This window comes from Rousettus aegyptiacus, unplaced genomic scaffold (genome assembly GCF_014176215.1).
Source record: "Rousettus aegyptiacus isolate mRouAeg1 unplaced genomic scaffold, mRouAeg1.p scaffold_m13_p_1, whole genome shotgun sequence".
Lineage (NCBI taxonomy): Eukaryota > Metazoa > Chordata > Mammalia > Chiroptera > Pteropodidae > Rousettus > Rousettus aegyptiacus.
In genome coordinates, this window is record NW_023416284.1 from 156460748 (window position 1) to 156749105 (window position 288358).

General features: G+C 35.4%; 2 protein-coding genes across 8 annotated transcripts; both read left to right on the forward strand.

Moving 5' to 3' along the window:
- Positions 1 to 14868: 14868 nt before the first annotated feature.
- HINT3 (histidine triad nucleotide binding protein 3) lies at positions 14869 to 36220 on the forward strand. 2 transcript variants are annotated; one of them, XM_016161339.2, is made up of 5 exons: positions 14869 to 15195; positions 23966 to 24083; positions 29114 to 29183; positions 31093 to 31219; positions 33962 to 36220. In XM_016161339.2, exons 1-5 carry the CDS (start codon positions 14995 to 14997, stop codon positions 33992 to 33994), a joined length of 549 nt encoding a protein of 182 aa, XP_016016825.2. In that variant the 5' UTR covers positions 14869 to 14994; the 3' UTR covers positions 33995 to 36220. The 2 variants fall into 2 exon arrangements, with proteins under 2 accessions (XP_016016825.2, XP_036077409.1); XM_036221516.1 differs by lacking the exon at positions 33962 to 36220 and having other exon boundaries at positions 31093 to 32039.
- A 5827-nt stretch (positions 36221 to 42047) lies between these two features.
- Positions 42048 to 140657, forward strand: TRMT11 (tRNA methyltransferase 11 homolog). 6 transcript variants are annotated; one of them, XR_004951044.1, is made up of 20 exons: positions 42048 to 42179; positions 47903 to 47968; positions 49998 to 50071; positions 53580 to 53661; positions 53749 to 53841; positions 54076 to 54210; positions 54958 to 55114; positions 63620 to 63700; positions 66027 to 66191; positions 67509 to 67581; positions 67707 to 67838; positions 72015 to 72135; positions 94013 to 94318; positions 96177 to 96238; positions 96950 to 97165; positions 111404 to 111737; positions 113956 to 114153; positions 129629 to 129765; positions 130319 to 130433; positions 134741 to 140657. XR_004951044.1 is itself a non-coding variant. In XM_036221525.1 (14 exons), the coding sequence occupies exons 4-14, from the start codon at positions 50049 to 50051 to the stop codon at positions 86484 to 86486; spliced, it is 1194 nt and encodes a 397-aa protein (XP_036077418.1). In that variant the 5' UTR covers positions 42049 to 42179; positions 42439 to 42455; positions 47903 to 47968; positions 49998 to 50048; the 3' UTR covers positions 86487 to 89501. The 6 variants fall into 6 exon arrangements, 5 of the variants coding, with proteins under 5 accessions (XP_016016823.2, XP_016016822.1, XP_036077424.1 ...); XM_036221525.1 differs by lacking the exons at positions 94013 to 94318; positions 96177 to 96238; positions 96950 to 97165; ... (3 more) ...; positions 130319 to 130433; positions 134741 to 140657 and adding exons at positions 42439 to 42455; positions 86355 to 89501 and having other exon boundaries at positions 42049 to 42179; XM_016161338.2 differs by lacking the exons at positions 94013 to 94318; positions 96177 to 96238; positions 96950 to 97165; ... (3 more) ...; positions 130319 to 130433; positions 134741 to 140657 and adding exons at positions 42345 to 42455; positions 86355 to 89501 and having other exon boundaries at positions 42112 to 42179.
- The last annotated feature ends 147701 nt before the right edge of the window (positions 140658 to 288358 follow it).

The window sequence follows — 288358 nt, forward strand, 5'->3', positions numbered from 1 at the left end:
CTTGCTGGTGACCAGTATGCATAGAGATCCACTGAAAGAAGATGGCTTCACTGTGAAAACCAGGTTTTACAATTCACTCCAAAGTCTAAGGTCTTGCTGCCTTCCCTCCTACTTCAAATCTCTAGGGGTTCAAAATAAAAACTAGATAGAGCCTTCCTGGTGTGTTCAATCACACCATCAAAATGGTATTTCTTGATTTGATATCTTCAGTGACCTATTATTTATCTTCTAGAACAATGCTGCTCAATCAATAGAACATTCTACAACGATGGAGATGTTCCAGAATTTGTACTCTCTTTTATGGTAGTAACTAGCTACCATACTAGTGTTAACACTTGAAATGTGACCTGGATGATTGAGGAACTGAATTTTTAATCTTATTCAATTTTAATTTATTTAATTTTAGCCATATGTAGCCAGTAGCTTCCATATTGAACAGCAGAGCTCTAGATCATGATCAAGATTTGGCACAGCCAAATCATATTTCATCAAAAATAAATTCAGACTGTTACTCTCTCCTCACCAGAAGAGACCCTTTAGCTCTAAGTACTTTGATTTGTCTCTGCCATTATGGGTCTTCAAACAGCTTCACACCACCTAAAGAAATAGTGTCTTAGTGTTTTTAGCTAAGAAAGCAACCAGAAAGCTGTTCCCCCGAGAGTCTCCACACTGAAAACTTAGATCTCTATGGGATTACTGATGCTCATATCTAATCAAAGGTAATGAAAACCTCTCCCAGTGCCCAAGCCTTGCTCAAAGATTTCCTGCGTTAGCCATTGGCATGTGTTTTATTCTCATACTAGATAGTCTATTGTCCATGGCAGCCCTGTAGGTACCCATCCACAATGCATGAGGGACCACTGGAAGGAGAAATAATTTATTCCTTACACAGAATCATGCATCCAGTCCCAGAAACACAAAGGAATAATGGAAACACAGTGCCTCAGGCAGTTCTTTCTATTCAATGACTAATTGAATTACTATTGAATTACTAAGCTTGTCAGCTGGGATGCCACATGGCTACATGCACACTCAGAGACCCTGCCTGCTTATGGAGAAAAGTTTCAACATAAATCCATTAGAATGAAGAGTGATCAAAAGGTGTAAGAGACATTAGATAATCTTAGTGTCCTATTTACCCATCAACAAGGGTCCATCAACCACTCCACTTCTAGGGTTACAAAACGTAACTGATTTAGCTTAACATACCCTTGAGGAAATGCCAAACAAGAAACACGTTCACATTGAACAAACTTGAATGATAAGGCATGTTTTCTCATGTCTCTGCAGCTAAAAAATTCTTACCTTGACATACTTTAAAACGTTGGAATTTAGCCAATCGGTTCAGCCTTCAGTCCGCATAGCAGTCCTTAGCTTAACCTCAATTTCCACAGGCTGATGAATCAGCCACATTTTACCTAACAGCTGACTAAGATCAGCTCTTTCATCTTTGAAGACTCCAATTAACAAAGCATATTTCTACAAAAATATGCTTTGATGAGGTATTGTGTCGCCCTTGAAACCCATTAAAAGGCCCCACTATTACTCCATGCCAAGTAAGTCCTAGTCCTGTTCTTTTGAAGTACCTTGTTTTCTTCTTAGGTCTTCCAAAGGGTCAGAAAAGTAGATAGTTTTGACCTGAGGTATCCCAGGGAGAGTTGAGGGTATATGGCATGTGTCTCTTTCAATGGGTCATGTGATCAGATCATCCAGATAGAACACAAAGCTTCTCAAGACTTCGAAGGACAGCAAAACGTAGTCATTAACCCATGGATTCTCTGGAACTAGATATCCTGGATTTGAATCTAAACTCTACAGCTTAGTAGCTGTGATTTTGGTTAAGTAATTCAACCTCTATATGCCTCATTTTCTTTATCTACGTGGGGATAGTAATAATAACCACCCTGTGATTGTATGGGTAAAGCACTTAAAATAGTACCTGACATAAAGTAAGCAGGTGTTAGGTAAAATAATGGAGAAATTCCTCCTCAGAATGGAGGAATCAACTAATGATGTGAAAGTTGCAAAGGAAAGTTAATCTTCTAAGACAACATTTTTAGTTTTGAAAACTATTTTCAGACATATCATAATGATTCTCACTTGCTCTTTAGATATTTTTAACTGAGGTTTTATTTCTTATAAAAGTAATATATGTTTATGGTAAAGTTTTCAAACAGTACAGAAGGGAATTCAGTGAAAGGCAAATATTTTCCTACATTCTCAGAGGCAATAACCATAAAAGTTCTTATGTTTCTTCTAGAGTATTTCTATGCATACATACTTATTTATATCTTCATATCAACAGAAGTATATGATGCCTACTGTTCTTCGGTTTACCTTTTTAATTTAACAACATCCTATGCACAACATTTTATATCAATATATATAGCCTTACCTCATTCTTCAGTTCATGAATCTATCATTGTTGAAACAGTTCTTCATTAATGGGCCATTTTTTGGGGGGTGGGGATGCCATTACAAACAATTCTTAGTGAACACCCTTATATAGAGAAGTTTGTGATTTTATAAATTGTATATTTCTGGGATAATTTTTAGCAGTGAGCCAAGGATTATGTACTTTTTTCAAAAAATACTACTAATTATTCCTCTATAAAAGTTATACTAGTTTATACCAACTGTATACGAGTGTGCCAGTTAGTTGCCTCACACCCTCGCTAATACTCGTTTTGTCAATCTCTTTTGAATATTTGTTAAATGATATTTTTATTTTAATTTTATAATCATGAATGATGTTGAACATCTTCCCACAAGTGTTGCCTATATTTGTATCTTTTTTCCTGAATATTCTGCTCAAGTCCTTTGTCTATTTTTTTTAACTGAGTTATCCATAACTTTACTGATTATGAGCATTCAAATACATGCATTATTTATACACAAGGAATTTCTTAATTAGAATTTATAGTCACATTTATCAATCATTTCTGTTATAACTTGTAGACCAGAAATTTTTAGATCAAGTCAAATTTATTTAGCATGATTTTAACTCCTCACTCAAACACCTTCCAAAAGTATGTATTGACACTATCCTCTCCCTTATCTAAGAATGCATCCTTTTGCTTATTCTGTGGTAAATTATACCCTTCCCACATACTTCAGAGCATTTAGAAATGACCCCTCCAAGATCAAGCTCACTTTGCGCTGGCCTCTAATCTTGTTAATACGTATCGACATCTTCAGGAAAGGTCTTGAGACAAGAACTGAAGGTTTACCATAAGTATCGTTCTCCAGCAAGTAGGCTGGAGCTGAGCAAGGTTGATGAACTTCTGTGCCTAGATCTCCAACCTCTGTCACAATGCCTTCCTGAGGAAGAATTGATATGTCAACAATAATAGTGACGAAGAGACGAGGTAACATTTATTTATTATGATTTTAGCCCATTTTTATATATACATTATCTTATTTGATTCTTAAAACTAAGTATAATTATCTCTGTTTTAGAGTTGAGGAAACAAATTCTTCAGGTTTGGTAATTTGCCTGAAGTCACAGAGCTCATGAAATTTAGAGCCAGGATGTGTTTAGTCATGACTGACCCTGGAGATGAGCCCTTAAGTAGAGTGGTACGCCAAGTCTATCCGACATGTCCGCCATGCTCTGTTTAACCCCCTCAGGCACCAGGATCGATAGTCCTCTACCCTAGAAAGCAAGCCCTTTAATGACTAGGAGGTTCCTCTATGGTTAACCAGGTCTTATCCATCCTTACACCCCAGCACTTGTCAGGCTGAGTGATAATTAGGAGGCATTCCATAAACGGTCGTCAGCTTTAACTGAACTGAAGTGCATACCTGAAGAAAACAAACCCTAGAGAATTAATGAATTTTCCCAACGTTCCACAGCTAAATGGCAGACCTGGAACAAAAACACAGGTTTGGGATTCCCCGGCTCTCCTTCCATCCCACCTATACAAGGCTTGATCACAAGCTTACAAGCATTATTCTTAATGTTATGATGAAGGAAGGAAGGATCCTCCCTCTACCTGCTCAAATTATTCCTTTTGGATCTTAGGGGTGTAAGTAAAAGAATACTAGGAGAGATTTTGGGGGAGTTACAGGGATGGAAGAATGTGGGGTTGCCTCTGGGTTAAGAATTCATTTTCCAATTTCTTAGTTATTTGCATTCTAAGTAATCTGGATTTAAGGGAAGTTCCAGGACTTTGGGGCTTACGGGCAGTGGCAGTGAGTCACATTCTATTTCCAGAAGAGAAATCTGGAATATAGTCCAGAAGACTGTTGAAATAAAGATCAAACTATCCATTGAGTTTACAGTTAGGTCATGTGGCTAAAAGAAGAATGTTAAGGCATATAATAAACTGGATTCTCCAGTTCTAAGTCATACTGAATTAGAAAGGAAGATATTTCAGTCAAAAAAAAATCAAGGACATTTTATAAGGAGTATTTTTCATAAAACAGGTAATCCAGGCAAGATAGTAAGTGTCTGGTACTGTGCGAGTGTATAGTAAATGTTAGCTTTAGTCTGTTACCTCCAGTTATTAGCTTTAGTCTGTTACCTCCAGTTATTAGCTTTAGTCTGTTACCTCCACTTATTACTTAAAGCCTCTGTGCCTCAGTTCCCTCATCTGTAAAATGAGAGAATAGTATCTTCCTCAAAGATATGTTATGAGAATGGCTTAATATATGTAAAATGCCATTATACTATAGACATTTACTTGTTAGAAACATGCTTTTTTCATTTTCCTTCAAAATTACATCTACCATTTCTTCATGCTATTATTGCAGCTATATTTCATTTGCATGTGTGTTTAATATTCCACTGTGTGAATATATCACTATACCACTATTTATTCTCCTGTCAGTGGTTTGGGTTGCTTGCAGTTTTGTTTTGTCTTCCTCTGATCATTCTTCTGAAGCTAATGTGAAAAAGTCTCACTCTTTCACACGGAACTGCTGGATTATGGGGTTTGAGAATATTTAGCTTTTAAGATAACCCCACAATGTTTCACCAAGTGATTGTGTCATTTTCATGCTCATCAAAATACTTTGTCCAACATCTGATAGATTTCTTAGTTTTTGTCAATTTCAAGGTTGTGCAATTTCACTGTGGTTCCATTCTGCATTTCCCTGACTACTAATGAAGATGACCATCTTTGAATATATTTCTTATTTGTTCATGTTTTCTTGTTTGTGAGATGTCTAATCATGTCTTCTACCTCTTTCTTCTAGTCTGTCTTCTGGAAAGAAGTCACATGAAATCTTTACTGTTCCTGCCTTAACAATAACAGATGTTAATCAGTCTATTAATCCTATCTACTTCTGACAAGGAGGACAAATAGTTAACATGATGATAATCAGAGGGTCTGGGTACTTACAGAGTTACTTTCTCAAGAGGCTTCCTTAAATTGACAGTATCCGGGGAGGGGGTGAAAAAAGATGTTTGTCGGTTCACGTTTTGCTTTGTAGATTTGGGCTTGTGTTGGTACTTATTTAGTCATATGATTTTTAAATAGAAACAGCATCAAGCAGTTAAGTTGCAATAATAGAAAACATTTCTTGAGCACTTATGTGCTAGGTACTATTCTAAGCACTTTACATATATTATCTCGATTAATCTTCATAATAACTTGTGATGGTCTTGAGATAGGTACAACTATTATTATTTCCCAGTTGAGGAAATTGAAGCCTGAAAAATTAATGACTTGTCCAAGGTGGAATCCCTACTAAATAGTGCTGAAGCTTTCTGTGAATCTGGGAAGAGTGACCCGGTAGCCAGTAGGCGATGGCGAGGATGTTTCATGCTGTAGCATGAAACTCAAAAGGGGGCAGAGGGTAGGGAGTTGCATACTGATAGGGATGAAATCACTTGGAACTGGCAGCTAGAAGCTAGGAGAATGCCAGCACTGCTTCCAAATCTTTCTCAGCAGATCGGAAGTTGGGGGGGGGGGGGCGGGAGAAAGCAATTTTTGTTTTTTGTAAAGGCTTAAGGGCAGTGATGTGCTTGGCAGAATGCCAAGTTTCAGTTCATGCAAGAAGGTGAAGGTGTGGTTCTGTGAAGAGGTTGAGATTATAGATTAGAATGCTTACAGTGAAATTATGGTTTTTACAAAGGAAAAAGTTTCAAAGAGGTCAGCAGTGGAAAAAAGGTTTGGAGAAAGGAATCATAGATAGTTTGGATATGAATAAACAAAAAATATTTTTGAGGGTAATTAATAACATAAATGAATGGTGTAGATGTGATTTATTGGCCTTGAGATTACGAAGAAATACATGTGTGAATTTGACAAGAAAATTGACATTAATGCGTGATGATGGAGGTATAGTGATTTACACAGTAGCTATTTTTGTTCATTTGGGGAAAACAGGAAGTGCCTCTGGTGCTCCTTTAAGGGCTGCAAGATGGACCCCTCTATCAGCCACCAAATAAATAATCCTGAGTTGGCTGATTTATCTTCCTATGTCCCATTTTTTCCATTTCTAAAGTAGGATTAATAATATCTAATATCTGAAATGTCATGAGAATCAAGTTAATACATGTATATGAAAGTGCCTTCAAAAATTATAAAAGCCAAACAAAGGTAAGTTAGTACTATTATGGTATTAGTCACATCAAATGTTTCTGAATTCTTTATCAGAAATGCAAAACCCAAATGTAACCTTATTTCTGATAAAAAGTAGAAATTACTTTCAATGATTTGTTTGAAGACATGGCTCTTAGGAAAGCATTATGAAAAAATGAAAAAGTGTCTGCTTTATATTCTGTAGACAACTAAATAGATATTTCATCATGGAAATAACAGGAATGAAAAGTTTGTTATAAGGAGAAAGGATTGTTTTCTTTTATCATTTCTTTCATTACAAATGATTTACAGTTTCCATTTAAGAACAACAGATTAGAATTTCCCTTAAAGTCCTTTAGCAAAGTTCAAAGAGCCATTAGTTGGGATTTTGGGCCACTTGCCAATATTTGTTCAAAGAGAGCTTTAAGTAAGACATTTTAATAATTAGAAACTGGAAAATTCTCTCCTTTCCAAACATAAGCACTTCTCCCTCCTCTTCCTCTGCCTAGACAGTTCACTCATTCCAATAATAGAGGCCAATATACATGCAATATTTAGTAGCAGGCAACAGCCACTTTAACCTTAAGTATTTCCTTTTACACTGTTTTTCTTAGGGAGAGAGAAATGTGGTCATGCTTGGTTACCTTTTATCAACAGAAAAGTCTAATATTCTTGAGACATTGTTGAAAGAGCAAAAAGTTTTTCCTATTTACTAAATATAAGCCTGGTTAGGTCTTTGTATTGATGTTCAGGAAATTTCTATTGAGGATATGGAAAAGGGGTATCTGCTGTTGAGATGCTACTTTATGAGATTAAGACAAATCTCTAACATGCTTACCATCTCCCCACTGTAAAATGGATAGAAATACTGCACTGAATCAGACATATGGCCATAGCAGCTCTATGGTTCATCTCTCCAGGGATACCAAGAAATCTGCCTGAAAATGCCCTGTAAACTTCTGACATCAGGGTTGAACAACTCAAAAATTTGTTGAATGAGATTATGTATGAAACAGAAGAAATGAAATTTAAAGAAATGAATGAGTGATTAAAGGAAATGAAGTTTATCTGAAATTCTGAATTTTAAAAATCTGTTAGGATGTTTTCCTTATAATAAATTTAATGTATTTTTATTACCGAAGATGTAAAATATACAGATAAACAAAAAATAGAGAGAGAGAGAAAACATCAAACCATAATTTATCCACCCAGAGATCACAGTGCATATATAATTGGTATATATCCTTTCAGGCATTTTCTTACAAATCCATGTGTATATTTAACAAACATGGACTGTTCTAGACATATAGACATACCCTTTTGTAACCTATTGAACATATGCATGCATCAAAGCATGTGGTTAAGAGCACAGGTTTCTATCAGACATCTTGGGCTTGAGTCTCGGTTTCTGTCACTGACTACTAGTATGACATTGGGCAAATTTCTTCATCATTCTGCATCAGCTGCTATCAGAAGTCTGTGAATAAGAGAGGTTAGAAGTGGAGAGACCAGCAGTTCAATCTATTGAACTTCTGAATGGAAATATCAAGTATGCAATTGGATTTTGATTTGGAGCACGGTGGAATAGAGTTAGAATTGTGGGGGTAATGGCATATAGTTGTTTAAAGCTTTGAGACTGGATGAGATCAAGGGAGTAAATGTAACATTGTTAGAGAAGAGCAGGGAGGAAACCCTGGGGCATTCTAACATTAAGAGTTTATAGAAGAGATACAAGGAAAGGAAATTTAAAATGTGATAAAGGTGGAGGAAATTTGTGGCTTCAGGATGGTGAGCTAGTGCAGCTTCCTTGGATTGCAGGGAAGGGAGACACCTGACTAGATAAACTTAAATGATATGTATTTACTTCAAGCTGGCAATAATCACTCTTCTGTGCTCAGACATTCCAACATCTCTTCCTCTCCTGATCTTTACCAGTATAGCTATGGTCTCTGATATTCTTTGTGTATGTACCTTCTTTTTTTTCCTATGAATAATATGGTTTATTCCACTAGCTATCTTTAATTCATTTACTACCATTCTCTCTTGAATCTACTAGAATTGGGCTTCTTCCCCAACTCCAACAGTAAAACCACTTTTATCAGCTTTACCAACAACCTCCACTTAATTTCCAGCCCTCTTCTCATCCTATCAGTAACTTCTGACAGTGTTGATCACTTCCTTCTGCTTGAAACAATCTTTTCATTACTTCCAGAACACCACTTTCTCCCGGTTCTCCTACTGGTTCTCACAGGCCACTTTTTCTCAGTCATGTTTTATCATTTTTCGTTTCTCTGATTTCTAAATGCTAGAGTATCCCAAGCTCAGTCCTTAGAACTTTTTTCTTTTCTTTTTTCTTTTATACTTAACTTCTTTGGTGAACTCTTCTAATTTTATGAATGTAAATACTATATGCTAAATACTCTAAAATTTCTACTCAAGCCTGGACTTCTCTCTTGAATGTCAAGTTCATATATTCAACTATCTAATGACATTGCCACTTAGATATCTATGGCATCTATAGTCAATTATATTATTATTCAAAATATTTTTTTCCTTTTCTAGTCCTAAGATTATATTTAACCCTGTTCCACCAATATCAGGATTAGCCATGGGACTTGCTTTGGTCAATGACATGTGAGTTAAAGTGACATGTGCCAGTTCTGAGAAGAAGCCTTAGGGGCCATCATGCTCTCTCTTCCCTCTGTCTTGTCACACCAGAAATATCCTGCTCTTTCAGCCTGGGTCATGAGATGAACCCTGCACAGCCAGAGCTAAACTGCAATGGACACAAATGTGAGCAAGAAATAAATCTTTTTTGGTTTAAGGCATTAAGATTTTTGAAGTTCTTTACTGTAAAAAGTTTAGTCTAAACGGACTGATACAGCATCTCAATTTAACATTCCCAGAACTTAATGCCTGCTCTTCTCTGCTCTAAGTCTGCGTTTCCCAGCGTTCTGCATCTTAGTAAATATTGCCTTTGACCTTCCTTCCAGTTTTTAGCCTAAGAAACTTGGAGTTGTCCTTGATTATACTCAGTGTCTCATAATCTACATACTTCATACTCTACATAAAGGCACTCGAGATACTTCAATGAAATAAAAACAGACAAAAATAACAATAATTCTTGTTAAGATTACAGTCAATGAGATGAAGCAGACAATAATAATTATAGTAAGTTAAATATGTAGTATTTAAATACTTATATGTAATGATATTACTACATGACATTAAATATTTAAATATCTAGAAGATAATGGATGCAATGGAAATAATAGAACAAAGTAAGGGAAGAACATGCTAGAGGTGAGAGTAACGAGGTAAGTTGCCAGGGTGGTCAGAGTTGACCTCATCGGGAAGAATGTTTGAGCAAAGACTTGAAGGAGGTAAGAGGCATAATCTGTATGACTAGTAGTAGAAAGTGTGTTACAGGCGAAAGTACAACCAGTGCAGAGGCCAAAAAGTGGGACCATGCCTGGCTGGGACAAGTAACAACATGCAGTTGCATGTGGCTAGAGCAGAAGTAGTAATGGAAATATTGGTGGTAGCTGATACTGGAATGTCCATGGTGGGCAGGTGGCATATAATGTAGAGACTTATGGGTTCTCATAGGTAAGTACTTTACCCTCAGTGGGATAAAGAATCACTGGAGAATATTGAGCAGATGAGCGACCTAATTTGACTTACATTTTAAAAGGATCATTCTGGCTGCTGTGTTGTGACTAGACAATAAAGGGAGTGGGAGAAAGGTTGAAAGTAGGGAGACCCATTAGGGAATGGAATAATACATATGAGAGGTGATGGTGACTGTCAATATTGATAGTTGTGATAACATCAAATTCTGGATGTACTTGAAAAAATTTCCTCAAATATACGGTGACAGAAGAGTTGACTTTGGATGGTGAACACTAAATGCAATATACAGATCCTGTATTATAGAATTGTACACTTGAAACCTGTCTAATTTTATTAACTGATGTCACCCCAATACATTTTTTAAAAAATTAAAAAAATATTATGTCGATAAAATAAAAAGACTACACTTCTTTTAGAGATCCACTTCTAAGTAAAAAGGAGAAGGAAGATGAGTGAGGGTATAGATGACATAAGATTGTCCATAACTGGCCAATAACCATTGAAGCTGGGTGGTGGACTTGTGGGTTTATGACACTATTTTGACTATTTCAACATGTCTGAAAAATTTATATAATAAAGAGTCTTTAAAAAAATAATTTCCTAATGAATTGGATGTAAAGAGTTAAACAGAAGTTATCAAATGTGACTTCAAAATATTTGTCCTGAGTAGATGGCAGATTGGAGTTTCTCTCAACTAAGAAAGTAGCCAGTTTGGGGAGAAACAGAGGAGTGCTTCCCATAAGTGTTCGGTTTCAGACATGTTTTTAACTTCAGTCAGACATGTATATGGGGTTGTTGAATAGGCAGTTAGATATTCAAGTCTGGAGTTCAGAGAAGATTTCTATACTAGAGATATAAATTTGGGAGTCATTGGCATAAATAAGCATACCTTGAAGATATTGTGGTTTTGGTTTGAGCACACTGCAGTAAAGTAAATATTGCAAAAAAGTAAGTCACAATTTTTAAAAATTTTTTCCAGTGCATATATGTTATGTTTATACTATACTGTAGTCTATTAAGTGAGCAATAGCATTATGTCTAAAAATATGATGCACATACTACCTTAATTTAAAAATACTTTATTGCTAAAAAATTCTTATCATCGACTGAGTTGTAACCTTTTTGCTGGTGGAGGGTCAGCAATTTGTGAAAAACATGGGCATTTGTGAAGCACCATAAAGCAAAGTGCAATAAAATGAAATGTTGTTTAAAGCCACATACTGTGTGAAATCACCAAGAGTAGCATAGCTAAAGAGTCTCATTTAGCTGTATATATAAAATATGCACAGCTTTGTGTGCATGTGCATGTGTATGTGTGTGTGCGTGCGAGAGAGAGGAGAGAGAGAGAGAGAGAGAGAGAGAGAGAGAGAGAGAGAGAGAGAGAGGGATAATGAAATGAGAACCTACAACCAAAGCTCATTTGTGACAAAAAAGGTTTGGAAGAAGAGGAAGCAGCTAAGAAACAGCCAGCCAAGTAAGAGAAAAGCTGAGAAAATATAGTGTCTCGGAAACCAAGAGAAGAATATTTTATTAAGGGAAAGAGAATGATCAACTGCTACTGAAAAGATGAGCACTGAGAAGTGACTTAGATTTGGTGACACGGAGGTAATTGGTCACCTTAACAGAATAGTTTGAATGGAATGGTGGCAGTGAAAGCCTGATAGACTGTGTGAGAGGAGGTGGGGGAGGGATTGGGAAGAGTGTAGACAATTACTGGAGGTGTCTGGTTGAAAAAGAGAGCAGAGAAATGAATCAGTAAGTGATGGGGAAAGAAAGGACAAATGAAGCCTTGTTTTAATTATGGTATGATGTTCAAAGTTGGCTCTTAATGAATGTTTGCTACTGATAATAATAATATGACTTACATTCATATCCTAAATTATTTTTAAATAAGATGATATCCTTATGCATCATTCTACACGCAACATATTCATGGTTTTCCCCATCGTTTTTAAACAAAAATAAACAAACTAACTAAATAAATGTTGGTTAAATTCCCCATTAATCAAGTTTCTAAGTTGTTCATAGTCAGTTACTATGTAGTAAATACTAGCAAATAAGAAACTTGACTTCTAAAACTGAAAACATTATGTTCTAAAGCAATAACCAGATCATTAATTGCTTCAAGTTTATTCTCGTTGCCTTTAAACAGGATAAATGACATTACAAAACCATAACAGTCTCTGTCTTAGGAAGCATGAAAGCTTCTGTATTTAAATGAAAGTAAACCATTTGACCACTTAAATTATTTCACATACCGTCACTAACTATCGATAATAATTGTTAACATTTATGGAGAGCTTTGTGCCAGGCTTCTAGGCTTTAGTTCTCACGATGTTTGCATTAAGCATTATCATTATCCTCATTTTATAGATGATGAAAGAGAAAGCCTTAGCACAGAAAGATAAATAGCTTAAGTCTTCACAGATGGTTAATTGTAGAGTTTTCTGACTCCAGAGCCTGCTAGCCCATATTGCGCTCTTATGAAAGTAGAAAACAGCACTCCATTTTGCAAGTAAAATTTAAAGCTAGTTTATTGTCGCAATATCAATGGCTATTTCCCAGGGGAGCTATCTAGTGTACCACTGGTAGCAGCTCTGTACACACATAATTGCCTATACTTTTGCCTATTTCACACCAGGACACATACTCCAGACAATTTAAAAATATTTTGTATTGCTTCTCCCACTTCCATGGTTGGAAACTATATCAAGTTCAAAGTTGGGGAATGGAAAGCAAATTTTTGAAAGCACAGTTAGGTGAGAGAAGTAATCGCAGGTTTCACTAGGAGTGTAGTTAGAACAGGTGTAACTTGAGCAGGTGTATGTGCCAGTATGTAGGTGATTGGTCTCCTGTGTGTGTGTGTGTGTGTGTGTGTGTGTGTGTGTGTTTGACCATATGACCCAATGTGGTTTTTTTTAAGAGTTAGCTCACCACTACTCTAGAACTTGGCCAGGAGGTCTGGAACCTACGAGCTTGCCTGTGCTTTTATATAAGTTAATATTTGTCTATGATGTTAATTAGCAATTCTTATTTGTGGTGTTCTTGTACAGTTGCAAACAACCTTATTCCTAATCATTCTTTTGTTTGTTAGACAATTGTTCAGTGTCTATTTATATGCAAAGCACTGTACTAGGCACTAAAGGGGATTCAAAGACATGTACATAAATAGTAAATAAAACAAAGTGACAAGTTCTACAAGAGAAGTACTGAATACTGTTGTGTGAATTCATAAGAGGAAGTGCTCAATTCTGTTTGGTTAATTAAAGTAAACTTCCTTAAAGAGGCAGAATTTGAGGAGTGGCTTGGAAGGTGGAATTTGTATATACAGAAATGGAAATGAGGAGATTTCAAACAGAGAACACTGTGCATAAAAGTACAGATAGAAGTGTACTACACACATGGAAATACTGGATACTTACACTGAGCAAGTAATGTACTCTTTCTGAATCCTGCCTTGGGCTCCTGAAGGGCTATGAAGCTATTATTGTGATCCCCCAAACCACTGGCGAACTGCAAAATTAATGAAAAAAATATTTTGAACACATGTACATCAACTTTTAAAATATATAAATGCTTTTGATTAATACAACATAAATTCAAAACATTACCTAATTCATAATAGGACTTTGTTATGTTATTTCTAAATCGACAAATCTCAACGGTAAAACTATTATAATGAGCTGGTGCAGGCAAAAAATTTAGCGTTAAAAAAGGAGTTCTGTGTTTAGAAAGGCTGGTGGGTTCTGGAGTTAAATAAACCTTTATCTGAACTTTGTCACTATCAGTAATTAATTGTCTGGTATTGGGGAAGTCCGAGTTTGTTTCTTCATCTCTGTAGTGGGGTTTATAAAACCAACCTTTCTTTTTTTGACGGTGAAGAGAAACAGCACATTTAGGTGTTTAGCAAGAACCAAGTATTATAAAATAAAAAGTTGCGGTCAAATCAGAGTCCACGTTGAACATTAAGCTGAAAAACTGGTACTTTGAGTGTAGTAGTTACTTAAGGGTTTGAGTGACAGGACAATCAAGCAGGGAATCTAGTTAGGTTATTGCAGTGGTTGAAGTGAGGCATAATGAGGCACTGGTGGTAAATTTCTTTGTTATTTCAGACTATAAACTACAGGACTCCGCATTTACTTGTGTATGAGGAATGTGAGATAAAAACTCCTATTCTGATTTAGCTGGTGCTGTTAACAAAAAGGAAACAGATGTGAAGTTCGGTTTTGGAAATTTCGAGCTTAGGTACCTAAAATTACTCGGCTGAAAAATGCACACACGAAGCATCAAACACAGTCTATGTGAAAAACTTTAAAAATCCTTTTCATTCTCTTAAAACCTACGTATTTTTTTGCGACAGCATAACACACTCTACATCTGCTGCTATGCTATGCCCCACGCTTTGGGAAGAGGAAGTCCAGAATACCCAAAACAGGTTTCACTTAGCCAGACCTTAGAGCGCGCTGGTGACGTCATCACTACACGACGCGAGACGTTCTCCTGCGTCTCGGTGGTTGCCGTGCGTCACTACCCAACAGACGCCGGGGGCCCGGCGACTCCGGTGCCTCTCGCTCCTCCCGATAGCGCCGTGGTACTCGCGCTCCCCCTCGTGGCCCCGGCTTCAAGGCCCACCGCTGGCTTTGGGGCCCAACACCACATAGCCCTCCGCCTAGCTTCGGCCTGGATCAGCGCGTGCGCTCAACTCTGCTCCGCCCAGCGCCAGGCGAGGGGCGACGCCTCGAGGTACAACCGAGAAAGTGCAGGAGAGGACTCTGTATAGGCCTAGTTGTCCTGGACAAGCCGAGGCTCAGGGACGCTGGGGACTGGTGAGATGGCAGAGGAGCAGGATTACCAGAGAGCGGAGTCAGATCCCTGCTGTGAGGCAGCGGCGACTGCAGAACCTACGGTGTGTTCATCCGAGCCCCCCAAAGTCGCTGCAAAAACACCGGAGCCCGAGGACTACAATAGCAAGTGCGTGTTCTGCAGGATCGCGGGGCAGCAGGAACCCGGCACCGAACTCCTGTATTGTGAGGTGGGCGGCAACGTGCGACAGGGCATAAATGGGGACCCGATCGCGCGTGGGAGCTGCGGGAGCGAGGCCTCGCGCCGGTGCGGACCGGGCGGGGGTCCTGTAAGCCCCTCAGAGCTCTCGGGGTGGAGGCCTCGTTGGTGTGGATCGGGCTGGGGAGGATCCTGTGTGAATGGGGCTGGAGGATTTGGGAGGTTCTCGTATTGTTGGCTGACTTGCTCCTCTTAGGGCGGAGAGATTCTCCAATGATCTCTTTGCTGCTTTGAGCGGAGGAAATGTAGTAATAAAGACAAATACTTCTCCCTATCTCTGCAGGTACCAAGATATTTGCATAAAATAACATTTATGACCTCTGCTTTTATAAAAGGAATTCCCTCCTCTGCATTTCTGGACACTGCTTTTTAATTCTGCACACTCTAATACTGTTATTGAGGCAAAAACTAGTAGAAGATAGTAGTAGTTGTGAAAAGTTTGTTAGATTGACTGAAAATAGGCTGGGGGAAGTGAGCCTTAGTTCAAACTATTCCTCACTAGCCTCTGGAGGGTGCAGTTGCTATAAGTGTTATCAGTTGAAATGTGTGCACATTTTTCAGAGCACTGAGACTTTGCCTAGATGTTTTAAAACGTGTCTGGTACACATTTTTCTACCAGTTTTACGCACCTTTGAAGAAACAACATTTTGAGAATCCAAAATAGAATGCAAAGAGTCTAGTTTTTTGTTTTGTTTTGTTTTGTTTTGGTGGTAATCATTCATTCATTTGTTAGAAGTAAATTGAATTCTATCCATGCACCTACTATTGGAGATTCAGTAGTAAGTAAGATAAAAGGATAAAAGGATAAAAGGATAGTCCCTGTCCACATCGTATAATCTAAAGGGTGGAATAAATACAGATAGAGGAGGCAGCTGCCATGAATGCCCTGTGCTATGGTGAGTTGCTTTAAACAACTCACCAAGCCTGTGGGAGGAGCACCTAACCCAGATTTGAAGGGTTACAGAAAGCTTTCCAGAGGAAGTAAGACAAGAAGAAATAAGTAGGAGTTGGCCCCATGTGAGGATAATATCCTAGGTAGGGAGCAACTCCAGAAGTTCATTTTATGCTATAGGAGAAACTAATAGTAATTCAGTCTAACTGGAACATAGAATTTGAGGGGATGAGTGGTGAAAGATGAAGCTGGAGAGGTAAATAAGGGACCAGATTATTGAGGGTGTTGTAATTCATGTTCAGGAATTTTATCTTTACCTGAAGAGTGAAGGGAAGTTCCACAATATTTAATACTGGGTTGGGAGGAAGGAGTTCAGGAGTTACATGAAGGGGTTTTACCTTTGAAAGATCATTCTGGCACCATTGTGGAGGCTGGAGAGGACCAGTCTGAAGGCATGGAGACCTGTTAGGAGGCTAATGAAGTAATATTGATGATGGCCTAAAATAAGAATATGGTATTGGGAATGAAGAAGAGTGAATCAATTTAAGGATATTTAGGAGGTAAAACAGGCAGGACTTGATGGATATAGATTAGTGGCTCTTAACTGGGGGCAGTTGCCCCCCCAGGGGACTTTTGGCAATATCTTGAAACACTTTTGTTTGTACTAACTGTGGAGGCAGGGAGGATTGCTAACACATAATGGGTAGAGGCCAAGGTTGCTAACATTGTGCAATGCATTGGACAGGTCTCCACAACAAAGAATTATCCAGTCCAAAACTGTCAATAATGCTGAGGTTCAAAAACTCTGATGTAGCTGTAGAACACTGAAGAAGAGAAAGGGGGAAGTCAAGGATATTACCAGATTTCTGGCTAGGGTAAACTGGTAGTTCTGGTACCATTTTATTAGAATTGGGAATGTAGGAGGAGAATGGATGGCCAAGAGAATGGTGAGAAGTATCAAAGTGATGAATTCGGTTTTGGAATTTCGGAGTTTTAGGTGAGTGTGAGGCATCTAAGTAGAGATGTCCGGTAAGTGGTTAGGTAGTCTGGCAATCTGGAGAGATCTTGATCTCTAAGCGCAGTTTATAGGAAGTCCTATTTTGTAGATGGAAATCGAAAAGAGGGGCATTAATGAGATCATATAGGAAGTATATGTAGAGTAAGAAGTGAAAGGGAGGCTTCATAGAAGCCCAAAGAACACCAACATCGTAAAGAAGAGGAAGACAACCTGAAATGGGGACAGAGAAGGAGCAGTCAGAGAAATAGAAAACTAAGAAAGCTAAAGACAGAGGGTATATCAAGAAGAGAGGAATTGTCAGCAGTATCAGCAGCAATATCAGCTTTCCCTAATCCTCAGGTCTGGGTTAGGTGACCCTCCTACGTGCTTGTGAAGGGGCCAGATTAGATCAGAACTGGGTTTGTCCCCAAAATGATGTTCATTTACCTTTAGAAGAGCAATTGTAATGCAACGGTGAGGCAGAAGGAAGACTGCAGTTGATTGAGAAGAACTCAAAGGGTGAAAAATTGAAGACAGTAAAAAAAAAGACAACTTTTGAAGAACGTTTGGCAATCTTGGGGAGGAGAGAAGGGAGTTAAGGATTAAGAGAAAGCTTTTTAAAACAGTGAAGACTTTGGTGTGTTTAAATCCTGATGGAAAAATGCTGATGGAGAGAGGTTTAAAATGGATGGGGAATGTAGAGCTTTATCCCTGGGAAAGAGAAACTCATTCAATTCATTCATCACTCAATATTTGAATGAGCACCTTTTCTGTTTCAGGTACTGTCGGAGGCAGTGGGGTACAGAAGTAAAACATGCAAAAATCCCTGTTCTTGAGGAATTTACATTGTAGTCACAGGAAAAACAATAAGCAGAATATTAAGTAAAGTACATAGTTTATTAGGTGGTAAAAATAAAAGAGGAAGGGGATGTAGTGTTTAAATTTTCTTCAGGAAAAGGTGCACTAAGAAACTGCCATTGGAGTGAGGCTTGACGGATGTGAAGGAGCAAATTACATAGTTGTCTAAAAGTAAAAAGTTTGAAGGAGCTTCTTTGGAGGCCAGGAAAGAGGATCAGGGAAAGAAGGATTGTTGTATAGTGATGGGATCAGTTGAGGTTGAGGACATTCAATTTAATGTCTTTTCAGCTGTGTGATTTTTCTTTTTTCTTTTTTTTAATCCCTCCAGCAGCAGCAGCCTAAGTCTAGTTTCAGATAAAGTGGGCAGTTATGTCAACCCAGGGTTGAGGTCTGGCCATGTGAGTGTTATGAAAGTGCAGTGGGACAAAGGTAAGAATTTATGGCTAGATAGTGGCTAAGTGATAGACTGTGAAATCCGTGTTGGATAGGAGAAGGAAGTGGGGACAGGAAGCAGCTGACAGGGAGGGAGAATAAGTACATCAGTTGTCTGCATCAGTTGTCTGTCTATAAAGTAGGCCTCTGCTAAACTGATCCATAGAGTCAAGAGGGACTCAACTCTGCCTCTTCATTCACTCTTTATTTTACGAAATATAGACACAAAGTGAGTTTTTTACCTTTGCAGAGTTCAGTACTACTTAGATTCCTAGAAACTACTTTTAAATTTTATACACTCTGGTACCAATGTTGAAGAAAACTAATAGAAGGTAGATACTAGTAGTTGCGGAAAGCTTTGTTTGTATAAAAATAGGCATTAAGATGGAGTGGGATGGTCCAAACTTCTATCATAGCTTTCTTCCTGCCCAAAGGTCAGGATTTTTTCTTTGTTAGAAACGTTGTCAGAAGAGGAGAAAATTTGACTTGGCATAATTAGAGTTACCAGCATCATGTGAGATTATTCTGGGAAACCTTTCTGGCAAAAGGTATAGAAGATTCTTCATCCCGTACGCCTCTATATGGTGTTTTCTTGTTGAATATTGAAGAAATAAAACTAAACAAAGGCTAGACCATGCATTCTCAATGAGGAAGATATTACTACCAAGGGGGTGAAAATTTTTTTTTTCAGGAGGCAACATCTTACTCTTTTTATGTACAGGGTAAAGATATACATAGAGTATATAAACAGAGTGTATTTGTGGTATTAAAATACCATGGGGATGGTATTAGGGGAAATAACGTTTTAAAAACATCTTTAGGGAGGCAGTAATGAGAAAATGCCTGGAAAACACTAGGCTAAATGTTTATTTTCACCTTGCTTAAGACCATAATGAAGAAATACTAATTTAACTTGAATGTTCTCTCCTTTGTTTAGTCAAAATTGCCCTACACCTTAGATGGCATGATATTGAAGTATTCTTTTGAATGTGTATTTTTATTTGCTTTAGATAGCAGTCAGGATTCAGTTCTAGGAAAGAAAAAACATTCTAGTTATTCAAAACCAAAATTGATTTAATGTAGAGAATTATTTGCTATAAAAGTCATTGCAAGGGGTGGTGGAACAGGTTCTCGAAAAGCCTCCAAGAGTGACACCCAGAACAGCACTGCAGAACTGGCTCACTGGGGAGCTAGTCGGGGAAGCAAGAGCCAGGTAACTTCGTCTGGAACTTGGACTTCAAGACATTTCCTCAGTTGCGATTCAGAGACAAGGAAGCAGTATGACTGCTCATTTTGAGGGGTGTTTCCAATGGAAGTATTCTTGGCCTTTTGGGTTGGACTCTGCTTTGTTATACAGGGTTATTCCACGGATTGTAGGATATTTCACATTCCTGACCTCTGGGCATGAAATGCCAGTAGCATCCACAACCAAAAAGAGCACTTACATATTTCTAGTCCCCTCTGAGAACACTGCTTCAGAACTACACTATACCTGCTGGGTTTACACTGATTGTCCATGCTGACAAAAAAAAAAAAATGCACATCTTATGCCTCACGTAGGCTTATCCAAAGCACCTGTGTCCTAAGACTATCAACTGGCAAGATCTGAATTCCTTCTGGGGTTTTTAGCTATAATACAGAGAGCACAGAAGTTGGCGGTTAAGTCTACCCTGCTTATCACAGTTTGTTATTTTTACATGGATGCTTAGCCAAGATGGTTAGATTCAGTGGTGATAGTGAAGTCAAGATAAGCTAGCTGTTTGTCTAAACCATGCAGTCCCAAAAAGGGGAAAATTGGTCTGGGGGAGGAGCAAGTGCGGGGCAAAAAAATGTTTATTCTTAATATGTGTAAAGTACAGAAATACCATGGGAGGGGGCCAATTAAGAAAAAAAAAATACTTTACAAAGATCCTTAGGGGACTGGTAATGAGGAAAGGTTGAGAAACACTGTTCTAATTAAACACTGACCATAATTTCAACTTTAAAAGGTCGTTTTGCAAGGACAGACTGAAAGATCATGGAAAATCCATCTCTGTTACCTGAAAAGTATCTGAAAATCTAATGACATACTTCTTTTTGAAGGGTAGAGAGGGGAGCATTGGTAGCTCCATCTTTCTTTTTAAGCAACTGTCATTTATTCAGTGGTTTTGCTGGCGTATTATATGTTATTCATTTAGAGTTCAAGATGAATATGGAATTTCTCACTCTTGAGAAGCTTGCCTATGATCTGAATTGAAAATGGTAAATAAAACATTCTCTTTTAGTGTGTGTGTTATTAGGCATGGATAGTCAGAATTCTGTATTTTAAAGTTAGTTGAAATCATCTTTTCTTTGTGTGGTTATACTACCAAAATGACATAGCTAGGTTCATTTGTTTCTATTTTCAATTTTTTAGGGACTACATTTTTTTTCTTTTTAAGTCTAGAAATGCATGTTAAATATTCACATTTTTAAAGTCAAAATTGTAAAAGAAAGTACATTTGGAGAAGTCTAGCATCCATTCTCTTGTCATCTCTACCTTGTTCCTCTTCCCCTATAAGAAACTTTAAAATAATATGTCGTTGTTTTTCCTTCCATTGTGAGTAAATGTGTATGTGTATGTTTATATTTTGTTCCCTGTTCTTATACAAAAGATAGCTTAACTACTATCCTGCTCCTTGCTTTCTATTTTAACTTAGGTGTATGTTCTCAAAATTATTTTGTAAGTATGTAATGATATTCCTCGTTCCTTTTTATAGCTACACATTTCTCCATTGTGTGGACTTACCGAAACTAAGTCAGTCTCCTAGTTGAATTATGGACACGGGTTATTTTCAGTCTTTTGCTATCATAAATCATGCTACAAACAATAGGCTTGTATATCCATCATTGCATATATTTTGTCAGTGTTATTTTGGAATAGGATAGTCTTAAAATGAAGAGTCTAAGTAATAGCTGAGTCATTATTAGCAATGGGAGAGATGGGGATAGCAGAGAGCCAGTTTCAATATTTTAGAAAGGTTAATGGAAATCTAAATCAATCATTGATTGTGTAGGCTAACTAAAACATTAAGTTTCTTTACTTTTGACAGAAATTTTGTCTACTCCTGGTGATGACAACACTTATGTTGATTGGTAGTTTTTTTTTTTATTAGAATTGAGAAAATGTTTATTCATACATGACATTTAGTAAATAAAACCTTTTAAAATAGGGATTTGGGAGACAAAGAGAACTGGGCATTTGGTTCATTCTTACGGCGGAATCATGGAGTATGGGGCAGCAGGTTTTTAGGAGCTTCCTTAATTTTTTCTCTTCTGTTATCTTTCTGGTTCCATGAATCTAAAGCAGTGTTATTCCTGCTTTGCGGTGGAATTCAGCTATATTACCTCAAAACTAATTCTAATCAGGATGTATTTGGTACCAGAATTACCTCTAGATTTTTTAAAGTTAATGCCATAATTGAGGGGGAATAAAGACATTTAAAATTGTTGTTTAATGTACTGTCCCCTCTGGGAAGTACAATTCTGGCAATTTTGTTGTGCTAGATTTGACCCTCAACACTAATCATTTCTCAGCTGCTAGCATTAAAGAAATAATGAAAAATATTAAACAATCAAAAACATTATGGTCCTCGATCTTATCCTTTTTTAAAACATTTCATGGATATCAATATTTAAAGTTACTCTTAGACAAGACATAATAAAAATGAATTAAAATTGATATAATTGTCATGTTTTTATTTTATAGTTAGCCATTCAGGTTTCTCATCATCCAGCCTTCTGGGATTCCTCTTTGTGGGTGCACACACGTACATGTATACATGTATGTGTATATATATACACATGCACATACATATGTATACACACATAAAACTGGTCTGAGTCTCTATCCATAAATCACAGGAAACCCATCACTCTCTAGTATATCAGAGGATTTTTCTCACGGGCAGAGGTAGAGTGGTGTATGCTGCAAACATTATCCCTATTCAGCTCTCACAATTTTTTGTTTCTACTGAATTTTCTCTCAGCCTCAGACCGTTTTCTTAGATTAACCAGAGAGTAACACAGATTCTTTTCCTTTCATTTTCCTGACATTTTAATGCAAAGCAACAGTTGCCGTGGACTTTTCCTGAAAGTTGGAGGGTAACAAAGGATTCTCACATTCTTCAAATACACTATCAAATCCCTGTTTCTGTAGGCAGGCACCTCAATTCGGTTCTTGTTTGTGTACTTTCCTCCTAGCTCATGCTATGTTCAGTTGACCCATCACTGTTTACCACAAGACCTTAAAAGTAATTTTTTTCCCTCTCTATTAAAGTAATATTTAATAGCTGGAAAAATAATCAAGATTTTTGTGTTATGCCTCCACATTTCATCAGCTTCTCGGCTGAAGGTATGTAAGTAAGGACATCAACAATGTCAATATTTAAACAGTTTTTAGTAAAGTGATATTGTGGGCATTTTATAGAAATATTGAGATAGGAAAGGGACACATGATACCTTGTTTTTGCTATTTTCCAGTTCAATCATGGTTCTTCTGAGAGCTAAAGTAGACAAAAAGTTTCATTCTCTAAAGAGTGGTGGCATTGGAGGTGGACTTGTCACTTACTTGAAGCTTAGATGAGCAGTATGAACACCGATAAGGAAGTTAATGGTACAATATGTACAATTGCCTTTAACTATTGTTCTTGTTGAAACCAAAATTACTGGCATGGATATGAGACACTGGTTCAAATTTTGGAATCCTGGAATGGAGAGCCAATGAGCAATAGTGCACTCTGGAGATTTTTCAAGAGGAACTATACTTATTGATACTGATTTTATTTAATTTTGACTAATTTTTTTATAGGATATTAAATAAGGTTATTTAGGGAATATAGATTTTTCTCTTGAAAAAACTTGAAACTCAATGTTAATAGATTGAAAGACTCCCTTTTTCTTTACCTTTTCTTTTTTCTTTACATTACCGTGTGGAGTATGTAAACCAGAAAACTGATGTAATAGATTGGGCATATAATTTATTACTATATACTAGAGTTTGTTTCAGCATATCAAATACTTTTCAATGCTGTAAACTGGTATGTAAACATAGAGAAGATGTATGTAATTGCTGTAAAAATGTTTAAAAAAATAACCTGTTGATATGTGTATGCTAGATGATGTTGTTATTATAATTAAGGATCATGCTTTGGAAAGAAATTAAACGTAAAAAAGAATTTATCAATCTTTCTGTGATTCTATAGTCAAACCTTTAAAAGTAATTATTAAAATCCCTAGGGTAGAGATGGAGAAATATATAATGAGAAAAAAAAAAAAACCCTCTGGGATTTTTGGTAATAAAGATCTAATAAGCTCTATTCATAATTCTTTTTTCAAAATTGAATTTATGTCTTTTTATTCTCTACAATAAATTAGCATTTCATGAAGGAAGCTAATGCTTGTCTTTATAGACTTAATGCATAATCACAAAATTGCTCAGTGGGGCTTAGTTGTGACATAAGTTATCATTTTAATCAGACTGAGATTTATATTTTAGACACGCCAGAACAAATTACCTAACAAATGATATGTTTTTTCCTTTAGAATGAAGACCTAATTTGCTTCAAAGATATCAAACCAGCAGTACCTCATCATTATCTTGTGGTACCAAAGAAGCATATTGGAAACTGCAGAGATCTAAAGAAAGATCAAATAGAACTGGGTAAGATGACGGCAGTATTCTTCATGATTATATCAGCTTAAATTGGCATCAGCGATGGCAGTTACATTTAAAAAGAAAAAGCTAGACATATTACAAAAAATCTATGACTTTTTGAAACTTTCATTATGAAAAATTTCAAATACATACAAAAGTAAAGAAAATAGTATAATCTCCATGTATTCATCACCCAGCCTCAACCTTTAATAACTCATGATCGATATTTTTTCATCTATTAACCTTCTCTCACATTGTATTTGAAGCACATCCCAGATACGTTGTTGTCATGTGCCGTTGAGTTGGCTCTGACTCCTGGCGACTCTGAATGAGTGTCGTCTACAATGTCCTGTCTTCAACAGCCCTGTTCAGCCCCTGTAGACTCATGCCTATGGCTTCTTTTTTGGAGTCACTCCATCTCACATTTTTTTCTTCCTCTTTTCCTGCTGCATTCTGTTTTTCCCAGTATTATTGTCTTTTCCAAAGAACTCTGCCTTCTCATGATTTATTTAATCCTTATACTCTCTAAAAGATAATGCCTCTTTATATTTTCTAAATGATGGCTTTTCTTGACTCTGAAAATGAAAGGTACTGTGAAGATTATATACAAATAAGTGACAATATAGCATATGAGCTCATGTTGCCTGAAGATGGGACTGTAGTGGTACCTGCTTTGCATTTTTTGCGTAGATGAACTAACACCAAAGTTTAATTATAAGATTTTAGTGATGAACTTTTAGCCTCTAAAAAGGAAATTCTGAATTTTGTCTTTTACAGGATTATCTTGTATTTTCCTACTCATGAATTCTGTGACTTATCAGCTATCATTTACTAAGACATTTCTAAGTTTATTTTAGATCTGCTTTGGTAACCTTTGTCACCATGGTCTGGAATTAGTTGGTTAATACTTTAAGGTAGCTGGCAAGATAGATAAATTGGGTCAGATTTTTTAAAGGTGAATAAGAATTTTTTTTTTGATGGGAAATCTTGATATGTAGTTTATTAGTGTTTAGATTACTGAATTACCAATTTTTAAACATTTTTTTTTTAGATTTTACGAAGTTCCTTAGTCATCTGAAGTTCTATGAGTACATTTTATACTTATTTCAACAAATGGAGGCTAGCAGATGTGCAATATTTAGTACCAGGCAATACCCACCACCATAGACTTAAGTACTGATGTACTTCTGTATTTCCTTTTACACTGTTTCTTAAGGAGGAAGAAATGTGTTCATGCTTGTTTTACTTTTTCTAGTATTTCTTATTAAAAGTTTGTATAACTTTTCACAAATCAAATATTACTAATTTTGAAGCAGCAATGGAATTTGGGATTTTATTATACTTATACCATTCTTTCTGATTTTATATACTTTTGATATTTCCCTAATATGATTTTTAAAGTTTTTACAATTAATATTTCATAATGTCTGTGAAGTTGGGAAAATAAGCACATTGAAGAGCTTAATAACACTATCAAACATTGTGACTATAATTGACATTTATAGAACTCTGTACTATATAGAATACACATTTTGTTAAGAGCACATATTCACTAGGATAGACCATGTTTTGGGCAATTAAATATGTCTAAATATATTTCAAATGATTGAAATCTTATAAAATGTGTTCTTTGATGACAATGAAATTAGATTGAAAGATAATAAAATCTATAATAGTATTAAATATTTTTAAATTAACACACTTTTAAATGACTTCTAAGTAAAAAGGTCACTATTTTGGATTGATTGGTAACAAAAATACAACATATCAGAATTTATGATATGTAGCTAAAGCAGTGCCTAGGTAGAATTTATAGCTTTAAATGCTTATGGAGATTTAAAACAAATGACCTAAGTTTCCACTTTATGATGCTAGAAAGAAGCAAGCAAATCAGATAAAAATAATACCAAAGTAAGTATAAATAAGAAAATAATGAAAAGTAGGTATCAATGATATAGAAAAGGGCCAATAGGTTTTGTTTCATGTATTTTGGATCGGATTTTTTTTTTCCAGTGTCCAAAATCTTTTTAATAATATTCCATTATATATATGTACCACCTCTTTATCTGTTCATCCAACAATGGACACTTAGGCATATCTTGGGCATTGTAAACAATGCTGCAGTGAACATAGGGATGCATATGTTTTTTCGAATTAGTATTTTGGGTTCCTTCGGATAAATATCTAGAAGTGAGATTTCTTTTTCTCTTATTACAGCCTTTGTTTTAAAGTCTGTTTCGTCCAACATAAGTATTGCTACCCCAGCTTTTTTTTTCATTTCCATTTACATGAAATAATATTTTTCCCTCCCTTTGGTTTCAGTCTGTTTGTGTCTTTCGATCTGAAGTGAGTCTCTTATAGGCAGCATTTGAGTCTTGTTTTCTTATCCATTCAGTCTTTTGATTGGAGCATTTAATCTATTATTCATATTCATAAAATATTATTCATATTTTTAAATCTTTTTTCTTCTTCTTAAAAAAGTCCCTTTAACATTTCTTGTAATACTGGTTTTGTGGTGATGAACTCTAGCTTTTTCTTGTCTGGGAAGCTTTTTATCTGTCCTTCAATTCTAAATGACAGCTTTACCGGGTAGAGTAATCTTGGTTATAGATCCTTGCTTTTCATCACTTCGAATATTTCGTGTCAATCCCTTCTGACCTGCAAAGTTTCTATTGAGAAATCAGCTTATGGGAGCTCCCTTGTAGGTAGCTAACTCTTTCTGCTTTTAAAATTCTCTCTTTGTCTTTAACCCTTGGCATTTTAATGATGAAGTGTCTTGCTGTGGGCCTCTTTGGGTTCATCCTGTTTGGGACTCTTTGCACTTCCTGGGCTTGTATGTCTATATCCTTCACCAGGTTAGAGAAGTTTGCCATCAGTATTTCTTCAAATAGGTTTTTAACTCCTTGTTCTCCTTCTTCTCCTTCTGGCACCCCTATGATGCATTGGTATGCTTGATGATGTCCCAGAGGCCCCTTAAATTATCCTCATTTTATTTGGATTTTTTTCTTTCTGCTGTTCTCATTAGGTATTTTATACTACCTTGTTTTCCAAATCACTGATTCAGCCCTCTGCTTCAGCTAATCTGTTGATTCCCTCTAATGTATTCTTCATTTCAGTTATATTCTTCGTTTCTGACTTATGTTTCCTATCTCTATGTTTTCTATCTCTGTTAAAGTTCTCACTGAGTTCATCATCTGGCTTTTTCAGGAGTTTTGTTCTGCTCTTTCATTTGGGACATGTTTCTTCGTCTTCTCATTTTGGCTTTCTCCCCACATTTCTTCTATATATTAGGTAGATCCACTGTGTCTCCAGGTCTTGATAGAGTGCGCTTATATAGTAGGTGTCCTGTGGGGCCCAGTGGCACAGCTTCACTTGATCTGGATCCTCCAGGTGTGTTTCTTGTGTGGGTTGTATGTGACCTCCTATTGTAGTTGAGCCTTGATTGCTGTTGGCACATCAATGGGAGGGATTGACCCTCAGGCTTATTGGCTGTCAGATCTGATTTTAAGTGAATACATAATTATGATTGTCATTTCTTCTCAATGAATTGATCCTTTTTATCATTATAAAATGTTCATCTTTATCTCTGGATACATTTCTTGAGTCTATTTTATATGATATTAAATTAGGTACTCTAACTTGTTTATTACTTATTGTCTACACTGGGTATCTTTTTGTATCCTTCAACCAAATTAAATATTTATATTTAAAGGCTTGAAGAAAGCAATAGAGTTGAGTCTTGCTTTTTAAAAAAAATGTAGTGTGAAAATCTCTGTCTTTTAATTAGACGTTTTAGTTCCTAAACTTTTAATGTAACTAATGACAAGTTGGATTTAGGTCTACCATCTTGCCATATGTTTTTCTATTTTTCTATTTGTTTTTTGTTGCCCTGTTTCTTCTTTCCTGCCTTCTTGTGGTTTATTGAATCTATTTTTTTTTTTTTAGCAATTCTACCTTATTTCTTGATTTCTAAGGTATTCCTCTTTACATTTTTTAAAGTGGTTGCTCTAGAGAGATTAAAATATGCATCCTACAAGTATCATAGCTTATTTAGAATTAACATTGTACCAATTCATGTAAAATGTGAGAAATTTTGCAACACTTTGTTATTACTGTTATATATATTCCATTTACATACATCATAATCCCATAATACTGTTAAAATCATTGCTTTAAAGAGTCATATCTGTCTTTTAAATAAATTAAAAGATAAAACAGCCTTTTATATTGACCCACTTGTTTTGGGATCTTGAGAATATCTTAAAAGAAAACAAGACACAGTGTGGCTTGAAGTAACTTGAGCTTTTGTTTGACAATATGGTACTGGCCTCATCATGCTCATCTGGCAGCCTCCCGGCTCAAGCTTAACTTAGAGAAGTAAATATTAGCAACAGTTTTATAAGCCTCATTATAACAACTATTCTCTGTAGATTTTCTCACTTTCCCTTTCAAACACTTGATTATAATTCAGAAACAAAAGAAGTCTAAAGTTGGCATTGTGCTTTGATGATTACAGGTTACAAAAGTTTTTCTAATGAGGGGGGGCATATTCCCATCTAAAGGCCATAAAGCACTGAGACAATAAAGATGACAAAGCAAATAGAGTTTGGAAGCCAAAACAATTATACAAACATTTAGTTAGTCAGGGCTAAGCTGACACAAAGGGATCCCTAATTTGGGCTCAAAGAAAATTCATCATTTTCCTGTCATCTTAATTCAAACAATTTTTATTTAGTTACTTGGTCTCTTTATGATTAGAATTAGACCTCAGCAGGATCAGATATCCTGAACAGTCACTTGATAATACCCTTCAACAGCTATTCAGAGTCGGCCTATATGTGATATTCTGTGATAGGTTAAATCTTTATTTCAATTGCTGATAAGCAAACTTCTCAGTAACTTAGAGCTATTGAATGTGTTTTTAAATATTTACCCATTTGATGCAATTTTGACTAGGATCCTGAAAGTTAAGGTTAATAACAGTTTAATGAATTTAATGTCTCCTATGATGTAATGTCCTTTTTCCTGTTTTATAGTTGAGAACATGGTTGCTGCTGGAAAAACCATTCTTGAAAGGAATAATTTCACAGACTTCAAAAATGTGAGGTATGTATACTTCCAAATAAAAACCATTATTCAAAATTGGGTTTTCCGAAATATTATTTCCTCATGGAAAATGAAAGCAGAGATGGCAGAGTTCATGATTTAAATGACCTTTTCCTGAAAGTGAGCATATAGTCCATTGGTAGCATAAATTTAATAAACAAAATTTCTTCATCTCATGTCTCAACATCTTCTAATAATCCCCACTTAAACTTTGGACAGAAGTATGTTCAAGCAGTAGGTAGGTAAAATAGTTACAATATGTGTGTTCCTATAAAATTGTGTGTAAATTGATATTTCTTTAGAAAATATTTTACGTGGTTTAAAAATACATTATTATACTTACAGCATGAAATTAATTCGAATTGTTTTCCTGCTGAACCATACTCTGGAATTTGTCAAAGTTTGACCAAAAACAAAATGTTCAATTTGGCAACTATTTTTTTTTTTTCTTTTTAAAAGACTTTGCATTATATGACCAAAGCAGGACCAAGGCAAGTATAGTAGAGTTTACTTCTAATACTTCTAAACTGGAATTCGGAGAGAATTTAATTCTAATGCTATCCCTGTTACTTGCTGTGTACTGTACTTGTACTGGCTGTGTTACTTTAGACAAGTCTTTTAACCTCTCTAAGATAACACCTGCTCTGCTTACTTGGAGGCTCAAATGACACTATATATGTGAAAATCCACCAAAAACTGTTAAGCACTATCCAAGAGTAATAATGACAAGAAGCAGATGGTATTTGAGACCCTTTGGCCAAAAGCAGCACATTTTCTTCCCAGTGCTTGTTAGAGAAGAATGGACATTGGATTAGGTGTTGAGAACCCTGAATCTAAATCGTGTCTCTGTCACTGCCTAACTTACTGGCTTTGGGAAGTCTCTTACACTTTTGGACCTTGTCTTCCCCGTCTTTAGAATGAAAGGAATGAGTGAACCCTCACATTGCTTCTAGCTTTTACATTACTTGATTCTACATTATATGGCTCATGTTTCACAGAGGGAAAACCTAGTCTCCTTTTCTCTGTAATGGTGAAAGCTTTTCAATATGTGTTGCATATGTGACTTTATGTTTTCAGTCCTATATTGCTGCAGTATAGCACTTCTGTGTCTTCTTGCACACTCCCACTCACTTCTAGTCTCATTTATTTTTTTTTTTGAGACTCACTTTTAGTTTAAACAGGCAACTATTTCTAGGCTTGGATTATTGTTACAGGTGTGCCTTGCTTTACTCAGAATAAGTGGACTTAAAAAATGGTTTATAAATTGATTTTTAAGAGGTTAAATGATACTAAAATTTTTTTATTAGTCAAATGAATTCTCTTATGTTTTATAAAGCAAATAATTATAGATAATTATAATCTAGCTTATTTTCATTATTCAACAAGAAACAAATGATGATAAAGTTTTTAGTTATATAATTAATTTTACTACTGAAATATTGGTCTGTGAGAAGTGACTGACCACTTTTATTAAAGGAGAAAGCATGCCATCTACTGGTTAATAATGGAATAATGAAACCCTACTTCTCAAGTGTCCTGTAATTTTTAAAAATATTCATTGTAGAGGGCATATTTCAGGAGAATTAAAGCTTAATATGATATAATAAAGACTGAAGAGATAAAACAGAATGCCAGGTCAGAATTCATGAAGGTTATAGTGAGGCTTAATATGTTGTAAAGGCCTTTGTTGATGAAGAGTTTTTGTTACTGTGAACTCAAACATGAAAAGAACTGTGTGAATAGTCTAAAATGTATAAAGAAAAACAATAAAAGTATTTGCGTGGTGATCTTTTTAACTAAGGTAACCTATTTTGGCTCTCTTTAATGTTTATGTCCTTTAACAACAACAAAAAAGCTTTAAACTAATGCAGGACTGATTTATCAATTATCTTTTACCTTTCTGTTTTAGAATGGGTTTCCATGTACCACCATTCTGTTCCATCTCCCACTTGCACCTTCATGTTCTGGCACCAGTCGATCAGCTTGGCTTCTTTTCAAAATTGTTTTATAGAGTGAATTCCTATTGGTTTATCACAGTAAGTGTTATTGTTATACTAGCAGCATACAAAAATAATTAAAATATTTGTCCTTTTTGTTTATTTTTTCTTTTCTTGGCAACAGCTCTCATAGACTTGCTCTTCTGTTTTAACATATTGCTTGCACACATCCAAGATAATATTTTTAATTTGGAGGATTTTCCAGGTCATAGAAATGTAGGAAGAGAAGCTATGGTTAAATCCCTTCTTTGCAAGCAGAGGCTATAATATAGAAGAAACATGGCATAAATAGTTCAGAATTCACAATATCTGGATTCAAATTCTTCCTTCATTAGGCACTTGAGGGACCATGTGCAAGTTACTTAAACTTTTTAAAAGCCCAAGTTCTTTATCTGTTACCTGCATACCTACATATAGGTTAATAGTGCCTTATAGCTAGGGTCAATAAAAAGATTGATAAAATAATTTACATGTAAAGCACTTAAACATGTACCTTGCAAATGCTAAGTACTCAGTAAATGTTATCTGATGCCTCTGTCATCAACATAACTAGAAATTGAGTTTTCGTAATTTTCAATAGTTTAAACTCCTTAGAAAAGGACTGTAGTAGTAGCCTCAACTACCAGACCTGAGATTAAAGCTTTAAGCACCCTCTAATTGCAAAATTCTGCTTTGCTAGGGCAAGAGTAGAATAGAATTCAGCTAATTACAGGCCTGTGGTCTGACAGTTAAGCCTTTGTCCTTTCAGAGCTACTGGACTAGTAATTTACCAGTCTCTTGTTTATGTATCCATGATACTAAGATGGCCTATAGTGGCTATATCTGAATAATTATAAAATTATAAATTAAGTAAAAAAAAATTAAAGCATATTATTATTATAGTCATATATGAAATTAAAAAGTAACTGATCTCTAGAAACTTCATATTTCACACTTATTTCTCTCTTCAACTTGTCTAGATAATTTTACTTAACTTAAAAAAATACTTAAAAATGAGCACGTGTGTATTTGAAATAAAGTGGGAGATTCAGTAGGACAGTTGCTGTGGTCTCTTTAAAATATCAGTGTGATAAGAAGGAGATTTTTTTCTTGTTTGGACTTCTAATTTTCTACATGATCCCTGCTTTTATAATAAAAAAATTATTAAAAATACATTTTTCAAAAATAGTCACAGGGATGTAAAGTATAACATAGGGAATATAGTCAATAATATTGTAATAACTATGTATGGTGTCAGGTGGGTACTAGGTTTATTGGGGTGAACACTTTGGAAGGTATATGAATGTTTAATTACTGTGTCATACACCTGAAATTAATATAATGTATATCAACTAAAATTGAAAAATAAATAAAAAATAAAAAGGGAATTCTGATCTATGCTATGATATGTATGTACCTTGAGGACATTATGTTCAGAGAAATTAAGCCAAATAGTATATAATTCTCCATATGTGAGGTACCTAGAGTAGTCAGACTCATAGATACAGAAAGAATAGTGGTTGCCAAGAGGTGTGGGGAGCAGAGAATGGGGAGTTTTTGTTTAATGGGCATAGAGTTTCTGCTTTGCAAGATAAGAGTTTTGGAGATGGGTGGTGGTCATGGTCGCACAACACTGTGAATATACTTATTATCACTGAATATTAAGCCTATGTACTTAAAAAATGGTTAAGATGTTAAATTTTGTTATGTGTATTTTACCACAATAAATTTTTTTTTTAAAGAAAACAATATATTTCTTTAAATGTTTTCAACTTTATTTCCTTACATGATTTTTTAGTTGGAAGTAAAATGAATGAACAAAATTATAAGACCTGTTAATAGTTTATCTGGGGAATCTGAATTCTTCTTAAATCTGTGGGTATATATTATGATATTTTGAAAAAATAAACTAAAGATATTAAAGTTAATTTCAAAATCTCATATAATGATCAGATATATAATTGAGAAAAGTATCTGAAGTGATACAACTAGAAGACTTTAGTTTACTTTTAATTTTTAAGCGGACTTTATTTTGTAGAGCAGTTTTAGATTCATAGCAAAATAGAATGGAAAGTACAGAGTTCTCATATGCTTCTGTTCCCCCACACACTCAAAATCCTCCCTACTATCAACATTCTGCACCACATTGATACATTTGCTATAATCCATGGAACTATACTGACATATCATTATAACCCCAAATCCATAGTTTACATTAGGATTCATTCTTGTTGGTGTACATTCTCTGGATTTTAACAATGTATATTGACATGTAAAAACCATTATATCACACAGAATAGTTTCATTGCCCTAAAAATCCTCTGTTCTCTGCCTGTTCATCTGTTCCTCCCCCTTCATCTCTCATAACCACCAATCTTTTTAATGTCTCCACAGTTTTTCCTTTTCCAGAATGTCATATATAGTTAGAATCATACAGTATGTACCCTTTTCAGGTTAGCTTTTTTTTCACTTAGTAATATGCATTTAAGCTTCCTCATGTCTAATTTACATTCGAAAGCTTTAGTATTATATTTATTTTCCTTTTCTTATTGAAACTTTTTAATGACTACGCAAAATGGATAAAAAATATTCCTATCTATATGCAATATAGAATACTTTTTCTATAGTTTATAAAACTATTATACTTACTATATTTAGTTTTTTTTGTAAGATATTTTTAAGAACAGAACATGTAGTATCCAGCTTTTCTACTGTGGTGTATTGTAGTAGGTATGCCAGTAGAATTATTTCACACAGGCTATGATAACTGTAACAAAAAATGTTATGTTTTTAAAATTACAGGCTGATTATTTGATTGAAAAACTAAGAACATGAAAATGTCAACAGTGGAAGATTTTCTTAATTTTGGCTCAACATAAACTAATATTATGGTCCCTTTTAAGTCATTACAATGGTAAGGTTTGTTGAATTTTTTGAGAAGCTGTTACTGGGTAGACTTAAATCTTTTCTGAATGTCTGTTTCCTGAGATCTGTGATATAGTTACATGAACACTTTGTCATTGACTTATTTGTTTTGATGGTTACTTGTTTAGGGTATAAGATACTATAGCTAAAATCCCATTAAAACAAATTCTGTTAATCAAGAAGGGCTCTGTATTAAAAATAATTCAAATATTTTATTTCTCAGTAGCAATTATAATAACAATTTATTATGAAGAATAAACTGGTATAGAAAGTTCTTTGTTGGAGCCTTTATTACTATGAAAGAGAAAAAGAAATTATTGACAGTTCCATAATTTTGCACATAAAATTTCAAAATAAAGAGTACCATATTACACACTGATCTCTGTTCTTGTTAATGGAAAGAACTGTGTATGTGTCACTTTTTACTCAGATTACAGATGCTGTTTTTCACTTCTTGAAACCTAGAATCTTTGTAATAAATTTGTCCTATATAATGCATATATGATAATTTCTAACCATGGATTTGCAATAACAAATTTGGTTATGAAAGAGAATTCACTGTAATGGGATTTTACCTGTAAGAGCATAAATGGAGAAGCACCATAAAATGGTTATATTAATGTATTAAAACTGGCAGAAACTGTTGCTTTATGGTTCGTTTATTTTGCCAAAGGAAAATTATAGTTAAAAAATGATTAGACCTATCTTTTGTCATGGAAAGGTCATAGTTTGAAAGTAGAGATAGTCTTGGTTGAGAAAATTTATTTTAATTACACAAAGTTAATATTATTAATATATCATTTTATGAGACATATTTCTTTAGAAATTGTCTTTTGTTGCTAATTTACACTAACATGGTGAATGTGATTGAAGAGTAGGTACTGAAAGCTAATCCTACATTATGTCAGTTTATAATACTGCTATGTACGTAAATATGTGAACATGAGGATTAAAGTATAGATGTTAAAAATAGGCTAAGATGTGTTTTCTTTCTTTTTTTTTTGACTTGATATTAAACATAGTTTTAAGTAAAGAAATATTAATTACAATATTTAGTTATAGCATCTGGAATCAATATTGTGCAGTTCATGTGTTCATTTATTCATTCAGCAATCATTTGCTGAGCATTTAATGTGTAGCAGAGACTGGCAGGATCAGGAAATGCAGAAGTGTGAAAGGACAGTCTGTCTTAAGTTGCTAATACAAGGGTCAGACATATCCAGTGATTACATTTTAATGTACTAAGTGCTATAACGTCCACAGAAGAGGCTGTGGAGAGGGAAACACGTTCAAGAGCAGGTGGCAGTGAACTGAGTATTTAAGACTCTGTATTAGGCAGATAGACAGTGAAAATTTAAGCTCAGAGACCCAGGTGTACTTTTCTCGTGTTCTGCTTCCATCGTTATTTACTTTACAGTTGAAATGAATGTCCAAATTCTGTTTATTCACTGAAGGTGGAATGAGGGATTTGGAGGGGTTATGCGCTTTCAAAACTAGATTTACAATTTTTTCAGCACTGCTTTATTAAGTAGCTTGGTGAGCACCCACATAGGTTAGCAGTTACAAGGTTTTATATATCAGTTTAAATATGACCAGCTGAAGAAAAGGAATATTTAACATGTGGACCATGTTGTACTATTTGAAATTGCAATAATGTAATTGACAATATAATGATAACAATATGTAAAGTATTTAAGGAATTCTCAAATGCCTTATGGACTTTTTCAAAAATGTGATTAGCAAGTTGATTTAATTTATATAGGTTTATACTCTCTCAGTAAGTTTTTCTTTTTTTTTTTTTGGAAAACCCTTGGAACTTCACATTTTTAGTGGCAGTTCTCTTTTTAATTGTAAAGATTAATAATCAAAATACTACAGTTGAAATTCACTCAGCCTTTCCAGTAGTATAAGAATTTGGTAACTCTCTAGCCATCCTGTAACATTAGCTCAACACAAAGCTAATTCATAGCCTGTTTTAAAAATGTTTAAAGTAGTATCGAGAGCATTATTTATGCATGTTGTGATACTGTTTGTTTGTAATTGAAAAATTGTAAAATTATTAATAATGAGCCATTTCAAACTGTACTTAATTAGCTAAAAGAAAGCTAAATAAATGTGGAAAAATATTGTGTCAGATTTTGCCTTTTGGAACTTTTTGTGTGTTTGATTTTAAAACTTTATATTTTTAGAGCAATTTCAGGTTCACAGCAAAATTGAGAAGGTACAGAGATTTCTTATACACCTTCCGTCCCCACACATGCATAGCTCCCCCATTATCAGCATTCTTCACCAAAGTAGTATATTTGTTATAATAGATGAACTCACATTGATAATATGATCACTCAAAGTCCATAGTTTATTTTAGGGTTCACTCTTGGTGGTATACATTCTATGGGCTTGGACAAATATATAATGACATATAGCTATCATTATACTAATTTACTAACTATTCTCACTGTCTCAAAAATCTTTGGTCTACCTATTCATTCCTGCCCTTCCAGCCTCTGGCAATGATTGATCATTTTACTGTCTGCATAGTTTTACCTTTTCCAGGATATCATGTAGTTGAAATTATATGGTATGTAGCCTTTTAAGACTGGCTTCTTTTACTTAGTAATGATCGTTTAAGGTTCCTCCATGTCTCGTTATGACTTGATAGCTCATCTTTTTTTAGTGCTGAGTAATAATGCATTGTTAGATGTACCACACTTTGTCCAATTGCCTACTGAGGGATATCTTGCTTGCTTCCAAGTTTTGACAATTATGAATAAAGCTGCTATAAACACCTGCATGCAGGTTTTTGTGTGGACATAAGTTTTCAGCTCCTTTGGGTAAATAACAAGGAGCACAATTGCTGAATCATATGATAAGCATATGTTCAGTTTTTCAAAAAACTGTCATAAACTCTTCCACAGTAGCTGTACAATTTTACATTTCCACCAGTAATGAATGAGAATTCCTGTTGCTCCACATGCTTTCCAGAATTTGGTATTGTTAATGTTTGGGATTTCTAATAGGTATATAGTGGTATCTCATATGTTTTAATTTGCATTTCCCTGATGACATATGATATGAACCATCTTTTCATAGGCTTATTTGCCATTTCTATATCATCTTTGGTGAGGTGTCTGTTAAGGTTTTGGCCTATTTTCAATTAAGTTGTTTGTTTTCTCATTGTTGAGTTTTAAAAGTTCTTTGTATATTTTTGATGTCCATAATCAGCTGTGTCTTGTGCATATGTTTTCTCCCAGTCTGTGACTTGTCTTACTCTCTTGACATTGTCTTTCACAGTGCAGTAATTTTCAGTTTTAATGATTTCCAGCTTAGCAGTTATTTCTTTCATTGATCATGCCTTTGGTGTTGTATCTACAAAGTCATCGCCATACCCAAGGCCACCTACGTTTTCTCCCGTTGTTTTCTAGGAGTTCTGTAGTTTTGCATTTTACGTTTAGGTCTATGATTCATTTTGAGTTAATTTTTGTGAAGGTTATAGGGTCTGTGTCTAGATTAGGTGTTTCTCTTTTTTTTTTTTTTAATTTTGTTATATGGATTTCAATTGTACCAGCGCCATTTATTGTAAAGACTTTTTTTTTTTAATTTTTTTTAACTCCATTGTATTGCCTTTGCTCATTTGTCAAAGGTCAGTTGACTTATTTATATGGGTCTATTTCTGGGCTCTCTGTTCTGTTCCATTGATCTATTTGATTTTGCTAATACAACTGTTTTGATTACTGTAAAGTTTATAGTAAGTCTTGAAGTTGGGCATTGTCAGCCCTCCAACCTTTTCCTTCTCCTTCAATATTGTGTTGGCTATTCTGGATCTGTTACGTTTCCACATGAACTTTAAAATCAGTTTGTCAATATCCATAAAATAACTTGCTAGAATTTTGACGAGAAGTGTATTCACTTTATAGATCAATTTGGAATGAACTGATAATCTAATAATATTCAGTTTTCCTTTCCATGAAATAGAATATCTTTCCATTTATTTCATTATTCTTTGATTTTGTAGTTTTTCTCTTAGAGAGCTTACACTTTTTGTTAGATTTATATCTAAGTATTTTATTTTGAGTGGTACTCATGTAAATGGTGTTGTGTTCTTAATTTCAAATTCAAGTTGTTCATTGCTGGTATATAGGAAAGCAATTGACTTTTGCATGTTAACTTTGTATCTTGCAACCTTGCAATAATCCTTTTTAGTTTTAGGGTGTTTTTTTTTTTTTATTGATTCTTTTGGATTTTCTACATAGATAATCATGTTATATGTGAACAGTTTTGTGTCTTTTTCCCAATCTATATATCTTTTATTGTCTTACTGCATTAGCTAAACCTTCTAGTATAAAGTTGAAAAAGAGTAGTGAGAGGGGACATCCTTGCTTTGTACCTGATCTTAGTGGGAAAGTTTTGAGTTTCTCACCATTAATTGTGATGTTAACTATAGTTTTCATTTCTTTTTTTTTTCTTCTGTAAAAATCCTTTATCAAAAATTTGATTAAGTTTAGGAAGTTCCTATCTAGTCCTAGTTTACTGAGAGTTTTTAACATAAATATGTGTCGGATTTTGTCACGTGCTTTTTTTGCATCTGTTAATATAATGATTATTCTTTTTTAAGCTTATTGATGTGATGAATTATATTAATTGATTTTCTAATGTTGAGCCTGCCTTGCATATCTGGGATAAATCCCAATTGGTCATCTGGACTTTTCATAGTACTAAAAACAGAGGTTTGAATAAAAGATGTTTAATAAATTGGCTGATCCTAATGTATAAAGGAGTTCAATGTCAAAGATGTAGACATGCCTCTTCATATAATAATTGAAGGTCAAGAGCACATTTTTTTTTTTTATTGAAACACTCGTACATTTCTAGATTTTGAAGTCAAAAAGTCATCTACAAACATTGACACCCACACTTTCATTAAATGCCCATTACTCCAGTTCACTAAAATGAAGCCAATACCTTTTGATTTATCTGTTTATGAATCAGGTTTTTTGCTAGCAATAAAAATACAAAAAATAGATCTCTGATTCAGCTTAAATAAATGAAAAATAAACTTTCTATCTTAAAATCACAATCTAATTTAAAACAAAAGAATAAAATCAAGGACTGGCCCATAGAGGAGAAACATCCCTAATTTTGGCAGGCTCTAGGTTAGGCTCCTTTTGGAAAACTGTTACAGCCGGTTGCTGCGGTATGGGGATAGTTGTTCTCTAGTCTTGCTCAATCAGGCTGCTGTCTTACATCCGTCTGGGAAAGTATGGCCCTTGACTGAATTGTGGCAGCATTGAATTGTGGCAACATGAGTTTAAGGATGAACGGGAGAGAAGGCTGAATCTCCAGTCCATTTCCCTTCACATTTTTTTTCTATGCACAGAACGTTTTTCACAGACAGCAAATTAGTGGGCCTCGTTCACAACTAGGGCTTCAGATTTCCTCTGGGAGGTCTTTTGAGCAGAGGACATTTTCCTCCGCTTCTGGAGATGTTGCTTGTTGGAAATTCGACCTCAAAGAGCTGAGTCATACTTAAATCAGTTCAAGTTTGAACTGAGGCTTCGAGTCCCTACTTGTTTGGTTTTATTTCTTGAGAGAACCCAGTGTTCTCTCTTTCTGAATTATCTTCATCTCATGAAATTAGAACTCCCATAGGAATGCTTCACTATAGTGAAATCATATTTCTTATATGATTTGTTCTAATAAAACGTTATTCTCCAAACTGTTCAAAAGCCCCTTGCTTTTTACTCACTGCAAAAATTTTCTACTCTTAACAAATATGAAGATAACTTTTCTCCTCATTGGTGTGCAAATCCCTATGGTTCTCTCTTCAAGTGTTAGATGCTCAGTCTGATACAGATGTGTGAGCAGTTTTGACATTACACATGACCTGTGTTGTTAAGAACCATTAACTCTCTACTAATATCCTTTCTTAAATGACTACATCCTATTAGTCTCAACACTATAGTGGCATGTTATAACTAGAATTCAACATTCTCTCCAATTCCTAGTCCTTACCTCCCAGGAATGCCTGTTTTTGTTTTGTTTTGTTTTGTTTTAATAATCAGAAGCCTGTACCAGAGACTCTAATGCTTGCACAATAGTAATTTCACAGGAGGAGCCAAGTCTGTAAGAGATCTGCCCCAGTAGATGAAACATGGATGGAACTTTGGATCAGTTCTCAGAAGAAAGAGTTATGAACCTCTTTGCCCCTTTCAGTACAAATTTAAAAATATTGCAAATCTCTAGATGCTAATTTGAATACCAGCTTTTAAAGTTCATACTCTCCAGCTACTCCTTAACTACTCTAGTAAGCTCAAAGACGTTAAATAGGTCTAGCTGTGAGTCCTTCAAAGGCAATTTAATTGATTTCAGAGTAGTTCCACACTAACCGTAATGGCCTGTGCAGGGTTAATTTCTACTTCAGACCATGCATCCAACAGTTTGAGGTTCACGATGTAGGTGCTCTCCTGCTTATTTCTGAAGTGAAGAATTAGTAGGGATTTGGTCACGAACCTTAGCGCAAATGATACCTGTGAAAAATCAGTGAAATTTGTATTCTCATTTGCTGTCTCTGCACAGCATCATATTGATCCTGGCATGACAATCAGCACCCCTGATGTTCTTTAAAATGTCGCCCCATCAAATTCTCATGTGTTTAGTAATTTTGATAGGTTTGGGGAATGAGGTATATCGAGCACTTCATATCCTTCCCCTAGCATTTTCTTGGTTCTGTCGTACCTTGGCCTCTCTTCTCAAAGAGTAAATAATTTACTTTTCATTTCTCAGTACTTTTATACCTTTCTCTGAAGTCTGGGGGCCAAGAGACATCTATGCTTCTCAGAGACGCACCTCAGTGGACTTACCAAGACATTTTCCTAACCAAAGCAGATTGCTTGCTAAGAGGAATATGTGTATATATATATATATATCCTCTATAAATACGATGCATTTGCCCCATATAATAATGCCAACTGTTATATTAAACACTTTATATTAATTCCCTTAATCATAACAATCCCTTGAGGGAGGCAGTATTTTTCCATTTTTAGATAAAACAGGCTAAGGGATACTAAGAAATTTGCTTATGAGCTTATAGATTGTAAAGAGTGGAACCGTGGTTTGAACCTAAGATTGACACCACAGCCACCGTTCTTAACGCTACAACTAAGCATCAATTATATTTCTGGCTCATGGTACTTGGAATATGTAGGATACCTGCTCTTTTGTAATTTGCACAATATTAAGGTGGAATTTAAAAGAGCAGTCAATAACACAAAGGATTCAGTGCTCTCAAAAGCCACAAGATATACATAGAATATGCAAATTACTTAAATTTATGAATATGCTACTTAGTTTATATGCTATCTTGAAATCTGTGCAAGCGTGACTAGTTAGAAGCAACTTCTATCATTGTTTCAATATAGTCGACTGTGGACCGTTCATGTGTCATCACACCTAGTAATTATTGAATACTTTGAGGACACTTTTCTGCGAGGTGCGGAATGAACCATAAGAGATGATCTCAGTCCTCAAGAGCTTATTCTAATTAGCTTATGAGGCATATATCCATGAAAAGTTATTGCAAAAATACAAAAAGTGTACTAAATATTAAATGAGTGTTCCAGGTAAGTCAGTCCTCAAAGCCTGGAGTGGTTAGAGAAGACTGCACGGAAAAGGTGAAATCTCAGTCCTCTTTTGAAGAACTAGGGTTTGAAGAGCTGCAGAGATCGTTGGAAGTGCAACTCAGGTGGTAGGACCACTGGGAACTACACTGTCTTATCGCGACCTGCTCCTGAATACAAAGCAGCCTCTCACACCAGAAACCTCAGCGAAAGAGCGAACAGCCGAGGCGAGCAGACCCTTCTAGAACCTCCGCAATCCAAGCCGGAGCCGGTGGATCCCAGGGATGCGCCTGCCCTGCCGAGCTTCCGTTTCCGGCCCTTTAGGCTCCGCCTCGGCGGAAGCACCCTGTCGGGGGGAAAAGGGGTAGACGCCGCGCGGGCCGCGCAGGCGCACTGTGGCGGCGGCAATGGCGCTACCGAGCACCCTGAACAGGTACCTGCTGCTCATGGCTCAAGAGCACCTGGAGTTCCGCTTGCCGGTGAGTGTGCACAGCCCTCCTCGAATTCCGACCGGAGAGGGTGGCGCGGTGAGGGTGGTGTGCGGGGGGTAGGCGAGCCGCGCACCCTGAGCACGCAGGGGTTTGGGGTAGCGGGGTTGTTGGGCGGGATATCACGCGTTCCCAGCCCCTCGCCTCCTGGGACAGGACGGAGCCCGGCAGAGGTTGCATGAGAGAAGGCCATGACAGACTTTCCCAGCCTTGCTAAGCGTTTTCATTCCTGCCTCTACCCGTGTTCCAGGTACCAGATTTAGGCAGGTGAGTAAGACGCGTCCTCCAGGAACTCTTCGTCTAGTGGAGAATAGCCGACAGAAATGCTCAGTGTGCAATGTTTTAAGTATCAAGTATGCGGGTCAGACTCGGTGCGGGACATGGGATGATGGTGGTGGGTAGTAGGACTTAGGTGATGGAGAAGTTGGGAAAAAGGTTTGTTTGTTTGTTCATTCATTCATTCATTCATTCAAGAAACATTTTCAGAGTACTTGTAATTGAAAGTTCCTAACGCTGAGGATATAACAGTGATAAAGACAGTTTCTGTTTTCAAGGAGCTTACTCTTTAGGAATAGGACCACGCAGATGCATAAAGGCAGCATTATGAAATAACGTTGGTAAGTGCAGCCGTAGAAGGATGCACAGGGAAATATGAGAACACAGAAGGGGAATCTAATCCAACTAAGAAGTGGGGGATGTTGGTCTTGCCGATGGATTACACAAACTGTAACTAAAGGATGAGTAGGAGTTAGCCAAGGAAAGAATAAGTAAATTAGAATTACAAGCTGTTTTTATTCCTGGATTATGAAATATGTAGGAGAGAGTGACAAGAAGAGAGCAGTAGAGGTATATAGAGGCCAGAAAATGCAAAGCCTTGAATATCCTGGAGCTTGGAAAGAGAATTTATTCAAGTATTTTAAGCAAGGAAGTGACAGAATCAGATTTTTCTTTTAAAAGCACGTCAGCAGCAGTGTGAAGAATAAGTCTAGAATCAGAGACCAGTTAGGAGTCTGTTGGAATAGTCTTGTTAATAAATTTAGAAGGCCTGAACCAGGGCAAAGGGTAAGAGAAAGGTACAGACTGGGAAAGTAGGTGATAAAATAATCAAGGCTTGATAATTGATTGATTGTTGGGGGAAGAGGGACCAGTTAAGGGTAAGCCCTGGTGGAATGTAAAATAAGCACAGGCAGATGTAGGATTTAAAATTTTGTTATTGCTGAATTCAGTGTGCTTGTGTAACAAGTGGAGATGACCAGGAGGCAGTGAATATATGAGTATATTCATAGGGAATGATTTAGACTGGTAAAAAACATTCGGGAGTCATCTGCATATGAACACTAGGAGAAAAAATGAAATTATTCAAAGAAAGCATAGTATCTAAAGAGTGGTGAGTCAAAAAGTGAGAAGAGAGATCACAAAATAAGCAAGTGTCAGAATAGGAAGTATGTGAAATTTTGTTGAGCTATTGTGTAGAGTTTTTATGGGAGGAGGTCATGAAAAATGAGGAAGGGGGGATAGAGTAGACTACACTTAACTGAGCATAAGAAGGGAAAGTAAGAGATTAATTAATAGTTTGAGGGGGACCTAGTGTCAAGGGAGGATCCCTCCCTTGAGAGATTGGTATGTTTATAGGCTGAAGGGGGTTGGGAGATGGATGTAAAGGCACAGTGGGAGGTGTTGGTCTTTCAATAATAAGGGAGAGTGGGCAGGTGTGGGGTAGCTGACAGAGGGCCTGTTATTCTAGGTAATAAATGAGTCAAGGTTATTTCTTGAGAGAGAGGGGGCCAAGCAGTTTTATGGAAAAATTGAGAAAAATAGTAAAATTTGAAATAGTCTTTGAGAGCAAAAGTGGAAGCTGACAAGTTAAACCAGTAGAGAACACAGGTGTTAGAGCAATGCTGAAAACCTAACTGATAGTGAAAATCATGTATTTTTAGTTGTGCCAAGATTCCGTGATAATCTTCAGTTGTACTTAGCCAATTGGCCTTAGGAGTTATGAAGGAAGATTGTGGCATAGATTCAGGATTAATGTTTTGCTGGCGAGGTGCATTGGCAAGATAAGAGTCCAAAGGTGTAGCGTTGCATGGAGGAAGTGATATTTTAATTAGATCTTAATTGATCAAGGAGATGGTCTGAGAGTGAAGAGAACTGGAAAGCCTACTTCAGCGAAAAACCATAGCAAGTATATAGGCACAGATGGATAGTTGATTATGTTGGTGTGGGGCGTGTGGGGTGTGTGGGAAGGGAGGGTGAAGCAGTAGGCAATGGGAAGAGATGTGAGTGGGTAGCATCCAGAAGTTGGAGTTTCTTCAGACCATTGCAAGGAATTTGGATTTTAATTTAGATTTAATGGGGAGCAATTGACTTTTTTTCCTTTTTAAGCCAGGAAGTGACAGGTGTTTTTTCTTTTTAAACCAGGAAGTGACTAGTAATTATTTGTGTTGTAGAAAGATCATTTCGGAGTATAAAGGAAAGGATACTACTTAGGGGATACTAGAGTGGAACTAGAGAGAGGCCAAGGAGGGTGAGTGCCTGTATATAGTCAGACAATGCGATGAGAAAGATGTAGTTAGGTTGCAGTCTTTAAATAGCATCCCTAGTACTTGGTGATTTGACCTGTTTCTTCCTTAAATTCTTCGTAGTTACTGTCTTACCCTCCCAAAAGCTTTCCATACTTTTAGCAGGTATCAGGTTTTTCTAGCTCTCAGCAGGAGGCTTAATCTGAATTCCCTAGTTTGCCAGTCACTGGAAATGGAAGTCTTCTCTCCTCTTTATTTGTTTTCCCTGTTTCAACACTTAAGTCAGTTTCCATTAACCTAAAACTGAAGTAATCTTTTCTTCCCCTGTACTTTAATATAATACTTTTTTTGCTTTTACTTCTTTAGGAGCACTCGCTGTTTTATGCTTCACATTTCAGTTACTAGGTTAAATATTATGTTAGTTCTACTAGACCTTAAGCTCCCAGGGGATAAATATATATTTTTACATAGTTCAGTGCCGTGCACATATTGTTTAATAAATATTGAATCGAGTGAAATAGGATCCCTTTGTGGAAGGCAATCAAAAGGACGTTTTATACTTTGGGGTCCATCTACTATATTAGAACTGCTCAGCAGGAGAGCTGTAATGAGTAGCTCTGCCTTTATAATTTAAAAGATTACACAGCAAACATGGTCTAGTTTTATGGTGAGTTATTCAAGGCCAATCTTAGTTGGCAGATGCCTTATTGTACTAAAAGTAAAGTTCAGATACCTGGGTTTTATTGCTGGTTCTGAAGCAAACTAAGTGGATGAAAAAATGGCTGAAAGAACTGAAAAGCTCATGTGAATTAATGCATCAGGAATGCTCCAGATCATGCTCTATTTTTATATTCAATATCCAATATAATTTTTTTTTGTTCCTGATGTAGCAAGATTCTCAATTGGAAAGTGAATTTGCTGTAAGGTGAATAAAAATCTTGTGTTTTGAGTTTCGCTTTTTTGTGTAGGTTGTTGGAGTAGTTAGTTTAATACATATTTTGTTTTTAAGTATGAAACTTGTGTTATCACATTCATTCTCACTTTTAAGTCATTGCTTCTTGAGTAGTGGAGCTAATGCTATGCCATAAAACTTCCAATAATCCTTCACTTTTTAAAAAACTTATTAGAGGCTTTGTATTTTAGTTTGTTGCTGATTTTTAACAGTGTATTTAGCAAACCGTTTTAAATGTTTTAAATGTAAAACTGGTTGCACAATATGCTTTAATATAGAATGAACAAAAGGCATTCTATACCAGGTAACTTAATCTATAACTTCATTTTTTCTTTTAAGTATTCTAACTCTGTCAGTCTTTCTTGATTTCTTGAACCACTGGACTTCAAGGACAGTGTTATAGTCATCATCATCTTGATTCCTTTAATAACACCCCAGGTTCTGTGCTCCTCTCTTTACATATCTCCTTACCTCATGAGACACCTGTGATTCTTATTTTACAGATGAGAAAACTGATAGTCAGAGGAGTTAAGTTTCTTGTATAAAACCACATTGCTACTATTTGGAAGAACTGAAAACCAAATTGTGGTCTGACTCCCAAGTCCAGTGATATCTCCTATTCAAATTTGTGTCATCCATGTTGCAAAATAACTTGTGGGCTACCCTCTGATTTACAGATAGTCTATGCTAGTTAACTTAATTCAGCCCCTTCCAATACCAGGGACTTAAAAAAAAAAAAAAAAGATTTGTTGCATAGACAAAAGAAAAAACAAAAAAGGTACTAGTTACTGCACAAACCTCCCATTCTTTTGATTTTGAAGTGGAGAACCTTCGTGGTCTGGGTATACTTTCATGGTGGCTGTGGCTCATGATTTATTTGGTGTTGAAGGCTCCTTCTCCTAGTTGGGAGGAAAGGGGATTATAGTACCCAGCAGTGGAGACACTTGTCTCATTAGATTATCTCCTCCTCTGTAAAGACTACACAAAGGAGTGGGATTATACCTGCTTCATGTTATTTGGGGATACGAAATTTGTTAGTAGTACGAATCATAGAATTTGTATAGTCACTTTGCATTTATCAGTACCTAGTGATTGCTTCATAGAATATACATACAACCTGAACAGATTTCAACTTTGCGTACATGATATTTTTAAAGTAGCTATTGCGTTCTCTTTCTAGTTTTGTAATTTATTTAGAAAGGAGGTTAACTTACCGTAACTTGTACTTAATGAATCCACAGTGATGCTCCCTAGTTAATCTCTTATTTCATTTTATAATTCAACACTTATTCATTTAATTAACTGAACAAGACAACAAAGTTAATTTACAGTGAGACTCTCTTACCTTTGCCTGATATTTGATAAAATTATTGGTTTTTTAATTAGAAATTTGTACATTACTAATGATTGTAGTTTCTAGAAACAAAATGGTTCCAAATATGGTTTGTAAACAAATAGATTAAAAATATTGTGCTAACAGTAAAAAATTAACATAAATTTAAAGTACCTTTTAATCAGTTGACAAACAGTACAACATCCTGTCGAGCAGTAGTAAAGGGAAATTGATACTCTTGCACTATAATTTAGGACAACCCTTTAAGAAAGTATTTTAGCCTCTAAATTTTAAGAAGGCATGAAAATTTCATATACCTGGATATAGTAACTCTACTTTTTATGACTCTATCCTGAAGAAATAATCCAAAATATGGAAAAATCCATATACTTATGAAATGTGTATTTTAGCCTTATTTTAAACTGATAAAATTGAAAACCACCCAAATGTCCAGCCTAAAGTAAATTATTTCCTACTGAATTTGCAGTCCTGATGCCAGGGAAGAAAATTTTTATGATATAAAGATTCAAAGGGAGTAGAGAGTATTCTAAATGTGCTTACAAATATTATTCCTTTTCTAAACATCCTCAAATCATTTGTGTACTTATTTTATTTTTATTGATACAGTATCAAATTTATTTTTAGTTTTTGTGATCTGTTTTTTCCTTTTCAAAATCAGGCCTTTTTTGATCAAATCTTTTGGCAACTCTCCTGTTGTATAAAATTTCTCAGAAATTACTTAAATTTGTGACTAAAATTTTTTCAGAATTCAAGCTTTAATTTGTCTGGTGTTGAAATTTAAATGTGTTAGGTAGATCATTAACTCTTTTTATTTTTTAATTGTATCATACCTATAATCTTTGAGTTCCCAGTGTTAAAATGTATTCTCTCTGTAATATTTTCAATATAGGAAATAAAGTCTTTGCTTTCACTTTTTGGAGGTCAGTTCATCAGTAGTCAGGAAACTTATGGAAAGGTAAGTTGAATTTATTTTTTTCATTCGCTCAGTTGTAATATCCTTGTTAATAGGACCTTAGATTTGAATCTTAAATTTTTATTTGCGTGTTGGTTATTTGTAGCTGTTTCTAGGGGCAATTGAATAAAAAGCGTATTTTGGGGAAAAAATTTGTGGTTTTGGAAACTAATTTAGGTTTATTTCCAGTATTTGCTTATTTATAAACTTTAATTCAACAGTTTTGCTATAATTTGTATCTGTCCCTTCAATGAAAAAAGAGCTGCCTTCCATTCATGAGAGGTATAGAGTTAGAATTTAGAATTTAGCTGAATTTCAAGCTTATATATATATATATTTTTTTTTCTCTTATGTACCTTTAAAAAAATTTATTTATTTAAATTAGTTTGAAATATATATTGGTTAGACATCTATATAGTTCATAAAATGATCTCCCCAATTGCTCCCTTCCTCCCCCAGGCTTATATTGGTACTCATTGTAAAATTTGAAATTGTGCATATGTAAGATTGTGAACTTATGAGCTTTGTATTTTGTATTTGATAGTTTATCAGTCTATTAGAGAAGTTTGGGAATAGAAAAAGAAAAAAATTATTCACAATTTTTCCTCCTTGACATGACTTATATTTTAGGGATACTGCCTTCCAATCTTTTTTCATAGACGTTTTCCCCCTCAGTTGTAATGCTACTTAAGAACTTCTGCAGTCTCCTCTTTACTTGGTGATGTTAATGTAAGCACATGTTGCTACATAACCTTCAATGCCAAAAGCTCTATAATACTTTCCATTGATTAGCTTTACCATAATTTATCAAATGCTTCCATTTCATTCAGGTAGCTTTACATTTTTTACTAATAATAGTAATACTAAGATGACTATCTTTTTTTCTGTTTGGATTATTTTGAATTTTTTTAGTATAGTGTAAATACTGGGAGAAGAAAGACTGAGTGTGTCAAGGAGGGTTTTTTGTAAAAGACAAAAGTTCCTGATATTGAACTTGTGTGACTTTCTCTTATTGAGGAAAGAGAAAAAGGTGTGGTTATAATCGTGTGATGTACTAAGGGTTAGGGTCCTGCTGGGTTTTGCTGTATTCTGGAAAAGCACCTATATTCTTAACTGTTGACACAGAGGCTTGGGAAATCCCCCTGATGTACCTGGAACTTTTTTTCTTAGATAAGATAATAAAAATTAGCTTAATATTTTACCCTATGATTTTCTATCATAGTTATTTCAGACTCCCCACCCCTCATCCAACTGGCCACAACTACTTCGAAAAAGAGGAATTAGTCAAAGAAGCACATTGCTTAGAAGTTAGAAATAAATTAGCTATATTAAAAGGAATGATTAGCATCAATAAAAAATTCTGAGATTATACTTGGGGCATTATGTGCAGTAAATCTTTTGGTTAAACTATATATGAGAGCAAATACAAAATTAACCTAAATTTTGAAAAGCCTTAAATTTGCTACTGTTTTCATTTATAGAGTTACTTATAAAAGTGTTCTGACATACTATATTATCCTGATAGAGTACTTATTAATTTACTTTTTTGCTATTAGAACAATTTTAATTTTTTTAAGAGGAATATATGTTTATTAACATTGAAGAGTAGACATTTTCTGGAATACCAAAGATTTTTCAATTTGCACATCTTTTTTTTTTTGTTTTTAAATTTTTATTTTGGTGACATTGGTTAACAAAATCCAATGTTTCAGGTGTACAATTTAACAGTAAGGCGCATATATACATATTGCATTGTGTTCACCTCCCATAGTTAGATTTCTTTCTGTCACCACATATTTGACCCCTTTTACCCCATCTACCTCACCCCTGTCCCCTACCCTCTGATAACTACTAGCCTATTATCCGTGTGTCTCTGTTCATTTGTTCTAGAACAATTTTAATTTTGATTTGAGTCAGTGCATGTATTCTTACATAAAAGTAACAAATAGGAATTTCTCCTTACTGACTTGAATAAAGCATAGGAGATTATAAAACCACTTTGAAGTAAGTTGTATATTGTTATTTCTTTCAGTCTCCTTTTTGGATTCTTAGTATTCCCTCTGAAGATATTGCAAGAAACTTAATGAAACGGACTGTGTGTGCCAAGTAAGAGAAACTTCTGAGGTTCTCCTGCATGAGTGTATCCCACACTTTTCATAATACTCTGTCCTACTTTTTGCTATATTAGCACAAAGTATAAGGAGTTCATTGTTGCGGGGAGCTCAATGTAGCTTGCAGTTACCTGCATTTGCCACTGGATGGGGTTGGGGAACAGAGGAGAGTTACCTGCTAAATCTGAGGGTGAGAAAATCTCGGTGAAATGCAGAAACATTTATTTTGGAATAATTTTTTAAAACTTTTATATTAAGCAGGACTATGGTATGATATGTAAATGCAATGTTATTATATAGGATAAATGCCACATTTAATTATAACCAAAATATTGAAAATCTAAAAATGGTTTTCTTATGTTTTTTATTAAATATATGGGGTGACATTGGTTAATAAATTTATATAAGTTTCAAGTATACAGTGGTTTTAGTAGATGAGCAGATCAGTGAAATATAAGATGACAAAAACTGAGGACTGCCACGAAATATGTTTTACTATTTTATTTGTTAGAGGAATTCTGATGATCATATCTTGGTAGAGATTAGTGTAATGATGTTGTTCATTGTTTATACTACTTGAGTGTTTTCTAGATTTTATCATTGGCATTCTCTTATTTTATTTCATTTCTTCCTTTTTTTTTATTATTGGAAAAACATCTGTCTTTGAAAATTAAACTCTTTTCTACTAGCATCTTAAAAATTAAACGACTGACATTTTCCTTGAGTTGCTTTTTTCCCCTGAACATTCTGGCAGATTGCTGAAAACCTTTTCTTAGAAATTATAATATTTAATAATGCAGTGAAGATAAGAATTTACATATGTCCAGTTTAGCAACTTTTTATAGCATATGTAATTGCTGTATTATTGAATAGATTATACCCCCATATTTAGTTAAATTCATCCTTTTGAAAACTAGCCATAGTTCTAAATCTCATCTCTTAAACTGAAGCTTGTTAGTAGGGCTAACTTATTCAATAAAAATGACCAGAAAATAGAAACATAACTAAAAAACACATCTTTAAATGATTAGTACTTTAAATAGCATATTAATATTGTGGCTCTAAGATGTGCTTGATTTCCAAAGATAAGGCATATTAGGTTTAAAATAGCAACATGAAGACAGTAACTTGTCTACTTCCTTCAAAGGTCATATCTTCTGATGCACATATTTGATGCATGATGCAATTAATAATTGTACGATGATTGTATAATATTGTATAATTTCTTGACTTCTTTTTATTATCTATATTTTGTATAGTTAAGGTTATACTTGAAGTGATAGCTGAGTAAGAGTAGTATACTGTAGAGGCCTGCTCTCTATAAATTTAATAGAAAAGGAGGAATTCATTTTCAAAGGATAAAAGTTACAATTCTAACTATAGTATTAATTGTTCCAGAACTAAAATTGACCATTATAAGCATAGATTCAAAAGTAACTTAAATTCAATTTTTTTTATGATAGAATAGGGATTGAAAATTAATTTTATTGATTTATTGTTAACATGTAATATTTTGAGCATACCACAAAAAGAGTGAAAAATATAACACCTAGGTTTCTCTACCTTGTTAGGTCTCAGCATTTTGGGATATTTGCTATAGCTTTAAAAATTTTTTTGCAGAAACCATTGATGCTCTCTGAGTACCTTTCCCAATTCTATTTCCCTTCTTCCCTCAAAGGATAATTTCTTAAACCAGTTTTGCTTATCAGAAAAGTTTTATTATTAATGCTATAATCAGTAAGATATTTTACATCATTATTGATTTTATTTTGATAAATTGACATCCATGCTTATTTATATAGCACTCATGAGAAATATGGCAATTCATATAAACTTAATAATCTCTAAAATAGAGATCATAGTAGTATAGTCTTATGTATGAAAACTGTTTACTTTGAAAATCTAAATCATAAAAGGAATTACTATAAATTAATGTTCCAGTTATAACTGAAGCTTTTTATTTTGTCTTTTTATTTCGAACATTTAAGATATGAATTTGTTAATATGTTATATAAATTCTTTCTGTGAGAGGATATAAGTGTTATTTCATAATTTAATGGTTCTAGGTTATTTATGTATTAGTTTATATATTATACTGTATAAAAGTTAATTAGGGATAATTATGATCTGTGGAACTGAGTGTAGCTTTCTTGAAAGGCCTGGGATTCCCAGATTTTTTTTTTTTTTTTTTTGCACTTTTATTTTTAAGAAGCATTATAATATTGGTGAAGAGCATGGAGTCTGGGGTTAGATGGATTGAGTTTGAAACCTAGTTTCAGTTGCTATATGACCTGAGAGACTTTTTAAATCTCTTTGTGCCTCAGTTTCCTCACTAGTTAAATGGACAGTAATACCTCATAGGGCTTCTGTGAGAAATAAGTAAATGCTAAATGGACTTAGAACAGTCCTTGTTCTTTAAGTTATATTGTTAATTTTATAATTTTTTACTACTTTTGCTTTTCAGGGTTTTACCTTTCCGGAGATTGAGTATCTATGTTTTTCTTCAGTTTATGCTTCCAAGACTTTTTTTAACCTTAAGTTTCATGAAGGCATTGAGCTTTGTTCTTTGCTCTGTCCTAGGGCTTAGAACAATTCCCATCATGTCCTTAATAAGTATTCTTTGAATGAGTGAATTGACTAAGTTTATTATTTTTAAACATTGAGAATAAGAAAAATGAATGCTTGGAATTTGGGGACATCTATTTTGAATAATTTTTTGTTGTTGTTGCTTTTTATTGTGTGATTTATGTAGCTGAGGTCATTCCTTAGGTGATAGATAAGTAAGAGCAGAATTACTGTAGAGGCCCTCTTTCTATAAATTCAATACAAATGAAAGGAGGAATTTGTTTTCAAAGGATATTCTCAGTTCTAATGGCAGTGTTAATTACAAGTATAGAGTGGTTTGAATTTAGATGCACAAAACTATACTAATATATAGATCGATTTCTATTATAACTAATTCTAAGTACTGTTTCACTGATTGCAATGAAATTTTGCTTATAATTTAAATGTTCCTTGAACTCGATGGAAGCTTGGGAATATTTTTTAAAGAATTTTTTTAATTGTTATAAAAGTAATCATTAGTTACTAAATGTTGCCACATAATAGCTAGATATAAATAGTAACATTTTCATCTGGTCATTTTTCTTTTTGATTATGAAGACATTGTGAAAAATTGGATTTCCTGTAGCTTTTTACCTATTTCACTAAAATAACTTAGTGATTTTACTACATCATTTGTGTTGTAGTACAAAAATATAATTATGAGAACTTGGAAAAATCTTGACTCACGTTAATTTTCTCCTGTGTAAAGTTCAGCTCTTATGTGTGATTTGGACTTAATCTATATTTGTTAGCAGGTTACATATTTCTCATTTATAGCTTGGAAAACAGGCAATAATTGTTTTAGTGGCGTAAGCTTAAAGAACTACTGAAGTAATTGTTACATATTACTGTGCGAACTATTTCTTAACTGAGGTTAGTACTAATAATTTATTTCCTAGGTCCATATTTGAACTATGGGGTCATGGAAAATCTCCAGAAGAGCTGTATAGTTCTCTTAAAAAATACCCTGTGGAGAAGATGGTGCGTAGTGAAATGTGGTTTTATATAGCATGTCTATAGATACTATCAAATTACTAAGCTTAAAGAATTTATCTGCTTTTATTTTAGGTTCCATTTCTACATTCAGATTCTACATATAAAATAAAGATTCACACGTTTAATAAAACACTGACACAAGAAGAAAAAGTGAAACGAATAGATGTAAGTGAATTTAGCGAAAACCAGAAAACCTATGAGATTAATATAGTCTAAATGTTGTTGATACATAATAATGCCCAATGTCTATTAAGTGTATATATTTTAACTAATGGTGTGCTAAGTACTTTACATGTTTTGTCTTAATGCTGTTACCGTAATTACAAGATAGGTATTATGTGAGCACTGTTTTTCCTTTAAAATTTTTGTAGGACATTAGAATTATTTTTATTTTTTTAGGCTCTTGAGTTTCTGCCATTTGAAGGAAAAGTAAATTTGAAGAAGCCACAGCATGTATTCTCTGTTTTGGAGGATTATGGTTTGGACCCAAACCGTATCCCTGAGAATCCACATAATATTTATTTTGGTAGATGGGTAAGCAAGTGTTCCTTTTACCTATTTTTTTTCTTTAAAAGCCAAACGTTAGGCCTTTGTATTTGACTCTATATGTAGAACTTTAAAAGAGCTGAATAGTCAGAACTGTATGAATTAAAGTTGGTGAAAAATACTTGGTTATGTGTTTTGTTTGGTTTTGTTTTTTTCTTGAGATTTCTATAAAGTGTAAGAGGCTTCTTAGATATAGAGCCTAGGGAAGAGATAATGAGGAGTACCTGGAAACATTAACAAAAGACCTGTCAGAAAGTTTGAACTGCTTTTTTTTATAAAGCAGAGAAAGGCAGAGTGCTGTGATAGCTGAGGGATCTCATTTGTGGAGCTCTTCAATCTAGGTTTCCATCCTGAAAAGAAATTAAATTACTGCAGAGCAATTCTGTTTACTTCCCTGAGGCTGTAAGTAGGTAAGTGGAAGTTGTGGCTTGTGTTACAGAAATTGTTATATAGGAGAAAAAAGATGGGTAAAGCTTACTCACCCCCAACCCCTGGAATAATTGCATTCAAATCCAATTCAAATTTGGTTTGAAAAGTCAAAGTAAATGACAACACACTAAGAAAAGAAACAGAAGGTATTTGTCCAGTACAACCTCAATCACACTTTAAAGGAACAAGTGTAGAGCAGTAGTAAGTGGAAAGGAATTATTATCAAGATACTGTGGTTTTATTGTGAATGATTATCTTAAATTTGTTTTGTACATTACACTAACTTCAAAAATATCTCTGATCTAGATTGCAGATGGACAGAGAGAGCTTATTGAGTCATATAGTGTCAAAAAAAGACACTTTATTGGAAATACCAGCATGGATGCTGGTTTATCATTCATCATGGCCAACCATGGAAAAGTGAAAGAAAATGATATTGTTTTTGATCCATTTGTTGGAACAGGTATTTTTATTTAACTGTTATACTAGTGTAGAGATGTTGCTTGTTTGTATAAGTCAAGTCATAGTATATTATAAAGTCATAATATTTTTACCAAAAGATTAAGTGGACAGAATAACTTTTAATTATCATTAGTTAGTGGCTATGAGACAACCATGTGTAAAGCCTGTTTAACAGTTTTAGCATGTCAAAGGTGATGTTGATAGATATTCGTGGTGGTTTCTCCTACCCACCCTGAGTAAACCACTAGGGGGGAGCAGCATACCATACATTGCAGTACCATACATGGTGGAAATATTACAAAGCTATATAGTTTATTTAAATAGGAAACTCTTGAGGGGAAGGAGGACTTGAGTAACAAAAAAATGTGTTCATTTTTTAAAACTGGTAACCATATACTTAGAGAAAAATAATGTGCCTTATCTTTGATTTGGATTGTGGAGATTTATAAGTAAGTGTGACAGTGAAAGTAACTTACTAGCAGTGGGCTAGAACCTGGCTGCTGAGACCTCAACCTGGGTTCTATACACACTTGATCGGGTGTTCTCACAATTAACATTGTGTGGGAGTCCTACAATTCTAGTTTACTTCATATGACTGAAGACATGCTATTGCTTCAACCCATTTTTGCTTAATCTTGTTCATACTTGGAGAGTGCTCATGTTTAGGTTTATCTGGCTAAATTAATTAAGATTCAGATTGTGTGGGAACAAATTATTGAAGTTTTTCCCTGTAGCTGTCTTTCCCATTAGAAACTTCATAAGCAGTGATGATGCAATAGCTAACATTTGTTGAATAGTGAAACATGGCAGGTACCGTGCACTGCAGTCTTAATGTTACTGTTAACTCTTAAAACAACTAACATGGAGATACTTTTTAAAATCTTGAGCAGATTAGGGCACAGAGAGAGATGTTAAGTGACTTGGCCAAAGTTATACAGTGTATATATTTCATGAGATGTAAACTCAAGCAGTCTAAGTCTAGAGCTCGTGCTCTACTATTATAGGGTTGCCTCTTTTTGTATTAAGATCTGCCAACCAACTATTAATTACATCATAAACTAACTTGAAGGATATGACCACTTGTGATTAGGAAGAAGGCCTATCAAAGTCAAGAGGTGTCTAACTGATACAGTGATTTTCTGTATTCCTTGTTGAATTAATCCTCTAGTGAGTCTCTTCTGTTCCACCATCTGCATATATCCCACCCCTAACATACTGCCTACTCCTTTATTTCCTCATTATCCTGAGTGCCTCCTCCAGCTCTTTGAACTTTTGTTATAGAAAAGTTACAAGAATAAAAATAGAACAAAGAACACCTATATATCCTTAAGCCTGATTAAATCATTAGTAACATTTGGTCTCATTTACTTTATCACTTGTTTTCTCTTTATGTTTATTTACATATTTATTTCTGCACTGTTTGTAAGTAAATTATATTTACCATATCCCTTTACACCTCAAAAATACTAATATATATTTCTTAAGAATAAAGATATTCTCTTACATAACCACAGTACAATTTTTAATATTGTAAATATACTATTAATATAATACTTTAGCGTTTATACTCCAACTTTTATTAATTGATCCATTTATATTCTTTATACCATCTTTTTTCCTTTCCAGTCTAGCATCAGGTATATATTGTTGTTAATGTTTTTTGATCCCTTTGATATGGAACATATCCAAAGCCTCTTTTTTTCTTTCGTGAAATTTGTACTTTTGAAGGATGCTACCGCTTTTCGCTTTATTTTTTTATCCAGATTGTTCCTCATTTTGGGTCATTTGATATTTCCTCATGATTAGATTCAGGTTATGCATTCCTTGCTGGACTACTTGCATCAGTGACTTTGTGTCTTCAGGGCACTCACATGATGGCTATTTTCCCCTCATTGGTAATGTTAGTTTTGAACAGCTGGTTAAGATGGTGTTTGATTTTACCACTGTATAATTGCTATTTTTACTTCCTTGCAGTTAATATGCAGTCTGTAGGGAGACATATTAACAACTATGTAAATATTCTGTTCTGCATCTAAATCCCTCCTCGCCCCTGTCAAGGTGACAGCTTTAGCATCCACTGATTTTTCTTGCCTGAACCAGTCTTGACTTTGATGGTTAGTTACAAAGGCATGACTTTCCAACACCAGCACTCCCACCACAGTACCAGTTGACACTCTATTGTAAGCAGGAGACCATTCTCTTATTAAAATGAACAAGTGGATTCACCCCTTTTCCCCCTAGTGGTCTACAGTTCATTCCTTTTAAAAATTATTTTGTTCAGATTTTCCGAGATTTGCCCTTTTACACTGGATCTGTCTTTGTGACATATTCTCTTTTTTTGAGTTCTCCCTTACTTTCTGGTTCATCTTATACCTTCCCGTACCCCAGAGTCAGTCACTTTTCCAAGGAACCCTTATTTCTTTTAGTGGGGAAGGATATTAGAAACCAGGATCTGGGTGCTAGGTATCTTTGTTTCTAGCCTTTTTCAGCAGAGAAGCTAGGAATATATGCCTGTATATACACAATATACATATGCAAAATGCCTATGCAAACACATGCACACATTCCTTCATATATACTGTGTGTGCACATAGACATACATATGCTTATTTTAGAAATCGTGAATTTTTACATACGCTGTAAATTCCAGTCTATCTTCACAGATTTCTTTTTTTGCCTATTCCCATTGCACATTTACTTCTACAGTGAGAAACCTGGTTCCTATCAACATGAACACATTTACTCTTGTTTATTCCAATAATGTATTTGAAATAGTTTCAGAATTGCTTTGCTCATACCAGTAAAAAAAAATCTTATTAAAAAGATAAGTTTTTAGGATATATAGTCAGTTCTCTTCTCTACCTAAGGGTCCGTCAGTAAAGTCAAATATGTGCTTTCTTCTTTTTCGCGTTCATTTAAAATTCAGTTGAATTCACTTTTTCCAGCTTGCCCTCAGTTTTAGATTTTTGCTCCTCCCATTCTTGTTGGTTTTCTTTTATTTTTAAATATGTAGAAAATTAATCTGTTCCCAAAAGTCAGAATTACACAAGGTATACTCAAAGAAATGTCACTCCCTTTTACCCTGCTTCCCTGATCCCATCCCTAGTAGGTAACCAACTTTTTTGTTTTCTAGTTGATTCTGGGATTTTTTTTTTTTTCGGTAGTGATAAGCACAAATATGTACATTTTATTTCCACTTTCTTACACAAAAGATAGCATACTAATATATGTTGTTTTGACTTTGCTTTTTTTACTTAACAGTTTTTCCTAGGAACCATTTTCCATTCTTTCATAGAGATTTTCTTCATTCTTTTTTTTGGCCCCACGTTTTTCACCTATCTCTCCAACCCCCTCCCATCTGGTAGCCATCGGTTCGTTCTCTATATCTCATTCTTTTTTTATAATTGTACTTTGAGTATATGTTCTGTATTAAACAATCTCCTATACTTGAATGTGGGTAGTTTCCAGTACTTTGTAGTTAAAAATAATGTTTGCAGTGAATAGTTTGTGCATTTATACTTCCATAATGTTGGAGATATAGCTCCAGGATAAATTCCTAGAAGTAAGATTACTGGATTGAAGAGTGCATGCATTGTAGTTTTGTTAAATGTTGCCAAATTCCTCTGTATTATACCATTTTACATTTTTGCCAGCAACATATGAGTACCCGTTTTCCCCCCCGAGTCTAATCAGCAGAGTATATTATGAAGCTTTGGAAAGTTTGTCAGTCTGTTGGGTGAAAATATCTCAATGTAGTGTTAATTTGTATTTCTCTTATTATGAGTGATGTCTAATAATTTTTTATATTTTAAGGGCCATTTTTATAATTTTTTTTTGAATTGTCTTTCATGTCTTTTGCCTATTTCTCTCCAGGCTTTTTGGTCTCCTTATTTTTTAAAGTACTTTTTATGTTAGGGACATTAGTTCTCTTTCTTCCTCTGTTTTTTTTTTTTTTTCAAATACATACATATATTTTAATATAGTTATATATATATATAATATTTTCTCCCAGTTTGCCATTTATCTTTTGATTTAGCATGTAATTGCTTTTTGCCATGCGAAAATTTTCCCTACATCCAAGTTATAGAGGAATTAAGCTTGTTTTTTTTTCCTAGTACTTTTGTATTCTTAATTTTTTCCTTTTAGATCTCTGGTCCATTTGGAGTTTATTTTATTATACACTGTGAGGAATGGATCTAATTTATCTTTTTCCAAATACTAAATTCTTTAGTAATTTTTAATTTTGTTCTTGGACTTTTTAAAACTTTTTCTGTGAAATGAGAATTCTTTGAGATATAGACATATGTGTAATGCTTAATATGCACACATATATGTAGACTAGACTATAGAGTTTAAAAATAGTTTCTAGTAGAAGTAAAAATTTTCCCTTCATGTGGATTAGGCTAGGTTTATAAAGAAATGTTATCTTCCACAACAATCAAGGTCTTCACTTTTGTTGATGTAGTAGGGGTGAAGAGACCTGCCCCAAAGTTGTTTTAGGACAGCTTCTGAGAGTGGGTAGCATATCTTGGTCATTTGACTGTTTATATAGGACAGTTAATTGGAACATTATTTGTAATATATAGGACAGTTAATGGAAAATTGCAAGGGGAAGATCTTTACAAAGATGCTGCTAAAATACACTTCATAATTTATGTTTGTAGCTTAAGTGTAGCTTTAGGACTTCTGGTGCTCTTGTTTGAAACTTGTAATAGCCAATAACTGTGAACAGACACAGTTCTTAAGCAAAGTATGTCCTCTCTCTTGGGCGTTTTGTCCCATCGATGGGTAGTACCTTCTGAAGGATTAGAGAAATAAGTAGCCCTGTCTGTGCCCTCCTCCTTGGCCATAGTTTTCCATAAAGCATTGGATGATATTTTTTCTTCTGTTTTCTTTTTTAATATTTATTTTAAATTCAAGTGTTTCCAATCCCTTTCCATTTTAAAAGTATAAAATTAGCATATATTAGTGTCCCAAATGCTTTACCCACTGGCTACTTATGACCTGTGATTTTTTCTCAGGGTTATAGAGCAGAGTAGAAAACTTCGTGGAAACTGAAAGGAGACATGTAATCTTTCCCTGCCTAAATGGGGTTTTTTTTTTTTTTTTTTTTTGCTAGTCTGCTACATTGTCTAGAATGACATTTTGAGCTGGAGAAACACAGTTTTCTTTTCATCTTAGCAAATATGCTGATTCTCATTTTAGTAAGATTTTTGTTTTTTAAGTTATATATCTCCATTTTCCTGAGGGGGAAGATACATATCATTCATTCAGTTTTGGGTAGTTAGGAAGTACGACTGTTCAAATATGAGCACAGCTAAAGGAGTGATCAGCTTCAATGTGTCTAGTACCTAGAATGCCACAGGCCTTCTAGGTATTAGATAAAAGACTTGTAAATGATATACAGCTCTTATTAACTGAGATGCAGCTTTACTTAGTTTATTTTGTTTTTGTTTAATAACAAATTCTACTTTTGTTTCTCTAATTGGTAAGCCAGTGTATACTTAACTTTGGTTGCTGCTGACCCCAAAGGGGGCAGTATGGTATAGACTACCGTTAAGAGAAATACATAGTTTTAAATCTTTATTCTGTTGGTTCTATGTGACCTTGGGCAAGATTCTTGTCTTAGCCGCACTTTTATTATTTATAGTGTGGTAATAAAATAATACACTGTGAAGATTAAGTGAGGTTATATATGTATATGAAATTCTTAAGAAGTCACCTGATGTACGGTAACCATTCAATGAACTAACTGTACTGTTATCGTTATTTTAATTATTGTTCTGTGAAGAACTGAGATGCCTTTTTGGTGAAAGATGTTAGAGATAGCTGGTATTAAATGATGATGAACAGTTTGGCCATGAACTCATTTTCCAGCCCCTTCTTTGGCTAATTTCCAAGATATTCATTATTTGCAACTGTTGGCAAATTATGACAGGAGGCAGGGAAATTAATATTGTAAACTTCTAATTCTTCATAATGAAAATAATCAGTATAAGTATCTGCCCCTGTAGGTAGATGTGATATGATGTGATGGAGCTCGGCGGCCATAGCTCTGATTTCTTCTCCCCTTCCCCTCTCTCAAGTGAGTCAACTCTCTTAGTGGTTGAGAATATGCCTAGGAGACTGTTTTCTGCTTGGCCTCTTCTACCTTCATACAGGCCAGAGGAGTAATGAAAGGAGTGTAGCTCCTTTTGAATTTCGTCATTGCAAAATGATAAACATAGGAGTGGGTATTGGGAAACTTGTTTCTAAGAGCAGATGATGGGTGGAAAAGACAGTTAGGAAAAAAGGTAAATGATCTCTGCAGAGCTGTGTCATGGTCTCTGTTTCCTATTTTGTCTGCAATTCTTTGTAGTCCTCTTTTCCTGAGTTTCATAGTTGGTAAAATTTCTACATTCTAGCAATATCCTTTTGCTTAGGCTTCTAGTTGAATTAATTTGAATTTTTTTTTAAAGAGTAAAATAGATGTAACAGTATTTTCGTTTTCGCTCCTTTTCTCTTTTTCTTTCAGCAAAACCAAAGCCCAGTCTCTTATTTCCATACTGGTAAAGCTTTCTGCGTAAATCTGTAAAGATGAAAATCATAAATTATTTATCATAAAAAATGCTCTTATTTTGTCCTTTGCCGATATAACCCTGACCTTAAAGTGGTTACTAATTAAGTAATGAGAAATTAAAGCACTGAGTTTGTGGTATTTTCACACTCAATAGCATATAATAAGATATTGGATGAGTCACATTACCTGCCCCCTCCACACTTCACTGCTCCGTTTTGATATCGCCCTTCTCCCACTAGGCAGCTTCCAGGGCAACGCCATCTAAGGTGTAACTAAATGCAGAAAATGCTTCAATTTGATGGTTAAAACAACTAGATGATTGACAGTGATTTCCCAGTGACTAGTTCAGAGAAGCTAATTAATTTATCGTGATTTTATTTAAAACTTTAAAAGCTTAAAGGGCACACAGCCTTAACTAATAGATATAGTCTAACAGATTATTCATCTCCTTTCAGCAATGTACTCTATATTGGGTCTTCTCAAAGCTCACTCTAACCAAATGGATAAGGTTCTGTTTAAGGAAGCACAGGAAAGCTTTTCTGTTTCCTTTGACAACTAGTTCTTCTAGGTGAGTATCTGCCTTAATTGGCAGAATTGTAGTAATTCCTCATAATTTGGGTGAAGTGATTTTGTATTTCCAGACATCACATATAGAACCTTTCACAAATAGGGACAGTTCCATTTATAGAGTAAGAATAATGAGGTCTTACTTACATTACCCCTCACACAATGCTTTTTGTGGTTAGTATGAGAGAGTCTAGGTTTTGGTTTCTGCTGTACTTTTGGTCCTCCATTCTCTTCTTCATGGACTCCGGTGAGAAGTAGTCAATTATAATATTTTTCATGAGAAAAGTATTTGTAAGTACAGGTTACAAGACTAAGTTTTAAATGGCTATGGAAGGAACACCATTAATTTATAGATCTTGATCCTCTGGAGGTACTACCCATCTTAATTTTAGGGATTATATTTCAAAAGGATATAGGGGGAAATAGCCCTATTTTCCCTTGTCTGAGTATACGCTAGTCTAAGAATATATATATTTCAGATTTCAATTTAACTGATGGACTTTTTTATAGTATAGCTATTAGGACCTGCCCAAGCAGTAGGACCATTTTAATTTGGATGATGGAAAAAAAAAATGAAGTTCAATGAAAAGTACAATTATTAAAATATTTGTGCATTTAAAAAATTATTTTAAAATATCACCTTTTATTTTAGAGGAGTTCATTTATTTTTAAATCTTTATTAGGATTTTTGTTTGTATGTAAGCTGGTCACAACAAATTACTTAGTCCTTTCAAATTGTGTTGGGACATTTGTTCATACTCTGATCACAGCACTCAGTAAACAGTAAAGTCATTGTAGTAATTATTTTGTGTATGTTTAATAAGTTATTTAGAAATTTGTATTTATAGTTTAAAATAAGAGATAAATGCTTCACTATTTAGAAGAATAACTACTTCTTGTCCTAATCTTTTAATATTTGTAAGCATTAATGTCTTACATATTATTTATGCCCTCTTTAGTTATTGAAACTGTGACTTCAGTGGGAATTGAGCCCAGTTGTCACAATTTATTTATTGCAAATTCTTTGTGTAGCAGCCTTAAATTGCTCATTTGTAAGAAAAGAGGAAGATTATTTTTCATCTCAAAATAAGATGAAAATAATGTCTAAAGATACATATTTTGACCAAAAAAAGAGAGTTTTCTATAAATATGCTGTTTAAAGTAATCATTCCAGGGCATATATTAATTACCTGCTTTGTGACCAGTGTAGTGAGCATAGTTCAGGGGTTTGTTTTTTCAGTTCTGAGACCTGCTAAATATGGCCAGGACTGGTGTCATTCTAGGGTACTGTGCCAGCAGCTAGTTTGTAAGAATCCAGATCAGATTAAATAGAGGAAGAAACGAGAGTCTGGTTAACATCATAATTTTGTGATTTTTCAGGCGGCCTTCTGGTAGCATCTGCTCATTTTGGTGCATATGTATATGGGACAGACATAGACTACAACACAGTTCATGGCTTGGGTGAGTAAAGATTCTAGACAGTGTTACAGTCTTGGCTCTTGTACCAAATATGCCTTTAAAGTAAATAGTTTTATATGGCATTATATGTTTTTTTTAATGGAGTTGTGGTATAGTTTTACTTATTTTTCCAACAATAAGGCTTAATTGGGTATCTGCTTTTTTATGAAGTGATCAGTATGTGCAAAGTGGTCTTTAGGGGAACACAGTGATGAATGAGAACAGGCTCTGCCCTCAGAGGTATTTGTGGTCTTATCAGTAAGAGAGATTTTTAAAAAGTAAGCCAACTCTAAGGTTGTGAACTTTAGGGTTAGGAGAGAAGTAGGAGAAAGGTACTAGCCATTTTGTAATCAGCATGTCCATGTTAATAAAACATACAGTTTCTATTTAAGGATTACTTTTGAGGCAATTTTGGAAAACAGTTTAAAGTCCAGAAGTTTCACTAATGATGTGTGATTGGATTCAATCAAACTGAAAAAGTAACTCCTTATAACTGAATGGTATTAAAATGTCAGTTTTCATTGATGATTTTGAAATTGTATTTATGTTGATATTCTATTATTGTAATTAGTATCAACCTTGAAATACTTTTTTCCTTTTTCTTATACTGTAAGTTGTTATATAGATAAGAATTTATTATACTTAATTTTCTTTTGCTGAAACAATTTGATATACTGTACTTGATGACCTGTCTTTTTTTGTACCCTGACTATAAGGAATTTAGTAATATTTATCATAAGGAAAATTAGTTATTTTTTATCAAGTTCACCTAAGTGGCTAACCAGAAAAAGTTATTCTTTGTCTGCAATGTGTTAGAGTATATAAAGTATTAAGAAGAATTATTCCAGTTGGCTTTTAGTAGGAACAGTATGTTTGCTTTCAATAAATTGTCCTATATAATTTATTTGAATTTTTATTTATGAAAGTTGTGTTTAAAAGTTATGTTATAAACTTTTAGTACTTGGGTAGAATTCTGATGAAGAGTTTCCTCAGCTTATCCAAGATGCTGTTAGATATGCCCTTTATTTCCTATGCTTCTAGTCTCTTACTAATACTCAAATATTCTCAAGTTTCCTTGAGAATATTCTTAAAAATACAAAACCTTTCCTAGCTACCCGATAGGGGACTTCTAACTACCATTTTATTTTCCTCTTTTGACAAAGTACTTCTTGAAAAACTAGTATTTACTTGTTCTCTTCATCTTTCACTGTCTTGTGCCCATTATTTGCCAGCTGTCATGCCTACTGAAAACTGTTACTAAAGCCACATATTTATAGGATTTGGCAGTGTTGACCTTCCTAAATCTTTTTGATTTCCTAGACAGTAGTCTCATTGGGTGGTACTTTTATTTCCTTGACTGTTTCATCTCAATCTCTTAAGGCCCTGTAGTGTTCTTTGACCTGTGTTTATGTGCTACTTTGCCCTGGGCATCTCTCTTCCTCCTGCCATCCCACTACTTGTGTGTGGAGCCATGCTATTCTTCTTTTTTTGATTTTTAAGTTTTGTTTTTACTGTGAAGTAGATCATAATACAGAAGAGTATATAAAAATAGAATAATTGTAAAACAAACATTTATGTATCACCTGGGTTAATAATGTCATTTATTCTTACGGGTTTAATTTAAGTTAACATACTGATAGTCTCCCAAGTGTATATATATTCTGGCCTTCCACTACCTGATGAATATCTTCTTCCCAAATGTTTTACCTCACAAGCAAGATTGGTATATCTCAAGTGAATCTCATCTTTTTTTTTTTTAAGCTGCATTCTTCTCTTCGTTTCTCTCGTCTTACTTGATGGTATCATCATCCACTTCTGTCTCCTAAACTAGAACTTTTGAACTTCTTTCTTCAACCTCTACTTTAACTTCTCATCTGTAATGTCTCCATTTTGCCTTTCCTCTTCATGGTCACAGCTCTTGGCATTTCCCAAATTAGCGCTCCTTATTTCTCTTTCATTTATCTGATTTATCACTCTTCTATGTGGTACTGTTTGCTGCTGGAGGTCAGGGACCATGTTCTATTCAACTGTGTATCTTATGAATATATGCTTTGAAGTCAGCAAGTATTGAATGAGTGTTTTAAGGCAATTTTACTTGAAAGGTGACAACGCAATCTCACTTAGATGTCAGTAAATTTTACTATTCAATATGTTTATAATAAGTTGAAATAAAATAATTGTTTGTGTAAATAAAATTAATTTTGAATGAAAGTAAATTTTATCTAAACGTAGGTTTAGACGAGTTAAATATTGCTTTTAGTTAAATGGCAAGAAATAAGAATGCCCTGTTTGATTTAGTACTTTGTCTTCCTTTTTTCTTTCCCTTCAGGAAAAGCTAGTAGGAAAAACCAGAAATGGAGAGGACCAGATGAAAACATTAGGGCAAATCTTCGTCAGTATGGTTTAGAGAAATATTACCTTGATGTCTTGGTTTCAGATGCATCTAAACCTTCCTGGAGGAAGGGCACGTATTTTGATGCCATCATCACTGATCGTAAGTTTATCTTTATACACAAGTCAGAACAAGATTAGTTTTCTAAAGTCATTTACATTTAAAGTACAAAATTTACCAACACGCTTGTACTGGTTTTCTTCCCACCCCTGACTTCTTCACATAATGAGAAGGAGAAAATTACAAATATAGGGTAGGATACCAATTTAAGTAAGTAAGAGTTCACTGTTTTATTTTTTTTTAAGTATATATATTAATTTGTCATCCCTTTCTCTATCCAGCTTATTTTTTGAGGCATGTATTTGTTTTTATGTTTGTTTTATATTTGACTGTAATTGGTCATTAGTATGCCCAGCAGAGCCAAAATGTCATTTGCAATTATGGTGTCAGATTTTGAACAAGAGAGTATCAGATACCACATATTTCTCCATGTGTAAGCTTTTGTGTTTTTTGTAGTGCCTGTTTTCACTGGCATCTCCTTTCTAGAGTTACAAGATATTTGGGATTCTGTGAACCACTGGGCTTGGGAACCCACTGAGCTTCAGGAATGTGCATGAGAACTGTTTTCCCATGCCTCGTGAGTTCTTGGGCCTTTCAGGCATCCTGTCTAAGAATAGATTTGCCTTTTCCAAAGCATTTGGCAGTAAATCTGTAAATAGTGGCAAGTGTATCTTAACTCTTCTATCTCAGCCCACTTCAGTTCTTTGATAACTTAGATGGTTTCAGATCTAACAAAAGAAAAATTAACAAGGCATTATAACGTTAGTGTATTTTATGAAAATTAGGTGAACTTTTATTAACAATCTGCTGTTTGCTCTCATTATATTTATATAAAATATGTATTTTTTTCCTGATTGAGAGTTAATTGTATACAGTGTGGAGCTTTACCCCTATACTTCAGTGTATATTTTTTAAGACTAGAGATAGTCTCTTAGATAGCCAAAGTACAGGTGTATCAGTTTTAATAAATCAGTACAATAGCTTAATCTGTATTTTGTCATCCAGTTTTGTCAATTGACCCGATAATATCTATTATAGCATATTTTTCTCTCTAGTATTGTATGCAGTCTAGTGTCAGGTATTGCATTTATTAATCATATCTTTTAGGCATCTTTTGATTTGTAACACTTTTATCGTCTTACTCTGTCTTTATGACAATGACATTTTTGAAGAACACAAATGCCTGCCACCTTTTAAATAAAATGTTCTTGGTGTTATGCATTCTCAGCATGGAATATTGCATAGATGGTGTTTATCCTTCTCAGAGTGTCACATCTGGAGGCACATGATGTCTGTCTGCTCCTCACTGGGGATTTGGTGACTTTTGACGATCTGCGTTACCTCTGTTTTTCTGTCTAGCTCCATATGGCATCAGAGAATCTACAAGAAGAACAGGTTCACAGAAGGAAATACCAAAGGGGATAGAAAAATGGTAAGCGAAAGTTAAATATGATGTGCTACTTCTCAGAGAAGAAGCATGTTGCTTCTTTTTAATTAACTTAGTTTAGCAGCCTAAAAGTTTTTCACTGATTTTGAAATTTTGTTTTCTTTGTCTAGTCCAGAAAGCCACGTTCCTGTTTCCTTGAGTTATCATCTGAGTGATATGTTTTTTGACCTGTTAAATTTTGCAGCTGAGACCCTCGTATTAGGTGGAAGACTAGTCTATTGGTTACCAGTGTACACACCAGAGTATGTAATATTAAATAATTTTGTTTTTAATTTTATTTTTCTTACGGTGTTTGTATATCTGGCATAATGTTTTCCCTGTCTAATTACATTCAGGATAAATACCTTCATATTTAATGTTTATGATAGTCTTTGTTTACCTACATATTTGTATAAAACAGGCCCCTTTCTCCTACTGATTGAATTGCTTTGACTTTTTTATTTTATGTTTTTTTACATCAGGGGTTGGTAAACTGCAGAAACATACATGGTCCACGAGGCTAAAATATTTACTCTCTGGCCCTTGAGAGGAAAAGTTTGTCAACCCCTGTCGTATGTCACACTTAGCTCACTGCCTGATATAACTGTTTAGTGGCTCTCTTTCCATGGTCACAAACAGAGGTACTTTTTAACACTTAGCTGAGTAATTCCTCTACCACTAACTACTTTAATATTTTGTTGGCTATTATGATCACCTTAAATGTGATAAATCTTTTTTAAGAGCTAATGCCAAAATAAAAGCCGTGTGTATATTTAAGGCTCTCATTATGTTCAACATTACTGGTTTGGGTTTTTATTCAATAATTACTAATTATAAATAGAGCTATACAATGAAAGACAAGGTGTCTTGAACAAGACTGGATATTTAGATTGGAAAGATGTATCAAGCTTAAAATTGGACTGTTCAGTCTTTCATAGAAATCTTTTAGAAAAATTATTTTAAGTAAGCTTGCTGCTGGAATTCAGCTTGTCTAAGACAAAAACCACTCTTACACTGAAGTAAACAAATCTTCTCTTCTCACATACCAGGTACCTGAGATTTGGCAGGATGTTGAATTAAGTGAACATAGTACTGGGAATAAGGAAACCCATTAGCTAACTAGCTTTTAACTTTAGACCAGTCATTTCACTCCTTGGGATTAATTTTCCTTATTTCTAAAATGAAGAGGTTAAACGAGATTATTGCTAGCAACAAAATATAAGTCCAGTGTTAAGGGGTTTGGACATGAATGTGTAGTCTTATCAGCTGATAACAAATAGGTAACTAAAGTTAGGTCAGGCTCTTATAACTTCCAGTACAATGTTTGTAAAACAAATAATAAAAAACAGCACAGCTTCCAACTGCCATTGTTAAAAGACAGACAAGTTAACACTATTCTAAATACTTTTTATACAATCATTTCTAGTCATTATAGACTTTAAGTCCTAAAAATAAGAATTATGTGTTGTAATCAAGTTCACATATTGTTCTGTAAAATCAGAATATTTTGAAAAGTATAAGACATAGTAAGAAAGAAACAAATGCTACCCAAATCTTAGTTATTTGTGAAGAATCGTTGTAGCCGATGATGGAAAAAGTGTTTTCTCTCTGATTGGCAGTCTAAATTGCAGCAAAGAAACCACTACTAAACAAGCTTCTACTGAGTATAGTTGTTTGTCCAAGTTCTACATGTCCATATAGTGTTTTCTAACTGTCATTGCACACAAATTTCTTGAAGTGATTAATAATCGTGTTTCTTTATGAAAGGTGTCCTTTAGTAGAACACAAACTGCTAGTGCTCATGATAAAAATTATGACAAAGTGAAGAAGCTTAATAAAGTGCCCCAAAGTAGGATTTGGAGATAAAATTTAATTCTAATAAAATGAATTTTGTGGTGGCTTAGAGCAGTGAACAGGACATGTTTTTTATCTCTCATCTAGAAAGTAGAAAAAAGTGATTCCTTAGACTGTTTTCAGTAAGTGCTCCAATCAACACAAAATCTGTTTCTCAAATGGGAAGTGAAATTCTAGTAACATTTCAAAGTAATTAACCTGAGACATGAAGATTCACAGGAAAATGAATGACTTTCATAATCGATTTTCATGGAAAAGCTAGGGGCTTATATACACAGTTTATTTTGACTTCTAAAAAAAATTGAAGTATTTGTATATCATGAAAGTGTACAGCTCCATGGTTTTAGTATATCCACAGAGTTATGCAGGCATCACCATTATCTAACTCCATTAACGTTTTTATCACCTCAGTATGAAACCCCATATGCATAAGCAATCACTACCACCCCTGTTTCTGACAACCACCTATCTATCTATGTGGATTTGCCTATTCTGTCTGATGTTTTGAATAGGTGCTTGGATATAGGGGATAGTAATAAAAATGGAATTAAGATACCATACTATCATAGTCCAGGCATAGTACAGATTTATAGCTTCTGTTTAACAGTTTGCAAATAGACCTTGGGTATGAAATATATTAGTGAATACTTAGTAAAGAATTTTTTCTTAACTGCTATTTTTCATTTTTTCGTGTGGTATTTTGTGAGTACACTGTTTAATTGATTAGTGTGTTAACATAATAGAGTAGTGGTGTTAAAACAAGTTTGTTAATGATAATGACCCAAATGATATTCCTTTATGCTTAAACTCAGAGATTAAGTCAAAAAGATAATCAAAAACATGCAAATATGTTTTTCTGCTGTTAAGCCAAATGCTGGTGATTTAGTTTTAGCAGTTTATCATCATTCATGTCACAAATATTAATTAAAATTGTGTTGGTTTTGTACTTTTAGGCTTGATTTATAAATTTGTTTGTTTGTTTTATGGTTATATAAGGGGTATAAGCATAAAGGATTTATATCTAATTTGTATATATTTAACTAACATGCAAAAAAGTACTTTGCAACTCCACCAGGAAATAAAAGATTTTTTGTTTTTTAAAGGGTACATTGCTAAGTTTGACAGTTTCAGAGACCTATAAACCCTGACATTTTGCAAGCTTAAGGTCAAGGCTCTACCTTCTCTCCCTTACAACTTTTTCTTTCAGTCTTTCAACCATGGTGTAAAACTTATTTCTTCATGTCATAAATGCTTTGTATGAAGACTCCAAATGTGATTTCAACTAAATGTTATAAAACTATAGCAGTTCTGACAATATAGTGAACATTAAAGAATTATTAGATAAAGTGAAATCTGAAATGGTCGTTAACTTACTGGAAAGCCCTAGGAAGGAGGCAGAGGATGATGTCAAGAGAATTCCTTCCACTGATAATAAAATGAAGTGCATTGTGAATGTTGCTTGGTAGGCGTGTGATGAAGGTTTTGAGCCTGTGGTTGAGGTAATAAAGGAGAGCTCGTTGAAGGTCAGAACGACCTAGAGAAGTCAATGAAAGAGTAGTGGTGAAGACAGTGTTAACACATTAGAGCAGGCTAGCGGAGATGGTGGTCCTTACATGAAGTGCTAATCATCATCTTTTCCATTTTGGTCCATAGCCTTAAAACTTCCTATGTAATAAATATTTTCAGACTATCTACAAATGTGTTAAGATTTGCAAAGGAAGAATAAAAACTGGCAATCACAGTGTTCTTAACGATACCCATTACTAGTGAGCCCCCTCCCTCAGTGTTCTCCATTCTGCTCTATAGCTGTTTCTCCCATGTCTGTCACCTTATTCTTCTTCTATGATTGAGGTGATTAAGGCTAACAACCTGTTGAATGTCAGGTTAGGAACTACTGTGTTCTAGGTTCCATCATTTCCATTCACATAGTACCTGTGCTGCCCAGCAGCGGTGACCAATGCTCGTTGCTTTGGCTTTAGTTTTATTTAATGGGTTAAGGTGACCAGAGGACTGATATCATCTGTAATGTTTTTATTGGGAGTTCATTTGAATAATCTCATAACTTTTACAAAGTTGATAGAGGTTTCAAGATGCCATTAAAATTTTGCAGGGGCACTTCATTTTATAGGGGAAAGTATAGATGCTGTAGTGAACTTTATACTTTGAGAATTTATAAAAATCTCCAGATTAATTAGTTCTTCATGAATGTGAAGTTGTAGAATGTATTTCTGTTTTATGTGCTCTTGTGGGATCCTTTAGGGTAGAATCATTGTCTTGTATATTTGTGGCTTAAATGCTTGGCATTCTTCAGTAAAAAATATGTATATTCTCTCTCTCTCATTCTTATTCTACAGGTAAAAAAATTAAACTGCTTTTTTTGGATGCGGTAATATTAAAATACTTTGCTTTTTAAAAATCTAGATTGTTTACGGGTTATGTAAATAGTTAGCATATATGAAAGAAAATGGTACAGATGTAGTAAGAGGAGGTTCCATACCACACTGGATATACCACCCCCCTCCCCCCCGATGATCCTATGTGGGATGCACATATGTGTTCATAACAGGCAGTTGTTCTCCCTTCAGATACACTGACGAGATGGTACCCTGGCACCCTTGCCTGAAACTCATTAGCAACTGTGAGCAGAAGCTTTCCAGTCACACATCAAGGCGCTTGATAACGATGGAAAAGGTGAAGAAATTTGAGGTAAATTATCCTAATATTTTCTAGATAAATTTTGGTTGGATCAGATGTAGTTTTATCTAAATTTCCTTTAATCATATTTGGAAATCTTAGTCCTTGATTTTTTTTCTTTTTTAAATTATTGATGAATTCAGGAAGAAGTAGAAATTTAAGAGGTTTATGGCATTTGGTGGGGTTTAGAGGGTAGGAGTAGAATACAGAAGTGGATAAAAGAATAGAAATAAAAGTTGACCGTAACATCTTCAGATTTTATTTGATACCTTGTTGCTAACTCAGTTTTAAAACAGAGCACTCTTAATTAAACAACTGTTGTCTAATTAGCGATCTACCAGTTACCATTTTTTTCCAAAATCATAACCTATTTGATCGCAGACTATACTGAAGAGAAAACGGCACATGTATTAGATAGAAAGTAATTTCCCCTCATCTGTTAGGACCTAACACATGCCATGTCTCCTCCCCTTCCTTTCCCTCCTTCACTCCCCTCCGCCCCGCCTCTCTTTCTCCTCTCCTCTCCCTCCCTCTCTCCCTCCCTCCCTCTCTCTCTCTTGCTCTCTCTCTCTCTCACTCTCACACACACACAGCTTATTTAAACTTGAGAAGAAATAACATTTGTGTTTCATGTCCAGATCAGCTTCATTCAATTCATGTGGCTGTCCAGTTTTCCCAGCACCGTTTATTGACGAGACTGTCCTTTCCCGATTGTATGTTCTTACCCCTCGATTGTAAATTAATTGACTGTGTTTGCATGGATTTATTTCTGGGCATTCTGCTCTGTTTAATTGATCTAGGTACCTCTTCATGCTAATACCATACTATTTTAAATAGCTATGTAATGTCATTTGAACCAGAGAGTATGATGCCCCCAGCTTTGTTCTTTGTCAAGATTACTTTTGCTATTTGGGGTCTTCTTTTGGTCCATACAAATTTTGGGATTTTGTGTTCTATAAAAAATGCCAATGGAATTTTGATAGAGATTACACTGAATCTGTAGTATAGACATTTTAACAATATTCATTCTATGAACAAGGAATACTTTTCATTGTTTGCATCTTCTTCACTTTTTTCATCAGTTTCTTATAGTTTTAAGTGTATAGGTCTTTCATATTTTTGATTAAATTTATTCTTAGGTATTTTATTCTTTTTGATGCAGTTGTAAACAAGATTGTTTTCTTAATCTTTCTGATGGTTCATTATTAGTGTATAGAAACACAACTGATTTTTGTATATTGTTTTTTGTATTCTGCAATTTTCCATAATTTATTAGTCCTAACAGGTTTTTGATGGGGTGTTTATCTTCCAAGCTAAAGACTTTAGTTTTCTCTGTATAATGTCATCTGCAAATAGCGAGGTTTGCTTCTTTCTTTCCAATTTAAATGCCTTTGAATTTTTGTTGAACCCCAATTGCTGTGGCCAGGGCTTCCATTACAGTGTTGAATAAAAGTGACAAGAGTGAGCATCCTTGTCTTGTTCCAGATCTTAAAGGAAAGGCTTTTAGAATATGATATTAGCTGTGGGCTGGTCATGTATGGTCTTTATTATGTTGAAGTACATTCCCCCTATACTCACTTTGTTGGGAGTTTTTATTATAAATGAATATTGAATTTTGTCAGATGCTTTTTCTGCATTGTTGAGATGATCTGATTTTTATCCTTCATTTCGTTAATACCTTATATCACATTGATTGATTTGGAGGTGTTGAACCATACTTGCATCTCTGTAATAAATCCCACTTGATATTGGTGTATGGATCCTTTTAATATATTGTTGAATTAGGTTTGCTAATATTTTGTTGAGGATTTTTGTATCCGTTCATCAGAGATAGTGGCCTGTAATTTTTTTTTTCTTGTAGTGTCCTTGTCTGGTTTTGGTATTAGGGTACTTTTGGCCTCATAAATTAAGTTTGGAAGTGTTCACTTCTCCAGTTTTTGGAAGATTTTGAGAATAATTGATATTCTTTTAATATTTGGTAGAATTCACCAAAGAAGCCATCTGGTCCTGGACTTTTGTTTGTTGGGAGGTTTTTGATTTCTAATTCAATCTCCTTACCAGTAATTGGTCTGTTCAGATTTTATGTATTGATTTCTTCATGACTCAGCCTTAGATGGTTGTATGTTTCTAGGAATTTATATCTTCTAAGTTGTCCAATTTATTGGCGTTTAATTGCCATAGAAGTCTCTTATGATCTTTTGTACTTATATGGTATCAATTATGTCACCTATTTCATTTCTGAATTTATTTATTTCATTTCTATATTAATGGGAAAATTAACACCAGTTGTGGACAGTGCTTTTCCTTGAGTTTAAGAAAGATTATTTTTAGATTTATAGTATTTTTCTTAAGTAAATTTATTTAATACTCAGAAGAAAAAATAATGATCCAAGGATGCTTCTGAGATTTTTTCTTTTATATAAAAATGATAAGAGCACTCACCTTAGGTATTTTTAAAGCTATAAAGACTATTAATTTTCATTTCATTACTTTTTATTTTACTTATGTCCTTTTTAAAGTGATTTTAAAAAACAGGAAAACAGGAAAAAATAAATTTTTGAAATGGTCTTAACTGTGTAAGATCAAATTTAATCAGTGAGTTTTAACTAGTATGGAGTTTACTAGAACTGAAAATACTGTTTGTTAAATTCACATTTGGTCTTCAATTACTTCATTTCTACTTTCTATTTGTATGGAGAGAAGCGTATATAATTGCAGTAAGATCTCAATCCTTTATAATGTAAGCGGTGACATAAAATTGTCAAACAATTCTCATGCGTGTCTAACAAATTGTTCAATGTTGTTGATTTTGGCAATGGAATACTATTAAATTTAAGTTTTTACATTTTCATGTACTGTATTTTTGATTAGTCACTTGTTAAGTTTAACTTCAGTATAACATTTGGCCCTCTTTAAAAATGTAAATAAGTGCAGAAACTGTCTAACGAATATGGATATTCTATAAAATGCTGTATCTTTAGATCATTGGCTACGGTTTTGAGATTTATTGAACATTAGTAGAAATTCTTGGCAAGCATGTTAAAATTATGAAGATGCCTGATAGGAAGAGCCAGTATTTTGTCATTGTTTCCTGCTGATATAGTCTGAAAGCTAACTGAATGATTAACACTTTTATAATGCTTTATTGTTTGCAAAGCTTTCGTCTCCATTAATCTTATTATTTTGTATGTTTTCGAAATTAAAAATTGTCAGAGTTGGGACTGAAACTCCTCTTTGTCCTTGACGTTATGTATCCTTTTTGCTACATCATGTTACGTCTTTACCAAAACACGTTTCTACCTTTAGAATATACCAAGATTAAAATGCAGATATTCTTGAGTGCCACGTTACTAGTTTCTTTTTTAAGATAGTCTTCTTTGTCACTCATGGGGGGCCATGGGAGAATGTGATTTGTTTTTAGAACTCATTTTTGCTTTTGATACAACATGTAGCCAATACTGCTATATATAGTTATGGTCACAGTGGTTACTTCTATAAAACATTTTTCTCTTATAAAATTCATAGGAGAAAAATGCTGCTCTCCGGAGTTGTTAGAACAGATCAGAATGTGAGTGTAATAGTTCTGTCTCCAGTGAAAGTCACCTAAAACCGTTTCTACCAATATACTTGGACAGACAAAAGAATACCGAAAGTAGCCATTTTCAAGACTTCTTTGAAATATTTTTTATATATTTGTGCAACTTTTATACTCTACAGTACTTTTTAAATATAAAAAAGATATTTAAATTGTCATTGCACTAAATGGGTCATCATATGCCCTATTTGTTTTGTGGCTTGTTTACCTGACATGCTACCTTATTCTCCTAGAGATTTGAGAAGTACTGAAATATAGGTAAGTTTAATTTTAGATACTACATGGACAGTAATTTAGACTAAAGTTTTAATGTATGAATCAGTTGTAATTATTTTTCATGGTTAGCCAGTATAGTTTAGATGATTTAAAATAGGGAATATTGGAAGGTCATAGCGGCAGATGATGAAAGTTAATGTAACTTTTTGTTTTGGACTGAATGAGAGTCCAATAACATGAATCTAATGAATGCTTCATTAATCAGTATGTAAGATGGCCGAAACTGAGGGATTTGACTAAAGGACTGAAAGATTTGAAGCCATGGAGAGACAAAGAACAATTAACATTATAACATGTTTTAAATGAAGAAGGGAGAGAAAAGATGCTGAGGTCACTTGTTTGAGAAAATGACTTATTGATGGCTTGAAGTGGAAGAAATTAGTCTTTGTGATAGTAGTTTATATATTAGAATAATAGTGATGTAACCAATCATAAACTGGTGTTTCGCTGACATAATTACTGTGCCTGTTTCCATTATGCATTATCTTGTCTCAGAATGAATTTTGGCAGTTATTTTCTTTGGCAGCTATTGGAATTAAAGGAGGTTCCTTCTTGTCGACTCTTCTTTTTGAAATATTTTCATTTTTTGCTTATCCCTTCCAAGATGGTGGCTATTTTCCTTATAATTAGAGTGATGAAAGGTTAGAAATTAGGTATAAAGTATTTCAGTCATACAATTTGCCTGGCGAAAAGTAGATGCTACTTTATTTTTCAGTGAGAAAAATAGGACAGAGCAACACTAAGAACTCGGTGATTGGATATGAACTTAGTCTAGGTCTTAATATAACATTACCATCAAAGAGTGTGTGTGTGTGTGTGTGTGTGTGTGTGTGTGTGTGTGTGTGAGAGAGAGAGAGAGAGAGAGAGAGAGAGAGAGAGAGAGAGAGAGAACCTTTTAAATTATTTTGCAAAGCAAATCAGAAGGAAACTGCTTGCATTATCTATAAATTATACATTGGGGCGTTTGAAAGGGCTTGTAAAAGCAGGTGGAAGAAGCCTGATGATGCTTCATAGTATGTTGTATGAATTCACTTTTAGGGACCTTGTCATCCATCTACTTCTGAATGAATTGCTTTTGCTGTTAATGGTACTTTTCTTTGAATTTAAATCTTAGAGGGTTATCATGTTGCCTTTTATACTTCAGCAACTAAATTATTTTGCCTGAAAAACTGGATTTTTTTTTGTTAAATTAATGCTATCTTAACAGCTTTAAATTATTGTTTCTGATAAACCAAGAAAAAGCAAGATTCTATTCCCTACCTACACCAGGAAGGCAATCATTTAAGTTATCTGGGTCCTTCTACTTGCTGGTGTTATTTTGATGTGACTCTTCAATTTGTAGGAAGAAGCAATTCTGTGAAGGCAGAGTTATAATGTTCCAGTTATAATGTTCATATTTTCAAGCTAAAATTGTCTTTAATATACTGTGAAATAGTCTTTAATATACTGATGTTACAGAATCTTAGGCCGAGATCATTTGCAAAATATAAAGTGTGATCTAGAAGTTTGGTGTATCACTGGTTTAGGGAAATAGGGAGTTTATGTGTGGAGTCAGCATAATCTTCTGGCGCTCTTTTTATTCTTGACTGATACATTTTCTTTGTATTTTTTGGTATATTTCCTTATTTATCATATGATTATTTAACTTAGAATTATCTTTTTAGTGTTTTTCAAATTTAAACATGAACTTATTTATGTCTTCTTCTTATCCCATGAGCCATCAAAAATCCAACCCTGAGACTTTAACACACACTTTTGTCCAAAACGTCAGTGTACAATTTAATGAATAAACTGAACATCTGTGCTACCACCACTAAGGTCAAGATTACAGAGTTCTGCAGCACCCCAGAAACATCCCCTTTTGTGGCTATTTCTGATCAGAAACACCTCCCTTTGAAGGTGTAACCACTAATCTGACACTTATGGTAATCACTTTCTTGCTTTCCTCTATAACATTATCACTACCGAAATCATCCATAAGCAAAGTAATTTTGCTTGTTTTTGATCTTGATATAAACATATGCATATTTTTATCAATTTTTCTTTTAATGGATTATGACAGTTTAAAAAGTCACTAGTTGATGAGTAGTCTCCAAATTAAAATGAGTCTGTGCATGTGTGTGTGTGTTTCGGTTTATTACTCATCCTTTGCCTCTTGGGTAAGTGAAATTCTTCTTAATTTTAATTAAGTATTAGATATAATAAGTTATTGTTAGATTTTTATCTGGTGTGTTGGCCTTGTATTTTAATATTTCAAGTTAAGTTTTGAATTTTACAAAATTACAGATTTTAGTGGAGAGCATGTAGAAAGTACTTAGTACTCTGTATTATCATGATAGCATGAATATCCATGATATTTTTTTTTTACAGTTAAAAAGATATGTGCTGAGTGCCAGATGTCTAAGTTCAGTCGTTAAATGTCACTCGTTTTCAGAACTCTAGATATGAAGGTTTTACTGTATATTAAAATATTTTAATAGACTCTAGGTAACTCAATATCTTGCAGAGCGATGACATTTTTTTAAAAGTATAGACGATATGTAAATACCTAATTTAGTGATGAAGCTTTTCAGCCTTACCTTATACCCATTAAGAATAATGCTAGAGGTTTCAATTAATAGTATTGGATGCCAGACTTTTGACCTGCTTGTTCTTAGTTTGGAAATGGCCTAGTGCTGTTTATAGTTGTGTAACTTCAGCACAAGTGGTTTCTATAGCTACTGTCCAGTGCCAGATGTAGAATAGTGGGAAGCTTTGATAAGGGGAACAGGATTTTTAAACAAAAGCCGGACATGGGTAATTACCCTGAAGCTGAACTGAGGCCCATTATATTCAGCACTGTCATTTACATTTCATTTCACTCTGCTGATTACAGGAAAGAAAATCTACCCACTGCTTTTCTCTTCCATCTCTTTGCCTTCTTCCTCTCACCTTATTTAAGAGTGTATGTCATAGCTTTACTATTTCATAAATCCAAAAGTCATTCTTGGCAAAATTAGTCAAGCATCACCAGTTTGGTGACTTTCACTACGATGACAGCATCGTTGGTTTTCACTTATCAGAATAAGTTTCTTAAGCCATTTGTATTGAGCTGTTTGCAATGAAACTGCTATTTTATATAAACTACTGTCACTTTGAGAATATAAATGACTTAAGGTTAATACTAGTGAGGTAGAAGAAATCATTATCTCATTATCAGGAACTGTCAGTAAAAGGACAACTTAAACCTGACCTGTAATTAAAATAGAACCTATTTGGTTTTCTTCTGAGTGATTTTCAACTTCATCCCCAAAGTGATGTCTTTCTAAGGGGAACTTTTTGTTTCTAAATAGTAATTTTATAAGTTGATGATTATTCTTAGGTATTTTCACTGACGTTCGGGGTATTCTGTCTATAAAAGTTTTGGGCACTAAAGGGGCATTATGAGAGAGCGTTTCGGCCTTGGTCGGAATGTGGGGAGGGAGTGGAGTGAGAGGTGAGGCCCTGGCTAAGCTGGGGGCATCCAGTTTGCAGTGCAGGGTGGGTGGGGCCAAGAAAATTGAGAATCATCCACGATGACTCCTTTTTTCTTTGTAAAGAAGGATTTAAGTTTTTGCTGAGAGAGACTAAACAAATATTAATGTAAGGTCTTAAGGACAAGTGACATTTTAGACAAGGTGCTATGAGAAATGAAGAAAACCGGTCTTTTAATGATTTTTACATTTATGTATTTTTGACACTTTTATATGCTTTCTTTCCTTGATTATATGTTCCTTGAGTTAAGCGAAAGTTTCAGAAATCTGGTTTGGGATAAGGGAGTGGATCGTAGTATATATTTTTATCCTCCCCTCCTCAACCCTCTTGAGAGACGTGGTGTGGTGCTGCTTTTCCAGCTCCTGCTGTCGTCCAGCTGGTTTCCCTGCCTCTGCAGTTTATCCTGCCATGATATGTTCTGTGCAGTAGCCAGGGTATCTTTGTGAACGTAAGTAAATAAATGAAAGTCCTCTGCTTAAACGTCATCAGTGATTTTCTGGGGGATTTAGAAAAAAGTTCCCAGTCCCTCAGCTAACCTTCCAGACCAGCCCGATCTACTCCTGGCCTGTCTCATCTGAGTTCCCTCCGTGCCATCTTCCTTTTTGTTTACTAAGCCTTGGCCACACTGGCCTGCTTTCAGTTCCCAGTACGTACTTCTTTCTCGTCTCACAGTCTTCTCACATTGTATTTCCTCTCTCATTGTGTTTCCTGGAATGTTTTCTTACCCTCTTTCTATGAGTAAGTTTAATCCAGCCTTTGGGTCTCAGACAGATGTCACTTCCTTAGGGAAGCCTTTTTGTCCATTCTCTTCACTCCGTCTAACTAGGTGTCTCCTTATATTTTTATGGTACCATTTTTCCCCCCAGTGTTTAATCACAGTTTGCAAGTACATATGTTATTTAATGTCTGTCTCCCACTAGTATGTAAGCTCTGAATTCACAGACCTTGACTGTTTTTCTCACCACTCAGTAGATGTTTATGGAATGAGTAGTACCTGTTCGGTGATTATTTTGGGCCCTTCTAGATAAAAATTATCAAATTTAACAGTATTTAAATCATGCATTCGAAGGAAGAGTTAAAAACAGATAGTTATGGCTAGCTAAGTTTTCTGCTTGAAAATTCACTGAATTTTATTGTTATCCTGACATCACTCTTCAGAAATCAGTATTACAAAAACATTCTAATCCTGTGGCGCCTAGGCCTCATTTCTCATGAGAAGCAAACCAAGAAAGTAGCTGCATCGCCATTCACCTTTCCTCTGTTTAAGGAGATGATAACAAAGTTTGGCAAATTTCTGGGAGAAGGCAGTAATTAGAAGGATAGTTTTACCTAAGTGGAGTTATCAGTGAAGAATTGTCTTGAATAGTTTATGATGCTCAATTTGGGAAACACTTACATATATGTTTCTCATGATATACTCCAGTGTCATTCGTTCCATTTAAACTGTCAGTTTCAAATGTTACTGGAAAAGATATAATTTTGTTTCTTGAGAATTCGTTTCCCCTTAGATTAAAATTTATTGTTATAAGTGGCTGACATACTTTCCTTCTTAATGTCTTTTTTTTTTTTGATGTAGAGTAGTTGTAAAAATAATTAAGAAATAGTTTGAATAAGGTCTAGTTTATGTACTATTTTCCTAAAGAATTTGCAATTCTAGGTTGGACATAGATGACAGTGATACATTCTAGAGTCACCAAGGTAAACATGTGTATTTCCACATCATTCTTTAAAAGATGAAATAGTGAGAATACATGCTGATGCTTTCTGAAGAAAAATAGCCATTCTGGTCATGTTGTTGCTCTGTGACTCTGTATATTTAACTACAATCAGGACTCAAGCTCTGTTTTAAACTATATCCACACCAGGAAATACCTTAGAGGATTTAATCTGCTTCAGCCAGCAGAGGGCAGTGTACACACAAGAGTGCATTACAATTTGTAAGGCTTCCTTTGGTTTCTTTGGCAAGTGTGCTAAAATTCCTCGAGTGGTTTATGTTTAGAATTAGCAGTACTGATAGGACAGGAAATTGGCTGGGTGGGACAGTGGTTAAAGGGATTCTGTCTAAAAGTTTAGATCTGAAATATGTGCTACCATAATGTTGCTGTTCAGTGAGGAATGTCCTCTAAATGTCAAACTCTATTTTGAAGGACCCACTAATAGACTATGTGGGAAGTTAACTCTTTAACTTTGTTTTGATGTGATTTCTACTAAAAAAAAAAAACACACACACACACACACACAGTGTGATGGAAAGAGCATAACCTTTGAAGTCTGATCTAGGCTGCGATTCTGGCAATGCTTACTTACTAGCTGTGTGACCTGTGGCAGATTATTTGAACTCCTGCAGACTCCCTTGCCTTATCTGCAAAATTTATATGATGATCTTCTGTGAGAAGATGCAGAAAATATAATAAAGGATTTATGTAAAACACATCGTTGTGAATATAAGTTGCTTTCTTAAATCAGAGCTTGTATATTTCTTGTCATATTTACAATTGCTGTTTGTCTTACAAGGTTAAGTGATAGGTCCGAAAGCTGTATATTTCCAGTATGTAGCCATTTCTAGCTAGTACAGATTTTTCTACAGAAACTCTTAATTTCTGGTTATAAAAAAGGTGATAAACAAGAGATAGGGTAATCCACAATCTTAATATTTATTATATTCATATCTCTAATGACCACCATTGTCCAAAATTTAACCAGTAGTTGTAAAATTTGGGAAAGGTGGTCTGTAATCTTTCATCACCATGGTTTTCTCTTGGCATTTCCTAGTTCTTCGTGTGTTTTTATTTTCCATGAAGTATTTTTTGCTCCCTAAAACTTGGCAGAACTCAAGTTTTATGATACATTGACGTACTGGTAGACAAATTTGGATGTGTTAGAGGAATCAGAAGTCAAATACTGGGACAAACTTGAGTTACTGAGGAACATCAAGGGTTGTGTTGCTTGAGGATACTCTTGCCCTTTTAAGTAAACACTTTGGCCTTTGAGATACGAGTTGAAAAAAAAGCTGCAGATATCCTTGTTTGAGATGGGCCCGGAATGCAAATAGAGAAGAGGCATGAAAAGGTGATGAAAACTATGTAGAGTTGAATATCATCATCTCAAGTGTGAGCCCTGGTAAACTAAACTAAAGATAGGATGAAAGAGAGAGAGAGAAAAAAAAATATAGCGAGTTTGTAATTTTCTTAAGCATTGGGGTTATAAATTCTGAATATTGCAAATAGTATATTTCATATGGATGAGGGTATATTTGAAATGTGTATCATTCATAGGTATATGATAGTTACATGTAATAGTGTGTAATAATGTGTGGTAGACCATAGATATACTGAATATTTCATGTAGAACATTTTATGAACTGTGACTCTTCCATTTAGATGAAAATGGTAACCAAAGTCCTTTGAGTGTCTGGCTTACCCTGAAGCAGGACTTAGGCTGCTAGGGAGTAGAAAGACCTTTGCCAGATCCCTGGCTACACAAGGGATTTGGAGTTTTTGGGTTCTTCAAGGATTTTTGTTATGAATGCCTTATTTCACAATAAGGGGGCATTCAGTCTTATGGGAGGAGGCATTCCAGCATAGGACTCAAATACATGCCTCATGTTGATGTTTCTCTACTCCCTGGGAGATACAGAAAATAGGATCCCACGCCCCCCGCCACCTGCTCTGTCCCCCAAAGGTTGTGTTTCTAAGGCTAATAGTCTTTCCAGCTTTCCTAGTAAGCATGTATTTCTCTACTTCTGGATCTCTGTAGTACTCAACACTTCATCTGTTAGGGGCTTATTTTGCTTTGCTTTATCTGAGTGAATCTTAAGGCTTAAAATATTCAGATAAAGAATGTCATAGGTAGTACGTGTTTCCTAGGTGACCACTAGTTAGTGTAGGTTTTAGTCATTACTTTTCGGTTTTCCAGACTGCTGCTATTCATTCCTTGTCTCTGGCTCTAATCTTTATATTTTCTGTTATTTATCACCAGTTTGCACTATTTATATCCTCCTGGTCGAAGACAAGCTGTTTTGTTAAGCTCTCTCTCTTTGATCCAAGAGGAAGTCTATCTTCCATTGTGTTTCAGCTATTTTCTCCTGCTTCCTCTAGTGAGCTGCGAAATTGGCAACTTAGGCAGGCTAAGCACACTCGCGCCTGAGTCAGTCCCCAGCCAGTCCTTGGCTGCCTTACCGTGCCTCTGCCTTCTAAGCTTGCACGCTGGAATCACACAGTTCTGTCCTATCTTGTCCTCCTCACCACTGCAGCTCTGGGACATTCCCTGAAGCAGTCGTAGTGTATTTCCACCTAGTGGTGATTTTTGCGAGGCCTAGAGGAGTCACAAGGAGAAGAGAGGACAGAGGGAAAATCTGGGAAATATCTCATTTCCTGCTGCTGTTCTCTACCCTTCTTGTATAGGAAAGGAAAGTGAGAGAACATTCAGAAAACTGATGTGCAATTGAATATAACTCCTAAACATTAAAGGAAAGCCTCAGAATTGGAGAGAATTTGAACTCATTTGGATTTTAGCCAGCAGTGCTGGCATATTAGATTTGCATTTTAGTAAGTTGAGTTTGGGCTCCTTATGGAGAGGGAGCCACTGAAGGCAGAGCAACTGGCCATTTAGGGAAAAAAAAACAAGGAGAGATGGGGAAGGCTTAATCGGTAGTTCTGGAATTATGGATTAAAAGAAGAAGTGGACTTGAGATATTTAGGATGCAGAATCTAAGATTTTAGGACTAACAAAATGTGAGAAGAAAAGGAAGAGGGATTTGACTTAGGTTTCTGATTTTGGTGACTAGGTGGAGAATCATCGAGAGAGTTGTCAGCATCTAAACTGAACTTTTAAATATAACCAAGTAAAGACATTTCTTCCAGGGTTAAGCTAATGTAGTTTAGGAGGACAAATTTTTTAGTGATCTTATTTGATATAAGGACAGTATTTAGAATACCTGGAGAAGTAGATGATGGCATGAACTTTCCTTTCACATGATTCTTCAGACTTGATAAAAGTTGAAGTGTACAATCAGAGGTTGAACACTGGAACATTGTTTTGTACTGCTGCTGTCCCAGGTACAGCCCTGAGATGTGGGCCAGAGTTGTGTCCTCTGAAGTCAACTATACTCCCAGGCTATGGTAACCCCAGGCATTCCTGTGGCTCCTTAAGTCTCCTCCTGCTATGAAAATTTCACGTCATTGAAATATGTCCTCTAGTTAGTAAAACTAAGTTAATAGTACTTCTGATCTACTTTGTTCCTTTCTGGGCAGGCGATTGAGCTGCCAAACCCTTAGTCCATTACCTATTTATTCCCAGAGATGCTCCTGCTTTTTGAGTTGAAGAAGAAGTTAGTTCTTTTGGAGAAAACCTCATTAGGTTATAGTCAAGTGGGTAGTCTTTGGGATCAAAAATGTACCTGTGTTCAGATCCTAGCTCTGTCATCTTGGCCCTGTACTCTTAAATAAGTATTTATCTGTAAGTGGCGATAATGTGCACTTATCTTTTAGAGCTGATTTGTTATAAGAGAGTGCATATATAAAGCATCTAGTATAGTTATTGGCCCATAATAAATACCCAGTAAATACTGCCTTCCATTTGGTATTTAATTGTATACCTACAGATTGACTAGACAAAATTTATCTTTTATCTTTTGGGGATTATACAGCTTGAAGTTAGTAACCATTAGCATGTTTTCATGTGTTTGCAGGAATATGGCACTATAGTACACTTAAGGTCATAAAATTTAAGTAGCTTCCTTTTTTTTTTTGATGAACAGGAAATCTGGGCATTTTTAATAATTTGACTTTTGCGTGATTAAAAAAAATTCTGTGGCAAATAGTTTCTGAATAAACAAATCAGCCAACGTTATTTTATTTTGGAAATGCCTGTACTTTTATTAATGTTAGATTTGAGAGAAAGGATGAAGATATGCATTCTCATACAGGACTAAGAAAAAATACAAAAATATTTTGAGGATTGATGTATTCCTGGTATGCTTGCAGATACCATTTTGATATTGAAACCGAAATAAAAGATTAGGCTTTTTATTTTCTAATTATGTCTCCACACCTATTCTTAAAACCACATTAATCCATATGCTGTTGAATATAAATTTAGAGAAATGGGAAATGAGATTTTATTTCTAATTAGATTTTTTTCATGATTTGATATGGCTAGTGAAATTGGATAAGTTGATTTTCAGTGTTTTTCTCTCAGTCTTCTAAGCTTGAAAATATGACATTCTAACCCAGATCTATATTTTCAGCATCCAAACGTCAAGTCTGAACAGTAGTCCTTATCTGTCTCTAAAGTCTAAAAGTGGAGGAATCACTTGTTCAGGCTGTTTCTTCATCTACTGTGGTAACTTTAAGTTGCCAGGTATAGTTATTTCATTAACTGTATATGAATATACCCTCAATTTGATTTATATGTATGACATACAAATGCAATAATTTGTTGTCATATACCTTTGGAGTGGAAGCTTCCTTGTGTGGTAATTCTTATAGTCATAGATGATTTCATTTTGTGCTGAACTAGGAATCAGAAGATGCATGTGGTCATCTCAGCTTGTGTTGCCTGGGATGCTTCTCTTTGCCCTCTCTGGGTCTCTATTTTCTCACTAAAAGTGTTCACCTTCTCTGTGCAGAAAAGGTTGTGTTGCTCAACTGAGGTGAAGTAGGTGAAAACACTTTGGATACTCAAGCAAGGTAGAGATATAACGTGGTGGTATATTTCTCATTCAGGTAATAAAGAAAAACAAATAGGCACCAGGGGGCAAGATTTTGCTTAAGGTAAAAGCTGCAAGCTAACTAAAGAAAATAACTCAAACATCATTTTTTTTTTCCTGTATTTTCCAACCAACCAGAATCGGGACCAGTATTCACATCTGCTAAGTGATCAGTCTCTGCCATACCAAGGTCACAATTCCTTCCGTGAAAAATATTTCAGTGGAGTAACAAAAAGAATTGCCAAGGAAGAAAAACCTAGCCAAGAGTGAAAATTAAGGTTTTTGACAATGGAGAAAGAATAAGGATTTGATAAAAAAAGAAAAAAGAAAAAAAGAAAAAGAAAAGAAAAGGAAAAAAAAAGACATCTGGATGTGAACTTTGATGTACGATACAGAAAACATGTACTGTTCTAAATAATTTTATATAACAAATGTTACAAAGTAAATTGAACAATTCTTTTAAAATTTAGCTTTGTTTTATAGACTACTTTGTTATATGTGGTTTTTGGACCTTATTTAATTTATATTTGTACTTTCAAGTATTATGGAAATTGAAAACAGTGATATTTTTGGTAATTAACTTACAAAGGGAACTAATATTGCGGAATCTTTAAACAGATATCTGCTGGATATATTATAGGCAGTTAATAGTGTATTTATTCATTAGGTAGATTTGTTTAATTTGATTTTTCATCATAATTGATTTACATTGTCACTACTAATAAAGCTTATTGAGGATTCTTAAAATTATGTTTTATTCAGTGCTTTTCAAGGGGAATATGAAGGAAATGAATTTTTATTTACAAATGCCAAACAAGTAAGTCATGATGATGATAATGTTGATGATGAGAAAGACTAGGACCTGACAACCTAAAAAGCCTCCAAACTCCTCGAGGCCTATCCACATCTGAAGCTCGTCTGTACCTTGGATTTGCTCCTGCATTCCTAAACTTTGACTGTCGGTCACGTTAACTACCCACAATTTTTGGTTTAGAAAGTAACCGATAGTTAAAAGCGGTAACAACAACACAAATCCTTGATGGTTTCCTAATGGTATTAGGCCTAATCAGAGCTCTTTGAAATAGAAGCTATATTTTTCTTGAAGTAGAAACTTTGCTGAGTCCACATTGTGTCCATCATGAAAATATCTTGTTTGAAAACCACTATACCCATTACTTCAGGATGCTAATAGCTTTCCTGCTCTTGGTGGTCAAATGTACCTCAGCAGGCGGCAGTAAACGAATCCCCTCTCTCTAACCAGAGCCTATTTTTATTTATGTCGTTATTATTATCTTAGTGTTACCTCTGGATTTATTGATTCACAGCTTGAATATGCATGGCTTAGGACCTTCAAAAGACCAGCAGTACCTAAGCAGAGAGAGAGCAGGCCGTCTGCTGAGTTCTCTCTCCTTTTCTTGTCTTGTGGCACTGAATTTCAACAGCAGATCTCAAACATTTCAGTGATTGTTTGGGTTTCTGGATGTGATTTGTAGTACGCTGGGGAAAATCTAAAAGTATTCAACGATGATTTATTTTCGTATTTCTGTTATAAACCATCTTATTTAAAAGTTTTTGAGGTTGTATCGGGGGATGAGTTTGAGTTGACTAAATTTGGAATTAGAAATTTTAGCCTTGTACCATTTTTTTTGTTGTAACAAAAATTAGTCCAAGTAGTTCTGGAAGCGTTGCAACATTAATTTTAGTCACTTTTACTTTAAAAATTTATCCAACATTAAAAAAATTTTCAAATTTTTATTACCACTGATTGAGTTCTTCTAATCTTTGGTTCTTCATGATTGTGAAGCTTATTTTCATATTTATCAGTAAGCTCGGTCTCCCAATCCTGAAATGCCACAAGGCTCAGAGTATGAATTTGTGTAATTATTTTAAAGTTGGTACTCAACAAATTTTGATTTTAGAGTAGAGGTCTCAAGTCCTCTTATTTTAAAAAAGACTTTGTTTCTGGCACCAGGATATTATTTCTTTCTGCATAAGTTATAGCAAATCACTTCCAGGATTGCTTTAGTTTTATGTGTGTTCTTTATATACTTCCAACAACAAGAATATCACCTAGCAAAATGCCTGCATTTTGGATAGTCCTCGTATGAAGTTATGGTATAATCTGTGAGTGAACCCTAGGTGGTCTGCGGGCTGGCCTATTTAATGTTTATAATATGACAAAATCTGTAATTTTCTTTCTGGTATGTATTAAATATTCATAAAATCCAGACGGTTGCCTTGGTGGTGTTTCATCAGAAGCAACCTCCTTTCCATCCATACTGGACAGAGATTTTTTTTGCTGTGATAGCTGGAAGAGAATAATGGAGTAGGTGGTCTTTGGTGTGTTTAGCCAAAGTGGCCAGCAGATTTTAAAAAGTTTAAAATCTGCTGCAAATTTCTCAGCCACTTCCTGCCCCAAGTGACCCAGGTTTGGTGCAGCTTACCACTAACTTCCTTATGAGTAATTCTTTAAATACTAAGATTGAGCAATAAAACATTTTCGAACTGTTTAAACTCTGGGAGGTAAGTCAGCATTACAACTATTTTTTTGTGGAGGAAACTCACTTAAAATTTGAGATTCCCTACATATTAAGGCATAGTGGTATTACAACTAAAAAGAACCTTATTGCAAATTTGGTAGGGGAAAGTAGAGTGTGGGTTAATATACCAGATGCATTGTAGTGAATGTGTTTATATTATTGGATGAAAAATGTGCCTTAAAAGTTTGAGACATAGAAACAGCTTTCGAGGTAATATGTTTTATACTCTTGTTATAATTAAATTAAAGAAGCAGGGATTTGACTTTTTTAACATCAGGAAATTGGATGTTAAGGTTGTGTTATCTGGATGCCAGTATAAGCAAATTCGGCTCTTGAATCAAAGGCCTCAGTCGTTTGAGTTAGAAGAACTACTGACAGCCTATGCTGCAACTATTATCAAGTATTAACAAATCCAGAGAGATATGGAATAAAATGTAATGTTTATGTGTTGAAAATTGAAGGTGACATTTTTGGGGGAAATGATCTTTCTACACTATTATAATAAATCTCCCTTGAAAAAACACAGTGGAACTAAGCTGATGTTAATGGTTCTAGTAGAAAAAAAATCCTTTGTAGATAAAGCAGAGCATAAATAAACAAATTCATTAATGGAGCATAGGGGTAGAAGTGGACATGGGTATAGCTGAGAAAATTGATGACCTTATTGTTGATTTTCCTGTTTGACCAAAAGAGAATATTATACCAGAATAAGGACCTTGGCTCTTTTTACAGGAGCATGGTTCTGCTCCATTATAAACTTATTTAGAAAACTAAACACTACTAAGAATCTTTTTTCTTAGAGGGATTGTATTCATAGAATAAGCGGTTTACTTTCATTTCCAAATCACTCACTCCCGTTTTTCTGATATTTATCAAGTAATGTGGTTTGTAATCCAAACAACAAAAAAAAAGTACCTTAATCCAGAACATACACATGGACACAATAACACCAGACTGATGATGTTTGTACTTTATAAAAACACTGAGATCTCTAAAACGGAGTGGTTGGAGAACATAAGGTCTAGAGTGTAAAGAATTGTAATGGAATGATAAACATATCTGTGATTCTATCTAGCCATAGAATCATAGAAACAGCACATTCCTGTCTATCCTTTGGGGTGAAAAAGCTTACTAGGGAACCTGACCCTATTCCCTTAAGAGAGGTCTGCCTCAGGATGTTCACATGTTTTACTGCGTGGGATAAGCAAATTGACATTTAGACATAACTGAGGCCAACCTGGAATTTGGCTCTTATCCCTTCCTTCATAAGCCATTGTAGACAGGCTCTTAGGGGGATGGAGGCTAAATTGTCATGGCAGTTTCTTAAGAAGCCTGGGTCGTGGAACAAAATGGGGCTTAATAGATGAATGTTAAGATAAGCCAGCTTCACTTTATGTAACTGCTAGCCCTATTTCTTAGGATATTAGGATGTGCTTAGTATATTTTTGTTCTAGAATTTGAATGTTCTTAACTGAGATAATCATATTGCAGTCATGCCAAACTGAATTGCCTAAAAAGGAATCCGCTTTGACCTCTGTGACTTTAAAACCTCTCCTTTAATCAAGCCTCCCTGACTCTCTCCTGAGGGCTTATCGGAAGAACTCTATTTTGTCTGACATCCAGCAGTGAAGATTAGCTGGGCTTATGTGTGAAGTTAGTCAAATTAAAAAAACAAAAAAGGCTGAGAGAAAATTAAAATTGAAAATGTAAATGGTCCTTGAGCTGCGCTTTGATGGGCTGCCCAAATATTTTATCTAATATAAGTCTGTGAAGTGGATCAAGCCGGTCAGAGCTGGTATTGGTGAGCTTTAGCAATCTGTAAAAGCTCTTTACTGTTTGTTTGTTTGTAAATCATGGACTGGAGTATCACCACAAGTCTGAGTGCTTCCAGTACAAAGGGCAAACCTTTTTTTGCATTATTTCACTCTTTTTACAATTTCTTCTTGTTGGGAGCTATTTCTCCATAGATGTGTTACATTTCTGTATATCTAAGGAGGCACTGAGCCCCTTTTTAAAGATGTGTGAGCACTTCGAAAGATAGGGATGGTGTCCCCACCTCCCCGTGCCCCCTTCGCTTCTGAAAAACAACTGTTTTTTGACAGCTGTTTTGGGTTCTTGTCAAAACTGAACACCTGAGCCATCTGACCTGCTACTTTCATTGTGGAATGGATCAAAAAGATTCGTGACTACCAAGGTAAGAAGAGCCTAATAACCCTCACTTGTCAGATGGACTCAGTATATTCAAGAGTGCAGCTGGCTTAGCCCTAGTGGTATATTGGATTTACATTAAAAAGTGGCAGTATCTGCTTGGGGAAAACTGTATCCCACATTCCACTGTCTGAAACAAAGGACTGGCCCACGGATGTCTTTGATTCATAAAGGTTACATTTAGGGGGTTTAAAAATACATTTAGGTTGCATTTAGGAGATTCCTCTAAATGCCCACTGCTTGTTCCACTGATGGATTGGCTAAACTGAAACCCAGGAGTGGTCAATGGACTGCTATGGCTGTCCCATCTCAGCACCAGGTACACAGAACTGAAAATGGATATGGTCGGCCTGGTCAGTAGGCAGAACCCAAAGCCATTCTGGGCTCCAGCCAGTACCCTTCTCGCTGAGCCTTGTTATGTTTTCACCGACTCTTAGGCTGTTACTAATGTACCTACGGTTTTGTCTGTCACTTGGAAAATTACAGATTGGCAGATTAAAGACACACTCTTAGAGTACAAATAGTGGAAACAGATTGTGGCTGCTGACAACTGTCTGTTGTCATCCTTTGAAGAAACACCTAGAATAAAGCTGTTGGTTGAGCTGGTACCACCCAGGTGACCATCATTGTTGCCTGGGTTCATCATTGTCTCAGACATGGCAGCACATCCACCATTACACACAGGGCACAGAGTAAAGGACTGTTTCTGATGCAGTTACCATTTGGTGCCAGACTTGTGACTCCTGCCAGAAGTTGACCTGGTTGCCTTGCGGTGAAGGAGACCACATTCCGTGAAGTGTCTAGCCTGCTCCTGGCAGATTGATTACTTCGGATCTTCACCCCCACTCTCAGAGCTCTTGGCTGGGCATTACCGCTGTTGACACTTTCTCAGATTACAGTGTTGCTGTTCCAGTCCAGTCAGTTAACTCCAGCCACACCACTTAGGCTCTTGAAACTAATCCGGGTCACGTGTTTGGCTTTCTGGACCATTTGTTATGACAATGGTATTCTTTTTATTGCAGAAGCCACTCAACCATGGGCTGATAGTCAAGGTATTTGATAGACTTTCCAAGTTCCATACCATCCACAGGCGTCTGGAATTTTTGAACTTTGGAATTTTCTCTACATTTGCTCTTTATTTTCTCTGGCAGCCCTTTACCAAGCCTTCTCAGAAAGACTCGGTATATTGCTCCAAAAAGTTAGCTTTGAGTAGTGCAGTGTTTTGTCCTTTGTCAGACACTTAAGTCTTTTAATTGATGGGTTTCAACTCACAGACAATTGGTGAGACAATAGCTTGAGTCTCAAGCTGGGACTATTTTCTAAAACTAGCACCAACAAGGATGTTGTGACAATCCAGCCCCCAAAGGATGCCTCTACCATGATATGCTTTATTATTGATGTCGAAGCAGGGGGAAAAATGTTTAAAAACTTTTTTCTATTTTATTTTAGTGGTAACCTCTTTTCCTGTACAAGTCGTGTGTGCGACTGTGCTTGTCCTATTATATATGTTCTAAGGCTTGCCTGCTGGTGATTGGTTGATGCAAAGGCATAGAAAGAGCTGGTGTATATGAGATCTACATGTAGGTTAGAATCATCAGAGTGTAAAGTGTGAACTGAAAATCAATAAAGTTAAGGCTAGAGAGTGTGACAGGAAGACTTCACCCACCTTCCCGACCCACTCAGAGCTATCTTAGAATTTTCAATGGGAAGACAAACTTCTTAGGTCTGGTTGGACTATCGCCACCTGGAATTCTAGTCTGACGGTTACGTAGTCATCTTAGTTAGAGATGTAAGGATCACAACTAGATCAGTGGTAGTAAGGATTGATTGGAAAATATTTAGATGGAATGAGCAGGTTCAGGGATGAGGAGTAAGGACTCACATCTGGGATTCCAGCTGGGTGACTTGGTGCATGGCATGACACAAAGTGGAACAGAAAATGGTGGGAAAAGGATGATGCATTTCAGTTGGACATCCTGAGCATGAGGAGCCTCTGGAGTGGGCATGGAGGGCGGCACAGCAGGCTGTCGGGTGTGCGAGACCCAAGCTAGATAGCGATTGCATGTGTGAGGAGCAGGAAGTCTCTACATGGGACAAATAACCAGTGAGTAAAGATACACTGTACCATTCTAAGGTTTGTTGTGTCTCGCCCCCCGTCGCCCCCCGCCACATGATACATGTGTTTAGCAAAGAGAATTGGCAAGACCCAATACTCATGCGACTGGATCTGGCAATTCCAAATTTATTATAAGAAATTTACACTTGAATTACTAATGAGACGAAATTACTGTTGTGCTACTTGAAGCTGCAGAGAACAGCAGTGGCTTTGGAGTGGTGTGCTTCTGACTGAACTGGATGGGTGGATACACTCTGTTTGCTGTGTAAGTTAGTGTGCTGTATCATAGAGTTTGAACTTAAAGAAACTGATAAGCTGTTGTTAGTTGCCTCTAAGAAAAACCTGCTAAAGAAACACACAAGCTACCACTGTTTGGACTCAGGATGTGGAAAAAGAAAAACTCAAGAATTTTTTCTCTCTTTTTTCTTATCCTTTAAAATTAAAAATACTCCCATTCCTTTCTCTTGTTTAAGAAACTACAAAATAGCTTTTGTGCAGTGACATAAAAATTAAGGGCAGGCCAAAATAGGGGGACAATTTTTAATTAAATCGGAGTTTTATTTGTTTTTTTCATTTATTAAAAAATGTTGGGCCCCAAATTCCAATTTTCCTCTACCCCGTTTTTAGATATCCTTATGTATTTGGCAGAGTCCATGATAAAAACCTCTTTCGCAGCTGTGGACCAGCCAGAATCTTTTTCTGAAGCTCCTGCTAATTTGAATTAAACTGGCTGGTTTCAAGCTTCACACAGCAATTCTGCCAGAAAGTGTTATAAGTTCCCTTGACATTTAATTCTACAAACAGTCTTATCTTTTGGAGCAAAATAAATGAATATTTAAAAAAAAATTTGCCATTGTTAGCTATTTTCTTCCTAGTTTTGAAGAAACAGATTAAGAACCTGAAAACAACTGAACTTTTTGCCTTCACTCTAGCTTTCTGAACCCAAAGAGAAGAACTTTAACAATGCGAAATGGGTTCCCAAAGAAAGAAGGGAAGGATCGTGCTGTGTAATGAAAAGGCTTCTGGGAGAAGACATGACACATTCCCACCAGCTGTAAGTGTCCAGGAGACTCAATCCTACAAGTGATGTCATCTAGTGTATCAGAACCAAGAGCTAGGCCTGGAAGCCTATCAAGTTGATCTCTGTGGAACTCATTGCCATTCTCAGTAATGAAGAAGGCACAGGCTTGCCCTCAGTGAGCTCATAGTCTGGGAGAGGCGGAGTGATAAACAAAGAGGTAAGTAGTCCATTGAAATAGTGGTCAGTCTTTCCAAATGGTAAGCCCAGAGTGGCTGTGAGAGGAGCGCTTTAATGACTTCTAATAATGGTAGCATGTAATAACTATGTGTTTCTGATATTTTGACATTTGGGGCCTTGCTGATGCTGAAGAAACTGCTCCTCCTGGGGTTAGCCAGTTCCTAGAGGTAGTAGAGGACTTGCCTGCAGGTGTGACTTCCACGTGCAAACCTAGCAGTCCCGAGCCTGCATATCCACCCCTTCCTCTCCCCAGAGCTTTTACACTCTGGACCAACATTCCCCCATCCTAATCGCTCCTGAGGTCAGGTACTAGGAAATGAGGGACCGACCCTGCACCCCAGAGCCCACCAAGACTATTTAAACTAATGAATCCCAAGCCTGCTTACCCTACCTGTCTTGTTCCTTCCCACTGGGACCCCAACAAAGGCTCTTGCCCACATTGTTCTCTCACTCCCCTCTGCCTCCTGACCGCCCCTGTATGGCCGTGCGTGGCAAGGCATGCCCGCTTCGCAGGAACTTCAAGGAACAAACTATCTTTTCAATGGCAATTGTCTTTGTGATGATCATAAAATCTACATTTTAAAACGTAGGTGTGGGAGAAGATCGGGTCAAGGAAGACTTCTGAGAGGGTGACACCGAGGTAGACTTCTGAAGAAGTTGCGGGATGACGTCAGGCCATGAGGGTGGGAGAGGGATTCTGGCAGAGGTGGCAGCATCTGGCAAAGCAGATTTGGATGACAATTCAAGTAGCTCCTATGCCTGGAGCTAAACTAAACGTGTTGGATGAAGAGGAAATAAAGCTGGGGCAGAAATGAGGACCAGACCATAAAGGACTCACACATTGCTGCAGAGTCTGGACTCAGTCCTGGGAGAAGCTCCCTCCTATGACCCTCGCTCCCTTATGATGATGTCAGGCTCTTTAGGAAGTTTTAGCTTCTTAACAAAATGGTGCTCCGTGGCTGAGGTGCTTGACCTCCCTGACACGGAGGTAGTGTAGCAATGATTCTGTGGCTTTGCTGATGCTCTAGGGGCTGTTTGGTTCTGGGTCTTAGTTAATGACCTACGAGTTGGACGAGCCACATACTTAAGGCTGCCTGAAGCAAAGCGTTACCTTGGAGCCTCAGTTTCTTCATCTTAAAGCCTTCTTAGGTTCCCAGTTACACAGTGTAAGAAATTTCCCAGTTAAACAGCCAGACACCTCCCTGACCCTGACTGACAGATACTTGCTCAAGAGCCAAGAAACAGTCTTGAGTTGGCTTCCTGCAATGAGGTAGATGATTTCTACTGATTTTCCCTTTACACAGTGTTGACGGTGCAGGCCTGCAGAAGAGCAAGCTGATGAAAATGAAGATGGTGGGTTGCCAGCTCATGTTTGTCCTTATTTCCAAGGACAAACACAAACCCCGTCTCTGGCAGCTTCTCCTCTACTCCAAGACAAATGAGCTGTTGAAGTGTTCATGATTTTGAAATCCTAGCAATAATACATAAAGTATATTTTTCTGATCGACCTCAAGGAATCTGTCACAAATAAAAAAACGGTTTGTGATTCAAACACTGCTGCTTTATTTCAGAACTTTCCCTCGGGGTCCATTGTTCTGTCTTCTGACACACGGAGTGTTCCCCGAAGGAAAGTGTCTCAGAGCCACAGCACTTCTCTTTCCCAACCCCTTGAAACAGCACCAAACACATTCAGCAGTTCTGTTTGTTTGTTTGTTGTTTCGGAGTCACCGTATTCTTCTAAAAACCTGTCAGTGAGGATGGTAGAGAGTGCAGGATAGAATCCCCGGAACCCTTGTCTCATCTTTTCCTCTCTCATTCCCTGCTGGCTTCTCTTTCAGCATTTACCTCGTGCTTGATATATCCCAACCACCAACCGCCTTGGACACAGAGATGATAAAAGGTGTGTTTCTTAGGCTAAAAAGCTGTACATAGTCTTCGGTTAAGCAAATTTTTGTTAAATTATTAAAACATCATATTCACTCTGAGTCTCAAACTCTGATACTTAAAAAAAAAAAAGTCAAACAAAAAACAAGACTATACCACCTTCTGTTCTCTGGGTGAGGGGCTAGTGAGGCTGGGAATGGTGGAGAGGTAGGGTGGGTGGAGGTATATACACACTCTAAAGGATCTGAACATTCATCTTCTCTAGCATGTATTATTTCTTTCATGCTTTAACTACTTTCTTTGAATGTTCATATTTCCTCCTATAAAGTTCTACGGCCTTCTTTTTCATGCTTCCTTATTGTTATATAAAATTCTACAGACATTTTATAATTAGTCAATTTAAATTTCGTGAATACACAATAAATTTACATGATTTAAAATTCAAAACAGTCCAAAAGGGTATACTCGGTGAAGTTTCCCTCTCCACCTTTCTTTCCCAGTGGGTCCTTCAGCCACCTGGTTCCGTGCCCTGGAGACAACCACTGTCACAGATGGCTCAGCTCAGTGTCGAACAACAGAATAGTCCAAATGAAAAGCCATAATCACAACACCCACATGGACCAAAGGCAAGAACAAAAGATTAGGAGATAGAGGGACCATCCCAGCCCTATAAGAACAGCTCTGAATTTACCTGGTCTATTTATCACTCTTAATAATGTTTCCTTAGCTATCTCCCTTGGACTGAGAATCCATTGAGATGATTTCTGATTGCATTTGGAAAACTCTATAAAGGAAGAGAAAACCCAGAGCCCGAAGTTAAATCCATCAGTCCTGTCTGTCATGGGAAGTCGTCCAGGATATTGCCCAAGAAATTCATTTGATCTCAAAGCTTCCAATGAAGAGATGTGGAGAGGCGATTGGCCCCAACAGGGAAAGATAAAAGGTAGATTTATTTCCTGGTAGTTTTCACATCCCCTCTTGAGTTCTTTCAAGCCCTAGTGGATGGAGTGGCCTCTCTTAGATGCATAACTAAGCAAAGAATGTGATTTCTTTTGCAGCTGCCTGATCTGCCACCTTTGGGGTCAGCCGAGGCTTATTTCCTAGGCTGCTTGATTTCTTTCTGTTTTGTAGAGTGGTTTCGAATCAAGGAAAGATATGGTCAAGGCCACTTTGAAAAACGTGTGAGTTGGGAGAAAATACGTACTGTTGTAGGGCTATGACTTCAGGATTGATATCATCCTCCTCCTCGAGGCAACACTTGCCATCTACTTCAGAGGAATTCGTACTTGGGATAGGAATGCAGACTCTGATGTGCAGTTAAATGTGCATGTGTGAAGGGGAACTGGCCTGATAGTCTGGGGCTGGAGCCCTTGTTTATCCACAGAAGATAGGAAGCCAGAAGCAGAGATAAGGTGGGCTTTCACTTGTGTGTCCCTGCACCTGGCCCGGAAAGCCTATGTCTAGTGCAGATAGGAGCTCCAGGTCAGCCCACTAAGTCTTGGGTAGTGCCAAATAGAGAGTTCTGCAGTAATGTGAAAGGGACCAATGTCCTCTGGTCAGTGGACGCTGGTGCAGTTTTACCAAGGGAACCCTCCCTGAGCTTATGCTTTGTAGGCGTCTATCTTTTTAAAGAGACAATTGTTAATTTGCATAAACTCAATAAGTGATAAGCTCGTTTTGAGCATTGCTTTTCCTTTACAAAGCAGCTTAAGCAAAGCCCCAACCTTTGCTGCCTCCTCTCTCCCTCTTTCCTCTCCTCCTCTGTAGCCAGAAGTAAAGGATATCCCTCAGGTAACTAACCGATGGTGTCTAAGGTCATCTTGAATTTCTGATGCTGGGAATTGAAGTCCTATGTCTTAGGTTATATTTGAAGTTACTTATTTTTCTATGTATTAGGGAAAAATCAGATATTTTCAAACTGCGCTTTGGTGAATTTAAATGTTTGGGTGGAGACACTGGTTTGATTAGTTGCTCTATTAGATCTTTGGAGAAATTTGGAATCCCCTACTGACTGAGATTCGTGGCTTTTTGCTCAGTGTTGAATATAAATTAGAGTTCTAAGCACTAATTGTAGGAGAAATCATAGTGACCAATGAACCAAACAGGCTTGGTTAAACAACTCTCATAAAATGCACAGACACCAGGAGCTTTGTAATGAGTTTGATAATAATTAAAATAATTTAAAAAGTTTCTGCCTAGGCAGCAATTAGTCTTCAGGAAAAACACAAAAATATGTGTTATTTACACCAGCGGTCCCCAACCATTTTGGCTCCAGGGACCGGCGCTCTTATGAAACTCTAATGCCTGATGATCTGAGGTGGAGCTGAGGCAGTGACGCTAGTGCTGGGGAGCGTCTGCAAATATGGATGAAGCTTCACTCACCCACTGCTCACCTCCTGCTGTGTGGCCTGGTTCCTAACAAGCCATGGACCAGATTTGGTATTGGTCCATGGTGGGGGGAGGGGGAGTTGGAGACCCCTGATTTATACCACTGCTTTCAGTCAGTCAAACCCATCATCTGTATGTGAGAGGATTTTAGTTTTTGACAGCAATGGAACCCAGGGAACCGAGGCCAAGACCTAGTGGCCTAAGAGATTACCTTTTTATTGCCTTAGTCTTCAAAATCTTTCTACTAGAGTATCCTTGCTAAAGGGTACAGAAGGATTGAGAGGCTTAACTGGGCAGCTCCATCTCCCAGTGGTATTTCTAAAAGAAAAGGCCAGTACAGATGACGGAGCCAGCTAGATTTTGTTATTTCCTCTCAGGCCTCGGAGACTGCCTGGGATTTTGAGGTTATTCCGTTATACTCCACTGGGTGTATCAGCTCCTTGCACCTCTGCTCTCTATCGACACCACTCCGTCCCTGTGGATAGCCAAAGATGGGGCAGATAACAGCTCTGTTATAAATCAGGTTAATTACTAGATTTCTAGGTTTCTGTTCACTTCTAAGATTCTGGACCCAGAAAGGTCCCAAGAGTGATATAAGCAAAGCGTATAACACAGTGTTCAGGATCCTCCTTCTTATATTCTCGTATTTTTGACCAGGCATCATGTGGCTAAAATGAGTATCCATAACAGCTCTCACAAACAGAACAAAAACATGAACAGTAGGAAAAGCAATTAGTGCATAGAAGGTCGAGGCTGGGAGTGAAGAGTTTTAATGAGCTGCAATACCGATGATGATAATTATTAGTAGATACTAAATAATTGGTTGATATTGTGATAAGTGCTTGTTATATAATATTAAATCTTCATAATTATTCTGTGTCCTACAAGTCATATCCATTTTTACAGATGAAGAAAAACTGAATTTCACCAAGATTAAGCAAAGTGAGTGATTTAATGGTGAGTAATATTAGAGGTGGGATTTGAACCTACATCTGACTGATGAGGTTTGTACTTCTGATCCTTCTGCTCTACTGCCAATAGCTACTAGTGCTTGTCTCTTGTAGATGGTAGGTTTCTCCAGGATTAGGCCTCTGGCTCATTCCTCTTGGTGTTCTGATGCCTAATCATAGAGTCTGGAATTAAATCCTTCTCTCACAAAACTATAAGGCCTCCATAGACATGAAACTATACTTAGTCATGTCCAAAGAGAGCTGTGAGAACATATTTAGAAAATTTATCTGGAGGAATGGAAAAAAAGAAACCTCATGGTCAGTGGCAATGTGGGTGAGAACCATTTCCGCTGACCACGATGTTGTCATGAGCCCTCCACTCACAGCATGCTAGTGAAAATGAATGGACACGGACTAGCAAGAACCATAGACAGGTTATATAAAGCTTCCAGATTTGTTTCAAAAGCATCGTAACTTTTATTCTTCATGAGCAGATCTTTTTTTTTTTCTTTCTTTGTGCTGTAGACCCAACTTAGACCTGGTTGCAGGATTTTTTTTTTTATGATATTTTTACAATTCAGAACTTAAATCAAGAAATCAAATTTAAAATTGAAGAATTGTTTTTCCCCAAGTGTTAGCTACTCTATTACCCACAGTCTCTAAAAATAATGCTTTGCCTTGGGACTTGACATCCGTTGTTTCTGTTTAACTTTTATCTTATCACTGGCTCTCCAGTCCCAGCTGTCCACCAAGGGAAGTGACATGCCAGAAGAAGTGTGTGGTGCCCCCACCTCTCCTTGGGGCAAGGAAAACCAAGTGCTCTACAAGAACACTATTAACTCTGCATCTCTAAAGAGAAAATAAGCCTTTCACTCCATGCTCCATCACTCAGTGCATCTGTGACAAGGTGCAGATAAAAGCACCTAACAGCACCCAAAGGGTCTGGGTTGGCCCTGCTCACAGGATGTGGCCAGTCACTGCCGGGAGTGAGAACAAGGCCTGGGCTCTGTCCATCAGGCGCACAATAGATTTGTTTCAAAGTTTCCCTTTTTTCTTTTGATTAAGAAATGAATCCCCCAATTCTGATGACAGATTATGCCCCATTTTAAGGATTGGAGATAAATCACTATATTAGATTTCTGAGTTGGGCATATTTTGAAAATGCAACATAGACTACTTGTTGTTTGTTTCCAGATCAGAGGACAAGTACCTTTTTTGTATAATTTCTGTGCTCAGGAAAAAGGAATCATTTGTCATCTTAGTCTACTTGAGCTGCCATGACAGAATACCATAGACTGAGTGGCTGATAAACAACAGAAATTAATTATAATTCTGGAGGCTGAGAAATTCAAGATCAATGCAATGGCAGATTCAGTATCTGATAAGAGCTTGCTTCCTTCTTCACAGGTGGCCATATTCTCTCTATATCCTCATGTGGCAGAAGGGACAAGCAAGCTCTCTGGGATCCATTTTATAAGGGTGCTAATCCCACCATTCATGAGGCTACACCCTCCTGACCTAATTACTTCTCAATGGCCCTGCCTCTTAATACCATCACGTTGGGGGTTACAATTTCAGGAAATTTGGGGTGGGAGAGGGAGGGACACAAACATTTCATCCATTGCACTTGTATAAATGAAATCCACAATACTCATTTTAATGGGCAGTTTTAATCTCTTTCCTCACTAAATTCTACTAAAAGTTGCCAAAAGGTAAATAAGTGGCTGCTTGTTATGGGAAGTGCTAGTGAGAAGTGCAGTGGTTGAGTGAGGAATGGCACGTTGTGAGGGAATTATGACCAAATGAGATCAGTTCTCTGGTACTTTGCTATTCATCAGCATCGCCCCAGAGCTTGTTAGAAATGCTGACTCTCAGGGCCCCTGCCAGACATGCCAAATCAGAATCTACCTCTTAACGAGATCCCCAAGTGATATTATGTGGACGTTAAAATTGGATAACTACTACTACAAACTCAGAACAAGTTTCCATTAATACCACATATGTTACAACTATTGTCTGCTAGCAGAGAAGCAAGATGACTAAAGTCATGAACATAGTTCTTAAACTTTTGTTATCTAAGTTAATTATTTGTTTGTTTAAACCAAAATGGTCTGCTTTCTCTGAAACCATTTATTGTGCATCTGTAAATTATAGGCTTCTTTTTTTCCACGTTCTTTATGATTCTAAGAATGAATTAAGAATCAGTCAATTATTTTAGCCACCGATGCCTCTAACTAGTTTGGTCTGGCATTTGAATTTATCGGTGTCTTTCTTTGCCACCAATACCAGTGTGTAGCCACAAGATAGCGGTTGTTGTGGGCAGCTGTCAGTTTTGCTTGCCTAGGTGCCTATTACCTTTTCATTTTGTAATAATAGCACCTTCTTTGTCACAGGCCCGTAGGTCAGTGGGGCTGTCAATCAAAGTCCTCCTGCTCCAATGGCCAGGGGTTGAAATGTGGCCAAAGAGGGGCCAATTGAACACTCTTTGACTGTGAAACTGAAGCTCATTCATTTTATCATAATAACTGAAAGGACCACCGCTGCCTAGTTCCTAGAGTTTCTGGCAGTTCAGCTTTTTCCTCTGTCGCTATTCCATATTCTTAAAATATAGTCCATCTTTATTTGCTTAAGGCAGCCAGAGCTCCAAACCAAAGAACCCCAGCTGAGCAAAGGAACCTAAATATGTGTCATGTTATGGAAAAACAGTTGTTTTTAATGACTAGGAAAGGCACTTATGAATTTCCACAACTTCCTATTTTTTTTTCATTGACTGCATTGTGCTATACACCCAGGTATAAAAAATTTTAAGGTTGCTTAAATGTTATTTACAATTTTTCTCCCTTACTTGCTGTATTTTTTATATGTGTATATATCTGTGGAAAGGCTAATACTGATTAATAATCGCCAAGATACAGGTGGCAACTTCAACTTTGACCTCAATGTGTTTTTAATTTTTGAACTTGTGATTTTGGTCTTCAGGTGCTCTTAGCATATCCTAAGTGAGTTAAAAGCCTCCCAGGACAAGAAAGAACACATATATAATTGATCTACTATATGGAAAATAATAATGTTAGTATGAGCCAATCCACTTAATAATCATCAAAGGGTATTACTTAGTTGACAGATTTTAGTTTTATCTATTTTAGTTTTATCAAAGGGTGTTACTTAGTTGACAGATTTTAGTTTTATCTGCATAAAAATCCACACACCTCTTCCACAACTTGAGTTTATTAGTGAATATAAAGTAATGAAGGTGATATAGATTATAGATTAATCAAATGAATAAATAATGCTTTCTTATAAGAAGTCAATTGAATCAAGCTCAGAGGATAACTATCATGTAGCTTTTATTTAAAATGCCTTTGGCAAAAAATGGAAATGGATCCTGATGAAACACTGGCTGATATAACATCCTAAATAAATAATCAGTACTCGTCAGCCAATAAAAAATATTATAGAATAATATCTATTGGGAATGTGTTTAAAATAGATAAATGAAGAAAGGGTATGTACCTGTGATTGCATTTTATAATCTGTTATTTATAATAATGTTACATATATATGGTAATAGTCCAATGTCTTACAGTGGTTATCTCTGGGTAGTTTTGTTTTATTTTCTTAATTTGTTTGATTTTCATTTCAATTAAGTATATTTTCTGACTTTTCTGTAAAAACATGCTTTTATAACATGAAAAAAAGAAAAGGTTATTTTTAGTTAAAAATAAATTAGAGACTCAGTGGACTTTCTATATAAATTAATATGGAAAGATATATTAAAGATTAGATTTCTAGACTATATAAAAATAATAAATTTCCCTAAGTATGTGGGAGAAGTCTTATTAGGTATTATTTGAATTAACCAAATTTGATAGAACTTACATTAAGAAAATATTCCTCTAATAGTTCTGTTTAATTCTGTAAAAATGTCGTGCAGTTGGGGATTTTAAAAAAGAATAAATTAAATTTGTGTTATAACAGAATTTCTGTTTTCTAGGCCAGAGCTTTACAAATTTTAATGTGTAGATGAATCCCATGGGGCTCTCATGAAAGTACAGACGGGTCTGGGATGTGGCCTGAGAGTCTGTATTTTCCTCGTGTTTCCAGATGGAGCCAAATGCTGCTGGTCCATGGACCATGCTTTGAGTGGAAAGGGTCTCTCTAGACAGAAGTTGTCATTCTTAATGATGGTGGAAATCACTGCAAGGCAAGGAAAAGTAAAGAATCAGTGAACAGAACCTTTTACACCCCAGGGAAGAAAGCTGAGAGGATTTGAGTCTTTTGGGTCTGGGACTTAAATGTTTCCTCAGAGTGGAACTAAAGTCAGAGATTTAGAAATAAGAGTGCGGAATGGAATGTTGGATCGGACCACATGGAGGTGGCACAAGGAGGAACTAGGGAGAAGGAAGACCATCCCAATGACATGGCTGTTTCTTACAATATTTGATATACTGTTCTTGAAGATATGACTGCTGATCCCCATCACCCAGTGGATTAGAACGAGACAGATGTTGGCAACTTCTGGAGGGGGTACTTTAGGAGAAGTGGCAGCTTGTGAGCACGGGGGAAGGGAAGGGAAATGGGGAAATGGTGGTGGTGAGGTCTGAAGGTTTGTGCCGACTCCTGTCTTAGGGCTTTTATTTTTTTTATTTTTATTCTATTGATATAATTAAATATGTTTGGGCCAATACCATATTGTCTTAATCACCATAACTTTAGAATGTGTTTGATATTTGATGTCTGGAAAAGCAAGCCATCCTACTTTTCTTTTTTATTCAAAAGCATCTTGCCTATTCTAACTCTTTGCATTTCCTTATAAGTTTTAAAATCACCTTGTCAAGTCCCACAAAAAAAATTTACTAGAATATTGACATAGGAGATTTCTTTATTCTCCCATCTCCTCCCCCATTTTAACTAAGTTAATCCCAGAAAAAATATACTTCTTCTTACTTTGTGAGTGATAATATTCCAGGTCTACCAAGTTCAAATGCACTTCAGCTACAATGGTCATGACAGCACTCTGGCTTTGGCTTCTGTAGGAATCGACTTTCATAATAGCAGTTGTGGATTTATCCAGGCTTGAGGGCCGTCTGAGTTCCAGTCAGCATACCTGGGGATTCTTGGACACATAAGGTGGAGACTCCAGAAGGAGACAAGAGTCTGCTAATTTGGAGAGGGGGAACTTGGGGTTGTTGTAGTTTAAGATATTAAGATATATACCTGGAAGCTGATGAAATTCAATCATTCTAGTTCCATGATGACTGAAAGAGTAAAGGGTTTCTATAAGCCCAGACAATGCCAAGTCACAGAAGATGCTGAGTTACCTTCCTCCTTTACCTTGCCCTAACTACCTTTAAGTTTGTGCTTTCATGAGATCACAGCGGGACTGGGCTATAAATGTAGGCAGCATGCTAAAGCAGCAGTAGACCAATGGCTTGGAAGTTTGTGATCAGAGATAGGGGATTCCTTTTAAGTAGATGTATTGTTCACAGTGCCAGAGTTGTAGGCAACCACTAAAATGCTGACCTTGTATTGACTGTGCCTTGCTTTATCTTTACTGTTTATAAGAGAATTCTGAAAACATCCCCAAAACAATATCACTGGGGTTTTTCTGATTTTACCTAGTTTTATTCTTCTTACATGAAGCAAACATCTCAAAACAACAAAACTTCAACATCGAATTATACAGCTAAGTGTTCTTGCTGGTGCAGTTGCTTTGGACCCTTGTCTGAGCCTTGTAATTGGAGACAGCCATCAAGCCACAAAGCTGCATACTCTCCTAATTCCCCTTTGTTAACAGCTTCATGCTGGGAACTCTCCATCTGCTGTTGCCAGCAGGACGTCTCTGTTTCCGGAACCTGTCATCCAGGACCTGCCAGCACTCAGAAGCATCTTCCTCTCTGGTTATTGGAGACCTCTAAGGAACAGTTTTTCTTTTGTTTTTGAAGGCTGTAACTGTGGACATAGGGGAGAGATTGACAATAATGATACCTTTGGTTTCTGTTGACAGAGGTTTCCTTTCAGTTTCATTGAAACGAAATATCTGTTAGAAATGCCTAGTTAAAATTACCTTTATTTTTGATGAGGCAAATAGTGAAGTTAATATATAGCTACTTATGAGTTGGCACCTTTGGGAGTGTTTGGGGGACAATTAGAGGGTCCTACAAAAGCAGAATTCCATGAATCAAAATAAAGCCAAATTAGAAGACCCATTAAGTAGTGGCCACGAGCTTTCTTTCTTTTTCTGAGTTTTTTGAGTAGAAACTTAAGAAAGAGAGATAAAGATCAAGATGTGCTTTCATCAGAGAAGGAAGAAACTGTCACTCCTCTTGCTTTCTCTCTAGGATTCCCATGTCAGAATCAAGAGACATACATGTTGGTTTCCACACTGGTTTCCAGTTTGCTGCTAGTGGTCGAAGTCTAGAGAACTTTGGAAGCATGCAAGGCTCGTTCTCGTTGCACAGATAACCTGCGTCTTGTTATGCACCCCCTCCCATGTTCCTGGTATTCTCACATGTTCTCTTCAAAATTTGAATGAAAAACAGCTTTCAGATCTTCCATTCATCTTGAGGGAGAGATGTTTGCAAAACTAGATAGATTCATGAGATCAGAAATGAAGCTATGAAGAAATGAAGCTATAAAGGTAGAATTTCAGGAATCAGTCACTTGGTGGGAGGGTTTGAATAGTTTTCTTACCTTACCTTCCTTTACCTTTCCTCTCTTCTTTCCTATGGAAGTCCTCAACCTAGTGCTTGTTTTCCAGGAACTTACATTCTAGTTGATGACACCATCACACACAACTAAATTTGAACAACAATGACAATATAACAACACCGTTTTTTCAGTATTTACTTAAACAATGTGCTAAGTAACTTATGTTTTATCACCCTTAATCCTTAAAATGGATCTGTGATGTTAGTGCTATTATTCACCATACTTTTATAGATGAGGAAGCCGAGGCTTAGAGAGATTACACGTTTGCCTAATATCACACATATACGAAGTTGAGGAGTCAAGCTGGTCTGACTTCCAACTACCTTGATAATTCAGCCCTGCACTGTGCCTGGCAAGCCACAATCATTTGGGCAGTAAGAGAAAGAAATAAAATGACAGCTAGGGAAGATTTGTGAAGGTAATGGGACTTGAGTTAGTGAAGGATCTATGGAAGAAGTGGGCAAGTGAATGTCATTTATAGGCTTATTATGCCCTCAACTCTGGTCAGCTTTTTGCCTTCTGAAGCAGTTGTCATTCTCATTGCCATACATGAGTGTTTCAAATGCAGTAGTTTTCCACTCTAAGTAGAAACTCGTTATCATTAATCTCTGCCTGCAGCCCCACTTCTTCAGGGGGACTCCTTTTAGATGCTGATAAATCTAACTAGCTATAAAAATCATGAAAAGTAGATGTCATATTTTAATCATAAGCCATTCGTGTGATAGCTTGAATTCCTATTTTCCTTTACCAAAGTGCTTTGAATTTATGACATTTTTAGTAGATCTCCTATAAATCCACAGAGCTCAGTATTGCAAAAGCTGAGAATTGTTTTCAGTAACTCAATCATAGGAAAGCAAAGCGAAGCAAAAAAAAAAAAAAGCATTGACACATTGTTAGTAGTTTATTTTCCCATGTGTTGGTGGGATATTAATGATCTTTGAGATCTTTGCAGATAATTCAATACAGGCCTGACTCTAAGAATAAAAGCTGGTATCCTGGTCAGTGAGGGAGAGTTTTATTTTTCTCAGAAGCTAAAATGAACTCTTCTAAAAGTTGGGGAGAAGAATGTGGGATTAGAAGTCACAGTATAATTGGACTTTAGTATTGAGTTGTAGCATCAGAAAAGGTTCAGAAAATAATGGTCGTAGCTGGGAAAATCAAGTTTCAGCTTAAGTTTTCTCCATGTCGTGGCATATCCATCATTCTTGAACTTCAGCATATATCAGAATCATCTGGAGGGTTTGTCACAACATGGATTGCTGGGCCCCAGGTCGGAGTTTCTGACTCAGTAGGTCTTTGATGGGACTTGAGATTTGCACTGCTGACAAATTCTAAGATGATGCCGATACTGCTGCGGTAGGTACCAAATTTTGGGAGTCTGGCTTACAGTCCCAGCTCAGTGCTAACCAGCTGTGTCCCCTAAATCCTTCTTAGTGTCTTTTTCCTTGAATTGCCTGCACCTTGTCTAGTATAGGTGTAGGAACCACTTTAAGAACCACTGTGATATGTCTAATAGCATCTGCTGAAATCCCAGCTGATAAAAATATTTATTTCATTGTTGCTTCCAATTTGAGTGAGATCTACTTTACTTAAAACATTTGTGGAGATATTCTATTTCTAGGGACCTCTGATGATGAATTAATGCCACCCTTCATATCAAAATATATTACTGACCTATTCTCAAGAAAATGTGGTCTCTAAGTGGTGTGTTTTCACAAAGGTGACAGATCTGTACCTCATGTAGGTCTGGACACAGTTGGGCTCAGGGTCCATTCTATAGTCAAAGATCAGCAGGAAGCTCACTGAAACCCAAAGGTTAAGGCCCCTGGTTTGTTCATGAGTCACGTGCTAACTGCTGAGCCAATCAGCTCTGTCTGTGGGTCACCACCTGCCTTCCGGCTGGGTCTCTTAGCTTTCCTGAGAGTCCAGCAGGAGTAACAATGTGAAATGCTATTTCTTGGCTTCTTGGAATGAATTTGTGAGCAACAGGAGTTCTCAGACCGAGGATTTATGCAACGCTTTGTGAACTGACCTTCTGAGAGATAAGTACAACTTACTTGGATGTAAAATCATGTCTTAGAAAGACTCTGAATGGATGCTGGAATATTCCATGGCTGATTACATTAAGAATTAAGCCGGCCAATCCTCCTTGTTCTTGCCTTCCTCTCTGCCTGGAATGCCCTTACTTTGCTTTTTTTTTTTTTTTTTTTTTTTTAAATTGATTTATTTTTTTATGGTAACATTGGTTAACAAAGTCCAATAAGTTTCAGCTATACACTTTAACAGTAAGATATATATATATTTACACTGTGTGTTCATCTCCCACATTAGATTTCTTTCTGTCACCACATATTTGACCCCCTTTACCCTGTCTACCTCCCTTCTGCCCCCATCCCCTACATTCTGTTAACCACTAGTCTATAGCTCATGTCCATCAGTCTCTGTTTGTTTGTCCTTACTTTGCATTTTAACTTGGCTAGGAGTCTCTAAGGATGAAGCTAAAGTGTCTTTTTCCTCTGAAAGGTCTTCACGCTCCTGCAGCATGTGCTCCTGTGCTTTTGGCTTACAGATCACTTAGTACTTATTAAACCAGAATCACACATTATCGTGTGCTCCCCTGGATTGCAAGCACCTTAAGCACAGGGCATATGTTTCATTCTTTAATACAGTAGCACACTATTTTTTGAATATCTAGATTTTTCATCAAAGTAGACTTCTCAGGATGGGGATGGGGACATATAAGGTAACATACTTTGAATAGCTAAAAAAAAAAAAAAAATTATCAGGAGGCCCATTACAATGAAGAGAAAACATCAGGGCCTAGGAGTTGTTACTTAATTTTTCTTTTTTTCTTTTTTGCTGTTAGCCCCCCTGGGGCAATGTCTGTTTTTCTACACTGTTGGTGTGAAATGTCTTTTATTGATTCTTTTTTCTTAAGAAGTAGCTTTTTTATATGCTCTTTTTCTCAGTTATAGAGATAATTAAATCCAAAATGACTTCTCAATTTCTTACTTCAGTGAAACCTAGATAAATAGGATCTTAGTTATTCAGAGTCTTTATTTAGATCATGCCTGAATAATATTAGGGAAAAAAGGAAATAAAAAAGAGCAAATAATTTAAGAATTATTTTCAGGACTAGCTACCAGAAAAAAATCTAAAGCTCAGTATGTATTCAATTCATTTTTTAAAGTTTATTAAGGTATATATAAAAATGATCTGTTTTCATTATGATGTTCCATCAGTAAAAATTTCTTAATTAAAAAAAAAGTAATGTCTGCTAACAGGATTAATACAATTTTAGAAAGCTTCTTAAAACCTCAAAAAAATCATTTTAATGTAAACAGAACATCTTACTTAGGAAATCAAATATCCTAAAATTAAGCCTTAAATGCCAATTAAATGCTTCGTATAAAGGAAATAAATAACTTGTCAACAAATTAATCATGGTGTCATGTTAAGAACGCCTTGAAACAACTGCTTTTCACTTTATTATTAAAGGAAACTTTCAGATTTCCATGTTGAAGTCAGAGAGTAAGTGACTGTGTGAGGCTTTAAATAAAGTAACGCTATCTTTAACTACTACTTCTCATCTCTACACAGGGGTTGCTTTTAGAAATACCACTGTATTAGTTAGGGTAATTAACCCTAGCTGCTGCGATAGGCAAATCCCTGTCTCAGTAACTTAATGTTATAAAGTTTATTTCTTGCTCACATGGAGTCTACTTCGGGTTGGGGAGTCCTCTTCCATCTTTAGTCATCCCACATGGACCACTGAGTCTCCAAGGTCACTATTGCAAAAATGGAGAAAGTTGGAGAAGGCACAATGTCTTGGCCTAGAAGTGACACATGTTACTGTGGCTCAGAGTCTATTTGGCCAGATCTAGTCACAGGGGCCCAGATAACTGCAGGGGAGGCTGAGACATGTATATGAGCACCTGAATAACTGGTGAACATTAACTGCTTCTGTCACAATATCTTGGCAATTAGATTTCACCCACCGCCTTTTTCTGTCTGCCTAGTTGATGGAGCGAGGGATATGAGGTGGAGAGATACTGAGAACAAGGGGCCATATGTAGTGGACATCTACTATCTCCTCTGGTAGCAGAACCCCATTTCCTTATAAGAACCAACTGTCTCCCAATTTCAGTTCATACAGTTCTGGCTTGACCTTTTGTTTTCCTCCAGGGCTGAGCATATACCCTTACCTGACCAAGGAGAAATGGCTATGAGACAGGAGAGCCTTTTTGTCATGGCTCCCTAGCTTTAAGGTGTGCCTACTTGAAAATGAAGTCAAACAAATAGACCATAGAGCCAAGAGAAAAGATACAGAGTTTGGAAGACATTGATAGAACCTTTGGAACAAGCAATGCCAGTTCACACCTTGACTTCCCCAGTTATATAAGCCATGTATTCCTTTGGGTAAGCTATGAGGAGCTTGGGTTTCTGTAACTTATAACTAAGAGAGAAGAGCAACCGGTTACCACTCTATGAAACTTAAAGCAGCATCCTTATACCACTTTGTTTTTAAACCCAGAAAATTAACAGTTGCCTAAGAAAGTACTAATAGTTATAACCTATACATTTCTGTCACAGAATTGTTGCTTTTGTAATACAGATACCATATAAATGAGTGATTAGTTTTCCCATATGTGTTTCTTCTAATCCTCATTCAACTATTAGTAGTTTTTATAATTACTAGTTGGCTGATTACTGTCTGAATTAAAATGCATTTAGTTTTGTCAATTAATTTCCACTCATGAAAGTCAAATATTTAAATTAGCTTCAAGAATATTAGGGGAGAAACTCCCCTCCTTCCCTATAACCTCCATAAAAATCAGACTATTAGTCTATAGGATATTTTGCATATATCTAAAGTAAATCTGAGTAATGTTTTCTCTGGCTATGGCACCACAAGGGTATAGATTCCACAGCCAGACCCAAGCTTTGCAGAGTGTTTAGGAGATTTGGCCCAGTTGTCCAACACTTCTGGAGAGAAGTCGGAAAGACGATATGCAATAACTCTCTGGTGACCCAAACTATTGTAATCTCAGTCTCTAACTCATATGGCATTTGCTTACTTTTTATCCAATGGGCTGATTAATTCTTTGTCTTTATTTAATTTTCTAAATTAGGAGCCAAAAGAAGTTGGAGCAGCTGGGGCCAATTTTTAAATTTAAAATTAACAGCAATTTGGCTGTCTGACGTGGAACTGAAGAGTGACTTTTCTTTAACATTGTCAGCATCACAGTGTCCAACCTGCTCTGTTCCAGATGTGCAAAATCTGGGCTTTGAAGCGTGTGATTAGGAAATCAAACAGGACATATGGACATCCAAAATGAGATAAGAGTCTCCAATAGATTACTTTCCTTTCTTATGTAGTTTCTTTCATCTGATTCTGTCAAAGTTTGCTGGAAACCTCTATCTGGAAAGCAGAATTCCTCCTCCTCTACAAGTAAGGCAGGAAAGGTAAAGAAAGTTTTATTATCCAAGATAATTAAATGAACTGAATAAGAATCCATAAGAAAAATTTCCTAAATCCCGCTACATAGAATGTCCTCAAGTAATATGGTGAATCAAACCAAAATCCTCTTACTGACTGAGTAGAAAGTGCTACTGGCCCTAGAGGGTGTGTGGGAGAAATCAAGTTTCTTCTTAGAAGACATTTGCTTTTTTCTCAGATTGGGCTGTTTTTCCTTTAACATATAAAGTAAACATTTTCTTCCCTATTTTAGAGTGAAGATTTAACAGCTCTGTTGACAATTTCAGATGACAATAATTGATATACAGAAACCTCAACTGGGAAAGGCTAATGTTAAGCTTTAAGTTGGGTTCTCTAGGGGTAGAAAGAGGTTGATCATTTGACTATTAGCCTGTTCTTCATTAAAACTCTCCTTATGTAGTTAACACTACCACCTCATGTCTAAAAACTCTCCTTATGTAGTTAACACTACCACCTCATGTCTAAAAAACTCTGAAATTACATACCAATTCTTGTTGAAGCTGGTTGTCTCAGTTAGACATTAGCATAGTCCTAATAATGGAGCAAGCGTCCCTTGTCAATAATCATTGAGCATTTGTTACATACTCTTCATGCTCACATGGTATTACGTGAATGGGGGCAGCGAATCAAGGCCCATCTAGTTGGTGGGCCAACACTAGTACAGGTTAAACAGTGGTTACTAGTAAAAGGCAGCACGCCATCAATACTACATTAGGTGGTGTAGACTAAAACTCTTCAGGTGCTCAGATGACAGGCTGCAGTCATGAAATTTGGCAACGAGAGTGAGGGATATTTCTGAGATTTAAGAAAGGTTAATTATAGACTGTGCACATCACCTCCTCCATGTGCCTGAAAAAAAGACCCCCTTAGTCTCAAGATAGACTTTGAGGCTGGGAGTAGCTCCGTGCTAATGCATCATCCCCACTGAGGAAACAGTGTTTGTATCCCACTTATTGTGGCTTCGTCACGTAAATTTTATGCTCATTGGGGAGAATATTCGTAATCTAGTTCATCCTTTCTTATTCTTATAAAAGAAATCTCTGAAAAGTATGACAGTCACCTCCCTGAGGGAAGTACAGGATTCAGTGATGGAGAGGGCACTTTGGGATTGAGAGCATTGCCTGTGAAATCAAATTTAGGTAAAAGGATAGCCTAGCAGCCATATGTAGATTGTTCCCTCATGTAGAAACAATAGTGTGCCCTGGAAAATTCAATAGAAAACATTAGTCATTTATCATTCTTAATTATCAGTCATCTCTAACGCATCTGGTTTGCATTTTTTATTAGAAAGTTTTTTTTTTTTTTTTTTTTTGAGTTGGACCCGGGCATTTTTCTCTTCCACTTCTGATTTCATTTTGTTATTCTTTTAAAAATTCCATCACTAAGTCCCATGATGCGAGGAGGTTTCTATTTCATAAGGCACAATAAATCAAGCAGCTCCTCTGTCATAACGTAGTCCTTACTGTGCATTTGTCATAGGCTCTGGATCACTGAGTTTACTTAAGGTTAGAGAGTCAGGCTGTTTTGAGGACAAACTCAGCCAGTGCCGAGGGTCTGCACGTAGCCCTGCCAGAGCAGCCGAAGGTATACAGCTCCAGTTAACTTGAGGGAGAACAGCTGCTTAGGAAAAGTCAAGTGGCAAAAACTGACCCTGGAACATTTCGAAGTTTGTGTGCTCTTGTCCTGCTATTCTGGACAGTGTATGGTGACTAAGGTGCTCTTTCATGTGTAGAGCTGACGTGTAATAGTCTTCTCTCATAAAATAATAGTAACAACTAATATTTATCAGGAGTCATCCATATACTCTACATTATGCAATGTGCTTTTGTGCAATGTCACATTTAATCCTTGCAGCCCTTTGAGGAAGGTAAATATTATTTACATCTTCCAGATGAGCAAACGGTAACTTTTGAAAGATGTGGTTGGTTGTTAATTTTTCAACTCTGGAGTCTCCAGGCCATAATGCTGCCAGTTTCGAATGCAAGCTAGAGCAAGAGAAGACACTGCAGCAATTCTGGCTCTAGTGACTGCTGTCTCCACCACCTGGGCCTTGTGATTCTGCAGATCCACTGACAATGTGTGCATAGTAGGTAGGGATGCTGTATGGAGCTTGTAGCTAGTAGGTCTCTCAGCTTTTAAAGCAAATCTATGCCTTCCTCTGCAAGTTATTATTTTTTTGAAAAGAACTTCAGGCTTGCGACTGCACCTGCCAACAGAGACTGAATGCCTAACCATGGGACACCAAATGACTATGTGGCTTGAGCTTCTCATCCTGAATTGGACGTTGTCTGACCCACCAGCTACAAGGTTGGGTGTGTACAGCACAATCTATCTTCAAGTGGAAATGACACATAAGAGACCGAGCTTGGATGAATTTGGAAGGTAAGTTACTTTAGCAGATGTTTCAAACTCTTCCAAACCTGATTCCTGTTGCATTGCCTTCTCATCCTAGTTCAGGCCTGTAACCCCTAGTGGAGATTGTTACAATTCAATGAATGAGGAAGAAAATTCTTGAGCCTATTTTACAAGATGATTCTGAGTGTTATGCCAATATCACTAAAAGTGGACAGCTATATCATAGCCCTACTTAAGGGTGATTCTGATACATATATCCTACTGTTTCTGTTTCTCTGAACCCAGGATAATACAATAGATATTACTATTATGACAATATATTGTATTGTAATATATTATCAATATATTATTGTGCATTTTATTATAATTTCAATATTACATATTATATCTTGTATATTATATGTATGATAATGTAATATCAATTAACTATTCACTTGATTGCCACCTTGTAGACTCTTGCCCCAAATTATTATGTTCACTTTTTATAATTTGCTTTTCGTTTTGAAAATTAGTCTGTAGGCATGTCCTCTATTCTCTAAAAATTTTTAACTATTATTGATTTTGATATACTTTGTATCAGGTTTCTCAGTGTTCTAGAAATGAGCCAGGAGATTAGATTCTTATTTCATTTTATTTTTTACCATTTTGGAATTTCAGATCCTCTGATTTATTTTCCAAATTTTCAGCAAACTTTTATCATTGGTTAAATGTCTGTCTTTTTTACTAGCCTGCACATTCCAGTAGGGCAGGAAACTGACTTGGTTTCTGACGTACAGTACCAGTTAACAAACATATGCCAGGAAGTGCTCCAGACTCGTTAGTTATTCATGAAATGAATAGTTACCCGTTCTTATTTCATTTGAGGGCTAAGCCTTTTATCATTTTTCTTTGGTCTCTTGCCAATTCAAATCCCTTTACGTTCTAAATGTATCAAAAATTTTTCTTATATTTGATATGTGAGGTTGCATAACATTATTTAGTATAAGGAGGCTGCCCCCTGCATGCTAAATGTGCCTCAGTGTCTGCCATGTTCTCATGAAGACCTGTAGAGTCAGTAGACTACAATAGGCCAATCCTTGACACAATGGGATTTTTCGGTCAGTTGACATCCTGGCTGTGTTCAAGGTGATGCCTGCTTGTTGTCTCTTTTCAAGACTCAGAGGTTAAACAAGTGGATGAGATGTGGTATCAGAGGTCTATGGTTTTAATAATCAGAGGAAAATGTCCTTAGATTACTCATATTAAAAGGGTACATTTTCTACTCTCTACTTCCCATGCTGACTTACCTAAAAGTAATAGCTTCAAATTAAGAAGTACTCAGTTCAAATATCATCCAAATATAACCACCATTGAAATTTTGCCCATTTTATTCATTGAATCGTGAATGAATCACTTAAACTTCCATTATTACTTAAACACATTTGTTTAGCTTGGTTCTGGGAATAATTTACTTAAGCCATGATGAGTGTAAGAGAGAAATATTTAGTTAGTGGCATCATATCCATGCAATTGCTCAATCTAGAAATCTAGACATCGTTCTTGACTGCCTTTTCTCCATTCCCATATTTATCCTCATCAAATTACCTATGTACTCTGTCATTTCTACCTCTTACTGCATCTCAAATCCATCCCTTTTTCTACATATGAATTGCTACTACTCTGGTCCATAGTCTCATTATTTCTTGCTTAGGTTATCACATCTACTGTATCTATTATCTGTCCTCACTGTTTTCCAAATTACAGCCACATTAAGCCACATCATGTATCTTCTTCCTTAAAGTACTTTAGTAATTCCATGTTGTCTAGAGAGTTGAGTTTACGTTTTTTTGGCACTACATGCTAGATCTTCCATACTTCGTTCTCATTCATCTCCTCAGTCTTATCTTAAATTATTTTTTCTGTACTCTTAAGTTTCATGATATCTTGTACAAACTGCTTCCTCTGCCTGGCATGACCTTCTATTATTTGTGCAACTAAAACCCTTAGCTTTTACTGGAGTTGAGGCACCATTTAGGGAATGGATCACCCTTTATCTGGGTTTTATCATAGCTCCCTGTTCTTGCCTTTATCATGGCATTATTCACATTGTGTTTATGTCTGTTTTTCTTTCTCCATTCCCCACCCCACCTCCCCCTGCCGAAGGTTTAAGTCATTAAGCTGAGCCTTATTTGTGCCTAGCATGGTGCCTGACACACGGAAAGGGTATTCTGATAAGCATTTGTTGAATGACTACATTAATGAAAGGAAAATAGTAAACATCCAAAAGTTTCCTACTCTTTATTAGTTCACAAACCTAGTCAGGTTAGTAATTTATCAATTACAAACCATCACAAGCTCTATACAGGAACTTGCTTTTGTTCAGATTGAATACACTATTCTTCAAAGACACAAATAACATTAAATGTTTTGTAAATGAACCCACTGGAGTAGAAGAAGGAATATTCTGTTGGCAAACATTAAACAACCTGAAACAAAAAGCAGATCATATCCCAACCACAAATTGCAAATGAAAGAAGAAAAATCCTCAACCAATATTAAAACCTACTTTAAAGTAAATACTGCCAACATTTTATAGGGAGGACACAACCAAATCCAGGGACTAAGACTGTAGAATGAAGATAAATGGCAAACTAAAGAACATTAGCCAAGAAAACAAAATGTCAGGAAGCCCACTGTAGCAATGAGTAAAAATGAAATAAGTTTAAGAGTTTTAAAAATATCTAATTTCTACAGGATTATTCCATTGTTTTCTTTTTTGTTTTGTTTTGTTTTGTTTTCCCTAAAAACTGATCTCAGACACTTTTCGTTTGCAGAAAGAAGCTATAGCTATCATTTTACCACGGTGTATGTTTGCTCACATCCTACACAGGCACTGAATTGTGAAGAAAAAAGAATCCCATACCAGGCCAGGAGCTGGCTGAGTGTGCTTTTAAACTAGGTAACAATAAATAAGCCCAGTTAGAATGATGACTTAAAAACTGGATTCTTCCCAGCATACATCCCCATAATGAAATGCTGAGCTTCTTTCCCCTTTCTTCTCTGCTTTTACAGATTTTACTGCTTTCAGACCTGCTTAGTTTCCTCCAGCTTCCTCGAAGTCTTCCCCAGAAATTCCAGTCACTTTGGCCCTTTTCCCTGACTTCCCCGAGAGCTTTAGAATTAGACTATTCAATTGTTCATGTTGTTGTGTTATAGTTATCATTAATTATGCCTTTGTATGTAAATATTGTCTCCCTAATCAGATTATTCCCTTGGCCAAAAAGAGAATTGACTTTAAAAATATATTCCTGACAATTAGCGCAATGTACAGTGTACATACTAAGCACTCAGTAAGCACTAGTTAAATTGAATTAAGTTAAACAACAGCCTTTTAATGTCGTATATTATTTTCCTCTTGTAACCTATTAACAGCAACAACAAAAACATCAGAACGTGATCATTTTCAAGTGTCCCTGTATATAACAAGTATTTCCTTTTTCCTTCTCTTGTTTTCTAAGTGTGCGTATACCACACCAGTAGTTTTCAATACTGGATGCACATTTGAATCACATGGGGGATTTTAAAATACAGATGCCAAGGCCGCTATCTAGACCATTTCAATCAGATGACAGATGGGAATTTAAAAGGGCCCCCAGGTGATTTTAATATGCAGCCAGTGCTGAAAAGCACTGTGCTAGTCCATCAACTGATGAGTCAGTCAATCACCAGTGCTAATCTCTCAAGGTGTCCATGGAAACTGCTCCCATGGGCTTCTACTAGCTGTCTATTTTAAGTGTGCTATGCTGTTTATGAGCCTTAGGCTTCTCAACTATCCCAATATCCCCTTCTTTGGTGTGTAGGTACTTTCCTTTCAGACATCTATTTACAGTAAACAATATAAGTATCTTTTAACTGCAGAGCTGAATGGGACAACAAAAATCAGAGAAGTTTAGGCAGTTTAGTGAGACCAGAAGTTTAAGTTGATTCTATGTGCTTAATGAAAAAAGGAGAATTGACTTTGCTAGAAAAATGAAATCTCAAACCATTTTCATCTGAAGCTCATATAATTTTTTATATTAAAAACAGCTAGCTATTTCTCAAGAATGAGAATTAGTTCTCAATTATTTGGATAATTGCATCAGTTCCTAGTTTTGCTTACATTTACAGACAGACCAATATTGTATTGACTTGTTTTGTTCTTATTTTAAAATTATGTTGAGCTTTTCCTGCATACCAGGCTTTCCGCAAGGATCTCTAGATATAATCTCATTTAAGTGGTAGGCTAGCCATTTGAGACATGCGCCACTATCACACCTGTTTTATACACAAGGAAACTGAGGCTCGGTAAGATCAGAAACTTAACCAGGGTCATATAGTTATAGAAAAGCAAAGGCAAGATTCACATTCAGGTCCATCAAGGTCAAAAGCTCTAACCTCTGCTCTGTGCACCCAGGAATAACTTCCACCACCTGCTGCAACTGAATGAGGTACTGAATAAAATGCTAACCCTGAAACCCAAGAGTGATAGAAAGGATATAAATTGTAAGGGGTTTCCACCTCATTTACACTCAACTGTAAGTCATTTATAAATTGATGTCTACTGTAATTATGTTTGTATCTTTGCTTTGGATGGTCTTGTAAAATTTTCAAAAAAAAAATTCATAGGATTTTTTTCCCCCAGTATTTAAGATGGGAGAGAGCAGCTATGTAGCTTTGATGCAAGGTTTATTTATAAAGATTATAGAATACATTAACACAACTATTCTATGTTTAAATACAATGACAGTTCAACTACTAGTTGTTGAACATGCTGTGCTGTTTCATGCCTCGGTGGATGTCCTCTATCTGTTTGCTCTACCAGGCTACGTGCCTTCCCACCCCTTGATCATGTCTACCTGTCAAATTTCAGCCAGCTCTCCAAGAGGCTCAAACACGTTTTCCCTTGTTGAACTCTTTTTAATGCCATCTCCTACCTCCCACCACCCTGCTCCCTGTGGACCTAAATAACTTTTTCCTTTGCCTCCCTACTTCAGGCTATATCTTATGACTTGCTCTGTTATAGTTTCTATGGTTTTCATGGCAGTCCTTTCTCGCTTGTCTCTCCTAGGAGGTGGGAAGCATCTTTGGGGAGAGGACTGTTTCTTAATCCTGTATTGCCAGTGCCTAGTACATATTATATAGATGATTGGTTAAGTTTTTGCATGAATTATGACTTAGAAAAATTGGGATTTGCCGAGACCATGCTGTAAAAGTAGAGCTAAGACTTCATCTTGATTTGATTAGATTTCCATTTCATTTGAAAACCTGTCACCTCAAAAATATGTTAAGGGAAGGATAAGAACACATATACAATTATTGATTTACAGTGCCATTGGTAGCAGCATTTAACCATGTGGGTGTGCATGAAGGTAAAACTTGGTCTCATGGAATCAGTTTATCTCTTTTAAAATTTCGATTCTGGGTAATATTAATGTTTAATATATTAAGACATCCTTATATCACTGTTTTTCTCCAGCGTATAAGACTGATTCATCCTACCATTCATCTGTGGATTTCTGTGACTAAAATAACCACTTTGGGAAAGAATCAGTGCATACATGTGGGGGTGTGGTTGTTTATTTGTTAATACAGGAAACAGCATCTGAATCCAGCCTTCTTTTTTTCCCCCAAGCTTTCCTTTGAAACAGATGTGCTTCCTCATACTGTGGAGAGACATTTAGGGCAACGTCCCTCGGGTCGCCCACCTAACATTGTGTGGATCCTCAGCCCTGAAGCACATAGATATCTACTGTGGCAACTTGTTTGTTTTCATAGAAGCCTAAGGAGCAAAATAGTACAACTGAAACAGTTATCTCTTAGTCTAAAGAATGTTGTGCATCTTGATGTTGTACTGATTGCTTTACTTCAGAATTTTCTGGCCTTAAAATGGCCATATGGAAATTCATTTAATATCTTGAGATCTTTTCAGTTTGCTCAAATTTTGGCTACTTAACTTATTAATTCATATACCTTGTGTTTAAACTATCCAGAAGAGAGGAGTTAAAAATAACTCATCATCTACATTTATGAGTCCTAATAAACATTTAACTTATATACAATTATATGGTTTTAAAATTTAAGAAGCTGTGTAAGAAATATGAAATGGCTAGTTAAGGCAGTTATTCGGATGATTCAGATTTAAAGTAGCCTTATAAAAACTTTATTTGGTATGATTAATCATAATTATTTGCTCATGGTGGTTGAATTCTCTGTGTAGATTTAGTTTTAATTTTAATTCAAGTACCACACCTGGTTTTCTAACTTTGTTAGGAGGAACAGTGAATACAATTTGGGTCTTTTGCTCTTCTCAGTGGTTGGTCTATATACTTATTTCTTTATTTTTGTTATAATGTTTGGAGTCCATGGCAACTGTGAACGCCTGCATTTCTCTTGGTGATTTTTAGAAAAATCAGGAACTTTGACCAATTCAGTGGTTCTACTTCTAAAGATTTATATGCTGACTGATCAATTAAATGCTAGAATTCTCACAGATAAGTCAAAATGACATACCCTTAATTTTTGATTCAGAAAGTATGTGAGATCTGCCAATCTTGACAGAGCCAAATGATATGGTTCTAGAAACTGAGCGAGAGGTCCATGTTTATCACAATGTCCTCTGGATCCCTCACTCAAATCTCTTATGTCTTGCAGTTTGTCTGTGAAAAGAACTCTTATATCTTAATCTGCCCCATGAATGGTTTCTTACTTATGAACTATTTTCCACATTGCTTATTTAATGTAGGTGAAAAGTAGAAGATATTTTTCTAGGAAGGTATTAAACTATTTCCTTATAAATCCAAGTATAATTTTGAGAGTTTTGTAAGTTATCTTTATATTTGGTCAGTCATAAATCTGACTTAGCTAGGTAAGGTAAAAACACATGAGAAATTAATAATTTCTCCTAGTAGCATAACTATATCACATTGCTTAATTTGAAATTCAGACATCTGAGACACAAAAGTAACCAGTATTGGCTCTTAATTTCTACACTACAAGATTTTTTGCTTCATTGCATACTCTCTGTATGCTATGTTTTTGGAATATTAAGATAAGATGAATTGACTATAAAGACAATTAGTTCCAGTATAAATATATAGAATGAAAAGTTTCGAGGCCAGTAGAAGAAACTTATAACTGTTTTCTTATGTATGTAGTAAGGTTTGAGACCAACTAGGGGTGATGCTGCTTAAGTCTTCAGTATGCTAGCCAAGATTATTTCATTTGGCACCCTAGTTAAGATAATAGGACATATTTTTTTTCTAGTACTGGCTGATCAGTAGGGTGTTGGAACTTGATCAAGAACTTAGAAACAGAAAAGATTAACTCTCGAGAATTAAATTATAAAGTTAACGCATATTTGGTGGAAGAGCACAGTTAATCAGATACCTGAGTAGCTTGAGGCCTATAAGACATACATATATCTTAAAACACATAAGTTAACTTAGCAAGTTGGTAGGACATCAGAACAATACATTAAAAACTTACATTTCTAGATACTAGCAATAAATAATTGCACATTTTCTGAGTTAGTGGACTTATCCAGGATACTTCATTCAGCTTTAGAGTATTTCCATAGTATGATATGAGCAGCAGAAGGACTGAATGCTTTTTAGAACTATGTTCTTAAACTTACTTTGGGTGGCATGTTTTGAGCAGTTGGTCCTTGACTCATGGTTATCTAATCCAAGTGGTAGGATGGAAAAAGTAATTGTCTACACGGGCAGTCACTAAACAGACTGGAAGAGCTGTCTTACTGAGCTTGGTTCTAACTACTTTTATATTTTATTTTATTTTATTTATTTTATTTATTTTATTTTATTTTATATTTTATTTTATTTTATTTTATTTTATTTTATTTTATTTATTTTTGTGAAATATGCCTGGGGGAGGCAGTATTCTCATAGTCACAGTCATTGAATTTTGCTTGTGCTTCTCAGAGTAATAAAATCTCATGTGTCATTTTGAGTATAGTAGTGGCCTTAAATCCTGTATGGATGTAGAAACTCTATCAAAGAAGATGGTAATATCCAGTAGGATAGAGAAGAATGTTCCTTTAGAAAAGAAATTTTCTCATTTATGTGTTACTATTGACATAGTCTCAAGGAACTTTAAAATTACTTCCCTGGTCACCTGGATTTGATACTTGTGATTATGCTGTAGAGAAATAGAAACCCTTTGGTTTGTTGTGTCTTCTAAAGACTTTCTTCTCAAATTTTGAACCACAATAGGCATATAAAAGGAAAGGTTATTTCTTGGTTGGTGAACACGAAGAATGCCAGGGATTCCGTCTAGGCCTGACCCAGGTTTGAATGTGGAAAGAAACAAGACAATGGTTCTATTTTGTAGCCTTTAATTACTATGTGTGAACTGAATGTTCAAGAACATTCTTGGGACGAACATCACAGGTCACATTAACTGTAGTCTATTTTCTATTCAATTAATAACAAGTATGTTATATAGAGGTTGTTTAAAGAACTCTTACATGTATTTACTCCACCAACACATTTTAACTAATTTTACACTCACGATGATTTTGTAAGGCAGGTGGAAATCTATCTTCCTTTAGAAATAGTGAAAGAAGACTGGGTTGAGAATCATATCTAGATCCTAGTAACTACTTTATGGTCTCAATTTCCTCATGTTTAAAATAAGATACTTCTAAAATTCTCATTATTTCCACTCTACATAAAGGTTAAGTCATAAAATGCAGAGAGGTTAGTTATTTAAGATCAGACTTTTCCATGAAGTTAGGGCTATCTCTAAGTTTAGAGTTTTCACCTCTAGAATTTGGGGACAACATTTAGAATATGGGATACTAGTAATGTTTGGAAATAGATACTAATAATAATCAACAGGCAATGGATGAGACTGACTCTCTTTCATGATCATTTAAGCATCAAATCTTCGCCAAGGAGTCTAGACTTGGAACATTGATGAACATTGATGATTGACAAAGAGTTGAATTATTTGTAGGGAGCTGTTAAGGTTTTAAACATAGTCTAAAGGAGAGGAAGCTGTGGCCACCCTGCTTCTTCTGGGAGATAATGTTCTAGAATGCAGTCGTCTGCATGATGCAGGAATTGCTGGATGACCTTGTTCACTTGGAATAATTAATCCCCTTGCCCTTTTTCTCTATTTGCTACATACCTTCTGATACCAACTTGACTTTCTATGTGGACTCCCTGTATTCAGTTGGCAAACAGTTTTTGAGTCTGCCAAGTGCTAGGTCTATGCATTAAGAGTTGAGAAACGTGGTCCCTGTCCTCCATGTCCCTGTGGGGCTTATGGTCTACTTGAGATGGGGGAGGGGGAGATAATTATTTTAGAAGTGGGTATCTGATATAACAAAAAGATATGAATAGTTGGTAATGGAAGCAACTTACTCTGCTGGGCCCAGGTTTAAGTGGGGGAGAGGAAGAAATCAAAGTTTTTTACATGGGAGGAGACACTTAATCCAAGTTCTGCAGTATCAAGAGAGAAGAGGAGGAAAACTTTCCGAGTGCTATCAGTCATTTGTTATGGCATGAAGCCATGAGAAAGCATGTATTATTGAGGAAAGAATGGTAGGTTTTATGTGATTGAAGGTTGGTTTTGTGGGAGTTACAGGCAGGCATGAGAGGAAAAAAAAGAGATAAAGCCGGAGTCAAGTTGACATCAGACATGGAGTGACTATTTGCCAGGCCAAGATTTTTCTGCATATGATGATGATCCAGCAGATGGAGAAGAGTTTGCTATCTCTAACTGGGAGGCATTTCTGGTTGTCTTGAAAGTTAGTTCTTAACTGCAGAGTGAAGTAATTTGGTTTTCAGTGTAGTCTTTTTTGGGGATCAGTAGACCTATATAATTCCAGCTTCATTGGCATCTAATCTGATTTTTCGGTGCAAATTGATAAGTTGGTATTCTAGTTTCTTTTTCAGTTTATCTTAATTTTTGTTACTTTCAATCTCCTTTGGGGCCTGATCAGTTCAGGATAATTTCAGAATACTCTTTTTTTTTTTTTTTTTTTTTTTTTTTTTGGTTCTCCAGGATGAAATTCCCTTCTGTGGATTATTTTGTGATGTTTCCTACATTGTTAACCAGCTTAACTCTCAGTAGGCAGTAGATTGCTTATATCATTGGGTCATGCTATCTGTAGTTTCAAAAGCTTAGGTAAATTAGATTTCAGTTTCTTTCTTATGAGAAATAAATGCTTTAGATATCATGGCAACTACAGGCATTAGGGCATTATTGCTCTTTGCAGTTTTGTCTTTAAATCTCTTTTAATCAAAATGGGTCTTATTAATCTTTGTATCCCCAGCATATCTCTTATGGTCCTATTATATAGAAGGAGCTCAGTAACTGTTCACTGAAGGATAACTCCACAATCATATTTCTCCTATAGATAATTTCTGGGTTGCATCTGAAATCTGTCTCTTGATATTTTGCATTGTCTATTAATATGAAATTGATTTAAGTTGATCCAACCTTCTTGAAAATTTTTCTTAAGAAGAGATAGGTTCATTATATCAGAGATGTGAAAGGCTAAAATTTGGAGAACAAAATTTAAGACAGTGAGTCACTGCTACAGATATAAGCTTGGGTTTATAACTGTAGTTAATCGCTTGAATCATTTGTAATTACAGGGAATGTTATTTGTTTCATCAAACTATTCCAACTTGCAGACTTTTTGCCTCTCTCAAACAACATAACTGTGACTTGACGTTAATGTATTAAAACTAAAGATGACTAGATACAGAAATAAGTGGGTTTGTATTTTCTCCCAAATATGTCACTTGTTGATGATGGCAATGAAACAGAGGAATGATCTGGTAATACTGCTAGGGGAAAAGCTATTAACTTTAGGATTCTAATAGAATATTTAGATTGGAATTCAACTTTCCAGTATGGGAAGATCATCCCCTGGCCTAAGCCTCTCTGTTAGCACTGTTGATGTCCAAATGGCTTCTAGAATACAGCAATAAGTAATGCTTACATCAGAGAACTTATATTCTACATTAAGACCATATAGTAATAAATGCTAATTATTTAATACTCAAGGGAAAGCAAACTTCCAGAGAATACATAGTCAATGTGCCAAATGGTGAATAAAGGGAACATTTTACATAATTTTAGTTTTTCTTACCTTAGGGAAATAGTATATTATGGCACTTGTTTGAGAAATATGACATAATTTTTATTTTATTGCATGCATATTGCGTGTACAATTTTCCTTTGTGTTTAATGGTTTCTAAAATATGATTAAGGAATTTTTTTTTTAATTCTGGGTGTGCTCAAACTTTTCAATTGAAATAAAAAAAAATCTAAACTTAAACTTAAACTAAGATTTGTTCATCTCATCTTTACTTCTTTTGCCTCTAGAGATTTAAGTGGCTTATGAAGACTAAAATTTGTATAAGCTCTTTATTCCCAAACTATTTTTTTCCTTTGTATTTCAATATGTGTGTGTTCTTGAGGCAAGGGCTGGAGGGTATGGGCAGGAAGGAGAGGAAGTGGAGAAAAACACTTAAAAATGCCTTTTACCATTTTAAAGAAATATCTCCAAACTCTCTCTGTTTATTCTATGGTAAGTGGTTTTACAAAGTGCTGGGTAGGATAATTTCCCTGAAATTTTCCCTGGATTTTAATGATCTGAAAAATTATTCAAAATTTCTTCCAGAACACTAAATGGATGGGTGTGTGGTCTAGTCTGGAGTTTCCCCACTGTTTTTCGGGACAGGTCACACCTCTAGACTCAGCAGGCCACCCAAAGGAGATATCCTTCTTTCCTCTTATTGAGGAGCCAGATAGCTCTTTTGTCTCCTTGCCTCCCCTGCCCTCTAAGCTATAATTTGAGGTAATTACTTATTGTATTTGGTGTCCACTCACTTTCTATCTCTGCTTCCTTCCATGCCTTCTTTGCTGCTTCCCTCATTTCCTCAGTCAGGTGCAGCTTGGCCCTGGGACAAGTGTTTCATACAGCGCTGTGGCAAGCTCTCTTTATAACACTTTTTCCCAATTCTGCCCACCTCATTAGAATTTGTCTTCTCTTTGTCTCAGGTTATATTTAAATTCTGAAGAATTAATCGATGTGAATCATGAATATTCCTCTGTGTGTGTGTGTGTGTGTGTGTGTGTGTGTGTGTGTGTGTGTGTGTGTTATGTGCTTTGAGTAGGCACTGGCTCCTGGTGGCCCTATGAATGAGTGATACCCACAATGTCCTGTTCTGAACAGCCCTGCTCAGCTCCTGTAGACTCCTGCCTATGGCTTATTTTATGAAGTCAATCCATCTCATATATTTGGTCTTCCTCTTTTCCTGCCTCTTTCTCTTTTTCCAGCATTATTGTCTTGTTTGCCTTTTAATTAATGACATGGTTCAGATGAATTATTATAAAGTAAAGAAATGAATGGTGGTCTTTGGGTTTCCTAAAGGTCTGAGCTCTTTAAAAGTGTACATTGTATCACAATTATTCCCTTTTATATTCACACCCCAATGTGCTTCTTTCTTTAGCAGCAATTCTCTGTCTTACTCCCTGACATTGTTACAATCATCTCTCTTCTTTATCCTTGTTAGAGATTTGAAAAACAAGGTTTAGGTGGGTGGGGCACATGACGAGTGGAGAAAAGTATAGTTAATAGAAGTCTACTAAGGAATATTAAAATCTACATGCCAGTCCCTCACGTTGGTGATAACTTGAGGATCAGTTTCCCTATTTGTCAAATGGACCACCACAAACCAATGCCTACACCATTTTGCTTGATTTCAGTGTCTTAAGAAATTTTCAAAAAAGGGATTTTTTTTTCTTTAAAAAAGGAATGGGTAAGAAATTATGGGTTTAAATTATTAATTAATTTAGAAAATATAGGCATTTAACATATATCAACTCCACAAATATGTATTGAGTATCAGTTATGTGCTAGACACATAGAAGATAAATAAATTAGGCAGCTGCTCACATAGGATTAGATATGCTGAAGATTTGCTTGCTTTAGGAGTTACTTCTCACTGCTCAAAACTTGTTGGCATCCTTAAATTATTGATAATTAATGCCTACCATTTGGTTGCCCTTCAGGAATATATTGCATTTGTGAATACTGCTTCAAATGCGTTGTGTTTTGAATTCAGGAGGAAAAATTTCCTCAGACTTTAGTAAAGCCATACTCTGTGGTGCAGTGTTAATACTATACCTCTTAGCTTTCACTTGCAGATTCTCTATATCCAATAATCACACCACCTGTTTAGCAAAATTCCCTGTCTAGAAGTCTTATTCTACATATCCTCCATTAAAATGAAAATATACTTTATTCATTATTCAAAATTTGTCCCTTGCTTGTGAGTTAATATGAGAATTAGTAGACTGTAGATAATTGACTTCCTATGTATTTGAGACTCAATGCTGAGACCTTCCAGATAATTTTGGTTGACTTCATGGGCGGCAAGTTGGATTGCTTTACTTTTCTGATAATAAAAGCAGTTAAAATTTGTTGAAGTCAGCTGGGCTGGGTTTTTATCTCATTTAACATATAAGGATGGTTCTGTTTATTTTCTTGATTTTGCATTTGAGGAAATGGAAAAAGGCTAAGTAATGATGTTAACAAATTAAATTTAGCAGAGAGATTTTGGGGAGTGTTAGAAAAATCAGATTCTTTTTTGGCTTCTGCGACATAATAAGGGTGGAGGAAGGGGATTATTTTATGAATATATTTTGAGAAGGAAAAAGAAAATAAAACATCTTTACAACACTGCGAAAACTAGGGGGTCAGGGATTAGACCTTAGTAAAAAAAAACTATAGATTTTAAGTATTTATTTTGAAATACTGTATGTATCTGAATATGAAGCTATCCCAAGATTTAGGTCATTTTCCATTTTGTAGTGAAAAGATAATAAAAACAGTTTTGTAGTCAATTTGAATATAAAATTCTTATAAAAATAAATAAAATAGGTAATTTGTACTTATAATATGTGATTGATTAATTAGTTGCCTATTTTTGAAATAACATAATACATTGACTGTAGAATTGGTATGTTGCTGTAAAATAATATATAAAATAACATATTGACTTAGAAATACTTCTTTTTTCCACCTTATATTACATGAAACAGTTTCATTTAAATGCTTCACCCACATCTTCAACATTAGTATATTTTTTATTACTAGGAGAACTTTTTAGATCACTTATCAAAGTTCTCCAAACAACATCATTTTTACCTTAATCTAACTATTTGAGTAGTAATATTGTTTGATTTTTGTATATAATGCTGGTACTGGAAATTTTATTCTATTTATAATTTTTATATTATAATCAACTTATTATAAAGTTATTTTTAAAAAGCCTGCTTACAATGCTAAATCTGTATTGTTTCTTTGCCTTCTATCTCATTTTTAAAAGTTCTTACAGGTAACCTCTATAAATATCACCTGATGTAATTTCAGTTAACATTATTTTATTGTTTAAAATAATTGAGAAAAGGCCTGGTTCTATGAAAGACTTCAGTATACAATGATTCTTTCATTTCTGAAGAAAAAATTTTCATGGGAATACAAAAGCTAGGTTTCTATTCATAAATTTATGATAGCTCCAGATTTTTCACTTCTGAAGCATAACCATAGTGACTTATGGATATAAAATGATGTGGAAACTATATCAGTTCTAAAAGATCTTATATATATGATCCAACTTTTATTTTAAGCCCTTTGCTTACAGTGAAGACACCAAGGCCAAAGATAAGATGTCAACAAGGTTTCTTGACTAGAGTAATGGATAAAATAGTTACATGGATAGTCAAACAGGAATGCAAAATATGTTATCAAAAAGGAGGCACAGAAGTTATTCCTTCTAATTCTGTTTGAAAAGCATCATAAGAATAGATATTACTCTTCATGTGAGTCCACTACGCAATCTGTTTCATCTTTCTTTGTTCACATTTGATGCGAAAAAAAAAACAACCCAAAATGCAATGAGAGGTAGCATAACTTACGACTCTGAGATCAACAAAAGACCAGACATCGGTCCATGGAGAGTGAGCAGCACCATGTCATGATCTGGGAGGTAGCTGGAGGAATGTCAGAGCCAAGCCAAATCTCTCCTTTGGTAGAGATCTTTCCGTTTCGCATTTGATGAACATTTTCAATACTGAATATGTGTCCGGCACTTTGCCAGGTGTTGGACGGTGGGTGGTGGTGGTGGCTATTCTTTGACAAAAAGAAAAAGAAAAATGCTCTCCCACTTTTCAAGGAGCTCATGGTCTTAAAAGGGGAACGAGCCTCAAGATCCGAGTTATGACAGGAGTTTCCAATCCTGCTCTACAGGGAAGGGAAGGGAGGATAATTAGGCGTAAGCCTAAAAGTGGAGGTGCTTCAGCGAGGGAAGAAGACAAGACCAGATAGCTACTCTGGGGAGGAAAAGAGATTGGATGAGGGGATGTGGTTCATGGGTAGCTCTAGAATCTTAGAAAAAAGTAGACTACATCTTTTTTTTTTTTTTTTTTTTTTTTTTAATTCCAGAGATTGAAAAGGAAAGCAATTGGACTTCTGAGGTGATCTTTGGGATTGGAAAGAAAGATGTGGTTGTAGGCCTGGAAGAAATGGGCATCTGTACCAGTCTGGGCATGGAGCCTGTGGAGCAGTAGGGACTTTGGAAGGTACTGGCTGAGTGTGTGCCCGGCAGGTCTGGGCAGCTTGGGTGGAGTGTGGCACCACTGGCAAGGGAGCAGTGCTCCTGGCAGTCTCCCCCTCTTTCCAGGAGCCATGCCAACCTATGATACTTTTTTCAAGCTTTGGAGTGAAAGTTAGGTGACCCTCCTCTTTGGGTTAGTTAAGCTTCCTAGTGTTCTCGGATGATTCAGAGGAAGGAGAGGTGGAGGACCAAGCCATCATAAGACTTTTGAGTTAATTTGAATTATATCTGGTGAAATAAGAGACAGGATCACATTTGTACCCCAAGAGTTATGAGCACTTCAAACCAATTCCATTTTATAGATTAGGGTTCAGATCGTGATTTACTCAACGCTACATGACTAGTAAGTTACAAATACTGTGATTTCGACAGCTGTAACCAGATATCTTAGGGAGTCACATTTTTTATTACTTTTCCTGCTTTTTGATATTCTCTCCATTTTGAAATTCTCCCCATTGTTTTCGTATCCTTAACTCATTATTGTCTCCCACAGATTTTGCAAATCCTTCTTGTTGCAGGTGACAGAAATCCAACTTAAACAAGCTTGAGACAAAAAAAAAAGAGAAAATTCTGCGTGGAATTTGCTGTATCGATGTGAGGGTTACTTCACATACTCTGAGGGCAAGAATGTAGGTAAGCCTCAGGAACATTGTTCCAATCATCTGTGGCCAGACGGGACTCATGCTACACTAACATGGTGGTTCCCACACTGCTGCTGATGGGTGGGGCAAGGAGAGGGCTGAGGCGGCAGTTCCCAGAAGAGGTATGCTCTTAGCAGACACACACGAAAAATGTTTACTGAAGTTAATAGTGATTTTGAAATTAATTATAATGTATATGCCACTTACTTACAAAATGATTCAATGAAATTAATAATAGTAATAGTATTTTATTTTTATAAGATTGTACACAGGATCTCATTGTAAATAGCAACTACTCCATGCAGTTAGGTGGCAGGTGTGTCCACTCCCATTTTATAGATAAGGAAACCCATGTGCAGATTGCTTACACAGTTTGCCCAAAGACATACAGCTGGTAAGTTATGGAGATGGACCTCAAGCCTTTTCCACCACATCTTCCTCCTAGAGACTTCAATTCTTAAAATAAATCAACTTTGTTGTTCAATTCTTTCCATTTATTTGAAGGAAACGACATTCTAGATTAATTTTAAGTAAAAGGATCAGACGAGCAGCTGATCATCTGATGGATCTTGAAGTGTTTCCATTTCTCTTTTGATTGGGAGAAAGGGTATTCTCCATGTCCTCTTTTCTTTCGATTTCCTATTAGCATCTCTGTTTCCTTCCATACTTTTCAGTATTCAAGCCAGGTGCTAATTGTCTGTACAAAGACACACGACTTCTCAAATATACCAAGATACCAAATGTATGTGTAATATATGACCATATGGGAATAGTCCAGTAAGCTCCTAGGGACTTATGTTTCAGTGTGGCCTCACTGAACAACAGGAAAACTATAAATTTCATAGCTAACCAAAAAAGTCACATGTGCCTCATATTTATAACTATCCAACAGATGTAATATATTCTAAATTTGAATTTTTAGTACATTAGAGGTATTACATGTTCTCTCTATGAAGACAGTGGTAGCTTTCAAAAATACAAATTGATGGTATGTCAGTTTATTGCTGTCATTATTGATCATAGCAATTGGTTATTGTGGAGAAACTTGCAAGCAAGGAATATTTCTCAAGACAGATTCTGAAAGAAAAGAAGAGAAGAATGTGTAAGTGGTAAGTAACAGATATGTTAAAAAAAAAAAAAGAAAGAAAGAAAGAAAGAAAAAAGAGGTTGAACTGCCTATACTAACTGCCAGGAAAATTCTCCCCAGGCTGGACAGGATGGGATTAAATCTTGGAACTTCAAGTAAAACATTTCAAAGGACACAGGATAGAGGCTAGAATTTTGAGAGATGTCTCCATACAGTCCCTCCCCCATCCAAAGCCTCCCGAGATGCTGGGCTAATCATTAAGAAACAAAAACACAAAACAAAATCACTTTAGGAGGATTTATCACGTGGAACGCTTTGTTTTGGACCTGGTGAAAACTAAGAAGGTGGACTAGGCCTTTGTCTTGAAGACACTTGTAGTTTAGTACATAGAATCCAAAAAATCATCAAAGGGCCTGACAATGCAAGTCAGGAAGCAGGAGGAAGGCATCACTTCTGTGGAATGGCCTAGTATTTGAAGAGAGGCGAAGCCTAGCTTGCCTCTGAGGCAGCTAAAGGATCTCTTGGAAAGAGGGCTCTTTATTAAACTGTGTTCTCTTCTTTCAGCAACTATTAACAGTCCTGATGGTAATAAAAAGAGCAAACATTTATCACATGCTTACATGTGATAAGCACTTTAATTCTTTTTCTCAGTTGGCTTTCAAAGCAACCCGATGAAAAAGATACCATTCTTATTCATGTATTACTGTGTGGGGAACAGAGGTTTAGACTATAAAATAACTTGCCAAGGTCATGTAATTGTAGGATTATAAAATTGTTGATTCCATAGAAAATTGCATTTTCATTCTATAGAGATTGGGGTGTGTTAACCAGTTTCTGATGAAGGTTTACTTGGGCCACACACATTTCTCCTCATCTCTGCCAAAGCAAGCCCTATCTCTCTTGCAAAACTGTGGGACTGGCTCTATCTCTATCATAAACTCTTCCCTGGAACCCAGTCAACTCTCTTCTCTTTCCACAGTGCCCCGAGAGCACTTATGCCTGTCTCGTTTATTTGGCGATTGATCATGAACTGCCCTAGCTAAGTCTCATTTATCTTACAATATTGTTTAACTCTGTTTAATCTTTCCATCCAGATGATAAAATCCTTCATGTTGGTAGCTTTGTCTTGGGGATTAAAAATAAGTCTTCAGTAGCATCCACTGCAGCACACATGATAATTTTTTTTGATATTTACTTGAATTAAAGTTGTATTGGTTATCTGTTGTAGCTTAAAACAACACACATGTATTATCTTGCAATTTCTGTGGCTCAGAAGTTGGGTATGTCTTAACGGGTCTTCTGCAAAATTGCAATTGAGGTGTCAGCTGGGGTTCACTTCTCATCTAGAGGCTCAAGTGGTGATGGATCTGCCTCTAAGCTCAACTCAGAAGTTGGCAGAAGTCATTTCCTTGTGGTTTTAAGACCACACGTTTCCATATTCTAATTGGCTATCAGATGGAGGCTGCTCTCAACTCCTAGAAGCTGCCCCCAATTCCCTGCTATGTGATTCTCTCCCACAGGCCCTTTTCCGAAATTGTTCTTTCCTTCATCAAAGCCAGTAACTGAGAGTTTCTGGAGTTAGTCTGTTAGGAATAGGGAGTCTAATATAATGTACCATAATTGTGACAGTGACATCCCATCATCTTTGCCACAGTCCATTGGTTAGAAGCAAGTCATTTGTTTTGCCCACTCCCAGTGGGATAGAATTATAAAAGAACTTGAACAATAAGTCAAAATCATGCGGAGACCACCTGAGAGTCTATCTATCACAATAGTGAAAAAATCAGGAAATGCACAAATATTAGAGACTTTATCAAATTCACTTAGGAAATTAATAATAGTACTTGAAATAGAATTCAGAAACTTATCTTCTTGTGCTAACTACTAAATCATCATCATCAGGAATGAATTGGCCTTGGCTACACAGCAAGTTCTGGCTGGTAGAGATGGATCCCAGGAATGAGTGTATCAACTAGAGATGTGTGTTGAGGAAGATAACTTCTTATGAATAGTCACTGTCCAAAGTGGTGTGGTCAGCTTAAACTTGATTCTTCCTAGAGCTGAGATACAAGGCCATCTGTCCAGGAGTAGGTCTCAAAGGTCTAGGTATATTAAGTTTGGGTTCATTCAGTACCTCAGAGAGAGAATTTGGAAAGGTCCAGGTAGTTTATTAAGACTTCGGCCTAGAAGCGCAGGGGCGTAGCCTAGCTGGGAATTCAACGCTAGCAGAAAGCTGAGATGGAGCCACAGCTATGAACATGGAGGTAGGGTTGAGGTCAGATTGTGACTCAGCGGGTCCATCTCTTATTCACAGGACTAGCATTTGGCTGCCTCTGTGGGCAGAGGGAAGGCTCCTAATGTGCTTCCTATTGGAAGACCTCACTGAAGAAAAGGACTGAGAATTATCTCAAGAAATCTAGGCTGTGATTCCATATTGGTCAAATTTGTGGGAAGCAATACACATTTACCTTTTGCTTTTCCGTAAATGTAAGGCAGATTTCCTTAATTATTTTTAACAAGATTTCTCATTTTCTATCTTCTTTTTTCTTCTTCCTCTATTCTTTAAACACCTTAACTTTCATCAAAATATTTAGCTTTCTATTTGGTTATTCTTTCTTTCTTTTTTAATTGAAACTTAATGATAAAGATATAATCCTATCAATGGAACAAACCGAATCAGAAGCACTTTTCTGCATATTGCTTATTACACAACTTCCAATGCCTTTTAAAATAACACATGTTTTATGGGGTCTTTCTCTTGTGACTCATTTTTGGAGCTGATCCGAGAAGGAGTTATTCTCCAGACGTGGCACCATTGACCCTCATTTTGAATTACATTTTTTATTTATTTTTAAAAAGATATTTCATTCATAGAATCCCCACTGAGCTTTTTATTGTGGAAAATTAGGGCCCGTAAATCATCCCCCTCAGAAAACTATAAATTTTATACAATTGAAACATTCCATGGACTGAGCTTGGCACTTTGATGAAATCACTCCTTTGCTTCTCATAATTTATGAGCTTCCCCATTCTCCTCCCTCCTGCTCCATCATCACCTTGCCCTCCCAGCAAGAGTAGGGGGGTGGTATCGTGCCTTTAAATTGCTCACTGGGGTTTATTGAGTATAATTTGTGAGTGGATTTATATGAACTCACAATATTGCAACTTATCCAAAACTATGAACAATAAAATTTTTCATTTTCTTTTGGCAGGCAGAAGGGACATGGGTTGATCACACAGGAGGTAACTCAGCATGAAGCACTGGGGAAGAACAAAGTCCCTGGAGATAAATGATGTGGGTTAGAACAGTCATCTGCCCGTGGTTTCCTGTGAGACGCAGGCCTTAGTTTCCTTACCTATAGGTTCAGGTGGGTAATCTTTAAATTTTCTTTTAGCTCTTACATGCCAGATTCTATGAATTGAAGATGGTTCTCGGCATGTGGCTCCTTTTAAAGGGTAATTAGGAAAACCAACAAGATAAATCTCAAAGGTTCGATGTGCTATTTTGGATGTAAGTAGTTAACTCTGTTTGTTTGTTTGTTTGTTTTGTAAAGCGGAGAAAGCACAACACTAGTTAAGACCACAGCACTCCTGATTCTTGTCTGCCAGGTTGGCACTGGCTTGTGAGGTCTTGGAAACCAGTACTGTCTTATTTAACTTGGAAACTCTGGCTCCTAGTACGGAACCTGATACCTGGGTTTCTGATAAAAGCATTGAATGAGCACAGAGAATCCAATTTTGTTTTACCCCCATAAATGCAAGTGCCCGGAACAGTGCCACCACACAGTAGGTGCTCAGCACATATTTGTTGAATTTCCATAAATAGGTTACTTCCCCTTATTGGGATATTGGAATTTCCCTGTATGTTTGTTCCCAGTCCAGTTAATCCCTTTATTTTCATACCCCAGTGTTTTTCCTCAGGAGAACTCCAGATGGGTCTGCTAAGAAATTTCTAGCTTTATGGCATCACTAGTACTAACTCTTGGAAGGAATTTTGTTGCCGAGAACCAGGCCAGAATTAGAGGATAGAGGGGATGTGGCAAGGTGGCTGAGCTTGAACTCTGCAGTGAGACCTGGGCTCTACATCTTAAAAGCACTGTGATCTTGGGCAGAATATTTCCCTGGTTAAGCTCCATTCTCTTTATGTGTACAAGGAAAGGGTGCATAATCATTCTTAGGGTAGAGTGAAGATTCAAAGAGGTCATCCATGTCAAGGGCTTAGCCGAGGGCTGGCATGTAGTAAATATTCAATACATGTTTGCTATGACTTATTTTTAATCATTGGTAGTACTAGTGTATATGTCAGTAATTGCTATAGATTTTACTTCTGTGTTAAAATTCTTATTATGTTGTAGCAATGTAACTATTGTCTTATGTAAAATTTATTGTAGTTTTAACTTAGCCATTTCTTTAGCTTTTCAGGGTATATTTTGAGATCCTTGCATTAAAAGAAAAAAGTATTACTGATATTAAAAGACCAATTTTGGATAGAGAGTGTCACTAGAATTTCTTTTTAATCTGAAATATAGCTTTGCAATTTCAGGCTTTTAGGAAAGAATGAGAATATAGTGCAAGAATGAGAATATAGTGCCGTATAAGAAGTAACTGTATCTCTTTTATTCTCCACAAAATTGAAATTTTTCTTTCTGGAAATTGCTGGTTATGACTCTGCCTACATGCATTATAGCATAACACATAGCTATTTAATGAAGATTATCATTAGGGTCAGAATGCAAAATAGTCTGAAATATTCAAAAATCAAGGTGAAGTCAATTACCTTCTCTTTGACCTGTTTGCAGGACACCCTGACAAGGTACGAACTGAAATATGTATCTTGGAACTATTTACTCCCTAAATATTAAAAAATGTAAATAAGCAATGGAATTCAGAGTGACAGAGGATCTAAAGCAATGGCCACCCAGCCCTTGCTGGTGAAATATGGCTCACTTAATGACATTTCAGCCCTAAATCATTTCACTGCAGGCGAGTTCGCGGCTGAGGGGTTGCACAAAAACATTCCTTTAGGACCATTTAAAAAGGCTGAATAAGCAAAGTATACTGCGTGACAACGCTCAGAATATCAAAGGGGTGGTTCAGGTACACATATTGTTGCCTGTGGCTCCAGGCCCAATGACCTTTTTTTCATAGAGATAGATTTCCTGGACAGAAAACAAATTTCTTTCCAAGTTAGGGAACTTTATCAGATTTATCTTTCATTGTCAGATCAGCAAGCAGGAAACAAATGAAGTCTGTAGCATGACTCAAATTAAGAGGAGAGCAATTTACAGTGCTCACTGGCTTCTCATAAACCTTATTAATGTTTGGCATGGGTGCCAAGGAGCCATAAAGAATTGTCCTGCTGAACATTTATGTTTGCTTAGTCTCTTATTATATGTCCTCGACGCAGCTTCATAATGGCAGCCAGAGCATCTCATGAGCAGGAAATGAGAAAGTTACGCGTATTTTTGTCTTATAATCAAATATTCTTCCCTATCTTTTTAAAGCCTCCCATTGGGAGGCAAAGTACTGTTTTTTGGGTTTTATGTTTCCTTAAGCTGTTACCCGTAATTTCCACTTTGTTTTAGATTTGTCACAGCTCAAAAATAGAATTAAGTTGCTCATTTATGTTCATGTCTTCCATTATTTTGGATTTTAGGCAATTTTTAATTCAGTAATGGTTATACAGCTGCTTAAATTCACATTCCCTTTTGAATTCTAGCCCATGGTATCTTAATAGTGTAAACACATTGTGATTAGTGCCAACTTATTTTTTTAAGAGTCAAATTTTCTTATTTCTTTAAGGTCAATATATTTGACCTAAAAGACTAATAGATGACATTTGTTGAATACTTACAGGCACCTTACATTTTTATTTTATTTAATCTATTATCACCTTCATTTCAGAAATGAAAAAAAAAAGTTGGCTTCAGACATTCTCCTGCTAAACAGAAGAGCCAGTAGTTGCATCGTAACAGCATGCTCTTAACCACTGCACTCACTCACTGACATCACAGTTCACTGAACATGATGCCTTAAAAAAACATAAGTGTAACAGAGAAGATAGGAGAAGGATGAGGAGAAAGAATGTTAAATGTGGAAAGAAGAATAACATGGAATTTTACCCACAGTGGAACTGAGGGAATCTTAGTCATACTGTTAGCTCTTGTTGAATTGAATTGGCTTCTCAGGTGCCTTGTTAATGATCAGTAATGCAAGTGGGCCAACCAGGCATTATGAGAACTAGAAAAAGACAGTCTTCTACTGTAGCAGATTACATTTTAAAAATAATTTTTTATTTTGAAATAATTTTAGACTCATGAGAACAAAGAATACTCATATCCCTTCTCCCAGACTTCCCCATTTATGAGCATTTTACTGCATTTGAAAGATACTTTTCTTTCTATATAGATACTTATAATTTTATGAACTATTTGGAAATAAGTTGTAGACACAATGGCCCTTTTCCCATAAATATGTTGGGGTACATTTTCTAAGAATAAGTAAATTCTCTTACATGACCACATTATATCCATCCCCTTTAGGAAATGAACACTGATTAAGTGCTAAATCTAATCTACAGATTTTATTTATATTTCATCAATTATCCTAATAAAAATATTTTGGGATGGAGTGTTCAAAGGCTATAGGTTGCATTTAGTTGTTGTGGTTCTTTAGTCTCTATTAGCTTGGAACACTTTTTTTTTTCATTCTTATATGTTATTTTAAAAGAGTACAAGTAAGCTGTTTCATAAACTGTTTTTCTATTTGAATTTGATGATTTCTCATGATTGAATTGAAGTTATGTACTTTGGGCAGCAATAACATGAAGCAATGTTATGTTCTCAGTGCATCATGTCAGGAGGCAAATGATGCTAATTTGTCTCATTCCTGTTAATACTAACAGGCTTCTCTATGTAAAGTTAAGATGTTTCCATGGATTAAACTAAAAATTTGATTTAAGTGCAAGTTTTTTGGGGATTTGGTTTAAAGCAGGTCCCATCACCCAAGAAGCTTTGAGGAATCTGAAAAAGCTAGCTTCTCAATCCATAAAGCAAAGGACCACTCTGTGGGAAGTGGTGATAGCGGGGAGAGCTACCTTGGCTCCCATCTCCATCACCAGGATCTCAACGTTGTTACTATGTTTGCACTTAGGGAAGTATCTCGCTATTTGGTGAAACTTTAATTAGATAAGTAGAATATCAAAATATTTATATGTCAAAATAAAATATAATTTTTATCATAGATACATATCATGAGTGAGCAGAGCCATTTCTAGAGTAATTGCTCTTGGGGTAGGAATGGAAGGCATGGTTGTGTTGGCTCTGTGATATTGTTAGTCTAGGAGGTAGATCACCTCATATATAGTATGGAGGCCCATTTCCCTGTAGCAGGAAGGACTGACATTTGAAACAGCATTCTTCTCCTGGAATGGAAGAAACTCAGTTTAACAGAACAGTATCTCCTACAATAAGGGATAGTGCTATCCATGAACATTTGGTAATTAACTGATGGAGGAGGCATGTGTCCAGACAGCAGGCAGTTGGATACACCAGCTTCCACTACTGCGTGTGTGTGTGTGTGTGTGTGTGTGTGCGCGCGCGCGCTAGTGTATGTCATGGGGAAATGGGAGGGTGCATAGTGGGGGTGGTGCAGATAGAGAAAAAAATTAGAAGAGGAAAGACAGGTATGGACTCGGTCACAAAGGACTCCAGCCCAGGAGAACAAATCAGAAGATTAGAGATCCAGAGTGCAAGGCCAAGTCTGGGTTGGCACCATGTGTATTGTAAGAGGCTCCTGTGAGTGAGGCTAAAGAACTAGTGAAAGTTTTGGCCTAAAGTCTGAATTAACCTTAGAGATTCAGGAAGAAGATCGATGAATTCCAGCTGGGGTTGGAGGAGGACAAAGTCCAGGGTTTGTGGACCGAGTGTGGCCAGTTTATGCTGTTAAAGTTCTGAGACTTATAATCAACAATTAAGCAATCTTACATTCACCTCATCTAAGTCACACTCACTTTAGAGTGGTATGACAATTTTGGGGGGGCATTTTCTAAAAAATTCTCCTTCAAGGTTGTGGTTTAATCATATGTCACTTGTGCAATGCTTTTGGGGCTGAGAAATGCATAGCACAATTTGGTCTAGGCTCCATATCCTTCTAAGAAACATCTTAAGACTGAGAAATATCATTCCCCTCTGAGTAGGGTGAAAGTGGAAGGAGAAAATCAGAATGTTCAGTGAAGTATATATTATTAAACAACTGTGTTAGAATAAAATTATTTTAGAAAATAATTGCTTATAAGAATCATCACCCATTCTTAAATGTTCTGTAATTCTGTTCCCTTTTGGCTTTCTTTTTTTTAATCCCTTTCTTCTCCCATGATGCTTTCTATTTTAATTTAAGCAATGTTTTTAGAGATCATAATAATGAGGTACTGTATAAACATACAATGGGGCGGAATGAAAACCCTTCCTACAGTTACAGAAACCATAGGAACACATGTGTGCGCTTGTGCGGGCGTGCGTGTATAAAACTGTTTTGGGGTCAAAGCTTGGCAGGCAGAGCTCATCCAACTGAAAAAATGAAGTGTTTTAATGTGATCACATTGCTATTTGAGCCTTTCATTTTTGTAGTCGTGATTTAGCATTCATTGCATGTCTATAGTTCCCCAGACAGACCCTGGAATTAGATGTCAGCTCTGCTTAGTGGATTTATGCTTGAAATTAGATAGCAAAGCCACAAAATTTAAAAAGATGATACCTCCAAAACAGAAATATTGACTAATGTGTTCCCAGAAAAGTTAGGTAAGGAGTAAATAAGTTTGACCCAGGCAGTTATGAATGAAGGAAGTGTGAGAAGACTCAAATGTCTAGCATAGGGATGTTTTATAGCCATTTCCAAGAACCCTGGATGGGACCCTGGAGGCTGCGGGATCTAACACTTTAATCTTCTTCTGCCACAGCTCAGACCTCATGGGGAGGAATCTTGGTGAGGAGACTGTCTTGTATAATAACAAGCTGCCCTCTTCATAGGCAGATTTTCAGGTGGAATTCTTACTCTCCACCCATATAACCAATACAACAAATAAGCCCTCAAGCTTCAAGGAAAACCCCAAGGGGATTTTTTTTTTTTAAAGAATGTAAAGGTCATTCAAAAATAAAGATACAATTTCTTAGAATTATTTTTTTAACCTGTGCCTCAGACCATCTCTTTATTTATTTTTATTTATTTAAATTAGTTTCAAGTGTACAGCGTATTGGTTAGACAGCTATATAGTTCATAAAATGATCCCCCCAATTGCTCCCTCCCTCCCCTGGCCCTCCACCTAGCCGTCATATTAATGCTGACTGCATTTCCTCTGCCGTGCTCTCCATCCCTGAGACCAACTATCAACTACTAATTTGTACTTCTTTAACCCTTCACACCATCTCTTTATTTTTTTTGCTTCACACACCCCCTGCAATCTTTAATATTAAATGTCTCTTAATAACACAAGTAAACTGCATATTATTTAGAGAAACTGCACAATATTAACTTTGCTAATTACATAGTTGCTCATTTTTCCAGGACCAGATCACCTCCTGTTTTGTTTCCAACTGCGACGGCCACCATGTGTTTAAGAGTAAGACAGAAATAACAAACCAAACCGTAGGTTTCCCCAGGTAATCACATGTTATTCCTGGAGTGCACAGGGGGAATTTACCATCTGGGTTTACAGGAAACATCATCCCAAGGCAGAGTGAAGTGAGGAGGGCTTTCCCTATCACCTGCCTATATGTTCATTGAGGAAATTTCATGTGGAGTTTTGAGGCCCAAACGACCCAAGTTCAGACACCTGGTAAAGCTACTTCCTGAGTATGTGAAATCTTCAGCAAGTAACTTCTCTGCCTCTTGGTTCTCTGTATATAAGTTGGGGATGATGAGTTCTAATTTCTAGTGTGGCTCTGGATCTTTAAAGAGGTGATAGAAGATGGTGCTTAGCGTAGGGTAAGCTGTTAACGAATAATGGTTCTTAGTTTCTTTCCACTTCATTTCATGCTCTTCTAAACTCCTGAATACAAAACTGAGGAGGCATAAAAAATGGCCTATAGACTGGCTTTCCTCTAAATCCAGAACAAAAAGCTCAAACTGGGCTATATTCTGCAAGGGGATTTGATGTGTTGTGGGAGGTACTATTTGCCCAGAGTAAATCTTTCCTCCTATCTCTCCTTGGCTAGTGAACTGGTGCCAGTGTCTGCTTATTGGAGAACTGGGCTATTTGTTCAGTGAGGCACATCTCTGGACCCCAGGATTGAACTTGAATAAAAACTGCCAAGTGAGTCAACAACCCTTTACTGACATCTACTAGAAATGGCAGGCATGGATAAGTCCCTCTGGATGTGTGAAATAATTCCTGTGGTTATATCAACTTCTTGGGTCTTTGGATCTATAAATTCTTTCTGCTGCTGCTTCTTCTTTTTTTTTTTTTTTTTCCAAGGGTTTTCTACTTGAATGCTGTTTCACCTCAAACAGCTAGTTCCATTCTGACATAGTGGAGATATGGAACTTCTTTCAACTGACACAGACTGGCTAGATGCCAGCCACGAGTTCCTCCAGGATAAGTTACAGATAGCTAGGCCTTGCTATCTGTAATGATTATTTGTTGTAGTAATAACAACCACTGGGTACATAATTGGTTGTCTGAAAATGTGAAATTTACCAAGTATTCTGCTTTTCTGCTTGGCTCCTGGCAACTGTCTAGACTCTTATTTCTTGACATTCTGTTACCTGTCATTTCTACAACAAATCCTCTACTGACCTTTAGCTGCCTTCTTTCTTCTATTTCATTGTCTTTCTTTCAGCCAATGGCTATACTGTGATTTTTCTAAACCGGAGAGTTAATGTTCTTCTCAGGTGTAAGGAAAAGAAACTAAGTGCCCTTGAATCAGTGTCTCCTCATGTCTTCTGTTTTTTTCTGTGTCTGCTATAGTCCAAATAACCTATTACTGAGGTAGGTAATATGTTTCTGGACTATCAAATCAATTCAACATATCCCTAATGAACCCTCACTGAAGCTGGGGCCTGAACTAGTCAGGCTGTAGTTTAGTAGCTGGAACCCCTCTCTGCCCTTCAGGAGCTCACACTCCATCTGGGAAGTGAGGCATTTAAACAACCATGATGTGATGTGCTAAGTTCTGTAACTAGATAAAAAACAAGGAGATTTTTCGAACTGTGATGTTGCCTCTGCCTGGACCTGAAGTGAGCTGTAATATTTTGATTTTCTTTAGAGTAACTATGTATCTCTGTTTGCCTAGCAGTTCATATTTATTAAGAGGGCTCTCTTTCACTCTTGGTGTCTCTATTTTGATGAGAAAATGCATGTTTTTCCTATTTATAAATCAAGGACCGAAATATGAGGCTAGTTTAATTGAGGGACAACTGTACTCTTATTAAAAAATGTTAAGTGTCCTGGCTTCATGTTAGTGGTTTAGACACTGGGGTAAGTGTCTTGACCTGGTTCACCTATTTCGCCAAAAGTAATACTTGTACTTTTTGGATTACTTCAAAGATAGGGTGACAGTCCAGTGTCCAACCTCTTTGTGTGTGTTTGTGTGTGTGTGTGTGTGTGTGTTTTAAGTGAAAAGATTTAACAATGCCGTGTTTCTAAAAAAAAGCATTTTTTTTTTCTCACCTGCTTGAGTTTAAAATAATTCTCCAAGGATCTGACTAAATATAGCATCTGAAAAAATGATCCAAATTCAGCTTTTATTATTTTAACCCCCCTGTATCACTCTGCCTTAGCATAGTGGATACCAGAGAGAATTGTTTGCAGTATTCCTCGTAGTTCATCTTCAGTGTGAAGGAGAAAGCAAATGGAGAAATCTAGGTCTGAATTCTTTATGTGATTCCAAAAAATATAAGTTCAAGTTAGCATATACACAAGAGATCGTATTGGTTCTATAGCCAAAGTAGAATTAATTTATTCATTCGTCCACACATCTGCTGAATGAATAAGTTCCATATCTATTGAGTGCTATGTGCCAGCCAGTCTACTAGGCAGATAGGATACAATGATGACTTTTGTAGGCATATCTCTGCCTCCATGAAACTTATAAACTAGAACCTCTGAAAGTAATTTTACTTTTGTCCACCTGCTTTGTATCTTTCCTCTAGATCTTTGCTACCCAAAGAATGGTCCCCATAGCAGCAACATCAACATCACCTAGGAACTTACCGTAAATGAAGAATCTTAGGCCCACCCCAGACCAATTGAATCAGAATCTGTATTTTCAAAAGATCCTCAGATGTCTTGAGCAGATTCTGATTGAGCAGGTCTGGAGTTGGGCCAGAGATTCTCCACTTCTGACAAGCTCCCAGGAGATGCCCATGCTGCTGGTCTATGGATTACACTTTGAATAGTAAGGTACTAGACCCATGTTTTTCAAACTGCGGGTTGCAACCCACTAGTGGGTCATGATTAGCACATTACAAACTACTTTTAAATAGAAGAGAAAAGAAAAAATATCAGAGTGTATTTCACGTCATGATGATGTGTTGTTTCATGACACTTGTACCTGTTTTTACACACATACATAAGCATATGCACTGACGAAATTGTATTTCTTAATATAGATCTTAGCCAATAGCAGTTTGAAAGTTACTGCTCTAGACAAACTCCTAGGCACAGAATAAAGTCCTCAGCACTGACACACCTAGAATAGAGAGCTCAGACCACAGGGATTCTGTTAACATCTGAACCATCCAGTATCCTAGCTGGGGAGTCTTCATGGCAGAGCACTTCCTCTCCCTGCCAACCCCACTGGCAAACCTCTCCCCCTTCAGTGATTGCTGGTGTGTTTCTAAGCTTCTCAGGTGATTCCAATATTCAGTGAAGATGAAGAACAACTGCTCAGGCAGATTATATAGCCCCCTGATATTTGAAGTTCAAGAAGTTTCTTCAGCCCTCAAAAATATTCACATTTCTTCTAGTTTATATTAGTCTTGCCCAAATCTGGCATTACTTACACTGCTGTTTGAGGTAAGCAGTTAAAATGTATATGTTACCAAAGAAGGAAAAAAGCATTAAATCATTACTTGATTTGTCACTTGCGGTAGTTATTAAGTTATTGTCTCAGCCTCAAAGACACCTTTCTATAACCTAGGTTGTGATGTTGGGGCCGGAACACTGCAAATGACAGCTCTTAGCCATCTGGCTCCTTGGGGGCACTTGAGGAAGGCTGCAGGAGAGAGGAGGAACTTGCTTCTGCCCATCTGCTTCCTGTTCCTATCATTGTCACCCCAGCACTGACCTTTCACTCTGGAGTGAGGTACTAGTTTCCAGCTCCTTTGGGCACTTTCGGAATGTTTCCTTGCACCCCTTAAGAGGTTCTGGCAGCAATAGGTGTGGAGCCCAGCTTGTGGGGCTCTTCTTCCAAGATTCTAGGTTACTATAATCCCCTGTGGTTATTACCTGTGGTACTTTCATCTTTTTGTTTTGTTTTGTTTTGCTTTGTTTTAAATATTCTAGCACTCGTTTAAGCAATTTCCTATAAAAGTTACTGTGTGGAAATATCTGTTGTTCTCTTACTGCCTTGCTTCAAATTAGTCTGCAGGTTATCCAGTTTAACAAGCGGGACTCTGCAATGAGGCTGGCTTTCTAGGAAGGCAAAGAACAAGAAAGCTTGGGTAGCTTGTCTCCATCCAGGGCAATGAGAGTGTGCTGGAAATCCTCCTGGGAGCCAAGGGTCGGGGGAGAGGATACTAGAATAAAGAAGTGGACAGACATGGGGGATATAAGTACACTATACAAACCTCTATAGTTTTGCTTGGTCTCTCTTAGCCGGCAAACTCTGGGAATATGAATCAGAGATGAAAGGTAAGCAAGAAAAAGTCCATAGTGACATTTGTTAATAATACAAACCTTCTGGGCTCCATCTACTTTCCTTCCTATCAACCTACAGTTTAAAATTTTCTTCTGTATTTTTAGTCTTGTCCTTAATTACAGGGTAGTTCAAGTTGTTAATCTTCTCTTGGGCATGGGATTGATGCCTTCTATTGTCGAGAGGGGCCTCCTAAGACCAGCTTCTGTTCTTACATAACATATAGTAAATCCATGTAGATATAAGTTCCTCTAAGACAAGTTAGGTTCTATTTTCTCGGATTTGTCAACTTTGGTCAGCAATATCTTAACTCAAAAAATAAGGGAGGATCTGTTTGGTCCAAGTGTCCCTACTGCATCATTTTTATATAAGCAGTGAGTTGATTTACATACTGTAATGAGTGAACCTGGACATTCGAGAGGGAGAGTTAGTTCATATACCACTTTCTTACACTGTTTTGCTATCTTGACACTTTGCTATTAACTTTTTTTGACATTATCTTGTGCTAAAAATAAAAAAAAAATCACATTTTGAGAATTTTTTTTCATATGCAACAAAGTAAATAAAAACTAAGCCTTGCTAAGATGAAGAACCTAGGATCATCCATCAGCCTAAGGTTTAACCTGAGCCCATGATTCAAACTGTCACCAAAATTACAAAGGTGTGTTTTGGGGGTGGAGGGCAGTTACTTGTCAATAATTGAAACCACAAATATTAAATCTATGAATGTCTGGGTGTTACTTCACCATAAGTGTAACAGCTGTCAAGATTGTATATTATATTTTTATATTCTTGCTAAAGAAATGGGTTAACTATTAGTATATTCAGGGGAAATTTAGGATAGTCTAAATCCTCTATAAATTCTACACCTCCTGGTCTCCAATGAGATCTTTATTTTTAACTTCTGACATTTACTATTAACTATAGAAAAATTGTAATCTTTATATCTGTGTAATTGGTTGAGTAGTACTGATGCTTTTTCCCCCCTAATTCAAAGAATCTTATCTACCTTTTTTTTTTTTTTTTTTATGAGTCTGTTTCTCTCTGGAATCAGCATTCTCTATGGTGTTGGAAGGAATGTTTTGTACCTTCTTTAATAAGGAAATCACTTCCTTTTTGCTATCTGAAAATGGCTTCCTTATTGTATAATAACAATTAGACAATAATCATTCTTCTTTTCCTATCTCGACTGGGTAGGTCAAGCCATATTGTATATTGCTTAGTGTATTCTTACACTGATTATGTTAGTTAGTTTGAGTGCATTTGTGTGATCTAGACCTTCAATTGAAACTTTTATTCTGACCCATGATTATTTCATGGGACCCCAGATCTATTCACTGACTTAAAAAGACTATGGATGGCTAACTGTAACCTTGCCATCTGATTGGGAAAACAAAATAAACAGTGACAATAAAGCCCTTCAAAATATATGTCACCAGAAAGCAGTGAATAGTAGAAAGATCACTGAAAATGGAAATGTGGATTCCAGTAAAAGCACTATAATTATTAACTGTGTGACAATGGTCATATCGCTTAACCTCTCTGAACTTTAGTTCCCTCTTCTATAATGTGAAATGTAAAATATAATATGCATTTCATCCACTTCACAGATGGTGAACTATTAAGAACCTGGAAATTCCCCAACTTTTCAGTTCAGGTTGACTTTCTGGAAAAGCACTTTATTCTCAGAGGATTTGATTATTGAGTTATCTTTATATTGTACTGTTGTCAGTAGATTTACCATAAATGCTTCCTGAGAATCTCTCTTGAGGAGATTCAGGCCCTAGTTAAGTTCATCCCAATTAAAAATAGAACCCTGGGATGCAGCTACTGTAGCACCTCTTAAACCTCTTCAAATAACATTGAATGACTAAGTGCCTGCTACTGTGGAGATAGTACCCACAAAACCAACAGCAGGCCCTCTCAGAAAATGATAATACTCTAAGTGGCTGTCAGTCTTCAGTAATTTCTAGTAGTTCACGGGATGCTACCTTATCTTCTAAGAGTTCTAAAAGTTCCTGGGGTAGGAGGGGTGGGGCAGGGTGGGAATCACATATTCTTTATTTTATAAAAATATCTCCTTCTCACAACAACAAAATCCTCCAAAACGACACTGAACAAACAGGCACACACAGTCATGATAAAGTTCTGTCATCTGAATGCAGTAGATAGTTGGTGTCTGGCAGGTTTGAGGTAAAGGGCTAATGAAGCTACTTTATTTAGAAAGAGAACATTGATTCCTAAAAAGATGAAATAATTTACTTCCTTTCTTCCTGTTGCTTGAAAAAATGACTAGCTTTCAAATATATGACTCAAGGGTTGAAATAATTTCTAATGGATTGTTTTCTGACTTTATTTCGTATTTTCTTTCAATTCTTTAAGGAGAGTTTGAAAACAAACTTTCCTTATCTTCTCCATAATAGAAATTTCAAAATTATAAAAACTACCAAATGAAGAATTACAGAAGGTATTTTGTCTATAAGGCAAAGATCAGAGGAAGATCTTTTTAAAATCACATTTTAATAACTATTCAATTCGGAGACATTTCTCTTTTAAAGCTAAATTGCATTTTATCACTATTTATTAATAAGCAGAATTACTGCTATTTAGGCTGCCAAATCTCTTTAATAAACATTTCCTTATGCACATAGGATTCTTATTCACTTTCCCAAAGGGCTGAATTGACAGACATGGACTTTGCTTTATTCCCACAGATCTCTGGATCCAAATCCCTGGGTCAAAATACATGCCATTCACGTCCTACATTTGGTCATGTGATCCCTCTGATGGCTCACGGGAGAGATCTTTCTGGTCAGACTTTTAGCACAGCCATTAGCCACTAGATAAATATGTGAATATAGACCATTTGCAAAAGGAAAGCTCCCCAAATAGCTGCTTGTCCTTCATAATAAGAATGGTTCCATTTTTCCCTAAAAGCGATTGGCCGCCTTTGTGGTGTGACTTGAGAAATCTTGAACCTTTTATTCCAAATATATTTCCTGTCCAGCCCTACATTTTCACTAATAGTGTTTGACTGTTTTCTGCAGGTTAAATCTGGACTTTCGAGGCCATTCTCTTTAAAATACAGCAATAACTCTATCTTAGTGTGTTTGATTTTATAAGATCTTTTCTCCCTTGACAAAATAAATGGAGAAGGATGAGAAAACTGGATAACTGGCAGGGACAAAAGTGTTGAAAGAAGAAAAATGGTGCAGAGAATGGAAGATGAAGTTCTAATGTGCCAATGAGAGTCAGCCTGTTTCTCTATGAGATGTCTCTATGAATGATGATGTGCACTTCGAAATGTTCCCATGAGCTTCTGGCTGAGTGTAAATAGAGAATATCTTTCTAGAAGAACAAATTGAAAATATTTATTAAGGGGATAAAGAATCTATCTATCATCTAACCATCCATCCATCTTCATCATCATCATCTATATCTGCATCTGTATAGTAACCAATAGTTTCAATTGCAAGGCTCTATCCTAAAAATAATCAGCAAAGAGCAAATTTGGACCCAAAGATGTTCATTGCGGCATTATTTATCATTGCAAAAATAATGTAACAAGTTAAATGTTTATCAATAGAATAATGAAAACTCCGAGAATGAAGTTATGCTATCAAAGTGACTAAAGTAGTATACAAAATATACTATTATTATGATCTCAAGCATATAGAATACATATGCATAGATAATAGAATTTTAATTAGTGGTTGTCTATAAATGTTTATTATTTTTCTTTATTCTTTTTGTATTTTCCAAATTTTTCACAATGATTACTTATAACTTTAGATAAAGAAAAATATTATTAAAAATTTATACAAAAGCAAATGTTTGTGTCAAATTTTTAAACCTAAAATATGGATGTTCTCTGAAGAGGTTGACTATTGCTGTATAGCAACGTCCCTGTGGTTAATTAAAGATCAGTCAGACATTCCCTTATGTATGGGTTATTTATGTTCAAGGAATGTAATTCTATATAAAAATGTCCACATATGATGAAATTTGGTGCCTGATTTTTGACTTTGGATAGTATTGTAGCTTATTGTGGCCAAATTTGAGATAAAAACAAGTTGGATAGAGTTTAAGACAGAGAGATGTAATTCAAGCCATTTTCTTAGAACTAGACAATGGCACAAATGTGCAAGAAGCAGAGGAAGACTTGAATTAGGCTCTTCTCAGCCCAAACGTATGTGTAGCAGTTCCATCTATTCATTGGACATGCACCTGTGTCATCAAAGTCTTTCTCAAGTTTGGTTTGCTTTCTATGTTTCACACATATTTGACATATCTGAAGAGAGGATCTAGACTCGCTGTCTTGATGGTCTTTTCTCCACCTGGAATGCCTAAGAAGTCAAGTCCTCTTATGCTCTTTCAGCCCATGTTACATGAAAACTCTTCCTCGAAGCTGCTACTGCTGCCCCTAATGAGTGCGGTTGTCCCTCTATGACACACATATGCTGTTATTTCCTTGACTTTCTATTAGATTATCAATTTCTTAAGCACAAAGGCTGTTATGTCTTTCACTCCCTGGGTCTTGCTCATCTTGGCAGAATTGAATGTATTTTACTTAATGAATTGGGTTAATTTGGCTGTCCCAGAGTCTGCCTCCCTCTCTTCATGCAATTTAAATATAGTGTGCATCTATTAGCTCAAAAAAATTGCTGCAAGAAAGAGTAATGACGAGTTTTTCAAAATTTCTCCATGTGGTATCTCTCTGGAGTAAATTATTTACAGACAGAAAACATGGAGCACAGAGCTACAAACTATTCACGCCTTAAATTACCAGGACTCTCCACCATGGTTCATTTAACTTTAGTGGTATGAAAGAATGATGTGGCCTTAATGTTAGAAAGGACTGCATTTGAACTTAACCTGGGCACTCACTGGTTGTGGAATTTTGCATAAATGATTTAGTTTCTCCATGCCTCAGTTTCCTTATTTGTAACATGCGGAATTAATTAATGCCTGACTCCCAGCATTGCAAAGATTATTTTAAATGAAGGCACTTAACATAGTAGCTGGCACTTAGATTTAAGTCTCTATGCTCATAAGGACAGAGGATTCATTATGATCTGGACAATTTGTGGCCTCCTAGATAACCAGGGCTAAGCCCCCTAGACTTTGCAGGGTGGTTATTTACTTAATTTCTAGATCTGTTGCTCTGAAATCACTAATCTATCTGCATAATGCAGGCTTCCAAACAGTAGCTCTTTTGAAAAAATTGAGGAAATACTGAGCTGGAGTATTGAATACATTACTGCAATAAAAGCCTATTTGGCTGTAAGTATATAATCTATGAATCTTTTATATCCTCAAAGCTGGAGAATTTAGTGGGCCCTAGACCTAAACTGCTTGGGTTAAAAATTCTGCTACTATACTTAATCCCTCTGTTTCTGAGAGAAGTTCTTATCTAGAACATGGACTAGTAATAATAATAATACCACTTGCCACATAGAGCTGCTTTGAAGATAAAATGAGCTTATGTCTGCCAAGCACTTAGAACAGTGCCTACTGCATAGTAAGTGGTCAACTAAAGCTAAAAGGTGGAGTTCTTCAAGGACCATGTTGAACCAAATATTCTAATAATGAAATGAAACTTCTGTTGTAGTCCTGGTGCCATCTTTGGGAGGAGGAAGGGAGAGCATACTTTGAAAACTGTGCCTCACAGTGGCTTCGGTTTGTTAACAGTGCTAGTCATGGAACGCAGTGCACTAAAAAAGTTGCCAGACACCAAATGAGATAAGGAGCGTCCTGTGAGCTGCGACAGACTTGAAGACTCCCAGTAAATAGACAAGGGAGGTGATGGCTTTGTCCAAGAATCTTGTCCTTCAACCTTGACACCACCGATTTTTTTTTTCAGATGCTGCCAATCATATAAACAAACACAGGAATTTCCTGATAACGAATTTTTTTTTTTTCTGATAGAATTTCTACCTCTACCTCTATTCATACCTCATGTTTTTAATACAATAGAAATGAAGTGGTATGCCTGAGTGGATAACCTGGACTATTTGATATTAAGAAATAAAGATGTGTAATTTGGTTACCTGTTCTATACATTGTGGCTAAGTCCTTTTGATGTTTCAGGTAATGTCTTCTTGTGTTTAGCCCTTTACTTTCGGATATAATAACTTAAAATATTTTTTTTCTCTGTTCCCTGTACCACTGTCTCTCTTTTTCTCTTTCTCCCCTTTTTTTTTGTTTGTTTTATTTCGTGTGAGATTTTCTCAAATGTCTGGCGTACCTAGACTTTCCAGTTATAATGATAAGTGAGGCACTAAAAAGCGATAGGCGACGTGCTTCACAGATTAACAAGGAAGTGAGTCAGATTTCTCATGGGAAGGGGTCTCCAAAATGTCTGAATTTTGGTTGTCTCTTGGGTCCAACAGTTTCTCTGGGAGAAATGAGGTTAAATGCCAGTGATCTCAGAGCTGAATGTAGGCACAGAGTATGGGAACCTCAGGGCTCAGTAGGCAGGCAGACTTTCCTTTAATTGCTAGCTTTGGTTGACCGCTTGCTATGCACCAGGCACTGTTCTGAGTGCTTGGCAGACATAAGCTCATTTTATCCTCAAAGCAACTTTATATGGCAGGTGGTATTATTATTTCATTGCCCTCCTTTTTAGTGCAGGTGTGACAGATGGCAATAACAGCACCAACCCATCATACCTCCCTATATCCAGGTCTTCAGCTGTATGGCTCTGCAGTTCCTCTCCAGAAGTGAATTCTGGGCTGGATTGTTAGCTACTTTGGGCGATAGAACATGGCAGAATTGACAATGTGTCACTTCCAAGTGTAAGACTCCAAAAGTCTTGTGCGTTTTGGCCTGTTTACTCATGTTTGTCGTCAGCAGCAGGACACTTTGAGTTCTCCTGCTGGAAGGATGAAAGTACCCTAGTCGCCCTTGCCAAAGTGAGCCGAGACCCACAAATCAATCTCCCAATATGTGAGTGTCTCTAGCTAACCCCATATCCATAAGCAATAAATTGTTATGGTTGAATACCACTATGGTTTTGTTACAAAGCATTATTGCCAAAAAGATAACTAATACTGTAGGATTTCACCCTTCTCCTCAGAGCTGCAAACTTCTTCAGAAATTAACCTCTAGTCTTCTTCCTGGACTGGGGAGAAGGCACCAAGTTATACGGGGTAAGAGAGAGACTGGGGTTGACTAATTGCACCTTATATTAATCCTCAACCAATACTCGTTTGAGTACACTCTGGGCCCCATGCTTAGAGGTCTCCAATGTGACAATTTCTGAGCTTTTCCAAGGTTTTGTGCTATCACCGAAGTGTTTTCTTTTTATATCTCCCTCTGTAGGGAGTTCTTCAAGGACCATGTTGAACCAAATATTCTAATAATGAAATGAAACTTCTGTTGTAGTCCTGGTGCCATCTTTGGGAGGAGGAAGGGAGAGCATACTGTTTACTCATGTTCTTTTTCCTGTCGACTAAGTAATTCCCTCATCTACTTTCCAGTGTCTGAGGCTTTGTTGCTCACTATTCTCTACCGTCATATCCTTCTTAGCATTTTGTCTTTGAGAGCTTGGGCCCTTTAATTACTTTCCTCTCATATAGAGAGATTTTAGGAGCAAGTTAGGAGAAATGTGAGTTTCAGTATTCCATGTTTGACCAGAAATATCTCCAGTTGTTATTTTTTTCCCCTCCATGATTCTGTCTCTTCCCCTCCTCCCCTCCTTTTTTTCTTGAAAATGTTCATGTGATAGGTGTGATTACTTCAGGGTGTTACATGACATGATTACAAACTTCTCCTTGAATAATTTAATTATATAATGATAACTGACTCCTCCACCAATGCTTTCTCTCTTCTGTATTGAATCTTATCTATTAATTTATTCATTGGCTATGTACCAAGGGTCTACTATGCGCCAGGGATCGTACCAGCACTGGTGAAACAGTGGGGAACAAAATAGACGTGATTCCTCTCCTCAAGGAATCTACAGTCTTTTCTAAGCACTTCTTTCTGTTCTAGTATTATGAAGACCACCCTATAGCTTTGGGGTTTATAATGTGGTAAACCAGTTTAAGAGTGGACTCATATTACTAATAGCTTAAATATTGGACAGTAACTTCATCTCTTTAAGCCTTGGAAACTTTTCGTAGAATAAAGGACTAAAAAAAATTTAGTATCTTGTTAACATTTAAAATCAAGGTCACTCTCCTTTCTCTCCAACATATACATACATATGCATAAGCATGAGCACACATGCACACACATTCTGATTTCCAGCTCCTTTTGAAAAATCAAAGGTACTACAACACTGAGCCACCTTTCTGCATGACAACATCTAGCAGAACTGAGTAGGAGTTGACCTCTTTAGATGGGGCATGATCTGTCCCATTTCCCAAGGTCCCCACCATTTCCCATTCTAGTAGACTTGACTGTTTTACACATTTATGTTATTTGTCTGACCTCTGTGGGCATTTGAGTCTTCCACCTCCTCCAGAGATTAGAAAATTGGAATCTTATTTTACAAATATTCCTAAGGAAAAATTAGTTAATCTGTAGCTTTCAAAGACATTAGCCACACTATTACTTTTCTAAGACCATGTTCTTTTTCTATTATTATCAGATAATCCTAAATATAAATATAAATGTATTTAATTATATATATTTTAAATATATTTAATATTTTTAAGTATATTTCAATATTTAATTGTTTTACTAGCGTTTGTTAATGACTGGGTTGCAGATTCTGAATAGCTTTTTGGCCTTCTTAGGTATTGTATTCTGTGAAATTCCTCATCTACCTGATTTCCAGCCTTTTGTGTCAGATCATTGTACCCAGTTGCTAGGTCTACAGTCGCCTCCTGTCTCCACGTGTTTCTGAACTCATGACTCCATTTATCCAATGTGTTCCCTTTAGAGCTAATCTTCATATTTTCTCTCTATAGTGTTTAGACCTTGGATATTCTTTAAAGACCCCAGCCTGGCTCATTCTTCCAGCCTGGCTCATTCTTCTAGCCCACGGTGCTTCCCATTCACTTTGGTGGTTCAGGAGACCTGTTTACCCTCCCCTTACATCTCTGCAGGCCTTGCCTGCTGAAGCCCTGCTGAGGCCTTGCTGAGGCCTATGCCTCCCAAAATCAAAAAAGAGGGTTCATACATCCTGTAACCCTAGAGTCTTATGATAATTATCATAATGAGTAAAACATTCTTAAGGTATTAAGATTGATTTCAACACTTGAAATCAAGTGTTGATTTCAACACTTGAAATCAATTTCCATAGGTCTCCACCTATGGAAATTCATGAATGAGGATTGATTTTCTTCACCTCCTTAGGAAAAAAAGCCTTTGTTCTTGTGTACTACATAGTGCCTTTATATTTTACCTGATTCCTTTAAAGGGCATAAAGTTAATATAAGTGACTCTGACCCTTGGGCATAGTCATAGGAGGACAATATTAGAAGAAAGAAGTTGACTGCTGGTCTCATTCTTCCCTGCAGTGTTCAGTCCACTTCTGAGCATTGTGTTTCGACCTGTGCACCACCAAACAAGGGAGATGTTGACAAACCAGAGGGTGTCTAGAGGAGAAATTTCAGGATGGATTGTGGGAACCTAGAGCCACATTCTGTGTGGAAAGGTTGAGAAGTCTGGGAAGAGTAAGCTTGGAGAAGAGAGGACTTGGGGATAGTTTGAAAAAGGACAAGGAATCATCAGAGCCATCAAATTGTCACATGGAAGAGAAAGCAGAGGACTCCAAGGGATTGTAGTTAGTTCAATGTTTAGGAAACCTAGGGAAATATATTTGGGTTTGTCCCGCACCCCCCCCCCCACCCCAATAAAAAGAACACTAGTTCAAAGCTGAAGTTTCCTACCCAAACAGAATATTCTAGACCTCTAGGCAACCAAGCATAAAGTAGACGACCACTTGGTGGGGATGTTGTAGAAGGGATTGATGGGATGATTGGACCAGAGGATCTTAAGTCTTCCTTTAACCTTGAGATTTGAGAGTGTTTAAAATTGCCACAACAGGAGATTCCTGCACATTTTAAAACTTGAAATCACAGAATTGTGCATATTTTTAGATAACGTAGGAGTTGATTTATTTCTGCTTATTATAATGGTAAAAATGAAATATTAATGTGTGGATATGTTCTGTTTACTCATGTAGCAAATTAGACCTCTTTTTTTGGTCAACAAGTATCACTACATATTGTAGAAATAAATTTGGCTGCTTTTTCCATCAATTAATCAGTTGGAGCCAATTAAGATAACATAAATGTCAGCTTTGACCTAAATTTCTGGGTTAAAAATAATATTTATTCCTTTTCCTTCCAAATTAACAGAGAAAGGATATAAATATCCCTTTCATATTATTATTACTGAGAGTTAAGAATATGTTAAATCTAGAAAATCCAGTTAGAAGGAACTATAATTGAATAGTTCAGTCTCATTTCTTTCACATGGGATAAACCTCAGCTTCAGTAATTTTTCTCCTTATAGCCTTAACCATTCTTCTCCATCTGAGTTCATTCCCTTTTCTTTTTGTCCCTGGGCCACTGCCTGTGTTTTGAAGAGAGAGTGGTCTTTTGTGAACATGTTTATTTCCCCCTGTGGAAGACAAACAAGAATCTGTTCTTATTTGTAACCCAACAACACCTATTGCCTTCTCCTGCATACAGTGATTCTCAATACATGTTTGTGGTTTTAAATGATTTCTATTATAAGCTCATTCTATTTATCTACTTCATATTTTGTCCAGCAGTTTATATTCTAGCACTCCTTAAATATTCCAGCATTAATTAAATATCCCCTGTGAGATGGTGATGAACTTGCTTTGGAAGTTATAAGTCACTACTATTATGTGAGAAGATAACAAACTCTAACACATAGAAGCATGGCAGAAAAGAAAATGCATTTGACAGGGTTATTTTAGACATGGTTTTTAAGTGGGGAGAGCCTTTTGCTGTGGTCTGGAGCCACTGTTTCCAGCGCTTATGCAGAATTGTACAAGAGCAGAGGACAACTGGATCTAGTCCCAGCTCTACCACTAATTAGCAAAGTGGCATTGAGCCAAGCACTGAGTCTTTCTGGTTTTAGCTTCCTCATCTAGAAAATGGGAGAACTGAAATTCTCTGGATTTCTAGCCTCTACAGGCTCAAATATTTCTTGAAAGTCAGCTTAGAGATTCTCCCTATCTCTGACATTGTCCCCTTTCTTTTCACTGCTTACACTGTGTAAAACTTCTGACAAGTTATTGGATTAAATAAGGACATGCCTGTGAAGTGTGAGAACAGTGTCTGATGCAGAATAAGCTCCAGTTTAATGTTAGCTCTTTTATTTTGCTACTTGGTTCAAAATATGTTAGTCCATGTCCAATGTTAGAGTTACAAACTAATTCCTGACATGGTGACTGGCACAGGGAGTACATCAAAATGTCGGCTTTAAATCTTTTTTTTTAAATCATTCTACTTTTGGGCTTCTGTCTCATTGTCCAATGTTCTGGAACCAGGCAGAGACTTTACCTTTGTCATATTCATGTTAATAGAACTCATCAGTAGCATAAATGGAGACAACTGGTACACAGAGATCAGATGGTGTCTTTGGGTAACTGAGTCTTATAGTCTAATGGAATACTTAGCATGAGACCAGCCTGATTATTCAGAACCTTTATTTTAGCTTTGGGCATTATGTTACATTAATGTAACTGGAAGATCATCATTTTAGTTCTAAATAGTCAAAGTTTAATTAAATCTATTGAGCATTTCATCTGTGATAAGCTCTGTTTTAGCTTTGTATATGTAAGGAATATATCTTCCTGAAGTGGGGAGTGAGAAAGATCTGAAGGAAACATCAGCAGCATCTTCAGTCTTAAAAATTTTGCACTCTTATTTGATGTGGCATTCTAGGTATTCTGAGAATAGTGCACCTTAGAAGATTGCTGACACAAAGAAACTCATTGCACACAAAATCCTTTTATATATGTAATACCCTTTAATCTTTTATTGCTATCATTCAATTTTTAAATTTAAGGGTCACCTGAATTTCAGAGAGGTTAAAAAACATGTCAGCAGGTAGCCAAACCAGAATGTGAGCTTGGGTCTTCTGACTCCAGGTGTGCGCTCCAAGGTGTTCAGGGAGGAGAATGTAATGGCATTTCTGCCAAAGTAACCTTGAGTAAAATGCAGAGGTTCCTTGTACACATTTCTGATTTTATTGTTAGTGTGCAGTACATCTCCGATTCTCCAAAATGGTCCACAATTTTCCAGCTATGAATTTTGACAGTCGAGTCATGATTTAAAGCTTCAAGCATATGATTATGAGATGGCGGTTCTCAACATTTACCACAACCTCTCTGCCAACTGCACAGCAGCCAACTCTCAAGATTTCCTTTAAGAGAGTAGAAGGATTTTTCTCCCCACATGTAGTCCAGTTCCATGGGAAAACATTAGCAGTGACAAACAACTCTGAGCGAATGCTTAAATTTGAGGTAAATCTGAACCTTTGCTCTTTCATAAGAGGAAGGCACCATGAGAGTATTTTCCATTAATAAACTTTGAAAGACATCATGTGAACAATTTTGATCATTATCTATTAGCCTTCAGGAGAACTTCTGTAATTACTTAGCATGCAGTGGGAAAGGTTATTTCTTGGAGCCAAGTCTATTTACATTGATATTTATAAATATTTATATTTATTTCCTTCAGCAGACGTGAACAAACACTTTTGAAAAGTACTTCCAAGTCTGTGGAAAAACAAAGCATAATATACTTAAAAAAAAAACTACCACAGAAAGGATAATAATAGCTTTCATGTCTGAAGACAACAGACAGGCATAAAATATAAGGGAATTATTTTATCCTGGACAAGAGAATTGCTGTTACAGCAAATTTTGACCCTGTCAAAGTCTGGGTAACTCTTAGGTTTAAAACATCCACCCCCACAGACCCCAGTCCACAGAGGAGATAACTGATCTGGGGTTTAGCAGTATTGGCAAGGTGGCGCATTATGGGATTTAGCTATAGAGTGTTTGCTCCCCAAGGAGAGAACTGCAGGAATTTTAAGAACTTGCATCAATTCCCTTGTGTAGAAGCAGTATGTCTAAGTATATTTCAAGTAAATCCTCAACTCAACACATAAAGCTGCAGTTATACCACGCCTTTAAAAGGAAATTAGAGCACGGGAATGAGGCCAGACTGACCTTGCCAGAGACAAATCCACCGTTTATCTCTTCAATTGCCCTGTCAGTCTGTTTTAGTCACATGTTAGAGAGGCTATCATTTTCATTGAGAGCCCAGTCACCTCCCTTCCTATTACCCACTGCCACACTGCCATACTCCACTTTCTGGCTCTTGATTTTTCTCTTAGGCCTCTAACAGCATATAGCAATTTCGATTGTTTTTTTAGACATTCCTTCTCTAGCAAATTGATTCAGCTCACAAATCTTTTTGTAGCACATTTTAAAACATTGATTATCATTTCCTCTTTCTGAGGGAAGTCCTCAATAATGCTCTTATGAAGATAGATTTGATTTGGTGAGTATAAAACCTCAATCTTTAACAAAAAATAATAAATGCTGGTGAAGATGTGGGGTAAAGGGAACCCTTTTGCCCTGTAGGTGGGAATGTAAACTCATGCAGCCACTATGGAAAACAGTCTGAAGGATCCTCCAAAAATAAAAATAGAACTACTATATGATCTAGCAATTCCACTTCTGGGGATATATCTGAAGGAAATGAAAACATCATGTTGATGAGATATCTGTACCCTCATGTTCATAGCAGCATTATTTATGATAGTCAAAACATGGAAATAACCTAAAGTGTCCATTGACAGATGAATTAATGAAGAAATTATGATGTGTGTGTGCATATATATGTATATATATTCAGCCACAAAAAGGAGGAAAACTTGCCATTTGTGATTACATGGATGGACCTTGAAGCATTATGCTAAGTGAAATAAGTCGAACAGAGAAAGACAAATACAATAGACACTTAAACAACAGGTTTGACTTGTGCAAGTTTGTTTATATGTTAACTGTTTTAAATTATTACATACAGTACTGTAAATGTATCTTTCCTTATAATTTTCCTAATAACATTTTTTCCTCTCTCTTGTATTATTATAAGAATACAGTATACAATACATGTAACATACAAAATATGTGTTAATTGACTATGTTATTGGTAAAGCTTCCTGTCTGTTGTAGATTATTGGTTAAGTTTTGAAGGAGTCGAAAGTTACATACAGATTTTTTACTGTGCTAGACTTAGCATTTCTAATGTCTGCATTGTTCAAGAGTCAACTATATTGTATGATCTTACATGTGGGATCTAAAAACAAAAAACAAAAACAAACTCATAAAAAGAGATTGGATTTGTGGTTATCAGAGACTGGAATCTGGGGACAAGGGGATCTGGATGAAGATAATCAAAGGCATAAACATCCATTTATAAGATAAATAAGTACCAGGATACCAGGGGTATGATGTCCAACATGGTGAGTATACATAACACTCCTGTGTGGTAAAAGTTGTTGAGAAAATAAATCCTAAGAGTTCTAATCACTATGAAACAATTTTTGTCTCTTTCTCTTTTTGGTACCTATGTGAAATAATGGATGTCGACTAAACTTACTGTGGTGATCATTTCACAGTATATGTAAGTCAAATCATCATGCTAAACACCTTAAATTTATATAGTGCTGTATGTCAATTATGTATAATAAACTCAATAAAACTGGGGCGATAAAACAGAAGAAAACCTTCAGTCTTTGAATAAATACATCTTAGTGGCATAATGACTAGATTGCTTAAATGAAAATACATGTTAATTAGGGTGACTTAGTGGCATAATGACTGTTATTTTTCCAATGTAATCTGGGAGAGTGGCAATAAATAGAAAATGGTTTATCTGTTTGATAACTATAATTTTTAGTGATTTTAGCCCCAGTCAAATGAGAAGTAAATTTCATTGCCTATAGAGATTAATGATAGTATCGTCATCTGTGTGTGGGTTGGGCTGATGGTGGCAATTTTAAGGACAACATAAGGCACAGGTGGCACACGTTCTAGGACCTGTCACTATGGCGACTCACTTCGGGTTTGGCCCATTGTTTTTTTTCCTGTCACCTGCTCTGAATAAGTGCAGTTTGAACCTTTCAATCCAGGTCAAAATTGCCTGATATTCAAGTTGTGCTTTGGTGTTTCTCCTGGTGACCTTTCATCTCTTACTTGACTTTGTTTAAGTAAGAAGTCACGACATGGATATACTGCCATTTCATATTCTGGCCAGGTCTTATATCTATCTCAGTGTGTATCTATGATATAATCATACTGTCTAACGGGGGTTAATGAGAAATATATATTATGAGTTTCTAACAAAAACTATTTTTTTTTTTGTGATGACCAATAAGCCATTCACTGTATTTGACTGAAACTGATCACAGTAGTAGGTTATGGTCTCTTCAACTCAGTAATGACACCATGGCTGTTTTTAATGACTTCCAACTTAGGAAGAAAAACTAAGAACTCAGAACTCAGGGTGGGTGTGGTAGGAGAATTATAGTATGAAAGCCATATGTGTTAGACTTGGTTATACTATAGAAGGTTGGAAGAGCTCAGGTATGTTTTAGGTTAGTCCAGTCCCTCAAACTATTTCTTTCAAATGTTTTCTTTCAACCAAATCTGAAACACATTTTGCCAAAATCTTTTTTCCCTTAATTTTTAAAGCCATGTATATTTAAAGGGACATTTAATCCATATGTTTTGGCTCATTTACACTTCACTCATCAAGATATTGTTTTTAAGAGCTATTTGAGCTTCACAAAACCCATTTTATACGTATTTTCTTCCACAGTACTAGGAAGTTGTATTTTGCTGGAAGCAGAAATTGAACCCATAAAATAATTAACTTTGGATGAAAATTGAGAATGCACAAGATTTTTAAGAGCCACCAAACTTTACTCAGAAAAACACATTATTCTCTTGCAGTTTTTAGTTACTTCTAAGTACCAATATGCTTTGGCCAAGATGCTAAATTTGATCATCTATTAAATTTTTATTTCATAGTTAAATGTCTACTTGCTTATTGTTCAAAATATCTTCTTTTGTGTAAAGGGTAAAAGCACATGCAAAAAATAAGGAGAATTTAACAGAAGAGTGAGTTGTCGAGGTCGATGCAGAGCTGTGAATTTGGACCTTCAGAGTGTTGTTTCTGTCCCCACCAGCATTTGCACAGAGTTCTGCTTGCTTGTTCCCTTAAAGTTGCTTCTGCTGTGTTTCCAGGAGATGGGAACATACTGCTGCACAGAATCTCTGTACCTCTGCACCTTCAGAGACCTCAGATTTTTTCCTAATGCATAAAGGTATGACCCTAAGGCGCTTATTAAACATAGTAGGACTGCCCATCTGTCTAGTGTTTCTTAGGGAGTTTGGGTTCTGAAGACATTCCTGGAGAGAATTCAAGAAGGTCAATAGATACTTGATACAGGAAATAACTCTGAATAGTCGAGAGGGTAATAAAGCTGTTCAGATCAGTAATGACCTGAAATGACAGTCTCATCATCTCAGGGAAGAGTTACACACCTGTGAACCATATTTTGTCCATTAAGCCTCATTATCTAATGAAAAAGAATGACCTGTTCTCAATGACGACAACAAGAACAACAATAACAACAACATGTTCTACAACTCAAATTCATCCACATACTCATAATTTTTTGCTTAAGATTTCTAGAGTGAGTTAAATTGTTGACACTCTTTCTCTTATATTTGAGTGAACAGAGGAGTAAAAATCTCAACTAGAAATGTGAATAAAAATTAATAAGATTTTTATAGTCCATAGTAAAAGATTAAAATGTGTTGTGATTAGCTGAATATCAGTTGTATGAATAAAAATCTCTAAGCTGTTAACAGTCCGAATACCAGAGAGTAAATTGTTTCTATAAAAAACTTTTTTTTTGTTTTTTGTTTTTTGTTTTTTACTATAGGAAATCAAGTTTAGTGCAATATTAATGGGGTGTAATAAGTTTGATAGGGAAGTTTTGTGTAATTTTTAATTGTGTCTTCCCTTTTAGAATGAATGTGTGCTCTTTTCTTTCAATATTACATCTAGAGAACATTTATCATTTGAAGCACATGACGAAGCTGTCTCTGATAATTAGGTATTATAGTGCCTATAAATAAGTAAGTCATCAATTTACGTGGAATTTTAAAACTTAACTATTGTTCTTAAGGAAAATATTTGATTTGGAAACAGATGTCTATCATTCTGAACTTTTCAAGGCCTCTGACAGTACACAGAGGAAACTGGTTACCAGATGTTTAATAATTCTGAGAGATACAGAGAAATTCAATGATATGGTGGTCTTCTGAAAAATTGCACTTAAAAATTTAGCTTTCATAATCTTCAATAATAACTTTCAAAGTCTTTTCACAATAAGCCTATTTTGTTACCTGAATTTAGGGCCAGATTATTTTTATATTGCAATGTTAGTTAAGTTGTGGGGAAAGTTATATATTTAGAAATGTATATGTACACATATATAAACCTTTTCAATTTTTGGACTTAATATTCTTAACTTTTATCTATTAAAATTTAAAAAATCAATATATCCATTCTCATAGATAGTAACTCAAAATAATAAAGCATACTTAGCAACAAGATTAACTTTTATGAGCTTATATTTGATGTGCTCCTTTATTTTCCTGGTGCCATTTTAGAGCTAAGTAATAATTCAAAATTTAAGAAATGTTATGAATTTATTCAAATAAATGTAGAAATAGTTTAAACTATTTTATGCATATTTTCGATTTTTTTTTTTATTATCAGTTTTCAATAATACAACTAATCAATACATCCAGGCTATAAAAACAAAAATACTATAGATGAGGCTACGATCCCCTTTGATTATCACTGTGAATTCTGATTCTTTTTCAAAAAACAGCAACAACATTTATTTTTACATATATCATTCCAGACCATTCTATTTTTATTTAGGTGAGATATACTTATGGCCACAGGCCATCCACAGTACTTTTTAAAAATGTTCAGTGTAAGTTGTAAATTGTATTTTAATGCACGTGTTTTTCTGTAACTCCTGTTTGGCCACCTGATAAATGTTCTAATGAACTCTTACAATTTATAGGTTGATTTTCTTAGATTTTGGGGTAGATGATCATTTCATATGCAAATAATGATAGTTTAATCTCTTTCTGATTTTTATATCACATTTTTCCTTGTGTTGGATAAACAAGAATAGTAAATAATCACTGATAGACAGTATCTCCTATTGTTTCTTACAAAAATGTATATATGTATATAGATACACAAGCACATACTATATTTTTTATTCTGCTAAATTAGTATTCTAATATTTCATACATGAAATATGGTACTTAATATATATTTCCACTAGTGACACTTCATGGAGTTAAAAAATTTTCTTTTATTTCTAGTTTGCTAAAATAAAAAAAATCAACCATTAAATTTTATTTAATGACTTAACATTATTTAGTTTTTTTGTCTTTGTCTTCTAATACAGAGAATTGATGAATTTTTTTTTTTAGTTTTGAACCACTCGTGTATTCCTATGATAAACCCAATTTGGTCCTGATATTTACTTAAAAAAATACATCTCCAAATATTATTTGCTAATATTTTATTTAAAGTTTAGATACCTTCATTTATTTGTGCCATAATTTCTTTCTTGTACTTTGTCTTGTTTTGATGTTAGTGCTGTATTTGTTCAGTAAAATGGATCAGATAATATCTCATCCATTTATTTTACTCTGAAAAATTTACATAACATGAGAATTATCTGCTTCTTACAGTGTCATAAAATTCCTAAGTAAAAACTTGGGTTGGCTTTCATTTAAAGTGTAATATTTTGATTATTAGTTTAATTTCTTTGGCAGTTATTGATTTGTGTATCTTTCATTTTTAAATTTTCTTTGAGTCAATACTGGTGATTCATATATCTAGAAAATTGTCTACTGCAGCTGTGTTCTTCTAAGTATGCTAAAGTTATCACCCAAAATGAGAAACCCATTATTTCTTTTCCGCATCTCAGGCTGGGAACAGAAAAATTGTTTTCCTTGCCAAGTTAGCTTTTAACTTTTGCACCAACAAAGCAAACCATATACCGCTACTGTTTTTGTGATGTCCCCTCCCCAGTGAAGTTAGTTATTTTGGAAACAAATGACTGTAGGAACTTTTTTATTTTATTTTTTTAACTAAGCGGCATTGCATTTAAATAATGCCACCCCCCCAACTCCAGATTCAAGAACCAGAGCATTCCAAAATGCTTCCTTCTGATTTTCTTAAACTCTGTGCATTTCCTCACCAATAAAATTGAAAATAATACCTTGCTATCTCATGAGGGTAGCTATTTTAAAGGATATAATAACTCCTAGCCTCCATACAAAGTTTGTGTGGGTGGTTATAGAGACAGGTTTCTACTAATATATATATATAATTTGCGTTAGAGAAAATGTTACTAAAGTGTAAGTTGTGTATTTGCATTAAAAAGTTTTCCTCTATGTATAAACATTAGAATTGAATCTGAGACTTAAAACTACTGTCTAATCCTAATTAATTAGCAAGGTAAAGCATAAATTGACTACTTTGTCAAATTCGAGTTATCAAGCTTAATTAAAAGTAAAACAAACAAAAAGTGGTTATACCAGGTTAGTTGTCCTAACCAATGTAATCAGTCAAGTAAGTTAATTAGTCAAAAATATTAGTGTTTTCACACACACATTAAATTAGTAAGAATGACGTTGCTGACTTACTAGTAATTGTATGAAAGTAGCAGATATGAAGATATTGTTCAGGTGTAAATCTACAGAATTTTCTGCTGTTGAAAATTTAAAATGTGTTTGGCGTGAAAAGAAATTTTTCTACTGCATGCTGAGCTTGGCAAGACAGTGAAGGCGATGTGAGAAGAGAAAGGAAGGAGATAAGATCAAGAATCTAAACTACATGTTCTATTAATTCTGAGACACATAAATTAACTAATTTAAATCATTATTTTGGAAAAAGGAAATTACATATGATTTGTATGCAGTATCGGCTCAGCAACCTCTCTTTAGTAAGACTTGCTCAGCTCTGCCCTTTATCTCTGACCTTAACAAGATAAGTGTCTTTTATTCTAAGTATAAGTGAAATCCAGTCTACTTAAGTAATTTTTTCTTTCTCATAGTGCTACCTTAGACTTCATTATTCCAAGATTTTCTGTCTCAATTTTTCTGTCAAGTGTGAGTATTCCCTTTTCTGTTAATACTCTATGAGGGAGAGAGCTTCCAGTTTTTTCTAGCAGGACATTTTGTCTTATTGCCCTAAAATTTCAGACCAAAGACACAAGATTGAGTAATTAGATGTTTTAGAAGTTTGTGTCCTTTTTTTATACTTCTCCACATTATTCTCCCAAGAAAGTTAAACCATATTACCTAGCAATAAATCTGTATTTTATTGGTGGGGGCCCCTGACTTTTTGATGAGGAGATTTCTATATCTCACCTACCTCTTCACTGGAAAATAATAGTTTGGTGATATAGTGAGAAGAAGTAGTGCATTTGCGAAAGGAAAGGAGGGGTGATTGTTAAGAAAGATGTACTCACACTGCTTTATGAAGTAAAGAGCAGGGTTTTTTTTTAGTCCAACCATACCATGTCCTTGAGGGCACAAATATTGGTTGGATTGCGACTGCTCTGATGGCATTTGGCTTTGGTTGTGTTGTATTAAATTATGATTTCTAAACATTAACAACATTTATTTTATTTTTAAATGAATAGAATTTTCTAAATGACTAAATATGAATTTTGTGCAACAAAGTTTGAAATTTCCAATTCATAGATAGAAATTGCATCAAAAACTAATGGAAAGAATATGGATTATATAGTCAGAAACCCACACTGAAATTCTAGTTCTGCCATATTTTTGAGCTGGGTAAATTTGATATGGGTACTCAATTTCTGAATTTTGGTATACACATTAGTAAGAATAATAATACTTGTCTCATAGGACTAATATAAAGATAGAATGAAATGCCATTTGTAAAGTACTAGTACATTGCCTGACATGCGGAAGACCTTCAATATCTATTAATTTCTCTTTTCCTCAATAGCTGCATAAACAGGATGTGGTTCTGTTCTAGGCTCTATTTCTCACAAACTATATGACCTTGGTAGTTCCCATAAGTGTTCTGATCCCTAGTTTTCTTTAGTGGGAAGACATATGCTACCAAATGAAAGATTTTAGAGAAATTTTGTAGCTCTCAAATGAGAAAATAATATGAAACGAACTTTGAAAATTAGACTACTAAGGAAATATAACCCATTCTCTTTAAAATAGATAATAATTAAAGCACCGATATTATATGTATTGTATTTTACCACAAAATAAAATAAATAATCAGGAAGGAGGAGTTCTTGATATCCAACATCCTGTTTCACCACATTTATTATTGATCATTTTCTAACTACATCTGAAAATAAGACTCTAAAAAATATTTTTTTTCTGACTATTGAAAGTTGTTCTTCTACAAATATAATTGTGGGTCACTGAAAGCCCCTTAGCTTCCTAAGAAACAACAGACAGGAGCACCGACTCTTCTGAAAAATATATACAAGTAATTAAAAAAGACCAGGAGTTTTATTTTGAAAGAAAATAAGTGGAAAACTTTTGGTTCAAAGGAAAATGAATTGTTTACCAAGGTCAAAGGAAAATAAATATTATTAGAAGTTTTTTGTTTTAAGATACTACTCTTCTTAATAATGCCACTTGACAGAATAAATTTGCTTGCATGGCAGGTTTTCTTTTCTTACCTTTTCTTTTTATATTGGCATAAAATTTGGAAAATAAATAAAACTGTCTATTATTGTCATACAGCCTCTTTCTGAACAATAGAACTGATTTACTAACATGCCAAATCACTGACTACAGCACTAGAAAATAAGTTCGACTTCTTTTCTCATGATTAAGTTATGTCTCAAAGTCTGAGAAAGTTCAGCATGTGCCTCATAAACCTTTTTTTTTTTGAAATTAGAATAACTCATGACATCGTTTTATGTACTTAGGTGTCACTCGGTTGCATACATAAGCTTTGTGCTGATAAGTGGAGAGTCTGCAGTGATGCTTAGAAATACTTAGAGTTAGTGTCTGGACTGTAGGATGGGGCCACTTGACCCATCGTGATCTGAGTTGGAACAGACTGTTTTATTCTGCGGCCATCTAGATGAAGAGTGAGGAAGAACAATTTACCAGCCAAAAGCAACAAAGAGATTGAGGTAGACAGAAAGTAATTAGTTTTTAATGATCTTTTGGAAGTCCCATGAATAGATTGATTTCTGTTTTGATCTTGCTTGAATTAATAACTGCTTTTGAGTCTTCAATGCCACTCCAGCAAGCATTGTTTCTCCATTTCATGGTCTGGCGCTCCTGCAGTTTAGGTTTTACTGGGACCATTGTTCCATTTTGTAAGGCTCAGCTCAGTGTTTTTGTGTTCTTCAGCTTTAAACATTGTTGTGCTGTTTTTCTTTTATTTCTATAGCTATTTCCTCTTGGGAATTTGATGGAGTTATCACTTGCATGGGCTAACATCCAAATTGGAGGTTCTCTGTCAATTCATTTTTCTCCGAGACAAGCACCACGTTCCTTTCGAAGAGCAATTTAGGCCCTGTCCTGGTTATAGCCCCAACTTTTTCTCCCTCCACCTTTTCCTTTTTTTTTTTTTTTTTTTTTTTTTGGTAGATGATGTGAATTATTTAGTACCAACCAATGAGGCTATGAGGAAGTAGTTTGTATGGCTGGAATGGCAGTTATGACCAAAAAGTTTTTCTCAATAAAAATAGTAATTTGCTTCTCCCCTAAAACTTTCCAGACAATGGCAACATCTTCGTTTTTACTGGAGCGTTGTCACCAACTACATTCGCTGTCAGATGTCTGCATTCCTTCGTTTTTCTTCTCACTCACCCATCCAGTTCTCAGACACTATTTCTTGTCAGAACATTAGTAAAGGATTACAATTTTAAAATTCTTTTTGTTTGTTTGTATGTTTTGGTCAATCAAGCTATGCATGTATATATTTTTTAAATTATTTTTCAAAAACATGTGGAAAATAAAAATGATCAAATTCCTATCAACCTGAGACTTTCAACATTTTAAACTCAAATTCCTGATTTTTCTATAGTTATAGTGTTTGCTCTAGGACTATTTTTATATGGTTATGCTTTAAGATATTTTTCATTTAATTTAAAGTGATCACCTTTCTAAATCAAAAATTTATATATACTCTTGGTATTTTTAAAGATGTCCAGCAAAAGTATTTTGTCTTTATGGGCTTTAGGATGGCTATAGAAAGAAAATAGAAGTGATTTGAAATTAGTAAGAGAAGACCAAATAAATACCGCCACTACTGAAGTCCTTTTAAAAAGGAGAAATGAGGAGAAACAGGCTTAAAAAGGTTGAAAAAATTACTTTCTGGTGTGAATCAAGAGATTTTAGAACAGACCCCAACATGACATTTACCCTCAGTGTGAATTAACATTTTGGGAATTGAATCCATGAGTGCTAGCTTTCTGAATTTCCTTAGTCTGTCACTCGCCTCCCTTACTGTACAGAACAGAGAAGACAAGTAGAAAAAGGAAGAGTGCAGGAAAAAAGTAGACGATGAGATGCAGGAGCCACTTTGGAGAAGAAGGAAGAAGAAGGCTAGACTAGCAGGATGAGGAGAAGCCCTAAGAGAAGAAAAGGAAGAGGGGGCTTTGGGCTATTTATAGCCAACATTCCACGGAGTACCAGGCACCCAGTGGAGGGAGGACGATCTATCCTTGTCATACCCTGGCTGCACTGGTTCTCCTGCTGCCAGTAATTTTGTTGCCAGAGAAGGGGGAATGTCAGGGGAAGGTGAAGGAGCAGAGAGGTCAATAAAGGCTTTCATGGCCAGCACCCTTAGTCCATTTCGGGTTTGATTATTGCTTTGTCACTTTGCCTTCTGCCTCTGTTTATTACTCTGTTTTGTTGTCCATTTTGTATTTTGTATCATTATTTCTAGCTCTTGCATTCCTCCTTTTAGTGAAGCGTGGTCCATAAAAAAATTTTTTTAGGATCCTCTTTTAACTATGCTTTATAATATACTATCATTTTCTTTAATCTTTTACCTTCTAGGGGGCAAAATCTTCTGATCTTTTAAAAAAATGAATCTTCTGTATGACTGAAGGTTATATTAATCTATTATTTTTGTGGTTTTAGTATTTCATTGGCAGATATCCCACATGATTAGTTTATTCCATACATTTTATTTCATGAAGATATATGATTCTGATCCAGTCACTGAATCTTAGAGAATCTAACCTTCATCAAAAGAACAAATTGTTGCTTTCTTATGAGCCAGTGTCTTGATACACATGATGGCAAGTGCACATTTGTTCAGTGACCTTTGGGATAATCTGGACTTTTGGTATTTTTCCAAAATAAGGAAGGAATACAACACTTAACTTATTGTTATTTTTTTTTTCTGATTCAACATTATCCATAATACATCATTTTGGGAATTTTCCACATTTCCCAGTAGAAGTTTGTCTAGCTCTAGTAAAGACACTGAATATCCTCATCACAAGAAATATTTTGTGTGACACACAGGACTACTTGCTCCATAGGGAAAAGAAGCAGCAGATTTAGGCAGTGGATTCAAATTCCAGCTCTGTCTCCTTGTGGCAAACTCATCTAACTCTAATTTGGTTTCCTCAGGTGTTTAATGAGGATATAATAGCATTTATCTCAAAGGGTTGACTAAATGACATTTTACAAATGTCTAGTCCATAATAAATTCTACATAAGTAGTAACTGCTGGTATTGTCATTATTGTTTCTATTAATAATAATTATTAGCTATAATCTCAAGGTGCTTATATTCTATTTAGGGGTTAAAATTATCAAACATTAATCGCCAAGGAAGGATATTTAAGTGCTAACCTGTATGGTAATAGCCATATTCAGTTGCAGGCACTCAGGTGAAAGAAAGATTTATGTGGGCCCACAGATGGGGAAACGAAGACCTCCCTGAAGAGGTGAGGACAGAATTGGGTCTAAAAGAATGGATAGAATTTAAAATACGCAAAAGGGGATTTAAGGTTCAAGAGAGAGGAGGTCAAGAGAAAAGTGTGAGTAAGCATGCAACAAAAAAGGATAGGGTTTCAGAGCTATTTTTGTGGATTATTCGGCAGCATTTATTTTCTCTTTTTTTTTTCTTTAAGTAGTGCCCTTTATTAAGTTAAATTAATGTTTAAGCTGTTACTTGTGTCACAATAATAGATGTGCTTGTAATATCATGTCACTTGAAATCCTTAAAAAACTAGAGTAGTTGCTTTGACTACTATTTTGGAATTAATTCTAGTGAGCTATATTTGGAAGTTTGCATGTTTTAGGCAAATTTTAAGAGTCTGTATTACTAGAGACAACATTGAATTTCTAAGGAAGGCATTGCATTTCAGTGACCAGTAAACACCATCTAGAGTCTGTGATAGCTGTTCTTCCATTCATTAAAGAAATCATATTGAGTGGTTTACTGTAGAAGACACAGTGGTACTGGACTGTCCCATTACTACAGTCACCTCTCGTCTTCAGCACTCCCCCACAGTCACAGCTGTGAAGGAAGCTTTGGAGGTGGGGACTTGAAGTGAAGTGGAGCCACTCAGGGAGTCAGAGTCGGGCATGCTGAGGACTCCATGAATGAAATATGTTAAAAACATAACCCAGAACTTCTCTCTTTGTAACTGTAAATGGAAGATAATGTAGGCATTTCTTCTTTTTTTTAATCTTAAAGGTTGTATGTTGCTCCATAGAATACAGTTTAAAGACAAGCAAAATTAAGTTGTACCTAGCTATTTATTCCTTTAGTTCTTAGTTTCTAGAAATATAGTTGTTTAGTACCGCTGCCGGTTGTCCTGCTAGCCTCTCAACCAGCCTGGTCCATGGTCAGAGCCTGGCAGCCAGGCCACAGGGTCCCAACCAACACCACCTCACCAGACGAAGGCAACAGGGCCTCCTTCAATGCCTCGCCTATATCCACCCAAGCATAGGAGCGATCGAATATCACAAATGCATTTTTAGCTTTAGCCCATTAATTAAATGTAGGGGCAGTTTATTTGATTTATTTAATTACATAGGTTCCTTCCCAAAGCACTTTATTTTCCCTGCAAGCCCCTGCACTGACAGATCTCTCTGGCTCCTGCACCTGAGCATCACCTGAAAGCATGTTAGGAGAGGCAATCTAGCCTAGCGTGTTGGAAACTAACCAGATGCGGGTTGAAGTTCTGTCTCCACCACTTATTAGCTGTATGATTTGGGGTAAGTTATTTAAGCTAAGTTTGTTTTCTCCCTGGTAAAATAGGGATACTAATAGTATTTATTGAAATGTTTCTTAAAAGAATAAGGATTAAAAGAGAAAGTATGTTTAGGTCTTTTAGAGTGATTGATACAAAGCGAATCACCATTAACTAAGATTGATGATAGATAATAATTGCAGCTATTAATAAATGTAATAGTTATTATATTTGCACTATAAATACATTATTTAATAAATATAATGAATGGTAGTAAAAGGACCTAATGTTCACTACTACTACAATTATCATGTTTGATTCAGTTAACTTTTATTAGTTTCTTCATCTATAACAGGAGAATAATATTACCTACAAATTGGTGCTGTGAACTATACCCAGGTGTGCTGTGAGAATTAAATGAGAGACTAGGTGCGGCTCTGCTTTAAAAATCATAAAATAATTATGACAAAGCTGAAAATAAGCAGTTGGTATCTAGTAGCACTTCTGACTTTAATTTATATGACCAGAATCTGCAAGACAGAGTTTCGGTGAGTGCTAATCTTTTAAGAGTTAGGGCCAGTCTCTCTGGAGAGCCAAGTGGCTGGTTTGTAATGAAGTCGAATGCTGTACCCAGAAAGGCTGGCTGAGCAGGTTCTAATTGTTTCCTTTGCCTGGCTTTGCCACTTTAGTTATAGTGTTGTAGCTACTATGGGATTCCAGAATGAGCTGCCTTCTTAGAGAATTACTATGCTAAGAAACGTTCTTTCTTCTTTTTCTTCTTTTGTAACACCACTGGAATAAATTTCCTGGGCATCCACACTGGGCTAGCCACTTTGTGAGACACTTTTATCTGTATTATTCAATATTGTTCTTATAATCTGAGGTGTGCATTCTCACCTATATTTATAGACAAGGAAACCAAGGCTGACTAACTTGTCCAGCAGCAAATGGTAGAACTGAGAATAAAACACTTAACCAAACTGAAGTTAAGTCTGTATTCTTTTCACTACATTGGTTCATTTACACTCATATTGTTTAAGTGCAGAAAAAAGGGCAGGAAAGGTAAATGGTTCTAAGAGCAGTGCTGCCTCCTTTGGGAGTGTTTGAAAGTAGACAGGGGGACTTTTGATTGTCACAGTGACTGCAGTGAGGGGTTGCTGCTGGATCAAAGTGGCAGGGACCATGAATACCAAATGTTCTGCGGTGCTCTGGACCGTACAATGAAGAATAGTCCCACCCAAAATGCCAGTAGTGCTCCCATTGAGAGACAGGGGAGTAGGGGATACAGAAATGTCTCTCCTGACTTCTGCAGTGGTAAATGGGGCTGTGGCTGTGTTAGTGGTTTTATTTTGTAGTTCTCGCTTGTGTGCTTCTTACAATGTAATGAAACCCAGTCCCCACTTCCCAAGCAAGACTAAATTTTTTTTTGTAGGTGTTTTGTTTATATGCCCTGTATACTCCTTATCACCTTGTATTCTGATTTTGTTTTGCTTCCTGTCTCCTTTTTTGAGAATGAAGTAAGTATGGTGGTGTGATGTGTGTTCCCACACAGAAAAGTTTAAAACTGCTAGTTGAATGAAACTTTATGACTTTCTAAAATGTGAATTAGGTTGTGACATGCTGGTTCATTTTGGATTAATGGAATTATATTGAATGGCTGAAAAAATCAATCATCTTACTTAAGACTTTTTAAAGCTATTTATAGAAAACATGTAGAGAAGAAAAGGACAATCAGTACAAATATACTTGTCTCCAAGTGGGCAAAGAGAATTGTCTTTAACTTGATAATATGTTTGAAAAAAAGACAAGGTAGAGACTTGGGAAGTCACTGGCCTTACTCTGGATGGCGTTAGAGGAGAGATTGCAGATTATGGTTACTAAGTGAAAGGATTATTGAGATGCACAAATCTCAGGCTAGAAAAAGACAATAGAATTAAGAGATTACAATGAATAAAGTGGTACTGCTAAGGTTGAATACGAAATAAATATTAAAAACTATTTCTTAGGCTAAAGTGTGGAGAGGTGCTGGAGCTGAGTTTGCTTTTTCAATATCCTTTCTAATTTTGACACCCAAATCTTTAAATTCAGTATGTTAGTCAAGGGCAAAATAGAGCAGCTGTGCTGATTTGGATATTGTTTCAAAACTCAGTCTTGATTTGTTGCCTTAATGCATATGTTTTTGGTTATCCTCAGTTATTGCTGTTACAATCAAATAGTAAATAGGAGGGATAGGAACCATACCTGGAACAGTTGTGGAAGACAGTGTCAGGTCCTTGGGCTGGTTTTCAGAAACCTGGAGTCTAACTCCAGTTCTGACCCAAAATATGGAACTGAATTTCTCAGACCCTCAGATACTTCACCTGAAAATGGAGGAGATGATGCTGGATGATTTTCACAATTCCAGATGTTGCTAAAAATATAGGCACCTCTCAAAGATCTCCAAATGTATTAATTGAAAACATTGTGAATCTACTCAGTTGTTCAATGATATATCCTGGCAATAACAGATGAAAGTTCATGAATGTTTTGCCTTTAAGAAGGCTATAACGTTTATAAGATTTATACACACTCTACTGGGACAACTAATTTCACTTTAAAAGGGCTAATAACTCTTATTTAAGAAAAATAAAATTTATTTACATATAAAATGTAAAACACTTAAACATTTCCCTAAAGTGTGTTTTAGTCCAAATATTGCTCATGTGAAAACTAATAGGCAAAACTCTTGACATTGAAATAAAGTAAAATGATGTTGTCTGATCTAGTTTTAATCTGAGGTATTTCGTTCAGTTCCAAAATTCCTATAAGGGTAAATCAAGGTTTTGATAATGTACTTTCACTTGATATAAGATTAAAATATTCATATTGTGATTTAAAAATATGATATTAAATATAACTATGCAACTAAGAAGAAACTTTAAGCTTCTCTTTGAACAATTCTAGGAAACATTTTTAGTGGCTGTGCTTTCCTTATTTAGCTGGGTTAATCTCTTAGTTGCTAAGGGCAGATTGATTTGTTTATAAACTTGTTAAACCAAATCTGCGCACAACCACATCACAGATAATAAAGTGGGAAAAGGCCACTCAAATTGTCAGTCTGCATCCGCTCACCACCTCAGTCTTATTAATGTCTAATTTAACTTTTTTCAGCAATGTATTCCACATTGCATGTTTTGCACATTGTATTTTTAAATGATGTGCTGACGATGATTGTTAACCATGTGTTTTGGTGTGGCTGAAAAGACCCGATGTGCGACCAGAATTCCTTTTCCAATGACACACCCAGGCTGGGCTACTGTCAGTGAGTCATTTTTGCTGTGTTGACAGTGGGGCCCCCATGTGCGGTCTGATGTGTTAGAGACAGCGTGACAGATGCCAAGCATGTTTATTCCACATTGGTGCCATAAACACTAGGGAGGAGTGTATGCCATGCTTAGGTTACTGGCAATTAAAAATTTCCCTCGCTATCTGCCTCTTTTTAAAAGGCCCCTAATTTTGAAATAAATGAAATCGGATCTTTCCACTACCACTTACCTAATGAGCTTTAACCGATATAGTGTATTGTTGTCTAACACATGGAATCATAAAACTTGTGAAATTTAACATTCTTTGGGTCATATTTAGTTTTATTTAGTGGTATTGTTGTTCTGATGGTATCAGATATCAGTGTGGAAAGGTAGCAAAGTTCATGTATTTGTGAGTGTGTGTGTGTAGTAGAAGTTTAGAGAAGGCGAAGTGACTTTTGACAGGCAATAACATCACTCTGAGTATCAAGTTTTGTCTATTGTAGCAGATCGAAATTCACACACCACAGTTTAAGAAGCACAAATGTGATTTTCTTTTCTAGAATCAGTCTCAGAATTACTTTTGAGGTTCTGTTCTATATAGAGGAGATCATTTCCCCCAGTCTAATAGCTTCAGTTTAATCCAGTGATTTTTTCAGCTGGGAATATGTATCTTGGTCACCATTCATTTCAAAGCTTGGTTGCTTTTCAGTAAAAGGCATCTGGAAAGATTTCTTTCCATTTTCTTCAGTGGCATTTGGGAGCAAGGGGGCAGGTCGCCCCCAATCATGGCAGCAGCACTGGGGGTCTCGACTGTCATCTGTCTGCTGTCCTTCTAGCACTACTAGCCTTGCATTGCCTGTCTGGCCTTAGCACCTTACTTGTTTTTTAAGCATCCTGCTAATACCTATAACTGGTACTTGCGTACTTTTGATTTTGAAATCTCTGATCAATGTGGCGGGTCTTTTTTGGACCTAAGTTCTGAGCACCTCCCTATTTCCTAGTAGAGCCCATGAGGACTTCTGGAGTGTGTGACCCTCTTGGGGCTGGTCCTTCAACTCACGCACAAGCACTTCTCTCAGCTATAAAGAGTGTATTTCATCTCACACTCCTGCCACCATTTTGAGTACTGCACTATGTACCAAAGGCAGAACTTCTCAGAAAGGTTCGTGATGACCCAGTCTCTGCCCAGGAAAGCAGAGATCAACAATGGCTTCTAAGATGCTTTCAAACATATGTGGGTGCTTCTCTTGTAGACTGACTACTCTCTGTTCCTGAGATTTGACCCCTGAGTGGAGAAGAAGGTAGTAGATCCCTCACATCTGATATCTTGTTCCTCTCTTTCTCTTTTTTGCTATTCCTTCTAGCACAGAAATGGTTTTTCCTTTCTAATTTCTGTGTTCTCAGAATTGACTCTGGGTTATATCCTCTTCTACTCTAGGACATTTAATTATTAATTTGAATCCTTCAGGCTTGGCTTTTATATGCAAAATGTTCAGCATTGGAAAGTTTTAATAAAAGCCTTTCTTTCTTAAGAAAGCCTGGCTCCTGTTAAATTAAAAGCCTTTGCATTCAGGCAATAGTCTTGCTATAGATGTAAAATCTTATACTGTAAAACTGTAAGATGATTGATGACTGCTGTTCTTGGCTGTGCGTTGCCATTTTCCTGAAGCAATGAACTCCAACAAATTAAGAGGGTGTGGGGAAGATGGGAAAACTATAGGAAAATAGGGATTTAAGGTTTACCAGGGATAAAACTACATTGGCTTAATGTTGCAAAAATATTATACCCATTGCATCAACATCATCTCTAAATCAGCAATTTAGTGTGGAGATTTTTTTTAGATAGCTTTGATAAAAATAAATTAAATTCACATTTGGAGTTCTATTAATGAACAATATATTTTGCTAAAACAAAGAGTCATTCTGGTCTTCTTTACCTTGATTTTACTCAGCCATTTTTTCTTTCTTTTACAATTTAGTCTTTATTTTTGTAAATTGTAAAATGAAGTGCAGACGCAAACCCCTTACAAATGTATGTATGTATACCTGGATGAATCATCTAAAGAATTCTAAGATGAACATCTTTGTAAGCATCACTATGTTAAGAAATAGAATGTAGCCAACCACCCATAAACCCACTGTACTTGCTCCATCCCAATCTTAACTCCCTCCCTTCTGCCACATGTAACTATTATCCTGAATTTACAGTAATCACTTCTTTGAATGTGTGTGTGTGTGCCCGTGTATGTGTATTTAGTTTTAACATTCAAATATGCGTCCCTAGACACTCTGGTTTAGTCTTGCTCATTATTTAAAATTTGATATTTCTAAGACTTTTTAAATCTATGTTTCCTCTTTCTTTCTCTTTCTTTTCATAATAATGGTTTTGTTGAAGACTTGGACCGTTGGACCTGTAAAGTGTCTCACAGTGTAGATTTTGCTGATTGCACATTCATGGGGCAGTTTAGTATATTCCTTCGTCCTCTTGTATTTTCTGCAAAATGGCAGCTGGATCCAGAGGTGATATCACACTCAAGTTTAATCTCTTTGAATAAAACTAGATGTAGTATTTGGGAAGACTGTCAGAGGCACATAATGTGTGCTTGTTCCACTCTTTACGATGTTAGTAATTGATGTCCAGTGCCTCGATCTATTATATAATATGCTCTTTAGTGTCACCTTCATACTATGGATCTTTAAAATATATGCCAGATCCAGAAAACTGCAGGCAAACAGGACATAAGCTTTCCCAAATGGTACTATAATTTTTAAAATTTCTAAATATGTTTTACTAACTTTTGTGTTTTGGTATAAACCAGGTTGCCAAGGCCACGGCAAGCTTAGAGCAAATGCAAAACTACAATTACAGGGAAGGAACAATTTCTCTGGCTATATCACCCACCAGCTATTGTGAAACTTCCTCCTACAAAAGTCCCCAGGTAATATCTCCTATATGCTCTGAGAAAAAAAAAACAAAAAAACAAAAACAAAAAAAAACCCCAGCATTCTCAGCTACCATGGGGCATCTTTCTGTCTCTTGCCTTGTTGCTTATCCATCGCTGACTCCCCTTGGTGATGCCTTCTTTAAAGCTTCTGCACTCCATGAAACCCCACATAGGTAGCCCTTCATGGCTGCTGCTATAGTACTGATGTGGGTAACATCTACCATTGATGCCTCGGGGCAGAGTATGCTAATTTTTACCCCAAATATCCATTTCTCTTCCTCATGGATATACAATTACATTACAGTTCTTGGTAATTCTTGCGACTGGATGTGGCCATGTAACTAATTTCTAGACAATGCTAGATGTTTGGAAGTGTATGTGCCATTTCTTGGAAAGCTATTTTGCTTCCTCCACGTCCTCTTTCCTTTTGTGCTGGCTAGATGACAGTTGTGATGATGTTCTGTAAAGTTTTCTGTAAAAAGCAAGAATGTAAATATTTCAGGCTTTGAAGATCATATGGTCTCTGTGGCAACTGCAGATACTCAACTTACAATGGCATTATGCCCCAAAAAACCCACAGCAAATTAAAAATATTGTAAATTGAAAATGCATTTCTACTAACCTGCCAACTAACCTACCAAGCATCATAGCTTAGCCTACAGTTTACCTTAAATGCGCTCAAAACACTTAACATTAGTCTATATTTTGGCAAAATCATCTAACACAAAGCCTATTTTATAAAAAAAGTGTTGGCTGTATAATGTAATTTATTATGCACATTGCTTTTTTATCATGTAAAGTCAAAAAATTGTAAGTTGAACTATTATGAGTCAGGACTGTCTGTACTCAACTCAGCTGTTGTGCAAAAGCAGCCACAGGCAATGGGTAAATGCATAAGTGTGGCTGTGTACTGTGAAACTTTATTTACAGTAAGAGGCAGGGAATGTAGTTGATGTCAGAGCCATAAGATGAAAAGAGCTTGAATATGAATATGGAGAAAGGCTGGCCATCGACCAGGAATGCCCACCTTCAACTGTCACGTGAGGGAGAAAAACTCTTATTGTATTGATTCATGCATCAGTTAACGAGGGCTGCCATAACAGAGTATTAAAAACTGGATGGCTTAAAATAATGGAAATGTATCGTATCACAATTCGGGAGGCTAGAAGTCCAAAATCAAGGCGTCAGCAGGGCTGTGCTTCCTCTGAAGCCTGTAGGCAGGAATTCTTCCCTGCCTCTTTCTAGTTTTAGGTCACAGTCATCAGTCCTTGGTGTTCCTTGGCTTGCAGCTGCAGTGCTCCAGTCTCTGCCCCTATTGTCACGTGGCATCCTCCCTTCATGTCTATCTCTGTGTCTCTTCTCTTTACAAGGACAATAATCACATTGTAAGGCTCTGCCCTGCTCTAGTATGGCCTTAATTTACATCTTGAGTACATCTACAAAAACCTTGTTTTCAAATGAGGTCACATTCACAGGTACCAAAGGTTAGGACTTTATTATACATTTTTCAGGACATAGTTCAATTTATAAAAAGCTGTTATATATTTTTGGGGAAATTATTTATTACTGAGGCCCACTGGTCTATGACCATATCAGTGGCACGCTGCACTTTAGTGATTTGGGGAAACTTTCTTTTTCACACCTTGTACCTCGCCCGATGTGTCTCAGAATTATGTGTGTGTGTGTATATGTGTGTGTGTGTGTGTTTGTGTGCACGTGTGTGTATGAAACAACAACATATTTGCTTAAAAGAAGAGCCATCATCTTTCTAGAGCTCATGTCCCAGGCCGCGGAGGGCTGAAAGAAAGCCAGAGGTGGTAATAGAGAGGTAAGAAATGACAGCCATTTCAGAAAGAGATAGCTTTGCACCTGAGCATTGTTCCACCTGCTGGTCAAGGGGAGTGCTTTGCTGTTTCTCCTCAATTCTCTTAGCGTAAACTCTTTCCAGAAGACTCATTAGTCCAACATGCTTTCGGCAGAGCCACTTCCTTTTCTCCTGACCCTTTAGCTACAACCCCCATGGACATGACTAGACTTGTTTAATCCTAACCCAAACACAGCAGACACCCCTGCTCTGTGTACTTCTACTGAGAAGTAATAGGTGTTAAAGATAAATAACCAGAACGTCACCTCCATTTTCAACCAACAACCCTCTTTTAGTGAAGGTTTACAGAATGAACTGGCTTACAGGAATATATCAGAAAACTGATTTAGCTAATTTTTTTCAAGCAAAATTTTGAAACAAAAGTATAAACCCAGGTGAATCAAAAGGTAAAAATCCATCTATGATACACACTGGCAGCTATTGCCTGGTAAACTTATTTTAGTTTTTGAAATCATTAATTTGCTATTCTGCGACAGCCTAAATAAAAACAATAAAATATGGGAATCAGTGAATTTTGAGAAGGAGATGTTTTTGTGTTGTGTTTTTCTGTCTGTGTTTAATCATTAATGTTTCTCAAATTTATGCAGGTGATTAGTGCAGAAGTGTGTTTCCTAGTGTTCATGGAGGCCAATCCTCTTTTTCCTACCTCAGACATGTGTTTCCAGGTAGATTTGCTGATCTCTAATCAGTCAGCTGAGATATTCACTATAACTTAGGTCTCCAGCCCTGTCTGGAAGAGTTCCAGCTTGGGAGAATCTAAACATATCGTTCAGAGGCCTGTGATGTTGGAAAGGAAGGAGGTTTTGGATGATTTCTATTTTTGTTTAGACTTGGGTCAGTGCCTCCCATTTACAGCTGGAATGTGCACTGGATGGTTTCAGATGTGTTTTGGAAGACTGATGTGGGCCTCATGAAAGTCAGTGACAGTGAAGCCTAAGGAGACTCTAGACGCAGGTTACCATGTTAAGAAATGCATGTCTCTTTATCAGTAAATATCGATGCTGAACAAGGCTATGAAAATTCTCCTCCCTGGCAACCTCAGCTCTTCTAGACAATGTGCACAGTCGAAACCAGAGCCAGAGTGAGCTCCTCTCCATGACGTCTCCATCAGGCTTTGACTCCTGAAAAAGGGTTTATCCTGGGGATTTCAAGTCGAAATCCAAGAACCCCACTTATTCCCATAAATGACATGAATGACATATCATTAGTGAATGGAAAGGAAATGCTTCCAATGTACAGAGATAGAGGAACAAATGCCAGCTGGGAGGTTAGATTTTTGCCAGGAGTGTCCTACTGATCACACAGGCCATCATGTGAGAATTGCTGTCTTACCACTCTCCTAGAATGGAAAGATGTAAAAGTACAAATCACTTTTTATTTGGGGGCGGGGAGGTTGGGAGGACTCTTTGTGGTGAATTCATATGTTTCATTCCATCATGTCCACCCTTTTACTTTTTGATCTCCTAGTGTAACTTTTCACCTTTAAATAAATACAAATTCTAAAATAGGACTGTAAACAGTTATTCCAGATCCAACACAGAAGAAAACAAAAAACTAATTATTAACATTTAGAAACAAGGAGATTGCACATAAGAATCTGTATATTTTGCATCTCTTATAATACAGATGCCTATGGCAATACTGGGGTCACATTTCCACATGGCAGAACGTACTGGTTTAGACAGTGGTAGATGTCTAAATCTACCCTGTTTAGATGGGGGCACACACTCTTGTTAACACAGGTCAGCTTTTCTCATTGATATGACCTGCCCTGTCCTTGTAGGCATTTGAATTTGCAATGGCTGATCTATAGGAAAGCAAGCTTCAATGATTTTTATTTTCTTCCTTAAGATGCTAAGCGTGTATGTGTGTGTGTGTGTGTGTGTGTGTGTGTGTGTGTGTGTGTGTGTGTGTGTTTAAGTGAAAGGAGCCACAGCCATGGAGTGGAAATTGCCCATGAAAGTAGATGGATAAATGGATTTCCCGAGAGCCACAACCTAAGTACATTTGACAATAACTGGGTTCAGTGTTACCCACATCTGAAAGACTGACAGAATGGCCAGAACTAGATAGGCAGTATGTATTATGTTCTATAGATACATTTCGAGGGGAGATGTTTTCCAGAGAAGGCCAGCACTGTTGGTGTTGACTGCCTGGAGCAGTTTGTGAAGCTGAAAGTGTGGCGTCAAAGAAGATTGTATCCTATGTTCTGGTAAAAAGTGGTCACTTGGCTAGAGAAGAACGTTCCTGGGTCTTATAATATTACACAGGACAAGAAAAACGAAATGCTTTTGCATTTAGTTAAACCTTGTTCTCTCTGCAATTCCTTTGACTAGAGGACATGGTGGCCTCAGAGGGGTTCTTGCTTCCTCTTTCAAGACCATGCCCATTTTAAGGTTCTAGCAGGTAACGGAGAAATTAGAATTTCTGTTATTCTGAAAATGTAATCAGAAAAAAATGTAAAAACTATGATAAATTAAATGTAACCTTTTTTGGTTTTTAATACTGAGTAAGACAAATATTTTTCTGTACATGAACATGTTTCTGACTCTCTTTAATGCTCCATCTTCCCATGACTGCTATTCTCTTGTGATTCATTTTATGGGGCCTTTTTCCAGTAATCCTTCCATCTCATTAGGTTTTCCTTTCTTTCTTTTTCTCCCTTTTATTCTAGAATCTGTGTTTAATTTTTCAGCTCTCTGCTTTTATTCTTATTTCTCTTTTGTCGCCTGGTCTTTTATTTTCTGTCTATTGTTGTTTCATTTTCTCTCTCTTGGTGCTCTCCTCATGCACTGTTGTACATGGCCTGCTTGTTTCTCTTTTCAGTTTGTTTTATTCTATTACCGTGTATTTATTTATGCCTTCTGCTTAAAACAAGCACACACACAAAATGATTTTTTTTATTAATTGTAGCTATCGCTCTAACTTCTTTACACTAACTCCACGCTGTAATCAGTTTTTTACACTCTACATTGCCAAAATCCCCTTATAATAGTTCCTCCCGATTTTAATAGAAAATTGAAAGATATTAATTAATTGATTAATTAATTAAAACAAATGAACGCTCTTCCATGTGGTAGCTGCTATGTGACATCCCTGGACCAGACATCATTATGTAGGTTCTGATTGGATTTTGTCCCTTTACTAGCTGTTATTTCATTAAAAAAGCCACTCTGAGCCTGGATCTATTTCCTCATCTGTTAAAGCTAAGAGGGAAGGATGTCCTTGCTACTCTAGTTCTGAGCCTCAGACTAGCTACATCAGAGTTAACCAAGAACTTGTTAGGAATAAACATACTTAGACCTCACCCCACATTTCCTGACTTGGAATCTTTATTTTTACAAGATCCCCAGGTGACCTGTGACCTCGATAAAGTTTGAGAAGTATAAATTTGATGGTCTGTAGGGTTTTTTTCAGCTTTAACTTTGCTAAAAATAAGTGAAAACTTAATATGTGAAAGTGAAAACTGGCTTGCTCACAGGGCACAGTAAAATCACCCCAGAGTCTTAGATGAAATGCCAATGCATTGGGGTCCACTCTCAGATCAGCTAATACAGAAACTCTGGGGAGGGCATTTCTTTCATGTCCCAGGTGATTTTAATGAGCAGACTGAGACTCACTCAGGTCCACTCCTTGAACTTTTACCTCTTCTGATGTTATCAGTGCTGCTTTCATCTTGTATGTGAGGTAGGTAATGACTATGAAAAGAGAGGAACTCCAAACTATTTGGTTTTGCCTACTTAAACCCACAAGAATTATTCTGGGGAGGGTAAATGGGTAAGGAGATAATTATTGAAAGTGACAATATGCATTTTATAGCATACTAGGAGCAAAAAGCAGGATTTGCTAATTTTTTTCTCAAGACTCACTCAGACTTCTGCTGACAAAGGGAGTGTTTATGGTAAGAAGGAAGTAATCCCTGGGAAATGAGGGTGGATATTTCAGTGTAATGGTTTTATTTCATTATAGGTTGGTGCTAGTGTTTACTGGGTGAGTTTAATTAGCCACGTGCCATGATTGGGTTACCAAACATTAAATTCCAATTTACTTTTGATTATTTCAGATTGTTGAATTATAGCTGATTTAAGACAAATTGAAACCAAGAAATATTTTTCTAAAACTTCCAATATAGTATCTCTAGTGTAAAAACTGGGGAATATATAGTCATAAAGCAGTTTGTCACAAGAACATAAAGTGTGACAATACCATTATGAGGAAATTCTTTTATGTAACAGATTTTCAAGTCAGACCTTGAGGAACTGTGTTTTTAAAGATTAACTTTACTTTTGGTAAGATTAATTTTTTTTCTCCAGTGCTCAACAAGAAACACCAGCAAATGATTACATTTTTATAGTGATCAAATTATTCAATCAAAATAAAAAGAGTATTTTCCTTAAACATTTTTTTCTTAGTACAGCACCTTCTTTTCTCAGTTTTCATGTCCTGAATTATTTCTGTATTAAGTTTAGCTGAGGAGCCAACATCCTGTCACTGTGGAGGATTTCTGAGGTGTTCCATTGAAGAAGAGAGATATTTAAGATAACATGTCATTATGGTCTGTTTCTTGAGTGTTACTCCAGGAAGTTATGTGAGCAGAGGAACACCAATCGGGTGGGACATCTGTCTTTCCCATCATAGAGTTGAACCCCACGCAGGGTCTTCAGTCAAGGTTGGGCCATCATTTCATCAGGTCTGCAGAGGGTCTCTGGTAGTTATATGATTCTTATTCCACACATTGCTCAAAATCACGTGAAGACTCAACAAATATTCCCTCACAAGTTTATTCTAGCCCTGGTTAAACTTGTGAAGTAGAAAACTTTCTCTTTAATCATAGTCTCTCTCATACTGAAACACTTCTTCCTACTGTTGACACTACTTTGTACTCCTTCTATCATCTCTTTGTCCTACTCATAAATGCTACCAATGTTGAGAAGTTTTGCAACAGCTTCTTCAAACCACTCTATTATTATTCAATTTTTTTTTTCTGGAAAAAGAAATCACTAAACTAACATATTTTTTTTGTTACCAAGATACCTTTCTTTCATATTGTTTAGTATATCTCAGCTTTCTTAATTCTTTTGTGAAGGGGAGGAAGCTGAAATGCTTTCCATCAAAAACTTGACTGAGGCATTCCAGTATGGCCATTTTATTTAATTTTGGAGAAAAAATTCCAAAATATTTCCTGACTCTCACCCATCATTTTAAAAGAAAACAAGTCTACATTTCAAAGCTAACTAAAAGTGTCAACTTGTCCCATACTCTTCAAGCTTTCTAAGTAGAAAATATCTTCCTCAGGATTTCATTTATATAGAATGGGGTTGTGTGGTATTGGGGGTATCTGAGTGGTGCGAGGTGCTGAAATATGGGTTAGGTGTGGAAAACAAGCAAATCAGAAACATTGTTTTCTTTAACGTTCTTAGGTTATTTTGTATCTTTCTAAGTCTTTGAAAACATTATGTCAGATAAAGGTATGTTTTGTGATGTTAAAATTCAGCTACATAAAAAAATAGCTGGTAACTTCATCTTACTGGTATGTATGTGGATGTATAATATATATAACTTATTACCTATATTACTTAAGAATAACACTGAATTTGCAAACATTAACTTTACGAGCCTGAAATCTTTTTGATTCTGTATTATTGGGACTTTCTAAATTCATATTTATGGCATTTGAGTTAATTAATATGCTAATAGAAAATATAATTAGCTTGAACTAGTGATCTGGACCTACAAACTCCAATGGCATTTAATATGAGTTATTTCTAGTGCTTTTTTTTTTTTCCTGAGGCTGCTGCTAAATTGTGGTGTAACCACTTCACTTAGAACATACTCCAGCCTTATGAAAATTCTCATACCCTCGTTAACACTGTGGAAAATTTAAAGAACAACAAAAGTAGGCTTGGTACTGGTTAGAATGTGATTTCTCCTGAGAGTGTTTGGAATTTGCTGTGGGTTAATGAAAACTTCGCTTACTACTCTAGTTCACAAGTTTTCCTACTGGCTGGTGGGATTTTTCCACTATTTCCAGATTGCAGGGGGAAAAATAAAGTAATGGGCCCAAAGCGTGAAGCTGGAAGACTTATTTTTTGTCTAGTCGTCAGATTCAAATATTTGAGTTGCCTGAACTGTTAGCAGAGGAACTTATGGAGAGGATAGTCATTGTTGTGACTCACTCTGTCTCTAAACCAAAGCAAATAAGAAGCCTAATAGGTATGTCAGGATGAGCTGTCCTATGTTTAGGAGGCTTTTTCCACTGAGATAGAAAATGTAACCTACCTATACTACCTAGTGTTATTTGAAGATATGAAGATATCAGCAATAAAGGCCTCTTACACATTAATTCCACAGAGCCTAAATGTTGCAGCTCTAAAGCCCCTCCTTCTATTTAGTGTCATTGGTAATGTGCCAGTAGGTCTCTGAGAAGACTAAACACTTTTGTTTGTGGATGAATAAATTCGATTATTTTGCTCTTTGCAGGGGTTCTGAAGAGAGAGGACACAGGAGAGGTATATCTTGCTTGTGGAGTGAGAAGCAGAGTCCAGCACAGGGGATGCAATAAAAGTTATCAGACCTTGGTAGGTGGTACAGGGAGGGGGACTGGGCAGCCCAGGGGTGCCCTAAGAAACAAATTTTTAGAGTGAGTAATTCTCGATCATTTCTCTGTTCTAATATGCCATAGATGTATCATGTTCCCTTGTCTATAACAGGGACTTCCTATGACACTCCATATAGAAGTGATTCTGAGTTGGGCCATAATGGGGTGTCTATCAGGTTCTGGGGGAAAGTATAATTTGGAGAAATTATTAGGATCCTGTTTTAGTAAAATTGATGATATTCATGTAATTTTGGGCATCATTCACATAAAGCAGGTACTTTTTTCCCAAGGTGGTCAAAGTTTGATTTCTTGGTTTTATTAACATTAGGAATGGGTAGACTCTGAATTAGTCAGATTGTGGATCCTCCCCCCACCCTTTTTTTTTTTCACTTTAACCAGTCTTCAAATTCAGTTTATCCTGCTATTGGTGGAGAATTCTTCAATGGCTATAGGTAGTATCCTTAGAAAGGATAGTGGTGCCATAACTTATATCTTTCCTAAAGCTGTGCTGCAAAATTGGATTTTGCAATGTGCAAGATTAGGGAAAATGTAGAACAAAGGAGGAAAATGGAGGAGTTGAGGATATTGGGAAGGCACTAAATTTGTGCAGAAGAAAGGTTCATAAAATGTGGGCAGAGTCAGAGAAGGCTGGCAGGAGGTGAATTGGATTTGAAAAGTATGTGTTTAGTATGTAGATATATAAGATATCCCATGAAGTCTCAGAGTGCCCTCACTACTTTTATGGTTAGCCAGTTACCAACCAGTATTTACTAAGCACCTACTATGTGCCAGGCATTGTTTTGAGTGCTAGAGGTATAGCAGTCAAAGAGCTGACATTCTAGTGAGAGTTCTCTCGTTCTCATTCAGTTTGCAATACCTATTTATGGCAAAGAAGTTTAAATGGGAGAAGCTTCATGTAAAATATATGATTATTTTGGCAAAACATCCTTGAGGAGAGATTAGGACAGTGGGAAATAAAACACATTGAGTAACATTTTCTTCATTTCCACCTTTCTGTCAGGTCATAGATATAAATTACAATTCTGGCCCTCGTTCACCCTCACATAGCTCTCTGGCATCCTTTCTCATTCTCTGAACATGAGAGGAATGAGGAGGTTATTTGGAAGGTCATTGGTCTGAGGAGTTGTCCTGCTACAGTTACAGGAGAATCTTGAATTTCATCTGGAGAGACTGCAAGGCAGCAGGAGCAAATACACTGTGAGGAGTCAATTGGTGAGCAGACCTGGGAGATGAGAAGCATATGGAAAGCAAACTCCATGATTTGCTTCTTTAAAAAGCATAGGCCATGGATGGATTTTTAAATCCTACTCTAAATAGAAGTCTTGTGTAAACGGCTGTTTTCAGGAAAACCAAAGGAACTCAGAATTCTTCAGTGTGCTAAAGAAACCGTGTGGCTTCAAGCAGGGAAGTGAGGAATTTGTTTTGTCTTCTTTCTCAGTTATGCAGCCTGGAACCCAGCAGGATTTCTGGCTGTGTATCTGGTCCTTGGTGTGCTGTAGACTAGTGTGATTAGTATGTCCCTGCGAATTCTCCCTGACTCAGGGGACTGTCTGACGAGGATAGGAGCAAGGACCTGCATGGGATTGGGTGGGTGAGAGACCATTCGTTCTCAATAGATGAGTCTGAGAAGCTGTAGTTCAGGGTCCTCACTACTCAGATGTGGTCCCGGAGCTTGTTAGATATATACAGTCTCAGATCCCACCCCAGAATCACGTTAGGCGTGCAGTACTGGCCTAGGCAATGCACTTTCCTCTCTCATCTTTATACACCTCTCTCTCCCTACTGTTCCTCATCCCCACTGGCTACCCTCAGGAATGGCATTGGTAGGGTCCTGGGTGAGGGAGTAGGTTGCAAGAATTCAGTTCTTCTTTAGTTAACTAGGACTCCAAGCCCAGAAGAGTATAAATCATAGTAAACAAAGGGACAGTCTCATCTCAGACACATTTAGAATCTTTGCTAATTAAACCTCAGGAAACCCAGAAAAAGTCCCCAGACATTTGAGGGTGTGAATTATTTTGAAACCATACTTTGTGACATCTGTTTGGCTTCCATGGCCTTCAATTTACCAAAATATAGAAACTTCATTATGACATTCTATCCATACAATGAGGAAAATGCTGACATTTTTCTCAATCCCAGGCCCCTAAAGCAATACTATCCTCAACCGAACTATCCTATATAGCACTTTACACAAAAAAATAAACTAAAATCTTGGTTCCTTGAAAGTTAATATAGATGAAGTTTTCCTTCTTGTAAAATAGAAATAATTTTGAATACTTTTGATTATCACAGATCTCTTGAGTAGATGTCTAAACTCTTCAAAGTTTTATCCAGCTAAAGAGGTTTCCTCCTGGGTCTATATCCCTACCTTGAATGGTCCTGCCCTTTTAGTGAAAGGTAAAGCCAGCTTTTCAACTTTATGCTATAATTGTGGGGGGTTTTGGGGGGTGGGGTGGGTGAGGGGAACAGTTAGGGAAAAGAAACAGGGAGAGAGCAAGAGCAAATTGAGAAATAAGAATTAAGAGACAGAGAGTGAAAGAGGAATGAAGCACTCTTGAGAATGCCAACCCTATTCCTAGCTAGGGCAGCAGCAGAACAGAGAAGTAACTTCTTATAGGACTTTGTATCAAAAAGAGTCTATTATATGTGCAAGGTTGAGGCAGCTTTCCCAGATTGGCTTCAAATTACTTAATCATAATATTAACATATTACCTTCACCCAGTAGGACACATATATTGAAATGTTCTATATCATTGACTACTTTTCCTGTGTTTATCAACCCTTTTGTCTCAAACTCAACCCACGTCTTCTGTCAAGAATAATTAAGGCAGTTTTTAGAAGTAAACCAAGGTAGAGAAGTATGAGACCTTACTATAAGTAGATTTATTTTGAAGTTAGTGTCCAGGATCTAATTCAGTCTTACGCGCTTGGCTTTTTTTTTTTTTTTTTAATGGGTTTAATAAGTTTTGTGTGCATGTATGGACATTTTTTTTTTTTATTTCTAAGTTCTTGGCTTCATTGAGAAGTCAGTTGAGGAGCCAAAATACCATAGAGGCTGACCACTTTTGTAGTAGGAGTTAGTTTATCTTGTGGTCGGGGCTGAAAGAGAAAAACTTCGAAATGCTCCTCCACCAAATCTGATTTAGCTGATTGCTAGGTTATCTAAATCAATGTGAAGACATTGAATAAGCATTATTTAGACAGTAAAGGCAATAAAACTTTCCTCAATTGTGTCTGCTCTTATATTTGGCTCTCAGGCTGACTGCTATTATGGTTTCTTTCACTCCTTCCTAAGGAGCCTGAGGAGTTAACATAATAGAAAAAGAATTTCACTTAGTTACCATCCAAAAGCATGAACAATGATGTGTTTTTGGATGGTAACTAGGTGGTAACATCAACTCATATATTTTTATTCAAGTTAATACCTCGTAGACTCCTTGTTGTCATATTTTATTCTGGGGAATTTTTAGAACTGAAATTAGCCTAATGACTTAGCAGTGACTTTTATAAGTGTCTCTTGAAGTGAAGTTTTGGTACTAAATGCCCTGAAAATGACTCGACTGTAAATACTAATGAGACTTGTACTAACTGTTGTTTCTCAGAAAGACAGCCTCGGCTGCCTTTCTCTTTCCTCTCGCCCTCTCAGAGAGGAAACCTCTTTAAAAGTATTTAGTTTGGGTTAAGAAATAACATTACTGAACAAGTTTTGGTGGGTGGCACGTAATCACTAAAGGTCAATTTGTTTGGGAAGCAGGAATTAACACCTCTACTCTCGTGAAAAATAAAATTGCTACAAGACCTTAAGTAACTAAAAATGATGAAGTTTAGAGTAAACACTTAAGCAGAAAAGGAGAGGGCTAGAAAGAAAGCAATGCTGAGTTGGCTCGTGCTGCTAGCCCCTGGTTAAGTGTCTTTTTCTCTTGACATGGAGAAGTTAAAATACTAGCACAATTCAATGTAATCTGCCCCCTTCACCTCAAAACCCAAAGAATTATTAAAGAAAAAGAATCCATTTGGCTCAGCCATTATACATGACTCTAGGGTTCTTGGAAATAAACCACAAATCAGCTCTGGAAACAGAAAACTAATCCAATTGACCACTTGAGGGAGGTGGTGGGTTATCTTATTTAGAGAAAGGAATCCAGTTCTTTTTTTAATAATGTGCAATTTTAAGAACTTTGAAAATCTCCTGTGACCTGTGGATAAAAAGAGGTCACAGGAATCCAGACAATAGCCTTTTTCTCCATTTGGATCTATTCTCTAATTTTCCTATTAAAGTAAAGGGAATAAAATAGATTTACTGAACACTTGTGAGGGTCTGGTTGATGGATCACTTTAAAATGAGAGAAAGAGGCAAAAGTATGGTAGTTTATTTTCACAAATCAGTTTTAGTTTTTTTTCTATGAAATAAATGAATAAGAAGCCCATTAAAATGATTGTTACAATTCTTCTTTTTAATTGTTTACTCTATTAAGGTGACAATACTTGACAGTTTGATATATGAACAATGTTCACTTGCCTGACATAAACATAAATTATAGCATGAGCATGTGATGATCCTTCAACCCTTATTCATTCATCCAGGTTAAATGTCGAATTTGGAGAGAAATCAAAATTAAAGTTACATTCACCTAGACTCCAACAGCTGTTTCTTCTTGTTTAATGGTGGTTGAAGAAAAGTTAGCTAAGATGAAGGGTAAAATGGGTCAAGTCCAGCAAAGCCATTGTATTTCATCAGAGCCAACATGGGAAATCAAATCATTAAAGCCAGCCAAGTACTAACACTATTGGTTCACTGATTTCTTTTTTCCCAGATATCATAAAAAATACTTGAACATGGGTTCACTCCTCTTAGATTAAATGCAGTATTTTAAATCAAAATTTTCATAGCAATTGGAGGTAAAATGATTATAGAAACAGGAATTTTAATTAATATTTTATTTTTATTAATTTAATGCAGATATATAGGACTTAGAGTTAAATAGTAGTATAAAATATATAATGAAAAACAGCAGTTACTTGATTAACCACTTGTTATTAACTCTTGATGCACAAATGAAACCACTTTCAATTTGTTTAGCTATTTCTTCTGTCATATAACTCCAAATGTCTAAACGACATGTTTATATTGTACTTTCTTGTATATGAATAATTAAGCTTTAGATATTTTCTACTGCTTTCACTTATAGGAGAAAAGAATCCAGCCCTATCAACTTTCTTCATACCACTTGACATATACTTTCTATTTTCTCATCTCCTAAATATAGTTAAATCATCATTTCTAGTTTAACCTGTGTTTGATGTTAACTTTATTATGACAAAATAAATGCTGTGCATAGCTGAGCTAAGCAGGGTGCTCTGAACTTCCTTTTGAACTTTGTGTTTTTTTAAATAAAAAATTGAACCATTTTTTATTAACTTATTTTTATGTACTTAGTACTGATTCATCTTCCAAATCTTAGAAAGAAGTATACAACCCATCCCAATCCAGTCAAACATGGGTGATCCATCAGTTTCATTTTTTTTGAGTATCCATCCCTTTATCCCCCAAGCTCTCTGGCTGTCTTCTCAAACCACAGCTTGTTCTCTATGCCTACAGCTAATCTGTCCTAGGTCTTCCTTTTACTATCAAATGGGGGATTCTCTGTATCCCTTTCTCTTTATCCCTTTGCCTTTCTTCTCTTTCTGAATCACATACTTTTCAGGTTTATTCTCTCCTTCCCATCCTCCTCCCCACCCCCGGAATTCATCTTCTATTTACATCCTAAGAAAAACTGAATGGGTGGAAAATTTCTTTTTTTTTTTTTTTTCTCTTTTCTATCTTTATATTTTATTGAAGCTTGTCTGGGTATGGTATTTTGGATGGAAATTATTTTCCCTCAAATTTTTAAAGATGTTTTATCACTTTCTAGCTTTCACCTTATTTTCATGAAGTCTGATGTTATTTTAATTCCTAATCCTGCACACAAGATTTACTTTTTCTCTCTAGAAGCTTTTAGGATCTTTGCTTTATTTCTGGTGTTTGGAAATTTCATGTGCGCGCACACACACAAATACAAGTGTCCTTTTGCTTCTTATTTACTGTGCTGGAGAATTAATGGGACTTTTCAATCTGGAAACACATGGTTAATTTTTATTTATTTGATAACTTTTCCCTTTATTTTCTCTGTTCTCTCTTTCTAGAACTCCCATTTTTCAGATATTAGACTCGAATCAAATTATTCAAATTCTTTTTATTCAAGCTATTTCTCAAATCTTTCACCCTCTGTTTCACTTTCTGGAACACTTCTCTATGTTATCTTCCCCCTATTCTGTGGAATTGTTTTTTAAATTTTGGTTGTTATATTTTTCCATTTCAAGAGCTTTTTTATGTCCTCGGAATACTCCATGTTAAAAAGAAAAACCCACATAGCATTCTTTTTGTGTCTCATAAGATGTAACAATACCTTCTTTTGGCATTCTGCAGATATTTATTACAATTTTTCTGACAATTTTGTGGTGTATAGAGGTACTATCGAGGTTCCCCGTCAAGAAAACACTTATTTTACCCTACTCCTGGGAGTGCTTGGGCAGAGAATCTTCAGCTGTGAGCTCTTCAAGGATCATCTCAGCTGCAGAGAGCTGCCTCACCACAAATCGCCCCCCCCCCCCCATTTCTGTAATGAGCCACATACAATTAATGTTCCATGCGGGGTATGAATGCTTAGCCATCTTGGTCAAACTTGGGACAGCTCCGAAGGGCTGTTCTAGCCCTGGAGACTGGAGCTGAGGCTGTCGTGGTGGCACCCTTGCAGCTTCACATCTCCCCCTGCCTACTTCTACTTTTGGCCCCTTGAAGGACACTTCCTAGTAAACATCCTGCTCACTTAACTCCATCATGGAGTCTGCTTCCCAGACAAACAAAGTTGCAACTGTTTTTTTCTCCATTAGTATATCTGTTTGTCCTAAATTACCTTTAATCTGCTTATTCAGTTTAGATTTTCACTTCCATGCTACAGGTTTTCTATCTGATTTTATCTGAAAGCAAAATTGAGTCGAAGCTTAAATACGTGTGGCACACGCGTCCTTAAAGTCAACAGGTAGAAAAAGGCAGCAAACCAGCTGTTTCTTTGGTGTTCGTAGGTCCTTTCTCTTGGTCCCAGGCAGTTTCTCCTCTTTTCTCCTGCTTGGAGAACAGCTTTCTGGAATCTGGTGGGAGAAAGAATTGGCAGTCCATGGTTAATATGAACATTTAATTTAATACTCTAGATTTTTAGTCTGAAATCTCAGCCCCTATTTCAGTTGTGCCTGGCAAACCTACCGAACATCTCTGTTTCAAACTCTCTAGAGAATTCTCTTTACTCTTATTTTCTACTTGAGTAATCTTATAGTATGTGGGATTGAGAATTGACTTGGAGCATCTAACTTTTCTTTATACAAAATTTTACCCAGGTACTTTGTTATCAGCTCCCCTATTATTCAGATGCACACCTCTAATACTTGATCCTTTCTGGGGATCTGCAGTACAAATCATGTTGCTTCTTGTGAACCTCCTTCCACCCTGTGAAGGCTTGGAGCTTTCACCTGTCAGCCATCAACTTTTCACCTTCCAACATTTTGTTGATATTACTTACCTGCTATAGTCTCTGCTTCTGTTCTCTTTGTTTATATGGGTTCAGATCTCTTTTTGTTTCATTGTTGTTTAAGTGGAGCTTGGAAAACAATGGAATATACACACAGGCTTTGCATGAACTAATTTAAATCTATCAGGATAGTCTTATTATATCAACTCAACCACATGTGACAATGTCAATCCTGTCCTCTTTTTAGAAATACATTCTTGTTGGCTTCCAGGACAACACAGTTGCCTGGTTTCTTCTGGCTTTGCTGGCTGTTTCATTTTCATAATATGCTTTTAAATCTCTAATTTATTCAAAGGCAAAATTAGTATTTAAAAAATCAAAATAGAATAGTTCTACTAAATGATATTAACCAGGATAGGTATTCTTAGATGACACAGCTGAAGAACTAAATGCTAGATTTTATGCATAGCAAAGAATAACTGTAAGACAATTCACAAATCACAACAAAGCACATCTCTTTTCAAAGGTATCCATTTACCATGAAAGTGAAAATGAATTTAAAATTTTTTTCCTGAAATATTGTGAAATTAAAACACTTTGAATATGAACACATTTTAATTTACTGTCATAATAATTAAGAAAGAAAAACTTAAAAGACATACAAATTGAGATTCATGTTTTTACTGAGTTTCTTTTCAGTTACAGACAACTTCTATGGACTATAGAACTTTGTCAAAAAACATTTTCTATACTAGAAAGAACAACATCTTTTTAATAAACTTTGTAATGAATCAGAATCAATACGCTTGAATTGCTACTAAAAATACAAACCTACTTTGTTAAAATAGAATATTATGTAATAAAGTGATTTAAGATATTTTGGAATGAAATATAAAAAAATGTAACTTTATAGAAAAAAATCAATGATTATATTTCTTGATCATTGACCCATGAAATTTTTTTCAGAAATATTTTATTTGGTCATTTTAGGTAATCTATATAGATTACCTATTGTGAATATGTAGTAAGTATTTAAAAATATATATACAATTACATTTTATGCCTTTCAAATTGAACTTCATACCAGAGAGCTAGATATTCTATACTAAATATATTTTTCTTAAATTTCAAACCATAGAAATTGCTGCCATTAGCCAAGTAAACCTGATCTTACCTTCACTCCTTGGGTAGTTTATCATGTTTAGAGCAAGAAAACATTTGTCAAGAACAATTATGTGTTAGACTTATACACAAGGTATTTCTTAAAATGTCATTCTTTAAATTGATTAATTCAGAGAATGTAATGAGTATAAGTCAGAGCTATAACGTATAAAAGCAGGAATGTTACAACTGCTTTTAATACAACCATAAAACTCATGGGTAGTTGTCTATTTTTCTTCAACAATTATGCAGGCATGTGGTGATATGAGTCTGAGACAGGTGCCGGTGCTTCAGTCACTTGGCCACACAGTTCTGTGGTTTATGAGTCATGGGAATTCCTTGTCTTAATCTGACTGCGAAAGCTCCGTCCCATTGTCTTTTCATGTAATAGAAACATGGCTCAAATGACAAAGCCCAACTAATTACAAAACCCAATTTAACGGTTTAAAGCGCAAAGGGCTTTTCCTAAGCATTAAAATCTTTTGTTTGGAAAATTTTAAACAAATCAAATTCTACTTTATGTTTTATTATTTACGTAATAAGTATTTACAAGAACACAATTTCTCAAGCTTTAAACTGCTCATTGTTCCATAAATAGGACACACATTTAGAAAGATTCTTTTTTAAAGAAATATTCTAGTGATTACCTCTAGCTCAAAACATAAAACTCTTTTAGTGCTTGATGTTACCGGAATTTTGCCCTGGATTATTGTTTGAACCTTCTCTGTAAGGTTAATAATAGAACTGTTCTCATCCTCAACTACTTCTTTGAATTACTACTTTGAATTTAGGTTTTGTGTCTGGGTAAAATTTCCCTCTGATGTAGTGACTGAGCTAGTAGAAATGTCTCATCTAAATCCTCTATCTTCTTTTTGTTAGAAAGGTTCATAATTCAAAGGCCTAATAGTTTAAGCGGATGTGATGACCTATAGTCTTATTCCTGTCCCTATATTTGAATTCCCCTGAACATTGTCTTGTGAAGTATTATCACTTAATTCCAGTGATGGAGAAATTTGTCTAGTGTAGGCATCTTGAGCCATGCTTGGGTCATTATCAGCTATTTTCACCTTAATACAGATTCCTACCTATCAAAATGCTTTGTAGGTTGGACCATGGAGCAAGACTTATCCTTAAAAAGTTCAGGAATGTAAATTGACCAAGGTGAACTCTGACCTAAGAGAGAAGGGCACCATTGTTCCAGTGGGGTTGTGATTGTGGTAGTTAATAGAAAATATTGTCAGCCATGTGGACTCTGGGAGTGGAGAAGGCAGTGTGTCCCAAGACTGGGACTGATGTCAATACCCGTGAGTTGAGAATGTTTGGGATCTAGCCTCTTTTCGGGAGAACTGAGGCAACTGAGACAGCTTACTGAGCCAAAGTTCTCACTACCCTTATTTTCTTTCCTTCACTGATTTCTTTATTTTAATGACTTTTATTTTTTGCCAATATTTAGAGGTAAGGCATGCTATCTGCTGAAAACATAGCAAACATCTTGTTAGACAACAGATAGTCTAAGAGCAAGCTCCTTGGAGTAAGGAGGGAAAGTTAGAAGAAACTATGAACAATTCCTATTATTCATGAATTTATAAACTAATGAAAATAAGAAAGGAGACAACTCATAACTAAAGCATATAAAACATGAAAGCTTTTATAACTTTATAGAATGAAGTGTTACATACTGACACAGACTCTAGAATACACAGGTTCATCAAAGCGGAATGGGTTGAGAAACTTTCTACAGAAGAGAAGCAAAGAATATGATTTTTAAGGATCAGGGGAAAGCTTTGCTGGGAAGGAAAAGGTTTTCTTTAGAGAGGTAGAGATATCTTTGGATATCAAATCCCCACAGAGCAGAAGGGTTACACAATTTTATTTATGCCCAGCACCTGGCTGTCTTGATCTTGCTTCCTTCCCTTTTCTTCCACTTCCTGGTTGTCTTTTCCTCAAGAAAATTTAGACTCTCCCTACCTTGTTGAAGGCCACCAGCGATCTCTTGTTTGTGCACTCTTTTTGTCATCTCCTCTTATGCAATCTGTGCTTGAGAAATGTGTGGCTGCTGAAGTCATCCTTCTTCTCCCCCGTCCATAGTGTAATGTAGCTCCTCTGCTGAGTAAGCTCCTGCTCTTGAGCATTTGCAATGTGACTTGAGAGTGAGATGGAGATCACTACCTTCACTCTCGGTGCAGGTAAGCAGAAAATTTAAAAATTCACTCTTATAGGAATTGTATTTAGGACTCTTAGTACTCTGGGGATGTCCTGAGCTGAGAGTGACTTTGTTCAAAAAAATCAACCGAATCAATGTCCGTGTCTTTCGACCCTCAGATCACCTTTGTTATTTTGCAATCTCTGCCCAGTCAATAGGTATCAGCCTGGCTGTGTCCACTGAGCGTGACTTTATATAGTCTGTGATTAAAAAGCCAATTGCAAGCCCATTTTAACTGGAGCCATTGTCCTTCATATAAGTGGGACTTCAGCTGCCCCCTACAGGGAGGTGAGGTTTATGACATCAAAAAGCTTTTCAACAAATAGGGAATTCACACCCGCCCCTTCTCCCCCAAACACCACTCACCCACACACTGCAGGCTTCCTGAACTGACTGATGACATTTCCTAATATAGCTGGGGTAAGAGGACTTATTTTGAAAATAGAATTAAAACTTTCCCTTTTTAGGAGCAAGCACCACTTTGGCAACACCGTCAGCCCTCAGCACATTAGTTCTCGTGGTCAAAACATTAACAGGGTGCTTTGTTAACAAAATGTTCAGGTCATGATAAGGCCAACAAAGGAACCATAAGACTTTATGAGCTGAGTCTTTTCAAATAGTGCTTCAAGTCAAAAGTCCTGAGAATAAAACCTTCTCCTGTAAACAGGGCCCAAATGAGCTGGGGTGAGGGTTTTCATGAGTGAGCAGAGGTGTCAGGGTGTCACATGGACCGAAATAAGCCACCTCATGAAAAGTGGGAAACGATTGATAGGTCCACAAAGTGCACAGCTCTCTGAAACTTTCCAGTAAATGATCTGAGATAGGCTCACTAATTAGCCTTCTCTGGCAGTGTGTGTGTGAGGGGGGCTGGGAGGGAAGCCCTTTAAAGAGGTCCCAGGGAGTGCTGAGTGCTGGGCAGTTTATTCATGTGTTCTTGAACAATGGCACTGGACAGGGAATTGAAATAAGATCCTGTGAGCTCCAGGGCACCTGCTCTGGGGAGACATCTTTATAAATCCTTCCTTGACCTTAAACTCTGATTACTTTCCTAGTCTACCACCTCAGCATTTTAAACAAGAATTCTAGATTAATTTTCAGTGTTTACATGGTACTCTGTATTTGTAGTGAGAGACAGGGAGGGAGAGAGAGAGGAGAGAGGAAGGAGAGGAGGGAGTTTGGGGGTGGCTGATGCTGGCAACCTGGGTAAAAGGCACCTTTAGTCTTCAGTGCAAGTCCCAACTCTAAGTTTATGTTATTAGATACTTATAAAACCTCTATGAGATTCTATTTGGTCTTCTGTAAAGTGAGGGAATTAGATAAGATATCACTTTGATTTTGAAAACTGTAATAATAACTTACATTTATTAATGCCCCAGGGCCTATGTGGGTTTATAATAATCCTCGAGGCAGGTGTACTAGAAAACATTATCTCTGTCTCAAAGAGCATTTCGAGACTCAGGGCAGTAAACTGATTAACTTATGAATCACAGGTAAGAACTCAGGCCTTTGATTTTTAGTATTCCTATACCTTTCAAATTTCAAAAATTGTAATTTAAAGTCTAGAGTTCTTTCAACTAAGTACTGAAAGGCAGGGAGAGCATGCTATGTATCAATTCTGTATTTACTACAAAGATGCTATGAATCTGGCTTTATTTCTCCACAGTGTGAATATTGCTGGCTGAAGCTTTTAGGAGCTTAGGTGACAATGTTTATACTTTGAAGTTCAGAGTAATAATAAAAGTGACATTTTTTTTAAAACTACTATACTGTGCCGGGATCATTACATGTGGTATCTCACTTTTTGTTATTTGATTTTTAGTAACTTTTAATTTTTCAATTACAGTTGACATACAATATTATATTATCTTCAGGTGAACAACATAGTGATTAGACATTTATATAACTTATGAAGTGATCATCTGATAATTCTAGTACCCATCTGACACCATACAGAGTTATTACAACATTATCGACTACATTCCTCATGTTATACTTAATTTTCCCTTGACTATTTTGTAACTACCAATTTGTATTTCTTAAACCCTTGCCCTTTTTCACTCACCCTCCCAACCCTCCTCCCATTGCGCAACCATCAAAATGTTGTCTATATCTATGAGTTTGTTTCTCTTTTGTTTATTTTGTTCTTTAGATTATACATATAAGTGAAATCATAAGATATTTGTTTTCTTATATCTGACTTATTCCACTCATCATAATACCCTCTGGGTGCATTTATGTTGTTGTAGATGACAGATTTTATTCTTTTTTATGGCTGAGTAATATTCCTTTGTATATGTATCACCTCTTTTTTATCCACTCATCTGTTGACGGACACTCAGGTTACCTCCAGACCTTGGCTATTGTAAATAATTCTGCAAAGAACATATAAATACATATGTCCTTTCAAAGTAGTGTTTTTGGGTTTATTTGGATAAATATCCAGAAGTGGGATAACTAGGTCTTTCTTTGTCTTTTGTTATAGCCTTTGTTTTAAAGTCTATTTTGTCTGGCATAACAATTGCCACCTCAGCATTTCTTTTTTAATTTTTCTTTTCACAAAATATCATTTTTCATTCCTTTATTTTCAGTCTGTGTTTGTCTTTTGATCTGAAATGAGTCTCTTGTAGGCAACATATTTAAGGTCTTGTTTTTTTTATCCATTAAGCCACTCTATGTTTTTGATTAGAGCATTTAATCCATTTACATTTAAAGTAATTGATAGATATGTAGTTGTTTTCATTCTATGATTCATAGTTTTGTTCTTTTTTTGTTTTCTTCTTCTTAAAGAAGTTCCTTTAATATTTCTTGTAATACTAATTTGGTGGTGATGAACTCCTTCAGCCTTTTTTGTTGGTGGTGTCTGGGAAGCTCTTTATCTGTCATTTGATTCTAAATGGTAGCTTTGCTGTGCAGAGTAATCTTGGTTGTAGGTCCTTGCTTTTTGTCACTTTGAATATTTTATGCCAGTCCCATCTGGTCTGCAACACTTTTGTTGAGAAAGCAGCTGAGAGTCTTATGGAAGCTCCCTTGTAACAAACTGCTTTTCTCTTGCTGCTTTTAAGGTCCTCTCTTTATCTTTAACCTTTGGCATTTTAATTATGATGCGTCTTGGTATGGACCTCTTTGGATTCACTTTGTTTGGGATTCTCTGTGCTTCTTGGGCTTGCATGTGTGTTTCCTTTGCCAAGTTAGGGAAGTTTTCTGTTACTATTTCTTCCAATAGCTTTTCAATTCCTTGCTCTCTCCCTTCTCCTTCTGGTATCTCTATGATGTGAATGTTGGTACACTTGATGCTGTCCCAGAGGCTCCTTAAACTATCCTCATTTTTTTGGATTCTTTTTTTCTTGTTGTTATTCTGATTGGGTGTTTTCTGCTACCTTATCTTCTAACTTACTGATTCAATACTCTGCTTCATTTAATCTACTGTTATTTCCTCCTAAGATATTTATTTCAGTTATTGTATTCTTCATTTCTAAGTGGTTCCTTTTTATGTTTTTATATCCATTTTTATGTTTCCTTTCTCTTTCTCGAAGTTCTTACTGATATCACAAAGTGTCTTTATGACCACTGTTTTGAACTCTGTGTATGGTAGATTGCTTGTTTTCCTTTGTTTAGTTCTTTTTATGAAAATACGTTTTTTTCTTTCATTTGGAACGTATTTCTTTGTCTCTTCATTTTGGCTTCCTCCTTGTTTTTGCTTCTTCATGTTAGGTAGAGCCGCTGTCTCTCCTGGTCTTAGTAGAGTGGCCTTATGTATTAGATGTCCTGTGGGGCCCAGTGGCGTAGTCTCCCTGATCACCTAAGCTGAGTGTTCCAGGTATATCCCTTGTATGGGTCTCATGTACCTTCCTGTTGTAGTTGAGCTTGGCTGCTGTTTGCACATCAGTGTGAGAGATTAACCCTTAGGCTGATTGGTTGTCAGGACTGGCCCTGACTATAGTGGAGGAGCTATTGTGCAGGGGCTGACCCTATGGAACAGGATTTGCTTTCACAGGGCTCTGGTGCCTGTCCAGTCTGCCTTTTGGGTGTGTTATTTGTAGAGGAGTAGGGTAGTGCTCTAGAGTGGTCTGAAGGTGACCACAAGGTATGTGAGTTCTGGGGCCTCCTTGGAGGGTCTCTGTTATAGGCCAAGTTCAGCCACTGTCTGTGCCCTGCATAGGGCTACTTGGTATGAACAACAAAGTGATCTGCAGATGGTTCCCACTTGTGCTGGGCTCGGAGGTTTCTGGGAAAAGCTAAGCTGAATACCGAAGCCAGGTGCCACTAGTGCTGGGGTTGGGACTGCTTAGCAAGAGGTACAAGGCATGCTGAGGCCAGGATGCTGCTGTTTGGGGTTTGTGAACCTTTAAAAATTTTTAGAAAAACCTGCAGCATGGGCTAAGATAGGCCATTTGTATGGCAAAGCTACTGGAAGTGGCTTGGGTGGGACCACAGGTTGAATGGAGTAGGGTCTCAGGGAATGACCAGCGCAGGGAAAAAGGAGTTAGCTAGGTTGATGGAGACTCCAATATGGTGTCTGCCTGTGTTTCTGCATGCTGGGTTGAGGGAGGGCTCAACGAAGGAACAATGGCCTCTACCAACACTTCTGTGTAGGAAGAAGCTGCCCCTCTAGCCCTTGCCCTGAAGTCAGGTAATTCAGTTCCTCCCCATATGTCCTTGGCATCTTTCACAATGTTGTCCCAGTGCTGGAGTTCAGAGCAAGTGTGTCTGTCAGCAAGTAAATCTGTGCGCAGGCCCTTTAAGAGGAATGCCTAGGACTTCGGCAGCCCTCTGTCTCACTCAGTCATAGTCTCCACTTGTTTTCACAGCCAGAAGTTCTGGAGACTTCTCTTCCTAGCACTGAAGCCCTGGCTTGAAAAGTCTGGTTGTGGGGCTTGGACCCCTTGCTCCTTAAGTGGGAACTCTGCAGCCGAGATAGCCCTCCTGATTTTTAACTGCTACACGTGGGGGTGGGACCAGCCTGTTCAGCGTCTCCACCCTTCTTACCAGTCTTAAGGTGTCTTATTCTGTATGTTCTTAGTTATATGACTTCTGTTCAGCTAGACTTTAGGTGGTGATTCTCAACGATGGTTGTTCTATAATTTAGTGATAATTTTGATGTAGTTGTGAGAGGAGGTAAGCATAGCATTTACCTGCTCTGCCATCTTGACCAGAAGCTTATTGTTACTCATTTTAAAGGTAAAGAACCTGGAGCTCGATGGCAAATCACACAGGCAATATAGTAGAGATGGGATATGGACTGAAGTTGTCTATTTCCCAAGATGGCTAGTCATTTGTCTCTTTGACTTTCTCTCTTTCTTTCTTTCTTTTTCTTTCTTTCTTTCTTTCTTTCTTTCTTTCTTTCTTTCTTTCTTTCTTTCTTTCTTTCTTTCTTTCCTTTCTCTCTCTCTCTCTCTCTCTCTCTCTCTCTCTCTCTATATATATATATATATATATATATATATTTTTTTTTTTTTTTTTTTTCTCAGTGCTTCCTCCAGGTCAGAATTCAGAATCTTCTAGCTCAGCTATGAACCTGAAACTGGCTCTCCAATAGCGTTGCTATGGAGAAGTGTTTCTTCAAGAATAGGCTGCATAGGGGGAAGTGGGGCCATACATAGCTTCAGAAAGAATTCCTTTGCCTCAAAGCATGACACAGGTACAGCCAGCTGCCTGTTAGGGATCAAGCAGAAAGGAGTGACAGACATTCCAGTGGCAATCAGTGAGGACTAATGTTCAAGAGTTAGGTCCCTCTCCCTAACTCAATACACTAGCACAAGGACACACCCTGTACCACTATTCTATGGGGGGTGGTCTTCTTGAAGTTTAAGGTTTCCTTTGTGTTTAGAGTGTAACGAGGGCTTAAAGTCAGAAAAGAATTCAACCTATAGAGATTAAAATTTTAATTTCTAGCATACATATCTGAGATTATAGACTGAGATACATATTTTTTATAGAAGATTCACAGTACTTCATGCAGAGACGAATGATGGAGAAATTGAGAAACCGTTCAGTCCCCTATATTTCAGGCACCTGAACTCAAATGAACACATTGCCATAGGATTTAATACTCTGTTGCTGTTTCGTATAGCAATTACTGGCTATCCCTTTACATTACCATTGTGAATTTGATTTTCACTGGTTTATTATCTCATTTAACTTAATATAAATTATAAAGTTATTTGACTCTATAGTTTCATAAGAGTTATGAAATACTTATACCTGGTTTTATATTTGCACACATTTAAACAACATTATGTATATCTAATATTAACATTAAGGTTTTTGAGATTATTTCTTTCTTTGTGGCTGAAATTGAGGAACAACATTCTTATTCAAAAAAGTGATTCTAATTATAGTTGTCGAAGGTCAAAAAAGAAGAGAAAACATGATAGGTCAGAGGTGAGGTATTTGGGGGCAGCCTCTGGAAATGGGTCACCTTTCTTTCTGTATTCAAAATATTCTGCAGATAACTTAGATTTTCTTTGAAATATTTATTTGGTAATAAAGATTTATTTTTAAGTGAAAAGTAAAGTCTGTAGGGCTGGCTTAGATAAGCTGTTATGGTCAGTAAAGTTAACTTTTACTCTTTCAATCTTCTTCAGGGTTGCATCCCCAATCTTCTCTTGATTCTGCTTTGTGGGGACCCTTCACCTTCTGGAATGGTGAGCCATAGTCTGTTGAGAAGCCAGGCCTCCTCTGTATGTCCTAGCCCCCAGGACATGCTCATCCACCCTAAAAATAAATACTGCATGTCCGCTGAGTCTGTGCATTCTAAAGGAGAGAGCACTTGTTTTCTCTTACCGATATGCTTTTCTAATTTAAAATCATTCTCCTATTCTCTAGTACTTAGTTTTTCTATGTAATGTTCTTCTATTCTGTTGCTTACCACTTCATAGGGTGAAAAGTTGCTGATACAATCAATGAGACCACATTTTAAGGTAGTAGCTTCAGTTTAATTAGCCCTTCATAATGACATGTGCATTCTAAAAGAGGCTTCCTGAGAAAATGTGTTACTCCCAAAGATTAATTTCAATCGTGAGATTTTAGATCCTATGATTTTCTTGTGATTTTACAAGGCCTTTTCATGGCTCACCAAATAACTCGGTAGAGGCAGTTTACTGGTTTGTAAGATAGAGGACAGAGTATCTCTGCTTATTTTGGTTTGACTATTAAAGCCATTTCTATACTGGGCACAGAATAACTATACCTTTAATTTCATTTCATCTTACTTAAGCATGAAGCAGAGATTTCTTCATTAAATTGTGAAAACGTATTGCTTTAGGATCAAAAAGAATATTTAAATGAAATTTCAAAAATAAGTAATCTACTAGTTTAATCGAATTCCTAGAAATGTATAATGATGCAAGAAATAGAACATTAAATAAAAGCTACACCAAAATTGAAAATGGATATACCTTTGACCCAGCAATTGCACTTCCAGGTATTGATCCAAAGAAAACCAAAACAACAATTTGTAAAGATCTATGCACTCCTATGTTCATGGCAGCACAGTTTACAATACTAGGATATGGAAGCAAACTAAATGCCCATAAACAAAAGACTGGACAAAGAAGTTATATTTCATATGTACAATGAAATATTACTCAGCCATTTAAAAAAATGAAATTCTATCATTTGCAATGACATGGATGGACCTAGAGGTTATTATGCCGAATGAAATAAGTCAGACAGAGGAAATTAAATACCATATGATTTCACTTATATGCAGAACCTAAGAAACAAAAAGGACAAACTAATCATAACCAGACTTACAAATATAGAGGACAATCTGGTGATTGGGGCTTATGGGTCTGGGAGAATGGGGTGAAGGGTTAAAGAAGTACAAATTAGCATTTGATAGATGGTGAGATGGGGGGGCGTGGCATAGAGAATATATTTAGCATTAATGTAACGGCTAGATAGAGAGCCAGAGGAGAGAAAGAGCAATTAGGGGGATCATTTTATAAACTACATAAATGTCTAACCAATGTACTGTATACTTGAAACTAATAATAAAATAAAATTTAACAAAAAGCAAAAAATTTAAAAAATAAATAAACCTACACCAAATAATGACTTTGGAAAAGAAAGCAATGTAATATTTTGTTGCATCTTTTAAAATGTATACAAAATAGACTTGACTATTGACAAACTACAATTTAATATCACCTAGGAAAATGACCATTTTAATAATATTGATGGAGAAATTATACCCTAGTAGATTACAAAATTATCTTTTTTTTTTTTTTTTTTTTTTTACTATCTAGGCATCTTTCAAATATGTTGTAGGAATTTTGTTACATATTTCCATAGATATACCTAATGTCTAATCACCTTTTTCCTTGATGTTATATTTGCTGATACAGTTTCAAATTCTACATTTAGCTCTTTGAATGTGCCCTTCATTATTGTTTGTTTTCTGATCACAAGAGCTCATGGGCTGCTAGAAAAAGTTAATGAAAAAAATACCCTGACTTTTGAATTTCAAGAATAAAAGAAAGACGTATCCATCTAGTACCAAAGTCAACATCCTTTCATGGTAAAACAAATTCTTGGCTAATTAGGAATAAAATAAAACTTTATTACACTGATAAAGTCATCTATAAAAAGCCTAAAGTTGTATTTTATTTAATGTAAAATACTAAACAGATTTGCTTAAGATTGAGATATAGGCAAGGATGTTCATTCTTACCACTTCCATTCAACATAATTCCGAAATTCTAGCCAGTATAATACAGAAAGAGAAAAAAAAAACATACAGATTCGAAAGGAAAATGTAAACCTGTTTTTATTTGCAGATAATATGATTATGTGTAGAAAAAATTTTATAGAATCTATGGAAAAACTACAAGAACTAATAAGTTAATTTAACCAAATTGTAGAATTTAAGATTGTTATAAAATAATCAACTAAACTGTTATATACCAGCAGTTAATGATTGGAAAGCAAAATTTGAGAAACAATACCAATATTACTCAGCCATAAGAAAAGGTTATATAATGCCATTTGAGACAACATAGATGGATCTTGAGATAATCATGCTAAGTGAAATCAGACAGAAAAAGTTGAGAACCATATTATTTCACTCATATGTGAGATATAAACCTGAGAGCATCAAATGAGCAAGACAAACAAACAAAAACTCATAGAGACAATAGTTTAGTGGTTACCAGAGGGAAAAGGGGGAGGAAAAGAGGTACATAAAGGTAAAGGGGGTCAAATATATGATTACAGAAAGAGATTTGTTTGAGTGGTGAACATGCAATGAAACATACAAATGATGTATTATTGAAATGCACACTTGAAACCTATATAATTTTATATAACCAATTTCATCCCAATAAATTTAATGTAAAAAATATCATTTGAAAAAAAAATACTGTAAAACCCCCAAACAAAACCAAATACCTGAAAATAAATCTACTGAAAAATGTATGTTTTAAAATGAAAGTTATAAAATGTTACTAAGAGAAATGAAAGAAAACCTAAGTTAATAGGGATATAGTAAGTTTGTGGATTATGAGACTCAGTATCATTAAGATGTGCATTTCCCCTACACTGATTCAATTCAATCTGTCACAGTCCAAAAAAATTTTTTTGAAAGAAATAATATATTCTAAAACTTTTGAATAGACAAACTCTAAAATTTATGTGGAAATGCAAAAAATCTAGCATAGATAAAATAATCTCAAAGCACAAAGTACAAAGAGTTATACTACCTAACTTTAAAATATATTATAAAGCTAAAATAATCAAGACACTGAGGTACTGATGTAAGAATAAATAGACCAATGAGACAGTCAGAGGGAAATTCGCTTGGCAAAGGAAAGTCTTCTCAACAAATTGTGATATTCATCTAAAAAATGTGAACCTCAACCTCTATGTCACATTATAAATAAAAATGAATTTGAGATGGATCATAGACTCACATGCAAAAGCTAGAATCTTAAAATATCTAGAAGAAAACACAATAGATATCTTTGTGACCTTGAGGCAAGCAAAAATTTCTTAGGGCACAAAAAGCATAAATTATGAAAGAAAAAAATTTCATAAAAAAACTTTATCAAAAGTAATAATACTTAACAAAGACACCACCAAAAACAATGAACAAGTGAAACAGACAAGTAAAAAATATTCACAATCCATATATCTGACAAAGGACTCACATACAGAATAGATAAAGATTTTCTACAAATTGACAATGAAAAGACAACTTAATAACAATGGACAAAAGTCTTGAACAAGCACTTCACTAAAGATAAAAGAATGACCAAGAAGAATATAAAAAGGAGTTCAATATTGTTAGTGATTAGAAAATGCAATATCAAATCATAATGAGATATCATTTCATACCTAATAAAATGACTAAAATAAAAAAAGTTTGACAGTTCCAAAATTGTAAGTTGATAAGAGTGTGGAGCAACTGGAGTTCTTGTGAAATTAGTTTAAATTTCTATTCATGTTAAATTCTCTTCAAAATAATTTGATTTATGTCATAATTTTTATCTAGAATATGTTTATTCCTTTGAGCACTCATCCTATAGTTATGTATTTAGAATTCATGAAGAGTAAAACAAAGCTTTTCAAGGAGTATACAGTTTGCAAACTAAAGTCACGTTAAAGTAGCCATTATTAAATTTTATTGTGTTATTTACCATATTTTTTTGATTTCCAAACACATGCATTATTTTACAACTAATTTCAAAATAAATATGACAATTAATTGCCTTTCTTACCAAGGAATTTTTCTTGAATAAATAGTACATTTTAGAGCTGAGAAAATATGTTAAATAAATTTAACTTTTATATTCGAATCATCCAGTTATTCTTATTGGAGGAAGTTATTTTGAACCGTGGGGAAAAAAATGGGGAAAAGGCAATAACTATATTGTTTTGATTAAAGAAAAAATAAATCACAGGACTTGTAGACCCTTACATTTTATTTGTATTTTGGGGTCGATTCTTTCTGGTTTTTTTCACACAGAGGCTGAAAGCAGAACATTTGAGTGCAGAAGGTTGAAAAGGTGAGTTGGTGAAGGGGTTAAGAGATGGACTGCAGTCAGGCAGACTTGAGTTCAGATCCTGTATTTCCCAGTTAGTTGAATGTAGGCTCATTGCTTACCTTCTGTGGGCCTCAGTTATCTTCTGCTGAATAATATGGGACTCAATGGGTTTAAGTGAAGTTTGATGAGATTTCATTTAGAAAGTACTCAGGACAGTTCTTCACAAATTGTAGGTGTTCACCAAATTATAAATCTTATTATTAACTAAACTCTTCTGTTTGATTAGTAACAAGTCTTAGCCAAGGTGAACTGAGCATAAGACATTATGACAGAGGTAGTTTGTTGACCACTTATAGATTAGTTAGCTTGTCAAGAGGCACCTTCACTGCTAACACAAAAATGCTCAGGAAAAGCAAAGCAAGTCACCTGATGATGATTGACCTGGAGTGCTGAGTGGGTGATAAACTGACTAGCAGATAAAGCCTGTGGATACTCAGCTAACTCAATCTGGAACTCTGATGAGAACAAAGACTATTTTTTAGAGCTTGTGTGTGTGTGTACACGTGTGCACGTGCGTGCATGTGTAATTTTGTAGCAAGAGAAAATTGGAGAAATAAGGATGGAAAATGTCACTCTGACATTTCACATTCAAAGACCTTTGAGAAACACATCAAATAGGCAATGAAGTGTTTTTTGTTTGTTTGTTTGTTTGTTTTTTGCGAAAGATGTCCCTCATTTTGAATGTAATTTGTAAGTCTTTGGAACAATGAAAAATGTCAGTGCTTGCTGCTGTGAGATTTACCAGGAAAAGAAGGGATTAGAAATCACTGGTCTTGATTTTAAGAAGCCTGAATGGAGTTTAAGTAGAATGTCCCTGCAGTGGAACATTGATGATAGAGCTGTTTCATTGTGGTTGAGTTCATGTTCATAAATGCTCATAGAGACAAATTTGTGTTTTCTTTTTAATTTTCTTTTGATTAAAAGGGCCTCAGATCCCAAAGAAGATGGTAGTGGTACCACTCTATAGTCTTTGTCAATTTGACAGGCAAAAATATCTTGTAGTTTTTAAAAATATAAATCCGTTAACATTCTATTGCTTTATTTATTCAAATTTATTTTATGTTACCCATTAAAATTTTATAGAAAATGGTAAAATTGTTACTTCATTATTTCTCTGAGGGATGGAAAAGGAGATGCCATGTACCTGCATCAGTTTTTGAGGTTTCTATTCCTTATATGGACAATAAGTGTAACAACATATTTCATTTTGCCTGTAGTTCCCATCATTGAGTCTTTGGGTTTTATTTTGTGGGTAGGCAAGGTTGGGGTAGTTTTAGTCTAGTAGTAGGGCAGCATATTGGGTAGATTTGTAAGGTAAATTCAAGTATAGTATTTTAATATATAATAATCTTAAATTCCTACTTCTTTCTTAAATATTCATGATTTCCTATTTATTTTTAATTTTTGATGTTCATGTACTTTTACTATCATTACTGAGATATAGATAAGTGTATTATGTTTTTATAGATTGGCATGTTGTGCTTTAAATCACTTTTGTTAGAGGACCTCAGTATCTAGACGAGCCTGTGTGATAGCTGGCATCCTATTTAATCTCATCCGTATTTCTACAGTACTTGTCAACTCAAAGCTGTGCTGTTTTGAGTGCTTTTTGCAGAATACTTTATTGGTGTTTTCTCTGGGCCAAGTTCTTGGCTTAGTTGCTGCATGGACATAGCCCTAAACCTCATAAGGTCTTTCTTCAATTAGTTTTTATTGTCCCATTTTATTGTCTGTCTGCTTTGCCACTCGCTTTTGGGCACTCTCTTTGCAGTCAGTGGAAATGTTAGAATCCAAATATTCCCCAGCACTTTGTGTCGAGTGCTCGCTCTTCCCTTTGTGCCCCTTACCACTTTACTCATGGTACACAGCACTAGTCATTTATATGGAAATTATTTTTATTAATCTGGTTCCTTTTGTGCACTTTCTGAGACCTTCTCTTATTTACTTCATGCCCTAATGTTCACTGGTTCACAGATACATTAACAATCGGATTATAAGGATTTTAGAAACTAGAATAGACAAAAGCTTTGAAATCTGCTCTAGATAACTTTAAAAAACCCAGTTATTATTATTATTTTTTTTATTTCACTGGACTTGTTTAGTCCCATATGTGGACTAGGTGACTTTTCATCATCCTTTCCAGCTTCATAGATCAACATTGACAAAGCTCTTTGCTTTTCCTTTAAAAAGGCAGAAGTATACTTTTACCATGTCTGCAAAACCTGATAGAAAATATTTGAACATAGGCACAGAGCAGTGGACTTAATTTACCTTTCACATGTGATAGTTTTGCCTTCACCCAAATACTGTCTCATCTATCAAATATTTTGGCAAAAATTTTATCATCTTGAATAAATATTTCTTATTACAAGTTCTAGAACAAACATTTAAATAGAAATAAGCAAAAAGAAGAAAGTAAAACCACTCACTAATGTAAACATTCTAGTGTTTTTCCTTCTAGGTGTTAAAAATGTATATTTTTGGAGATACTGTTGATTGTTTATCCAGGGTACAGCCCCAAATCCCTGCATCCTTCTTTTAGAATCTCAAGTCTGTTCAGGTATCCTCCCTCTTCCCCACAGCCCTGTGCTTTGGAACGAGAGACTGACCCCATCATCATTCCTGGGGTAGATTTTGAAACATCTAAGCCAAATCATGGTAGTTTCCTTTGCTTATAAGTGCCTTAAGCATGTGATACTAATCTGACCAATGAGACATGAGGGGAAGTTGACTTGGTATCTCAGGAAAAGCATTCTCTTTTCTAAGAGACACATACAGGATCAATTGACTTACTTCTTTCTTTGGACATTTCATATCTGTGTGTGGCCTGCATGTACAGTTCTCATCTTGCAGCCAGGAGGGATGCTAGCTTAAAAGGAAAGTGTTTACACTAAAGATGGCAGAGTAGAAAGCTAGGGATAACTTCAGTTCTTGATGACATAATTGAGTTGCTTAATTAACCAAACTTAAAGTAGCTTATCTGTGCTCTTATTGTTCAGTGAGATAAATTATCTTATTTAAGCCAGTGGTTTTCAAACTAAGTGCCAGTACCCTGTAGTCTTGGACTTTTCAAGCAGTAAATGGGCACAGTTAGCTTTAAAGAAATCAATTTCTAGGTCCTCAGTATCTTTAAAAACTTTTCCCTAAAATTAATTGGCCTTTGGAGCACACATGAAATGAAGATGATGTGGTGATTCTCCTTTCCCACCCTCTCTTTCAAAATCACCTCTTTTCTATTTTGTAAAGGAGTAATTTATCACTTACTCATTTCAAATCTTACTGAGGCTCTTTGCCCAAGGTGTAATATAACCCCAAGAAGCCTCCTTTAATTGTGGTGTCAAAATAAATTCCCCATTTATCTAATTAAGAATTGCATTTTCAATATAATTTTACTTTTTATGTTTAATAGTTATAAAAATTTATAATAATTTCAAACTTTGTAAAATTTTGACTACTCATGTAATAATATTTGACATAATAACTCAACTAGAATATATTTAATTACTTAGAGCTTTGTGGTATTAGGAAATTAATTTTTATATTTAAGATGTTTTATTTTTGTTGTGGAGAATTAGGATAGAATATCAGTAAGTGATTTTGAAGCATAAAAGTACATACTTCATTATAACAGCTGTGAAGGAAGTATAATAACACAAATTCGAGAGAGAAAAAGAATGATTATTATTAAGGAAGACCATGGTAATATGGTTTTAAAATGGATGACAATGGCCGTAAAATTGAAGTAATATTAAAATTCAGTTCCATACATTCAAATTTTGGATTTAAAAATTTAAAAATTCACAAATATTTATAATACGCAAGATATATACTTTTCAAATAAACTTATGATAGAAGTTTTAAATGTCAACTTAAAAATGTGAGGATACATAAATTTTCAAATTGTTTTATGAAGTACACTAGCCTAAAAATTTAAAGTTCACTGTTCAAACTATTTTCAGTTGAGGATTTGTGATGCCTAAAGCATGAATCTATCTATCTATCTATCTATCTATCTATCTATCTATCTATCTATCTATCTATCATCTGTCTATCTATCTAACTATCATCTATCTGTCATCTACCTATCAACATCATATGTACTTAATTTAATATACCTTAAAATTGGATGATCCTGGCCAATTCTACAGTCACTTGAGTTTCTATCTCCTCTATTCTACCTGGCCAGTTATTGCTCTTTCATCCACTTTGCAGTTTCTAGTATTAGTTAACATCTCTAATCAATTGTTATTTACTTTCCATTTTGCTTTGTCTTTTTGGATTTACACCTTAGAAAAAAGTTTTTCTGTAATTTGAAAGGGATTTCACGTCGGAGAAAAGATACGTGAATTTTTCGATCTGCCATGTTTTATTCAGACGTTGATAAACTGTTTTCTCACTTATATTTTTTACTTAAGTATATAATGGGAAAATTTTTCTGCATTGTTCAATGTAAATGTCCTGGTTCTTCATGCATTTTAAAGGCTATGTAGTATTTTACATTACAGGATATTATTTACTGCAATTTCTAATGGCTGGTCTAATTCCTAAAGATTTCTGTATGTTCCTCAAATTATTTTGTATTATTTTCATAATATTAAACAAAGCAAATTTGCTCCTTTTTCTTTCACTTACATCAGCTTTATTATATCACTGACAATCGTTTATGAGGTAAGAATGCAATGAGGACACAAATATGTAGGTTTTCTTTTTTTGCTTCTTTCCTATAGTGTCATATCCTACCACTTTTGTGTGGTTAAAAGTATTACTATCCTACTCTCCAGCTGCCCTCAGCTCTCCCAAGGTGAAAGCTTATAAAATCCAGGAAGCGCTGAAGGACTAAAGGAAAACATGAACACAAAGGACATATACTTGTCCAACAAAAGAATCTCTCATAACAAATATACCCCTTCTTATCCAGGTGAGAAGAAATAATAAAACCGCCTTATCAGTCAACTTGATCTGGTGTGGAGAAGAATGAATGCAGTCTTTGAAAAAGCTTAATAAGGCAGAATAGACTTGGCGGGAACATTTTAGACATAGCTTGCATTCTACTCTTAACCTTTCAGGACATAGTCACTGCCCTCTGTCAATTACTGCAATGTCTTCACTGACAAGCCTGATGGGTTATAAGTACAAGAATCTTCCAGATGCATGGCAGAGAAAAAAAAATAGACCTGTAACACTGGGTTAGTGCTTCTAGTGGCAGAGAATTAGGGTCAGAAAGGGAGGAAACCATTGTAGGGAAAGAACAAGACTGAGAACTACTTTCTATCAAAGATGTCTGTCAGTGTGTCCATTATTATAGTGAGCATATGTCAGGATGTTGCTCTTTCTTTTTTGAGATAATTTTAAGAGATATTGATGAAAGCCAAGAGGAAGTTTGACTTTTTTCTATCTTTCTCTATTTCTGTATCTTGTTTTCAGATAAATCTTCCAATGGATTCCCACCTAAACCTGATCCTAATTCCAGAAACACAAAGCCTAGATTCTTTGTGTTCACTGCGTTTATTCTGTCTTTCCACGAGTTAAGGCTGTAAATCCCACAATGAAGCATGCATAAACACAAACTAGGCAGGATTAGACCACACTATTTAGTTAATCTCAGTTTACAAAACCCCTTCTTTCTTTGTCTGACAGGCTGCCACAGAAATTCAGCAAATGCAATTTGCAAGCCAGACGTGAGAACTTTCTGCATTATGGGTTGAGAGACAGTAAAAAATAACTACTCACTTTCATAAGCCCTTTCTTTTTGAGAAACCGTAGGGATATTTTTTAGGATGAAGGATCTCTACATTTAATTCTTCAAATCATCATCATGAAGGAGATGAGTACAAGTGTTTCCTTCCAAAATTTAAGCAGCACAACCTCCAAGAATCTTGACATGTGCAGCTAAGATTACCAAGAAAGGAGCCTCTCCCTGACTTCTACCCTCCAGCTCAACCCTCTCTCCCTATGTTTAAAAGGTTTGTATTTTTGAATTCAATAACAATAATACTGATAGGATGTAAACCAAAGTACTTTGAATTCTAAGAGGAGAAACAAAAGGTGGTTTTCTATAGTGAGTTTGCAAAACTGGACATCCCTTAAGTAGTTGGTGGGCAGTTGGAAATGAAAATGGTTTAACAGAGAAAAGTTCCTACAACAGATATGAGCACAAAGCCAACAAAAGACTTAAAGGATGAGCATTCCTAAAATAGCGTCACAATTACCTGATGTCATAAGCACCTGCTTTATAGGAAATCCACTATGGTAAAAACATTCGTGTGTATATGTGGGATGACAAACATTTCATTTCATTTCCGTATTTAGATAAAAGATGCTCTGGGAGATTTTTTTCTGCAACCGTTAGGCCTGTGACTCTGCAGACTGCTGTTTGAATGTTGCAAAAGATTCTGTTTGCTTTGGTCAAAGATCAGATACACACTCCAGTGTTCACATTTTCTGCTCTCCCAAGTTGGAACAATCTGAAGTTGCTTTCAGAGTCCAAATGTGTTAGACTCATCCAGAGCTTTTTCAGTGTGTTATAAATTATAGAGTTTAGTTTGTCACAGAACAAAACTTTGTTTCAGTGAAAGCAGTGACTATCATGGATAGGTTTTATGGGAAGCTAATCTGTTGTAGACCAAAGAGAAACTAAAACTAGCAAAGTGTGGTAATGGTGGCAGTGGTGGTAGCAAGGTGGTATGTGTGTGGCTGATATAAGTAGGAAAGATAACCACATTGTGTGCTAGGCTGTAATTACTGTAATATTCTCTAGCCTTAGGAGTCACCTTCTTCTTAACCAGAGAACAGCAGTGTTAGGTTATTTTAAAATACAAAGTCAAAAAATTTTTTAAAAATCATATTTTAACTTCTGGAGTTTATACTTGGTTATGAGTTCACTGCTAAGCATCATAGTGATAAAACATTATTCGTTAGTGTTTAAATCTCCATCCTGATCTAACATGCATTTATAAAAAAAAAAAGACTGACTCATCTTTGGCTGGTTTGAATTTTCTGACTAGAAGTAGTTCTCTCTACTGAGGTAGTGCTTTTTAGATAATAGTGTGAACACATATTCTTGAAGCATCTAAGTAAGGCGTGTTTAGACAGAAATTGTAGAGATCAGTCTGCTAACATGGTTTTAAATGCAAACCCAAGTAACAATCCAAAATGAACTGTCTGCCAATATCATATTTCATAAGAAATCTTGGCATCTTTAACAAATGATATATTTATTGATTCAGTCTCCTTGGTAACTACTTGGTCCATGAACAAGTGCTTCTCTGTATCTAGGACAGCTATGATGGCACTCATCATAAAAGTATAAATATTTGCTTTGATTTTAAATAATAAAGGTTGTGTTTCAAATTTGCTTCTGATAATAAAAAGAAAATCCTAATAGGAAAAAATTTGACATAGATTTTATTCTAAATCACTCTTTGGACGAATTACTTTTGTTAGACCAAACAAAGGTGTGAAAGTCGGCAGTTACAAAGAATGCAATTTTTCGATTGTATATCCTGCGTGCCTCCTGTTCTATGTGCCATCATCCTACATACTCCATATGGGACCATCGCCTTCCAAGAACTGGAGAGCATTTCCACAGCTGTACCTCCCAGTAGATTGGTCCTAATTCAATCTATAACACGAAGAACTCAGGAAATTATAGAATAAGCTCACCATCCTGTTTTTGTTCTAATGTTGTTTCACAAACCTCCATATTTTTACATTTCTCTCCTTCTTGAAGAAATTGACCCTATTATCTCTGGTTCTTCATGATAGTTTGTCTTAGTCCTTTGCTCCTTGTTTTTCTTCTTCTCTGCCCTTCTCCCAGAATTTTTTTCCCATATGGTCTCTCTCACCGCCCCACCCTAAATTATTTGTCTACCTCTTTAATCTCTTATTTTCTCTTATATTACTTACTCATGCAACTCAGTTCTTTTTTTTTTTTTTTTGCATCTTATAGTTAAAACCAAATTTAGAGTACTTTCATATTTTGCATTAAATCGTATGGAATGTACCTGTGGAAAGCTATAGCCTGTTCAGTGGAGCCTTATCCTATTGGATTAAATTGTAATTATTGTGAGTGCTCTACATCTTCACCATTCCATTTTACACTCTTATGGTCTTACTTGTTTTCATATTTGTTTTTGTATTCTTCTGAGTCCAACACTAAGAAGATGCCCTACCATTCTTTGTTGAATGTTGAATAAGTTAACTTCTTTAACCTTTTTTGCCAGACATAAAAATAAACTAAACACCTCTGTAAGCCTGGCACATAACATGATGTCTGGTATATAGTAGGCATCCAATATAGCTCTATTTAATGAATAAATAATCAAAGGCTAAGATTATATCTAAAACCTGTTTTAACACATTTGTGCTAATGTACCCATGTCCAGAAATTGATTTACTTATGGAATATTCAGGACTTGATGGGCCAGTCAGAATTTCATTCACTTTCTAAGGCTTCATTACCCATATTTTAAATCAACATTTCTTCTGACTACCTCTCAGCATTTATTTCTACTTTCTTTTTCTGTAGTTAAGACCAGAAAAAATCTTGGCTTGCAGCAAATATACATTTCCATAGAAACCAAGCCAAAAGCAATAGAAAAAGTGGCATTGCATATAAAATATCTCTTGGCTGCTGAATTTCAGACCATTGCCTGATTTCCTTTAGTTTTGCATTGATTTCTTTAATTCAATGTGAACACAAAGAGCAGAACTTTTAAATTAAAAACTTTTTTTAAAAAAAGTATATTATGTTTGTTGATTTAAAACTTTACTTACTAACATACAAAAACTTTTAGGGTGTGGAATAATAGCATTAGTGAATGAGGTTTGTGTTTTGATGTTATTTTTATGGAAGCCTCATCTTTACCGGGTTAAGTGTGTTTGTTGTAAATTTAAACTGCTCACTGACAGATGAAGATATTATTTGTTTATAGAATTAGAATGATGTTTTTCCCTGCGTAAAGTGTATGGAAAGTGTGGTGGGATATAATTAAGGGGAAGTAACAAATGGTTATATCAGCAGTTGCAAAAGAAGTTCAAGAATATGAATTTCTTAGATATAGAATTGTAGGTCTGACAATTGGCAGTACATGACCAAGTGGTCAGGGAGACAACTCCCAGGTGAGCATGAGACCAGGGCCCCTTTGTGTACCTGAGACGTGTGCAGTTGCACAGGGCCCTGTGTGCTCAGAAGGGTCAATGCTTTGTTTAATGCTCTGCTGTTGCTGTCTTGACGTTCTCAAAATTTTTTGAACAAGGGATCCTTCATTTTCATTTTGCAGTGAGCCCTGCAAATCTAGCTGGTACTGCATGAGATTTATCCTCCATACCATCTTCAAAATTAAGGGAGACTACTTGGATTTTTCTAATCATATTAAGAACATAAGGTTCTAAAAGGGTGAGTAGAACTATCAGTGATGGGTAGCCTTTCATCTGAGACCCTCTAAATGTACTATAAATATATTTTATTGCTTCAGCCCACCCTGGTCACCATTGGTTGAGAGCAACCCATTTCTTGGGAAGTGAGAAGCAATTTATATAGTGATAAAAAAAAGTTTACCTCAAAACAAACTTGTATGTTGAAATATGTATTCCTTTTAACTTAATAATTGTACTCCTAGGACAAAGAGTACAAAGCACTATGTACAAGCAAGTTCATTACGATGTTATTTATGACAGTAAATAATTGAAAATGAACTAAATATCTATCATAGGTAATTAGTTAGCTAAATTATACTCCACTTGATGGCATATCAGGCAGCCATTAAAATAATATTTTAGATGTATACCACTAAATATTAAAAATCATATTACAATGTACTATGTATAGCATGAGCCACTTAAAAAAAATCTATGCATAGATAAAAAGTTTATGAAGTTGTCCAACACAATGTAGTTATCTCTGTGTGGTAGGATAATAGATTCTTTTTTAGCATATTAGTATTATCAAAATTTTTTAGAACAAGTTTTTGGAGAAAAATATTAGTTATGAATAATCAGAAAAGCAAACAAGAAACAATCAACCATTGCTAAGCTGTGCTTCCATGCTCAAGAAAACTATTATGACTTTTTATTATTTTCTTTTACAAACTATAGACATTGAAGAAACAACCACGTGTTAAAGAAAGTTTCAATGAGATAATATTTTCTACCCATTAAAGATATAATAATCTTCATTTTCTTCTGGCTAGTCAGCTATATTTTAATGTTCTTTGGCCTTCCTCTGAAACTTCTCCAGAAGCTGTGGCAGGTGCAGAATGAATCAGCTCAGCTGTTACTGAATAAAGGTGTGAGAGAAGTGGCAAAGCCCCCATCTGTGAACTGCGTTGCTTGCCAGTTTGATAAAAAAAGATTCCGGACCAGATCTTTATTCTCTGTTGTTAGACTTGGCTCTCTCACAACCACCGAGAAAGAAAAGTTATTGTACATACTAGAAGGTTTACATTCCTTTAATTTCTACCACCACAGGCTATTGTGATAGATAAAGTCCACTTAGCTCTGAACCTCACTTTAGAAGGCAGCCACAAGGTTGAAATCTTGTAATATCCTCCTGTCTGTACTCATATGCATGTGTTCCCTCCTATTAGATCTTTATGTCATAGGTCAATTACAGCTTAATATGACAGACTGGCAAGAGCTCAAACTTGTTTCATGGTGGGAAAATTTCATTTCCTTGGGTGTTGATGGAGGAGAATTATGGTTCTTTGTTTCTACCTGAAATTTCTGCCAATTTTATGGAGTACTACATACTAATATATAATATCATATATTATAGCTTTTCCTACAGCAATAGCAACACCTGTTTGAGCCAGGGATTAGTTAACAAGTTGGGCATGTCTAATTGCCCAAACCTATTGGCTTTTTGATAGAATCTTAATGATAACTGGATTTATTAAAGTTTATTGTAAAATATTTATAAATAAGGGCCCTTTCTCTTTTCATTTGGTCTATATAGTTTTTTCGTTTAATGACAGGTATTCTAAAGAAATCTATTAAAAATAAATGATGAAAATTATATTTTAATATTACAATTAGCAATGTATTTTAATGCTAGTGTATTTGAACTCCAGCTTAGATTTAAACAAATGCACAAGTTTAAAATAAATCCTTTATAGACAGTATAAAAAAATCAGTTTTTTTCATTTTCTTGATCTCCAAATATGAGTAATGCAAGTGTATATATATATATATATATATATATATATATATATATATATATAAATGTTTTAAATTAAGAGAGCATAGCATTTTAAAGATGAATGTCCACTAGTCAGTTTTTTAAGGGAGATATACCTTCATTTATCATAACTTTTATTTGAATTGTAGTCAGTTGAACTGTGTTTCAGAAGATGTCAGTTATGGAGAACATCTAGGGAATGGGGTGGGAGAAGCAACAGGAAGATGGCAGAAACGTCAGACAGACACACTGACAACAAACCCAGGTATGCATCCACATGTGAGAATGTGTCCACATACACATCCAGGAATAGAGCTTCCCACTCAAAGATACTGTTACTGAGGTTCCCCATTTCAGTTTGTAGGTGTGTCCTCATATAAATGTAGTCTTAATAATAATGGTCACGCTATTTGGGACAGGGGGATTTGTTTCTGTTTAGAACACTGCCTTTTAAGACCTGAAGTCTAACATAGGAAATGCCATTCTTCTGATTGTTTTTTGTCAGGTTGGCCAAAGCCATTTCCCAGTATTTACATTTAGTTTAGATTGCTTGACATAACAACATAGCCTGCCTTCTGGTTGATGCTTTCATAGGTTTACTCTAGATCGGCGCTTCTCAAATTGTTAAAGTCATTGGAAATCTTGTCTTCAGGGCCAAAGGTTCTGCATTTCTAACAATCTCCCAGGTAATGTCAATGCTGCCAGTCTGTGAATGACACTTTGAGCAGCCTGAATCAGATTCCTCTACTTTAAGTCACAACTCAAGAACTGTTTTGTTATCTTGTTAATCTTATTCTCAACTTCTTATAGGTTTGGGATGTGAAAAGGATAACCCTGGTTTTACTTAGTCATCTAATGCTCAAAACAGTTCATTATTTTGCTCAAAACATTGGCAGAGAAACTAATTTTAATCTGCACTGGGTTATTTGGCAAGTGCTGCTGGTTCAGAACCATAATATTTGTAGGACTCTTTAAGCCTTCCTTGGATCTGGCCTCTACACCAAAGCATAGGCTTCTTTCAAAGTACACTGATCTTGTGCATAGGCTTCTGGTTACCTTGTTAATGAGACCATATATGACCACTAGTCATTTCTTTAAGGGAAATTCACCTTAATTTAATATAACTTTGAATTAAACTCTGTTTTCATTTGGAAAATACCTGTGCTCTTTCTTGACTGTAATAAAGTTAAAATTGTTTCCTTGAAGAAATAAAATGTCAATTAAAATAGTATATTTTAGCCAAGTATCTTTTTGTCGAATTCTTGTGAGAAAAGTTGAAGGCTTCATGCCATATAATTTAATGTGAACTCTCACATCTATGATTAATATCAGTGGTGGGCATGATGTTGTTTGTCTAATGTGGTTCCTTCTTCCTTGAGAATTTATTCTCTCCATTTTCAATCAAGTGTTTCTTTAGGCCTTCTTTTCGTGGTATTCTGCTTTGTATCTACACAGGTGAACATGTAACACAATGTATTGCTGCATTCTCCAGTCTAAAATGATTTAGTCCAAAGAAGGGTAAGTGACCCACACTGAGCCAATCAGAGGCTTCCTGGGAATTGTTCTGTCAGGAGCTGTATGTGAAGGTGCATTGTATCTGGGTTGTGGAGCTGGTAGGAGATGAATGAGAGGGCAAGATAATATTGATTCTGGTGGGAAATAAAACCTCTCGAAGACAAGAAGAGATGACAGATGGGTAGCTATAGAAGGGACAGGGCAAAAATTTATTAGTTCTAGTCACTAAAGATCTTAGAATTATCTTCATTCCCATTGGCTCTTCTTTCAAATCTCTGAGCTTCTCGTATCTTATAAGCCACTGAATTCTTTTTTGTAAAGACAGTTTGAGTATTCAAACTGTTATAACTAAACAAAGCCTGTTAAATATCTAATACGCATTTCTTTAGAACAGTAATGCAAAGAGGTATTATACTAAGGCTGCTGTATCTCATGGCCATGCTGTAGTCAGTGTGTGCAAACTCAATTTGCAAATAAGAATCAGAATTAATAAAGAACAACTGAAACATGTCTTTGTTTGCCAGCAAGTGCATTACATTAGTAAGCGATACCAAAGGGCTGAAAAATAAAATGTAATAATTACAGTTATTGTCATAATGAATTTGACTGAAGATGAACATTTTGAATACAAAGCACATAAAATTAACATTAAGCTTAAAGTGAAGAAATGGATTAAAGAAATAGCAAAAGAAATCTGTCTCGCTCAAAAAGCAAATGAGGTCAGGCCATTGTCAGATTTGAAAATAGAAAAATAAAAAAGCAGCTTAGACCAATTTTAATAGAAGAAAAGGATTGTTAGTGAGTGATGACTTGCCTTGAAGAAGAAAAAGTAGCCTAGAGTTTATTTCACTCTCAATAATACATGCATCAGAACATTTACTAATAGCATCTAGGGATCTCAGTGAGGATGAGGGAAAGGGGAAGCAATGGTCCATCACTGGGAGTAGATCTCTAAGTCACCTGGAAGGCTTTTCAAACTGCACATGCTGCTCTCCCTTTTTGGAGCTCCTAATCTGCTTTTTTTACGGAATATATATATTTTTTCCCACGCCAAATCCCACTCTCAGGTGAGAATCTCAATAGGGGAACAATAGTTATTGATGGGAATGTACAACATTTCTCAGAGGTATAGAATTTTAATGAAGGCCAATAACTACTAATTCAGACTGAATAAAGGAGCTGGTTCTTATTTAATAAAAAATGAAGTGATTCACATGAAAATTAAAGCATATATAATGCAAACAAAGACAGGATGTCTCCATTGTTTATAAAAAGACTATGAGTATGATGAAAGGGAATAGCTTCCCATGAAAGAATCAAAAAGCAATGGAAAGAAAGTGGCTGGCACATTAAGAATCTACGATGCACTCTATAGGATACATTGTATCTGTTACCTCATTAGATCATAAAAATATGAGGTAGGTACAGTAGATCCTCAAATAACATCATTTTGTTCAATGTTGTTTCATTATAATATTGATGAGATGTCATAGGAACTTAACTCTCGTTTATAACAATTGTTTATATCAAAGTCTATAATACAATTGGTTTCATTACATGTCATTTTGCTTAAAGTCTCGGAATCTTTCTATGACATTAAGTAAGGACTCACTATATTATTATAGACATTTAACAGGTAAAACGGTGATTTAAAGAAGCAACTTGCTCAAAATCACACAGTTGTTATGTAATAGAGGCTGGACTCAAATCTATTATTGTCTGTTCCCAAGCAAATGAACTTTCTAATCTTCCATGGATGAGTAACAAATAGCTATTGATTGCCCATATATATAAAGAACTGGTAGGAGAAGACTAATACAGAAAATTTACAAAGCAGTTCAAGAGTTTGACCATAAATGGATACAATATGCTTTCAATAGAAAGGAATTTAGAGCATAGTTCAACTGTTTTCAGCAGAGATGAAGACAATATGCAGGCCATAGAATCAACTCATGTTTATGCGCCCGCAGCCCCTGCCACCCTCCTGACTTTGGATGAGTTATATATAGGAAGTTATTGAGGAAAACTTCCTGGAGCAGTAAGGAAAAAGATCAAAGCATCAATTTAGAGTATGCAGCAATTCTATAAAGTATGGTTTAATATTTGTATGACCTCTTGCAAGCTATTCGAAAGTGTATTTGGTGTGATGAGTGAAGATATCTTATGAGGCTTGTCTTTTGAAGACAGACAGAGCATGCTCAGGTTTCCTTGTTATATCCTAAAGTATGGATAAAGTGAAAAATAGACGTGTCTCAAAAGATTTAAATTTTATTGCGTATAATTTTCTGCATAAAGCATCATGACCAATTTAATCTTGTGAGACAGACTTAATAGTTAAAAAACCCCCCCAAAACCCAGTACTATTTCAGAGTCAAGAGACTTGTGGTTTCGCTCTTCACTGGCTGAATGACTGGCAAAATCAATATTATCCGTATCGTCATTGGTAAAATACAAAGGTTTTACTAGGTCAATTCTAAGTTTTACTCTATTTAGAATCTCTACTGTATTATAATATTGACAATCTGTTCACATCAGACTTCTTTATTAGGTTGCAAAGTCTGGAATAAGTCAATTACTTCAAATGCTTGATGTATTCTGGTTAAGCATATTGGATTTTCAATTATGATAACAATGACTAATAGAGCTTCTTCTTCTCTATCTCATCTCAGATTCTTCTTTTCCATCATTAAATATTGGAGATCATCATGGTTGTTTTCCTAGATGCTACGCTCTTCTCACTCTATACTTCCTCCCTGATATCTTACTTTTGGACACGTGTGGTAAGGAGAAGTCCAAAATGGCTCTCAAGATTCCTACCTCCTGGTATATACATGCTCTAGATTCCTTTCCCCTTAGTGTAGATGGGACTCATGAACATGATGGGAGGATTTCACTCCTGTGATTGAATTATGCAAAAAAGATGAAAGGATTTGCAGATATAATTTAGGTTCCTAATAAATTGACTTTTGTTAATCAAGAGTGATATTATCCTGGTCAGGCCTGATCAAAACAGATAAGCCCTCTAAAAGAGGGACTAGAGATTCAAATTGAGAGAGATTTGAAATGAGGGAGATTGGAAGATCTCTTCTTGACCTTGTTGAAACAAACTGCCACGTTTTGGTGAGAGTCACATAGTGGGCAATGGTGGGTGGCCTCTAGGAGCTGAAGGCCTTAATCCTATGATTGCAGTTGCAAAGAACTAAATTCTGCCAAAAACCAGTGAGTTTATAAAAGTACTCCTAACCGCAAAAAAAAGTGTCCTGGATGACACTTTGCAGCCTGAGCAGAAAACCCAGTTTATCCCTGCCTGGACTCCTGACTCATGGAAAGTGACATAATAGGTAACTATTGTTTTAAGCTGCTAAATTGTCATAATTTGTGATGCAGCAATAGAAAATTAATACAACATGACTTTAATTATCACCACATGACTCATAAATTTATCTTCAGCAAGACCTTCTTTTGCATATCCAACTGTCTATTTGACATCTTCTCTTTGCTATCTCAAAGGTACTTCAATTTCAGGGTCTCCAGTAGCAGACTCATGTTCATTACTCTCAAGCTAAGTTCAGTGAACAGAATCGGTCAAGTTGGGAAGGGAAAAACCTAGAAATTATTTTTGATACACTTTCAGCTTTGTCTTTTACATAACAATCCATCAACAATTCCAATTTATTTTACTGCTTTCTAACTACTTCGGTTTGGTTCACTCATCATCTACTCCACCCCAATTAAGTATGACTTCCCTGTACTTTCAAGGGTGAAAAGCTAAAGAGAAAATTTACTTTTTTTTTTATAGCTAAGATTTCTTGTGAGACTGAGGTTTTATGAGATAGATGCATTTATATGAATTCTGTAACATGTGAGCAGTGAGAAGTGGCAGCCATGTATCAGGCCCTCGGGCCATCTCGCAAGCTCAGTTGTGGAGATTATTGGCTCTTCCAGGGCAGCTATGGCAGCAGTTGTACTGTCTGGTTCTCAGCATCTTGAGGGCCAAGAGGTTTGCACTAGAACAGTCCATCTTATGTGGTTGTTTCTCTTTGTTGCATTGTTTCTGACTGTGGACAATTCCATCTTGGTGCTTTGATTCTAAAAATTCTATAAACTACTTAATACCTTGAGATCTATCTCCTTTTACTTATACTAGATTAGATGAATGGATATATTTGTAAAAAGTCAACTAATCTACCTTTTTTCTTTATCTCTGCCACCACCATCACCATGATCCTCTTATAAGCTGTCCTCTATTGCATTGACTCTAACAGTAGCCTCTTAGCAAGTTAACCTCTGTATCTACCATGGCTCCTCATAACCCTTTATAATGCACTTTCTACTCTTCAGCCTGAATGTTCTTTTCAAGATACAATCCTCAACCACTTAAAATATTCAGTATCTCCCCATTGCTCTTTATATGAAGACCAAAATCTTTACTAGCTCGTAATTTTGGCCCCTATGTAACTCTCTATTTTAATATCGCACTTCTTTTTCCCTTAGTCATGACTCCAGCTGGAGACTTTTAGTGTCTTGTAGGCACCACGTACCTTACCATCATGAGTCTTTGCACATATGTTCTTTCCACAGGAACGTACTTTCTTCTCAACATCGTTCTGTGACCTCCAGATCTAAACTAATTTAGCACTTCCTCGAGGAAGTCTTTGCTGACTTCCCTGCCTTGGCCAATTTTCTCATGCTTTCTTGTGCCATGTGCCCCTTAGGGATTCCAGTTTGCAGAGTTGCAATTTTATATTTGCATCATCATTTGATTAACAACTGCCTTTCCCACTATATGGTCAATATCGTGTGAACAGGTAGTTTTTGTTTTTACTCAGATTATATTCTTTCTGCCCAGTTAGAGTTTGGTACACAGTAAGTACTGAATAATGAATAAAACATTTATTATATTCTAGGTATTCTTCTAAGCGATTTATACTCAGTTTATCCTTAGAAAAATACTATGAGGTAGGTAAGATTATTCTATTCTATCAGTTAGGGCAAACTAGATAATACTGTGGTAACAGATAACCCCCTAAATCCAGTGGCGTAAGATGATCTTAGCTAAAGTTTGTTTCTTGGTATGCTTCATGTATAATTATAATTAGCAGGTGGAAGGCCTTATCATAGTTACTCAGGAAACCAGGTCAGATGCTCCACCTTGACTCATACTTCCACAGTTATTGAATCAGGGAAGATAGATTATGGAGAATTATACATGAGCTTTTAAATGCTTCTGTCCAGAAGTGACACGCCTGGTCAAAGCAAGTCACCTGGCTAGGTCTAACAACAAGAGGTAGGGGTATGTAGTCATACCAGATACCTAGCAGGAAGAGAATCAGACATATTGGTGATCGGATAAAATATTGGCCTATCACACTTATTATTCTCATTTTATAAATGAGTAAACAGGCATAGGGAAAAACAAGTTGCTTGAAAGAGGAGGAGCTAGAGTTGGAATCTGGGAAGTCTGACTTCCTGCCCCAACCCAGAGCTCTACATTATTCTTTTTTGTCTACACTGGGATGCAAACATTCATGAAGACTCTAGAAACAAAGTTTTAACCATGTTTCTGTCATTGATTTTGCTTCCAGGGAAGAGGCATGCAGCCATTGCTGCACAAGCTTAAGTAGTCAGATGCTGATATACCAGCAGTCTCTTTTACAGTCTGATTTTTTGAAAAAGCCCATTTCTACCCTCCCTAACATAATTGGACATTGTAGATAAAGAATGAGTTTTATTAAGTATATGTAGCCAGATGCTATTCTCAAACATAAACTTTAAACAAATTTTATCTTATGAAAGGTTTTTCTGATTGTCTTCTCCATTGATTTGCAAGAATCTGTTATATTTTTCCTGTTAAATGCCTACAATAATACAGTAAGTCCTTAATGTCATAGACAGATTGTGAGACTTTAAGCAAAACGATGTATAATGAAACCAATTTTACCATAGGCTTTGACATAAACAATTGTTATAAACAAGAGTTAAGATCCTATGACATCTCATCAACATTATAATGAAACGACATTGAACAAAATGGTGTTCTTTGAGAATCCACTGTACATCAAAGCCATAAAACACCAGATCAGGGAGGGGGCACGAGTGCGAGAAGAGGACAGCGAGTTTTGCCATGTGCCCTTTCCCTCCAGATCTGTTTTTTAAAAGTCACTTCTGGTTCCCTGGCCAATCTGCATTTAATTACCTGTTCCTGCTCTGTTCCCCCAGACAGCCAGCAGTGTGGCCATTCTATTCCCCCATTCCCTCTGGGAGGCCCAGCTCTGGGGCTGAGCCTATGCATTACAAATGCCTTGTGGACCAAAACAATGTATGTGTCTGATGGGATTTTCCCTAAGTGGTCAGGATGCCAACCACCATTCTGATCGTTTTAAATGGCTTGTGATCTGAGAGAGATGCTCATTAGTGGCTGTAGGAGCCCAATGTCAGGACCAGATTGAACCAAGTCGTTCTGCCAACACAAGGATTAATAGAAGAGACCATGTCGATAAAAGTTCCCAAGGTGAAGCCATAGAATGAGGCACTTATGGACGATTATAAACATTTTTCCCCATGGTAACTCTCCCCTATCAAACCTACTACAAGCCTGATAAGCGCTGCCTCTTTAGGGGTCATTAATTTCCCTGAAAATTTAAACAGCTGTCACTTGTGATCCTCCTCAGGTGCTCATGTGGGAGAGATTAGCCTGTGTTTATAAGCCAGTCTGTTCATTAAGCGCCTGCCCATGTGGAACCCCCTCCACAGGCCCGTAGATCGCCCACAGATAATTGGGGGCAGCGGCGAATTACACAGAGGCGCTTGGAGCAGCAAGAATAGTGTGGCTTTATTAATATCAGCTGGGGAGAGTGCACCATTTTAATGATTTCCAATAAATGCAAGCAAGCCTTCAGACCACAAGCATTTGGGTACTGACAGTTAAAGAGACTGTTCAGGTTTGGGTTTCCTGTAGTTACTATCAACTTCTTTCTCATTAACATTTTGGAGTCTTGGTTTAACCCTTTGCAATGCAGTGGTTCTTCCATTAAAAGTACTTCTGGTAATTTTAATGCCTGCTAAATTTTCTGATAGATTTAATGGTTGTTATAGTAGAAAAGATACTTCATGAAGATATGTGACTATACTTTTAAAACCAAGGTACTCATGTTTTAAATAGCATCCTCCAATTATATAGTCTTTGCATGAAATTTGTTTTATTTCTGTATTATTTTGGCTAAGAATTTAAGCTCTTGCCAATGAACAAAAATGTGTTATAGTTTAACATTTTTAATAAGAGTTCAAAATGATGAAAATTCTTTGAGAGATCATTTAAATAGGTTAGACAGTTTGTTTTACAGTCTGATAAACATATAGATAAAGGAAAGATACAGGGAAGTTTTAAAAACAGATGACACATTTATATATATTTTTGTAACAAAATACTATTAAAAGTAGAAACATTTTCAAGGATCTTCAAAATGCTGTCTCCTTTGCAGGATTTGCTTTCGAAAAGCAGTCACTCATATTCATTGTTGAAACATCCAACTTTAAATCTCACAGACAGATTATATGTGTTTGAATTAAAGAAAAAAAGTATTCTCCAGAGGCTATTATAGGAAGTCATTGTGATCACGCTAAAAAGGTTGTTAAATTTTATATATTTAAAAATGATGTACTCTACCTTTAAGTTCAACAGTTCTTCTAAGAACTTTCCCATGAGCTAACAAGAAAAACTGAGGTGCAGAAGAAATTTCCTGATTTTTTTTTACCCAATCCAGAATATTCTAAAAATTCTACTGTTTAAAAAAGTCTTATTTCTGTAAAATGTATCATACTATTAACATCCTACAGTTTGAAGGGCACCTCTGACTTTGACTTCTTTCCTACCACACTTGGCCTATGAATGATTCAGAAAGCAGTCTCTGCTAGTGTTATCTTTGTAAGCTTAACCTTGAATCTTTTTCTTATATTCTGGTCAAGGTGGTGGCTCTACCAATGATTCTATTATACAGTTGTATAAAGCATTGTTTTATTAAAGAATTTTTATACTATTGAGAAGCTACTTTGTTTTATCTTTCGATGGCTGCTAAAAAAAATTTTGTGTATTTCATTTAAACAAAATCTGACAGCTACCCTAATCTGAGATATTTGGCAACATCACTCTGTTCATCCAATCCATAGCAAAGCTCTCATACTTAATAATATGGTCTGATGCTTGTTTTGCCAAATCTTCAGCGATGCTTTCTGTGTACCTGTCTAATCTATTTATCGATAAAGGAATCTTTGTAGTTTGTCAGCGTACTGAGTTTTATAAATTATATCAGACATTTTTACTAGAAAGAGAGAGTGTTTCACCATTGGTGTGTGACTTTCACTATTAACTAAGGAGCCACAGAAGTGGCTCTTAAATATTTATCAGTAAATTTAGTAAAATGTTATAAATTGCTGGCTTGAGAATAGCATGGCTTTAATCATTAGTGAAAGAATGATTATGTTATATTTTATATGCTTACTTTAAAACGTGCTTCATATAATTGTGTTAATATCTTAAGGTGCAACATGAACATAAGGTTCATTGATAAAAATTGCAGCTCTTTATTGCTAAAAATGGTGAAAGTAAACCTATATTTCAAATAGTTTTCTTGATAATTTTAAAGTTTTTAGACTGAGATCTTTTTTATACATGACTAGTTGATTTAATATATATATGTATATATATAATGTGGCTGATATAAAATTTATACTAGGAGCTAAAATATTAATTTTACCATTTTTCTGGTGGTTTACTTTTGTTTAAATTGATAGTATTTTTTGACCCATGCATTATTTACAGAAACTTTTTAACTACTTGACATTTTGTGAGGGCATGTTCATTTAAAACTCAATAAATGGTTAGTCTATTTAACTGAATTCACAAAAACTAAACAGAATATACTGGAAACGAACACATGAGACAGTATATTGCTGTCCCCCCAACATGTTTTGAAACAAGCTCCCCCTCTCTTATTTCCAGATACCTTGCTCACTGCATGTGGCTGAGGGCTCTCTGGCATGCAGACTGAATGAAGGAAATGGTGTTGATCCATGTAATAAAGCTTAGTTATTTTCTTGCTGCTAAGATAAAAAATAAAGTTCTAATATTTTTCCCTACACCATAACAAATTGTCTTTCATTAACCCTACTATGGGGGCTATTCCTGGAGAGAGGAGAAGAGTATTTTTACTTCTAGCTCTGTTTTTTTTTTTTTTTTTTATCCAGCTCTGTCTCTGGTGTCTTAATGACAGGATGGTCAATAATATGACTTCAGTTAGTGGTTTTCTGTCTTTGTGGATTAGCTCTGATCTTATGAGATAAAAGTATATAATCAAAAGATAAGTCTTCTAGTGATACTCTGATTGCTATAAACAAAATTTTTAAAAAGTCAAAGGTTTTGAAACATTTATTATTAGGGGATAGAGTAAATATAGCTAAATGCCGTGTGTTCCTTGAATATATTTGTAAGGGAGAAGCATGATATTTTTAAAAAGACTTCTAAGATGACTTGGACTCTCCTAAAATAGTAAGAGATTCCAAGGGAGCCAGTAACATCTGTGCTCTTTCATTTTCTTTAATGAACAATGAATAGAAGAAAACCTCCAGACTCACTGAAAGATGCCCTTTTAAATAAAATATGGCTTTTATAGAATAGTAAAAAACTTTATTTTCTTTCTGACTTGAAAAAAAGATATGAGACGGGTGTGCATATGAAATAACTTAATCTTTAAAAAGTGAAATTTAGTTGGTAATTAGATTGTTTAGTAAATTCAAAGAACAGAAGTAACTATTTGGGCAGGGTCCTTGTTCACCCTGCTTGACACACTAGTAAGGAAGGAAAGGGCTCAGGAGAGATGATTTTATATTTCAAAGATTAGAAAACAACCGGATCTGTGTTTGGAAATATTCCTCACTCAGATGCTTTTTCCAGATTTGTTTTGTGGATTCTCACCTCAGTATAATACGTTGTATCAGTGGAAATCAGAAATTATCAGAGCCAAATTATAATAAAATTACAGTCAAAGTTAACAAATAAGCCAAATGTACTAGATTCATGATCTATGTGAACTAGTCTTTTCTTGGAAAGTTTCTAATACTTCCTGTAAGTAGTCATAATTCAAAATGTCAAGTCATGTGGTGCTGGCAAAAAATTCACATTGAATCTGTTTTATTTTTTTTTATTTCCATTTGTTTTTTGTTTGGATTCTCTTTTGATGACACTTATTGCTTCATAAAGTTTATGTTCTTTCTCTCATAATTGCTTTGTTCTTCATGCTTTTTGTTTCTGCGAAGGGAGAAGACAATGTGGGAAGGCAGCAAAAGAGCATAGGTTTTGGATATAAATAGGTCAGGGTAGACCTTTGCCATGTTTTAGTTTGTACTAAATCACTCTAAGAAAATTGCATTTGTGTCTCAGTTTCCTAATTGTAAAAGACAATTTTATTACTTTGTATATAGGTTTGGGTGTCTGTAACAAAACCCAAAACAATAAGGACTTAAACTGAATAGAAATTTATTTCTCGCTTATATAAAATCTGGGCTGGTATTGTAACTCTGCTCTGGAAAGTTATCAGGGCTCCCCGAGATGTCAGAGACCCAGGCTTACTACCTTGTTGTTCCAGCATCCCTAGACTCTTGTCCCTATTTACATATAAATGACTCACTCTTACCACTACTGAATCCTAACTGCAGGAAAATGAAACACAAACTGGAAGTTGTGCCCATTGCTTCGACTCACATGTCATTGGTTAAACTTGACAGCTGGCCACACCTAGCTGCAAGGGAAGCTGGGAGTTATAGTCTTTATTTTGGATGTCCATATGCCTGTCTAAAAATGTGAGTTTTCATTATTCTAGAAGAGGGGTGAATAGCTCTTGGAATTTAACTACCATTATTTGCCATAGGCAGGACTGATTTATACATTAGCCAGTAGGCAAAGTTCTTAGTACCCACAATAATTTTAGCATCTCACAAAAAATTTAAATTTCTGCTAAAATCAGAAGAAAAAAATGAATATGAGAATAATAGATATGGGATTCAGCATGGATTATATTTGCCTTCACTCCAATGCAATCATAAAATATAGTTTTTTATAGTTTCTTTTTTATTGTATTGCTTTGATTTTACTAATTTCATACATGTGTTTTGGTTTATAGTATGAAAACTATAAGTGCAAGACATTTATAGTTTCATGTTTATACATTTTCAGGTAACATTATGATAAAAATAATTTAAATCAACATTGGGTATTGGGAATTCTTTTCTTTTTTTCTTGTTATTAAACTTATTGGGGTCACATTGGTTAACAAAATTATATAGGTTTCAAGTGTACAATTCTATATAATAAATACATCATCTGTATATTGCATTGTGTGCTTACTACCCAATGTCGAATCTCCCTTCATCACCCTCTATCTACCCATCTTTACCCTTTACTACCCCTTCTTTCCCTCTGATCACTGCTATACTGTTTTTTGTGTTTATGAGTTTTTGATTGTTTGTCTTGTTTGTTCATTGCTTTCAGCTTTTTATCCTGCATGTGAGTGAAATCATATGATTCTCTATTTTTTCTGACTTATTTTACTTAGCATAATAAATAAGTGAAATCATGTTAATATTTTCTTACAGAAGAAGAAGACCATAAAGGAAAAGTTCCTGTGGTCCATAGAAGTCATGATGTGGAGTGAGCCAGAAGGATGATAAAACCTTTTATATAGTATTGTATAAAGGTAGAGCTATTATAGGACAAAATAGATGTTAGAACTACTTTTATTGTCATTTTGTCTTTAATTCTTATATTATCATTATTGCATTAGTTTACTCCAAAGATACTAAATTTTCTGAGTTTAACACCATCATCTTATTTTCCAGTGAACCTCTTCCATGTTTAGTCCAATCTACATCTAATGGGGAGACAGTTCATCTAATTTGAGAACCACCAAAAGGCATGTTTGTCTCCAAAGCTCTCATTTACTGACTTTTCCTGTGAGAGACACTCCTTGGCTTAAGACAGTGACTCTCGCATGCCTTAGTTAAAAAATTCAACACACACATACAAAATTTCAAAAATTCACATTTTTCTTGGTCTTTTTCTGGCAACTAAGAAGTACTTAGCAGTTTTATTGGCTCAACTGATTCCTTCCAACTAGGCAAGGATGGTTGTTTTCTGTTGCCTATTTGAAATCATCTGTATGAATTTGATCAGTTGAAAATATGTTTGACAGTTGAGACCCTCTTCTCTCTGCCTTGGACAGAGCTTGTTAGGTTATTCTGTGTGAATATGTTGGCACCTGGAACATGTGTATTCACACATGCCACAGAGGTCTTATTTAATAATTTATTACTTTGATTCCTTAAGTAGACATTTGTGATACAAGTTAGGATTCCTCTAAATGGACTTAACCAGTTATACTCAGGAAATAAACTTCCACTCATATGAAAGGTTAGACTTGGAAAATGTTTTCATTAACCCTTAAGTATTTGACATGGTATAGAATAAAAAGGCAAGATTAAAAGACTTCTGTGTAGTTTCTCATTGAAACCTTTTATTAATCTTGAGTGATAGGGACTCCACTTCTTTAACATGAATATGATTTCACCCTCTGTAACCTAATGTTACCTTCTTAGATTACTTGATTAATATTCGAATTTAATTTTACTTCTTTATATAACTTGTATTCAGCCACTCTGAGGTAAGAAATATCTTGTCTTAGATTACTATTCATGCTTACTCTTCCTAATCATTTCTTAGATTGTAAAAATGTATGTAGTGAGGATGAATCTCTGTCTACAAAGTTGAGTGTAAAAAATATAACTTTTACATTTTTATATAATTCAGTCACTTTCTATTTTGAGCTTCCTGTTTTAGTGGAGTAGAATATTTTCATTAATTTCTGATTTCCTCTATGCATTTCTCTATATCTATAAATACATCTAAAATTTTGGAGAGTATACATGCAGTGGTAAGACATTGGAGGAGGGGATCCATGTGGTCTTTGTGTCATATTTTCATGGAGATAGCAAATGAGATACCCATTTTTGTAACTGATCCCAAGTTATCACTCCATGTGGTTTGCTGCGGAAATGTTCTTGGTTTCTAGGCATACCTTCTTTGGCTGTGAAGCCTCTCTTTCCTGCTTTAGTGTCTCTCATAGAAGCTTCTCTCTACCATGCTGAGATATTGACATCTCTGTGAAGCTGTCTGTGGTCTCTTAAACTGAAAGTGCTGATTTCCTTTCAAAGTATCTGTCAACCTAGAAAAAGAGACAGAGGAAGAGGGGCGGGGCGGGGAGAGAGAGAAAGAGAGAGAGAGAGAGAGAGAGAGAGAGAGAGCGCTTTTATTGACGTGTGTATCTATAAACAAATTTTCGAACAATCAAGAACAAACATCTATAATTTCTTGTTCCTGGAGGTTTTTCCTAGGAACTAGGTACTTTTTTGGGGGGTGGGGAGTGGATTGCTTATAATAATATCTCAGCTCTTCCTGTTTCACTTGGACTTTCCTGTGGAAAGCAGGGAACAAGACCCTCTCTCTGTGATCCAGGGAGGATTTTGCTCTTATTAGCCCTCCCTTTCCTCCTGGAAAACCTTTTTCTAGTCTGATATAAGATAAACTCAGCTTAAAAAAAAAGTCTCTTTAACAAAAACTAGGAAAACTTGCCTTAAATCAGCCCTAAGTCAGGGAATACTGGGTTGAAAATGTGCTCAAATTAGGAGAAAGGAAAGCAAGAAATACCAGGAGAAAAAAAGGAACATGGATGAATATAACTGAAATATGATTCCACCACATTTAGGTCTTAATTATCTATATAAGTTAACACTATCTGAGCCTTATGAAAAGAAAATTAAGGTCTCTATTATTTTCTGAAATTTCCTTGATTTTTAACAAAGTTGATTCAATCATTCAAGTAATGGTTTTCCAATCTTTGTGTGTATGCGTGCGTGTGTGTGTGTGTGTGTGTGTGTGTGTGTGTCTTCTTTTTCTTCCTCACGCTACTTCCTTTATTTAAAAAAAATATTTCATCAGCATACAGGGGGAAGGAAATAAAGTAGGACATAAATTTAAATTGCTACTAGTTTTTTATTATCAGCTTAATGTAAAGAAAGACAAATTACTGGCAGGTTTTGTCACATTCTGTGAATTTCTCTAACTTAAACTATGCTTTTTCCAAGAGTTGTTTATAAATACACAGGTCAATAATCAGTCAGTCTCTTTCTCTTAGGAGGCCAAACACCTAAAATAAGATCCATAACTTTAATGCACTCATGGTTGACATTATTGTTTTGGTAGTCTGTCACACCGAGTCTGGACCTGAGTTTTTTCAACACCCTGCTCCTTATAGTTGCTATCACTCAATCGAAGCTGACACACAAGATTAAACCTATTTGATATCCTTGCCTAGTTTAAAAATGTGTGCTCTGATATCAGACTTCCTGTGTTAAATCACAGCTCTACCATTTCTGAGATGAGGAAATGACTTGGACAAGACATTTAACTTTTCTAAACCTCAATTCTTTATGTGCTAATTATAAGACTTGTCTACAATGTTATTGCAAAAATTAAATGAAATATTCTATGTAATGAATTTAAAATAGTGCCTGGTACTCAATATATATTATTAGCCTTTATTATTACTATTTATGCATAAGAAGTATTTTCTATTTGCAATATCCAGAGAGGGTGACCTATGGTTCCAAATCTGTGAAAAATCCTATTTGTCTATAGTTTCTCAAATTTAAGAAAGGTTTTATGGTTTTATTGGAAGAATATATAAATAATTATTCTTGGGACCCTTGGATATGAGGGCTGGAACAAGAGCGATCACTGTTTACTGTACACCACTTAAATACCGGTCAGATAACTGTGCTCTGTGGACAAAGAACCTTAGTTGGTTGTTGTTGTTTTGCATCTAAGGAATCCATGGTAGTGGGGAACCTTAGCTAATTTGAAACTTTTTCTCATTCTGGCAGAATTTGATGGAATCTTATATTATATTCAAATGCTCTTATATTATAGTTGAAATGTTCAGACTAGAAGAGTGCCTGTTATTAGCTTTTCTTCCATGGGAAATCAGGCTTACAAAGGGTAATTTAGAGCCAAAACAAAGGGCAAACTGGCAGAGATGCACATATCCACTTAGAAACAGATGGATTAAATCTGCACTTGCACTAGTGGCCAATGAGGTAAGAGAAAACTTCTGCTTTGAGTGTTTTAGCTTCAAAAACTTGATAACAGAAGTTTGATTATAGTAACTGAAATTAGAATTACAGTGCTCTATTATAACTGGAAATTGGTGTAATTCTTTGGTTTTCTCAAGTTTTTAGTTTCCAATTTTCTTGGAGGGGGAAAATATTTTAAGTTTGAAACATTATACTATTAGAAAATGGCTTATATAAAAATTTTGATATAGAGGAGGCCCAGGATTGAGCTCACACCAAGGTGAGTAAATAATTTATTATTTTTTTAATATTCATTCATTATTCCCAATTACTTGTGAAAAATAATTGGGGAATACCATGGTGTCATAGAAAGATTCCCTTAAAACAAGTTATAGATTCTTTATGTATTCACTACGTTAGTTAGTTAATTAATTAATTAATTAACTAACTGAAACAATCTACCATTTAACGTATGATTGACAATAGCTAGTACAGAATATAAAACTGGATATAAAAGTGAGGTTGAAGTTGGTCATGTATAATGGGGTTCACTGGCTTAGAACGAGAGTTAAATCCGTGGGAATGAGTGAGACAAGGATAGAACATCAGCATTCAGCGAAAGATTAAAAGAAATAAGTCAGCACTAATGGAATAAATAAATATCAGAGAAGTAGCAAACAACAGGCTGTGGGAAAGGACTTAGAGATTGAGAAAGTGAGGCTTCTGGTTCAAGGTGATAAAGCTGAACATACATATATCTCATCTCCTTCCACAAATCCCATTGAAATAAAATTTAAAAGTACCAAGAGTAAAATATAAAAGTTCTCAAATCAGGCAGAGACATACACAGACCATTAACCCTGATGAATTTCTGGAAGATGAAAAATATGTGCTATATTAACAAATACAAAAGCAGGAGTATAGCCCAAATGTGCAGGCGCAGAGCCTGATATGTAGATGGAAGCCATGCTCACATATGACAGTGCCTCTGAAATGCTGCCAACCTGAAGACAAAAGGCCCAGTTTCAGGAGCAGGTACTGGTTAGAGATCAGGGTTGATGTTTGTTCTCTGAGCAGCTGTGCAAGTTAGCGCCTCTTCACTAGTACTGCTTGCCAAAGAAATTGGTTTGGGATTCCCAGGGTCGGTGGGGAAACACACAGGTAGTATGGGATTAGCTTACTCCTTGCTCCCTACTCAGTTTAAAGGAAAGTGGTTTGTGGGTTTAGATCTTACAATCTATACCTTTCACTGAAAAGAGGCCTGGTGAGGAATAAGGCTGCATCCTGGCAGAGGGAACCCAGGACAGCCAAAACGAACAAATAAACTAGCTCTCAGTTCATGGTTTTAAATAGAAAAATATATTAGAGGAAAAATCACACACATACACACACACACACTGCCAGTATGAACTAGTGAATCAACCTCAAAAGGAACAGATAACTCTGAACATGGAGTATAATTTTATATACAGGTGATCCCTGAACACCCTGAACAACATGGGTTTGAAATGTGCAGGTTCACTTTATGGGTTTTTTTTTTTCTTCACTGAATACCTGTGGTTTTTTTTTTTTTTTTTGATTCAGAGCTGGGAGTTTGCAAATATGGAGGGCTAACTGTGTGCGTTGTTCTATGTCATTTTACATAGGGGATTTGGGCACCTTGAATTTTAATACCCATGGGGAAAGAGGGTGCTGGAACCAATCCCTTGTAGATACTAAGAGTAGTTAAATTTTTGGAGAGTCAAAAGTTATATGTAAATTTTTGTTCAAAGGTCAACTGTATACCTTCGTAGACACTAAATAACAATAATGACATTGGAAATTTAAAAATGTGATGTCTGAAACTGAGAAAATAAAAAAGAAGTGCTAGAATATAAACCTGAGGAATTCTAGAAATCAGGGTAAAGAAAAATAGGAACATATAAGAGAAAATTTTAAAGTCTAAGAACAGCAGTCCCCAACCTTTTTGGCACCAGGGACCAGGGCTCATATGAGAATCTAATGTCTGATGATCTGAGGTGAAGCTGAGGTGGTGGTGCTAGTGTTGGGGAGCAGCTGCAAATACTGGCGAAGCTTCTCTAGCTTGCCACTGCTCACCTCCTACTGCATGGCCAGGTTCCTAACAGGCCACAGAGAGGTACCTGTCCACAGCCTGGGGGTTGGGGACCCCTGTTTTAGAGGATCCATCTGGGAAAGCTATAATCCTTCAGACAGAGTTTTAGAAGAAGAAAAAAAACATATATCTTACAGAAATCACTAGAGAAATAATAGAAGAAAATTTATTTTTTTTAGACATTAACACATGCATTCTCATCTTGAAAGGATGCACAGAGTGATGAGCATGTGAATGAAGAAGAATCTGTCCACATTTAGCAGATTGTGGAAGATAAAGACAAGGCACTGAAGGTCTCCACTACTGCTTCTAATAAATGGGAATCCAACTTCTCATTAGAGATATTGTATGTTTGAGGAATGAGGTTGAGAAAAACATGATTTAGAATCTAGAATTAAATGCCAGCCAAACTATTAATCAAGAATTCAGGTAAACTGAGGACATTTTTAAATATTCAAAACTTAGAAAAATTCACCACTGGTACACTATCATTTTTGGAAGACTTGCTTATTATATATCCAACAGATCAATAAAAGAGATCGAGAAAAAAAAAGTGAGATCTATGAAAACAGATTATGTCTTTAATCTACTGTGAATTGTGTTTATGTGGTAGAATTTCCGTTTTGTAGGAGGTAAACACTACGGTATTCAGAAATGAATGTCTGCAACTTATTTTCAAATGGTTCTGGAAAAAAAAATTGCTTTGTATTATTGTACTTCCAACTTTTCTACAACTTTGTGATTACTTTTGGGGGAGAAAACAATATTAAAAAATAAAATGAAAGTAAGAATTTGTCAAAGGTAAAAAAAAAAAGTCACCTTTCCCATGTCCGCCCCCCCCCCCCCGCCCCACAAGCCACATCCTATCTAAATTTCCATCTCCATCCTCCATTGCCCAGAACTCTCTATTCCACCTTCTTAGCATCAATTGACGAGGGACTTACTAGTATGTATTATTTTTATGTTTCTTATCTCTTGTCTCTGCCTTACTAACTAGAGCAAATTTCCTGAGGAGCTTTCTGTACTGCTATATTCCTTGAGCATTGAACAGTGCTAAGAACATGCTGAGTTCTTGATAAATATTTGTTGAATGAACTAATAATCTCATTATTTCAGGGACTAGTGATAACTAAAATGTCATTATTTATGAACTATTAACACCTTTTAGGTACTAAAATTGCAACTCCCCAAATTGCTTATGATTTGAGATTACCAATTTTCACTACAATTTCTACATGAAAAGAAATCTACTTAAAGGCCACTTGGAAGATTATTGACCTCTGAGATGTCTTCTTTGAGTCAATCTAAGGGAAGAAAATTTTAAATTCTAGTTTGCAGATCTTAGCAGTATTGAGAAGATGATTTGCTACATTTTCTTTCCAGGACAAGGTATAAATAAAATATTAAGATAAATAGCAGAAGATTTTTAAAAAGGAAAAATAATTTTAGCATGACAGTTATACAGCATATGTAGAGTAAAATTAGAACAGGGAATAAAATAGCTCCAAGAAGAACATTGCCAAGAAGAAAATAATTTATATAATAACATATATGATTAAAAAGCTAGGTGACCTTAAAGATAAAGGATAGCATCATAAAAATAAACAGCTAAAAGCCATGTACCATTCCCCTTCCTTGTTTGTTAGTTATGTGCTCTTTCCAGCTGCACAAAGGTAATGGCAAGATTCATCTTCACTCAGCATGGAGCTGCACTACTTGAATCTACAGGGAACTACATTTAAATAATTATGTTATGGTAAACGCTGATTTTTTTGGAGGGGGGATTAATCTATGGACAAAACAAAGATGAGTTCCTTTCAGTTATAAGAAGAGAAATGATATAAAATTGGATGTTATAAAGTGTAAGATAATGCCTAAAATGAGTGAGTCAAGAAATAGAAGATTGTGTTTATTTAAAGACGGAGATTAGTGTATTAAAAAAAAAACCTTAATTAATAAAAATATGCCTTCAAAACTCCTTCTTCATGACAGGGATAGTAATTAGATATAGTTTAAATTGATAAATAAATGAATGAATATAAACATTATGGATATAACCACCAAAAAAAAAAAAACCTGTAAAAATTTTAAAGTGATTATCAAAATGAGGAGGATTGAGAGTGAGAGATATTTTTTTTATCTCAAATTATCTCTAAGTTTAAATTTGAAAATTTTAATTATATACTAGATGTGCACAGAAAAATATCTGATATGATGAACCTCAGCCGGGAGCACTGGTTCCCCCAACTAGTGGGAAGAAGGCATTGCAAAGAGAGGATTTTGTTTTATTCCTCGGAATGGTTTTCAATTCTTTGTTTGCAATGAGCATATATTATTTTGTCATTGAATAAAAATTATGTAAAAAAACTATATATTATTATATAAAGGAAGGTCAATAGGCAACAGAATTAAATGCTGAATAAGATAAGAACTAAAAGTTCAACTGGATCTGGCAATTGAGGGGAGACTCAAAGAATGAAATTTCCAGAGTGTAGAGACAGAAGTTTCAAGGAAACTTTCTCCTCAATGAGTAGTGAAAGGGAATAGGGGCAGAAGATATAAGCATAAACTATTTTCAAGAAGTTTTGACAAGCAAGGGAAATGAGAGAATATGTGAAAACTCAATAGCTAACATTTAAAGGACATGGTTATCTAATGAGCACTTATATTGTAAAATAGAGTTGTATCTAATAGCTTTAACTTAAAAGTGAGAGGATCATGATATGTACAGAACATCAAATAGTCACATAAAGATTTTTCTAAGAAAAGGTAATCCCTACATCTTTCCATTTTGGATGAGATGAGTATCCAGTACATTTTCATGAAGGCTTATTTTTTTTTATTTTTAAGACCCAGAAATTTCCCATCTGTATAATTTTTGTTCCTGGCAGACTTAGAATTTTTCTATCTATATATGTCAAGCAGTACCTTAATAGACTGTTTATTTTTGTATTTTATTTCTAGAGACCCAGCGATCAACTTGCCACCACCATAGATTTTTTCAGGTAAAACACTCATTGCCATTCTAACACCGCGGTTTATTATCGTAATTGCTCCCACCTTGTTTCTGATATTAAAACTCCATCCCTGGCCTCTCCCATGTTGGGATCTCATCATTCTCACTGAGTTCAGAAGAGCCAACTCATTCCAGCATTCTTTGCTATCATCTGTAGAGAAGAGAGCTCCCTTGGAGCTCTTCAAGGTGCTGGTGTCCCTTATCCATTCAGTTAAAGGAGTACTTTGGCCAAAGGAATGACCTTCGGAATCCTGGGTGGGTATTGGTCAGTGTTAATGGCTTTATAAAAAATTTTAAATTGACACTGTACATTTCTAAGGAGAGATAATGAGGATGTGAAGGAAGTTATGTCAATTTCCATCCCCCTTTTACTCTAGATTTTATAAAGATAACATGAATTTAGCAGTGATCTTTTGAGTGTTTATGTGTGCCAACCTCCAAACTACATACTACAGATTGCAAGTAAAATGAGACATGGGTTCTACTTTTGTGAGTCTCACAAGAGACTTGTGTCTATGCATATAATCTGCAGGTTATATAATTTATAATGTTTGTGTGGCCCAAGAGAGTTAACACCTCGAGAACATCGCCTTTCTCTTTTCTCGAAATGTGTACAACTTACAGAATGAGGGGTTTTCCTCCCTCAGCCCTTTCCTTTATTTCTCTTTTTCTTTGGTGTTATGCTGGTTCTTATTAAATTATTGACATAATAAAAATCGGTGTTTTTCTACTGGCAAGTGTGACACTGTTAAGTGCTATTAGCTTATTACTCTGTTTTCAACTACCAAAACTTACAAATCTGTTATCTTCTGTTGATCCGAGAATTCACTAAATATTCCTTTTATTTCTATATATGTGAAATGCAAAAAAACAACTACAACAAAAAACTTTTTCAAACAACTTTTTTGTTTGCCCCCTAGGGCCCTAGCAGCTGTGAGCTAGACAGAGGGTAGAGTAGTCTCGCTTTGGGGCCGTGTTCATGTGATCATAATCAAATATTTTTAAGAAATAGAATAATTTTTTAAGATTAGTTATCACAATTGTGCTGTATCAATGATGGAAATTAAAGAATGCTTTATTTTTGCTTTGTAAATATAATCATCACTTTTCTCTAGTTTTGTTGTTCACTTTCTAATAGACATTAATATATCTGATTATATTTTGTTCACAATTCTTTCCCTAATAGACTAATTCAAATAATAGAAAATAATTAAGAGTAATAAGGGAGGATGATTTTATCTCATCTGTATCATATATACCTTTTTCCTGAGACTAGCTATAGCTAAGATTAAAAGTGAATATCACTGGCCCTCTTCAGTACTTTACATGTTTGTATTTTATCACCCCACCTGTTTCTTCCTTTTTAAAGCCAATCTGGCAGGAATTGTTGTTATATCACATTCTCATATCATTTAGAGTAAAACTCTAACCTATAATTGTTCTAGTTTCATTATGTATAAGTAAATTCCAACTTTGAGACTTCCAAAAAGAACCACTCAGTAACAAGTTTTACCTCTTGTAAATCAAATGTTCTCACTTCCAGATCATTGACTTGTTATGGACTTTGGTCTATTTTGAAACCCAGCCAAGAAATGTCAGCAATGTTTTTTTGTTTTTGTTTTTTGTTTTGTTTTTTTTTTTTTTTTTGTTTTTTGTTTTTTTTGTTTTTTTTTTTTAAATTCTGAACAACATCTCACCTTCCTTTCCCTGACGCAATGAGCTTTAGAGTCCTGGACAAATTTTGATGGTGGAAGTGTTTCAGGGGAGAAGAAATGTTAAAACATGAGAAAGAAAAATAATTAGGTATTATTTCAAAATAATATCCTGCTACATAAACTATTAATACTGGGATAGAAAGTGGTACATGTTACTTTATATAGGGGAATCTTGAGGACTCTGTATTAGTTATCCAATGGTTTGTAACAAATCATCCTAAAACTTATAGGCTAAAAAATAAACATTTATATTTTATGATTTCTGTGGGTCAGGAAATTGGGAGTAGCTTGGCTGGGCAGTTCTGGCTCAGTAGTATCTCATGAGGTTACAGTCATCTGTCATATGAGGCAAGTTATCTAAAGGCGTGTCTAAAGCTGGAGAATGCACTTGTAAGATGGTTCCCTTATGACTTTCTGGTTGGTGCTGGCTATTCATGGGAGGTCTCATTTTCTCTCCAAATGGCTATTTCCACAGAGCAGCTTGAGTGTCATTAAGACAAGATGGTTGCATTCCCCTGGAGTAATCTGAGAGACCAAGGCTAAAGCTACAATATCTTTTATGACTTAGCCTTAGATGTCACACATGGTTACTTTTGTAGTGTTCTTTTGGTCATACAGGCCAGCTTTGATTCATTGTGGGAGGTGACTACACAAAGATGTGAATATCAAGAGGTAAGCATCATTGGGATTCACAGTCTGTTCTCTGATGTCCAGTGGTTAATGTCTCTCCCAAGGAGAAAATATATTCACCACCTCCCAAGAATCCCAAAAGTTTCCTCTCATTATAGGGTCAGCTTGAGAACCAGGATTTCATCATGTAAGTCAGGTTCAGGTACAGATGAAGCTCCTCATATAGAGTTCCTGAAGTAAGGCTCACTCAATTCCTATCAATCTGAAGATCTGTAAACTAAAGAAACAAGTTAACTGTTTCACATTTTCACCCAACATACAGTGATTAGGCAGAAATAAGATCATGGCTTTCTATTTTATTTAAAAAAAGGGGGGGGGATGGGAAACACATAGGGATCACTAGCTCATAACAATTCTTAAAACCATATGCTGGCATTTTTTTTTTGATAAGCTCTCATTCCTACTTGTTCTCAGGATTGATTCTCTGTGGCTCTTGGGTCTATTCTTTGGGCTTTTTGTTTCATTCTCTGATTCATTCCTCTTTTCTATCTACTATTAAAAGTCCATGTGTTTCCAAGGGAATAATTTTCTAAGCCCACTTTAGATTTTGGAGTCTAAAGGCCTCTTTTCATTTTGTAGGGTCCCTATCCCTTTTACTTTTGTCTGGTGGTATTTGTACTAATACGGCTCTCTTAAAAACTTTGTGAATCTTTTATAAATGTTATTGGGGTTCACAAAACTTCAGGATAATAGGCCCTCCTCCACTGTGGGCTTCTGCTAAGGTTGTTGAGGGACACCTCACGAGCTCAATTGTATATTTAGAGAATCTGTGAGGTGCATCATTAAAATCCCTTGAGGACCTTTTTCCTAACTTGACAGTTCTCTGAGGCACTGCCTTAGATCTTCTGAGATCTAAAGCAAAAAATTTTACAGTGACACACTTAGTTTACTTTTCATACCATGTTTCCTTATTGAGTCTAGGATTTAGTCTACCTAGATACAAATTCTTAATTTTAGCATATTTGTAGTCTGGAGAGGCCATAACGCCTATCTTTTTTAAATGTTTAACAATCCTTCCTTTTCACTTCCCTCTCCTGTTGCATTTTCCTATAGCATAAGAAGCTGTTAGGCGGCACTGTCAACGCAGCCTGGAAATTTCCACGGCTCTATTACCAGTTCATTAGGTACAATTTTTACCTTTCCCCTTTATCATAGTCAATAATGTTGCTAAACCTTTTGCCACAACATAACCAAAATTCCCATTCTTTTTCTAATAGCTTTTTTGTTATTTCTTTTTTACCCTCACCAGTAACCTTGGAGAGAAGACTGTTATACCTCTGCTTAGAGTCTGTTTAAGACCCTTTCAATTTTTATACTCTCCTCAAAGTCCCTCCAGTTTGTGCTCATAATACAGTTCCTATGCTACTCCTGCATTTTTAAGGTTCTAGCAGATATATCTACTTCCAGATATTAAAATGTATATTAATCATCCGTTTCTGTTTAACAAATTACCTAAGAACCTAGTGGGTTAAAACAAAATAATTATTCATTATTTCTCACAAATTCTGTAGATTAGGAATTTAAACAATGCAGAGGGGATGGTTTTTCTCTGCTTCATGATGTCTGGATTTTCAACAAGAAGACTCAAAGGTTGGAAGCTAGAAGCAACTGAATACTTGTTCATTTGCATGTTGAGTGGTTGATGCCGATGTTGGCTGGAGGTCTAGCTGGATGTTGTTTGTCCAGCTACATAATATCTCCATGTGGCCTGGACTTTTTCACAACGTGGTGGCCGAATTCCAAAAGGCAAGCATCTGAAGAGCCTGTAAGCATCTGTATCCTTCTAATGACCTAATTTTGGAAATCACATAGCATCACTTCTGATGTATTACATTGGTCTGGTCAGTCACAAGCTCCCATGCCCATGTTATAAAAAGAGTTTGTGGATGGAATAACATATAGGTGTTTGTATAGGTTTTTCCATATTTGGAAAATACTATCTACCACAGTCACCAGAGCTTTAAGTCATGGCAAGAACAACACACTCATGTACATCAAACCAAGTGATATACAGTAAAGCTCTAATTTAATCATTATACATACATCTATATAAAACGTCTTAAATTTAAATATGGCATACCAAATTCTAATTTTACTGAAAAAATCAAACAAATCATGAATATCGTATGGACAAATAAATGAAGATAAAAATTTAATAAAAATATAAATATTTTCTGCTGTTATAATCTTGCTAAATCTTTAATAGAATCCAAAAAAGTAAGAATAAATGTTAAAGAATTGCCCTAAAAGTACTGAATATGAGAAGAATTTTACTAAATGTTTGGAATAATACAAATTCTTTGATCTTTTGTTTAGAATATTATATACAATTATACTAAAGTTAAATTTTTTTTTCTTGTATTCGTATAGTGTATAGTTAATCAAAAGAAAGGGCAGAATGGAATATAATTCCATGTTGCTGGACATTTGGATGAGAAGGGACATCTCAGTTATTTTTGCACATTGGTCTCATGATTTTAAATATATAGATATAGAGAGTATCTATACGTCTCTGTATGGGAAGGCTGTATCACCCATACACTAGTTGGGAATAGATGAATTTTGCATTTTGACTTTTGCTTGTTATTTGACATAACATAGACCCTTACTATAAAGTGTGGTCCATGGACAATTTGTTAGGAAAAAAGAGTACCAGTTTCCACCAGTAGTTATGAAATTTGCATTTCATAAGATCCTCTGATGATTCAAAAGTACATTGAGAAGTGTTGAAACAGTCAATATTCTTAACATGCATATGTTAAAATTCCAAGATAGGCAGGCAAATTAATTTATGTACTGACCTTTACTATAAATCGAGGTCATTTTCCTATGTTTTAAGAATTATTGACTTTTGATTTGCCACTTAGCCATATGAAGCAGAAGTTTTCTAATTCTATCATATATTTTGACCAAACTACTTTTTTTCACTTTCTTTTTACCTGTCTATTATATACACAAGACACTGACCAGGTGGTGAACAAATAATTAACATTAGGAGATAGTGCCTCCACTTTCATAATGAACCATTTACTCTAAACATTCTTTCCACTCTAAACATTTTTCTCAAATGTTATTTTTGAAATAATTCACTTTATTTTATTTTTCAACTTTTTAATACAAAAATTTCAAATATACAGTGAAGTTTAAAGACTAGTAAAATAACATATCGCGTGCTTTATACAGTCACCTCACTATTGACTCTTGCTCTGGCTTACTACTAGTTCTAACTAATATTTGTGTACTGACTACCTAGAGTCAATAGTAAAATTTTTTGTTATTTTTCCTTTAACTTTCTGTATGTGTGTAAGACATTTTTAAATGACTTATTTAAAAGTAATTTGGGGATATGATAAAATTTAACCCATTAATAGTTCCTCATACTTCTAAGAATAAAGACATTTTCTTTCTTACTCTTAATACCATTATTACACCTGATAAAATTAGCAGTAATTGGCTAATGTTATCTAATATCCAGTCTATAGTCAAATCATCTCAAGTATCTCTTATAATTTTTTAAAATCTAGGAGCAAAGGTCATTTTTGTTTGTTCATCTCATTTTGTTTGGAAAAGGAGGGCTATAAAATCAAGAGTTTATTTTTATAGATTTCTTTGAAAAATAGTTTCAACCTTTGGCCTTCTGTTTGGGTAAAAGTTATATAAAGAAGAAATTTAGAGATGAAGGTTTTGGAAATGATTCAGGTAGGGAAGACAAATGTGGATCAAATATTTACAGATTAAGAAAATGGAGCATAACAAGACATTTGAATCTGAACAAACATTTTTAATGAAATTTCATCAGCTTTTACTTAAAAATAAATGTTTATATAGTATCCCTGCACTCAGGAACTTTGTTGGCGCTTTCAAATATGAAAGGAAAAAGGGGATGGTTACTTTTCACTCTCTGTTTTTTATTACTTTTTATGTTCTTTATGCAGACAAGAGCCATATGTTGACCCTAAGTGAGAATCTTCACTATATGCGTAATTTCTCAAGGATTAGAAGTCCTAGTTGAAGTACATGTGACCTCATGTTAAAGGGGGCAGTGTACTAGACAAACAGTTTTGAAGAGCAAATAGTTCGGGTTCATGGAAGGCCACTTTAATAGGCTTGTCTCGTAAAGTGGCTTTGAATCCTGGTTTCTCTAGCTTTGCAGTTTGGGAGCTCATGAGGGAAGGAAGAAGGTGATGACAATTTGGGAGCAAAGGTAAGGATTTTATGGGATACTTATGGCTGGCTGAACAGGAGGAAAAGAGTTGGGTCAACATTTATTCTGACCACTCTCAAAGTACTATTTAACTAATCAGACTGAAACCTTTGAAAATTGATGAAAAAAATTTAGTAATTAAAATACAGTTTTATAAAATAGTCACTGGGTTGGTAAAACCATATGGTTTTATCTTCAAGACATTGACACTTAAGTACAATGTATCAGAATAATCTTCTTTTTTTTATTGAATACTTTAGTATCATATGGACAAAAACTATATAGTGCTAAAAAGAAACGAGGAGTATCATAGTGGAAAGGACTTAGGCTCTGAATTGAGACAGAACTGAGAATCTTGGCTCTGTTACTAGTTATGAATCTGGACAAATTATTTAATTTTTCTTAAGCCTCACTTCTTAAATAGGTATAATGGTACTTACCTCCAAGGGTGATTGTTAGAAATACACAAAAAAAATACAGAGCATAGTTTCTGGCAAAGGCAGGTACTCATGAATGTGCCTCAGCTTCCCTTTCATTATACTTACTGATTTTGATAATTTAATATATCTGGTCTTGGGGCCACCAAACTGGACACAGAAAGACCTAAAACGTTAGATCTTCAAAATGTAATAATTCCTGCTACTATGAGAAAACCGGTTATTTGGTCTGTTGTACAATTTGCCAGTGAGATGGTAAAGAATCATTTTTTTTCTGTTTTTAATAGTTCTCTATTAAACCCTATTCTGCAAGATGTTCGATGACAGAAAACTCTATGGAAAAATGATGTTGAAACATATTATAGACTTTATTTCCTTTCTGGAGTATCTCAATTTGACACATTACACTAGGTGGTATATTTCTTAATAAAATTCCCTTTAAAAACTCCAAATCTGTTTCTTTCTCCATCTGTTCTACCAACAGCCTAGTTTATCATCATTTCTCACTGAACACTGAGAGTAGCTCCATCTTTGTCCTGAGGCCTCCTCTTTAGTCCCACACAGCAGCCTGGGTCATTTCTATCAAACTTTTATAAGATCCTACCATGCTCTTGTTAAAAACCTAGCAATGCTTTCCATCAGTCTTAGAATAAAATCCAAATGTGTTTCTTGGCTTACAAAATCCCCCATGATCTTTCCTCAACCTGCTTCTATGAGCTTCCCATCTCCCTGCTTACCCATTGTCCCACAAGGAACACTCCAATCTCTTTAAAAATGCTGCATTTTCTCTCACCTCAGGGCCTCTGAACTAACTTTTTTTTCTACCAGAAATGATTTCTCTCTAACTTTTACATGACTGACTCCTTACACTTTAGATTTGGCCTTTCCTCAGAGAGACTATCATGTTTAAAATAGTCACCTGGTTAGCCTATTTTAATTCTTTGCATAGTATTTACCTCTACTGTTTTTATTTATACCTATCTACCTACCTATCTTTCCTTCGTTTATTATTTCTCCCATTAACAAGTGTCGTACATTAGAGCAGAGACCTTGCCTTTCTTGTTCACTGCTTTCTCCTCGCCTTGACATAATTAGTAGTTTAATAGAGTTAGATCAAATGGCATAACCCACCCCTTATTCTTGGGTAGGAGAGAAATAGTCTGATACAAAGAGGAGAGGCTAAGATTAGTGGAATGGGAAAGAAAGACAAAAATGCTATGACTATGCTTTATCTAAAAAAAGTTTCTATTGGTTAGTAATTTGAAGATAATTTTCTGCTATAAACATTTTTTGAAGTAAGTTTTATTTTAATAAACAAGTGTCTTATACCAGCATTAACATCTTACAACTGTTAATCTGATGAAACTTGACTTTCTAAGTGATTGCAGATGTGCTGTGTTGTTTGATTGTAATTTGATAATTGGTCACTGTGCTATTTGAGGTTTACAAAATAGTCTTTTTTCTTTTCTTCTGTTTCATTTTTTTTTCACCACACATAACACACAGTACATGATAAATTTTACTCATAGATTTTGAATATCTAATGACAATATTTTACATCTGTTATACTTCATACACTGTAAAATGTTTTCACATTTATTATCCCAGTTGATCTTCTCAAATGTTTTACTTATAAGATGTGTCCATTTTACATATTGCCTATGTTCATTTATTGGTAATTCCTTTTTTATTATCAAAGAAGTAAAAAATATTTTCAAAAATATTATGTAGGCATTTTTTTAAAGCTCAATTATTAATTTTTCCCCCATTTAGTGAATTAACTCTTGTGTTTTCTAGCATATTTTATTTTACCCTTTCGATTTTTCTTTTGCCAGTGCTTTTGGATATGTCTATGGAAATATTTTCATATCTGTTAGAGTTCAGTCCTGATCAGTGTTTCTTGTTTCATCAAATTCTTCCCCTTTTGTTTAATAAATCCCCAGGAAAACCTTTTGTACATTTGCACTTTTTTTTTTTTTTGATTTGTTATTGGGAACTTCTACTTTAAAAGCCTCTCGCAGTGACAGAGATCAGGCATGGTCTCTGACCTATTTTAAAAGATTTCTTGCAAGATTTGAAGTACTTTTCTGTTGCTCATCCTTTAATTCCATCAATTTTCACTTTATAAATATCAATGTTTTTATATATATCTCGACAGACTGCTGTCTTAGCTTTCAGTTTTTGGTCTCTTTTATTTACTCTGTCTTTTCTTCAACAGATCTTTTTAGGTATCGTTACTTTTCATAATGAAATATTTTATCTTATTGGAAAACTCTCTCCTAATCTGATTTTTAACAGGGAAGGAAGAATTTGATTTCTGGCATTTCTGACATTTGTCCCCCTCTCTCTGCCTCTTCACCTCTTCACCCTGTTGTTGTCCTCCTTGAAAAATTTATTCTCCAGAACATTATACCGTGTTTTACTTAGTCTGGGCTGCTATAACAAAGTATAATAGATTGAGTGGCTTATAAACAACAGTTTATTTCTCTTTATATTTCCATAGCATCTCACTTACACAGCCTTGATCACATATCACCTGCTTCTTTTCTCTTTTTTCTCCATTTGTTAGAGGCACCAGGAACGTAGGGAACATTCTTAGCCTTTCCAAAATACTTGCACATACATGGTACTCAATAAATATTATTTGATTTAAATTTTTTGGTTATTTATGCCTCTATAGAATATTTTTTGACCTAATCCCTCTTTTAGTCTCTCAAGACTTTTGAGCAAGATTCCTGAAATTCTTATAATCACACTCAATAATCCTCAGTTTCTAATATCTTTTTTTTCTCTCTTCATTTAGTAAAAAAAATAAAAAAGTTGGTTTTTATTTTTTTCAGGACAATTGATTATTATTGGAGCTGTAGAATACTTGAGGAAAAATTCACCTACTAATCTCCCTTTTTAATTTTAAAGATGAGGAAACACAAACCTGGAGGTGTCTGCGTGAGCATTAAGTGCCTAACTGACTTCTTCAGCAGAACTTAGCTCCCATGTCTCTCATTGCATCACACTGCTGTAGGTCATTTAAAACAAGAGTCAATGGCTTCTCAGGAAATCCTTGTAATCGCAAACATATTAGAGTGAAGTTATCAGAAGCAAGACTGTTTCTCTTCAATAATCTGATAATGCTACTCATCTCTTGAGCTGTGATTTGTTCCTCATGATGATTTACTTTCTTTAATTCCTGCCTTGACCTTGGTCTACTGCATTACCTTTTCTTCCTCCTTTAATAGAGGCAGAGTTTTCCCTCATGAGTGCAGAATGATACCTATATGTTGAATAAGACCTACTAGTTGGAAGGACTCCCACAGAAATTATCTAGGGTAGTGCTATGCTTTGAAAGGAATGAGAGCATTGATAATGTAACTGAGGATTGATGCAGATCACAACACTAACTTCGCCCGTATATTTGGCCTCCCCTCTCACTTGCACCACTGACTCAGACTTGCTGATCCTGTACCTGCAACCATTTTGCACTTGGGTGGAAGGTCGGTTTCTTGTTACTGTAATCCCCTCTTGTATATTCTGGGCAGCCAGTTTCTAGCTTTGTTTTAACCACATCCATACCCTTCAATCTTATTTCCAATTTGTATAAATCTGTTGCAATCTCCTAATTGCTATTATCCACTTCCTATTCTCTTCATTGTCAAAGATTTATCCTTTACTATCCTTTTATCGGGATTTTTAGTGGAAGGGGAGAGTTGTGTCCAGCTCAGTTGTCATCTTGATCTATTACTTCTGTTTTTTCATTTTAAATGCAAATTAATTAGCTGCTCTTGATTTTTCATCTAGATTCTGAAACATTTACCTGTTATTCATGCTGGTTATATTGGGGGAAAAATAGCATATTGTAGTTCTGTACAGTTGGCCCTCCATATCTGTGAGTTCTACATGTGTGGATTCAACCAACGACAGATTGAAAAATATTTGAAAAAAATGTTACATTGTTGCTAATGTGTACTATGTAGTTAGGCCTACTTTGGTTGCACCCACTCAACATGTAAAGACTTTTTTTTCCTTGTATTATCCCCTGAACAGTATAACCACTATTTACATAGCATTTATAGTGTAATAAGTACTATAAGTAATCTAGAAATGATTTAAAGTATATGGGAGGATGTACATAGGTTATGTGCTAATAATATGTCAGCTATTTCATATGAGGGACTTGGGCATCAATCCCCCATGGATACAGAGGAACAAGTGTATCATATGCCCCTTTCTGCCATAGAATCAGGTGATCCCTATTTCTAAGTCTCAAACTCGTACATCTTTGAGTATAAATAATATTTGCAATTGACAAAAATATAAGTACATCAGTAAATACTTTCTATCTGTTTCCTCTTAAGATTATAATTTAATTTATTAAAATATTACAAAACAAAAATCTTCACAAAATCATGCAAAATGTCAAATGTGTAATATCTTAACATCGTGTGAGATCCAGATGTGTCTAAGACTTAGAGAGCTAATTAGAGGTAATATTTATCTCCAGTTATAAGAGCTAATATTGGTTAGAAGTTGAAAGGTTCATTTTAGCTAAGCATCCAAGTGCTTGGCTGCTGATCCTAAACCTTATCTGAACTATCTGAACCTCTCAAGTCCTAAAAACTGGGCTGGACATCTTAAGAGAACAACTTCATCTGGGGTATTTGGGCCTGTTGATTCCAGCTGGAACCTAAAACTGCAGAGAGGCAAAATTAAAGAATAATTGGGGGAAAACATTGACCTACCCCAAACCTCAGAAAGAGGCTTTGGTTAAATTTGGAGGAAGGGTTAGGGATTAAGAACAGTTTCTATTTTATCTGGCTACATTCATCCATCCTTAAAAAAAGTTTTGTGTTTTTTTTTTTTTTTCAAATTTAATCTTCTAAATGAAAGGTCATTAATATTTCTTTGTTTTTCATTGGGCAATATAGTAAAACATTCTTTCAAAGAGTAAAACACTCTTGGTTTTGCATATCCCATATGAGAATTCCACAGCCAGCGATTGCCTCAGAATGGCAATGTGTGTGTCACTGATCATTAACACATACCTAGGTTTACTTTGGGGCATCACACCAAATGGAGCCTTAAATCAAGTTGTAAGAACATCATAAAATATAGTTCGCTATAAGCATAGAGCATAAATAAGAACAAAACATTCTGTATAGTGTTCTTCATCAACTCTGTGAGGAGTACTCACATTCAAAACACATTTTCTGTTTGCTTTTCTTTCATTTTTACAGTTTTATTTCACTTTATACATCATTTACAATGGAGGGATTTTGAACATATAAACATGTAGATGTAGAACACTAATATCTGTTAATTGCCTAATATGTGCAAACAGTATGTACATAATCTTACAACAACTCTAAGAGGTAAATATTATTAATTTAATTTTGTAGAGACCAAAGTTCATAAAGGGCTGTTTATTTGCTTAAGCTTACACAGCTAGGGTGATGGTTAATTTTATGTGTCAATTTGGCTAGGCCATGGTGCCCAGATAATTGGTCAAACATTATTCTGGATGTTTCTGTGAGGGTGTTTTTGGATGAGGTTTACATTTAAATTGGTGGATTTTGAGTAAAACAGATTGTCCTTTATAATGTGGGTTCCTCATCCAATCAATTAAAGGCCGGAACAAAATACTGACCCTCCTTAATCAAAAAGAAATTCTACCAGGAGTCTATAATATTGACTCTTCTTGGTTCCATAGCAGATTGACTTTGGACTCTAATTGTTACTCTTTCCTGAATCTCTAGCCTACAGATCCCCTCTATAGAATTTTGGAACCACTGAGCATCTATAATCATGTGAACCAACTCTTTAAATTACATCTCTTTCTATATATATACACACATCCTATTGGTTCTGGTTCCCTGGAGAACCCAGCTGGTAAGTTGGGAAGCCAAGGTTCAGACCTAGTTCTGCTGACTTTCAGAGCATTATAGAAAAACTGATTTTTTTTTTTACAAACATGTCCTTTTATCTGCTTACTGAGTTTGTATTTAATTTGCTACTACATGTTCACCTTTTCATTTATATACACACATGTACACCTGCATATGTGTCAATACATAGTTATTGAGCGTCTGCTATGTGGTCTTGGTTATATATATATGTATGTTAGTAACTTTTGCCTTTTGCTATGGAACTCCTTAATAAAGAGAATGATGAATCTTATCCTCAAAATAGAATTAATATGTGAAGATTGACTCATTTCACCATACTTACTATTGCACAGTAGGAATATTTTGCCCCTCTGATATTATTATTAGCTAAATTTATCCCTAAAACCTAATGTTTATGCCTAAATCCTGAGAACATTTTCCTAAATTTCCCCCAAATTTGGTTTTACAAAAGATTTTTAAAAAATTTTAGTGTTAAAATAATAATGATTCTGATTATTCAGTTTTCACTTACTCATGACTATAAAAGTGAAACATCTAAAACAAAAATATAGAAAATTAAGATATGAAGCAATAGCAAAATACTATGGAAAATTATGGCATACTATTTTCAAAGGCTCTTTACTAATTTCCTAAATAGGAAGCATTTCCAGTAATATTACCTGTAGCTATTTATCTATCTTATTAGCTAGTTTTATAGATATTTATTTGCCAGTCTCTGTCTTTGGTATATCATGGCTCTAATTGTTATCAGTTCCAGCTTAGATTTATACTTAGCAATACAATTTAAGTGAGGCACAGTGGTGAGGACTAGGGTGTACGAACGTAGCTAAAGAGTTTAGGGGTGTGTGTGTGTGTGGATGTGGGGGTGTGGGTATGTGCATGGAGGGGAGTGGTGGTATACATTTATTATTTGTTTCTCGTCTTTTATATGCCAGCCATTGTCTTATGTACCTTATGTTTGTCACCTTAATTACCTAATCACAATATTGTAAGATAGAAATTACCATCCTCATTTTGGAGAGGAGAAACCCGAGGTTCAGAGAAGTTTGTTCAACATCAAACATCTAGCACATGGTGTAGGAGGCTACAAACCTATGTCTAATTCTAAAATTCTGTTTTCCAATTATACCATGGTAAGGATATAGATGCCATTGAAGAATATGCCACAAAATATCCTTCTTGCTCATATCTGCCTAAAGGGCCTCTGGAATAAACTGTATCTACCACCTTAAAAGATGTCCTTTTCATTTTGGTTAAGTACTAGTTCTAATTATCAGCCTTGTTTATTTCTTTCACATCTAGACACTGGGGGACCTTTGAGTGAAAATGGTGTTCCATCTCAAAAATCCTTTCATTAGCCCCATTCTCTTAAATCTTTCTCTCTCTCTCTCTTTCCTTCCCTCTCTCCCTCCCTCCCTCCTTCTCTCTCTCTCCCTCATCCCACTGGTTGCTAGATCCTTTCCACAGGAATTTAATATGCTCAGATTTTTTCCATCTATGTAAAAATAATTCTCCTTTGATACCATTTTCCCTTCTAGCAACTACTTTCCATTTTTCTGTTTCTTTAGTTATCAAGTTTCTGGAAAAAATTTGCCTTACTCATTTTTTTTTCACATTCTTCATAGAAATGTCCCCTGCTAAGGTCATCAATAACCTTGTCAACAAATCCAATAGAATTTTGTTTATACCTTATCTTTCTTGAAGTTTCAGCAGCACTTTACATTGTCCATATAATCTTCCCCAAAACTTTCCCATATGTAAGAAGCTTAAGTGCTTGATTTTCCTTCTACTTTTTGCAAATACCTTCTCAACCACTCATTTCTTCTTTTGTGCAACTACTGGAATTTCTTAAGGACTTCTAGACTCTTTTCTAGTTTTCTACTCTCTTGTAGAGTCTTTTGAAGTCATCTCTACTATTGACTTCAGTTTACATTTGTATACTTATGGTGAGAGTAATAGTCTTGAACTGTGATCATGTAATATTCACAAAAAAATGTATCATTCAAACTCAGAAAATTTTTTTCTGGTAAGCTATTAAAACTAGAAATTAAAATAAAATTCTCATTCATAGAGTCCAAGAATATTCATTAGAATAATTCCACTAATTATGTTATTAGGTCTTTTATGTCTTTACTTAGTTTTTGTCTACTTGATCCAGTATGGACTGAAAGAGGTGAATTAAAGTTTACTTTTACTTATGTGTATATATTATATATACTTGTGTGTGTGTATGTGTATATATATACATATCTTTGTATTTACTGAAGATTTTTTACTATGAATGTTGAGCCAGGTTATTTCGTGGTTATCTGTTCATATTTATACCTATTTTATATATTTATTATGAATTACATCATTTCTGTAATAAGATGCTTTTTTTTGGTCTTGTTTAATATCTCCTGGCTTCAGTTCAATCTTAAATTACTATTTAAAAAGCTTCTTCAGTGTATTAGTTTTCTATTGCTGTGTAACAATTACCATAAGCTTAGTGGTTTAAAATACCACCATTTATTAGCTCACAGTTCTGTATGACAGAAATCTGGAACAATGTTGCTGAGTTCTCAAGGCTGAAATCAAGATATAGGGCTCAGTTCTTGTCTGGAGGCTCTAGAGAAAAATCTGCTCCCACATTTCTTCTTGTTGGCATGATTCAGTTCCTTGAGTTTATAAGACTAAGGTCCTATTTCTTCCTGGACTGTCTTGGTGACTCAGCTGGAGTAAAGCACAGTTATTTCTTCAAAAATGTTGCCTTCCTTATAAAAAGAGCCCTGAAAAATTCCAAAATCAGAAATATTACTTTGATCACTTAGAATATGAATAATAAACTTTTAATCTGTGATCTGATCATTTTTTTGCCACATTCCCATTCAGCATCAGAGCTTTCTAAGGTACCTACTTGGCATATTATGATAGGGCTTCTGTGTGTAACAGCTAATAGTGGCAGCTTTTCTTGTGTAGTGTTAAGAATTTTAAGTTCTTATGAACTTGAACATCTCAGAAATCCTCTATTTCTGTGCTTGATGCAAAAATCCCTATGTTTGCTTATGTTAAGCCTCAGTTCTTTAAGTTAGAACTGCTCTCTGGGTGGGGTTTCCTTTCTATAAAAGCTATCTCTCTTTTTCTTTTTATCCCTTAAGTGATAACACAAATGAGGTGCCAGATCTCTTCCTCTTATGTTCTATTATTGTTGTAAACTACATGTTAACATTGTCTCAAGTTTTATTTTTATTGCTATAGTAATCAACTGTTTCTAAAGGTTTCAACAATTTTTCCTGGCTTCATCCTATTTCTAAAAGAGAATTGTTCTTCTGCAGTGACTTCCTTTCATTTCTAATCACAGTTTCTTAATAGTTTGAATTAGATTCATGACAGCACAAGCAAACAGTTAAAGATTATAGATTTTCTTCCTTTGTACTCTCCCTGCTTTGCTCGTGTAGATGAAACAGTATCATGAGTGTCTTGGTGAAAATGTCCTGGAAGTAAGAGTGACATGTAAATAGAGCATGATTTTGTTAATTTTTGATAAAATGTTATTATACATTTTAGTATATCATATTTTGGGCCCTGTTTCCACAGGGGCCTGCCCATTGCTAGTTTGGAACACCAGAATGAGCATGGACTTTGGGAATGAATTTTAATTTTGTCATGTACCAGCTGTATGAGCTTGGTCAAGTTACTTAACCTATTGAGGTCACGATTTCTTCAATTATAAAAATGTCGATAGCAAGCTTTTGTTTTACAGTTGTAAGTATTAAAGGATTTATTGTATATATGACGTAAATATATAATAAAAAGGTTTAGAAGGAAGCCTAGCACATTGCAGAGCTCACAAAGCACTAATTTCATTTTCTTTTTCTTCTCTACTGCTACCTTTAATTTCAGGATTTATGACCCTAAGTCCAATATGGCTCACCCACCCACCTGAAAACCTTGCAGTCAATATCGCATAGTCTTTTTTTAACACTTGTGGGTAAAAAATATTACATAAAAATTATATGCTTGAAAATGAATAAGTGTGTATATAGCCCCAAATTACTTTTTTCTTCCATTAAATTATTATGGCATTTAGAATTAATTTAATCATTGTGCTAAAGCTACCATGGTGAAAGAATTCCATGATAGATACAATAGAAAAGCTCTCTAGTGAGGTTATGAGACGGGTAGGCAGTTTTGTTTGTGTAAGAAAAATGAGCAAGAAAATTTTGCATAATGCCTTTTGGAGCAGTCTTGTTCTTCATAATTGCCTGAGATATTTCAAGGTGCTTTGCCATAAATCTGAAGGCTTAAAAACATTGTTTTACAATCTGGTCCACTAAGAGTAATGACCTCTCCTGTTCCATGTTTTTCTGGGTGATTAAGGGTTTCCTGACTGGCCTCAGGCCATCTGCCCTGACATTTCACCACCCTAAGGATTTAGAACTAAATTGTCAAAAATATTCTCTTACTCTGAGAGATTTTTCTAGCTCCAGGAGATAGAAAGTGTTTGCTATGTGTGCTCAAACCTTGCATGAAAAATCTTGCAAGTAATGCTTCTTACTGATGGTATAAAGCAGTCCCATCATTTATGCTTCTTTAACTAAATTAGGTGTAAATTATTTCAAGGAGGCCAAAGTTCTTCTCTGTGTTCCTGTGAGGATAATTTCAAAAATACACAGCAGGTGCCTCCAACCACAAATTTGGGGCAGGTAGAAGAAAACTAGAGGAGAGCTATGGAACTGGGGCCAGTGCACACCTCTCCACAGGGGGTTTCCAGCATGTGGGTGATTCTTAACCAAGCTGACATAAATCGGACTGTACAGAGCATTGAAATCCAAAATTCGGTTCACTGTACTGGGAGACGCCTGGATAGTGTTACACTTCTCTCATTAAGAGGGACTGGAGTTGAGCTGGGGAGTTGAACTTTTAGATGTATCAAAATAACCGAGAAGACGCTGGGACAGGGGGTGTAACCATAACAATCCAACTTCTGCAGATAGGTTATATGAGGTGTCCTGAACTCTCATCCTTTGAGATCATTTATCTGCAAACCGAGCTCAATAGAATCAAGAAGAATTTGGTCAATGATTGCCATGGTGTAAATCTTCTGGGCAAGAAAGACTTGAGACTCATTCTTTCTCAGCTAGAACATTCTGCCACAGAGGCCTATACTCCCATGCCCAGTTAAAACTAAGTTTATTATAATGTGTTGCTTAGCAAAGCAAATCATTAACAAAATGAAAAGGCAACCTTCTGAATGGGAGAAAATATTCGCAAATCATATACCTAATAAGGAGTTAATGTGAGATAAACATTTTTGTTAGTGTTCAGATACATTTTATTTAAACCGAATTATTATTTATATCCATTAACTTTTTATGAAAATTAGATATAAAAATTGGGTGTGTAGGACAAAAATACAGCCTTCCTAAACCAAAAACAAATTTTAAATATAGCAAAGAATCACACTACAAGGAAAAGAAAAATGGTAAATACAACATAGTAAACTAAGTAATTATAACATAAAAGAGGATGACAGAATTGGTACAAAATATGTTCATCATATTAAAAAATGTGAGTGGGACTAAATCATCTATTAAAAGAAAAAAAAAAAACAGAAAAAAAGAAAAATGTTTAAATCAGCTAATAAAGCAAAAAACAACTCTGTGCCGTATAGAGACATAAGAAATATACACAGATATTCAAAAAGGCTAGAAATAAAGGTATATGAAAAGCTATTCCAGACACATAAAAACAACAAAAAATCAGAAGGTTGAATCTTGATATTAGGTAACGCAGAATTGAATAAACCTGTAAGTGCTCTTTATAGCAATCTCACTTCTAGGAATTTACTCTGAAGACACACTTTCAATTATATGAAATTATAGATGAACGAGGTTATTCACCAAAGCATTTTTTTTTGTAATTACAAATAATTATAAAGGCCTAAATATAGGCGATTGGTTGAAAAAGCTTTGTGCATACACACAATGGAATACTATGCAGCTGTAGAAAGATATGATGAAGAGCTCTATGAACTGATAGAAAGTAATTTCTATGATATATTATTATGAAAAGAACAAAGTATAAAAGAATTTATATAGTAAGCTACCTATTTTGTAAGAGATATGGGTTTATAAGGAAACAAATACATATCTGCTTACTTTTTCAAAAAGAAACACAAAAAGATAAATCAGGAAACATTAAAAGTGGTTACCTGTAAAGAAAAATAGAGTGGAAGAGATATAGAAGGGAGGACAGCTCTCTGAGTATACATTTCTATGTAGTTTTGGCATTTGGAAGCATGTTAATCTTCTACACATTTAAAAATAAAATTAAATCAGCAAGATAAACCAAACAGCAATGATTGCAAACAGCATTTTAAATAAGTGACATAACTACACCCGAGGGAGAAAAAAAGAACTAAAACAAGTAATTTGAACACAATGTGTTGACTCTATATCTTAAACTCTTTTAGTAGGTTTCTTTTTTATAGTAGTCCGAATGTAGGAATTCTGAAACTATTTGTTGTTAATGTAGGATTGGGCAAATGAATAAGTGTGTTGATGAGGGGAGCCAGGGTTCTCACTGTGGAGGAAGGAAGACACAGATATAAAACAGCGATGGCGAGGAAGAACCTGTGAGATTGGACTGGAATTGGTGGTATTAAAGTGACCTTATGGTGTCTAATATGTATCTTTAAGAAAAATTTTAATGTCATAAATGATGAAGGTTGAGACACTTTTCCAGATTAAAGGACACTAGAGGAATATAACATCTAAATGTAATACATAATCTTAGACTGGATCATGGACTGAAGGGAAAAAATATTATAAAGAATGTTATTGGGTAAAACCATATGACCCATCAATTCTACTTCTGGGTATTTATTCTAAGAAATACAAACCACTAATTGAAAAAGACATATGCACCTCTATGTTCATTATAGCATTATTTATAATAGCCAAGAATTTGAAAGCAACTTAAATGTCTATTAACAGATAAATGGATAAAGATGTGGTATATATATACAATGGAATATTAAGCAGCCGTAAAAAAGAATGAAATTTTGCCATTTGTGAGAACATGAATAAATCTAGAGGGCATTACGCTAAGTAAAGTAATTCAGACAGGGAAAGACAAATACCATATAATTTAATGTATATATGTAATCTAAAAGACATATAAATGAACAAATAAAACAGAAACAAACTCAGATACAGAGAATATTTTAATGGTTGCCAGATGGAAAGGAGATTGGAGGAAAGAGTGAAAAAAGAGAAGGAATTAAGATGTTCAGATCATTAGTTATAAAAACAGTCTCGTGGTTTTCACTCTTTATCTGTTCTATGTCTGTGAATATTTGTAAAGCACATCATGTGTTCTTACTTTTCAGAGCTTGTCATCTTCTGCTTCTTTTGGTTGCATTTTTCAAATATTTATTGGTTTAATTTTGTATAAATATAAAACAAGTACTTCTGAAGTACAGTCTCATATGGTTTCTGAATATGTTTTCATCACATATATTTTTTCAAGAGATAGAGTGAGGTCTTGTTTTATAGAAAGTAAGATGGTTTGGGACACAAATTTCAGCCGTTTTAGTAAAATCTGAGGGCCAACCTAACTTATGTGTTAGTTTAATAATTTCCAGGCCCATAATTTCATTTTCTTATTTGCTAAAAACTTTACATTAGATAATCCATGTTTGAAACTTCTCATAAAATGTTAATGACCATTAACCATACATATTGAGAGGAATAATATGCAAAGCTATATTTGATGAATGGTAAAATTTGTGTCATATTAAAATCTCCTCCCTCTACCACCCAAAATGTATAGGCTATTTAACAAAATATTAGTTTTAATATCTTACATATGCCATCCATATAACATTGGACATTTAGGGAGTGACACTGTTATCAAAAAGTGTAAATGGATTGTACATGAAGTGGCAAGGGGTTTAGTGAAAGGAGGATCCATTTTCAATTATGACCCTTGGAAGGTCATAATTTTATTTTACTTAGCAAGAAGGGTTTCAACCTCTCCAATCAAAATTATACAACTTAAAAAAAATCCCAAGGAAATCACAGGGAACAGAGCTGTAGAATGCTGATTTCTCAGAGAGAATGCCAACTCTGAGCAGCTGTCTGGGAGACAAAGAAAAACAGGACCAGGTTAACAAGTCTTTGTGTGAACATTGCTAAGTGTCTAGAACTGAAAAGAGAACTATCAGGAAAGACCAGACTGTTGGACAAGAACAACACAGGGAATGTACAAGATGATCTGGAGGGGACAAGACTATTTCCAGATCTACACTGGGTACAGATTCTCACCAGTTCCTTAAGGAGAAAAACTGGAGACAAATATCAAAATGCTGAATATCATATAGTTTATATACAAGTGTAAAATATAAACATAAATAGTTATTACAAAAGATGGGTTTAGTCATGAATGAATCCATTAGACATTCTCATAAAGTACCTGCATAAAAGCACATATAAATGTTACATATGGATGCTTGAACTGAGCGGAGTATGTTTTACACACAAAATTCTGGTGCCCAAAGTAACCTAAACCATGTAAGTGACCCCTTTTTTATACTTTCATGTTCAAGTGGCTTCTTTCTTGTTAAAAATTTCTATGTGTTATTCTGTGAGTATAGTTTCTGTGAGACTTAACTTACTTTAAAATAAGAGTTTTGATTTGTTTTTGCATTGTCTTAAAATTAACTATTAATGATGGATTAGTGAAGTCTCCAATGTTAAGTGCTTTATGAGAAAAGAATAAAAGAAATAATACAAATGATAATACAAATGTTGAAAAGCACGTGTATATTGCCAGAAAATTAGTGTGACTGGTTTTATGCCACATAATTTAAAACAGAGTAAAGGCATTCTAATAATTAGAATCTTTTGTATTACATGGGCCTTTTCCTATTAACCTTGAAGTTGCTCATATTATATAAATAAATAAAATGACACCTGGAACCAGTGGTTTCTGGCAAAACCATGTTTTGATTGTGTGGTGAAGTATATTGTTTTCTTTCTCTTGCAAGTTGTTATTGAATGTCAAGTGATGTAATAATGACTGAAAACTTAGAAAGTAAAAGGAAAAAAAAGTGATTTGAGCAGCAAAGCAACAAATTCATTTTACCTTCTATATTGCCTTCCACTTTCCCCTCCCTGTCTCCCCATTTTTAAATTCTAATTTTCATGACTTTTGTGTCTTTCTTTCCATCTCCTTTTTGTCATCACCTAACTCTTGCCAGAACATTTAAACTGATGTTTGGCAAAAATAGATTCCCAAGAATGAGGGTGAGGAGGGAAGGAAACTAACGTTTATTGAGTGCAGGACATTCTACATAGATTATTTCATTTGCTTCACAACAGGAACTCTATAAGGGTGGGATTCTTACCTCTTTTTTTTTTTTTTTTAATAGATGAGAAAACCAAGGGTCAGAAATGTTAAGTGAATTACCTAAGGCTGACGGTACCAAGGGAGGGAGCCAAGATTCTATCCAGAATGATTTGAATACAAACTGCATACTAAAGCCTGATACTTTTCCAGTACACTTAGCGTAAATCAATCTCATAGCAATTTTACTTCTAGTGTTACTTCTGCACAATCTCTCAGTGGTCAATGTCTAAATCTGAAATCAGAGAACCAAAGTAGACCATGCAAACTATGTGTGTGGTTGGGACAGGTTCGAACACTATTTTGAAGGCAATATTAAATGTTGATTCCACAAAAAAAGGCTATTTATTAAACCACTGTATATAGTCACACCTTGGATTTTCTTTGGTGGTCTTCCTTCTAAGTAATGACAAAGTAAGACCTAGTTTGTTTTATGAGAACTGAGAAAGTCACAGCACAGGGTGGTCTTAAGTTTCAGAAAAATTTAGCTTTTGTTAATATAGATTTTTCCAATCTGTAAAGTCACACTTCTATGCATAAACAAAAGTTTTAAGAGTCATATGTTTTCAGTGGGCGATGAACTCAGTAAGCACTCCTAGACATTTACTTTTCAGTCATGGTAACTGAATAGGTTAGACCTGTGATGAAACTCATTGCGTTTGAAAATGAGTTGCTCTCTGCCAAATTTTCCTTAGATTTAACTTTTATGGATTTTAAAAGTTACCAATAGCTCTATTACCGGGTTCTACACACTTGCTTTCTGATTAATTTTTCACTTCAAACACATGAGAACTGACTTTCTGCATTCCAATATGTATTTCCCTAGGCATAACTGGCAGGAAGGACTTAAACTTATATTTTAAACATATTTTTTTTTCATTCTGGCTTGAAGCATTCTCAAGGCTTTGCAAAGTATGGGCTACATCTATCAAATTTGATATATTTTGGGGTTTATTTGAATAAATTTAAATAATTATTAACTTAAATGTTTTATAATATTTGGTCATGATCATTATGCTAGGTGCTTTCCTTATTTACTTCTCATTAAATATTATAATAGGAAATAAAATAATAGACAAAATGATTTCCTTTTTACAAAATAAAATACTACAGATTTCAGCATGACTTAATTAATACTTATTGTGTTTTACATTCCTTTTCAAGTAAGTTAATAATTTTAAATAGAATACTTGAACATTTATTTATAAGCAATAATTTTTCTGTGTATTGCCTAGTAATATTTTTATTATTATTTAACAAAATTCATCTAGTTAATCACTTCTCAAAAGATTATGTTCAATTAAATTTCTCTTTTGGAATAAGTAGTCCTGTCAGAGCCCAGTTAAAGGAGAGAAACCACACAGTAATTTGAATGAAGAATGTTTAATGCAACATATTAACTATATCAGGGATTGTTATAATGTGGGATTGGCTAGTAAGAAGAAAACTCTAAAGAATACATTAATAGTAGAAATAAAGAAGCAGGTACCACTGTTAAGACTGAGATAGATACCTGATAAAAACCTTCCCTTCCCCCAAGGCTGAAATCCATGTCTTGTTGGAGAGGGGAAACATGGCTCACTGGATGGTAGAGGAGTCACTATGATGCCACACTGGTGGGGTGTGATAGAAATCAACCTTCTAGCATGCCGGGGAAAGCATTTTAAAGAGAAGTGTCTCTTCAAAGAAATAGTCTGAAGAACCACTTGAGAGAAGGGTCAGGGAAAGCTGCTGAGAGCTGCTGGGGACCCTGGGGGCACTCCATGCCAAAGGAGCGCTAGTGTGGGAGGAGATGCCTGAGCTCTGGGAGTGCGCCCAGCGAGGACAGGGAAATCAGGAAGCAAAACTCTTTTCCTCCTCTACATCTCTTCAGAGCCCTCTATTGAGAAAGCTTCAGTGTCCACTGGCAAAAAAAAATTTAATGGGTCCAGATCAATTTCCACAGAACAAATAAAAGGATCAATTTGAAGCAGAGAGGTAATAAATCAATAACCAGCACCTTATTATATTTTTAAAAAATGACTGGATGCCTTATATTTTCATATTGGTGGTAGTCATATCATGTTTTTATTTTGATTTCTTTTAACCAGCTATACATAATCAAGTAATTAAAAATTATTCTTCAATAGAAAATTTCCCATAATCCCATTCATCAGAGATAACTTCCTTTAACATTTTGATGTACATTCTTCCATATTTTTTCTATGACTAATATCTTTATTTTTTACAAAAAATGGAATTCTGCTATCCAAATAATTTAACCATATTTTTTGGCAAACATTGCAGATAGTTTTCCATTTCACACAATACATTTCTATGCTATCCTCTAGGTAACCAATGCTCATGACACTTTTGTTCTTTTTTGTTTGTTTGTTATTAAATAATGTGATGGCCTTTGTTTCATATGCATTTTCACATGTATGTTCAGTTAATTCCAAGGATAAATCCTTAGAAGCTGGATCCTGGAGGACATACACAATGTAGATGCTTTTGATACCCAGTGCCAAGTTGCCCTACAGAAATGTTGGGTCTGTTTAACATTCTCTCAACAGTGTCTGATTAGTAATATCCATGTTTCAAAATATCAAATATTGTTTTTTGGCACAAGCATTACAACATATTACCATAGGTACATCTACATGATTTATTTTAAACAATTCTCGGAAACTAACATTCGAGTTAAGAGCACTGGTTGGGCAGCCAGTTAAAATGCTTTAGTTCCTGGGTCTCTTTTTTTCCAACCATGACCTTGGGCCGTGTGTTTTACCTCTGTGTGCCCATTTCCTCATCTGTGAAATAGGATCAAAGCTGTATTTGTCTCAGTTTGAATCTGTCAAGGGGATTAAGTGAAAATAATGTTTGTTAAGGATTTAGCTCTGTGACTGGCACAGGGTAAGGTCTCAATAAATAGCTAATGTTTTCTATTAAGATTTATCAAATTGGAAATTTAATTTTTTTTATAATTTTATGTAAATATAATTTATTTCCCAGGTAAAATACTTTGGCATGTAGAGTGTTAGAAATTCAAGAGGTCGCGATCTGTTCTTTAATTCATGCATGTATTTCTGATTGACAGCCATTATGAAAGCCATTAAGTGGAAGCAAATCATGGCTCCAAGTGAATTACAGTTTTGGGTTTCTTAATTTCAATACAGTTTAATCAATATTTAGAATAAATATGCTATAAATAAATGCAACTTTTAGCTAAGAGTAAGATGTCATTGCTTCATGTTACAATACTAAGTGATCATAATGATTACATAGAAAATTTTCAAAAATATGATTTCTAGAAAAGTCCCATCCCCTTTTAAAATAGAATAACTTATATTATTCCTATGTTTTAATATTTTTGCATCAATAATGATGATATTTAACCTAAGTTTCTAAAATACATTAGTTTAAATGGCCAATATAAGAAATGTTAAAATTGAATAACAATATTTGGCCAAGTTTTTAAGATCACCTACAAAACTGGAAGAAAATTGATTTACCTTAAGGCCAATTTTCTCTCAGTGTCTAAAAGAAATACAAATATAACTACATAAAACTTTAAAAATATTTTAGGCATTTATTACAGATCTCCTGCAGAGGTAGCAAAGAGGAAATTACATTGGGCCACAACAGCAAAACTACTTAAAAATTCTCTAATCACCTTATTCTAATCATTTTCTCATTTCCATAGGAGCTCATCACTTTCTCTCTTTACATGTTTTAGTTTGAGAGCTAAAATGCTACTTAGTAGGGCTAACCTCTGTTCTACAAACTCAGTCTAATTATCTTGGTCTTGCCACTTTGTGAGGAAAGGCCGACCAAGAGGGGTCAGAGGGAAAGGAGTGAGAGAGCTACATCACCTCCTAGACCAGAGCAGACTGGGGCACCTGATTCTGGGCTGTTTTACAGAGCTGTGTGGAAGAAGAGGATACATTCAAAAGGACCACATTTATTCCCTTTAAAATCCTATCCACTGTGACTATGACCCACATAAAGGGTGGGAATTTGACTGATTATACCAATCCTCCTCCCCCTTGAGAGAGAAGTGGTGATAAAAGTTGAGTGGGTTTGAAGACAGAGAGAAATCTTGATTTACCCCTAAGGTCTAACAGTTTTGAAAACACAGTATCACCTAAAGTGAAACACATAGGCTGTAGACATGATTCTGTCTGCTACTTAAACATTTTAACCCAAGATTTTTGTGGATCATGACATAAACAAGAACTTTAGATTCTGAGAAGTATAGTTTCCATTTACACATGGAAAACATGATTGTAAAACGTAAATGAAGGACAGAACAGGTAGATTCTATTTTCATTCCAAAAGGATAGCAGTGAAGGGTATTTGTTATTCTTTCTGGTGTGTGTACTTGAGCTATATCCTTGGAAACTTGTGAATCCCCAACTTTTCAAATAACTTTATGATACATACTTTACTCTGTCTTCACAATTCAGTAATATATAACTGAGAAATGTGACTCCTATAGACAATTTAATTGTGATTCAATTAATATAGAACTAAAGCCATTTACAAAGCTATTGCATAAATTCTGCCATAAAAATAAACTCTACATGACCTTATAGGCATTATTATTTTTGTAATATAAACTTTAAACTTATCTGACAATGGTGATTTTGAATAAGAATTTCTTTTATAATGCATGTACAGAGTGGGTGGGGGCAATGGTGAAATATATTGTGTGACAAGTAAAAGTGGATCATCATTGCTTAACAATGGTCTTCTGACATTCCTCTGAGGCAGTATATTGACCTTCATGGAAGAAAAACACAAGTAATAGAAAATAGGAGAGATAGAATGGGAAAGCACTTTATGAAAGGATACTGGAAGGCCGGTAGCCTGTGAAATGATAGGCTATTAAGGAATATTATGAATGGTAGTTTTTTTGCCCTTTGTAATTATTTTTGCATTTTCTGGAAAGTAGCCAACATATTTGTTTATTAATTGTTAATAATAAATTTGTGTTAGCAGCTTTGCATTTGCATATTGTAAGACCTCAGTATATTTTCAAAGACCCAAAATATCTTGCTCTAGTTCTTTAATATTGTAACTGTTACCACTTTAAAACCAGTTCCTTAGTTTTCTGCACCTTTAACCAGTTCGTCTTTATGATTTACAATTATGCCCACAAAATCTTCACTACTCACTTTCCAAGAAACTCTCATAATGGGCATCACACTATCACCTGTGGATGGAATCCTGCCTCTAACCAAATGGCTTTCTAAAAAATTCACTTCACCCATTAATGACTTAATGTTCATCAATTATTTATAATGTGGCAATAGAGGGATGTTTTCATTCTTCCAAACAATGTGTAGATTTTTTACATAGTGTTTATTCCATCATGCTTTGGTTTGTAAGGCTGGGAGAGAGTCATGATATTAGTGAAAGGGAACACCATATCAACTTACACTCATCCATAAAAATGGAAAAGCCTGTGCATATTTGGTATATTATTAGCAAAACCTTAAATTCACAGTTATGGGAAATAATATATTTTTATACTTTTGGCTAAAACATTTATTAAACCAATCTCAAATGAGATTGACTATGATCCATACTTTCATACACGTCTGCCAAGGAAATCTGGCCTCTCGATGCCCCGTATTTTGCAGAACGATATATAAGCTTCGCTTAACTACCCTCTCAACTGCACTGCCTTAAAGTCAAGGTCAGTCTGGCTTTGGCCATCTGAAAACTTGTGTTCTCATTCCCTTAGGTATTCTCACAAAGACAGTTTCTTCTAAACAGGACCCATGCCTGAAAATTTACACAACCAGACTAATAGATTAATTTAAAATCTGTGATTACATACTCCAAATAAACTCTCAACAATACTCAGTGATTTTATTATGTTTTTCTTTAAGTTCAATTTGGAATTCTTAAGACAAGTCTTCCAGTTTTTCTTCTTTTCTTAAACCTCCCTCTTCTCCCGCTGCACTCTCTGTTGATAATCTTACCTCAATTTTTGTTTTAAATAGAAGACCCTTTAACAACATCCTCATCTTCCCACTACCAAACAAACATACAGGCTACTTGTATCTGCAGTATCTTTCTCTTTCTCTTTCCTATAATCAAAGGTTAGTCTATTCACTTTTGCCTTATATAGAAATCTATCTCTACTATTACTTTTTTTTTCTACTAAATCAATCTCTTCTTCTCTGCTAGAGCCTTCTCACCAACTTAAACATCTTCAAGTATCTCCCATATTAAAAAAGCAGAAGATAGAGGAGGAGATAAAAGAGGAGAGAGGAAAAGAAACTTATCCTTTAACCACTCTATCAAACCATTTCTCTGTCCCATATCATATCAAAATGTATTGAAAAAAATTTCTACACACTCTGCCTCCACTTCTCCTTTACTTTACTGTCCAGTCTTTTCCAATCCCAATCCATATATCCGTATCATCAAATCAATGCTGATCTTTATGCCATTGAAGCCAATGAACTCTTTTCTATCTTCATCCTTTTAGACCTGTCAACAGCGTGCAACATAATATCTAGGTCCTTCTCATAGCCATCTTTGACCTTGGGTTCTATATCTATTCTCCTGGCTATTTTCCTACCATGCTGGCCACTTCATTTTTCATACTTCTCTGATGTTCTCTCTAACAATTATTCTTCTTCAGGACTTGGTTCTCTCCTTTTCTTTGGCTGAACTCTCTCATTATGTGATCTCACCCATTTCTATGGCTTTATATTTTACTATTGTGTCATGACTTTCTTGATCTTCAGATTCACATCCAATTATGTACTTGAATATATGTCGTCATTGTCTCAATTTAGAAAGCACCATAAGGTGGTCTCGCTGGCATTCCACTCCATTTACTACAGGTGTGGGGAGTCTTCCCTTCCAGACCATCATCTCTCCACTAAGTATCTAGGGCTTTTTCAAGTATTGTGAGTCACTGAGATATTACAAAAATGATTTGTCTATTTTTCCGTATGGGTTAAGTCAGAGAAGAGTCAAGCAAAATCTAAAGCACCACTGCTGAGCGGTGGCTGGGAGAAGCGCCAGAGGCTATTGAGAAGATGACTTTATTAACCATTGATGAAAAGAACAGCTTGCATAACTTCAGGGCACAAGGGATGGACAGTGATTTCATAAAAAAAATAATAATAATAAAGTAGGCCAGGGCACTCATCAGTTGATGACTTCCACATGATTGCAAGGCATCTTAGTGATGCTCCTCACTGTACCCTTTGCTGAGCCAGTCCCTGTTCCTGCTCACTTGGTACACTTAGATCTAGTGCTTTTAACTCAAATCACCAACCTCTCTACTCTAATTATCTCTTTTTTGTTGTTATTGTTCCTTTTTATGTCAGGGAATCTCCCTCCCCACCACCCACCTCCCCACCGGCTATTGGAAAAGGATCACAAGAATGGGCGAGGGCATGGTGAAGCAAAAACCTGATCTATTTAATTATGTCTCTCCAAAATATTTTATCCAAGCAAGGAATCTTCTCTATGGTCTGAAGGGATCCAAAACCAGGAAGTCTTTCTCTTGCCTCTGGATGCTACAGTCAGATCCTTACCTTAAATCAATTAAGTACAGAATAGTATGGCTCTTTGAGTAAGAGTTGGGGAGTAAAGAAAAGTAAACATCAGGCAACATATCAAGTTATTATCCTATGAAGATGTCTGTATTAGTCAACTCAGGCTATCATAACAAAAAATATTATATATCGAATGGCTTAAACAATAGAATTTTATCTCATAGTTCTGGAAGCTAAAAAGTTCAAGATCAAAGTCTGGTAGAGTTCTGTTTCTTATAATAACTCTCTTCTGAGATTGCTGGTGATCATTTTCTTGCTGTGTCCTCACTTGTTGGATAGAGGAAGGGAAGAAATGAGGGGGAAAGGAGAAGAAGAGAAGAAGAGGATAAGAAGGCAGATATCTGGTGTTTCTTCCTCTTTTATAAGGATACTAGTTCTATTAGATAAGGGCTCCAGCATTATGACCTCATTTAACCTTAATCATCTCTTTAAAGGCCCTATATTTGATACAGTCACATTAGGGGTTAGGACTTCAACATATGAATTAGGCATGGGAGAACATAGTTCAGTCCATAGCAATGTCTACTAGGAATTTCAAGTTCTAACATGTCTAAAGAAGATCACCTGGTTCTCTTCAGTCCCCACACCTTTATCTACCTGTTATAGTCTTTTTCTCAAATTCAATACAATTATCTGACCACTTGCTGAAGCATAAAAACTTGGAGACATTTATTCTTGGGTTGTCTCATTTCCTTACTCTGCACATTCAACCTAAGAGCAAGACTCTTTGCCTCAATCTCCACAAAATTCCTTGAATTTGTTCACCTCTCCATTTCTGCAATCCATAACCTAGACTGCTAGCCACCTTAAATTACATCCCTCCTTTCAATCTTCCTCCTCACAAATAGAGTGATTTTATCAAAACGTCAATCAGATTATTACATCCCTGAGTACAACTTTTCAGCTTGGTGAAAAGGAAACAAGAGAGTTGGGCTGATAGCTACTGGGAGCCATACAACCAAGGGAAGGTTTCTTTTGTTTGTTTTTGCAATTGGAAGGGAAGGAAGCAGTAATTCTGAAGACACTTATCAACTAATGAATCTACTAACAACTAATAAAATAGGGAAAGAAGAGGATGAAAGATGGTCGGGTGAATCCCAGAGCACAGAGGAAGGAGGAGTCTTAACTGAGCAAGGCAACATTTCTTCAAATGTGTCCTTGTCTCCATACCAATCATTGGCATGAGATGTGAGGTATATATTTTATTGATTATTGAATGTAATTTTATGTTTTCTATGCAGTTAAAAAGTGAATAAAATGTTTGTGTGTTTTATCTCCAAAATTCCCAAGTTAATTTTGCTTTTTAACTTTTGTATAGCTTATGATTGATTTCTTTTTTTGTTGATGGGTGATCCTGGATAGATAAAAAATATTCTTCCTGAACTTCTTCCTATACAAACAGAAGTCTATGTGACTGACTGTAAGTTAAAACTATGAATGTTTCAAAATACATTGCTACTTTTGTGCTAACACTCAAGTCCTAATCACTTCAACTATAACTTATTTTACTGTTTTATTTTTTAAATTAGATCTTTGATACCTATGTCCATGATTCAGTTTCTTTTTACTTGACTACTTAGCTCATTATAGGACAGATTGAAAACTTACCTAATTAAAATTCACAGATCATAAAGTTTAATTCAGTGGTAAAGCTAATTTTCCTCTAAGTGATTTAATGCCAGTGATTACTTTTTCAGTAGGAGTGAAGACAAAAGCCAAAAAGAACTTTTCATCTCTTTTATTGTTAATATAAATTATCCGTAAGCAAAGTTCAAAATTGAAACTTCTAGAAAAACATCCTCAGTATGGGTCAAAACTGCATTATAGTAGTACATGGCAAAGATGATTTTTAAAAAAGTGTTACATATAATCTCCTAAGAACTAAGTGGATGGTACCCAGTCATCTTAGAAATAGTTCACTACTTGAAGATTTCATAGGTTGACATTGTTCTGATGGTCTGAAGCATTAAATACACTTTTGTTTTGGGAAAAGAGAATGAGTTAGAGGAGAGTGTGATTTAGAATATACACCTGAGCATTGTAAATCTTTGCCTTTTCTGCTCTGTAAGCATCATCCAACCATGCTAGGATATTTGGCCATGGAAGCATTATACATCTATTTTTCCAATTGCTCCCAAAAGAATATTTGTAGACATTAAAGTGAGTAATTAAAAAAAAAAATTGAAGTACAGAAATTTTTTGCTGTGGATGGAATGAATTTGCAAGTTACCTCCACCTCACGGCTTTTAGTAGGCATAGCCTACTGCTCCACTGTGGGAAGCTGTGGGAATATTCAAGTGTTCCCCTCTACTCTTTTTCTGTGCATTAGTTGAAATTGCACAGTATGTAAGTCTATTTTGGCTCACTTGTATATTTCCACAATTCATTTATATGGAAAATGGCAATAATAATGCTACATACTTTACAGGACATTTTAAAAATAAAATGAGATCGATCCATTTACAGAAATTAGAATGTGCCCATCACAGATTAAACATTCAGTAGGTATTACTCATTATTATTTATTATTCACTTATTAACCACAAGTTATGTTCAGGGAGCTACTCTAACACTGGCATTCCCTTCATTCAACTAATATTTACTGAGCACATATGATGAGTTGAGTATTGTTCTAGATGCTGGGGACCCGGCAGTGAATAAAACAAATTCAGGCACTCATGGATCTTATAAGGAAAATGAGAGAAAATAAAAATAAACATAGAATATAATATCAGAGAATGAGGCTCTGAAAGATAAATTGTATAAGATACAGTGGTAAGCAAGATAAACATTGATCTTACATCCACTAGCTAACCTCTGGACAAAATAAAGAGAAACGTGGAAGTTTAAAATTAAGGGATTAAGTAGTTCTGAGTAAAGACAAAAGAGTGGTTGTGGATATGGGCGGATGAAATTATGTAGGGGGTGTTCAGTGGTGTTTAAGAGGCCAAAATTCTGTGGACTTGGGATTTGATTGGCATATATATATATATTCTGATTTGGCACTAACCCTTAACTTGGGAAAGTCCTAGTTTAGAACTTCCTTCGGTCACAGAGAACATACACGTTATTATAAAATATAAATGAGATGTTGGTCTAGATTAGAAACTCATTATAATGGAAAGATGTTTGGTCTATAATTAAAGCATTCCCATTGTGGAATTTTAAGAGATTTTGTTTTATTTTATTTTAAGTAAAATGGTTTGGCTTTTAATAAGCATCTTAAAGACTCAATTGCACAAGACCATAGGAGCTCTATGTATTTGAGAGATTAATAGATTGATTTTCTGCAGAAAATGCATTTGGTTCAAGTTTGTATGCTAGGAAACTCCAAGTTCTGCATCAACCTTTAGAGCATTCTTGGCTAGGTAGGTTGCCTGAAAGGATTATGTAAGAAGTTTTAGACTATTTATGCTGTCTTGCCAGGGGTGTCCTTGTAATACCTTAGACTCATGAAGGAAGGGTCTTTTCAATGAGTTCCACACTCTAATGTGTTCTACATATTCCTAAAGAACAAAAATAAATTACTTAAATAACAAATAAGGCCTTTTCTTCTGTTCTTGGTGGTGTGGCCTGCAGCCATGTGTGGCACCAAGACTCCAGCTTCCGATTTGTAGTATCGTAGAGTGGTTGTGTTAGAAAGATGAAATTTGATTTTTAAAAGGAAGATTAGAAATCTTGCTTTCTCAATCCACAGCTGCTTCAAGAAAAAAGAGAGATGACATTTGTACAGTTTGATTCATGGAAGGGAGGAATCTGATTTGAAAAATGGTGTGAAGTGTAAATAAAAAACACAAATAAAATGAAAACTGTTCTTTTTTTAGGCTTTACAGACATTAATAATTTACTTTTATATATCTTGGTCCATAGAACATTTTAAATAATATTATTGTGTCGATTACATTACAATGGCATTTTGAGACTAGTGTGTTTTTTTTTAAGTAAAATTTTAAATGTAGACATAACAAACTCTTTAAAAGAAAATACGTTACAATTTTTTAAACTAGAAACTAAAAAGTTATTACAGAAGCCTCATGCAAAGTAGGTTATCATATTGCATTATCTGGGGAAGCACACACTATACAGCCTGTACAGTTGACATTGCTGAATGTCTGTGCAATGAAAAAATTGACAAAAGGTATCATGGCACTGCCACTATACAACACTACAGTATTTCATCAAATTAAAAATTTAGCTGCAAACATGAAGATCAACTCAATATCATCTCTGTAGAATTTTACCTTTTGCTTAAAAAGGAAATACAGATATGCCTGGGCTTGCCATTTTGCTTATATTCCAGTATCAGCTGTAAAATATCAGCAAAAACCAATGACTGAAGATCTTTTATGTTAATGCGTGTTAAGGAACAAATGGTGCTAAAATACTAAAAATGTTGGATATCTTTTTTTGAGTCATATTATTTATTCTGAAAAAAAAAAAGAAGTGTCGATGTTTGCTCTGATGATGCAAAAGGAATTGCTGAGTAAAACTGCTGACACAAATCAAAGCCATGGCCCCAAATTATATTAGTAGTCATCAATTTCTTCACCACTACAAACTGGAAAAAAAAAGGAACCAGTTTTACTTAACAATGTCCTTGATAAAGCAGTAAAACATGTTTTATTAGGTCTTAACCCTGGAGCACATTTAAAAAATATTCTGTGTGATAAAATAGGAAGTATGCATAAAGTACTTTTACCGCAAACAAGTATATTTGTCAAGAGGAATAGCACTCATGCAATTGTTTCAGCTGTAAACTGAAATGGCCACTTTTCACAGGGAACACCATTTTCACTTCAAAAAATGACTTACAGACAAAATTATGGTTATTTAGACTTAGATGTTTGGTAGATATTTTATCAAAATAAACCAAATGATATTTAAAACCAAATATATATATATTTTTTAAGATTATATAATAAATAGGTCAACATTTAGAAGATCTGCTTAACTTAGAGAACTGTTAGTCTCTAAACAATAAGGATATTACAAAATGGCACATGGATAAATGGTCCACTTAAAGTAGAAGAGGAATCAACGGATATAAATGTTACAAAAAGTTTTTACAGCATACAAAAAAGTTTGTTGACATTGTACCTAACTTTTAAGAAGCTTTCACTTTTTGCGTTTTGGTATACTATCAAAGAAGAATGTCCAGAATTATCTGAAAAGAGTATTAAAATACTCCTTTTTCTTATTACACATATATGTTGTGCTGGATTTTCTTTACACACTTCAAAAAGAACATTTGGCAGCAGGTTGAATATAACTACAAATATGACAATCTAGCTGTCTTCCCTTAAGCTAAACCTAAATGAGATTTACAAAAATATTAAACTCCATTTTTATTAACTATTTTTGTTTAGAAGAAAATGTAGTTATGTTTCATAAGAAAATGCTATTATGCTTGCATGTAATACATTAATTTTCATTTTATAATGAATTAAGTAAAAAATTATTTTAAAAGGAACAAATGAGTGTTTTCTTACTTGGGATCCAGCATTCAGCATTGGCACAGCAAGTCTCATAATCTTAAACTTTTACCTTTGTGATTAAAACTGTTGGGGCCACAGTGAAATGATTCTCCACGTTTCTCGACTTACTTTTTGGACCAAAAAGCAATTCCTCTGAATACCTTGAAACTGTGTGGGTTATGCAACTGTTAATATTGGTAGTACGCACAACTTGGAAGTAAGAGGGAGATTTGAACAGTGAGAGTATTTAGGGATAACAGGAGAAAAGTCAAATTAATTAGCTTGTGAAATCCCTCCTCTTAGTACTAATACAATAGTCATGCATAATGAAGTAGAGTATTCTCTAATACTCAGTGTCCTCTTCCTTCTATTGGTCAAAGCAGCACATCTGGCTAGCCCAGATTCAAAGGAAGGGGAAATTAACTTCACCTCTTCATAGGTGAGTGGCCTGCATAAACAGGGAAGGCAGGAATTAATGGTAACTATGTTTGGAGATCAGAAACTACAGAGTGCAATTATCCTTTGTTTTTATAAAGCTGTAAATTCAAAATATGTTCAAGTTTTGTTATATCTGAGAGACTGTGTAGACCGATACACAATTAAGCCAGACAATTCTATAATAATCAGAACAGACAAATTTAGGAAAGCATTATGCCTTAAAAAGGTATTTTGTTTGCTTGTTTTTATAGCAAGGCCTGGGTCTTTTACACTTTCTCACCAAATTCTAGTAACATTAATGACTAAATTCTAGTAAATAAAACTGTTCATTTTTGACTCTTTCAACTTGAATCTTCCTATTTGTATCTTCCAAATTCTACTGGGTGATTGGTAAACAGTTTTTAAAACAGAGGAAATGGTTTTAAGATTGTGGCAGATATATGTTAAATATATTAATTCAATTAAAAATAACCAGAAATACTACATTTCAATAAAATTCATTTATCACAAAAAAATACACATTACTATTTGTATAACACATATTAAAGGGAATAAAACCTCACTGAACATTTTGCTAGGTCTATAAGATTTCATTTAACTTAACAACACTCTTTTAATTTACTAGAAGTTAAACTTCACATAGATCTAATACTTGACAGTCAGGCAGGAGTATATGTTGACTAAACTGTTGAGATTGACCAGAATCAAAATCTGGATGGATAGGAATGGCCTAAAGTTACTTTATGTAGGTCTCTATATGGACCAGGTTTATCATACAAGCAAAACTAGAGACAGTGTGCAGACACACCCTTCTTGCTTTCCTTGTCTTTAGATTCTAGCTGTATATATTAGCCAGGGTTCACCAGCGAACTAGTAAGGAGGCGCGCACGCGTGCGTGCGTGCATGTGTGTGTGTGTGTGTACGTGTGTATTTATTATGAGTAATTGATTAACTGATTATGGAGACTGAGAATTCCCACAATTTTTTGTCTGTAAACCGAAGAATGGAGAAAGCCAGCGGTGTAATTCAGGTCAAATCCAAAGGCCTGAAAACCAGAGGAGCTAATGGTTTAAATCTCAGCCACAGGGCCAGATATGAGATTTTTCCTACAGGCAAAAATCAAAAATAAAAAAACCAATAGATAGATAGATAGATAGATAGATAGATAGATAGATAGATAGATAGATAGATAAATAAATAAGGGTGGGGTGCAGGGTGTGAATTCTTTCTTCTGCCTTTTGTTCTATTCAGGCCCTCAAGGAATTGGTTAATTTATGCCCACTAGCATTTGGAGGGCCATCCACTTTACTGAGTTCACTGATTTAAATGCTAATCTGGTCTGGAAACACCTTCACTGACATACCCAGGATTAATGTTTAATGGGCATAGTCCATGGCCAGTAAATTGACACATAAAATTTACCAGCACACTATGTACTCCTACCTGCTGCTATTTGAGCGCCTCTGATTTTCTTCCCTTGACTTTGAAACATGCTTGTGATAGGTTTCAAACATAATTTTGCCACATGGGAATTGTATCCTTATACAGAACACTCGATCATTGTCCTCTGGATAATAGGCACTCAGTCTTTCCTCTATTTTCTTCTTTTTTCCTTTCTTCTTTCGCTCCTTTTCCCCTTCTTTCCATTTTTCTCTTTTTTTTCTTTCTTTTATTTCTTTGCTTTATTTCTCCTCCCTCCTACATTCTATTTTCCTCTTTTTTTTACCCTCTTTTCCTCTCGAATAATTATTCATTCACTTTAGTGTTTCAATCGCTAATTGATACTTTGATCTAATGTCCAACACGACAGAGAAGATATCAGCTTTTAAGAAACCTACACTCAAACACTACATAAATAATTTCAAAATGAATGACTTGGCTATAATTGTAAGTACTATAAAGAAATAGAGTTGAAAGAACATGATAGGATTTGAGACAATCTTTATGGATAGGGGGTCATCTGCCTGGTATAAAGTATATTATAGTTGAAATCTGAATGATGTATAGAAGTTAGCCAGGTGAACTCTGATTGGAAATGGTTTTTCAGGCAAAGGTAGTAAGTAACATGTGTTAATGTCATTCATAGGCAGAAAGACTCAGGGAAAATTTGAGAAACTGAAGAAAATTTTGTTGTGGCTGATGCTTATTAGAGAAAAAAGGGAGGGTGGTGACAGATGAAGCTCCAAAGGATGGTAGGAGCTAAATAAAACAGTGCCTTGTAGGTGATGATAAAACTACTGAAGGAAATTAAGTGGAAAGGGATTAAGTACTTCGACTGCCTGGACCTGAATGACCAGACCTTACCATTCATGAAGGGAGAAAAGAGAAATCAAAGGACAAAACTCATAACTTAAATGAGGCTTTGAGATAATTTACGATTTGTGCTTACTCATTTTATATCCATTAGTGAACATTAGGTTTAAATATTTCAAATCAAACACAACTGTGGTTTTGTTTGCTTTACTCTTACCTAGGGTATACTCTGCCTCTCTATTCTTGACATATGAATCCCTGTTTTCTGAATTGAATTCAGAAGCCTCCTTTAACTGATACATTTTTGGACTTCACATAAAAGTAAAGGAGGATCAAGAGAATGCACAGTACTGTTTGTAGTTCTCTGTTTATAAGAACATGTAGCAATCAATGTTTGCACCCCATGGAAATATGGTTTCAATTTTGTCCTTGAAATATAAGAAGAGACGTGTTGCCAGCATATATTTATTCCTGCCAAGCCTCTTCTTATTTCTAGAGTGCACAGACATCTTATGAAGTTTTGCTTTCAGTTTTTTCAAGTTTAGTTTTATTTTAATGTAATGAACACTTGATAAATGACAGCACTTGTTACAATGATGAGAATATTAGTGAACTGATGTGCCCTCAGAGATGGTGGATAGACATCAAGTGCCTCAATGTTACTAAGAATTTTAGCTGCTGTTTCATTTATTAGGTTTTATATTTAAATATACTAACTTTCCAATCTGAACTTTGCAGTGATTAGGGTCAAAACAAGGGGCCAGGATTTGGGTGTTTAGAACTTGTTGCATTTACAAACTGTGTAGCTTTTCACCATGTTGAATTCCATAGCAGAAAAGGATGATTAATGATCATGACCTTGCAACTTCACTATAAACATGGCACATGTTCATTTATTTAACAGAAATTTGAAGTCTCAAGATTTATCTATGACCAACAGTATAGACTATGCCTGGCAAAAGTAGGACAAATGTTGAATAGATTTTTTTTCAAATGAATAGTTTTTGTTGGACTTCATGCTTATTCTTTTCTATTTTTTTTTTAATTTAGCATTTGCATAGAAACAGTACACAATCCAGCACTACCACAAAGAAAACTAAAATACGAAATGTGTTATTTTGGTGAATTTACTCTGGGATTCAAAAGTTCTATCATGATAACTGGCCGAAGTCATCAGAGTTGGCCTTGGATATTTTTTGGTTACTTCTTACCCCTCTTGTATTCAATCATTTTGGGGTTGTATTGTGTTCAACACTCTTTCTCTTACAGCAACACATTTTATTATTGTTTCACTTTATTCATTTACTTACCTGTATATCTGGGAGTCTAGGAACAAAATTCCTTTACTACATATTCTCAAGTTCTCGATATCAAATTCTCTGAATGGAAAAGATTTGAAGAAGTTTAGAATCTGAGTGGATATGAAGGCTTTGTTAAGCTTATCCAAGACAATATTTCTTACTATTTCTCTAAGTGTTATGATGTTCACATTTGTGCATAATTGGGAACTGATATTCAGTTAAGGTAAAAAAAAAATTCTCAAATCTAGATCCTATACCCTTTACTCCATTGAAGTTGTTTTCATAAAGTTAATAATAGCCTTCTTGTAAAATTTAATGAACTTAATGTCTTTTCGGTAGTATTTGTCCTTTTGACCCTTTCCTACCCAACACTTATCTTTTTTTCTGCTTCTGTTTCCTCATAATATAAAATGGGGTTATTGTTAGATTTAAATTAGATAACATATGTAGAGATTTTAAAGTAGTATCTAACATATAGTAAGCATGTAATACTTTTCAGCTATGATCACTATTTTATTATTACTTGCTTTCTTATCGTATCCTATGCCTGCATTCCCCAAAAGCAGAGTATAAAATCAAAACTGTCGTGAAGGCAGTTTATTATGAAATAATCCCAGGGGAGGAGTGAGAGACAAGAGAAGTAAAACAAGGAAGGAAGAGAAGTCAGCACATGGGTGCATTAGCAGTTTGGCCATCTCCGTGGGAGCTTACACAATAATGTTTTGGAGCTGACTACATTTGTATATTGGCTCTCCTACCCTATTGGTCAGGATGACTCCATGAGCATTAATTCCCATCTATGTTTGCATTGAGGAGTTGTAAGTGTATCCCAATATAGCAGATTTTCTTTCTGCTTTCTACTAAAGCTATATAGTTCGAGCTCTTATATTAGGCCTGTGATGCATTGCCAATTGATTTGTATGTCATGAGGTAAGGTCAAGATTCTCTCTTACTTTTTTTTTATATGCATATTCCACTGTTCCAGTACCATTTATTAAAAAGATTATTCTTTCTGCATTGAATTGCCTCGGCATCTTTGTTAAAAATCAGTTGACTGTATATACACACATGGGTTTGTTTGTAGATTCTTTATTCTGTTTCATCGATCTATGTGTCTAATCTTCTAACTTTGTTCACCTTTGTTAATCTTTTAAAAAAATTTTTAGCTATTCTTGTTCCTTTATGTTATCATAATAATTTTAAAATAAGCTTTGCCGAATTTAAAAAAAAGTTCGTTGGTATTTCAGTTGATATTATGCTAAATCTATAGACCAATTTGAGCAGAACTGACATCATAATAATAATGAGTCTTTTCTATTAATAAATGTGCCAATCCATTTATTTCATGCTTCTTTAATTGTACTTAGCAGTGTTTGGTAATTTTGGGGTACAGGTCTTTTGAATATTTTGTCTTATCCCTAGATATTTTATGAGTTATACTACCATTGTAAATAGTATTTTATAATTTTGAATTTCCAATTGTTTTGAATAGCATACACACATAAACTGATTTTATATATTCTTATGCTCTTCATATGACTTGTAACCTGCAGCCTTACTAAATTCACTTATTCTTATAGTATTTTGTTGATTCCTTATAAATTTCTATATGCTCAATTATTTCATATGTGAGAATTTTCTATTTGTATGCTTTTTTTTTTTTTCTTTTTCTTGTCTTATTACTCTGACTGGAATTTTCAGCACAATGTTTCATGGAAGGGGTGAGCATGGGCATCTTTAATTTGTTTCTCATCTTTTAGGGGAAAGCATTTTGTTTTTCACCATTAAGTATGATGTATATAGCAGCTATAAGCTATCTTTAGATGCTCTTTAGTGAAAGAATTTTTCTTTTAGTTCTGGTTTATTGAGAGTTTTATTCCTAATAGGCATCATTTTTTTTTTTCAAAAATTAAATTGCAACTTAGAGGCAAAGAGCAATTTTAATATTGGTTTTTTCTTTTTCTTTTTAATTAAGGCATTTGCTTAATACATTTATATTATTCAGATATTAAAAATACTAAGTACTCTTCCTCTTCATCTTCATCTTCCCAGTTTCTACTCTTTCTCCATAGGTAAACTTTTTATTAACTTTTTATTAGTTTCTAGTATAAACTTTCTGAATCTAAAATGCAAGTAATAGAAAATATCAACATATATTCTGATTTCCCCCTCCCCCTTTAAACACATAACATTCTATAAAATGGTTCTGGACATTGCTTTGTTTTTTCACTTAGTGGATCTTGGAAAACTTTCCTTATTAGTGCTGCTGTAGACCAAATATTGTGTCCCCTTCAAATTCATATTTGAATTGAAACCCTAACTCTCAATGTGATGATATTTTGAAGTGGGGCTTTTGTAGGGTAATTAGGTATAGATGAAGTCGTGATGGTGGAGTCCCATAATGTCCTTATAAAAAGAGAATGAGACCAGAGCTCTTTCTCTCTCCCTGTCCTCATCGTGTGAGGATACAGTGAGAAGGTAACCGTCTATTAGCCAGGAAGAGGGCCCTCACCAAGAACCCAATTTACTAGCACTTTGATTTTGGATTTCCAAGCCTCTAGAGCTGTGAGAAAAAAAGTGTTAAGTCACCACATCTACAGCATTTTGTTATAGCAGCCCAAGCTGTCTCAAACAGTGCATTGAGAGGTTCCTTATTATTTCTTTAGCTACATAGAATTCTATTCATGGATACATAACCATTTAGAAAACTAGTACCTTTTGAGAGAAATTTGGATTGTTTTAGTTACAGGAATTCTGCAGTGAAGAACCAATGTGTATATATCAATTTCTATAATTACCAACATAGTTCAAGGGTACATGCATTTGTAGTTTTGATAGCATTCATTTGTATTAACTTTTAATATCTGGTGAGCAGAAAATGATGAAAGTCCTGTTTAGATATCTTACAGGAAAGCTCTGCCCTATTCTCATCTAGATCCCATTCTTTATGTATTGTCCTGGCTCCAAGCCATGTGTTCTTTCTGTTTTAGTTTCAACAATGTGTCTCAGGCTAAACAATGTCAGAATGATTACATTATTTTAATATAATTTTATAATGACTATAGAGAATTCATAATGCCTTGATTTGCTGTTGCTTAGAATTCAATATCAGTCACATTCATTTGTATTTTTGTAACTGAAGCTCCTATTGTTCCTAGATTATTATAGAAAATATGGTGGAGACCATACCTACTTTTTTTGTCATCTAATAAAGAGGAGCAATGGGAACTTTCGCAAATCTAGTAGATTGGGGCCTCAAATATTATTTTCTTATGTGCAGGAATAACTCTGGACTTAGTTGTTATATTAGAGTAAATACTAGCTTTATCTTGTGCTTTCTCTAGAAAAAAACTAGGAATTGTTATGCCATAAATAACATTTCAGATAACCAGTAAATCCTATGAAAATAACAGACTTCGATAATTATCCTGCTTTCTCTGAAGTTTATAATAAGAGGCCTTTTTCATTCCATTTCTATCTTTTCTATCTTTGAATGCACCCCTGAAGAGAGTTCAAAAGCCAGAAGGGGAAATATATGCCAGAAGAACAGAACTCACTGTACACAAATTAAGCATGTTACACATTTCTAGAAGAAACGGTATGCAAAGCATTCTTGGGTGATTTTAATTTGAGCAAATGACAATACTGTAAAAAATTAAATAATGAACAATATTTAAAGACATACTTTATAAATGTAAAGCCACATGATATCTTATACCCTATGGTTTGTATTTCTCCCAAATATTTTTGGATGTTGGTGTGAAGGAGTAGGAAGGCATTTAGAACTGGAGAATTTGTAGAATAACAAATTCCCTCTTATTGCTTTTAGTTAAGATGAATATGTTTTATTCCTGTATTATGATCTCTTTAATGAAACATAATTGGAATTACTCTTATACCCCTTTCGTGCTGATATATAGAGTTAGTATTTGGTCAGCTGACTGGAAAGAAATACTAGTTAAGAGCAATAGCTTTCAAGCTAGAGCTTCAATTTTGATTTTTGCTTCCTCATTTAATTAATTGGCTGTTTCTCATAAGCTCCATTTTTTTCAGAGGCACAATTTTTATGAATTGAAACAGACATGAGTACTGCTTTATATGGTCAGTGTAAGGATTAAATAAAATAATATATGTTAAATACTCAATGTAGTTTCCTGGTAAATAATAAATGTCTAATAAATGATAGTGAAAATGAAAAGAACAAAAATTATTTTTCATTCTAGTATAAGTACACCAATTTAATATAAGCAAATGTAGATGATTCTTTTAACTAAATCGATTTAATATATGGCAAAACTTTACATATATACATATATATGTGCATATATATGTATATACACACACAAACACATGTATTTGTACATATAAAGTAATGGAGAAAATTGCTCTTTGGTGTTTGATTCATTTATGTAAGTTTTACAATTACTCATTCTAATATTTGTATCTCTCTATATTAGCACATTACAGAAGGATAAGCAATACTTCTAGTATTGCATTTTAGAAAAGCACATCTGCATGTACTTTAAGAATCCATTGGGGTGCTGGGTTCCCTATAGAATAATTCTGTGAGTATAACTTAGGCTGGAAATCTTTCAGGGATAGCATCATAACACATCTTATGATTTCGCACATTACCCGGCTGGCATTGTTCCCAGTGGGGCAGGATACACACACACACTAACATGACTGTCGAAATAGGTTAAGATGAATCATCTGAAAATATTTAAAGACCAGGATTAGTGAGGACAGCCTACAGAGCCTACAAATTTTTATTTAAATGTTTTGTAACATCACTTGATGGTAGACTGTCTATTCAGGAACGTGCCACCTGCAAATTCTATTTCTTTATTAAATCCAAAAAGTTTAACTTTGGAGTAGATGACAGAGAACTAAAAGGAAATGGGAAAACTAGAAACTCGTAAAGACTGTGTTTTAAATGAGAAGACTGAAATTATCCAGAGAATAATTTTTATCATCAGTAAATATACTTTTCACCCTTTCCTCTTGATTCACATAAATTTAATAAAGAGAGTAAAAAAAAAATGTGTGCTGGCCTGCATTTTATTATGTAATAATGTTTGCATGGTACCGCTTTTCTGTTTCTCACTTCATCAGAACTGTTTTTCATTTGGTTGGACCTCCTCAGCTGTGACGGTGTTGGAAAAAAAGCATCTGTAGTTGTGCAATCATCTACTGAAAGCTGTTCTGTTTCCATGTAACTATACGTCTCTTTGAGACCAAATGGGAGATGCTTAATGTTAATAAATAAGCAGTTTCTGCATAAATAAAGACCAGGCCCTGAATCTACAGACTTGATTAATTATTTTTTTTCTGTGCCAAGCCAAATGGACTCATAAAACAAGCGATAAAGCTGTGAATTGTACACTTAGTTACAAATGCATTCAGAATAAATATGGTTTCTATTTGTAAATACAAATATTACAGTGCTATGGGACTCAAACTTAATCCATTACAATTGAGAAGAATACAAATATATGACCCTTGTGCATAAAACACATTTGTACCAAAGTACTGCAGCAATGAATAATATGTCTGTCTTTGTTTTAGATGCCAAAAATGTAGTTCAAAGCCCTGGAAGTTGTGACCAGTTCATCTCTTTTCTGGCCTCTTAATGTCTCCACAAACTTTAATATTTAATCTGATCAAATGGGGACATTTCATGGTGATTTTCATACAAGTTGCACATATTTGCATGCATTTACGAATATGCTCTTTGAAAAGTGGTTGCACTAATTTTTTTAAAAAGAGGATACTTTATACTCCTATGTATGTGGAAACCAATGGCTATAATAAAGAAGAACCTATGTTAGCTATTAGTTCTATTGCTATAGGAATAATTTTTACTACCATTTGAATAATTTACACAAATATTCTCTTTTGCTTCAACTTTTCTATTTTTTTACAGCAAGACTGTAAAGACGTAATAGACCACATAACGAATGTTTTCCCTAGATTAGATTTTAATGTCACAAATTTACCATTTTCTTTTAAGATCAAATAAATGGAGAACGCAAGCTAGGAGGAAGCAAAACTTTTTAAATGTAAATAACTTTGATAATTGTCTGAGATAGTTAAAAGGATTATGAGAAACATATGAAAGGTAAAAGATACATGTTTGACAACATAGTTCAAAGTTTCTTCTGAATGTTCTACTTTACAAAGAGAAAACATAAATTAAAAAGATAAATCATTATATTTGATTTACAGCCTTTTTTTCCATTTAACAACAAAAACCTATTTTATAATGATAGATTCTGGCATACTATTGTCTTTGTTTTAAAAATAACTACTGTTAAGTGGATGTCTAATAAAGAATACTTTTTAATTTTAGTGGTATATTTGGAAAAATAAGCACTTCAAGAATATTCATTTATAATTAACATAAAATATAACTTTTAAAATACAACAGTGCATTAAGTAGGAGGTCCCCATTACGAAGCTCCATGTGTTTTATGAAGTTGTGATAGACTTCAAGCGGCTCAGCTGGCAACCCCCTTCCACCCAGCCTTGTATTTAATACTTATTATATTCAACTATTCCCTTTCAACCTGAATCCAGCATCTATCCTCTACTAACTATGTAGATATAGATATACAGACCCATAAAAAGGAGGATGGTAACCAAAACCACTTCTACATTGGTATAAGTTGTCATGTGTAAACTGAAGATTGAATCCAATTCTCAAATCAAATGTTACATCTTCTGTGAAGCTTTCTTTAATTTTATAATCCTATATCAATCCAGGTAAATCTGGGCCTTGCTCTTTCTGTAATCCTATTTTACTTCACATAGACACACACACACACATACACATGCACTACCACTAGAGCCATGCTCACATTTTAATTTATATTCTGAGTTTGCCTGGTCCTTTTCTATATGATCATAAGACTCTCGTAAGACATGAAAAATATCTTTTTCTTGTACACTCAATAAATAAAAAATCCCAATTAATGTCGAGAGCAAATTAATTAACTAAAAGTAATCAAGAGAAAATTTATTTTGAAACCCTAAGTCAAAAATAAATTACTAATTTTATGAACTCTTTACTCTACATGAACCTGTTTCTATGCTAATAATCCAAAATTCATTATATAGCAAAATAAAGACTATAATTCATATTAGCTTGCTATTTATATATGAAATTATATTACTTATGTGATAACTATTTTTAAATTCTTAGAGAATTAAATAAAATTCACCTTATGCTTTCTATGAAAGCTATCTGAAACCAGAAGTAAATAATAATGGACAAGTTATTTTTTAGAAAATTTCATGAACATAAAGTATATTAAGTATTTGGAGACTCTTTGAAGTATTCAACTTGTTGAAAGTTTGGAACCCAAGTGCTCCATTGCTACTTCAAGTCTTTAATGAGGAGAATAATAAATAGATGAAAGCAAATATATATTTTTCAAAATGTTTGGATTTAGGTAATTAATGTTCTATGTGTTCTCATGTTTTTTTTATTAGAGGAGAAATTTACATATTTTTCTTCTTATTATATATATTTTTGTAATTGAAAACAATGCTCTCATTAACTATTAATTAGTCTATTTGAATGTGATACTTTGACCCTTAGTCCCCTCAAAGA

What these genes read in the sequence shown, in the direction of transcription:
- HINT3 (XM_036221516.1), top strand. Translation starts at nt 14,995, where the DNA reads ATGGCAGAGGAGCAGGATTACCAGAGAGCGGAGTCAGATCCCTGCTGT. An exon ending in CCGAACTCCTGTATTGTGAG is followed by an intron (nt 15,196 to 23,965) that starts GTGGGCGGCAAC and finishes TTTTTCCTTTAG; the next exon opens with AATGAAGACCTAATTTGCTT. An exon ending in GAAAGATCAAATAGAACTGG is followed by an intron (nt 24,084 to 29,113) that starts GTAAGATGACGG and finishes CCTGTTTTATAG; the next exon opens with TTGAGAACATGGTTGCTGCT.
- TRMT11 (XM_016161336.2), top strand. Translation starts at nt 42,108, where the DNA reads ATGGCGCTACCGAGCACCCTGAACAGGTACCTGCTGCTCATGGCTCAA. An exon ending in ATATTTATTTTGGTAGATGG is followed by an intron (nt 54,211 to 54,957) that starts GTAAGCAAGTGT and finishes TCTCTGATCTAG; the next exon opens with ATTGCAGATGGACAGAGAGA. An exon ending in TGATCCATTTGTTGGAACAG is followed by an intron (nt 55,115 to 63,619) that starts GTATTTTTATTT and finishes GTGATTTTTCAG; the next exon opens with GCGGCCTTCTGGTAGCATCT.